This window comes from Ranitomeya variabilis, chromosome 3 (genome assembly GCF_051348905.1).
Source record: "Ranitomeya variabilis isolate aRanVar5 chromosome 3, aRanVar5.hap1, whole genome shotgun sequence".
NCBI lineage: Eukaryota > Metazoa > Chordata > Amphibia > Anura > Dendrobatidae > Ranitomeya > Ranitomeya variabilis.
Genome location: NC_135234.1, coordinates 315,245,732 through 315,534,089, shown reverse-complemented (window position 1 = coordinate 315,534,089; position 288,358 = coordinate 315,245,732). Strand labels below are relative to the sequence as shown.

At 45.3% G+C, this 288,358-nt stretch overlaps 1 protein-coding gene across 4 annotated transcripts; it reads right to left on the bottom strand.

Moving 5' to 3' along the window:
• Nucleotides 1–88,115: 88,115 nt before the first annotated feature.
• AHDC1 (AT-hook DNA binding motif containing 1) lies at nucleotides 88,116–225,570 on the bottom strand. 4 transcript variants are annotated; one of them, XR_013223846.1, is made up of 6 exons: nucleotides 203,101–204,284; nucleotides 201,970–202,032; nucleotides 156,020–156,152; nucleotides 154,324–154,370; nucleotides 140,143–144,932; nucleotides 88,117–88,682 (listed from the first exon to the last, which is right to left on the bottom strand). XR_013223846.1 is itself a non-coding variant. In XM_077295667.1 (5 exons), the coding sequence occupies exons 1-4, from the start codon at nucleotides 225,205–225,207 to the stop codon at nucleotides 140,194–140,196; spliced, it is 4,986 nt and encodes a 1,661-aa protein (XP_077151782.1). In that variant the 5' UTR covers nucleotides 225,208–225,570; the 3' UTR covers nucleotides 88,116–88,682; nucleotides 140,148–140,193. The 4 variants fall into 4 exon arrangements, 1 of the variants encoding a protein (XP_077151782.1); XM_077295667.1 differs by lacking the exons at nucleotides 201,970–202,032; nucleotides 203,101–204,284 and adding an exon at nucleotides 225,141–225,570 and having other exon boundaries at nucleotides 88,116–88,682; nucleotides 140,148–144,932; XR_013223844.1 differs by lacking the exons at nucleotides 201,970–202,032; nucleotides 203,101–204,284 and adding an exon at nucleotides 225,141–225,570.
• Nucleotides 225,571–288,358: the final 62,788 nt, after the last annotated feature.

Here is a 288,358-nt window from a genome sequence, read left to right as displayed (position 1 = left end):
ACACCAGAAAAGGGGCATCAAACTGGTACAAGTGGATCTACTGGGCAGAAAAAAAGTAGATAAAACAAAAACCATATACCATACTGTATACGTCACTGAAGCCTGGAGTTTGTGCAGTTTTGATGCGGTTCTGAGTGATCTTCTTGGAAACCTTCCATCGTGTGCATTAAATCACAGCCTTAAATCTGTGCTGTGAACAATTGGAACTATGGTATGTTTGTCTTCAAAGTTTCTGCTGTCCAATAAAAATGTCTTGGAAATACATTGACCACTCAGAAGCATGTTACAGGGGACATGTTTTGGCGCCTGGCATGGCTACCTTAGAACGTTCCATGTGAATCAATTCTGGTTGGGTTGTGCCATTATTATACCTCTTGGAAATGAGTGACTAAATTAACAACTGTATTGTCACGATCTGACACAACCCAACGAGGGGGGCGCAACACACACACACAACGGGATGGAAATGGGTGAGGAATGCCCTACTGATAGGGAAATGGGGGATGGTCCCCACCTGAGCTCAAAACGGAGCCTGTGCCTGCCCTCCCCTAATGCCCTAAGTGGGTCCTTCCCACCACCGCCTTCAGGAACCTCATCCCTCACTGTCACCTATCACTGCCCTGGTTAGTGCACTGGCCGGCAAGGAGCGCTAGCCTCACCACTGCAGATAGTACCACACAGGGAACAGTGTCAAACTCGAAAGAGACAAGGAATAAACACAAGACTTAGCTTCCAGACACCACTGCCAAGCTCCACACCGTAGATAACACAGAAACAGTACTCCAAACACCAGAATTAGCTGGCACCAGAGAGCTGCAACTGCACGGCTGGTCTCCATAGAAAAAATCTATCACCAACAGTCAGCTGATGCATCAGGTAATCATTTAAAGGATGGTGGGAGTGATCACCATCCACATTACCTGACACAGCAACTGCAGAAGATTACCAGAGAGGGAAAAACTGACATTAACCCCCACTGGTCCTGAAAGGAAAAAAGCTACATTTAAAACAGGGGAACCAGAGCTGCCACAAATCCAAAAATGGATCGTGACAGTACCCCGCTTTCAATGAGGGGTCTCTGGACCCTCAACACCGGACCTCACCGGAAACGACGTATGGCGAGGAAGCCTCCATCCACTACAGTCCATATGGGTCGAAATACATAGAAGGAAAAATAGTAACAAAATTCTCATTGGGGTCTGTTACATACCTTCAAATACAACAGAAAACATGGAAAGTCTACTGCTAAGGTAGATAGATGAAGCTGCAACTCATAATGAGGTCCTTGTTATGGGGGATTTTAACTACCCAGATATTAACTGGGAAACAGAGACCTGTGAAACCCATAAAGGCAACAGGTTTCTGCTAATAACCAAGAAAAATTATCTTTCACAATTGGTCCAACCAGAGGAGGCACTTTTAGACCTAATACTATCTAATAGACCTGACAGAATAACAAATCTGCAGGTAGTCGGGCATCTAGGAAATAGCAACCACAATATTGTACAGTTTCACTTGTCTTTCGCTAGGGGGACTTGTCAGGGAGTCACAAAAACACTGAACTTTAGGAAGGCAAAGTTTGACCAGCTTAGAGATGCCCTTAATCTGGTTGACTGGGACAATGTCCTCAGAAATAAGAATACAGATAATAAATGGGAAATGTTTAAGAACATCCTAAACAGGCACTGTAAGCTGTTTATACCTTGTGGGAATAAAAGGACAAGAAAAAGGAAAAACCCAATGTGGCTAAAGAAAGTAGTAAGAGGGGCAATTAACAGTAAAAAGAAAGCATTTAAACTATCAAAGCAGAATGGCACCGTTGAAGCTCTAAAAAACTATAGGGAGAAAAATAGTTTATCTAAAAAACTAATTAAAGCTGCCAAAAAGGAAATAGAGAAGGACATTCCTAAGGAGACTAAAACTAATCCCAAACTGTTCTTCAACTATATCAATAGCAAAAGAATCAAAAGTGAAAGTATAGGCCTTTTACAAAATTGTGAGGAAAGAATGGTTGTAGATGACGAGGAAAAAGCTAATATATTAAATACCTTCTTCTCCACGGTATTCATGGTGGAAAATTAAATGCTAGGTTAAACGCCGAGAGGCAAAGAAAACCCTATATTAAGGGTCACCAATCTAACCCAAGAAGAGGTGCGAAACCAGCTAAATAAGAATAAAATAGATAAATCTCCGGGTCCAGATGGCATACACCCATGAGTACTAAGAGAACTAAGTAATGTAATAGACAAGCCATTATTTCTTATATTTAGGGGCTCTATAGCGACGGGTCTGTTCCACAGGACTGGCGCATGGCAAATGTGGTACCAATATTTAACCCCTTCATGACCCAGCCTATTTTGGCCTTAATGACCTTGCCATTTTTTGCAATTCTGACCAGTGTCCCTTTATGAGGTAATAACTCAGGAACGCTTCAACGGATCCTTGCGGTTCTGAGATTGTTTTTTCGTGACATATTGGGCTTCATGTTAGTGGTAAATTTTGGTTGATAATTTCTGAGTTTATTTGTGAAAAAAACGGAAATTTGGCGAAAAATTTGAAAATTTTGCAATTTTCACATTTTGAATTTTTATTCTGTTAAACCAGAGAGTTATGTGACACAAAATAGTTAATAAATAACATTTCCCACATGTCTACTTTACATCAGCACAATTTTGGAAACAAATTTTTATTTTGCTAGGAAGTTATAAGGGTTAAAATTTGACCAGTGATTTCTCATTTTTACAACAAAATTTACAAAACCATTTTTTTTAGGGACCACCTCACATTTGAAGTCAGTTTGAGGGTTCTATATGGCTGAAAATACCCAAAAGTGACACCATTCTAAAAACTGCACCCCTCAAGGTGCTCAAAACCACATTCAAGAAGTTTATTAACCCTTCAGGTGTTTCACAGCAGCAGAAGCAACATGGAGGGGAAAAATTAACATTTAACTTTTCAGTCACAAAAATGATCTTTTCGCAACAATTTTTTTATTTTCCCAAGGGTAAAAGGAGAAACTGGACCACGAATGTTGTTGTCCAATTTGTCCTGAGTACGCTGATACCTCATATGTGGGGGTAAACCACTGTTTGGGCGCACGGCAGGGCTCGGAAGGGAAGGAGCGCCATTTGACTTTTTGAATGAAAAATTGGCTCCAATCTTTAGCGGACACCATGTCGCGTTTGGAGAGCCCCCGTGTGCCTAAACATTGGAGCTCCCCCACAAGTGACCCCATTTTGGAAACTAGACCCCCCAAGGAACTTATCTAGAAGCATAGTGAGCACTTTAAACCCCCAGGTGCTTCACAAATTAATCCGTAAAAATGAAAAAGTACTTTTTTTTCACACAAAATTTCTTTTAGCCTCAATTTTTTCATTTTCACATGGGCAACAGGATAAAATGGATCCTAAAATTGGTTGGGCAATTTCTCCTGAGTACGCCAATACCTCATATGTGGGGGTAAACTACTGTTTGGGCACATGGTAAGGCTCGGAAGGGAAGGAGCGCCATTTGACTTTTTGAATGAAAAATTATCTCCATAGTTAGCGGACACCATGTCAGGTTTGGAGAGGCCCTGTGTGCCTAAACATTGGAGCTCCCCCACAAGTGACCCCATTTTGGAAACTAGACCCCCCAAGGAACTTATCTAGATGCATAGTGAGCACTTTAAACCCTCAGGTGCTTCACAAATTGATCCATAAAAATGAAAAAGTACTTTTTTTTCACACAAAATTTCTTTTAGCCTCAATTTTTTCATTTTCACATGGGCAACAGGATAAAATGGATCCTAAAATTTGTTGGGCAATTTCTCCTGAGTACGCCGATACCTCATATGTGGGGGTAAACCACTGTTTGGGTGCACGGCAAGGCTCGGAAGGGAAGGCGCGCCATTTGACTTTTTGAAAGGAAAATTAGCTCCAATCGTTAGTGGACACCATGTCGCGTTTGGAGAGCCCCTGTGTGCCTAAACATCGGAGCTCCCCTACAAGTGACCCCATTTTGGAAACTAGACCCCCCAAGAAACTAATCTAGATGCATAGTGAGCACTTAAAACCCCCAGGTGCTTCACAGAAGTTTATAACGCAGAGCCATGAAAATAAAAAAATTATTTTTCTTTCCTCAAAAATGATTTTTAGCCCGGAGTTTTTTATTTTCCCAAGGATAATAGGAGAAATTGGACCCCAAATGTTGTTGTCCAGTTTGTTCTGAGTACGCCGATACCTCATATGTGGGGGTAAACCACTGTTTGGGCGCACGGCAGGGCTCGGAAGGGAAGGCACGCCATTTGGCTTTTTGAATGGAAAATTAGCTTCAATCATTAGCGGACACCATGTCGCGTTTGGAGAGCCCCTGTGTGCCTAAACATTGGAGCTCCTGCACAAGTGACCCCATTTTGGAAACTAGACCTCCCAAGGGACTAATCTAGATGTGTGGTGAGCACTTTGAACCCCCAAGTGCTTCACAGAAGTTTATAACGCAGAGCCATGAAAATAAAAAATTATTTTTCTTTCCTCAAAAATGATTTTTTAACCCACAATTTTTTATTTTCCCAAGGGTAACAGGAGAAATTGGACCCCAAAAGTTGTTGTCCAGTTTCTCCTGAGTACGCTGATACCCCATATGTGGGGATAAACCACTGTTTGGGCACATGCCGGGGCTCGGAAGGGAAGTAGTGACGATTTGGAATGCAGACTTTGATGGAATGGTCTGCGGGAATCATGTTACGTTTGCAGAGCCCCTGATGTGCCTAAACAGTAGAAACCCCCCACAAGTGACCCCATTTTGGAAACTAGACCCCCCAAGGAACTTATCTAGATGTGTGGTGAGCACGTTCAACCCCCAAGTGCTTCACAGAAGTTTACAACGCAGAGCCGTGAAAATAAAGAATCATTTTTCTTTCCTCAAAAAAGATGTTTTAGCAAGCAATTGTTTATTTTCACAAGGGTAACAGGAGAAATTGGACCACAATATTTGTTGCCCAGTTTGTTGTGAGTACGCTGATACCTCATATGTGGGGGTAAACCACTGTTTGGGCGCATGTCAGGGCTCGGAAGGGAAGTAGTGACATTTGAAATGCAGACTTTGATGGAATGGTCTGCGGGCGTCACGTTGCATTTGCAGAGCCCCTGATGTGCCTAAACAGTAGAAACCCCCCCTAAGTGACGCCATTTTGGAAACTAGACCCCTCAAGGAACTTATCTAGATGTGTGGTGAGCACGTTCAACCCCCAAGTGCTTCACAGAAGTTTACAACGCAGAGCCGTGAAAATAAAAAATCATTTTTCTGTCCTCAAAAAAGATGTTTTAGCAAGTAATTTTTTATTTTTGCAAGGGTAACAGGAGAAATTGGACCCCAATAGTTGTTGCCCAGTTTGTCCTGAGTACGCTGGTATCCCATATGTGGGGGTAAACCACTGTTTGGGCGCACGTCAGGGCTTGGAAGGGAGGGCGCACCATTTGACGTTTTGAACGCAAGATTGGCTGGAATCAATGGTGGCGCCATTTTGCGTTTGGAGACCCCTGATGTGCCTAAACAGTGGAAACCCCTCAATTCTAACTTCAACACTAACCCCAACACACCCCTAACCCTAATCCCAACTGTAGCCATAACCCTAATCACAACCCTAACCCCAACACACCCCTAACCACAACCCTAACCCCAACACACCCGTAACCCTAAATCCAACCCTAACCCTAATCCTAACCCTAATCCCAACCCTACCCACAACTGTAACCCCAACACAACCTTAACCCTATCCTTAACCCTAACCACAAGCCTAATCTTAACCCTATTTCCAACCCTAGCCCTAATTCCAACCCTAAGGGTACCGTCTCACATAACGATTTACCAACGTTCACGACCAGCGATACGACCTGGCCGTGATCGTTGGAAAGTCATTGTGTGGTCGCTGGGGAGCTGTCACACAGACCGCTCTCCAGCGACCAACGATGCCAAGGTCCCGGGTAACCAGGGTAAACATCGGGTTACTAAGCGCAGGGCCGCGCTTAGTAACCCGATGTTTACCGTGGTTACCAGCGTAAAAGTAAAAAAAAAAAAACGTACATACTCACATTTCGGTGTCCTTCAGGTCCCTTGCCGTCTGCTTCCCGCTCTGACTGAGTGCCGCCGTACAGTGAGAGCAGAGCGCAGCGGTGACGTCACTGCTGTGCTGTGCTCTCACTTTCTGGCCGGCAGACAGTCAGAGCGGGAAGCAGACGGCAAGGGACCTGAAGGACACCGAAATGTGAGTATGTACGGTTTTATTTTTTTTACTTTTACGCTGGTAACCACGGTAAACATCGGGGTACTAAGCGCAGCCCTGCGCTTAGTAACCCGATGTTTACCCTGGTTACAAGCGAACGCATCGCTGGATCGCTGTCACAACGATCCAGCGATGACAGCGGGAGATCCAGCGACGAAAGAAAGTTCCAAACGATCTGCTACGACGTACGATTCTCAGCAGGGTCCCTGATCGCTGCTGCGTGTCAGACACAGCGATATCGTATGGATATCGCTGGAACGTCACGGATCGTACCGTCGTAGCGATCAAAGTGCCACTGTGAGACGGTACCCTAACTCTAATTCCAACCCTAAAGACGAAAAGGCTATGTGCCCACGTTGCGGATTCGTGTGAGATTTTTCCGCACGATTTTTGAAAAATCCGCAGGTAAAAGGCACTGCGTTTTACCTGCAGATTTACAGCAGATTTCCAGTGTTTTTTGTGCGGATTTCACCTGCGGATTCCTATTGAGGAACAGGTGTAAAACGCTGCGGAATCCGCACAAAGAATTGACATGCTGCAGAAAATACAACGCAGCGTTTCTGCACGGAATTTTCCGCACCATGGGCACAGTGGATTTGGTTTTCCATAGGTGTACATGGTACTGTAAACCTGATGGAAAACTGCAACGAATTCGCAGCGGCCAATCCGCTGCGGATCCGCAGCCAAATCCGCTGCGGATCCGCAGCCAAATCCGCTGCGGATCCGCAGCCAAATCCGCTGCGGATCCGCGGCCAATCCGCTGCGGATCCGTGGCCAATCCGCTGCGGATCCGCAGCCAAATCCGCACATGCCATAACCCTAACCCTACCCCTAACCCTAACCCTACCCGTAACCCTAACCCTACCCCTAACCCTACCCCTAGTTCTAACCCTAACCCTAGTTCTAACCCTAACCCTAGTGGAAAACGAAAAAAAAAAATATATATATATTTTCTTTATTTTATTATTCTCCCTACCTATGGGGGTGATAAAGGGGGGGGGGTATTTATTATTTTTTTTATTTTGATCGCTGTGATAGAACCTACCACAGCGATCAAAATGTACTTGTAAGGAATCTGCCAGCTGGCAGATTTCGGCGGGCGTACTGCGCATGCGCCCGCCATATTGGAAGATGGCGGCGCCCAGCGAGGAGACGTACGGACACCGGGAGGATCGGTAAGTATGAAGGGGTGGTGGGGGGGTGGATTGGAGCACAGGGGGGGTGATCGGACCACAGGGGGGGTGAATTCAAACAAGGAGGGAGCGGACAGGAGGACGGGGGAGCCGGCAGGCGGACGGAGGGGACCGGACACCATAACGGAGGACTGGGGGGGCGATCGGTGGGTGTGGGGGGGGGTCACTTAAGTATTTCCAGCCATGGCCGATGATATTGCAGCATCGGCCATGGCTGGATTGTAATATTTCACCATTTTTTTAGGTGAAATATTACAAATCGCTCTGATTGGCAGTTTCACTTTCAACAGCCAATCAGAGCGATCGTAGCCACGGGGGGGTGAAGCCACCCCCCCTGGGCTGAAGCACCACTCCCCCTGTCTCTGCAGATCGGGTAAAATGGGAGTTAACCCCTTCACCCGATCTGCAGGGACGCGATCATTCCATGACGCATACGCTGCGTCACAGGTTGGATTGGCACAGACTTTCATGACGCAGCGTATGCGTCAAAGGTCGGGAAGGGGTTAAAAAGGGCTCTAAAAGTGAACCTGGAAATTATAGGCCAGTAAGTCTAACCTCTATTGTTGGTAAAATATTTGAAGGGTTTCTGAGGGATGTTATTCTGGATTATCTCAATGAGAATAACTGTTTAACTCCATATCAGCATGGGTTTATGACTAATGGCTCATGTCAAACCAATCTAATCAGTTTTTATGCAGAGGTAAGCTATAGACTGGACCAAGGTGAGTCATTGGACGTGGTATATCTTGATTTTTCAAAAGCGTTTGATACTGTGCCACACATGAGGTTGGTACACAAAATGAGAATGCTGGGTCTGGGGGAAAATGTGTGTAAATGGGTAAGGAACTGGCTTAGTGATAGAAAGCAGAGGGTGGTTATAAATGGAACATTCTCTAACTGGGTCGCTGTGACCTGTGGGGTACCGCGGGGGTCGGTGTTGGGATCTATTCTCTTCAACATATATATTAACAATCTGGTAGAAGGTTTATACAGTAAAATATCGATATTTGCAGATGATACAAAACTATGTAAAGCAGTCAATACAAGAGAAGATGGTATTCTGCTACAGATGGATCTGGATAAATCGGAAACTTGGGCAGAAAGGTGGCAGATGCGATTTAACAATGATAAATGTAAGGTTATACACATGGGAAAAAGGAATCAATATCACCATTACACACTGAATGGGAAACCACTGGGTAAATCTGACATGGAGAAGGACTTGGGGATCCTAGTTAATGATAAACTTACCTGGAGCAGCCAGCGCCAGGCAGCGGCTGCCAAGGCAAACAGGATCATGGGGTGCATTAAAAGAGGTCTGGATACACGATGAGAACATTATACTGCCTCTTTACAAATCCCTGGTTAGACCACACATGGAGTATTGTGTACAGTTTTGGGCACCAGTGCTCAGGAAGGATATAATGGAACTAGAGCGATTACAAAGGAGGGCAACAAAATTAATAAAGGGGATGGGGAACTACAATACCTATAGAGATTAGCAAAATTAGGATTATTTAGTCTAGAAAAAAGACGACTGAGGGGCGATCTAATAACCATGTATAAATATATAAGGGGACAATACAAATATCTCTCCGAGGATCTGTTTATACCAAGGAAGGTGACGTTCACAAGGGGGCATTCTCTGTGTCTGGAGGAGAAGGTATTTCCACCAACACAGAAAAGGATTCTTTACTGTTAGGGCAGTGAGAATCTCAAATTCCTTGCCTGAGGAGGTGGTGATGGCGAATTCAGTTGAGAGGTTCAAGAGAGGCCTGGATTTCTTCCTGGAGAGTAACAATATTGGATCTTACAGCTATTAGATTCTTTAGAAGGATGTAGATCTGGGGTTTTATTCTGACGGAATATAGGCTGAACTGGATGGACAAATGTCTTTTTTCAGCCTTTCCTAACTATGTTTACCTCTGTACTCACCTGATCCTCAGGTTTACAGCAAATGCAGCCCAATGGAGATGGCAATAACTTAGGCTCCGGAGGCGCCACAAATCCTCAGAGCGCCGACATGTGGAATACGTTGTGTACGTGTATTAGAGGGCAACTCCAGCTGGAAAGTCCCCTGACTGAGAATGGCCGACACCCGATACGGCCCAATCACTCTAAAACTCCAGGTCCCAGAAGCATACTTCCACCTGAGGTTTTTGGTGGACACCCACACATATTCATTCATACACAGGTCCACACCTGCACGTTTATTTCCATGCATGCATTGGCCACAGAATGGTGAACTCTTTCAGGAACCAACTGCGTCGCCAAACTCTTACCCTCACTACATACAGAAGGAACCACCACCCTCCCCTGACCCTCTTCCTAAGAGAACTCTGAGACTCAGGGTTTACTTGTGGTGAGGGATGAGTCTTGTCCCTACTCCCTGGCAGCACCTTTGCTGCCCCCACCAGAGAAGAAGGGGTAGGTTTGAGAAAGATGGCCAAGGCCGTAGCTCCGGGGCAGCAGTCCTTACACGACTGATCCCAGCTGACTACTTCTCTGGACCGCCAATTTATGACCAGGTTGTGTTTCTTCAACCAAGGGAGACCTAAGACGATGGGAGTTGGCATACCCTCCAAGATGAAGCACGACAGGGACTTTTCATGACGAATACCTATATGCAGGTTTATATTATCTACGACTTGGTTCACTCTCCCCTGGCTGAGTGGGACAGAGTCAATTGCCTGAATGCTAAGGGGTCTCACCAGCATCCTATCCATTAGGCCATGGGTCTGGACAAAGCAAGAATCCACCAAATTGACTCCCGCTCCACTATCCACAAGCACCGGAACTGTCTCAGTAACCCCACCAACCACCACTTCAGCAGGAATAGTACATTGCGATGTAAAGAAGGAGGATATATACACACCCTGGTCGCCTCACTCCACACAACCAGGGGGACATGGCTTTTCAGATTGTGAACATATTTTGGCACGAGCTGGGCAGAAATTGATGTAATGACCTGTAAGTCCACAGTAGAAACATGCTCCCACACCACGGCAATCCCATTTAAGAAGAGACTCCTCCCATCTGCATAGGTTCGTCTGTCTGCACCGGTGTCCCCTCCTCCATAGAAAGAACAGGGTAAAAATTCGGTGTATTTCTCTCCCTGAGGTGTCTATCCACCCTGATAGCTAGGGCCATGGCAGCCTCCAACGACCCAGGAGTAGCGTACTGCGCCCTGTAGCCTAGGTAACAGACCCTGACAAAAATTACACCTAAGAGCAGGGTCGTTCCACTGCGTGTCAGTGGCTCACATCCTAAACTCTTAGCAGTACTCCTTAGTCAGCCGGCTCCCTTGCTTGATCTTATGGAGTCTAGACTCAGCAAGGGAGATGCCATCAGGATCCCCATACACTAGCACCAATGCCAACTGCATGGCTGGTCTCCATAGAGAAAATCTATCACCAACAGTCAGCTGATGCATCAGGTGAACATATAAAGGATGGTGGGGGTGATCACCACCCACATCAGCTGACCCAGCAACTCTGCAACTGCAGTAGATTGCCAGTGAAGGAAAAAATGACATTAACCCCCACTGGTCCTGAAAAGAAAAAGCTACATTAAAAACAGAGTGGAACCAGAGCTGCCACAAATCCAAAAATGGATAGTGACATGTATGTTACCATTTTCCTAGTCAATAAGGAATGTTCCTACCCAGCTTGACATGGTCAGTGTCACGATATTTTATGAAATATCATATAAGTTTAGTTTCTTCTGTTAGCCCATGCTGTGGGCTCAAACCCCCCTTCTCTCTCTGGCTCTCTTTGCTTCGTTGTGAGTTTCTGAATGTATGGTAGAAGGGGGTTTTATTGCCCTGACCATAAATTCCAGGCTTGAAGCAAGTTACTCGCCCCCTCCCATCTGTCCAGCTATAATGGGTATAGAAGTCTCCAAAAACATGAGGTCTTTTGTTCTGTTTTCGTAAGATATTGGGCCAATGGTTTTGTCTAGGAAAATGATGGGTCCAGTTTGTGAAAGTCCATCGGCGCATCTATCCATCACTGTAAGCAGGAGCTTCCAAGTCCAACAGGGACAGAGTTTGGATTTCTCTGTAATTATGTATCACAAATAGGACATATTTGATCTCATTAGAATGCCAACATTAATATGAGATGAATGCTGTGTTTGTTATGACTATGACATGTTCTGTAGTGGAGTTATAGGCATTAGACAAATTTAGGCTGAATTTACTAAGACTGAAGAAAGAGGAGGGCGATCTTAACTCAACCCTTTTGGTGATGTCACGGGTTGCGGTTTATAAGTTTCTGCCACTGCCAGGCCCCCAGGAGAGTGAGTTTTGACCTGGGAAGCCTGAATGCCAGTCCTAATGCATTGGGACATATGGGAACTCCACTAGCCTGGTTGCCTGAAACTGAGAACATGTGAGTTTTTACCTTTTCTCATTTAATCCCTTTATGTTATAATTACCTTTGTACATATTTGCAATTGTCTCATTTTGTAACGTCCTTGTAATATTTTTCAATACACAGTGCCTGAACTTTATGGAGTATAATATTTAATGCTAGTTCGTTCTTCCTGTTCTAAAACGTACCCTAAGTCTTCTGAAGGGAATTACGTTACTGTTTTGGGTTAGCTTCGGACCCGTTTAATCGAAGCTGGTGGCAGCAATACCGTGCACAGTGCCTTTGGGAGTCGTTGTAGCGACGACGACATTGATAACACAGGTCAACAAAAAAAATAAATTTTTCTGGTGTCCAAAATATTTTAATGAATTTGGGGTATTTTTGGGGTGCTGATTCTGAATATGCTATCAGTTGTGCCAGATTGGCTCAAGTTTTTGACATTTTTGGTATCTTATTTATAGCACTTGTTGGTAAATGCGACGCATCATCTCATTAATTTCTTTGGATTAGTACTTGAACTGAGCAGTTCTCAATATAGTTTTGTGTTAATTAGTGTTCTAAAAGTTTGTTCATAGCTTGATTTTTGCACTAACTTTATGTTGTTGTCTGTTTTCCAGTGAAAAGCATGAACTCATCAAGAAGAAGTTGTCTTAACGATCCAGACTCATTCTGTTACATTTGTGGTGAATACACACTGCCAAAACATAGAAGAAACATAACAGACTTCGTAAAAAAAGTGTATTTTGCCTATTTTGGGGTTATGCTTGGGGACCAAGACAAGTTTTGGGCACCACACATAGTGTGCAAAGCATGTATCGAATTATTACGAAAATGGAGCAAAGGACAAAGAAAAAGCTTCAAATTTGGTGTTCCAATGGTGTGGAGAGAGCCAAAAAATCATCATGATGACTGTTATTTCTGTGCAGTGCAAGTGCAAGGATTCAATAAGCATAAGAAACGAAAATGGGAGTAACATGGAATCTGCAAGAAGGCCTGTCCCTCATTGTGAAGATGTGCCTGTACCTGTGTTTACCATAAATAACAGTCATCATGATGATTTTTTGGCTCTCTCCACACCATTGGAACACCAAATTTGAAGCTTTTTCTTTGTCCTTTGCTCCATTTTCGTAATAATTCGATACATGCTTTGCACACTATGTGTGGTGCCCAAAACTTGTCTTGGTCCCCAAGCATAACCCCAAAATAGGCAAAATACACTTTTTTTACGAAGTCTGTTATGTTTCTTCTATGTTTTGGCAGTGTGTATTCACCACAAATGTAACAGAATGAGTCTGGATCGTTAAGACAACTTCTTCTTGATGAGTTCATGCTTTTCACTGGAAAACAGACAACAACATAAAGTTAGTGCAAAAATCAAGCTATGAACAAACTTTTAGAACACTAATTAACACAAAACTATATTGAGAACTGCTCAGTTCAAGTACTAATCCAAAGAAATTAATGAGATGATGCGTCGCATTTACCAACAAGTGCTATAAATAAGATACCAAAAATGTCAAAAACTTGAGCCAATCTGGCAAAACTGATAGCATATTCAGAATCAGCACCCCAAAAATACCCCAAATTCATTAAAATATTTTGGACACCAGAAAAAAATTTTTTTTTTGTTGACCTGTGTTATCAATGTCGTCGTCGCTACAATGACTCCCAAAGGCACTGTGCACGGTATTGCTGCCACCAGCTTCGATTAAACGGGTCCGAAGCTAACCCAAAACAGTAACGTAATTCCCTTCAGAAGACTTAGGGTACGTTTTAGAACAGGAAGAACGAACTAGCATTAAATATTATACTCCATAAAGTTCAGGCACTGTGTATTGAAAAATATTACAAGGACGTTACAAAATGAGACAATTGCAAATATGTACAAAGGTAATTATAACATAAAGGGATTAAATGAGAAAAGGTAAAAACTCACATGTTCTCAGTTTCAGGCAACCAGGCTAGTGGAGTTCCCATATGTCCCAATGCATTAGGACTCTAATTAACACAAAACTATATTGAGAACTGCTCAGTTCAAGTACTAATCCAAAGAAATTAATGAGATGATGCGTCGCATTTACCAACAAGTGCTATAAATAAGATACCAGAAATCTCAAAAACTTGAGCCAATCTGGCAAAACTGATGACATATTCAGAATCAGCACCCCAAAAATACCCTAAATTCGATGAAATATCTTTGGCACCAAAAATGCTGTTGACCAGTGTAATTATTGTTCCTGCCTGAGCAGGAGTAGTTAAATCGCCTCGCTGCAGCGTGCCCAATAGCCAGTACATAGCAGGCAGCCTTTCTGGCGACTAATTACACTGGGGAACAATTTGAAAAAAAAATTCTGTTGAGTTAGGTTTTTGAGCTGATTTATACTAAAATTGGCATGCTGATTCCAAAAATGTAGTCAGTTTTTTTCTAGCACGTCAAGTTTTTCCTCCACAACTTACCTGCCAGAGAAGCACAATTGCACTGATATCTGTAATAAGACTTGTTATCTGATTACAATTCGACTCATATAGAGCTACGTGGCAACTTGTAAGAGTAGTCACAACTGAGACAGTGTGGTGAGAGGTGTGTGCAGCTCCCAATACGTCATAATTATCAATATCTTTACACAAAATATTTATCATAGTAGGAATAAATAGGATTTGTGATAGCTCTTCTCTTTACATTGGGCGCTTAGTTGTAATTTATATATCTTTTATGATTTTTTTCTTTGTTAGTTTTCAAAGCTTGTAACTTTCCATCTCAGTGTTTTATTTACATATGTACATATTTCCGTTGTTTCAGATCATGTCTGCTCCTTCTTCCTCTCGTCGTAAATGCCTAAACAACCCTGACTCCTTCTGCTATATTTGTGGTGTTTTCACCATTCCAGTTCAAAGGGCAAACATCAGTGCATTTGTCAAACAAGCATATTTTGCATATTTTAAAGTAAAACTCAGTGATCAAGATAAGCCATGGGCCCCTCACATAGTGTGCAAGCAGTGTGTCGAGAGTTTACGGATGTGGACCAAAGGAACACGTGAAAAGTTGGCATTTGGTATCCCCATGGTGTGGCGAGAGCAAAAAGGTCATTCCACAGACTGTTACTTCTGTTTAGTGAAAACATCAGGATTTAACAGGAAAAATAAAAGTAAAATAGAATATCCAAATCTACCGTCAGCTATCAGACCAATGCCTCATTCAGCTGAAATTCCAGTGCCAGTTTTCGAACAGCTACTGTAGCGCCCCCACTGCCGCAGGGCCGAGGGGTACCCGGTACCGGGCCTCTGAGTCTCTGCTCTGGGGTTGTCATGGTGGCTAGACCCGGTCCGTGACCCTGCTGAGGGGCGTACAATAATAGATGTGGATGGTGATGGAGGTGCGGTGCAGTAAATAACGAAGACACCAGGTTGCAGTCTCTTTACCTCTTTACTGAAGGCTTCTGAGTCCTCAATCCGGAATACGGTTAACAGGGCTGCGCAAGTCCGGCCAGTCCGATGGCACCTCCAGAGTTCTCTTTGCAGGTGGAAATCTGTGCCTACCTTCCTGCGCTTGTGTTGTGGTCCTCCCCTGCTGTGCTTACGGGATAGTACCCCACAACTGTTGTGTCTGTTTCTCGTGTTCCCTCACAACTCGATTCTGATGTTCTCCCTCTACGTCCCCCTGATCTTACGGTTAGGATGCACCCGTATGACGGGAGGCTCGGAGCTCTTCCAGGACTCTTGCGTCGCCCCACTCCTGTTGTTACTCCCCTGTGTCTTCCTGGGTCTGGGTGAGACAGCCCGCCTGTAACTGACTGTCCTGCCGTAGGTTTGAAGTTTGGCTTGGAGCTCTATACTTCCTCGGCGTTCCGGCCACCGGCTACGCGCCTCAATAGGATGTTGCTCCTCTTACAGCACGACTCCTACTGGTATTCTCCTTGTTGCGTTGATCTCGTTTCTCACTCAGCACAATAAACCTCGCTTCTTGTCCTTTCTTGGGGTACCGCCGCTATATCGTGCAGGCGCGGTCCCATAACGTTCTCTCTGTTCGCTAGGCCTCTGTCAGGATCCCACCCCTGACAGGGACCCCTCTGAATCTTCCCCTACAACACCCTCTGCCACAAGGTGTTGCCTGGTTCCAACCCAGTCAGCTTTCTGTCTAACTTCCTGCCTAACCCCCAGTTTTACCAGACTGTGAGGAGTGGCCTAATAAATAGAACCCTTAGCTCCCCCTGGAGGCCAGACTGTGAAATGTATTGGTGTCTGTGATACCTGGTCAGATGAACTCCTTCAGTGCCATCAGACGTACCATAGCCCCCCTTAGCGGCGGAGCCACAGTACTGCAATGACCAGGACTCTGGGGCGCTGCACTCCCCCGGTTAAATCCAGTACTCCTGGACTGGGAAGAAAACAACAATATATGTCAGCAAAAAGACATACAATTTTGAAAATGCAAGTACAAGTAAACTTTTAACAGAGCTTCCCTTTATGGGAGGTGAGGACACTTGAACGTTACAAACATAGGTAAATACTTTAAATAACTTTTCTTACCCAACCGGGTATTCTACTAAGTGCAAAATCTTTGAACAATAATTTAACATTCAAAATAATAATAAAACAGTGGCGCAAAGTGTCACAATTGTAAAAATCCTGCGGCGAAACCAACAATTCCCCACAAAAAAATTGTAAGATAAGAGAAATATTATATATATATACACATGACGTGTATAAAGGTTCGCGCTAGAAAGAACAAGTGTATCCACTAAAAAGCTGTCTGTATAAAGGGTCTGTCACATACAAATAAAAAATATATAATATGTCGGTCCCAATAAAGCTGCTGCGTGGCTTTGGAAATGATTGTAACTCACCCACTGCAGTAAGGGTAACACAAGGCGGCTGGTGATCCTGTCCTGTTGCAGCAAGTGTCCATCCAAAGGAATTTTCTAGTGTAGTAAGTCCAATAGTAACCCCAAACTTTTGACTGCTCCGGCCGAAAGCAGTCACAGTTCACCGGACAGCAAGTAAAGGCGGTAGTCCAGCTAAACCGACGCCGCGTGTGAAGCGAACAGTGCGCACAGCGACGGTGCAGGACCTGTGTGACGTAACGCTCACGTGACCGCCGCTAGAGTCCGGTGGTAAGTACGGAATGCGGTGAGGACCTCTATCCTACGCGTTTCGGAGACGCCTGTCTCCTTCATCAGGGATGGTCCTCACCCCACAAAGAGTCCCTTTATAACATCTCCCGCAATCCGCATCATTATTGGAATCCAAAAAGTTCAACTCCCACATTAAGACCTCTTGGTGCGGTGGTGTCCAATGTGAAGATCCACTTCGTCTCAGCTCTGGACATAGCCTTAATGTAATTGCCACCTCTCCATTGTTTATGCACCACCGCAATACCTGTAACCTCCATGTCTTTTATTTGTCCCCCATGATGATGTATAAAGTGTTTTGAAAGTGGATGACCAGTACATTTGGTTTTAATATTTCTAATATGTTCATTGATTCTGGTTTTCAATGTCCGTTTTGTCCTTCCTACATATCTTTTACCACAAGGGCATTTTATCATATATATAACCCCTGTGGTAGAGCACGTAATAAAATCTTTAATAGGGATTTTATGATTACCCTTTTCAATATCAGTTTGTTTACGCACTCTAATTTGTTTACACATGTTACAATGATGACATGGAAAAAACCCTTTCAATATCTTATGAAAAAAGGTGGATGGTTTGAGGGAGGGTTTAACTTGGACAGTAGGTGCAATAATATTCCCCAGGTTACAGGATTTTTTGTAAACAAAACGAGGATGGCTCGCAATTTTTCCCCCCAAAACTTTGTCATTTTTAAGTGTATGCCAGTGTCTATTGACTATTTTTCGCAGAATATTAGTGCTGGCATTATATTGTGTAATGATGGGGGTAAAATCTGTTGAGTCTTCTGTTTTTTTACATTTTTTGTTGTTAATAAGCTCCTCTCTGGATTTTTTAAAAACCGTTACTTTAGATTGTTCCAACATTTTCTCATCATATCCTTTTTCTAAAAATTTTTGGGTAAGTTGTAGGGCCTCATTGTTAAAATCATGGGGTCTGGAGCAATTGCGGTGGATCCTCATATATTGGCTTTTGGGAATGTTCAACAGCCAACTAGGGAGGTGGCAGCTGTCCAAAGGAATGAAACTATTTGTATCGGTGGGTTTTTTGAACGTGCACGTTTGGATTGTAAAATTATGAATAAAAATATTAAGATCTAAAAAGTTGATGTTAGTGGAACTGGTAGTGGAGGTAAACTTTAAAAAATAATCATTTTTATTAATATCAATTAAAAACTGGTTCAGGGTATCCACACCACCAGACCAAATAAAAACAACATCATCAATAAAACGTTGCCAGAGGACCAGGTCCGCGCGCAGACACCCCCCCGGGTAGATGGTGGTCTCCTCCCACCCACCCACATACAGGTTGGCGTAACTGGGCGCGAACCTGGTCCCCATAGCAGTACCCCACTGCTGGGAGTAGTAGTCCGTGCGATAAAGAAAGTAATTGTGTGTTAAAATAAATGACATAAGATCACCTAAAAACTCAGTCTGTTCCTGCGGGACCATAGATGACTGGTTTAAAAAATATTTAGCAACTTCACACCCTTTTTTATGGTCAATGACCGTGTAGAGGGACGTAATGTCAAGGGTTCCTAGTATATAGTGATCCTGCCATTCAACTTGTTGTAAAAGGCGTAGAATATGTGCACTATCCTTTAAATGGGAAGGTAATAGGGGTACAATTTTTTGTAAGTGGGAGTCCACAAATTTTGACATATTAGCCGTCAGGCATTGAATGCCCGACACGATGGGTCTCCCTGGTGGATTATTTAAATCTTTGTGTATTTTTGGCAAATAATAAAATACTGCCAATCTGGGAGATCCATCATTGATAAATTCGAATTCTTGTTTATTGATAAAACCCCTATCGAGACCCCTCCTCGTCAGATCCTTCATTTCTCTTAGATATTCATCAGTAGGATCTTTTTTCAACCTTAGATACGTGCGTGAATCACTAAGTAGACGCATGGCTTCTTTGTGATAGGCCTCCTGGTCTAACAACACGACACCCCCCCCTTTGTCGGCTGGCCGGATGACTAATTCTCTGTTTTTTTGAAGAGACACAATAGCTTTTCTCTCTCCATTAGTTAAGTTATACTTATATTTCCTACATTTTTTATCATTAATTTTGCGTATTTCATCTATAACGTTATTCTGGAATGTTTCCATATGTTCTGAGTATTCATTAATGGGGTGAAAGTGAGATTGTTTCTTTAAATTAGTGTGAACAAAACCCGGGGGGGTGTCTGCGCGCGGACCTGGTCCTCTGGCAACGTTTTATTGATGATGTTGTTTTTATTTGGTCTGGTGGTGTGGATACCCTGAACCAGTTTTTAATTGATATTAATAAAAATGATTATTTTTTAAAGTTTACCTCCACTACCAGTTCCACTAACATCAACTTTTTAGATCTTAATATTTTTATTCATAATTTTACAATCCAAACGTGCACGTTCAAAAAACCCACCGATACAAATAGTTTCATTCCTTTGGACAGCTGCCACCTCCCTAGTTGGCTGTTGAACATTCCCAAAAGCCAATATATGAGGATCCACCGCAATTGCTCCAGACCCCATGATTTTAACAATGAGGCCCTACAACTTACCCAAAAATTTTTAGAAAAAGGATATGATGAGAAAATGTTGGAACAATCTAAAGTAACGGTTTTTAAAAAATCCAGAGAGGAGCTTATTAACAACAAAAAATGTAAAAAAACAGAAGACTCAACAGATTTTACCCCCATCATTACACAATATAATGCCAGCACTAATATTCTGCGAAAAATAGTCAATAGACACTGGCATACACTTAAAAATGACAAAGTTTTGGGGGAAAAAATTGCGAGCCATCCTCGTTTTGTTTACAAAAAATCCTGTAACCTGGGGAATATTATTGCACCTACTGTCCAAGTTAAACCCTCCCTCAAACCATCCACCTTTTTTCATAAGATATTGAAAGGGTTTTTTCCATGTCATCATTGTAACATGTGTAAACAAATTAGAGTGCGTAAACAAACTGATATTGAAAAGGGTAATCATAAAATCCCTATTAAAGATTTTATTACGTGCTCTACCACAGGGGTTATATATATGATAAAATGCCCTTGTGGTAAAAGATATGTAGGAAGGACAAAACGGACATTGAAAACCAGAATCAATGAACATATTAGAAATATTAAAACCAAATGTACTGGTCATCCACTTTCAAAACACTTTATACATCATCATGGGGGACAAATAAAAGACATGGAGGTTACAGGTATTGCGGTGGTGCATAAACAATGGAGAGGTGGCAATTACATTAAGGCTATGTCCAGAGCTGAGACGAAGTGGATCTTCACATTGGACACCACCGCACCAAGAGGTCTTAATGTGGGAGTTGAACTTTTTGGATTCCAATAATGATGCGGATTGCGGGAGATGTTATAAAGGGACTCTTTGTGGGGTGAGGACCATCCCTGATGAAGGAGACAGGCGTCTCCGAAACGCGTAGGATAGAGGTCCTCACCGCATTCCGTACTTACCACCGGACTCTAGCGGCGGTCACGTGAGCGTTACGTCACACAGGTCCTGCACCGTCGCTGTGCGCACTGTTCGCTTCACACGCGGCGTCGGTTTAGCTGGACTACCGCCTTTACTTGCTGTCCGGTGAACTGTGACTGCTTTCGGCCGGAGCAGTCAAAAGTTTGGGGTTACTATTGGACTTACTACACTAGAAAATTCCTTTGGATGGACACTTGCTGCAACAGGACAGGATCACCAGCCGCCTTGTGTTACCCTTACTGCAGTGGGTGAGTTACAATCATTTCCAAAGCCACGCAGCAGCTTTATTGGGACCGACATATTATATATTTTTTATTTGTATGTGACAGACCCTTTATACAGACAGCTTTTTAGTGGATACACTTGTTCTTTCTAGCGCGAACCTTTATACACGTCATGTGTATATATATATAATAATTTAACATTGCCTTTAAGGACGTACTCGCTAAATCCACTAAAGACCTTCTTATATCACATATAAGGCTAATTAACTTTTATGCATTCTCCTTCTTTACGTCTGCAGGACCGCCTGTCCTAACTGCTCCAGACCTACTGCCTCTCCTTTCTATACAGGACCGCCCCTTTCCGCCCGAGCCTACTGTCCTTCCACTACTATACACAGTATAGAACATATCATTTTTCTTTCAGTTCAAGATCACTGAGCCATCTCTGTATGGCTCCTAGGAGGACTCACTAACTAACCCCGTACGGGTTCACTTCCTGTCCTCGTTCTTCTATCAACATCATTAAACATTTCTTACAATCAACTAGTTAGTTACATTCAACTTTCACATATCAGCATTATTACTTTTTCTTTTAGAGCATCATCATTCTCTAAGTACTATCAATGAACATCCCCTTTAAGAGGGGACCAAGTCTCTATGAGGTAGTGCAACTTCTCAAGCTGCAAGTCTGTTCGCAATAAGGACTCCAGTAATGTTTTCAAAAAAACAGTATCTTCGCAAAGTGTCCTTTCTTTATGTAAAACCAGTAGAGAGCACCTTTGAGAAGGTGCAAACTATTTACAAAATCAGTTTTTGAATCATTCACCGTCCATGATTCGGCAGTCCTTTAATAACTGTGCAAAAGTAGAAAACAAACAAGAAACAATAGGGATCCCGGGTCAACAAAGGGATCCCTTTAAGAATAACCCTAAACGGGTTTTAGCAGCAAAACAGTGAAAACAATTAACTATGTACATTCAATAAAGCATTTTTGCTTACTCATCTTGTGGCTGTGCAGGGGGTGGTCTTCTTCCAGGCCTCACCCGGCCAACGGGTCGCGTTGGTGCAGCAAGGACCGGTCCTGGCTCCAGCAGCGACAGGATCCCTCTTCGGGATGCCCTCCTTGCTTGTGGGCGAGCGCGACCCAGAGGCACGCGGTGGACCCGGACCTCCTGAGGTTCTGCGGGGATGGGCTCCGGCACCTTCCCTGCAGAAGGCTCGTCCTCTGGCGTTCCGGCAGCAGCCTGGAGGGCGACGCACCGCTGGACGCCTCGAGCTATCCAGCCAGTTTCGCCAGCCTCCCTCCTCCACCGGGTATAGGTCACCGCGTCGCCAGGCTCCAGGTCGCAAGCGAACCTTCCTCCACAGGGCTCCACTTCCTCCCGGTCGACACGGACCTGTAGTGGCTCCCCGATCTCCTGGATAACTCCCCTTTCTTTCCGGGAGTTAAAGGATATCACCACACCCCAGTGCGACGGTGGAACCTCCTCAACGCTCCTCAGATCGACCTGGGCTGCCGGTTGGGGTCTGTTCCGCCACGCTGTCATCAGGCGCTGCAGGTGCTCCGCCTCCGGCAGGATCCTCAGGCCCTGTGCCTGCAGCTCACACTCCGCCGCGGTTGGGATGAAAGAAGCGGGGGACACCGGAGACAGGCGGACCTCTGTAGGTTGGCCCAGCCGAGCGATCACATGGGCATCGGCTTCTAGGCGGCAGGCTATCTGCCGGGCCTCGGCTGCAGCCACTCACTCCTCGGACGGCGGCCAGGGTGTTCGGCCCATCGGTAGCTCTGCAAGGGTCAGTTCCCGCAATGATGGCGTGTCCGGGGCTGTGTCGGGTTGTGCAGCCTCTCGCTGAGTCGGGTCATTCCCATGCGGTGCTCCCGGCGTCGCCATCTTCGCTTCCTCTCCAGTGTCCTCTTCCCGCGGTCTCTTTCGTGGGCGGCCCCATCTCCATGGTCTCCATCCTCCAAAGAGAATGAGGAGGCAGACATCGGCTGCTGACGGACACGTCCTCAGGACACAGAAATATTTAGACTGGGCGGCCATTGTCTTTCGCACTCTCCAGCTTGTTTACGCCCACTCCATGCCTCTCTTCTTCTCCTGCGCTCTCCTCAGCGCTGTAATGGCGGATTTTGGCGGCAAGTGGCGGCCAGTAGCACTACACAGTCTTTGCAATAAGTCACAGTCCAAGTATAATAAAGCACAGTTCCAAGGCACACATGACCTGATTCTTCAGGCTTAAGTAGATCCTGTTCGTGACGCCAAGTTGTAGCGCCCCCACTGCCGCAGGGCCGAGGGGTACCCGGTACCGGGCCTCTGAGTCTCTGCTCTGGGGTTGTCACGGTGGCTAGACCCGGTCCGTGACCCTGCTGAGGGGCGTACAATAATAGATGTGGATGGTGATGGAGGTGCGGTGCAGTAAATAACGAAGACACCAGGTTGCAGTCTCTTTACCTCTTTACTGAAGGCTTCTGAGTCCTCAATCCGGAATACGGTTAACAGGGCTGCGCAAGTCCGGCCGGTCCGATGGCACCTCCAGAGTTCCCTTTGCAGGTGGAAATCTGTGCCTACCTTCCTGCGCTTGTGTTGTGGTCCTCCCCTGCTGTGCTTACGGGATAGTACCCCACAACTGTTGTGTCTGTTTCTCATGTTCCCTCACAACTCGATTCTGATGTTCTCCCTCTACGTCCCCCTGATCTTACGGTTAGGACGCACCCATATGACGGGAGGCTCGGAGCTCTTCCGGGACTCTTGCGTCACCCCACTCCTGTTGTTACCCCCCTGTGTCTTCCTGGGTCTGGGTGAGACAGCCCGCCTGTAACTGACTGTCCTGCCGTAGGTTTGAAGTTTGGCTTGGAGCTCTATACTTCCTCGGCGTTCCGGCCACCGGCTACACGCCTCAATAGGATGTTGCCTCGTCTTACAGCACGACTCCTACTGGTATTCTCCTTGTTGCGTTGATCTCATTTCTCACTCAGCACAATAAACCTCGCTTCTTGTCCTTTCTTGGGGTACCGCCGCTATATCGTGCAGGCGCGGTCCCGTAACGTTCTCTCTGTTCGCTAGGCCTCTGTCAGGATCCCACCCCTGACAGGGACCCCTCTGAATCTTCCCCTACAACACCCTCTGCCACAAGGTGTTGCCTGGTTCCAACCCAGTCAGCTTTCTGTCTAACTTCCTGCCTAACCCCCAGTTTTACCAGACTGTGAGGAGTGGCCTAATAAATAGAACCCTTAGCTCCCCCTGGAGGCCAGACTGTGAAATGTATTGGTGTCTGTGATACCTGGTCAGATGAACTCCTTCAGTGCCATCAGACGTACCATAGCCCCCCTTAGCGGCGGAGCCACAGTACTGCAACGACCAGGACTCTGGGGCGCTGCACTACCATCTCTAGAAGTTCTGAGTAATGTTGACGAACACAGTGACAGCAATGATGCAGAATTTGAAATTCACAAGGATTCAGTTCGTAAGGGATTTGATCAGCATGAGTTAAATGATTTAGCACGTGAATTGGGCTTATCAAAAAAAGCTTCAGAATTACTAGCATCAAGGCTGAATGAGAAAGTTACTTGAACAAGGAGCGAAGGTATCATACTTTCGTACTAGACAAAGTACATTTTTGCAGTACATTCGGTGTGACAGCGGTTTTGTGTTTTGCCATAATATTCCTGGTTTACTACAAGAATTAGGGCTTTCAATGTACAATCCAAATGAATGGCGACTGTTTATTGATAGCTCATAGCGGAGTCTTAAGTGTGTCCTACACAATGGCAATTTATTTGGTGCAGTCCCTATTGGGCATTCTGTCTCTCTTCGTGAAGAACATGGAGCTGTAAAAAGAGTTATTGAGTTATTGAAATATGACACACACAATTGGATCATCTGTGTTGACCTTAAAATGGTTTGCTTCCTTCTTGGTCAGCAACGTGGGTACACAAAGTATCCCTGCTTTCTCTGTATGTGGGATAGCAGAGCTCGAGAAAAGCATTGGGTTGAGTCGAATTGGCCTCCAAGATCTGGTCTTAAACCTGGAGATCCTAACATTCTACATCAGCCACTTGTTGACAGGAAGAATATACTATTCCCACCTCTGCACATAAAACTAGGTCTCATGAAGCAATTTGTAAAAGCATTGCCAACTGACGGCGACTGTTTTAAGTACATCATGTTGGCACTTCCTGGACTGTCCATTGAAAAAATCAAGGCTGGTGTGTTTGATGGACCACAAATTCGACAGCTCATCAAAGATGAACATTTCACCGGGACTATGTCAGATCTTGAGAAGAATGCTTGGTTATCATTCAAAGACGTCGTCAAGAACTTTCTTGGAAATACACGTGCAAGTAATTACAAAGAAATTGTTCAGAAACTATTGGAGAGCTACAAAGCGCTTGGTTGCAACATGAGTATTAAACTACATTTTCTGCATTGCCATCTTGCCAACTTTCCGGAAAATCTTGGTGCTGTTAGCGATGAGCAAGGTGAACGATTTCACCAAGATTTGAAGGTTATGGAAGACCGTTACCAGGGTAGATGGGATGTACATATGATGGCTGACTATTGCTGGAGCATCAAACGTGATTGTCCTCAAGTTAAACACTCCAGAAAAAGCTATAAATGTGCATTTTTACCTTAAATACTTGCATATATATATACTGTATATATCCTTTGTAAAAAACATGATAGTGTTAAAAAACATATTTGTCATGCCTATTTCTTATATATTTCATTTTTTGTTCATATTTGTACTATTTAAAAAAAACAAACACTTTTTAGGTACAAATTGAAAAATAGCCCCAAAGACATATTAATCTGGTATCGTTACCATGCGTATAGTCGCATATACATGCTAAATTGCATAATGAAAAGCAAAAGGCGACTCAAACAAATAGTAGAATACAGGAGAAAAAAAGAGTCTAATGCTAATAAATAAACAAATAGTCAATAACTTTATTAGATATCAAAATATGAATACATACAGATAAAAACAGTGTAATAAATACACATGCGTATAAAAAGCAGAGCAATCTGGAAAAGTTAACACTGTAAGATACGTGACAAAAACTCAAAAAATCTAGTGAGTACCAGTATCACCTGTTGCACTACATGAGTATAGTTAGATAGAGTAAAAAATGCCTACTGTGGAAAAGTAGTCAGTATTACATCCATATATATAGGGCTGACTCATGAGGTAGAGAAGCTTGAAACTATATGGCAGTACAGCTCCCAAGTGACCACTGCCTGCTGCAAATTCAGCTAAATAGTAACCATTAGTGTTGAGCATTCCGATACCGCAAGTATCGGGTATCGGCCGATACTTAGCGGTATCGGAATTCCGATACCGAGATCCGATACTTGCCGCGTATCGGATACCGGAATCGGAAGTTCCCAGGATTCAAACTGCACAAATTTGTACGAAATCAGCCAATGAGAATGATTCCAAGTGTGGGCACATCCTGTTCAGCATGGAGGGCCTGAAACTACTGGCAAGGCTGTGATTGGCTGCTGAAATGATGTCATGATGCAGTTTAAAAGTCGCTGGCGCCATTTTGCGCTCACTCTGCTGTGAATTCAGTTAGTGACAGGACGCTGTTTGCTGACTGAGGGCCAGTTTAGAGATAGCGATTTGCTTCTTTGTGCTTTTCAAAGGCTAATTTAGCAACCGCTGTGTTCACCTACTAATCACCTTGCTTTTGCCTTGGAGCGCTGTTTTCACAGCGATCTGCAAGGTCTGTGTGTGTGTGTGTGTGTGTGTGAGTGCAGCCCACTCTCTAGTCTGAGTGCAGCCATAGGCCATCCATAGCTGGTTGTATTCAGTTCAGGGAGGGTGGTTCATTGCCTCATACTGTTCTTTCTTTTTTTATTTTTCAAGTAGTGTAGTCTGCTGCTCATTTTTTCAAAAAATTCCTATTAGTGTCTTTCCACCCGTCTCCAGCTAACTTGTGGAAAAACACTACATAGGATAACGTAGAGGAGGGTTTTTGGGCCTTGCAGCGCCGTTTACGGCTGTCTGCACGGTCTCCGTGTGACTGCAGCTCGCCCTGTAGTCTGTGAGCAGCCTAAGCCTGGTTGTCTCCAGCTCAGGGTTCTTCACTGCGTCATACCGTAAAATCAATTTTCCTTTAGTTTTAAGTAGTGCAGGCTGCTGCACATTTTTTCAAAAAATTCCTATTAGTGTCTTTCCACCCGTCTCCAGCTAACTTGTGGAAAAACACTACATAGGATAACGTAGAGGAGGGTTTTTGGGCCTTGCAGCGTCGTTTACGGCTGTCTGCACGGTCTCCGTGTGACTGCAGCTCGCCCTGTAGTCTGTGAGCAGCCTAAGCCTGGTTGTCTCCAGCTCAGGGTTCTTCACTGCGTCATACCGTAAAATCAATTTTCCTTTAGTTTTAAGTAGTGCAGGCTGCTGCACATTTTTTCAAAAAATTCCTATTAGTGTCTTTCCACCCGTCTCCAGCTAACTTGTGGAAAAACACTACATAGGATAACGTAGAGGAGGGTTTTTGCGCCTTGCAGCGCCGTTTACGGCTGTCTGCACGGTCTCCGTGTGACTGCAGCTCTCTCTGTTGTCAGTTCAGCCCCCAAAAAATAAATAAATAATAAAGTTCACCAAACACACCAGTGACACCACTTTACATTTGTGTAGGCCACATTAGCTCATATTAAAGTCTAGTCCACACTTTAGAAAATTAGTGTTTCTTATACCTGTTAGGAGTTGTTCAGGAATAAGCACACAAAGCCGTTAGTACTTTTCTGCTTATCTTTATCAGTCAACCAAGATGAAGAAGGCAGTGAGTAAGGCACGTGGGCGTGGGCGCGGAGCAGGGAGAGGACGTGGGGATTCTGTGCCTGCTGCGGGCACCGGTGACTCATCAGCACCCACTTTCACCAGGGAACAGTCCTTCATGCGCAGCTTTGTCGCAGAGCACCGTACACCGCTGCTGCGTGAAGACCAAATTGAAGCCGTTGTCGGATGGATGGCAGCTAATGCATCAACTTCAATTAGTGCCACATCCTCTCAGACACCGAGCACTGGAGAGCAGCCATCTGTCTCTTCACCACCTGCCAAATTGCCCAGGCAGACAGAGATCCCAGGACAGGAGCCGTCTCTACTTCTGTTCTCTGAATCTCTTGGCTTGGAAACAGGGGGCCAGCCAAGCAGCATTGGAGAAATGGAAGAAGAGGCAGGGTGCAGTGATGCCCAACCGCTTTTTCTCTCTTCCTCTGAAGAGGCGGGTGGGCCAGTGCCTCCGGTCACCACATCGCAGGATGCATCCGCTGATGACACTCAGGTGCCATTTTCTGGTGCGTGCTCTGCTGCTGAGACTACCCAGGAGGAGCAGTTGGGGGCAGTGTAGATGATGAGGTCCTTGACCCATCTTGGCGTGAGGGACAGGAAGGTGGTGGGAGCAGCTCTGAGGAAGAGATTCCCCGTACGGCCCAAAGAGGGAGAGGGAGGGGGAAGACTGCGGATCCTGCAGCCTCCGCTTTGGCACCCGTTAGGAGCATATCTCTTCCAAAAGCCAAAAAGGGCGCTCCCAAGACTTGCAGTGCCTGGTCCTTTTTTGACACAGTTGCAGATGACATTTGCTATGTCAAATGCAAGGTGTGTCATCACAAAGTCAAAAGAGGTCGAAATGTCAGCAACCTCAATACCTCCAACATGTGGAAACATGTGCGCACCAGGCACGCGGCGGAGATAGAAAGACACACTGAAGAGCTAGGCCAACCAACAGCGGCAGCTACCACCTCTTCAGCTCGTGTTGCCTCTTCCTCCAGCTCACACGCAGCTGGTTCGGCTTCCTCCCAGGATCGCCGTGGAAGAACCTCTGGCCCTGTTGTCCAGAGACCCGCTGTAATTCCACCCACAGCACCACTTTCCCAGTCATCCACACACTCCCAGCCCAGTGTACAGTCCACCACCACATGGACCCGTGATGAACGTTTACCTGTTACGACCGACATGAGCACAGCCGTGGCCAAACGTCAACAGGCCATCTTGAAATTAATTTCTTTGGGGAATCGAAGCCACACAGCGCAGGAGCTCTGGAATGCCATCAAGCAGGAGAGCGATGTGTGGTTTGTGCCAGCGAATCTCCAGCCAGGCATGGTAGTGTGTGATAATGGCCAAAATCTGGTGGCAGCTCTGGGCCTCGGCAACCTCACTCACATCCCATGTCTGGCACATGTGCTCAATTTGGTCGTGCAGAGTTTTTTGAGGGACTATCCGGATCTTGATGCACTGCTGCACAAGGTCCGCCTAGAGTGTGCTCACTTGCGGCGTTCCAGCACGGCAAAAGCGCGCATTGCGGCTCTGCAGCGCCGACACCGCCTGCCGGAACATCGCATCATATGTGACCTACCTACCAGGTGGAATTCCACGTTACATATGTTGGAGTGGTTGTGTGAGCAGCAGCAAGCTGTAATGGAGTACCAGCTGCATCAGGCGCAAAGAAGTCGCACTCAGCGCCATTCAGACTTCACAACCACAGAGTGGGCCACTATGAATGACGTCTGCCAGGTTTTGCGTCCCTTCGATTATTCCACGCGGATGGCGAGTGCAGATGATGCACTAGTCAGCATGACTGTCCCCCTTTTCTGCCTGCTTGAAAAATCACTGCAAGCGCTAAGGGATGATGTTGTGGAAGAGGTGGAGGATGAGGATTCACCATTTCCATCATCTTCTGGACAGTCAGCGCCACGTGGTTCCTCACAAACGCGTAGGCAGGGGACAGTTTGTGAGGAGGATGAGGAGGAATCAATGGAGGAGGAAGACATCCGTCCAGAGGAGGGAGTTACACAATTGTCCAGTACTCAGTGTGTACAGCGAGGGTGGGGTGATGACGAGCGGGCAGAGATCACGCCTCCAGCAGGGGACAGCATTTCTTGGGCAGTTGGCAGTCTGCAGCACATGGTGGATTACATGCTGCAGTGCCTGAGAAACGACCGCCGCATCGCCCACATTCTCAACATGTCTGATTATTGGGTGTTCACCCTCCTCGATCCTCGCTACCGGGACAACGTAGAAAGCCTCATCACACCGTTGAACCGGGAGCGAAAAATGCGAGAGTACCAAGACACACTGGTGAATTCCATCATCTTCTCCATTCCAAGTGAGAGAAGTGCTGATAGTGCATTACAAAGCAGCTCAGTGCGTCCAGGCAGTGGTGGAGGCTCTGCACAAAGAGGGAGCAGAAGCAGTGCCTCTGCCCAAGGCAGGCAAGACCAGTATGGCCCAACTGTGGCACAGTTTTCTGTGCCCGCCACAAAAGTCTACACCATCACAGACGGCTCCAGTCAGCAGGAGGCAACGGTTCCGTCAGATGGTGACAGACTACATGTCTTGCCCTCTTGCTGTACTCCCAGACGGCTCTTCACCTTTCAAGTTTTGGGTCTCAAAGCTGGATACATGGCCAGAGCTAAGCCAGTATGCATTGGAGGTGCTGGCTTGCCCTGCGGCTAGTGTATTATCGGAACGCGTCTTTAGTGCTGCAGGTGGTGTGCTAACTGACCGTCGCATGCGACTATCCTCCGATAACGTTGACCGACTTACTTTCCTGAAAATGAAGAAGGCCTGGATCTTGCAGGAATTTGCCACTCCTCTTCCTGATTAAATAATTAGGTGACTGTCTACGTTATCCAGGTCTCCTGTTGTGTTCATCTTTCTACCACCTGAACTTAAATTCCTGGGCTCCAACACCGCCAATTGAGGCTCAGAAGTGCCGTCTGCACAGTCAAAACATACGACCCAGTGTTATTGGGTTTCAGTAACGTCAGCTGATCCCCAGCTGTGTAGCCGGCAATGTGTCCTGCGACCGCCACGCTGACACAACAACTGAAATGTAAGGGAACCTGTCCCCCCCCCAAGGCGTTTGTTACTGAAAGAGCCACCTTGTGCAGCAGTAATGCTGCACAAGGAAAAGGTAGCTATTTTTGTTTAGCTCCTTGCACACGCAGAACTTAACACTTATAAAATGTGTCCACTGATACCGTAAAACCGTCCCGGAGGTGGGACTTTCCTTCGTAATATGACGCAGCACAGCTGTCATTCCTACCCCCTTGGCACCGTGCCCCGGCTCCTCAGCGTTGTTTGATTCCGTCACGGAGCCTGCGCTGTTATGTTATCCCTTGGCCAGGCACACTTAGCGCTGCCCATCTTCTGACATCATTTGGTGTCAGGCTGGCTGCGCCTGTGCGGCCGCGCTGGCCGAGAGCCCGCCTCGCACTGTCTTCTGATTTAATCCCACTGGGGGCCTGAGATCCATGGACATGCGCAGTGCATATCTGAACCTCCGCCTCTCACTCATCTCCCTACGCCTTCTTCAGACTGTGCGCCGTCAGCTGATCCCTAATAGCATGCCACGGCCGTGACGCCGCACAGTCTGAAGAAGCTGTAGGGAGGGGAGTGAGAGGCGAGGATATGAACTGCGCATGGCCACGGATCCCAGCCCCACGGTGGAATTACATTAGACGATACTGCGAGGCGGGCTATCGGCCAGCGCGGCCACATAGGCGCAGCCAGCCTGACACCAAATGATGTCAGAAGATGGGCAGCGCTAAGTGTGCCTGGCCAAGGGATAACATAACAGCGCAGGCTCCGGGACGGAATCAAACAACGCTGAGGAGCCGGGGCATGGCGCCGGGGGGGTAAGAATGACGGCTGTGCTGCGTCACATTACGAAGGAAAGTCCCACCTCCGGGACGGTCTCACGGTTTCAGGGGACATATTTTATAAGTGTTTAGTTCTGTGTTTGCAAGGAGCATAATGAAAAGTGCCACCTTTTCCTTTTGCATCTTTTGTGCAGCACAAGCTGGCTCTTTCAGCTACAAACGCCTTGGGGGGGGGGTTAAAGGTTCCCTTTCCACTTTCTCCAATCAGGCTTCAGCCTACATTGTGTTCCTCTGCTTCTCCTGCTGTCCCTGGGCTCCAACACCGCTAGTTGTTACCTGGTAGTGCTGTACGCACAGTCAACAGTCGCTCCTCTGTTATTGGGGTTCAGTAACGTCAGCTGTTCCCCAGCTGTGTGTGTGGCAATCCCTCCTATCTCCTCCACCTCCTCCTCCTCCTGTCCCTGGGCTCCAACACCGCTAGTTGCTGTCCAGAAGTGCTGTCCGCACAGTCCCAACAGTCGCTCCTCTGTTATTGGGGTTCAGTAACGTCAGCTGTTCCCCAGCTGTGTGTGTGGCAATCCCTCCTATCTCCTCCACCTCCTCCTCCTCCTGTCCCTGGGCTCCAACACCGCTAGTTGCTGTCCAGAAGTGCTGTCCGCACAGTCCCAACAGTCGCTCCTCTGTTATTGGGGTTCAGTAACGTCAGCTGTTCCCCAGCTGTGTGTGTGGCAATCCCTCCTATCTCCTCCACCTCCTCCTCCTCCTGTCCCTGGGCTCCAACACCGCTAGTTGCTGTCCAGAAGTGCTGTCCGCATAGTCCCAACAGTCGCTCCTCTGTTATTGGGGTTCAGTAACGTCAGCTGTTCCCCAGCTGTGTGTGTGGCAATCCCTCCTATCTCCTCCACCTCCTCCTCCTCCTCCTGTCCCTGGGCTCCAACACCGCTAGTTGCTGTCCAGAAGTGCTGTCCGCACAGTCCCAACAGTCGCTCCTCTGTTATTGGGGTTCAGTAACGTCAGCTGTTCCCCAGCTGTGTGTGTGGCAATCCCTCCTATCTCCTCCACCTCCTCCTCCTCCTTTCCCTGGGCTCCAACACCGCTAGTTGCTGTCCAGAAGTGCTGTCCGCATAGTCCCAACAGTCGCTCCTCTGTTATTGGGGTTCAGTAACGTCAGCTGTTCCCCAGCTGTGTGTGTGGCAATCCCTCCTATCTCCTCCACCTCCTCCTCCTCCTGTCCCTGGGCTCCAACACCGCTAGTTGCTGTCCAGAAGTGCTGTCCGCACAGTCCCAACAGTCGCTCCTCTGTTATTGGGGTTCAGTAACGTCAGCTGTTCCCCAGCTGTGTGTGTGGCAATCCCTCCTATCTCCTCCACCTCCTCCTCCTCCTGTCCCTGGGCTCCAACACCGCTAGTTGCTGTCCAGAAGTGCTGTCCGCACAGTCCCAACAGTCGCTCCTCTGTTATTGGGGTTCAGTAACGTCAGCTGTTCCCCAGCTGTGTGTGTGGCAATCCCTCCTATCTCCTCCACCTCCTCCTCCTCCTGTCCCTGGGCTCCAACACCGCTAGTTGCTGTCCAGAAGTGCTGTCCGCACAGTCCCAACAGTCGCTCCTCTGTTATTGGGGTTCAGTAACGTCAGCTGTTCCCCAGCTGTGTGTGTGGCAATCCCTCCTATCTCCTCCACCTCCTCCTCCTCCTGTCCCTGGGCTCCAACACCGCTAGTTGCTGTCCAGAAGTGCTGTCCGCACAGTCCCAACAGTCGCTCCTCTGTTATTGGGGTTCAGTAACGTCAGCTGTTCCCCAGCTGTGTGTGTGGCAATCCCTCCTATCTCCTCCACCTCCTCCTCCTCCTGTCCCTGGGCTCCAACACCGCTAGTTGCTGTCCAGAAGTGCTGTCCGCACAGTCCCAACAGTCGCTCCTCTGTTATTGGGGTTCAGTAACGTCAGCTGTTCCCCAGCTGTGTGTGTGGCAATCCCTCCTATCTCCTCCACCTCCTCCTCCTCCTGTCCCTGGGCTCCAACACCGCTAGTTGCTGTCCAGAAGTGCTGTCCGCACAGAGCCAAACACCTCGCCAATGTGTTAGTGGGGTTCAGCACCGCCAGCTGTTCCCCTGCTGTGTATACGGCAACGTGTCATGCGACCGCCACGCAGGCACAACAACTTAAATTTAAGGGAACCTGTCCCCCCCCCCCAAAGCGTTTGTTACTGAAAGAGCCACCTTGTGCAGCAGTAATGATACAAATGGAAAAAGTGCCTCTTTTCGTGGTGCTCCTTGCACATGCTGAACCGAACACTTATGAAATGTGTCCCCTCACACCGTTAAACCGTCCGGTAGGTGGAACTTTCCTTTGTCATGTGACGCAGCACAGCCATCATTCTTACCCCCTTGGCACCGTGCGCCGCCTCCTCAGCGTTGTTTGAATCTGTCCCGGAGCCTGCGCTGTTAGGTTAGCCCTTGGCCATGCACACATTTTGCGCTGCCCGTCTTCTGACATGATTTGGTGTCAGGCTGGCTGCGCCTGTGCGGCCGCGCTGGCCGAGAGCCCGCCTCGCATTGTCTTCTGATTTAATCCCACTGGGGGCCAGTGCAGCACCCCGGAGTCCTGGTCGTTGCAGTACTGTGGCTCCGCCGCTAAGGGGGGCTATGATACGTCTGATGGCACTGAAGGAGTTCATCTGACCAGGTATCACATACACCAATACATTTCACAGTCGGGCCTCCAGGGGGAGCTAAGGGTGCTATTTATTAGGCCACTCCTCACCGTGTGGGTAAACTGGGGGTCAGGCAGGAAGTTAGACAGAAAGCTGACTGGGTTGGAACCAGGCAACACCTTGTGGCAGGGGGGTGTTGTGGGGAAGATTCGGTAGGGTCCCTGTCAGGTTTGGGACCCTGACAGAGGCCTGGTTACAAGAAGGAACGTCACGGGACCGTGCCTGCTCAGCATAGCGGCGGTGCCCTAAGAAAGGATCAGAAGCGAGATATATTGTGCTGAGTGAGAAACGAGATCAAAGCAAGAGGGAGAATACCAGTAGGAGTCGTGCTGTAAGACCGAGGCAACATCCTACTGAGGCGCACAACCGGCGGCCGGAACGCCGAGGAAGTATTCATATATCTAGCTCCAAGCGATACTTCAAACCAACGGCAGGACAGTCAGTCACAGGCGGGCTGTCTCACCTAAATCATCTATGCCGACTTGGGGGGCAACCTGTGGAGAGGGGCGACTCTAGGGTCCCAGAAGAGCTCCGAGCCTACCCGTCATACGGGTGCGTCCCAACCATAACACCGGGAGGGACGGAGGATTAGCAGAACATCATCTAATCGAGTTGTTGTGAGGGAACACGAGAAACAGACACAACAGTTGTGGGGACTATCCCGTAAGCACAGCAGGGGAGGACCACAACACATAGCGCTAGCAGGAAGGCACAGATTTCCACCTGCAAAGAGAACTCTGGAGGTGCCATTGGACCGGCCGGACTTGCGCAGCCTGGTGAACCGTATTCCGGACTGAGAACCCAGAGACCTTCAGTAAAGAGGTAAAGAGACTGCAACCTGGTGTCCTCGTTATTTATTGCACCGCACCACCACCACTATCTACATCTATCACTGTACTCCCCTCAGCAGGGTCACGGACCGGGTCTAGCCACCGTGACAACCCCAGAGCAGAGACTCAGAGGCCCGGTACCGGGTACCCCTCGGCCCTGCGGCAGTGGGGGCGCTACAACTTGGCGTCACGAACAGGATCTACTTGCTCTAGCCTGAAGAATCAGGTCATGTGTGCCTTGGAACTGTGCTTTATTGTACTTGGACTGTGACTTATTGCAAGGACTGTGTATTGCCATTTACCACCAAAATCCGCCATTACAGCGCTGAGGAGAGCGCAGGAGGAGAAGAAGGGCGTGGAAGTGGGCGTAGACAAGCTGGAGAGCGCGAAAGACAATGGCCGCCCAGTCTAAATATTTCTGCACCGTGAGGACGTGTCCGTCAGCAGCAGAGATCCGCCTCCTGATTCTCAATGGTGGGCGGAGACAGCGAAAACGAAACCGCCCACGAAGGAGAGAGCGGGAAAAGGACCAGGAAGAAGAAGTCAGCGACATGGAGGACGCCATGGCCAGCCGCCTGGAGCCGGAGCGTGGGGTCGGAGCCACGGACTCCCCCAGCTACCCGGAGAGGCACCGCAGCCAGACCTCCACAGTGGATGCTGACCTCCTGCAGACGGGAGCGGACGAGCTGATCCACCAACTCCTGCGGACGCAGCTGAGCACTGAGGCCGGGTGGAAGAAGACCATCAACGGGAGCCTCACCAGACATCTGTCGGCAGCCTCGTCTGGTCCGGAGCAAGAAAGAAGTTCCAGCGCTCCAAAGCCAGAAAGCAAAGCCCTGCCGGAAAGCGAGATGCCGCAAACGGAGATGACAACGTCGCAGCACGAGGCCCTGCAGCCAGCATTCCAGACCCCAGCGGAGGCAGAGCAGACCGGCGCCGGAGGGACCGCATCTGAAGCAGGTATGAAGGACGACCCTGCCCTGATGACCGACACCACTCCAGTGACTGCTAGTGCCACAACTGCTGACTCCATTCCAGTGACTGATCTTGCAGCAGCCGCTACCTCTGCTGCAGCAAATGCCCATACTCAAGCTGCGCAGACCTCCATCGCTGCGCATGATTTAACCGTACATGAAAGACGGACTAACGGCGTTTGTCCAGCACTGGGTGTAACCCTGGACCTCACTTTTCCCAGGCCAAGAAGGGTTAAGTGCCAGGTGCAGCCCTGGAAGCCGTCCAATTAAACCTCGGAAACCTGAACATGTAAATAGTTAACTGTTTGTTTCCCTGCTTTTTGCTGCTTTAAACCCGTCCAGGGTTAACTCTTAAAGGGATCCCTTTGTTGACCCGGGATCCCTACTATTTCTGCTTTGTGGTTTGTTTTCTACCTTTTGTTCCGTTACCAAGAAACTGCTGAATCATGAACAATGCATGATACAAACTACTTGTACATAGTTGCACCTTTTTAAAGGTGCTCTCTACTGGTTTTATATAAAAGACGGACTCTTTGCGAAGATACGGTTATTGGAACTTGTACTGGAGTCCTTGCTGCATACGGACTTGCAGCTTGAAAAGTTGCACCACCTCATAGAGACTTGGTGCCCTCTTAAAGGGGATGTTCATCGATAGCACTTAAGGAATGATGATGCTTTGAAAGAAGAAGTAATAATGTTGATATGTGAAAGTTAAATGTAACCAATTAGTTAATTGTAAGAAATGTTCAATAATGTTAATAGAAGGATGAGGACAGGAAGTGAACCCGTAGGGGTTAGTGGTGAGTCCTCTTAGGAGCCATATAGGGATGGCTCAGTAATCTCCAACTGAAGGAAAAACATGTTCTATACTGTTTATAGTAGTGGAAGGACAGAAGGCTCGGGCTGGAAGGAGCGGTCCTGTAATAGAAAGGAGAGGCAGTAGGTCTGGAGCCGTTAGGACAGGCGGTCCTGCAGACATAAAGTAGGAGAATGTAGCACAGTTGCTTAAGCCTTATAATGTGATATAAGAAGGTCTTTAGTGGATTCAGAGTGTACATCCTTAAAGGCAATGTTGAATTAATGTTTAAAAATTTTGCACTTAGTAGAATACCCGGTTGGGTAAGAAAAGTTATTTATAGTAAAGTTATTTAAGAGTATTTAACCATGTTTGTAATGTTCAAGTGTCCTCACCTCCCATAAAGGGAAGCTCTGTTCAAATATGCTTATTGTTATTGCACTCACAAAAATTGTATGTCTTTTTGCTGACATGTATTGTTGTTTTCTTCCCAGTCCCGGAGTACTGGATTTAACCGGGGGGAGTGCAGCGCCCCGGAGTCCTGGTCGTTGCAGTACTGTGGCTCCGCCGCTAAGGGGGGCTATGGTACGTCTGATGGCACTGAAGGAGTTCATCTGACCAGGTATCACATACACCAATACATTTCACAGTCGGGCCTCCAGGGGGAGCTAAGGGTGCTATTTATTAGGCCACTCCTCACCGTGTGGGTAAACTGGGGGTCAGGCAGGAAGTTAGACAGAAAGCTGACTGGGTTGGATCCAGGAAACACCTTGTGGCAGGGGGGTGTTGTGGGGAAGATTCGGTAGGGTCCCTGTCAGGTTTGGGACCCTGACAGAGGCCTGGCTACAAGAAGGAACGTCACGGGACCGTGCCTGCTCAGCATAGCGGCGGTGCCCTAAGAAAGGATCAGAAGCGAGATATATTGTGCTGAGTGAGAAACGAGATCAAAGCAAGAAGGAGAATACCAGTAGGAGTCGTGCTGTAAGACCGAGGCAACATCCTACTGAGGCGCACAACCGGCGGCCGGAACGCCGAGGAAGTATTCATATATCTAGCTCCAAGCGATACTTCAAACCAACGGCAGGACAGTCAGTCACAGGCGGGCTGTCTCACCTAAATCATCTATGCAGACTTGGGGGGCAACCTGTGGAGAGGGGCGACTCTAGGGTCCCAGAAGAGCTCCGAGCCTACCCGTCAAACGGGTGCGTCCCAACCATAACACCGGGAGGGACGGAGGATTAGCAGAACATCATCTAATCGAGTTGTTGTGAGGGAACACGAGAAACAGACACAACAGTTGTGGGGACTATCCCGTAAGCACAGCAGGGGAGGACCACAACACATAGCGCTAGCAGGAAGGCACAGATTTCCACCTGCAAAGAGAACTCTGGAGGTGCCATTGGACCGGCCGGACTTGCGCAGCCTGGTGAACCGTATTCCGGACTGAGGACCCAGAGACCTTCAGTAAAGAGGTAAAGAGACTGCAACCTGGTGTCCTCGTTATTTATTGCACCGCACCACCACCACTATCTACATCTATCACTGTACGCCCCTCAGCAGGGTCACGGACCGGGTCTAGCCACCGTGACAACCCCAGAGCAGAGACTCAGAGGCCCGGTACCGGGTACCCCTCAGCCCTGCGGCAGTGGGGGCGCTACACCTGAGATCCATGGACATGCGCAGTGCATATCTGAACCTCCGCCTCTCACTCATCTCCCTACGCCTTCTTCAGACTGTGCGCCGTCAGCTGATCCCTAATAGCATGCCACGGCCGTGACGCCGCACTGTCTGAAGAAGCCGTAGGGAGGGGAGTGAGAGGCGAGGATATGCACTGCGCATGGCCACGGATCCCAGGCCCGCGGTGGGATTACATTAGACGACACTGCGAGGCGGGCTCTCGGCCAGCGCGGCCGCACAGGCGCAGCCAGCCTGACACCAAATGATGTCAGAAGACGGGCAGCGCAAAATGTGTGCATGGCCAAGGGCTAACCTAACAGCGCAGGCTCCGGGACAGATTCAAACAACGCTGAGGAGGCGGCGCACGGCGCCAAGGGGGCAAGAATGACGGCTGTGCTGCGTCACATGACAAAGGAAAGTTCCACCTACCGGACGGTTTAACGGTGTGAGGGGACACATTTCATAAGTGTTAGGTTCAGCATGTGCAAGGACCATAATTCAAAGAGCTAAGTTTACCTTTTCCAGCATTAGTGCTGTACACGATGGCTCTTTCAGCTACAAACGCCTGGGGGGGGGTTAAAGGTTCTTTTTCAACTTGCTCCAGTGCAGGCTTCGGCCTACACTCCGCTCCCCCTGCTCCTCCTGCTGACCCTGGGCTCTAACACCGCCAGTTGGGGCCCAGATGTGCTAGCTGCACAGAGAAAAACACCAGCCAATGTGTCAGTGGGGTTCAGCACCGCCAGCTGTTCCCCTGCTGTGTAGCCGGCAACGTGTCCTGCAACAGCCACGCAGACACAACAGACCCAAAGCTGCCGCCAGTGCAGGCTTCGGCCTACACTCTGCTCCTCCTGCTGACCCTGGGCTCTAACACCGCCAGTTGGGTCCCAGATGTGCTAGCTGCACAGAGAAAAACACCAGCCAAAGTGTCAGTGGGGTTCAGCACCGCCAGTTGTTCCCCTGCTGTGTAGCCGGCAACGTGTCCTGCAACAGCCACGCAGACACAAGAACTGAAATTGAAGGGAACCTGTCCCCCCTCCCCCAGGCGTTTGTATGTTTTCCAGCCACCTTGTACAGCAGTAATGCTGCATGTGTGCAAGGTGGCTCATAAACTTATTCTCCTCGCACATGTGGAACTGAACACGTCTAAAATGTGTCCTCTGTGACCATTTAACCGTCCCGGAGGTGTGACTTTCCTTTGTAATGACACGCTGCAACCCCCTTGGTAGTGCTGCCCGTCTTCTGGCATCATTGTTTGGCTGCCTGCGCCTCTGCGGCCGCCCTGACCCACACAACGCCCCTCGGTGTCTTATTTATTTGGACTGCGAGGGTGTGATTGATGGGCATGAGCAGTGCATATCTTCGCCTGTCCCTCATCTCCTTCCGCCTTCTTCAGACTGTGCGGCTTCATGGCCGCGGCATGCGATAAGGGATCAGCTGACGCCGCACAGTCTGAAGCGGGTGTAAGGAGCCGAGTGTGAGAGGCGAACATATGTACTGCGCCAGGCCATGAATCCCAGCCCCGCAGTGTTTTAACTATGTAAAGACACTGCGGGGCTGGGATTCATGGTCATCGCAAACCGCAACGGCCGACATTAAATGATGCCAGAAGATGGGCAGCGCTAACAGCGCAAGGCCAAGGGATAAAACGACAGCGCAGACTCCTGTACAGCAAATAACAACGCTCAGGAGGCTGCGCCCAGCACCAAGGTGGGATTCTTGACATCTGTGCTGCGTCTCATTACGAAGGGAACTCTCGCCTCCAACACAGTTTGACTGTATAAAGGGCTAAATGTTATACGTGTTTCATTCAGCGTGTGCAAGGAGAAAAATTAAAAGAGCAACCTTTGACTTGTGCAGCACTACTGCTGCATAAGCTGTGGCTCTTCTAGTTTGTAACACCTGAGGGGGGGTTAAAGGTTACCTTTAAAATTGGTTCAATTAGGCTTCGGCCTACACTCTGCTCCCCCTGCAGAGCCTGGGCTCTAACACGGCCAGTTGGGGCCCAGTACTGCTAGCTGCACAGAGAAAAACACCAGCCAATGTGTCAGTGGGGTTCAGCACCGCCAGCTGTTCCCCTGCTGTGTAGCCGGCATCGTGTCCTGCAACAGCCACGCAGACACAAAGCTGCCGCCAGTGCAGGCTTCGGCCTACGCTCTGCTCCCTCTCCTCCTGCGGACCCTGGGCTCTAACACCGCCAGTTGGGGCCCGGTACTGCTAGCTGCACAGAGAAAAACACCAGCCAATGTGTCAGTGGGGTTCAGCACCGCCAGCTGTTCCCCTGCTGTGTAGACGGCAATGTGTCCTGCAAATGCCACACAGACACAAGAACTGAAATTGAAGGGAACCTGTCCCCCCTCCCCCAGGCGTTTGTATGTTTTCCAGCCACCTTGTACAGCAGTAATGCTGCATGTGTGCAAGGTGGCTCATAAACTTATTCTCCTTGCACACGTGGAACAGAACACGTCTACAATGTGTCCCCTGAGACCATTAAAACGTCCCTGAGGTGTGACTTTCCTTTGTAATGACACGCAACAACCCCCTTGGTAGCACAGCCCTTCTTCTGACATCATTGTTTGGCTGGCTGCGCCTCTGTGGCCGCCCTGCCCGACACAACGCCCCTCGGTGTCTTATTTATTTTGACTGCGAGGGTGTGATTGACGGGCATGAGCAGTGCATATCTTCGCCAGGCTGTCACTCAGCTCCTTCCGCCTTCTTCAGACGGTGCGGCTTCATGGCCGCAGCATGCGATAAGGGGTCAGCTGACGCCGCACAGTCTGTAGCAGGTGTAAGGACACGAGCGAGAGGCGAACATATGTACTGCACCAGGCCATGAATCCCAGCCCCGCAGTGTGAAACACTGTAAAGACACTGCGGGGCTGGGATTCATGGGCATCGCGAACCGCACCAGCCGACATGAAATTATGTCAGAAGACGGGCAGCGCATGGCCAAGGGATAACGCAACAACGCAGACTCCTGTACAGCAAAATGTGATGCTCAGGAGGCCGCGCCAAGCACAAAGTTGGTATTTTTGCCAGCTGTGCTGCGTCTAATTACAAAGGGAACTCCCGCCTCCAAGACAGATTGACTCTATAAGGGCCAAAATGTTGTACTTGTTTCATTCAGCTTGTGCAAGGAACAAAATTAAAAGAGCAACCTTTGACTTGTGCAGCACTACTGCTGCATAAGGCGTGGCTCTTCTACTTTGTAACACCTGAGGGGGGGTTAAAGGTTACCTTTAAAATTGGTTCAATTAGGCTTCGGCCTACACTCTGCTCCCCCTGCAGAGCCTGGGCTCTAACACCGCCAGTTGGGGCCCGGTACTGCTAGCTGCACAGAGAAAAACACCAGCCAATGTGTCAGTGGGGTTCAGCACCGCCAGCTGTTCCCCTGCTGTGTAGCCGGCAATGTGTCCTGCAACAGCCACGCAGACACAAAGTTGCCGCCAGTGCAGGCTTCGGCCTACACTCTGCTCCCTCTCCTCCTGCTGACCCTGGGCTCTAACACCGCCAGTTGGGGCCCGGTACTGCTAGCTGCACAGAGAAAAACACAAGCCAATGTGTCAGTGGGGTTCAGCACCGCCAGCTGTTCCCCTGCTGTGTAGCCGGCAACGTGTCCTGCAAATGCCATGCAGACACAACAGACCTACAAATGCCTCCAGTGCAGGCTTCGGCCTACACTCTGCTCCCCCTGCTGACCCTTTGCTCCAACACCGCTAGTTGGGGCTCTAGAAAGACAAGCTTGAATAGGTCCCCATCCTGGTTCCAGCACCGTCAGCTGTTTCCGGGCAGAGCCTTTGGCTTAGGTGCCTCCCTCTGGGTATCCGAGTTCCACCAACGTCAGGTGGTCCTTGGTAGTGCTTTCAGGCACGGGTACCTCCTGCTTAGTAACTGGGTTCCAGTAATGTCAGCTGGTCCTCGGTAGTTCCATTGGCTCTTGGACCTTCGGCTACCCATCCGGGTTCCAGTACTGTCAACTGGTTCTCGGCAGTGTCTTTTGCTCTTGTACCTTCTGCTCCCCATCCTGGTTCCAGTACCGTCAGCTGGTTCCGGGCAGAGCCTTTGGCTTAGGTGCCTCCCTCTGGGTATCTGAGTTCCACCAACGTCAGGTGGTCCTTGGTAGTGCTTTCAGCACGGGTACCTCCTGCTTAGTAATTGGGTTCCAGTAACGTCAGCTGGTCCTCGGTAGTTCCATTGGCTCTTGGACCTTCGGGTAGCCATCCGAGTTACAGTTCCATCAGCTGTTTCTCGGCATTTTCTCAGCCTACTTGTACCTTCTGCTACATTTCCAAGTTCAAGACCCTAAAGACGACGACCCGGAAGACCACCCCTAAGATGACGACGACACCAGAGACGACAACCACTGAGATGACGACGACCCTGGAGACGATGACCCTGAAGACCACCCCGATGACGACGACCCCGGAGACGACGACCCTGGAGACGACGACGACCTGGAAGACCGAGAAGCAGAAGAACAAGAGGCTGCAGAACAAAGAGCAGAAGAACATTAAGCATAAGACTAAATATCAGAGCAAAAGATATTATCTAAATTATAAGCAGAAGAAGACTAAGCAGTGTATGGGGGTGAGTCCGTTCCTCCTCGTGGTGCCCCTGGATAAAGCCTGATGCTGCAGGCCAAACTGAACGCCGACAAATGTAACTGTTTTGTGACAGGCAGAACGGAAGGTGTAATCTTCAAACTTTTATAGATAACAACTACGGGAATGCCTGTCACAAATAAGAATATGATGAAGAAGTTGCATATGAAGAAGATAATAGTAAAATAAAAAGAATATGAACAATGTAACAAAAAAAATAATAGGTAGAAGATGAAGAAGAAGATGAATAAGGTGAAGAAGTTGATGTCAAAGAAGCTGATGATGAGGATAATGAAGAAGAAAGTGTGGGAGAAGTAAAAAAGAAGGTGAAGGGCGTGGAAGTAGTGAAACATCAATATCTGACAAAATAAAAAAAAAATTAACATAGTCAAAATCTTTCTACCGCCGAACGTCATAAAAAACAAAACAAAATCCTGCTATTCTATTAGATTGGGCTAAACCTCTGTGCCTTTAATGTCCCCGCCACGTCCCCCAATACATCCTACATTATTCTTAGTTGTTTTCCTTCATGTAGAATGAACCTACAAGTTAAGAAAGGGTTTATTTTAATTCCGATATTTTCGTCCCATTGACTTGCATTGGGATCGGGTATCGGTATCGGATTAGATCTGATACTTTGACGGTATCGGCCGATACTTTCCGATACCGATACTTTCCGATATCGGAAGGTATCGCTCAACACTAGTAACCATACCAGAGAAAGACAGAAGACTGAGCCTAGCAAAGCCGGACTAACAATCAAATGATGGAGGCAACGTGAACCACAGTAACAGGCATAGTAACAACTAATAATTACCCATGTAGTGTGTAGCAGGCGTCCCGAATCTCACTCCCCAACGCACGTTTCGGTGCTGTTCCACCTTCTTCAAGGGGACGTGGTTTCAATAGTAACCAATCCCTCCCTTTTATGTCCAGCAGATGAGAACACCTGGTGTGTCAATGTCCAATGTAAAGTGCCAGCATAGCGCAGGCGCACGAGCCGCCCCCAGCCAGAAAGACACGCACCAATGCCTCATTATCCCCACAGCAAAGTCACATGGGGTGGGCGGCGCCAACCACCACCACATGACAGAGCAAGCGAGGACGTAACACAAGGGCGCAGTGACCAATAGACAAGGACGACTGGTGCGCATGCGCCAGCAGGTATCATGGCAACATAGGCACATACTGGAATATCGCAAATATAATCAAAACTCATGAATATAATCATGTCTTCTATTGGAAAAACTCGTAAGTAAGCCCTGTATATCAGGGCAAACAGAAGGACATTAGAAAAATACAGCGATAACAGAACAACAAAAGCGGCCAGTGCGCATGTGCCAAGAATGTTAGAATGAGACAGGTACATATCATCAATATAATCCAAACATATATAACACAGATTTAGAGTGTGCAAACAAGATCACAGCAAAAGGCGGCCCCATATAGATAAATATAATTGGTCACAAATAGTGTTGAGCATTCCGATACCGCAAGTATCGGGTATCGGCCGATACTTGCTGGTATCGGAATTCCGATACCGAGATCCGATACTTTTGTGGTATCGGGTATCGGTATCGAAACAACATTAATGTGTAAAAGAAAGAATTAAAATAAAAAATATTGCTATACTCACCTCTCCGACGCAGCCTGGACCTTACCGAGGGAACCGGCAGCGTTCTTTGCTTAAAATGCGCGCGTTTACTGCCTTCCGTGACGTCACAGCTTGTGATTGGTCGCGTGCCGCCCATGTGGCCGCGACGCGACCAATCACAGCAAGCCGTGACGTAATTTTCAGGTCCTGAATGCCTAATTCTAGGCATTCAGGATTTGAAAATTACGTTACGGCTTGTGATTGGTCGCGTCGCGGTCACATGGGCGACGCGACCAATCACAAGCCGTGACGTCACGGGAGGCAGGAAACGCGCGCATTTTAAAATTACGTCACGGCTTGTGATTGGTTGCGTGCCGCCCATGTGACCGCGACGGCTTGCTGTGATTGGTCGCGTCGCGGTCACATGGGCGGCACGCAACCAATCACAAGCCGTGACGTAATTTTCAAATCCTGAATGCCTAGAATTAGGCATTCAGGACCTGAAAATTACATCACGGCTTGCTGTGATTGGTCGCGTCGCGGCCACATGGGCGGCACGCGACCAATCACAAGCCGTGACGTCACGGAAGGCAGTAAACGCGCGCATTTTAAGCAAAGAACGCTGCCGGTTCCCTCGGTAAGGTCCAGGCTGCGTCGGAGAGGTGAGTATAGCAATATTTTTTATTTTAATTCTTTCTTTTACACATTAATATGGATCCCAGGGCCTGAAGGAGAGTTTCCTCTCCTTCAGACCCTGGGAACCATCAGGGATACCGTCCGATACTTGAGTCCCATTGACTTGTATTGGTATCGGGTATCGGTATCGGATTAGATCCGATACTTTGCCGGTATCAGCCGATACTTTCCGATACCGATACTTTCAAGTATCGGACGGTATCGCTCAACACTAGTCACAAATAAAAATATATAATCATAAGCGATAGCACATCTGTAAGGCTACCCTACTAGTTCAGTTATGTGAGGCGACCGGCGCCTAGCCGCCACCACACACTGAAACAGAGTCGGAGCAATAACAGATGAGCATCGACCATACAAACAAATATAATACATGTAAATAACAATGTATATGCCAATCATATTATAATATAAGGTACATATTACAAAAACAAATATACACCCGCAAATAGTAGATACAGATGGTTTCACAATGTAGGGCAGTCCCAATGCTGGAATCTCACTTATTTTCGCCACTTCTATATGTATATGAGGGATATATATAAGAAGGGATCAAGGAGGAGATATGCTTCTGCATCCATGACTTCTCATGCATCTAGTGAGGAATCATCGAAATCACATCTGAAGACTGCAGAGCTTCATAAGATGTTTCCCATGAAAGATAATCAAGTGGCCAAGCGTAAAGTTGGATATTCCAACAAGCAAGATAAAAAACATAAAACTAATCAATTGGAGGTAATCAATTTATCTGAACATGTCCTTACTCATGCTCAACTGGAGGTTCTCTCCAAAGGTTTAACTTTTTCACCAACTAATAATTTTGATTCTTTTACAGCTATAAAGGATTTATCTTTATTTTCAAGAAAATTAATTCTTAAAAAACTACACAATAAAGAAATTGGTGGGCAATCAAATAACGAACAAGCAGAAATAGAAGCCCTTAGAGCCTTGGAGGAACTTCTAGTTGAGCAGGATTTACCAGCTACAGGTATGTTTCCTCGGTCTGTTTATCCACGGTCCACTCGTTTTCCCCCCTTGTCGGTTTGTCCCGCTGTTGACATTTTTACTAGGTTGGTGATGGAAGATTTCCAGCGTTTGCCTACAACACGTAGAATGGATAATTTAACAGCTCGACAGCGGATAGCCCTAAGGGATCTTAGGAGCTATAAGGATATTGTTATAAAACCAGCCGACAAGGGGGAAACATAGTAATATGGCCACAGTGGATGTACGAGAAGGAAGCCTATAGGCAGTTAAGAGATAAGAAAACATATTGCCGCCTTGATCATAATCCCATAGTGCCTTTCTCTGCCGAATTGGAAGTGATTCTACAGCAGGCTTATGATAAGGGTATTATCCCTAAAAAAGTTATGGATGGTCTGTTTACGAAAGCTCCAAAAGTTCCGACCATATATTTTACACCTAAGATTCACAAAGATCCGTTGACACCGCCCGGACGGCCTATTGTGTCTGGTCTGGGTGGACTTTGTGAACCTGTTTGCAAATTTATCGATTATTACCTCAAGCCACTTGTGGAATCACTACCATCGTATGCACGTGATACGATCGACGTTTTGTCCAGAATAGATGGTATGTCCCTGGATGGGGAAATGTTACTCGTAACCGTTGATGTAGAGTCGCTGTATACGTGCATCCGACTCATTGATGGTCTTGAGGCGTGTCGCTTTTTTCTTACTAATAGCAACTGGGATGGCCCGATGTGTGGATTTATTCTGGAGCTGCTCCAATATATCCTGACCCACAAATTTTTCGTCTTTCGTGATGTTTTCTATTTACAGCGGTGCGGCACTGCCATGGGGGCGGCTTGTGCGCCCTCTTTCGCCAACCTTTTCCTAGGTTTTTGGGAGAGGGAGGTTTTTGGGGGAGAGGGCGTCCAGGCCGCGGACTATGTGCAGTGCTGGCTACGCTATATAGACGACATATTCATTGTGTGGCAGGGTAGTGAGCAGCAGCTACAGAGCTTTATGGAGGACTTGAACTCTAATCCATTCAATATAAAGTTGACATACAGGTGCAGCAAAACCGAGGTGGATTTCCTAGATGTGAAAATACTGGTGGATGAACATCTCCAATTACAGACTGACGTATATCGGAAGCCCACCTCGGTGAATGCACTATTGCATGCCAGCTCAAGCCATCCAGTAGCCACCATCAGGGCCATCCCAGTTGGTCAATTTCTTAGAATGAGGCGCATTTGCTCCTCCGAGGAGAGGTTTGAGACTCAGGCGACGGACCTCCATGACAGATTTCGGATGCGCGGATACAGCGAACGCTGCATCAAGCAGGGATACCAACGGGCTAAAAAAAGTAACCGTTCTACATTATTGCATGGGCAGTCAAAAAATAAGAAAGGCGACGACCAAGTCAGATTTATATCCACATACAATGGTCAGTGGATGCAGATGAGGGATAGCCTTAGACATCACTGGAGTGTTCTTCAGACAGACCCTATCCTATCAAAACATCTACCCAGAGATCCATTGATGACGGTTAGAAGGAGCCAGAATTTGGGTGACATGTTGGTTAACAGTCATTACGTCCCCTATATTGAAAATCCATTTAACTCGCGAGGGCCTCCACAGGGTTGTTTTCCCTGTGGCAGATGCATATCATGCAAAAATATTTTGAGAACGACTGTCTTCACCTCATCTGATGGGACACGGAACTTTAATATCAGGCAATACATTACCTGTACGACTACACAGGTAATCCTTTATGCCACATGTGGCTGTCAAAAAATATATATAGGCCTGACATCACGACAATTAAAAACGCGCACTCGTGAACATGTGCGTGATATACTCGCATCAGCCTCAGTCACTGATTTAACTTTGCTAAAAACGATCCCCAGGCATTTTAAGTGTTTCCATCAGAGTGATCCGAGGTCCTTTATGGTCAGAGGCATTCAGCACATCCAACTGGGGATCTGTAGTGGGGACATTAAACGATTGCTTGCTCAGAAAGAGTGTAGATGGATCACCATCCTGGGCTCAATGTCCCCCCCACGGTCTTAATGAGTCCCAGGGATTTGCCTCTTTCCTCTGATCAAAGTGAACGCTTGTTGCTTTATGTGTTTCCTCTATTTGCCGTTCATCACTACTGTCTGATTTTTAATGGTTTCTTTGTTTTTAATTTTGGCACTTGTGTTTTTATTTTTTAATTACAGTGATCATTTACAGTTAGCATATACCTCCCACTATCTATGACATGTTTGCCCAAAGATGTACCTCCCGATCCTGGTGATGCCTGCTGCCTCAGGCCTATATGAAGACTTTGTCTGGATATATCCCTCATATACATATAGAAGTGGCGAAAATAAGTGAGATTCCAGCATTTGGACTGCCCTACATTGTGAAACCATCTGTATCTACTATTTGCGGGTGTATATTTGTTTTTGTAATATGTACCTTATATTATAATATGATTGGCATATACATTGTTATTTACATGTATTATATTTGTTTGTATGGTCGATGCTCATCTGTTATTGCTCCGACTCTGTTTCAGTGTGTGGTGGCGGCTAGGCGCCGGTCGCCTCACATAACTGAACTAGTAGGGTAGCCTTACAGATGTGCTATCGCTTATGATTATATATTTTTATTTGTGACCAATTATATTTATCTATATGGGGCCGCCTTTTGCTGTGATCTTGTTTGCACACTCTAAATCTGTGTTATATGTTTGGATTATATTGATGATATGTATCTGTCTCATTCTAACATTCTTGGCACATGCGCACTGGCTGCTTTTGTTGTTCTGTTATCGCTGTATTTTTCTAATGTCCTTCTGTTTGCCCTGATATACAGGGCTTACTTACGAGTTTTTCCAATAGAAGACATGATTATATTCATGAGTTTTGATTATATTTGCGATATTCCAGTATGTGCCTATGTTGCCATGATACCTGCTGGCACATGCGCACCGGCCGTCCTTGTCTATTGGTCACTGCGCCCTTGTGTTACGTCCTCGCTTGCTCTGTCATGTGGTGGTGGTTGGCGCCGCCCACCCCATGTGACTTTGCTGTGGGGATAATGAGGCATTGGTGCGTGTCTTTCTGGCTGGGGGCGGCACGTGCGCCTGTGCTATGCTGGCGCTTTACATTGGACATTGACACACCAGGTGTCCTCATCTGCTGGACATAAAAGGGAGGGATTGGTTACTATTGAAACCACGCCCCCTTGAAGAAGGTGGAACAGCACCGAAACGTGCGTTGGGGAGTGAGATCCGGGACGCCTGCTACACACTACATGGGTAATTATTAGTTGTTACTATGCCTGTTACTGTGGTTCAAGTTGCCTCCATCATTTGATTGTTAGTCCGGCTTTGCTAGGCTCAGTCTTCTGTCTTTCTCTGGTATGGTTACTATTTAGCTGAATTTGCAGCAGGCAGTGGTCACTTGGGAGCTGTACTGCCATATAGTTTCAAGCTTCTCTACCTCATGAGTCAGCCCTATATATATGGATGTAATACTGACTACTTTTCCACAGTAGGCATTTTTTACTCTATCTAACTATACTCATGTAGTGCAACAGGTGATACTGGTACTCACTAGTTTTTTGGAGTTTTTGTCACGTACAGTGTTAACTTTTCCTGATTGCTCTGCTTTTTATACGCATGTGTATTTATTACACTGTTTTTATCTGTATGTATTCATATTTTGATATCTAATGAAGTTATTGACTATTTCTTTATTTATTAGCATTAGACTATTTTTTTCTCCTGTATTATACTTTTTAGGTACAGTAGTTTACATATTTTTGAGAAGACAAAAATCCTATAGTTCAAAAACTTGACGTGATAGAGAAAAACTGAGATCATTTCTGGATTCAGCATCCAAAAATTAATTAAGAACAGTTGTCTGACCTAACTCTTAAAAAATTGTGTTCCCCAGTGTTATCCTAGGTGCAGTACCTTAACTGACCTGAGGGTAAAGGGGGCGCCAGAGAGCTGCAGGTTTCAAGTGGAACTGTAAGCGGGATACACATAAATCCCCGCAGTTCGTGGTATATTGAAGAGCAGTGGGATAACTAAAATAAGCCCCTGCTGTAAACTAAGAGGTCAATAGCCTTGTGTGTGTTTTTTCATCACATTGTGGCAGTGGAGGGATAACTAAGATAAGCCCCCCTGCACATGTGATCGCCGTCTGTTGGCCTACAGTCACCCAGATCCGTGACGTAGGGGTGACGGTCACGGTGTGAATCCGTGACAAATTTGTGGCAGAGGTGTGGATTCGTGACATATTGGTGGCAAGGCGGTGGGATCTTAGAGCATTAGTGATTTGGTTTGAGTGATCATTCCTCTCATTAAAAACTTGCAAAGTTCTTGCGAGAACTCTGCGCAAATAAGTTTGGAGAACGAACTCAGTGTTTATTAGTCCTGAGACAATTGTGTGTACTGGTGATTATCCCTTCCCTTTCTCTTCGTCTTTCTCTCCTATCTTTTATTTGGCAACCATGGCTGCGAAAGGAGAAGCCTGGTACGCCGAGCAGAAGAAGGACGCTCTTGCTGGGATATGCACGTACCATGGCCTGAACTCCCAGGGCAAGACCAAGGCTCAAATGGTCGCTGAACTGGTGCAATTTGAAGCAGACCAAGCCAGGTCACAGAGCCCAGAGGCCGCAGAAGCCATCACAAGCGAACATGGTGCTGCAGCAGAGGTCCAACCACTGAATACGGGCCCTACTGGCAACCAGGGGGGGCGTAGACCTCCGCCTGCAACTGGCTCTGCAACAATGCTCCGCAGATGACCTAGAGAGACATCTGCAGCTGATCCAGCACTACCAGGAGTGAGCCGAGCGAGAGGCCCAAGCGGAGCGGGAGTACCAGCTGCAGTTAGCCCGACTGCAAATGCAGGGGTCGTCCCAGTCCAGCCGTGAGCCCAGCAGCGCTCAGATACCAAAGCCCCGGCCCGATCACTTCCCTGTTATGGAAAAGGACGGGGACTTGGACACTTTTCTGCGGGCCTTTGAGAAAGCCTGCAGACAGTACCGACTGCCTACAGATGAATGGGCACGATACCTGACACCAGGGCTGAGAGGCAAAGCTCTGGAGGCATTTGCTGCACTCCCTCAAGAACAAGATGGTGACTATGAGGCCATCAAGCAGGCCCTCATAGCCAAGTACCAGCTTACACCCGAGGTGTACCGTAAAAAGTTCCGGAACCTCCAATGTGGCCCACATGACAGCTACTGCGATGTGGCACATGGACTGGGGACCCACTTTGACCAGTGGACCCAAGGACTGTCAGTGACCACCTTTGCACAGCTGCGAGACCTGATGATCAAAGACCAGTTCTTACATCTTTGCCCAGCTGAGGTGCGACAGTTCGTGATGGACAGAGAGCCCAAAGACGTGACGAAAGCAGCGCAGATTGCCGATGCCTATGAGGCCAACCATAGATCGGAAGTGCGGAAGCCAGTCACCACAAGCTGGAGAGGGGGTAAGCTTGCAACCAATGCCAGTACCCCTGCCAGCCAGCACACCAGAGGTCCTGTCCCCGTAGCCAACAGCATCAGACCTACCACCGAACCCCGCAAGTGTTACTTCTGCAATCGGACTGGTCATATCAGTCCCTACTGTCCAGACAAGCCAAAGAACCCCCCATCCAAGGCTCCAGGGCCTAATGCAGCAGTTCTTTTGGTGGGTGGTGTGGCTGGGAGGGGGTGTGACAACGTACAGCACGTCACCGTGGGAGGCCATGTTGCTACAGGCCTCAAGGACTCCGGGACTGAACGAACCCTCATCCGACCCGAACTGGCGGCCCCTGAAGAAATCATTCTGGGGAAAACCCTAACTGTCACTGGGATTGGGGGCATCAGCTGTCCCTTGCCAATAGCCCGGGTATATATTGATTGGGGTGCCGGGAGCGGGGTGAAGGAAGTGGGGCTGTCTGATAATTTGCCCACTGATGTTTTGTTGGGGGACTGATTTGGGGAGGATGGTTGCATACTACGTCTCTGACACCCCTCCCCAATCGGCTAATAAGGGTAACGTTAACCCTGATGATGATGATGATGATAATGATGATGGGAAATCGCATGTGTTATCTGAACATGCTTTATCTTGTAATGATGCATCTGATAACCATTTTTTCCCTAGGAGTGATGGTGAAAATGTTGTACCTGTGCCAACTGAACCTGATAATGATTTTTCTGTGAAAGTTGATGTGTCCATAGGTACAGGAGTGCTCAGCCACGTCGCTCTGCGGAGTGAGACGGCTGAGGAACCCCTAGCAGGGGCAAGTGTCGGTGCTACAGGAAATGGGGAGATGCATGGGAACCGTGAGGAAGGTGATGCCATGCAATTGACCAGTGCCACCGAGGAAGGTAACTGGCCCATAAGTAGCAATGCTCCTGAGGTAATGGGGTGGATGGGGAGGTAGAGCCCATAGCAGCGTCGGCTGATGGGTCGGTAGAAATCCCCTACGTAGCTGCTGTCACCCGCAGTCAGAGTGCCCAGAACGCAGATAACTGTCTGCCTTCGGGACCCTCCTCAGTCATCATTGTGACTGAACCAGAGGTGGACCCAAAGCAGGTCCCAGATGGTTCCCGTGGGGAAGGGACCCTGACGTCGCTTCTGGCTTCCCCTAGCCCGGAGTTTCAGGCCGCTCTGCACACAGATGCGAGCCTAGAGAGTTTGAGACAACTCGCCAAGACGACCATCTCCGAGACTGATAAGGAGAGGGTGTTCTGGAAACGAGGAAGTTTGTATCGGGAGACAGTACCCGGAGAATCACAAAAGGAGTGGTTGAGGGAAAGACAGCTGGTCGTTCTGCAGCAATTCCGGGGTGAGTTGTTACGGATTGCCCATGAGATCCCGCTAGCTGGACACTTGGGGATCAGCAAAACAAAGGCCTGGCTGTCTCAACACTTCTATTGGCCTAATATGGGGACAGATGTGTCAAACTACTGCCGCTCCTGTATCACCTGTCAAAGAGTGGGGAAGGCGGGGCCTGCTCTTAAGGCTCCCCTGATCCCTTTGCCAGTGATAGAGGAGCCTTTCCAGAGGATCACGGTGGACATTGTGGGCCCGCTGGCCATCCCCAGCAGCTCTGGAAAGCGATATATCCTTACTGTGGTAGACTACGCTACCCGGTACCCAGAGGCAGTAGCTCTGTCGTCAACTAGGGCAGATAAGGTGGCGGATGCCCTGTTGGCTATCTTTGCACGTGTAGGATTTCCCAGGGAGATGCTCACTGATCAAGGGACCCAATTCACGTCTCGCCTAATGGAGGCTCTCTGTAAGAGAATGCAGGTGAAGCACCTGGTATCGAGTGCGTATCACCCACAGACCAATGGCTTGTGTGAACGCTTCAATGGTACCCTCAAACAGATGTTACGCATGCTGGTTGAGATACAAGGGCGCGACTGGGAGCGGTACCTCCCACACCTGCTGTTCGCTTACCGAGAGGTTCTGCAGGCCTTGACGGGGTTCTCCCCCTTCGAGCTCCTGTACGGCAGGCGAGTCCGGGGACCCCTTGGGTTGGTCAGAGAATCCTGGGAAGAGGAGCCGAACCCTTCTGAAGTGTCCATAGTGGAGTATGTCATGCGCTTCCGTGACAAGATGCAGACCTTGACGCAGTTGGTGCATGACAACATGACGCAGGCTCAGGCTGATCAGAAGCACTGGTACGACCAGAACGCCCGGGAGCGGACCTACCACGTGCGTCAAAAGGTGTGGTTGCTGGTCCCCGTGCCAACGGATAAGCTTCAGGCAGCCTGGGAGGGCCCGTACGTCGTCCACCAACAGCTCAACCCGGTCACCTACGTGGTCACGCTTGACCACGCTCGGGGTAGGCGAAAGGCCTTTCACGTCAACATGATGAAGGCTCATCACAAACGTGAACCTTTCGTCATACCGGTCTGCAGCGTACCCGAAGACTGGCAGGAAGACACCCTCCTGGACATGCTGGCCCAAGCCAAGGCCGGTGGGTCCATCGAGGACGTGGAGGTAAACGCCTCTCTAACTGAACCACAGCGGTTGCAGTTGCAAACCACACTGGAACCCTTCCCGGGTCGTGTTCTCCAACCGGCCTGGAAGGACTGAGTTAGCAGTCCACGAGGTCGACACCAGGAATCATGCCCCACTACGGCGAACACCCTATCGAATCTCCGACCAGGTGCAGCAGGTTATGCGCCAGGAGATCGATGAGATGTTACAGCTGGGGGTGATTCGACGGTCAAAAGAGTGCGTGGGCCTCACCTGTAGTTCTCGTGCCCAAGAAGGACCGGACCACCCGGTTCTGCGTAGACTACAGGGGGCTCAACGCCATTACAGCCTCTGACGCACACGCAATGCCGCGCATCGAGGAGCTGCTTGAGAAGTTAGCTGGCGCAAAATACCTGACAATAATGGATCTGAGTTGAGGATACTGGCAGATTCCCCTGAGCCCCGAGGCGCAGGAGAAGTCCTCCTTTATCACGCCCTTTGGACTGTATGAGTCCACGGTCATGCCCTTCGGCATGAAGAATGCCCCTGCCACTTTCCAGCGGATGGTCAACCTCCTGCTTCAGGGACTGGAGAAGTACGCAGTGGCGTACTTGGATGACATTGCCATCTTCAGTCCCTTCTGGGAGGAACACCTGCAGCATCTCGAGGAGGTGCTCAGGCGAATTCACTGAGCAGGACTGACTATCAAGCAGGGAAAGTGCCAGATGGGCATGAGGGAGGTCCACTACCTGGGGCACCGGGTAGGCGGAGATACCCTAAAGCCAGAGCCTGAGAAAGTGGGCGCGATCGTGAACTGGCCCACTCCCAGGACCAAGAAACAGGTGATGTCCTTCCTGGGCACTGCAGGGTACTATAGGCGCTTCGTACAGCACTATAGTAGCCTGGCAAAACCTTTGACGGACCTCACCAGGAAGAAGCTACCCCACATCGTCAACTGGACAGATGGCTGTGAGGGGGCCTTCCAGGTGTTGAAAACCGCACTGTGCAACGCCCCTGTGTTGAAAGCAGTCGACAGCAGTTGACCGTTCTTGGTACAGACTGACGCCAGTGAGTTTGGCCTCAGTGCTGTGCTCAGCCAGGTTGACTCGGAGGACCAAGAGCACCCCGTGTTGTACCTGAGCCGGAAACTTTTGCCGAGGGAAGTGGCCTACTCCACCATTGAGAAGGAGTGCCTGGCCATAGTCTGGGCCCTGCAGCGCTTGCAGCCCTACTTGTACAGTCGCACCTTCACTGTGGTGACCGACCACAACCCTCTGCACTGGCTAAACGCCATGTGTGGAACCAACAACAGGTTGCTACGTTAGAGCCTTGCCCTTCAGCAGTTTGACTTCACCATTGAACACAAAACGGGCAGGGAGCATGGGAATGAGGATGGACTGTCCCGCCGGGGTGAACCTGCTGAGGTGCGCATGGAGGCGCGCCGAAAGGTTCTGCCTCCGTAGCGCAGACCAAAAGGGGGAGATGTCACGATATTTTATGAAATATCATATAAGTTTAGTTTCTTCTGTTAGCCCATGCTGTGGGCTAAAACCCCCCTTCTCTCTCTGGCTCTCTTTGCTTCGTTGTGAGTTTCTGAATGTATGGTAGAAGGGGATTTTATTGCCCTGGCCATAAATTCCAGGCTCGAAGCAAGTTACTCGCCCCCTCCCATCTGTCCAGCTATAACTGGTATAGAAGTCTCCAAAAACATGAGGTCTTTTGTTCTGTTTTCGTAAGATATTGGGCCAATGGTTTTGTCTAGGAAAATGATGGGCCCAGTTTGTGAAAGTCCATCGGCGCATCTATCCATCACTGTAAGCAGGAGCTTCCAAGTCCAACAGGGACAGAGTTTGGATTTCTCTGTAATTATGCATCACAAATAGGACATATTTGATCTCATTAGAATGCCAACGTTAATACGAGATGAATGCTGGGTTTGTTATGACTATGACATGTTCTGTAGCGGAGTTATAGGCATTAGACAAATTTAGGCTGAATTTACTAAGACTGAAGAAAGAGGAGGGCAATCTTAACTCAACCCTTTTGGTGATGTCACGGGCTGCGGTTTATAAGTTTCTGCCACTGCCAGGCCCCCAGCTTAGTGAGTTTTGACCTGGGAAGCCTGAATGCCAGTCCTAATGCATTGGGACATATGGGAACTCCACTAGAACATGTGAGTTTTTACCTTTTCTCATTTAATCCCTTTATGTTATAATTACCTTTGTACATATTTGCAATTGTCTCATTTTGTAACATCCTTGTAATATTTTTCAATACACAGTGCCTGAACTTTATGGAGTATAATATTTAATGCTAGTTCGTTCTTCCTGTTCTAAAACGTACCCTAAGTCTTCTGAAGGGAATTACGCTACTGTTTTGGGTTAGCTTCGGACCCGTTTAATCGAAGCTGGTGGCAGCAATACGGCGACGGCGACATTGATAATTATTGTTCCTGCCTGAGCAGGAGTAGTTAAATCGCCTCGCTGCAGCATGCCCAATAGCCAGTACTGTCATGATTCCCCAATGGCATGGGAACATCAGAAACACAAAATAACAGACTAGCCCTCGGGTGATGGAAACTCAAGCTGACCGTGACCTAAATCTACCACACAACTAACAGTAGCCAGGAAGCATTCCTACGGCTGCCTAGATGCCATGCGCCAGCCGGAGAACTAACTACGCCTGGAAGAGGAAGGAACAGACCTGGCTTACCTCTAGTGAAATTCCCCAAAGATGATAGTAGCCCCCACATATATTAACGGTGAGTTCAGAGGAAAAGACATACACAGTATGAAGGTAGATTTAGCAAAGCGAGGTCCACTTACTAGATAGAGGAAGGATACAAAAGAGGACTTCACGGTCAGCTGAAAAACCCTTTCAAAAACCTATCCTGAAATTACTTTAAGACTCCTGTGTCAACTCATGACACAGGAGTGGCAATTTCAGTCCACAAGAGCTTCCAGTAACAGGAAATGACAACTGTAAACTGGACAAAAAATACAAAACAAAAAGGACAAGAGTCCACTTAGCTGATCAGCAGACTGGTAGCAGGAACATGCAACTGAAAGACTCAGGTTACAATGATGACCGGCAAGGAAGTGACTGGAGAGCAAGGCTAAATAGGGAACTCCCAAAACTGATGGAAGCAGGTGAGCTGAGGCAGAAAAGAACACACAAGTCTCCAGTACCACCAGCCACCACTAGGGGAGCCCAAAAAGCGGATCACAACAGTACCCCCCCTTAAGGAGGGGGCACCGAACCCTCACAAGAACCGCCAGGGCGACCTGGATGAGCCCTATGAAACGCACGAACCAAATCCGAGGCATGAACATCAGAGGCAGTTACCCAAGAATTATCTTGCTGACCATAGCCCTTCCATTTAACCAGATACTGGAGTCTCCGCCTGGAAATACGGGAGTCCAAGATCTTCTCTATAACGTACTCCAATTCCCCCTCAACCAGCACAGGAGCAGGAGGCTCAGCAGAAGGAACCACCGGCACCTCGTATCTCCGCAACAACGACCGATGGAACACATTATGGATAGCGAAAGATGCCGGGAGGTCCAAACGAAAGGAAACAGGGTTAATAATCTCCAAAATCCTATAGGGACCGATGAACCGAGGCTTAAATTTAGGAGAAGAAACCCTCATTGGGACAAAACGGGAAGACAACCACACCAAGTCCCCAACACGAAGGCGAGGACCAACCCGACGCTGGCGGTTAGCAAACCGCTGAGTCCTCTCCTGGGACAAATTCAAATTGTCCACCACTTGTTCCCAAATCCGATACAACCGATCCACCACAGCATCTACTCCAGGACAATCCGAAAACTCCGCCTGACCAGAAGAAAAACGGGGATGAAACCCCGAATTGCAAAAGAAAGGGGAAACCAAAGTGGCCGAACTAGCCCGATTATTAAGAGCAAACTCCGCCAACGGCAAAAAGGCAACCCAATCATCCTGATCTGCAGACACAAAACACCTCAAATACGTCTCCAAAGTCTGATTAGTTCGCCCCGTCTGGCCATTAGTCTGAGGATGGAAGGCAGACGAAAAAGACAAATCAATGCCCAACCTGGCACAGAATGCCCGCCAAAATCTAGAAACGAACTGGGTACCCCTATCAGAAACGATATTTTCAGGAATACCATGCAAGCGAACCACATTTTGAAAAAACAAAGGAACCAACTCAGACGAGGAAGGCAACTTCGGCAATGGCACCAAATGAACCATCTTAGAAAAACGGTCACACACCACCCAGATAACAGACATCCTCTGAGAGACAGGAAGAGCAGAAATAAAGTCCATCGAGATGTGCGTCCAAGGCCTCTTCGGAATAGGGAAGGGCAACAACAACCCGCTAGCCCTAGAACAACAAGGCTTGGCCCGAGCACACACATCACAAGACTGCACAAAAACACGCACATCTCGAGACAGAGATGGCCACCAGAAGGATCTAGCCACCAAATCCCTGGTACCAAAAATTCCAGGATGACCCGCCAGCGTAGAAGAATGAACCTCCGAGATGACTCTACTGGTCCAATCATCAGGAACAAACAGTCTACCAGGTGGACAGCGATCAGGTCTATCCGCCTGAAACTCTTGCAAAGCACGTCGCAGATCTGGGGAAATAGCGGATAATATCACCCCATCCTTAAGGATACCTGTAGGTTCCGAATCACCAGGGGAATCAGGCTCAAAACTCCTAGAAAGGGCATCTGCCTTCACATTCTTAGAACCTGGTAGATATGAGACCACAAAATTAAACCGAGAGAAAAACAACGACCAGCGCGCCTGTCTAGGATTCAGGCGCCTGGCAGACTCAAGATAAATCAGATTCTTGTGATCAGTCAAAACCACCGCCTGATGTCTAGCACCCTCAAGCCAATGACGCCACTCCTCAAATGCCCACTTCATGGCCAAAAGCTCCCGATTACCGACATCATAATTTCTTTCGGCGGCAGAAAATTTTAGAGAAAAGAACGCACAAGGTCTCATCACTGAGCAATCGGAACTTTTCTGCGACAAAACCGCCCCCGCTCCGATCTCGGAAGCATCGACCTCAACCTGAAAGGGGAGAGAGACATCAGGCTGGCGCAACACAGGGGCAGACGAAAAGCGGCGCTTAAGTTCCCGAAAGGCCTCCACAGCGGCAGAGGACCAATTGGCAACATCAGCACCCTTCTTAGTCAAATCAGTAAGAGGCTTAGCAACACCAGAAAAACCAGTTATAAATCGACGATAAAAATTAGCAAAGCCCAAGAACTTCTGAAGACCCTTTAGAGAAGTAGGCTGCGTCCAGTCACAAATAGCCCGAACCTTGACAGGGTCCATCTCAACAGAAGAAGGGGAAAAAATGTACCCCAAAAAGGAAATCCTTTGAACCCCCAAAACACACTTAGAACCCTTTACACACAGAGAATTCTCCCGCAAGACCTGAAAACCCTCCTGACCTGCTGAACATGAGACTCCCAGTCCTCAGAAAAAATCAAAATATCGTCCAAATACACAATCATAAATTTATCCAGATATTCACGGAAAATATCATGCATAAAGGACTGAAAAACTGAAGGTGCATTAGAAAGGCCGAAAGGCATTACTAAATACTCAAAGTGGCCCTCAGGCATATTAAATGCGGTTTTCCACTCATCCCCTTGCTTAATTCGCACCAAATTATACGCCCCACGGAGATCAATCTTGGAGAACCACTTAGCCCCCCTTATGCGAGCAAACAAATCAGTAAGCAGCGGCAACGGATACTGATATTTGACAGTAATTTTATTCAGGAGTCGATAATCAATACAAGGCCTCAGCGAGCCATCCTTTTTAGAGACAAAGAAAAACCCAGCTCCTAAAGGTGATGAAGAAGGACGAATATGTCCCCTTTCCAGGGACTCCTTAACATACTCTCGCATGGCAGCATGCTCAGGTACAGATAGGTTAAACAAACGACCCTTTGGAAATTTACTGCCTGGAATCAGATCTATGGCGCAATCACACTCTCTGTGGGGAGGGAGAGAACCAATTTTAGGCTCTTCAAAAATATCCCCAAAATCCGACAAAAATGCCGGAACCTCAGAGGGAATAGATGACGAGATAGAAACCAAAGGTATGTCCCCATGAGCCCCCCGACATCCCCAGCTTAACACAGACATAGTTTTCCAGTCCAGTACTGGGTTATGAGATTGCAACCATGGTAATCCAAGCACTAACACATCATGTAAATTATGCAACACGAGGAAGCGAATCATCTCCTGATGGTCTGGAGTCATACGCATAGTCACTTGCGTCCAGAACTGTGGTCTATTACAAGCCAGAGGTGTAGAATCAATACCCTTCAGAGGTATAGGAACTTCCAGAGGCTCCAAATCAAACCCACAGCGCCTGGCGAAGGACCAATCCATGAGACTCAGAGCGGCGCCAGAGTCCACATAGGCATCCACGGTAATAACTGATAATGAACAAATCAGAGTTACAGACAGAAGAAATTTAGACTGTAAAGTGCCAATAGAAACAGACTTGTCAACCTTCCTAGTACGTTTAGAGCATGCTGATATAACATGCGCGGAATCACCACAGTAGAAGCACAAGCCATTTTTGCGCCTATAATTCTGCCGCTCGCTTCTTGACAGAATTCTGTCACATTGCATTTTCTCTGGCGTCCCTTCAGAAGATACCGCCAAATGGTGCACGGGTTTGCGCTCCCGCAAACGCCGATCAATCTGAATCGCCATTGTGATGGACTCATTCAGACCTGTGGGCGTAGGAAACCCCACCATGACATCCTTAACGGCATCAGAAAGGCCTTCTCTGAAAATTGCCGCTAGGGCACACTCATTCCACTGAGTAAGCACAGACCATTTACGAAATTTTTGGCAGTATATCTCAGCTTCATCTTGCCCTTGAGACAGGGCTATTAAAGCTTTTTCAGCTTGAATCTCCAAATTAGGTTCCTCATACAGCAACCCTAAAGCCAGAAAAAACGCATCCACATTGAGCAACGCAGGATCCCCTGGTGTCAATGAAAATGCCCAATTTTGAGGGTCACCTCGCAGCAAAGAAATCACAATCTTAACCTGCTGAACAGGATCTCCAGAGGAGTGAGGTCTGAGAGAAAGGAATAATTTACAATTACATTTGAAATTCAGAAACCGAGATCTATCTCCGGAAAATACCTCTGGTGTAGGAATCTTAGGTTCAGAAATAGGAGTACGTATAACATAATTTTGTAAATTCTGAACCTTCGTAGCAAGATTATTTAAACCTACAGCCAAACTCTGAGAGTCCATCCTTAAACCGGAGAGATCAGAGCCATTCAAGGATTAGAAGGAGAGAAAGGCAAGGCTGTAAATAGAGCAGAAATACAACTGAGCCAACTAAGTAGCAAACATGTGAGGAAAAAAAAAAAAAAATCTACAGACTTCTTTTACTCTCCTTTCTTCTGCCAATTACTTTAACAGTGGCCGGTCATACATGTCATGATTCCCCAATGGCATGGGAACATCAGAAACACAAAATAACAGACTAGCCCTCGGGTGATGGAAACTCAAGCTGACCGTGACCTAAATCTACCACACAACTAACAGTAGCCAGGAAGCATTCCTACGGCTGCCTAGATGCCATGCGCCAGCCGGAGAACTAACTACGCCTGGAAGAGGAAGGAACAGACCTGGCTTACCTCTAGTGAAATTCCCCAAAGATGATAGTAGCCCCCACATATATTAACGGTGAGTTCAGAGGAAAAGACATACACAGTATGAAGGTAGATTTAGCAAAGCGAGGTCCACTTACTAGATAGAGGAAGGATACAAAAGAGGACTTCACGGTCAGCTGAAAAACCCTTTCAAAAACCCATCCTGAAATTACTTTAAGACTCCTGTGTCAACTCATGACACAGGAGTGGCAATTTCAGTCCACAAGAGCTTCCAGTAACAGGAAATGACAACTGTAAACTGGACAAAAAATACAAAACAAAAAGGACAAGAGTCCACTTAGCTGATCAGCAGACTGGTAGCAGGAACATGCAACTGAAAGACTCAGGTTACAATGATGACCGGCAAGGAAGTGACTGGAGAGCAAGGCTAAATAGGGAACTCCCAAAACTGATGGAAGCAGGTGAGCTGAGGCAGAAAAGAACACACAAGTCTCCAGTACCACCAGCCACCACTAGGGGAGCCCAAAAAGCGGATCACAACACAGTACATAGCAGGCAGCCTTTCTGGCGACTAATTATCCTAGGTGCAGTACCTTATCTGACCTGAGGGTAAAGGGGGCGCCAGATAGCTGCAGGTTTCAAGTGGAACTGTAAGCAGGATACACATAAATACCCGCAGTTCGTGGTATATTGAAGAGCAGTGGGATAACTAAAATAAGCCCCTGCTGTAAACTAAGACGTCAATAGCCTTGTGTGTGTTTTTTCATCACATTGTGGCAGGGGAGGGATAACTAAGATAAGCCCCCCTGCACATGTGATCGCCGTCTGTTGGCCTACAGTCACCCAGATCCGTGACGTAGGGGTGACAGAGGTGTGGATTCGTGACAGTCAGCGTTAGAGATGAGACAATCGATCTGCAGGACTCCTGTTCATCGGACAGGTCAGTAATTTGTGACCGCTTAATGGCAGCTCTGAATCTCCATACCTCCCAATAAGTCTTTTGAATAGCCAGGTGTGCGTCACGCTGCAATGATGTCATCTGGTTAATCAAAACAGGAGTTAGGCTACGTTCACATTTGCGTTGTGCGCCGCAGCGTCGGCGCCGCAACGCACAACGCAAATAAAAACGCAGCAAAACGCATGCACAACGCTGCGTTTTGCGCCGCATGCGTCGTTTTTTTCATTGAATTTGGACGCAGCAAAAATGCAACTTGCTGCGTCCTCTGCGCCCGGACGCTGGCGCCGCAGCGACGCATGCGGCGCAAAACGCAAGTGCGCCGCATGTCCATGCGCCCCCATGTTAAATATAGGGGCGCATGACGCATGCGGCGCCGCTGCGGCGCCCGACGCTGCGGCGAGGACCGCAAATGTGAACGTAGCCTTAGAAAGTAAGGGGATTCGCTGGCCGATAGACTGGAGTCCTGCAAACCAATTCTCCCATCTCTAGTCAGCTCTAATTGGACAGAGCCAAGGAGAGTACACACTGAATAATCATGTACAAACTGATTCTGCAGTAAAATCTGATTCAAAAAATGCTTTAAAAATTCTTTGGATAAGCCTTTTATTCATTTCAAAAAAAGGTTAATTTCAGCTAGAAGAGTGTAACCCCTACATATAAAACATAACTTTTACTGTCATCATTAAAAATTGAACAAACAAATAATAAACAAAGTGCTCACGCCGAAAACCGTGCAGATAAAAAACTGGTTGTGTCTCACCAATTGTAGACTCAGGTACCCATATAGATGGATCAGGGTGCCCGGGAGGGTCCAGTAACAAGATGGAGCAATGTGAAAGGGGATGGGGAATTGTTACCTATTCCCCTGTCGTGCCCCAGCATTAACTCCTGTCCTTACAAGGACAGGCCCAGATGAGCCCTACACTGGACACCCCCCGCCAGATGTATTAGTGAAAAGCGCCTCCCAACGCGTTTCTTCTCTAGTTGCAGAGATTCATCAGGGGAGTTCCATAAGTCCGTGAGCAAAGTTTAGCTCAGGTACCCAACATTTGAGGATATCAGCAGTGGCCGTATGTCCTCTGGTAACAGACAAATTTCTGTGTGGCCGTATGCCACAACCGGTGAGTCAACCAGATCTGGCACCCGCTGCCTATTTATGAAGATAATGGGCAATATCCCCCCGGAAGTGAAAACCAGGATGAACACCCCCTATGTCACATACCCCAATCGATCGCTGCGCCACACTGCGTTCCACGTCTCTGGAACGCACGCCCGCTCCCATAGATGACCTGTATCCGGCCGCCGCTTGCACTGAGCGTGCCCGATAACCGGAAGTGCCGGCGCCATATTGGACGACCGACTTCCGGTGCGCCGTTAGTCATATGCGTTCCAGGGAGGGACGCACACTATGACGTTGAGGTGTGTGCGCCGCAATATAGGCAGTTGGGATAGGCAGTATCTGCCAGAATACAGGTACCTACATTGATCACATTTTAAGACCATTTGTGATATCCCTTCCATCATATATCAGGGATACTATGGACCTGTTACGCAGACTAGAGGGGATCTCTATTGAACCTGGGTCATTTTTGGCAAGTATCGACGTGGAGTCACTGTACTCCTCCATCCCACATGATTGTGGGATGCGGGGGGTACGGTACTTCCGGAGTATGAGAGGACAACAATTTGTTCCTCATAATGAGTTTTTGCTTACCCTCCTTGAATATGTCCTCAATAACAACTACTTTCTCTTTGACGGGAAGGTCCTCCACCAGCTCAGGGGCACTGCTATGGGTAGCCCGTGTGCACCTAGCTACGCCAATCTGTTCCTGGGCTGGTGGGAGGACACTACCGTATTCACTGAGGCAAATGAACACTTTACCGTCTATATTGACCTTTGGGTCCGTTATATAGACGATGTATTTGTCTTGTGGAAGGGTGATCGAGATACCTTCCACGAATTCATGGTATCATTAAATCGGAACAATCTTGGTTTGAGGTTTACATCAGAATTGGAGGAAAAAAGTCTTCCGTTCCTCGATATCTTGATCTCTAAAAACAATCATGACAGTCTGGATACTACAATCTTTAGAAAACCTACCTCCACAAATTCGGTATTAAGGTGGGATAGTAACCACCCATATTCCCTCAAAAAAGGTATACCAAAGGGTCAATACCTCCGTCTGAGAAGGAATTGCTCTGATGAGGCAGACTTTAGGATCAAAGCAAGAGACCTCAGATCCAGGTTCCTGGAGAGAGGGTACTCGGATCGGGTGCTGAGGGAGGCATATCAGCATGCAAAAACTCGGGTCAGGAATGATCTATTGACACCACGAAGGAGGGAAAATAATGATGTGAATACCATCAGAATGGTCTGTGCGTTCGAAAATGGGGCTGCACAGGTCAGAGCTGTCCTAAGTAAACATTGGGGCATCCTTGCAATGGATGAGGACCTTAAGGAGGCAGTGGGTACGGTACCCCAGGTGACTTACAGAAAATGTCGAACATTAGGGGATCGACTGGTACACAGTCATCTCACCACACCGATTCAGTCCACTTGGCTGCCTAAGAGGCCCGTGGGCTGTTATAGGTGTAGTGGCTGTATTGTATGTGAATCAATACAGGTGGCCAAGGAGTTTTATAACATCCGTACACAGAAGACATATACCATCAAGCAATTTATTAACTGTAAGTCCAAAGGGGTGGTGTATCGGGCTGTATGCATCTGCGGTATCTCCTATATTGGCAAAACCACCCGAGAACTTAGGAGACGGGTAGGGGAACACTTGAGGGATATCCGGAATCAGAGGGATACCCCCATTGCCAGACATGTGAACGTAGAGCATGGTGGAGATGTTAAAGCCATAGCCTTCATGGGGATTGACAAGGTGTCCCCACCACGTAGGGGAGGCGACTTTGATAAAATCTTGCTACAGAGAGAGGCAAGATGGATATTTGTGTTGGACACCTGCCGCCCACATGGACTCAATGAGCAGCTTAATTTTGGCTGCTTTTTGTAGGCCCTGTGGGCTTCTCATGGTCACCCCCGCCGCACTGTCTTCCTGCTGATTGTCATCCTTCTCCGTTTGTGATATTATCTGTTTTTGTGTGTTTCCACATTATTGATAGGAGACACACTAGTGTCTGTACTAGTCCCTTGAAACAGCCATGATAAACAAAACACTTGCAAGTTTACGGTGCAGTATCACTATACTGCCCCTTGGTCTCCCTCTTCAGAATAAATCTGGTACCGATGGGTTATAACTCCTGTAAAGCATATCGGGATATTTCCAGTAATGAGGGATACATATATCCATTTTGGACAAACTTGATTAAATATGAATTTCCCTGCTGCCACTTTCAGCTATTTTAGCTGGTTTCTTTTATGGGCATGTATATACCATACATTTGCTATTCCCCTTTCTTTTTCTACCCCTTCTATCCTCTTCCATCTATTGTATATAGTGTACATGCGGATTGCATGCATACAATACTTGGTCTGGACATTTCCAGCCATGTAGGGTCCATGCAAAATGTGAACAGGGTTTTGAATAATGGCATGTAGTGACCCTGGGACATATGCTGTGGTAACGTATGGTTCAAAATGTTAATGCGCTCCAGATGGTAACACACACTTATAACTATGTCTTGGGAGGCGCGGGTGCGGCCCAGGCCGTGACGCATGTTTGCGGCTGGTTGCCGCGGGCTGGATGGATATTGCGGCGCACACACCTCAACGTCATAGTGTGCGTCCCTCCCTGGAACGCATATGACTAACGGCGCACTGGAAGTCGGTCGTCCAATATGGCGCCGGCACTTCCGGTTATCGGGCGCTCTCAGTGCAAGCGGCGGCCGGATACAGGTCATCTATGGGAGCGGGCGTGCGTTCCAGAGACGTGGAACGCAGTGTGGCGCAGCGATCGATTGGGGTATGTGACATAGGGGGTGTTTATCCTGGTTTTCACTTCCGGGGGGATATTGCCCATTATCTTCATAAATAGGCAGCGGGTGCCAGATCTGGTTGACTCACCGGTTGTGGCATACGGCCACACAGAAATTTGTCTGTTACCAGAGGACATACGGCCACTGCTGATATCCTCAAATGTTGGGTACCTGAGCTAAACTTTGCTCACGGACTTATGGAACTCCCCTGATGAATCTCTGCAACTAGAGAAGAAACGCGTTGGGAGGCGCTTTTCACTAATACATCTGGCGGGGGGTGTCCAGTGTAGGGCTCATCTGGGCCTGTCCTTGTAAGGACAGGAGTTAATGCTGGGGCACGACAGGGGAATAGGTAACAATTCCCCATCCCCTTTCACATTGCTCCATCTTGTTACTGGACCCTCCCGGGCACCCTGATCCATCTATATGGGTACCTGAGTCTACAATTGGTGAGACACAACCAGTTTTTTATCTGCACGGTTTTCGGCGTGAGCACTTTGTTTATTATTTGTTTGTTCAATTTTTAATGATGACAGTAAAAGTTATGTTTTATATGTAGGGGTTACACTCTTCTAGCTGAAATTAACGGATTCCCGAAGAGTTGGGCAATAGCTTGGTCACTGAAAACTATAGCTGTAGCTGTATATATTCATTTCAAAAAAAGGACAACAAACTTATAGTTGAACATGGTGCTGCATTATTTTTCTTCACTTTTTGTGTTTATTGGAAAAAAATGTTAAAATTTCGCTACTGCATGATTTAGCAGAATAAAAACGCACCCTATTCACAAAAATCCAAATCATGTTGCAAGGTTTGTTAAAAGCTCGGTACAGATTTTTAGGATTGCTACCTCTAAGGCCTGTTTCACACGTCAGTGGCTCCGGTACGTGTGGTGACAGTTTTCTCACGTACCGGAGACACTGACTCACGTAGACACATTAAAATCAATGTGTCTCTGCACATGTCAGCGTGTTTTCATGGACCGTGTGTCTGTTTGAAAAACACGGAGACATGTCAGTGTTCGTGGGAGCGCACGGATCACACGGACCCATTAAAGTCAATGGGTCCGTGTAAACACGTACCGCACACAGATGCTGTCCGTGTGCCGACTGAGTACCACACGGACGTTGCAGGAGACAGCGCTACAGTAAGCGCTGTCCCCCCAGTGTGTGGTGCTGAAGCCGCCATTCATTTCTTCTCCCCAGCAGCGTTCGCTGGAGAGAAGGAATGAAAAATCATGTTTTTTTTAATTATTTTTGTTTATAATAAAGATCCTTGTCACCTGCTGCCTCCCACCCCCTGAGCGCCCACCCGCTGGAAATAAAATACTCACTCAGCTCCCTCGATGCTTCCTCTCAGCGCCGCAGCTTGTCCTGTATGAGCGGTCACGTGGTGAGTATTTTATTTCCAGAAAGCGGGCGCACAGGGGGTGGGAGGGGGGAGGTTACCGGGAACATTATTTTAACCACAAAAAAAATAAAAAAACAATGATTTTTCATTCCTTCTCTCCAGCGAACGCTGCTGGGAAGTAATGAATTCCGGCTTCAGCACCCAAAGCAGGGGACAGCGCTTAACTGTAGCGCTGTCTCCTGCACAGTCCATGTTGTACTCAGTTGGCACACGGGCGGCACATGGCTGCCGCACGTGTGACACATTGATGTGCCACGTGAGCACACGGACACGGATAACTGCGGTACCGATTTTTCCGGTACCGGAATTATCTGGACGTGTGAGACTGGCCTAATAGGTGGCGCTAGAGTTTAAGTTACCTTCCTCTCTGAAGAGGAAATTTGCATATGTTAAAAAAAAAAAAAAAATAGAGAGGATTCTCTCACACTGTGTAGGAAGATATAGAATCCATGACACACCATCACAAGGGGAGTGGTAACACCTATTCCGTCTTACATCTACACCATGTTCCAAATTATTATGCAAGTGATATTTTTCTTGGATTTTCCTAAATGGTCTGTGCAAATGTCAGTCAGTCTAATAAAAGTCATCACCCGTTACAGTATACATCAAATTTTATTGAAGAAACCTCCCAATGATAACAGTTTAATCTCCAAAATGAATAAAAACTCAAAATGCACTGTTCCAAATTATTAGGCACAGTAGAATTTCTAAACATTTGATGTTTTAAAGAACTGAAAATGCTCATTTGTGGAATTTGCAGCATTAGAAGGTCACATTCACTGAACAAAAAAGCTATTTAACTCCAAAACATCCTAACAGGCCAAGTTACATGTTAACATAGGAACCCTTCTTTGATATCACCTTCACAATTCTTGCATCCATTGAACTTGTGAGTTTTTGGAGAGTTTCTGCTTGTATTTCTTTGCATGAAGTCAGAATAGCCTCCCAGAGCTGCTTTTTTTTATGTGAACTGCCTCCCACCCTCATAGATCTTTTGCTTGATGATACTCCAGGAGTTCTCTATAGGGTTGAGGTCAGGGGAAGGTGGTGGCCACACCATGAGTTTATCTCCTTTTATGCCCATAGCATGCAGCATGAGATGGTGCATTGTCATGCATGAAGATGATTTTACTCCTGAAGGCACGTTTCTGCTTTTTATACCATGGAAGAAAGTTGTCAGAAAGTCTATATACTTTGCAGAGGTCATTTTCACACCTTCAGGAACCTTAAAGGGCCACTGTCACCCCCCCCCCAGCCGTTATAAACTAAAAGAGCCACCTTGTGCAGCAGTAATGCTGCAGTCTAACAAGGTGGCTCATTTAGTTTTTGATTCATTTATTACCTCAAAAAAGCGTTTTAAAAATTGGCCACACATACCAGATATTGTACCAGGAGGCGGTCCGAAGCATCCTGTATGAATCCCCCAACTGCCGTCACTCTTCTCTTCAGGGCCGATGGTACCCGCCCCCTGAGCGCTGTTATCTTCTGAAATCCGGCGCCTGCGCTGTGCGTGCCTGCCTGGGGCCTGCGAAGTGTTCATTGTCAGTGCGGCCACACTGTTGCTGAATCCCCCGCCCCGCACTGTTATTCATTATGCACAGTGCGGGGCTGGGGTTCCTGGGCATGCGCACTGCGCTGTTTATACGCTCCCCAGCTCCGACGCTCCCCCGCCTTCCCAGGAACCCCAGCCCCGCACTGTGCATAATGAATAACAGTGCGGGGCGGGGGATTCAGCAACAGTGTGGCCGCACTGACAATGAACACTGCGCAGGCCCCAGGCAGGCACGCACAGCGCAGGCGCCGGATTTCAGAAGATAACAGCGCTCAGGGGGCGGGTACCATCGCCCCTGAAGAGAAGAGTGACGGCAGTTGGGAGCTTCATACAGGACGCTTCGGACCACCTCCTGGTACAATATCTGGTATGTGTGGCCAATTTTTAAAACGCTTTTTTGAGGTAATAAATGAATCATAAACTAAAAGAGCCACCTTGTTAGACTGCAGCATTACTGCTGCACAAGGTGGCTCTTTTAGTTTATAACGGCTGGGGGGGGGTGACAGTGGCCATTTAAATGGCCCTACCAGTTGTTTCCCCATGATTCCGGCCCAAACCATTACTTCTCCACCTCCTTGCTGACGTCACAGCCTTGTTGGGATATGGTGGCCATCCACCATCCATCCATTACTCCATCCATCTGGACCATCCAGGGTTGCTCGCCACTCATCAGTAAGCAAAGCAAGACTGTTTGCAAATTAATATTCATGTATGTCTGGGCCCACTGCAACCGTTTCTGCTTGTGAAAACTGTTTAGGGGTGGACGAATAGGTTTATGAACCAAAGCCAGCCTTTGAAGGATCCTACACCTTGAGGTTCGAGGGACTCCAGAGGCACCAGCAGCTTCAAATATCTGTTTGCTGGTTTGTAATGGCTTTTTAGCAGCTGCTCTCTTAATCCGATGAACTTGCCTGGCAGAAACCGTCCTCATTATACCTTTATCAGCACGAACATGTCTGTGCTCAGATTCAGCCACAAATCTCTTAACAGCACGATGATCACGCTTAAGTTTTCGGGAAATATCCAATATTTTCATCCCTTGACCAAGGCATTGCACTATTTGATGCTTTTCTGCAGCAGAGAGATCCTTTTTCTTTCCCATGTTACTTGAAAACTGTGGCCTGCTTAATAATGTGGAACATCATTTTTAAGTTGTTTTCCTTTAATTAGAATCACCTGAAAAACTAATTATCACATGTGTTTAAGATTGATTTCAGTGATCCATTGGGCCCTGAGACACAATACCATCCATGAGTTTATTTGAAAAACAGAACAACTAAATCCTTATGACACATCCAATTTGCATAATAATTTGGAACATGGTGTAAGAAAAGCAAGTTTTATCATTTTATGGGGAACACCAATTTTTCCTTCTTCCAAGGAGCGCTGACTGGTTCTCTTCTATATAGGTCTCCAAAAACTATGTATGCACATAAATTACCAGAAAATAAATCACCAGGGGTTTCAGAGAGAAGTGGGATGAAACATAAGATTTATGGCAAAAAAGATACATGGTCCACCTAATCTATCCTAATATTTCCTTCTTATGTGAGAAACATAGTGGCTCAGTGGTTAGCACTGCAGTGCTGGGGTCCTGTATTCAACTCGCCACCAAGCACAACATCTGCATGGGCGTTTGTATGTTATCTGGTTTCAAACCTCCCTCACTCCAAAGACATACTGATAAAGAATTTAGATTGTGAGCCCCATTGGGGACAGTGATGGTGTCTGTAAAGTGCTGTGGAATAAATTGTGATATGTGAGTAAAATAAATACGTTTTTGGATATATATTATTTTGGGCATGGTCATTTAGTTACATTTCTAGTCCCATATGCTGAAAGCTTGTTCCAAGAATCTACTAATTTCAGTAAAACTAATTTTTTAGCCATAGTTTCTGATTAGTGAAGAGCTAGCATGCTCACAGTATTCGGTGTACTCGGCGAGCATCGAGCATTTCCTGGATTATTCGGCGGGAGCTCGGGTCTCCACCCTGCAATTTTGGCACTCTTTTGGCACCAATGAACATGCAGGGATTGTCTGCCATGCACTGTAATGCCGCAGCCATCTTTGTTGCGGTATTGCAGTGATTGGCTGGCGGCACAGCGTTATCAGGTCTATAAGGCTACTTTCACACTAGCGTCGTGCACTGCACGTCGCTATGCGTCGTTTGGTTGCAAAAACGCATCCTGCAAAAGTGCTTGCAGGATGCGTTTTTTCACCATTGATTTGCATTAGCGTCGCATTGCGACACTTTGCCACACGTCGCAACCATCGTGCGACGGTTGCGCCGTGTTGTGGCGGACCGTTAGCTTCAAAAAAACGTTACATGTAACGTTTTTTGCTGCCGACGGACCGCCATTTCCGACCGCGCATGCGCGGCCGGAACTCCGCCTCCACCTCCCCGCACCTCACAATGGGGCAGCGGATGCGTGGAAAAACAGCATCCGCTGCCCCCGTTGTGTGGCGCATTCACTGCTAGCGTCGGTACGTCGGCCCGACGCACTGCGACGGGCCGAGTACGACGCTAGTGTGAAAGTAGCCTAAGAGACCTGACGCCGCCGCATTCTGCTCCGGACTCAGCTAGTGTAGGGAGAGCTGCTGCTGAGATAGGGTCAGATTACTTATTTTATTAGTGTGGGTCTACCATCACAGAATCCACAAATCCAGACAAACCAACAATCTTTTTTAGGGCTAATTAGGTATATTGATTGCAGTGCTAGGTAGGCAGAGGAGTCTATGTGCGCATATCCACATCAGTGCAAGGCATGCAGGCACTATGAGTATATAGATCTCACTGCATACATCAAGAGGGTCCATTACTGTGTGCTGCTGCGTATTATATATATACCTAGTTACAGGTATCTGTGGCTAGGAATATTTTTTTGGGCACCTGAATCCTACTAAATTTATTACAAAGCAATCCAGAGCCCCCTTTTTTTCTACATTTATTTGCTTGGTCACACTCCAGACTACAGCCAGGTCATTTTAATACAACAGCGCGAAAATCTAGCAATTTCAAACTTCTTTTTTTGTCTCACGCATCACATCTGAGCGTGCAGAAAAATTCTGCCCTTGTTTTTGTACTGTAGTATTTTTTAGAGTGTCTTACAACATTTTTGGACACTATTTTGCGGACCAAAAAATCTTTATCTTCCCAAAAAATATTTAACTACAGTTCTTATATTATCACTGAGTTTTGTCCGCCACAAGAATTGCATATCATTGCGCTAAATATTTTACAATTTTAGTACTCCATTTTTTTTTTTTTTTAGTGTTATAGCCTACTTATTGGCGCAATTTTGGTGGGTTCGAAAAAATCCAGGCCACATATTTAACAGTGTTCTATCTTCGTCAAACTCCTTGTCTATCTGTGCTCTCCAAATAGTTGCTTTTTAGGCCCACGTTCCATTTTTTTGGCTGTCTGCTACCCTAGTTCTATACACTATTTTGGGGTAAAAAATAAAAAAATACAGGCTACGTATTGAACAGTCTGTTATCTCCGTCAGACTCCTGGTATATCTGTGCTCTGTACACTATTTTGGGGAAAAAAAATAAAAAATACAGACCATGTATTGAACAGTCTGGTATCTCTGTGACATGCCTCATCTATCTGTGTCCTACAAATTGTGTCATTAGATTAGAAGCGAGGCTTGCATTCACCTTTTTATTAAAATGGGCAAGGAACGTGGCAAGGGACGTGATGGTGCATGCAGAGGTCGAGGCCGTGGGCAAGCTGAAAGTGGGCCACAACAAACACCCACATCTTCTCGAAACAGATTCCTGTCAGAATTCATAGGGCACGGCAGAACTGCACTCTTGACACCAGAGCAGCGTGAAAAGGTGGTTGGTTGGATGGCGGATAATGCTTCCAGTCACTTTGCCACCACCACCAGCACCCTGTCTTCCACACGGTCAAGTCTGAGTAGCCATGACTCTGGACCGCAAATTCCTCACCCTGATCCTCCTACCTCCCACCATGCTGAGTGCCCTGAGACAGCTGATGAAACACTTGGACACGTTCACTTTTCCATTTATCGATTCTGGCCTCTCTCCCGATACACTTGAAGTGAGGCAAGTTGAGATTCCATGTAGCGATGCCCAAATATTTGAGCAGCCATGGTCAAACAAAGGCAACGGTGTTAACGTGTCACAAGAGGTGGACGATGATGAGACACAATTGCAAGAAAATCAGGAGGACCAGAGTGTGGAAGTGGAAGAAAAGGTGGTGGATGATATAGTAACTGACCCAACCTGGCAGGAGGACATGCATAGCGAGGACAGCAGCACACAGGGTGATGAAGGCGTAGCACCCCAACAGGCAGGAAGATGCAGTGTGGTGTCCGCAGACAGAAGGCGGGCAACCGTTCCATGCAACGCCAACATGACGGAAGTTGACAGTCCAACTGTAAGGTCTTCACGAGTCTGGTTGTTTTTTAAAGACTCTGCTAACAACCCCAAACAGGCCATTTGCAACACCTGCCATGCCCGCATGAGCAGGGGTAGCAAAACTACCAGCCTGACAACCACCAGCATGAACAGGCACATGGCAACAGAGCACCCAACTTTGTGGGCCGAACCACAGGCACCAGGAACAGTGGCGGCGGGTAATACCACTCCTTCTTCCACTGTTATGCGTGAAAGCCAATCCCCTGTTCACGATACATGTGAAGATGCCTCCTGCCCTGTACCTGCCGTTACCCAGACACAACTAGCACCATCATTGAGCACGTCCACGTGCCATTGGAACGCAAGCGGAAGTACGCCTCCAACGCCCCACAGGCCACAGTACTAAATTCACAAATTTCTTGTCTGCTTGTGCTCAAAATGTTGCCTTTTAGACTTGTGGAGATGGAAACTTTCCACAACCTGATGGCGGTGGCTGTCTCAAGATATTCAGTTCCCAGCTGCCACTATTCCTCCCCGTGTGCCATCCTGGCATTACACAAGCACGTGTCCCACATTAGCCATGCCCTCAACAATGCTGTTCCTGGGAAAGTCCACCTAACCACGGAGACGTGGATAAGTGCTTGTGAGCAGGGACGGTACATCTTGCTGACGGCACACTGGGTTACCATATTGGAAGCCGGGACCCAGTCGGACCTTGGGATGGTGCATGTCCTCCCAACCCCGAGGATTGAGGGCCCTACGTCAATCTGTGTTGCCCCCACAGTCTACATCTCTTGCGCCTCCTCCTCTTCAGCCTCCACCTCCAAAAGTAGCACATCAGTCAAGAGCTGGAAGGACTGCCTCAGACAAGCGCCAACAGGTTGTGCTGAAGCTAATCTGCTTAGGTGACAAACCGCACAATGCTGAAGAGTTGTGGACAGCTCTGAAAGAGCAGTCAGATCTGTGGCTGACACCGCTGAACCTACAGCCAGGCAAGGTCATGTGTGACAATGGCCGTAACCTGGCGGTGGCTCTGAGGCGAGCTCACACACCCACACACACCCATGTGCTTAACCTCGTGGTTCAGCGTTTTCTCAAAACCTACCCGGAGCTGCCAGATCTGCTTCTGAAAGTACGCCGACTGTGTACCCATTTTAGAAAGTCAGCTACAGCTTCAGCAGCCCTTGCCGTGCTTCAGCAGTGTTTGCAGCTTCCGGGTCACCGACTTGTGTGTGATGTCCCCACGCTTGGAACTCTACACTGCATATGTTGGAAAGGCTCCACACATAAGACCTTAGGAGTGGACATGGATGTCAGACATCTGTACCATCCTGAAAAACTTTGAGGCGTCCACCAAGATGGTGAGTGGCGATGACACCATAATTAGCGTCACCATCCCGCTTCTCTGCATTCTGAAAAGCTCTCTGCTCACAATGAAAGAGGATGCATTGCAGGCGGAGCACGAAGACATGGAGCAAGGAACCATGCAGGGTGATTACACACAGCTGGCTGCCTCATCGGCATTACTGCATGTGTAGTCGCCATCTTTAATTGGGTCCACTGCACCGTTAGTGCATTTGTTTTGAGGCCTGGGCAGGTAGGCATCTCTGTCTTTTTCTTGGTGTTTTTTATAGATTTTTTTGTCCTCTTTTTGTGGTTTTGATAATTACACACAGTCCAGCCTCATGTCATCCCAACGTGGATTGGTTGACAAAAAGGAAGAGAAGGAAGAACAGGAGCTACCTTCATGCAGTATAGACGGTAGTACAAGCACAACTGTCATACCGTCTGTTCAGCGTGGATGGCCTGAGGACAGGGAGGAGGACACCTTGGTCACTCGTCCTGTTGTTAAGGACACGGAAGGCTTCCCTGTTACCAGTCTGGCACGCATGGCTGACTTTATGTTGTGGTGCCTTTCCCGTGACCCTTGTATTGTAAATATTTTGGGTGAGTCATTACTGGGTGGTGACACTTTTAGACTCACGCTACAAGAACTTACAATGGCTTGTTCCAGAGGCATAGAGGTGTACTAAAATGGTGCAGTACCAGAGGACCATTGTTGCGGAATTATTAAAAAAATTCCATCTGAAAACACTGGCGGCAGACATCACAGTGAGTTGGACAACCAAGGAGTACAGGCGAGAGACACAACTCCAATCCAGCAGGAGCAGGGCAACTCTGGCAAAGTTCTGGGAGAGTTCTCTCAGACCCTCCCATCGCCCTGGCCCAGAGGCGTGGGAAAATGTCACAAGGAATGGAATGTTTGGGAAGACGGTGAGGGAGTACCTTGCTGACCGTATCAACATCCTCCATGATTCCTCTCTGCCTTGTAGTTATTGGGTATCCAAGCTTGACACGTGGCATGAACTGGCTCTCTAGGCTTTGGAGGTCCTGGCCTGCCCTGCCGCTAGGGTTTTGTCAAAGCGTGTTTTTAGTGCCGCTGGTGGAATTATAACAGATAAGCACATTCGCCTGTCAACTGAAAATGCTGACAGGCTGGCACTTAAAAAAATGAACAAGGGCTTGATTGGGCAAGACTGCTCTACACCACCAAATGATAACAGCAAAACATAACCTCCAATGCCGTGACTTTTTGGGAGGTGTATTCCTATGCACCCACACATGGGTATATACGCTTCCTGATTTTGGCTATTTGGTTTCCTCCTCCTTATCATCCACCACCACTCGAACGCCAGGGTGAACGTGTTCTGTGATGCTAAAGCCAGTCTATTTTTTTTGCAAGGGTGTCTTTGAGGCCCATAAAAAATTGTAAAAAAATGTACCCCACATGGGGAAATGTTTGTCAGCCCATGCATAGAGACCCGCTCCTTTACATTGGGAAAACATTCATAGGAGGACATCCTCCACATCTTTTCACACACCACCACTAGAACACGAGGGTGAACATATTCAGTGATGCAACAATCGCTCTAATTTTTGGCAAGGGTGTTTATGATGCCTGTAAAGAATTTGTTTTTATAAAAAAGGAGACCCCCTGGGGGAAATGTTTGTCAGCCCTTACACTTAAGGTACCTTCACATTAAGCGACGCTGCAGCGATAGCGACAACGATGCCGATCGCTGTTTGATCGCTGGAGAGCTGTCACACAGACCGCTCTCCAGCGACCAACGATGCCGAAGTCCCCGGGTAACCAGGGTAAACATCGGGTTACTAAGCGCAGGGCCGCGCTTAGTAACCCGATGTTTACCCTGGTTACGAGCGTAAAATGTAAAAAAAACAAACAGTACATACTTACATTCGCGTCCCCCGGCGTCCGCTTCCTGCACTGACTGAGCGCCGGCCCTAACAGCAGAGCGGTGACGTCACCGCTGTGCTGTACTTTCACTTTCACTTTACGGCGCTCAGTCAGTGTGGGAAGCGGACGCCGGGGGACGCGAAGGTGAGTATGTAGTTTGTTTTTTTTAAATTTTACACTGGTAACCAGGGTAAACATTGGGTTACTAAGCGCGGCCCTGCGCTTAGTAACCCGATGTTTACCCTGGTTACCAGTGTAAAACATCGCTGGTATCGTTGCTTTTGGTGTCAAACACAACGATACACGCCGGTCTGACGACCAAATAAAGTTCTGAACTTTGTTCAACGACCAGCGATATCACAGCAGGATCCTGATCGCTGCTGCGTGTCAAACTAAACGATATCGCTAGCCAGGACGCTGCAACGTCACGGATCGCTAGCGATATCGTTTAGTGTGAAGGTACCTTTAGTGTATGGGCATTACAAGTACAGGAGACCCGTTCCTTTAAATTGGGATAACATTTATAGGAGGACATCCTCCACGTCTTCAGACACCATCACTAGAACACAAGGGTGAATGTATTCCGTGATGCTACAGTCACTCGTTTTTTGCAAGGGTGTATGATGGCTGTTAATTTTTTTTTTTTTACATTACCCCCCATGGGGAAATGTTTGTCATGAACTTGGTGTATGGGCATTCCAAGTATAGGTGAAGCACTCCTTTGTAATGTTACATTTTCTTACAAGACCCTCCTCCACGTTTCTTCCAAAGGGGATTGTGGTGCGTGCAAATTACGGCCAGGCCTTGCATTCACTTCATGGACAAAATGTATGGTAATAAAAAAAAAATAATAATCGGAATTTTTGTTTCATGTGGCCATCCAGTACGTGGTTTCACAGGGTTATTGGGGTGCATGTAACATTGGTGCAGGGAAGGCCTTGCATTCAGTGCATAAGCAAACAGTATGGGAGACACAATTTCTTCCAACGGAAACAATTTTGTCATGAGGCCTTCAAGTACGTCTGCTGAAACAGTTATTGGGGTGCATGTAACTTTGAGGCAGGCCAGACCTTGCATTCAGTGCATAAGCAAACAGTATAGGAGACACACTTTTTCTAATGGGAACAATTTTATCATGAGGCCCTCAAGTACATCTGCTGAAACGGTTATTGGGGTGCATGTAACTTTGGGGCAGGCCAGGCCTTGCATTCAATGCAACATTTTTTCAGGAGGCCCTCCTGTACGTCTCGTGAAAGGGATATTGGGGTGCGTCCAAATTTTTGGCAAACCAGCCACTCACTGCATAGGCAATAACAGCATAAGCCCATTTTGGCTCTCACTGAAGAGCTGGAGGAAGGTGAGTTTAAATACTCCTTTTCATTTTGGTGCTGGTGCTGTGTGGCGGCCATTGTTGCTGTGGCTTTGTGCTGGTGGGGCGGCGCGGTCTGGAGTCTTGGGGGCTCAGTCTCGCAGCATGGGTGCTGTGGGGCAACAGGCCGTCCGCCCTGCTGGTGCATGGCCGCTGCGGCGGTGGTCGCCGCACGGCTCCGCTCCGTTAGGGCGTTAGGACCCACTACGAGGTTTGCCGTGAAGGGGCAGTGGGCTTCATACAGTCTGATCAGAATGTTAAACTGAAAACCTCATGTTCAGTATTTAAATTTTTGCCAAGCGGCTTTAGATCAACGTATGATTTTGGGATGTGCGGTTCATGCTCTTTTTTTTTTTCCTTTTGCACATAGCATGTACTTGTCTCTTTTTTTGGACCAGCACTCCTCCCATTTGGCTCAGGTGATTTTAATTAGCAGGAGACTGCAAAGTAAGGGGTCTAGCCCATTTTGGCTCTCACTGAAGAGCTGGAGGAAGGTGAGTTTAAATACTCCTTTTCATTTTGGTGCTGGTGCTGTGTGGCGGCCATTGTTGCTGTGGCTTTGTGCTGGTGGGGCGGCGCGGTCTGGAGTCTTGGGGGCTCAGTCTCGCAGCATGGGTGCTGTGGGGCAACAGGCCGTCCGCCCTGCTGGTGCATGGCCGCTGCGGCGGTGGTCGCCGCACGGCTCCGCTCCGTTAGGGCGTTAGGACCCACTACGAGGTTTGCCGTGAAGGGGCAGTGGGCTTCATACAGTCTGATCAGAATGTTAAACTGAAAACCTCATGTTCAGTATTTAAATTTTTGCCAAGCGGCTTTAGATCAACGTATGATTTTGGGATGTGCGGTTCATGCTCTTTTTTTTTTTTTTCCTTTTGCACATAGCATGTACTTGTCTCTTTTTTTGGACCAGCACTCCTCCCATTTGGCTCAGGTGATTTTAATTAGCAGGAGACTGCAAAGTAAGGGGTCTAGCCCATTTTGGCTCTCACTGAAGAGCTGGAGGAAGGTGAGTTTAAATACTCCTTTTCATTTTGGTGCTGGTGCTGTGTGGCGGCCATTGTTGCTGTGGCTTTGTGCTGGTGGGGCGGCGCGGTCTGGAGTCTTGGGGGCTCAGTCTCGCAGCATGGGTGCTGTGGGGCAACAGGCCGTCCGCCCTGCTGGTGCATGGCCGCTGCGGCGGTGGTCGCCGCACGGCTCCGCTCCGTTAGGGCGTTAGGACCCACTACGAGGTTTGCCGTGAAGGGGCAGTGGGCTTCATACAGTCTGATCAGAATGTTAAACTGAAAACCTCATGTTCAGTATTTAAATTTTTGCCAAGCGGCTTTAGATCAACGTATGATTTTGGGATGTGCGGTTCATGCTCTTTTTTTTTTCCTTTTGCACATAGCATGTACTTGTCTCTTTTTTTGGACCAGCACTCCTCCCATTTGGCTCAGGTGATTTTAATTAGCAGGAGACTGCAAAGTAAGGGGTCTAGCCCATTTTGGCTCTCACTGAAGAGCTGGAGGAAGGTGAGTTTAAATACTCCTTTTCATTTTGGTGCTGGTGCTGTGTGGCGGCCATTGTTGCTGTGGCTTTGTGCTGGTGGGGCGGCGCGGTCTGGAGTCTTGGGGGCTCAGTCTCGCAGCATGGGTGCTGTGGGGCAACAGGCCGTCCGCCCTGCTGGTGCATGGCCGCTGCGGCGGTGGTCGCCGCACGGCTCCGCTCCGTTAGGGCGTTAGGACCCACTACGAGGTTTGCCGTGAAGGGGCAGTGGGCTTCATACAGTCTGATCAGAATGTTAAACTGAAAACCTCATGTTCAGTATTTAAATTTTTGCCAAGCGGCTTTAGATCAACGTATGATTTTGGGATGTGCGGTTCATGCTCTTTTTTTTTTCCTTTTGCACATAGCATGTACTTGTCTCTTTTTTTGGACCAGCACTCCTCCCATTTGGCTCAGGTGATTTTAATTAGCAGGAGACTGCAAAGTAAGGGGTCTAGCCCATTTTGGCTCTCACTGAAGAGCTGGAGGAAGGTGAGTTTAAATACTCCTTTTCATTTTGGTGCTGGTGCTGTGTGGCGGCCATTGTTGCTGTGGCTTTGTGCTGGTGGGGCGGCGCGGTCTGGAGTCTTGGGGGCTCAGTCTCGCAGCATGGGTGCTGTGGGGCAACAGGCCGTCCGCCCTGCTGGTGCATGGCCGCTGCGGCGGTGGTCGCCGCACGGCTCCGCTCCGTTAGGGCGTTAGGACCCACTACGAGGTTTGCCGTGAAGGGGCAGTGGGCTTCATACAGTCTGATCAGAATGTTAAACTGAAAACCTCATGTTCAGTATTTAAATTTTTGCCAAGCGGCTTTAGATCAACGTATGATTTTGGGATGTGCGGTTCATGCTCTTTTTTTTTTTTTTCCTTTTGCACATAGCATGTACTTGTCTCTTTTTTTGGACCAGCACTCCTCCCATTTGGCTCAGGTGATTTTAATTAGCAGGAGACTGCAAAGTAAGGGGTCTAGCCCATTTTGGCTCTCACTGAAGAGCTGGAGGAAGGTGAGTTTAAATACTCCTTTTCATTTTGGTGCTGGTGCTGTGTGGCGGCCATTGTTGCTGTGGCTTTGTGCTGGTGGGGCGGCGCGGTCTGGAGTCTTGGGGGCTCAGTCTCGCAGCATGGGTGCTGTGGGGCAACAGGCCGTCCGCCCTGCTGGTGCATGGCCGCTGCGGCGGTGGTCGCCGCACGGCTCCGCTCCGTTAGGGCGTTAGGACCCACTACGAGGTTTGCCGTGAAGGGGCAGTGGGCTTCATACAGTCTGATCAGAATGTTAAACTGAAAACCTCATGTTCAGTATTTAAATTTTTGCCAAGCGGCTTTAGATCAACGTATGATTTTGGGATGTGCGGTTCATGCTCTTTTTTTTTTTCCTTTTGCAAATAACAGCATAAGAGACCCACTGTTTATTGGCCCTTTAAGAAGATTATTCCTGCCTGATGCCCCTCTAAAAATAGGCTGTGACTTTAAGAGTCCCTCCTTTATAAATTAAACAAGATGTGTCTGCTTATGTGTCACACATCACATGGCCAGCTAGGGTTGTTAAATGTTACAATGACATTACCCAGTGAATGCATTTGTATTGCTTAAAAGCAATGCTAAGGAGCCAGAAATGCTTCCAGGGACATTTGCCATGATGTTTCCATGTCATTTGAGCAATGTTTCCATCATTTTCAGATGTTTTTAGGCCTTAAAAGGACCCCTGGGGGGGATCGCGGTAAAAATGCTCGGGTCTCCCAAAGACTTACATTGGGCTCGTTGTTCTGTCCGAGTACCCGAGTATTACAAATTGCTCGACCCGAGCAACGAGCACCCGTCACTATTTCTGATCTTCCTCTCAAATTATTTCAGATTTTGCCATCATAAAATGACTGAGATAAACAAGTTCATCTAAGAGTCATCCATAGGTTAAGCCCATATTTACCTCTTTACATATACTCCCAGAATCCACACCATGCTTGCCTATGAGCTAGCTTAGGTCTAGCATTGCTGCTCTGATCCATCTTCTATTCCTATCCTCCTCTACAGCTCCTGGTAAGGGCTATCCCATGGAAAGCGGCCATCAGCTGAACAATGCACCAGTAAATGTGTGTGTAGAATTATATATATATATATATATATATATATATATATATATATATATATATATATATATACACATATATACATTATTTATTAGTATAGCGCCATTTATTCCATAGCGCTTTACATGTGAGGTGGGGTATACATAATAAAAGACAAGTTCAATAATCTTAATCAATACAAGTCACAACTGGTACATAAGGAGAGAGGACTCTGCCCGTGAGGGCTCACAATCTACAAGGGATGGGTGAGAATACAGAAGGCGAGGGTAGAGCTGGTAGTGCAGCGGTTTGGTCTATCGGTGGTTATTGCAGGTTGTAGGCTTGTCAGAAGAGGTGGGTCTTCAGGTTCTTTTTGAATGTTTCCACGGTAGGCGGGTCTGATGTGTTGGGGTACGGTTCCAAAGTATCCAAAGTATGGGGGATGCGTGGGCGACTGTGGGAAAAGGAGATAAGAGGGGAGTATAGAAGAACATCTTGTGAGGATCGGAGGTTGCGTGCAGGTAAGTAATGGGAGACGAGGTCACAGATGTATGAAGGAGACAGGTTGTGGATGGCTTTGTATATCATGGATAGGGTTTTGAACTGGAGTCGTTGGGTAATGGGGAACCAGTACAGGGATTGACAGAGGGCAGAGGCTGGGAAATAGTGGGGGAACAGGTGGATTAGTCGGGCAGCAGAGTTTAGAATAGATTGGAGGGAAGCGAGAGTGTTAGAGGGGAGGCCACAGAGCAGGAGGTTGCAGTAGTCAAGGCAGGAGATGATGAGGGCATGGACTAGTGTTTTTGCAGATTCTTGGTTGAGGAATGTACATATATACACATACAAATATATATGTATAGGTGCAGTGGTCAGGTGATGGCCACTAGCCATGACATACAAATAATGTTGCCTTCATGGAACAACCCGTCTAAATATGGTCTTCATATATGTGGATGGCTCATTTTACTTGTGGAGATTTCTACGATAGACCTACTAAATGGAATCATATCCATACTGTCACAATTCTTTTGTGTTGCTTCCTTAATACTTGATCACTCATGCTTGAGAATGATCAGAGGTGGAATCTTAAGTTTTAGAGGATCAAGTTTTTTTTTTACAAAATGCTTTGTAACTGGATTTTGTCAGGCCGAGAAAGAATAAATGTGTGTGTTTTGTAGATGAACTAGCAAAACGACCCCCAAGACAATGAGCCAGTGTCCAAGAGGCTCATAAATTGTGCTGGATGAAAACGGTGACAGCAGCTGTGACCTCCATTAAGAGCTTTGCTGCAGCACCCTTATGCCGGTCTGTTCCAGCTGCTTACTTCTCCATGGCTTTACTACTGCTACATCACAGGAAAATAGATTTGAATTGTGGAACACTAATAAATGAAGAACTATGAAGGCTGGAATAAAAGCTGCAGAGGAAAACTTTTCAATAAACTGGGTGGGATCCAAAAAGTATTGTTTCTCCTTGCAGAGAGTGACATGTTAAGCATGTCGAGATGAGGAGACTTAAAGCCGCAATGCTTTAAGAAGAGGAAAAAAGAGCTCTAGTGCCACCTATTGGAAGTAACAATCCTAACAGTCAATGTCGACCCTTTAACGAGCCTTGTCACATGACTTAGGATAAACACCAAACCAGAATCTCAGTTTGCAGACCCCGTGTTTCGGGGTCCTGCCCCTCGTCAGTGCGAAGTAGAGAACTGGTTTGGCTGAGTGTGAGGCTCCTGACCAGGATCCAAGAAGTATCGTTTCTCCTTGCGGAGAGTGACATGTTAAGCATGTCGAGGAGACTTAAAGCCGCAATGCGCCTCTCACTGAGCCAAACCCGATCTCCACTTTGCACTGATGAGGGGCAGTACCCCAAAACACATGTCTGCAAATTGAGATTCTGGTTTGGTTTTTAACCTAAGTCATGTGACAAGGCTCATTAAAGGGTTGACATTAACTGTTAGGATTGCTACTTCCAATAGGTGGCACTAGAGTTCTAGTCCTCTTCCTCTCTGAAGAGACAATTTGCATTAAACTGGGTAAAAGATCTGAAACCTTTATGTAGAAATGAATGGACCAGTACAGATGCCAATCACTTGGCGTTTCTTCCCTCCTTTCTGTATTTTGCATACACAGTGGAAGCCACCCTTTTGCTTGCATGTTTCCCTGGCAGAAAGCTGTATAATCTGCATGAATGACTCCATCATAATAGATTTACATTTAACAGACATTAAATAGGACAACTTAAAACAAAAAAAACTAAAAAATCTGGAGATAAAAATGCAGCCTGAAAATCACCACCAGCATCCGATGCTCTACCTAGTCTGATCAGAGAGGTAGCAAAAAGATATTGGCTGTTGCCCCCAATATAGCTACAGCCCCTCAGATCTTGTGTAAGAACGCTTAGTCCAACACATAAAAAGCCATGCTGAGGCTTCATCTTTTATTACCCTCCATGTCTGTCGTGACCACATATTTCACAGCTGGATCTTGTGACCGTCTGATGTCGAAACAAGATTGCAATAGAGAGATACCACTATAAAATATTACTAATAAATGAAAATATATATTGATACACAAACACAGGTAATTGATGCTACCCTGGAAAGACTGGGCAGCACTTGTTTTACTTAAGTCTCCCTTTGATCCTTCTCTCCTTACACACAACTTCTCATGCACATAACATATTTCTATCACACACCGCGATCTTAGAAATATTTCTCATTTTCACACAAACACATCCATTATATCTCACAAACAACCTTCTCCCTTTCTTGCATGCACACCTCTCTCACACAGCTGTGTCAGTGCACATTGTACAGGGTCAGACATCTGGGCTGTTGCTGGGCAACGCAGCCCCCCCACTCGCCACTTACCTGGCAGTGAGACACCCCCCTGCAGGCAAATCTGGAGGAGCAGCAGTGACCTCCACCCCCCCACTAATCTACAGCAAGGCCAGAACAGAGGATTAACTAGCACCCTGCCAGAGAGAACCCTGCAGAGCTTTGAAAAAAAGTAACCCTTCCCCAGCCAGGGAGAGACATACAAAGCGCAGCAATGTAGAAACCCTACAGAGCGTATCACTGCAACCTCTACCAAGCCGAAGAAAAGTGCCAAAGCCAAGAACAGCTCCTTCTAGAAGCAATCAGGACATTGCCCAAGCAAAATGCATTAGTGGCAGCTACATTAGTTTATGAGAATATATCATATACTTCTCAGTCCATGTGTGTGTGTACATATGTGCTGTACGTGGAGGTTTTGTATTACCGCAGTATGTGGAAGGCTCTCAGCAAGCAATGAGGTGTAGCTGGGATAATTAGTATTGGAGGGCGATATAGTGTTACAGGCCTGGGGGGATTGTGGGAGGACAGTCTGTTCTGAGCAAGAAGGGTCATAGAGCAGCAGGAGATTGTCACACTGCTGGCACAGCTCGGAGTGAGGAACTGAGGATGGGGACATCAAGAGCCTGGCGTGAACTGATGAGGGAGTAGGGGGGACACAAGGTACAGCAACTGCGGAGGAGAGGGCTAATGAATACACAAAAATCCAAAAATAACAAAAATAAGAAAAAGGTACACGATCGGATCGGGGATGTATTACTGGAATTGATGGAAATGTGTCTATGCCAGCAAATGATAGATGCATTGGCAAGGTCAGGAGGAGAAGGAGATGATGGCAGGGAACAGCGGAGAGGAGAAAGATCACCAAAGGGCTAATAGTTAATGTGCATGCAGATTACAGGCAGGAAGTATTTGACAAAGCAAGTGTCCAGGCAGAAGGGTGCGTGATCAAGGAGGGCGATGAGGATATAAGGTGAAATAAAGATGATAAACGATAACATGAGGGCAGGCGGAATGTGTGAGGGAAAGATAACAAATGCAATGATGCCAGATTAAAGAAAAATTTGTTCTACATGATAATATTTTCACTTTTGAACATTTCTCTTACCGCCAGATAAAGGGCTGCGCTATGTGGACGAGATTCGCCCCAGCTTCCCAAATCTGTTTATGGGAGCTTTTGAGTCCGTCCTCATCACGCAGTCCCGTCTGGCTGTTGGGAAGCTTGTTTTTTACCGTCATTTCATAGACTATCTCTTTTTTTAATTTGGACAGGTACTGAATTGGAAGCCCTTGAACTTGTTCACAGTCTCAACTCTAATTCTTGGGGTCTTACCTTTACAGCTAATTTCTCGCGCTCCTCAATTCAATTTTTAGATCTAATGGTGCATGTTGACATTGAGGGCTGTTTCTCCACCACTATACATTTCACAAAGGTGGATGTGACTAGTTACTTGAATTTTAATAGTGGACACCTTCCCAAATGGATCTGTAACATCCCTTATGGGCAGTGTTGGCGCACAAGAAAAAAATTGCACAAGGGACAAGGATTTTTTTTTGAAGAGGCCAAGGTCTTAGAGCAACGTTTTTTACAAAAAGGCTACCCTAAAAAAACTGGTTCAAGATGCCCTTTCTAAAACAGGAATATTGTCCCAATATGAATGTGTACAGGAAACGAAAAGTAAAACTAATAGGGGTGCTAAATCCGTGACCTTTGAATCTGCCAAGTGGAGCTTGGTTACAACTTTTAATCAATCTCATGCTACTATCCAAAGACTTTTGAAAAAAATATTGGTTCATATTGGAAGGTGACCCTATATTCTCAGGTCACATCCCTACCTACCCCAGAATAATTTATAGGCAGAATCGCTCACTCTGCAACCTAGTTGCACCCAGCAATAGGCCCCAGCGCCATGTCTGCGACCCAGTTAACAAAAAATCCTGGCTGTTTTGCTTGCAGATCTGCAAAATGTCTGTGTTGTAATTCTATCAGAAATGGTGTTAAAGAATTCACATCTAATACTACTATTAATTACAAAATCAACTATCATGTTAACTGTCAATCCTCATTTGTAGTATATCTAATAGAATGCGGATGTGGGCTCCAATACGTTGGACACACTATACAGACCATGCATGCAAGACTGAATATTAGGAATGGTTTTAAGGTTACACAACGTATCAAAGCATTTTTTAACCAAGCACCAACAAATTTTTTGAGTCTCAAACTATTATAGATTTTATACCAGAATGTATCTGATCGGTATGGGAGCCTCATTAATGGGGAAAGTTTTTGGATGTTTTATGTCGGGGACTCTGGCGCCTGAGGGGTTAAATCTTACCATTGAAAGGGTTAACAGGTGATCTCTGTTTTATGTAGTTTTTTATTGTGGTATTTTATCATGTTATTTTAGTTCCTGTTTCTTATCTTGTCTTATGTTTTATATTTTAATCAGGTCTAGGGGCTTTATTTAATCCTTTTTTATATATACAGTTTTGTTCCTATTGTGTTTTTATCATGTGACCTTATTTTATCATGTGACTTGTTCTTATGTGACCTGCTGATTCCGAATTTCATTGGTTGCTATTTGTTTAAATACCCCTTCCTGTTCTCCCTTAAACTTCCACCTGATGAAGACAGTTTAACTGTTGAAACGCGTCGTGGTTAAACACTAAAATTCTTGTCTTGGTCTCATTTCCAGCGCTCCTAGGACTGTTATTATTTTCTACTGCATTTTGTATCCTCCTAGAAGGTTAACGGCTGGAGCTGCGGTGGACCTTTTGCCTTCATTTTTAAATCGCGGCCCTCACAGTGCTTCCCAGTGACCGCTTTCTTTTCCCTTGGATTTCAAAGATAAAAGAAAAAGACATGAGGAAAGGGGAGAGATATTAGGAGAGGGAGAAAGCTGGTTAAGACTTTGTAGGAAGTAATACTGAAACAAGTGCTAATGAAAGCGGGAAGCACAAAGGAGCTACTGGGAACCGAGGCCTGATCGCAGTCACATTGGATCAACACACTCCTCACATATCGGTATACAGACTCCAGGACACGCATCCACACACATTCAGATGAAAAACACAAGGATGGTTTTGGACAATACACAATTTATGAGAAATCCTTATTTACAATAAATAGTTTTAACCGCCGAGGGTGGTGTTAGGGCTTTTAACATACGCAATTTCAGTGCAGCCGGCAGATGGGGGACACAGGGTGGTGGTGTAGGATTGGAGGTATGTGAGGGAAAGAGACTGGACTGTGCAACCATCTCCATGACAGAGGTGCCAGTGCACTGCAGGCAACTCCTATCAGAAGGGAATAAGATCAGACTTACACCCTTGCTACATTCCCTACCTCCCCCTCACATACGCCCCATTACTCAGTTTTTTTAATTTTATTTTTTACATTTTGAAACACTTAAAAAAATTTCTTATGTACAATTTTTGCTGGTTTTGTGAAGAAAGTAAAACAAGAAAAAAAATTAACAAAAAAGCACAAATTTCTTCTTAGAGGAGTACTGGAGGGAGGAGGTTCCAGAGCTCAGGGAGGAGAGAAGGAGGGCACTCATGATGTAGGTGGTACAGGCTCAGAAGAGGATCACACGGCGTTTTCTTCTGGCTTCAGTAGAGGGGAATGGTCTCAGCTGTGGATTTAAAAAGATAAAAAACCGTCAATAACAATCCACGGTAGCAGGACAAAAGTCAGGACACGATTACAGAAAGCACACAGACATGACTCATTGTGCAGGGTGTGTGCATGGTATACAGCAGCATGAAGCATTAGCACAAATATGACCACGGGAATCAAAGGAGCAAAACACAAAAAGGCTGATCCCAGTTAGCTACCAGTCATGCTCACGTGATAATGACCAGCAAAACCCGAGCATATAACCTGTACAGCATGAAGTACTAGCTGAGCAATTAGGGCGAATCCACTGACTACATGAGCCCAGGAAATTAGAGTAGGATGGTTAGATTTGCCAAAAAAAACAACAGTAATAATAAGGTGGTAGGAAGGACATAAATCAAAGCAAGTAGGTGTGAACAGTGCACCACAGATCTAAATAAGCAATTACTGATGATTTGGCACAGATACAAGAGCTGCCTAATATACCCAATGAGAATAACTGCAATTTACACATCTTTGTTATGGAATAACTAAATACTTTAAACTCTGTCACAATGTTATTTCACGTTCTAAAAGGTTTCATTATAAATGAACGTCATAATTTAGAATTGTGTAAGATCTGTAGGTACCCAGCAGGTGTCACTATTCAAACTAATGTGCATGCAAAGTACAGTACTTGACAAAGCAGCAAGATCAGCACAGACAGCAGCAGAAACAGTGACATCTGCAGGCTACACAATATATGTATACTAATTTCATACCAAAACCAAACATTTATTTGTTAACAGTAGTACAAGCCCCACGTGCACTGCATTAAATCAGAAGACTGTGGCCAATATCAAGACCATGGTTCACTTTCTTGAATAGAAAGTAAAAAAAAAAAAAGACCAACTGTTGGCTATATTCAGCAAGGATACGGTAAAAAAACGATTTTATCATACTTACGAGTGTAGGGTTTACATTTCTCCAAAAGTTGAACTCCAATACAATACTCACTACACATGATATTAAGAAGTTAAACCTTTGGACAATTTCCACTAGTTCATATTATACACAGCTATGTTGGAGTCTTGCGATTGGTCAGACACAATTTTACTGCTCAAAGCTGGAGCTGCAATTCAACTGTCTGCGACAAGATCCCTCCATGCCACTGCTACATTGTGACCTACAAGGTACCACAACTGTAACAAGCAAATCGGAAAAAATCCAGCTATTTCTGACATTTTGCTACCTGCATGTCGCAGCTGCGGTGCACTGCAGGTCACAATGCACCACATTCACCTCCAATAGACTGCAATATAGCAGCCGTATGAATGTTTGATTGGATGACCAGTGTCACGTCTAAAGTCACTATTCAGCCCAGCACTAAGGGAAGGACAGAGATATTGAGATTACAAAATGTCCTAAAACAATCTTTAGCAGCAAAACTAAGTGGCAGTTAGATCTATAGAGACACCCTTTTAATTGCTCTCTGGGAAATATTCCCAGCCCTTAACCAAACTTCGCAAAAACAGTGTGGAAGATAAATATTTGATACACTGCCGATTTTGCAAGTTTTCCCACCTACAAAGAATTGAGAGGTCTGTAATTTTTATCGTAGATAGACTTTAATTGTGAAAGACAATCTAATAAAACTAGAAAATCACATTGTATAATTTTTAAATAATTAAATTGCATTTTACTACATGAAATAAGTATTTGATCACCTACCAATCAGAAAGAATTCTGGCTCTCACAGACCTCTTTGTTTTTCTTTAAGAAGCCCTCCTACTCTGCACTCATTACCTGTATTAATTGCATCTGTTTGAACTTGTTACCTGTATAAAAGACACCTGTCCACACACTCAACTACACTTCAACCTCTCCAGCATGGCCAAGACCAAAGAGCTGTGTAAGGACACCAGGGACAAATTTGTAGCCCTGTACAAGGCTGGGATAGGCTACAGAACAAAAGGCAAGCAGCTTGGTGAGAAGGCAGCAACTGTTGGAACAATTATTAGAAAATGGAAGAAACACAAGAAGACTGTCAATCTTCCTCGATCTGTTGCTCCATGCGAGATCTCGCCTTGTGGGGTAAGGCTATGTGTGCACGTTGAGTATTTGCTTGCAGAAATTTCTGCAAGGGTTCTGTATCTCTTGGTAGCAAAAACGCTGCGGAAAAATCCACTGCGTTTGATGTCAGAGAGGCCCGGCGCCTGTGCACTGCAGTACTTTGCTCTGCCCTCAACAGGGCAAAGTACACCTGTGCTGGAGCCGCAGAGTGAAGACAAGAAGAGGACGTCATCATAAGAAGATGGGAGGCGCCGGACCGGACCGCAACGCCCATCGGACCAGAACAGAACCGGGACCGCCCCTGGGTAAGTATAATCTAACCTCTTTTTCTCATCTTTCAGGATACATCGGGGGCTTATCTACAGCATTACAGAATGCTGTAGATAAGCCCCTGATGCCGGTGGGCTTAGCTCACCTTTGATTTTGGGGGTGACCAGTTCCCTTTAAAAACCTGCAGGTCACGCAAGGTCGCGCAGCTCATGCCAGCACATGTGAAGGCCTGTTAGTTCACCAATGACCATCTGGATGATCCAGAGGTGGCATGGGAGAAGGTCATGTGGTCAGATGACAACAAAATAGAACTTTTTGGTATCAACTCCACTCACTGTATTTGGAGGAAGAAGGATGAGTACAACCCCAAAAATACCGGCCCAACTGTTAAGCATGGTGGGGGAACACATCATACTTTGGGGGTGATTTTCTGCAGAGGGGACAGGATAACTGCAGCGTATTAAAGTGAGGAAGGACAAGGTCTTGTATCGCAAAATTTTAATGATTTAAAATTTAAAATGTAAATCATCCAGCTGCAGCAAGAAAATTTGGTCAAGAACTACATGAAACGTTTTTGTATCGTATCAAATACTTATTTCATGCAAATTATGTAAAAATCATTCATTGTGATTTTCTTTTAAGAGTCTGTCTCACAGTTGAAGTTTACCTACAATAAAAACTACAGGCCTACACAAGTAACATAATTATTTTCCAGTGTTTGTATATGTACCGTATATATACTCGAGTATAAGCCGACCCGCATATAAGCCGAGACCCCCAATTTTGCCACAAAAAACTGGGATAACTTAAATGACTCGAGTATAAGCCTAGGGTGGAAAATGCAGCAGCTACCAGTAAATGTCAAAAATAAAAATAGATACCAATAAAAGTAAAATTAATTGAGACATCAGTAGGATAAGTTTTTAAATATCCATATTGAATCAGGAGTCCCATATAATGCTCCATACTGTTCATGATGGGCCCCATAAGATGCTCCATATTAAAATATGCCTCATATAATGCTACACAAATGTTGATTATGACCCCCATAAGATACTCCATACAGACATTTGCCCCATATAATCTCCACAAATGCTGATTGCGGCCCCATAAGATGCTCCATAGACACATTTGCCCTGTATAATGCTCCACAAATGTTGATTATGGCCTCGTAAGATGCTCCATAGAAACATTTGCCAAATATGCTGTGATTTAAAAAAAAAATAAATAAATAAAAAAAAAAAATTATATATATATATATATATATATATATATATATATATATATATATATATATATATATATATATATATGTATGTATGTATGTATGTATGTATGTATGTATGTATATATATATATATATATATATATATATATATATATATATATATATATATATATATATATATATATATATAACACTCGCCTCTCGTCGCGCAGGCCCCAGGCACTTGCTATAGTCACCTTTCCACCGCTCCGTCTTCCGCGTCCTCTGCACCGACTGTTCAGGCAGAGGGCGCGCACTAACCACGTCATCGCGCCCTCTGACTGGACGTCACAGCAGAGGATGCGGAAGACAGACCGGCGCACGGCGGTGGAGCGGGGAAAGGTGAATATCGCGCAATGCATCAGTTATACTCACCTGCTCCTGGAACGGTCCCTGCACATCCCTGGTTCTCCGGGCGCTGACAGCTTCTTCCAGCGTTGAGTGGTCACTGATACCGCTCATAACAGTAATGAATATGCGGCTCCACCCCTATGGGAGTGGAGTCGCGTCCATATTCATTACTGTAATGAGCGGTTAATGAGCGGTACCACGTGACCGCTCAATACAGGAAGAAGCTGCTGGCACCCGGAGAACCAGAGACGCGCAGGGACCTCGCCAGGAGCAGGTGAGTATGATTAGACAGCTGCCGCTCCCCCTCCCGACCCCTGGGAATGACTCCAGTATAAGCCTGAAAAAAAAAAAGTATATATATATATATACACACACGCATACATACATACATATACATATATACACTGCTCAAAAAAATAAAGGGACCACGTAAACAACAGAATATAACTCCAAGTAAATCAAGTGTTGGTTGTGCTTTCACACTCGTGGTGGCATGAGATGGACTCTACAACCCACGCAAGTGGCTCAGGTAGTGCAGCTCATCCAGGATGGCACATCATTGCGAGCTGTGGCAAGAAGGTTTGCTGTGTGTCAGCGTAGTGTCCAGAGGATGGAGGTGCAACCAGGTGACAGGCCAGTACACCAGGAGATGTGGAGGGGGCCGTAGGAGGGCAACAATCCAGCAGCAGGACCGCTACTTCAGCCTTTGTGCAAGGAGGAACATGAGGAGCACTGCCAGAGCCCTGCAAAATGACCTCCAGCATGCCACAAATGTGCATGTGTCTGCACAAAAACGGTTAGAAACCGACTCCATCAGGATGGTCTGAGTGCCCAACGTCCACAGATGGGGGTTGTGCTCACAGCCCAACACCGTGCAGGACGCTTGGCATTTGCCACAGAACACCAGGATTGGCAAATTCGCCACTGGCGCCCTGTGCTCTTCACAGATGAAAGCAGGTTCACACCGAGCACATGTGACAGACGTGACAGTCTGGAGACGCCGTGGAGAGCGATCTGCTGCCTGCAACATCCTTCAACATGACCGGTTTGGCAGTGGGTCAGTAATGGTGTGGGGTGGCATTTCTTTGGAGGGCCGCACAGCCATCCGTGTGTTAACCTAAGGTATCCTGACTGCCATTAGGTACCGGGATGAGATGCTCAGACCCATTGTGATACCATATGCAGGTGCAGTGGGCCCTGGGTTCCTTCTGATGCATGACAATGGTAGACCTCATGTGGCTGAAGTGTGACAGCAGTTCCTGTATGATCAAGGCATTGATGCTATGGACTGGCCTGCCCATTCCCCAAACCGGAATCTAATCGAACACATCTGGGAGACCACATCTCATACCATCCACCAATGTCACGTTGCACCATAGACTGGCCAAGGGTTCATTGATGTTTTAAACCAGGTCTTGAAGGAGATCCCTCAGGAGACATCAGTCGTCTCTTCAGGAGCATGCCCAGGTGTAGGGAGGTCATACAGGCACGTGGAGGTCACATTATGTGTGGTGATGGGGTGGGTGGGATTATGTGTGGTGATGGGGTGGGTGGGCGGGATTATGTGTGGTGATGGGGTGGGTGGGCGGGATTATGTGTGGTGATGGGGTGGGTGGGCGGGATTATGTGTGGTGATGGGGTGGGTGGGCGGGATTATGTGTGGTGATGGGGTGGGTGGGCGGGATTATGTGTGGTGATGGGGTGGGCGGGATTATGTGTGGTGATGGGGTGGGTGGGCGGGATTGTGTGTGGTGATGGGGTGGGTGGGCGGGATTGTGTGTGGTGATGGGGTGGGTGGGCGGGATTGTGTGTGGTGATGGGGTGGGTGGGCGGGATTGTGTGTGGTGATGGGGTGGGTGGGCGGGATTGTGTGTGGTGATGGGGTGGGTGGGCGGGATTGTGTGTGGTGATGGGGTGGGTGGGCGGGATTGTGTGTGGTGATGGGGTGGGTGGGCGGGATTGTGTGTGGTGATGGGGTGGGTGGGCGGGATTATGTGTGGTGATGGGGTGGGTGGGCGGGATTATGTGTGGTGATGGGGTGGGTGGGCGGGATTATGTGTGGTGATGGGGTGGGTAGGCGGGATTATGTGTGGTGATGGGGTGGGTAGGCGGGATTATGTGTGGTGATGGGGTGGGTGGGATTATGTGTGGTGGGCGGGATTATGTGTGGTGATGTGGTGGGTGGGCGGGATTATGTGTAGTAATGTGGTGGGGGGTGGGATTTGTGGGGGGGCGGGATTGTGTGTGGTAATGTGGTGGGTGGCAGGATTATGTGGTGATGTGGTGGGGCGGAGCTACTGTGCAGGGGGCGGGATTGGCGAGTAATCACGATGCTATATATGTATATATATACACACACACACACACGTACGTGTGTGTGTGTGTGTGTATGTGTGTATATATATATATATATATATATATATATATATATATATACATACACACACACACACTTGAGAAAGGATAGTATATCCGAAACGTCGCCACGCCATTCAAATTCACTTTTTCTTTAGTTATTTTTTGTGCTGTTTTCCATCTTTTTGATTCTATGTTTGGGGACCACTGGTTCAGTGGCCAGGAAAGCGCTGCACACTTGGAGGTAACACTGGATGCTGTGCCAATTTTTCTCTCTCTCTATATATATATATAAATATATACACACACACACACACACACACACACACACACACACACACACACACACACACACACACACATATATATATATACCATGCTGAGGAGAACACATCAGGCTTCAATCCCACTTTTGTGAACTGTTGAAGTGAGACCTGAATTTCTTGCAGGAACACATGATTCAATCCCATCGGAGGGAAACTTGTTATGAATGTAGCTTAAGGACTACTGCCAGTATCGGGCAGGTATCATGATTACTAGACCCAAAAGGCTGTAAGCCTGCTGTGTAGCAAAGGGATACTGAATATGCATTACACACTGCGCAGATGTAAGGAATTGGAATTCCAATCATTCACGATTCTGAAGAAGCAGTACACAAAGCAAACATCACTGTGGCCCGATTCTTTGTGTATTAAAGTGTATGAGTATTTGTACAAAAAATGGCGACCATTACACTTTGAGTCCATCCACACACCCCATATCAAACTGTATAAAATCTCAATTAGTTTTGCCAAGAGGACTTAGGCTACGTTCACATTAGCGTCATGCGACGCTGCGTCGTCGACGCACGACAACGCATGCGTCATGCGCCCCTATCTTTATCATTGGGGACGCATGCGTTGCGTTGGCGTGCGTTTTCGGTAAAACGCACGACGCATGCGTCGTTTCACCGCACCTGGGTGGCGTCGGAGACGCTATATGTTGCATTTTTCTAGCGTCAAAAAAACGCATGCGTCGCACTTGCGTCGCTCGTGCGTCGTCATTGCGTTACAATTTCCCATTGAAACCTATTGACAACGCACTTGCGTCGCGTGTGTGCGTGTGCGTGCGTTGTGCGACGCATGCGTCGTTACATAAAATTAAACAAAAAAGTGTCTAGACAGTGTCTAGACAGTGCAAACAGTGATAAAAACATCCCCCATATCTAAAGAAAATGTTGGATTGTTTGTCACTTCTGCTGCAGCATCTAGAGGCAAGACAAACAAAACAAACAATTAACATTAATACCCACCCTCATCTACCCATTGGTGGCATTATCTATTGTCTAGACACTAGACCCACCCTCTTCTATTCATTGGTGGTGTTTGTCTAGACAAATTGTGTGGAAAGATACATCATTGTTTGACAACGCATGCGTCGTAAAACGCTGCGTTTTTTTGAAAAACGCAACAAAAACGCACAAAAAACGCTGCGTTTTACGACGCATCCGTTCGACGCATGCGTCAAACATGGTGCGTTTTTGCGTGTGTTTCCGATCCGTCGTGCGTTGCGTCGACGACGCAGCGTCGCATGACGCTAATGTGAACGTAGCCTTAATCCTCAGTCTGTCCAGTACCAATTAATTTAAATGACAGTACTAGAGAGTATCGAAAAGATTTTCCTGTCCCTCTTTTGGAATACATCGTACATGAGCCCTGTGAGCTTCCTCCCATCTACCAACATCCCAAGGTCCTCTTCTGACTGGTATTGCCAATGTGACATCATGTACTTATCGTGCAGCACCTTCTAATCATAAGAAACGACAGGGATGCTTGGATGCCAGTAGGAGGAGGTTCGTAGTGCTCTGGTTACTGTTAATCTCTTTAACGATCATGAGGCAGGGCCTAAATTGCACATTACCACGGAAGTTAGGCTACTTTCACACTTCCGTCTTTTTAGATCCGTCACAATGCGTAGTTTTGGGAAAAAACGCATCCTGCAAATGTGCTCGCAGGATGCGTTTTTTCCCCATAGACTTGTATTGCCGACGGATCGTGACGTATGGCCATACGTCGCGTTTTGGCGGACCGTCACGAAAAAACGTTCAAGGGAACATTTTTTCGTACGTCGCATCCTGCACTTTGGAGTGCGCATGCCCGGGCGGAGGGAGATCTCTAGCTCCTCCCCGGGACTTTAGAATGAGCAGCGGATTCGTTGAAAAACTGCATCCGCTGCCCACGTTCTGCTGAATTTTAACAACGTCCGTTGGTACGTCGCGCCGACGCTTTGAGACGGCCCCGTACCGACGGAAGTGTGAAAGAAGCCTTATATAAGGAAAAAGTGTTACAAGACAAAAGGGAACCTGTCCTGTTTAACATGCAATCTGATCGTCCAACACTAAAGCAGGAGGAGCCAAGATTGATATATAATTTTGTAGTAAAAGATCTAGCATAACTTTGAATTTTAGTCATTTAAACCCTTCTAATTCTAGTACTCGGTGTCCGGAGAACAGTCAGTGATTGACAGAATCTCTATATATGCTCATACTAGGAAGGCTGGCAACCATTATGGATAATTGCCTAACAGACTCCTAACCATAGAACAGAGAGGGTTTTAACCAATAAGTTACTATTGAGATTAGTATTCGGTTAGGAATCAAAACTGGCACAGCCATAAATCTGCTATAGTCAAACCAGTAAGCCATTCTCAAAGAACGATAGACCAATGCAGAGGTATAACCAAGAAGCAACCAAGAACACTCTGACAAAGGGGCGTCAAAGTTTATGTGTATGATAAGTGAGAGATACCAAGGCAGCAATAAAATTACAATTACCGTACATAGGGATACTAAAGGCTCTAATATCGCATGTGACAAAAACAATTTCTAAGCTGCAAATTAAACCAGAGCGCAGCATCATGGCAAAAAAAAAAAAATCTATGATGTATGGAAAATATTTCACTGTTAGAAACACATTTTTAAGAGAAAACATGAAAAACGTGATGCCAAAGGGCATGGAATGCTTGTCAATTTAGAGGTTATATTGATTGCAGCTAAATACATGACTGAGGCATTTTTAAAAATACTTTGAAAGGTCTTTTTACCTTCGATATTATACTATATGTATGCAATAAATGCCTGACAGATATGGGCCCCACCTTTGGGACTTGCCCTATCTCCAGAACAAAACTGCTTAGACGCAGCCTGTGAGCTGGCTGCTGCATCTATTCAGTTTTTGCCCATAACTTCCATAGAAGTGAACCCAGAAAGTCTAACACATGGTTGGCAGCCATTATGTGGAGACTGACCGTAACTTCTCCATGCAGAATGGGGTTCTAGAGAGAGGTGTGAAGAATCTAAAGGGTAAATAATAGTGATGGGCGAACGTGCTTTGCAGCACTGGATACTCGAGCATGGGTGGTGCTTGATTAAGTGTTGAGCAGTGCCGAGTATCGAATGTTGCTTGAATTGCTGTAAGGAGCTTATTTGACTTATTTGAGGAGAGACAGACTCGAGTTTGCCATTCAATTCCATTATGCTCGCTACTCCAGTCCGGGCACGTCTGAGCATCCATCCTGCTCAATTCAAGTACAGAGCACTCAAGAATTTCAGTCTGCGATAAATAATTGTAAATAAACATTTGGTAATTTTTTTGGTTTTTCATATTTCCATTCGGTGTATGTGCTCAGAAAAGCAATATGACAAGCTTCTAATGGAGTTTTGAGAAATTAGTGCGGGATCTCAGCACCCGGACCCCAATCACCTGCTTACAGTTGAGAGGACATCAAAATGTAACAAAAATGTAGACAAAGGTTTAGTTACTCTAAGGCTATGTGCACACGTAGGAAATGTGGTGCAGAATTTTCTGCACTAAATCTGCATCTGCAGATTTGATGCAGTTTCTGTGCAGTTTCTATGCAGTTTCTGCGCAGATTCTATGCAGTTTCTGTGCAGTTTCTATGCAGATTCTATGCAGATTCTACGCAGATTCTATGCAGTTTCTGTGCAGTTTCTGTGCAGTTTCTGTGCAGTACAATGTAAATCAATGGGAAAAAAAAAAGCTGTGCACATGGTGCAGAAAAATCTGCAGCAGAAACGCTGCAGAACTGCACAAAAGAAGCGACGTGCACTTCTTTGAAATCTGCAGCGTTTCTGCGCAGATTTTTCTGCACCATGTGCACAGCTTTTTTTTTTTCCCATTGATTTACATTGTACTGTAAATCACAGTGCAGTTCTGCAGCGTTTCTGCAGCAGAAAAATCTGCTGCAGTTCTGCACTAAATCTGCATCGCGTGCACATACCCTTAGGCTATGTTCACACGATCCTTTTTTTGATCCTTTTTTTTTTCAGGTCCTTTTTCCATGCAGGGTGCAGTCCAATGTTACTCTATGGAAAACAAAAACCGCTGTGCCCACTATCCTTTTTTTCTCAGGCAAATCCGCGAGGATTTGCCTGCAGAAAAAAAGAAGTACCATGTCACTTCTTTCTGCGGATTCAGCTCCTGTTTTCAACAGGCACCAATAGGAAAGTGCTGTTGAAAACCCGCAGAGGAATCTGCAGAAGAAACTGCAGGAAAATCAGCAGTGCAGTTTTGCACTGCGGGTTTTCCAAATCAGGACCTGAAAAAAAAAGGATCAAAAAAAGGATCAAAAAAAGGATCGTGTGAACATGGCCTTAAACAGTACATTGTCTGGAATACTTGGCTATCGACACACTGATGACTACTGTTCTTGGCAAATCAATGGAAGTAGAGGAGGTTCAATGATTTTTATGGGTTAAGCCTTAGCTTCAGTTCCATGTCAGTTTTTAGAAAAACAACAAAAAAAGTCCTACATTTAGAACTACTTCTTACCTTTAAAAATAAATGGAAACAAGACAGCCCCCATAGAAATCAAGAGTGTGTCTACTTTCCCTAGAAACAGGAATACACAGAACCCTAAAACTGGTTGTCAGTTCTAAACAGAACAAACTGAGTAGTGAAATGGACATGCAAACCGAGCCTCATGCTTTATGACTCCATATGCATGCACATAATATTATGAAATCCAACATAACCGTTCGTTCTTCTGACATCTGCAGTCATAGGACATTTGGGAAGACCCAACTACAGGTACCGCCATACCACGGTAGCCAATTTCACCGAAATGGTCAGGTTTAGTGGATTTATCTTATTTGTATGCCCAGCTTGAAACTACCGAAATTTTGTTTTAATTGGTGTAAAAGCTATTTACACAACCCTAAAATGTGTAAAACCAAATATGGAATGCCAGACTGTGAGCCTCGTTGGGGACAGTACTAACAATGTCTGTAAAGCGCTGCGGAATATGATAGCGCTATATAAGCAAAGCATAACATTGTGTTTTTCTTTTACTGTTAGCATTTCCACTGGATTATTCTGCAAATAGTCTCAGATTACCAGAGTGTTTTTATCCCTCACTGCAGCATTAGAGAAACTAATAAACATGAGAAATCGTGCAATTTTGTGTGTTATACCTTTTCTATACGGTAACAGATTAAACTGAATAAAAACAAAAATGTCTATAAAGATATATAAATGCATTAGGTTTGATGAAGACAGAGTGAGAATTTGTTCTACTGTCAACACCCTGATGGAAATAACATGCAATAGGCCTCAAGTCCTGTGACACTAAACCTACCCTGCAGGCGTCTGCCCCAAAGCATGATCGTTACTGATGCTATGCAGCATGCTGATAACTATCTATGTAAGGCCGGTTTCACACGTCAGTGGCTCCGGTACGTGAGGTGACAGTTTCCTCACGTACCGGAGACACTGACACACGTAGACCCATAAAAATCAATGCATCTGTGCAGATGTCATTGATTTTTTGCGGACCGTGTCTCCGTGTGCCAAACACGGAGACATGTCAGTGTTCGTGGGAGCGCACGTTTTACACGGACCCAATAGAGTCAATGGGTCCGCGTAAAACACGGACCTCACACGGACATTCTCCGTCTGGGGTCCGTGTGCGTGCAGGAGACAGCGCTACAGTAAGCGCTGTCCCCCCCACATGGTGCTGAAGCCGCGATTCATATCTTCCCTGTAGCAGCGTTTGCTATAGAGAAAATATGAAGAATAGTGTTAAAAATAAAGATCCATGTGTCCGCCGCCCCCCCACCCCCTGTGCGCCCCCCCGCTGGTCAGAAAATACTTACCCGCTCCCTCGCTCCTTCCTGGTCTGGCCGCGCCTCCTACTGTATGCGGTCACGTGGGGCCGATCATTTACAATCATGAATAGTCGGCTCCGCCCCTATGGGAGGTGGAGCCACATATTCATGACTGTAAATGATCGGGCCCACGTGACCGCATGCAGGAGAAGCCGCGGCCAGACCAGGAAGGAGCGACAGCCGACGGGGGACCCGGGTAAGTATTTTCTGACCAGCGGGGGGGCGCACAGGGGGTGGGGGGGCGGCGGACACATAGATCTTTATTTTAAACACTATTCTTCATATTTTCTCTACAGCAAATGTTGCTGCAGGGAAGATATGAATCGCAGCTTCAGCACCATGCAGAGTGGGTACCACACGCTCCGTGTGGTACCCACTCGCCATACGGGCGGCACACGTGTGCCGCACGTATGGCCTCCGTGAGTTCCCAGGCACACGGACACGGATAACTCCGGTACCGATTTATTCCGGTACCGGAATTATCTGGACGTGTGGGACAGCCTAAGGCTATGTTCAGTAATGATCCATTAGAACGGATCCAGCAGAAATCTGTTAGGGTAAAAAAAAGTTGTGCTGACAACTTTAGTCCATTATTCACTAACTGATTTCTGCCAGATCAGGTTTTTTTTTTTTTTTACATTGGAGTCAATGGGCAACGGATCCGTTAATGCAGCATCTGTTGTAGTCTATTCTTGCCTGATCCATTAGAAATAGACGACAACTGATGCCGCCTTAACGGATCCGTTGCCCATTGACTCAAATGTAAAAGAAAAAAAAAAAAAACGGATCTGGTAGAGATCAGTTTGTGTCTAACAGTCCTAAAAGGTTGTGTCAGCACAACTTTTTTTTTTCTAATGGAAAAACCTCAGCAATTGTGAGCCAAAACCAGGAGTGGAACAATCAGAGGAAAAGTATAATAGAGACACGTCACCACTTCTGTATTTATCGCCCACTCCTGGTTTTGCCTTACAGATACTGGGGTAAAATACAGACCAAATACTGAACGTGGCCTAATGGTTTTTACTGAACTAATCCACACTGAGCAATTCACTCCTAAAAGAGAAGCCCAACAATGAAAATGATTGCAGTCACATTAGTTCACAGTATTGTTGGAGAACGTACTATTTAACAGCAGTCATTCACCAACTTTCTAGACATTCTGAGATAACAGACAACATTCACCCCAATATTGTAGAGGCATCTATCCAAAAAAATAAGAAATGATGTAAGCAATATGCACCTTTCATTGTTAGGTAAAATAACAAGAAAAACACGGAGGGAGGTCAAATGTCCAATTCAGTTACAGATTCTTTACCTGACCTATGCAATTTAACAAAGTTATATATTACTAGATGGTGGCCCGATTCTAACGCATCGGGTATTCTAGAATATGCATGTCCACGTAGTATATTGCCCAGTCACGTAGTATATTGCCCAGCCACGTAGTATATTGCCCAGCCACGTAGTATATTGCCCAGCCACGTAGTATACAGCACAGAGCCATGTAGTATACAGACTTAAAATAAAAAAATAAACATATACTCACCTTCCGAAGGCCCCTTGAAGTCCTGGTCCTGTGTGCGGTGCACGCGGCAGCTTCCGGTCCCAGGGTTGGTATGAGCGCAGGACCTGTGATGACGTCGCGGTCACATGACCGTGAAGCCATGGCAGGTCCTTCTCGCATACCATCCTTGCCACCGGAACCTGCCGCTTGCATGGAGCAGTCACCGGAGCGTCGCGAGGAGCGGGAAAGGCGGCGGATGGTGTATTCTAGAATATGCATGTCCACGTAGTATATTGCCCAGCCACGTAGTATATTGCCCAGCCACATAGTATATTGCCCAGCCACATAGTATATTGCCCAGTTACGTAGTATATTGCCCAGTTACGTAGTATATTGCCCAGCCACATAGTGTATTGCCCAGCCACGTAGTATATTGCCCAGTCACGTAATATATTGCCCAGCCACATAGTATATTGCCCAGCCACGTAGTATATTGCCCAGCCACGTAGTATATTGCCCAGCCACGTAGTATATTGCCCAGCCACGTAGTATATTGCCCAGCCACGTAGTATATTGCCCAGACACGTAGTGTATTGCACAGCCACATAGTGTATTGCCCAGTCACGTAGTATATTGCAGTCACGTAGTATATTGCCCAGCCACGTAGTATATTGCCCAGTTACGTAGTACATTGCCCAGCCACGTAGTATATTGCTCAGCCACGTAGTATATTGCCCAGTCACGTAATATACTGCCCAGCCACGTAGTATATTGCCCAGCCACGTAGTATATTGCCCAGCCACGTAGTATATTGCCCAGCCACGTAGTATATTGCCCAGCCACGTAGTGTATTGCCCAGTCACGTAGTATATTGCACAGTCACGTAGTATATTGCACAGCGACGGAGTATATAGCACAGAGCCACGTAGTATACAGACTTAAAATAAAAAATAAACATATACTCACCTTCCGAAGGCCCCTTGAAGTCTTGGCCCTGCATAGGCAGCATCAATAGTAAATAGTTGGGGACACACGGGGTTAATAGCAGCCGTAACGGAGTGCGTTACACCGCGGCCCGTTACTGCTGCCATTAACCCTGTGTGAGCGGTGACTGGAGGGGATTATGGAGCGGGCGCCGGGCACTGACTGCAGGGGAGTAGGGGAGGGACTAATCGGACTGTGCCCGTCGCTGATTGATCGCGGCAGCCATGACAGGCAGCTGCCGAGACCAATCAGCGACGCGAGATTTCCATGACGGAAGTTGAGGACAGAAAGACGGAAGTACCCCTTAGACAATTATATATATATATATATATATATATATATATATATATATATATATAATTAATATATGCTGTTTATTCATTAATATTACCGTATTTTTCAAACTATAAGAAACTTTTTCCAAAAATTTTTTTGGGGAAAATGGGGGTGGGTCTTATAGTTGGAATATAAAAACAAATACTGTGGCGGCAGCAGGAGTCAGGAGATTCTGCGGCGGTCCCAGTCCAATGATCACGCTCAATTCCCAGGCTGGTGTAGTAGGTTTCACAGGTTCCGCGGTGGTGCTTTGTGGTGCAGGGGGCTCTGCTGGCATTTTGTAAAAGCCCAGCGGCCCCCGCACATCCATTGTTGCGAAGTGATGGCCTCTGGGAAAATGGCCGCCGGGGGTGGTGCATGCTCACATTGAGATCTCGTTGCAGAGATCTCAATCTGCTGAGATGCGGTGGCCTCCAGGAAAATAGCCAACGGGGGCGGTGCATGCTCAGATTGAGATCTCTTCCCGAGATCTCGGAAGATGAGATCTTGTTGCAGAGATGTCAATCTGAGCATGCGCCGCCCCGGCGGCCATTTTCCTGGAGGCCACCACATCGCTGCAATGGATGTTTGGGGGCTTTCATAAAATGCCAGCGGAGCCACCCGGTACCACAGAGTACCACCTTCACACCTGCCAAACCTGCCTGGGATGTGATTTCCCGAAGGCCACTGCACCTGCCGCACCAACCTGGGACCGCCGAACACCACCTGTGACCACACAACACCAGAGCTGCCGATCTGCCACGGTAAGCTGAATTCGGACTATAAAACGGACCCCAATTTGACACAATTTTTTTTTCTCTATTTTCCTTCTGAAAATTTGGGGTGCGTCTTATGGTCCAGTGCATTTTATAGTCCGAAAAATATGGTATATTTATTAGCTACTGTTACTGGATGCCCAGTAAGATTATATGGCAAGCTAAAAAAAATTAATCATGGCTCCTAAAGGAAGATCCAGAGAAAAACAGGATATTTACACTCAATTGGGTTAACCAAGTCTTCAGATATCTTACAGTGGCTTGCAAAAGTATTCACTCCCTTGTTTTGTGTTTTTTCCTATTTTGTTACATTAAAAACTGTGTTTAAATATGTAATCTGATTTGGGTTTGTTGCATTAGCACTAAATAGTCTAAATTGGTGAAATGATAAAAAATATAGGCACAAATTACATTTATGCAAATAACTAAAAAGTGGCATCTGCATATCTATTCACCCCTTTTGCTATAAAGCCCCTAAACATTTCTGGTGAAAACTATTACCTTCATAAGTTACATGCTTAGTGAAAGGAAGTCCACTGTTTGCAGTCTTAGGGCTCATACTCTTTTGCGAGAAAAACGGACGAGTGCAATCCGAGAAAATAAATCGGATTGCACTCTGACCAATGTTATTCAATGGGTTACATCTCATATGCGATTTTTTTATTAGCTGAAATCGTACTGAGAAAAAACCAATCACAGCATGCTGCGATTTGCTGCGTATCTCGGACGAAACTCGCCAATGCAAGTCAATGGATGCGAGAAAAATAAATAAAAATCGCACAGCACTCGGACCATGCGAGTGCTTCCGATTTGTACACACCGGTGTCCTTTGAAAGGCCGGAAATTCATGTGCCGCATACAGTAAAATCTAGATGTAGCAGAGCTGGACCTGTCGTGGAACAAATGGATTAAAAGCATCTCTGTGGAAAAGTGAGGAATACTACTGTTTTTTTTACCTCTTTTGCAGATGACGAGTGCATCGGGAGAATAGGCGAGGTCGTAAGTATGGTTAATTAAAAATATTAAAAGGAGTCGGTCATTCTTTCAAATAAACGACTTTTTCATGGGTGTCTGTTTTCTTACCATGTAACTATGGGGTTGGTAATGGGGGCGTCTTATTGACGCCTCTCCATTACTGACCTCTGGGCTTAATGTCACCTGACAATACAAAGGTGACATCAACCTCCCTATCACCCGACTTGCCACCACTTGACGAGTATTTCCTTTGAAATGATGACTACGGTAAATGCCAGAATTGCTGTATTTAAAAGCTCATGTTAAAATCGCATTGCAATCGGATAGCAATCGCACTGCATTCGGATGTAAATCAGATACTAGGTGTGAAAATCGCATTGTACTCGCATGATTCTTGTCTGCTTTTTCGGTCCCGATATCGGAACTTTTTTTCACACTTATGGGTATGAGCCCTAAGTGTTACATGGTATGTCGTTATATACACACACCTTTTCTGAAAGGCCACAGAGGCAGCGATGTCATTAGATAAGAGGCATTAGGAACCAAACACCATCATGAAGACTAAGGAGATCTCCTAACAAGTCAGGGACAAAGTTGTTGAGAAGTAGATATGAGCGAATATTTCAATGTTCGGTTTCCAATCGCCGATTTTGAAATATCCGCTGATTTATATTCGAATATTCACTGAACACCACTTGAGTCAATGGGAGGCAAAAATAAACGCATACACAACACTTCCAAACAGGCCCAAAAGCCGTCAAAACACATAAAAAATTAGGGATGAACACCAGGAACGTGGCCTCAATTTACCCACAGTAAAAATTTTAGAATGGCAGGGCAGCAATCAGCCATGCATGAGGTTTCAGGGTCTGGGACAGCATTTACAGCTTTGAATTAAAATTCAAATTGCGGTATGGGTGAGGGATCGGTGTAGACCTGCTGTGCTGGGAGCCCTGATAACACATGCAACAGCTCACTCAGCCACACTCAGGTGGCACAAATATCAGTTTCGTAGACTACTATTGTCAGAAAAATGTAAATGATTGTCAACTACCTGTGTTACTAAGTAAGTGGAGGCCTGCCGGTCTTGGAGGCCTACTGCTACTGGCAACACACATGAAGGAGACCCAACCAGGAGTGTACATATTTCCAAAAATTAGTAGCAGACACCAAAATGGCATCAATGTCACAAGAGTAGAAATAGTATAATAGTGACACGTCTTTCACTACAGCCAACCCAGCAGATGGAGACCGAATCAGGAGTCAACTTTAAAATAATTAGGGGCAGACACCACCAAAGTGGTATCAATTTCAGAGTAGAAATAGTATAATGGGGAGCGACAACACTTCCACTGCAGCCAACCTAGAAGATGGAGACCCAATCAGGACTTTCCACATTTCCAAAAATTAATGGCAGTTACCACCAGAGTGGCATCAATTTCACCAGAGTAGAAATAGTACAATGGGGGGTGAAATCTCTTCCACTACAGCCAACCCAGCATATGAGACCCAACCTGGAGAGTTCACATTTCCAACAATTAGTGGCAGACACCAAGAAAGTGGAATCGATTTCACAAGAGTAGTAATAGTATAAATAGGGACCAACAAGTCTTCCACTACAGCCAACCCAGCAGATGGAGACCCAACCAGGAGTGTTCATATTTCCATAAATTAGTATTAACACCTGCAACAGCAACAGGAGGCACAGAAGCCACACTAAAGATATCACAGACTGCAATTACGCAAAATCAATGCAGCACACTAAGAACGACAACATCGCCTAGTCTGTACAATCTGTGATTGGGGTGCAAAAGTTCTTGGAGATCCATGACTTGTTCATCTTGATGAAAGTTAGGCAGTCTACACTTTTTCTAGAGACAGCCAGCTGTACTTATCTGTCAGGACACCACCAGCATCGCTGAAGATACGTTCTGAGAGAATGCTTGCTGCCGGGCAAGATAAAACCTCCAAGGCATGAGAGGCGGGCTCAGGCCACTCATCCATTTTTTTTTTTTTTAAGACCAAAATGTGAAAGGGTCCAAACCCTCCCTCATGGTATTGATTTCTACATACTCATGCACCATCCTCTCCAGTCGTTCACCATGTGTCAGACTTGGACTCTGTTGTGGTGGTGCACGAACTGGTCTAAAAAAAAAAAAAATGTGACAAAGGACTCACAGAAATTGCTTCTGCCACTTAAACTACTGCTGCTAATGTTTTGACAAATTGACGTGCCGGAGGTTGTAAGTCTACAGCTGCGATGCCTCACTGCTGTCTTGGGGAACACCTGTGTGCACACATTCAGGATTTTTGCTTTTTTTCGCTATAAAAACACTTAAAAAACGCATACATATGCATCCCATCATTAATACATTCCGCAATTTTTGTGCATATGTAAAAAACGCAGCATGTTCATTAATTTTGCAGATTTTTTGCGGATTTCCCACTATATTATTGCATTGGGAACCTCCGGAAAAAAAAGCAAAAAAACGCACAAAAAACGAGAGAAAAAACGTGAAAAAAAACCACAAAAAAAATGCATGCAGATTTCTTGCAGAAAATGTCCGGTTTGGTTCAGGAAATTTCTGCAAGAAATCCTGACGTGTGCACATAGCCTTAAGGTTGTGTAAAAGTGTGTTTCAATACTCCAGCATTCGCGGGTCCCTTTCCAGGGTGGGAAGCATCTGGCAAAATGTTATCTCATAAGGTGGATCTAACAGAGTGGCAACCCAGCAGTCAGAATTATTTCAAATCATAACTATATGGGGATCATGTTGCAGATAGTACAGCAAGAAGACACTCATATGTCGGGGTCTTCCATGAGGTCCAAGCCCATGCTGTGTTGGTGGCTGGGTAACACTGATGCTTGTTTCCACTGTCCCCTCCCACCAACCAAGAACAACAGAAAGGTGATGATTACCCATTTCATCTCAGTTACTTGCCCATCACTTTTTCCTACTCCATTTGTTCCTCGGCTCCTGCACCTTCACTAACAGTTTGGTATCATCCGGCCCCCCAACCCCCCCCCCCCCCCCGAGCAATCACAGTAATCTCTTGGCACCTGCCTGTGTGATGACAATATGGAACTTTCAGACAATGCATCCCTTTCGCATCCTCCTCTTCCTTTGGGATTGCAACCTACTCCCGCAGGCTATTCAAAGTCTGCTCCAGCATGTTGATGGCTGGAATAGTGTTGCTGATGACAGCATCATCAGTACTAACCATCTTAGCAGACATTTCAAAACTGTGCAAAGATCCTTAATCTGTGCCCACTCCGTAAATGTGATATGCACCACGTCCATACTACGTTGGCCCAGGCTACACGACATGGCCAGGCCTCGTTGTTGCTGCTGCCACAGTCGCTGCAACATGTGCATAGTGTAATGCCATCTTATAAGCACATTGCATATCAACCAGTTAACTGGCATGGACAAATACCTCTGTATTGATGTAAGTCAATGATCTGAAGGGTTCAAATGGCAAAAGAGAGCACACAGCTTCCATGCTTTCTACAGCAGCTAACCCAGGCCAGAATAGTGGCAGAGAAAACATTGTACCACCAGGTTGAGGACATGTGCCATCCAAGGCATACCGTTATCGGACACAGCCTTCCCTGGTTCCAGATTCAGCGGAGACAGCCATCGCTCAAACTCAGCCTTCAGAGCTGCCCACAACTCCTCAGCTGTATGACTGCGATCTCCAAGGCATATACACTCACCGGCCACTTTATTAGGTACACCATGCTAGTAACGGGTTGGACCCCCTTTTGCCTTCAGAACTGCCTCAATTCTTCGTGGCATAGATTCAACAAGGTGCTGGAAGCATTCCTCAGAGATTTTGGTCCATATAGACATGATGGCATCACACAGTTGCCGCAGATTTGTCGGCTGCACATCCCAAAGATGCTCCATACAAGGCAGGATGGATCCATGCTTTCATGTTGTTTACGCCACATTCTGACCCTACCATCCGAATGTCGCAGCAGAAATCGAGACTCATCAGACCAAGCAACGTTTTTCCAATCTTCTACTGTCCAATTTCGATGAGCTTGTACAAATTGTAGCCTCAGTTTCCTGTTCTTAGCTGAAAGGAGTGGTACCCGGTGTGGTCTTCTGCTGCTGTAGCCCATCTGCCTCAAAGTTCGACGCACTGTGCGTTCAGAGATGCTCTTAGGCCTACCTTGGTTGTAACGGGTGGCGATTTGAGTCACTGTTGCCTTTCTATCAGCTCGAACCAGTCTGCCCATTCTCCTCTGACCTCTGGCATCAACAAGGCATTTCCGCCCACAGAACTGCCGCTCACTGGATTTTTTTTCTTTTTCGGACCATTCTCTGTAAACCCTAGAGATGGTTGTGCGTGAAAATCCCAGTAGATCAGCAGTTTCTGAAATACTCAGACCAGCCCTTCTGGCACCAACAACCATGCCACGTTCAAAGGCACTCATATCACCTTTCTTCCCCATACTGATGCTCGGTTTGAACTGCAGGAGATTGTCTTGACCATGTCTACATGCCTAAATGCACTGAGTTGCCGCCATGTGATTGGCTGATTAGAAATTAAGTGTTAACAAGAAGTTGGACAGGTGTACCTAATAAAGTGGCCGGTGAGTGTACATTTTAATACTGCCTGATTGCGGTGAGCCCTGGGGATTCGCTCTGCACCGTTGGAACGAGAAGAAACACATGGCATAGAAAATGCCAAGAAAAACGACCATAACAGTCCAATGTAGATATAAAAGTGAAAAATACTTTATTAGAACATAGTGGTACAAGGGACAAAAAGAAAGCCATCAGGCCAAGAGATGACATGCAATACATGAAACCAACATGACAATGGTAAAAAACGGCAGGTGCGCACACATGCCTAGATCACTCAACACAAAATGATAATGCCAGAAAAAAAATCTCCCCGTCACAATATGGCGGTAGAAGAGAGGGTGCCCAAGCAAAAAATGATCATAAAGCTGAAAGAATAAATAATGCTCCAAGAATCAGAGCACATGCTATATCACTAAAGGAATAGACAGTATATGAATAAGCAATACTACCTTATAGATAGATGGCACCAATGTGGATGTTCCAGGAATGTGTGCACACACCCCAACGCACGTTTCGGATGTTATCCTTCCTCAGGATGCCCCCTGAGGAAGGATAACATCCGAAACGTGCGTTGGGGTGTGTGCACACATTCCTGGAACCTCCACATTGGTGCCATCTATCTATAAGGTAGTATTGCTTATTCATATACTGTCTATTCCTTTAGTGATCTAGCATGTGCTCTGATTCTTGGAGCATTATTTATTCTTTCAGCTTTATGATCATTTTTTGCTTGGGCACCCTCTCTTATATTGCCATATTGTGACGGGGAGATTTTTTTCTGGCATTACCATTTTGTGTTGAGTGATCTAGGCATGTGTGCGCACCTGCCGTTTTTTACCATTGTCATGTTGGTTTCATGTATTGCATGTCATCTCTTGGCCTGATGGCTTTCTTTTTGTCCCTTGTACCACTATGTTCTAATAAAGTATTTTTCACTTTTATATCTACATTGGACTGTTATGGTCTTTTTCTTGGCATTTTCTATGCCATGTGTTTCTTTTCAGTATCGTATGTAGCGACTAGTCCGTATATGAGAAGTCCGGTTTATTCAGCTGATTACTTGTTATGACCTATAATTGTATTACACATATCTTTCTTTTGATATGGTACCATGCTGATCGTTCTTGTAAGTATTGTTTTCACCGTTGGAACGAGAGTCTCATTAAGGTAGAAGTTGAGGTTGCAGGTGGAGGCCCTGGAGGAGGAGGCAGAAGCAGTGGAAATGTGAAATATAGGTTTGTCCTGCAAGCCTTGGGGATTCCAAGACTTGTGGAGCACTGCCTGCCCCCACAGCCACCAAAGTCAACCAAGTGCCCAGTCAGTGGGATGTAATGCCCTTGGCAATGCTTACTAGTCCAAGTGTCTGTGGTGAAATACACCCTAACAGACATAGATTTAGTCAAGGAACAGGTGATGTTATCTGCGTACTGGGGGACTGCAACAGCCATCAGCTTTCGGAAACAGTCTGTATCTACCAGGCCGAAAGGCATCATTTCCTTGCCCAACAGATTGGAGATTAAGTTCAACCTCTTAACTTTGTCATCTTTTACGTGACCACAACTGCAGGACCAAGGGCTGACTGCAGTGCTGAGAGAGGGCAGAGTACAGTGAACGAGACAAAATGCTGGACAGTGAGTGAGGTGCAGGCAGAGATGTTATGATAGATTGATAGAGTTGTGGTGTGCTCGTTCTCTGAGATCGGTCAAAAACAGCAAGCATGTCCGTTTCCTTTACAGCTGACGGGCTTTCACTCAACCTGGCCTGACTGGAACAAGAACTAGAGGTTCTGCGGTCAGAGACCTGCGTGACAATACTTAGCAAGATAACAAAGGAGGAAGAAGCAGCAGATGTAGTTGATGGGGAGGATGATTGTTGTTGAGGTCTGGATTTTATTGCAGTGGGATTGCCAGAGTAATGAATGTAGATTGCGAATGTGAAGGTTCATGCATGTAGTAGTTAAATTATTGCACTTTTTCCCTCTGCTCGGTTGTTTTTTTTGCAAAGTTGGCAGATGTGATCTACAACCTCATCATCATCCTCTGTGTTATCCCATTTCTCGTCCTGACAGCACAGCACAGTCTGCGTGAGACTCCGATATAGTCTCATCAGGATCACTCCCAGTGATTAACGTCTGGTGACGTGGTCAAGATGCTGCTCCGACTACTTTATCTTGCCCCAGATCCAAGCTAAAAAAAAAAAAAAAAGTACACTTCTCATACCCATGGCATAGGTGAGTCTGCAGAGCTGTTCACACATTCTATCTGTGGTTCCCTACAGTCAGTTGGACAGTTAGAGAGTTGTGACACGGGGAGGAAAGGGTAATTTGGTTGGCACCACTGCGGAATGTACTGTGTGTGATGTTGAAGTAGAGGAAGAGGAGAGGCCAATTGAAGCTGCGCTTATCATCTTCTTGAGCACATGCTCTTTCTTTGGCAGCTGCACAGTGGTATGCCTTGTTGATGAGGGCCAGAAAGGTAGGGGAGTAGCCCGTCTAGTAACAAAAGTTGTCAGTTGTGTTTGTATAGGACGTGACGTTGTTGTTCACTAGTGCTTTCACTGATATTACTACCTACCCCACGTACACCTTGAACACCAAGCCTATTCCCCCTTCCACCACGACCTCGCTTCTTCCCAGTCATGTAGCTCACATTGTATGGTACGAGTACACTATTAGCAACAAAAAATTAGATTTTTTTTTACTGAATTTCAGCGGCACTAAATGACAAGGTGAAATATGGGGCGCTGAATTGCGTTAGTAAGAGAAGAATCGTTTCAGTGTGGATGAGGCCTGTATAACAAAGAAGATATGCTCCAAACAATTAAAAAATAAGCTTTCCCAAACTGTATCACGATAGTAACAGAAGAAAGTATTTTTTTTGTGCATGGTGCACAATAGAAATAGTGCATATCACACTTCTATGAAATGTGCCCTGTTGTCTTTGTCTGTGGACCTCACTAATGGTACAAGAAAAAATAAATGACAAAATCGCGCTAAAACAAGATGTCTGCTCTTTAAATATAGAGAGGGACATGTGATATCAGCAACCAATGCACAAGCCATTGTGTCTGGACATTGGGTGCACATTGCAGCTAGCCAATCATGGTTCAGGAAACATCCACAAAGTAAAAAAAAATAAAAAATTACAAGCACACCGCTCCTCTGAGCTCTCCCCACACCCTACCCTCATCAAACACATGCCCCATGCTCATCATACACCTCCACTATCCTAGCCAAAGTGCTCAAAATACATTAGTGGCAATGCAAATATTTTCCAGCACTGTTTCCAAATGTTAACGATTTTTACTGATCTTATGAAAATTTGCCTGTGTTTTACGAATGTGCCATATCGGTGCTAATTTTATATTTGTCGAACGTTTTTCAAACATTCGCTCATCTCTATTGAGACGTACAAGTCAGGAGTGGGTTAGAAAACAAAAAATACATCTCATGACTCCCCAGGATTACCATCAAATCCATTATTATCAAATGGAAAGAACATGGTACCACAACAAACCTGCCAAGATAGGGCCACCCAACAAACTCTCAGCCTAGGTAAGCAGAGCAATAATTAGAGAGGCAGCACAGAGACCAAAAGGTAATCCTGAAGGAGCTGCAGAGACTGAAGTATCTGTCCATACAACAAAAATAAGCTGTACACTCCATAGAAGTAGCCTTTATGGAAGAGTGGCTGAAAAAAGCCTTTACTTACACACAAAAATTGTATGGCTTGTTTTGAGTTTGCCAAAATACATGTGGGAGATTCCCAAAATGTATGGAGGAAGGTGCTGTGATCAGATGAGACCAAAACTCAACTTTTTGATCCCCAAGGTAAACAGTATGTATTCCACCAAACCAACACAGCTCATCACCCAAGGAACACCATCCCCACAGTGAAACATGGTAGTGGCAGCATCATGCTGTGTTGAAGTTTTTCGGAAGCATAGACAGGGAAACTGGTCCAAGTCAAGGACAAGATGGATGGTACAAAATACAGGGTCTGGGAGATCGGCTCACCCGGCTTCTTAAAGAGGTAGACACAGGAACCGATTCTATTAAAAGTCTGCCTGGTTTATTGCAATCCTCATAAACCACTTCACCAGAAAATGTACATACAGCCTTTGTCTGACAGAAGGAAAAACAAAGTAATAAGTACATATAGTAGTGCTGGTTAGCCCACCTAGCTTAGATTCCAGCTTCCATGTCCTTTAGCAAAGGACATTCAAGCTTAGATTCCAGCTTCCATGTCCTTTAGCAAAGGACATTCAATCCAGGAGACCTGCAGTCTCCTTATGTTCAGCTTTCCCTAACACAAAAGCACATCTCCAGACCCACTCCCTAACATGGCTGATTAACCCATCTCCTCACTTGGTGAGCAGGATGATTTTTTTCTAGGTTTATATTATTGAAGCCACCATCCTCAGTGCTACATATCTCCCCTCTAGTACTTTGCCAGTGACATACAGTTGTGGCCAAAAGTATTGACACCCCTGCAATTCTGTCAGATAATGCTGTTTCTTCCTGAAAATGATTGCAAACACAAATTTTTTGGTATTATTATCTTCATTTAATTTGTCTTAAATGAAAAAACACAAAAGAGAATGAAGCAAAACATTGATCATTTCACACAAAACTCCACAAATGGGCCAGACAAAAGTATTGGCACCCTCAGCCTAATACTTGGTTGCACAACCTTTAGCCAAAATAACTGCGACCAACCGCTTCCGGTAACCATCAATGAGTTTCTTACAATGCTCTGCTGGAATTTTAGACCATTCTTCTTTGGCAAACTGCTCCAGGTCCCTGATATTTGAAGGGTGCCTTCTCCAAACTGCCATTTTTAGATCTCTCCACAAGTGTTCTATGGGATTCAGGTCTGGACTCATTGCTGGCCACCTTAGAAGTCTCCAGTGCTTTCTCTCAAACCATTTTCTAGTGCTTTTTGAAGTGTGTTCTGGGTTATTGTCCTGCTGGAAGATCCATGACCTCTGAGGAAGACCCAGCTTTCTCACACTGGGCCCTACATTATGCTGCAAAATGTGTTGGTAGTCTTCAGACTTCATAATGCCATGCAAACGGTCAAGCAGTCCAGTGCCAGAGGCAGCAAAGCAACCCCAAAACATCAGGGAACCTCTGCCATGTTTGAATGTAGGGAGCGTGTTCTTTTCTTTAAATGCCTCTTTTTTTTCTCCTGTAAACTATGTTGATGCCTTTGCCCAAAAAGCTCTACTTTTGTCTCATCTGACCAGAGAACATTCTTCCAAAATGTCTTATGCTTTTTCAGGTAAGTTTTGGCAAACTCCAGCCTGGCTTTTTTTTATGTCTCGGGGTAAGAAGTGGGGTCTTCCTGGGTCTCCTACCATACAGTCCCTTTTCATTCAGACGCCGACGGATAGTACGGGTTGACACTGTTGTACCCTCGGACTGCAGGGCAGCTTGAACTTGTTTGGATGTTAGTCGAGGTTCTTTATCCAACATCCATACAATCTTGCGTTGAAATCTCTTGTCAATTTTTCTTTTCCGTCCACATCTAGGGAGGTTAGCCACAGTGCCATTGGCTTTAAACTTCTTGATGATACTACGCACGGTAGACACAGGAACATTCAGGTCTTTGGAGATGGAGTTGTAGCTTTGAGATTGCTCATGCTTCCTCACAATTTGGTTTCTCAAGTCCTCAGACAGTTCTTTGGTCTTCTTTCTTACTCCATGCTCAATGTGGTACACACAAGGACAGGTTGAGTCAACTGTAATACATGTCAACTGGCTGCAAGTGTGATTTAGTTATTGCCAATACCCGTTAGGTGTCACAGGTAAGTTACAGGTGCTGTTAATTACACAAATTAGAGAAGCATCACATGATTTTTCAAACAGTGCCAATACTTTTGTCCACCCCCTTTTTTATGTTTGGTGTGGAATTATAGCCAATTTGGCTTTAGGACAATTCTTTTTGTGTTTTTTCATTTAAAGGTAACTTCACACGAAGCGACGCTGCAGCGATAGCGACGATGCCGATCGCTGCAGCGTCGCTGTTTGGTCGCTGGAGAGCTGTCACACAGACCGCTCTCCAGCGACCAAAGATGCCGAGGTCCCCGGGTAACCAGGGTAAACATCGGGTTGCTAAGCGCAGGGCCGCGCTTAGTAACCCGATGTTTACCCTGGTTACCAGCGTAAAAGTAAAAATAACAAACAGTACATGCTCACCTGCGCATCCCCCGGCGTCCGCTTCCTGTACTGTGTGAGCGCCGGCCCTAACAGCAGAGCGGTGACGTCACCGCTGTGCTTTTACTTTCACTTTAGGGCCGGCGCTCAGTCAGAGCAGGAAGCGGACGGCAGGGGACGCGCAGGTGAGCATGTACTGTTTGTTATTTTTACTTTTACGCTGGTAACCAGGGTAAACATCGGGTTACTAAGCGCGGCCCTGCGCTTAGTAACCCGATATTTACCCTGGTTACCAGCGTAAAACATCGCTGGTATCGTTGCTTTTGGTGTCAAACCTGACGATACACGCCGGTCTGACGACCAAATAAAGTTCTGAACTTTATTCAACGACCAGCGATATCACAGCAGGATCCTGATCGCTGCTGCGTGTCAAACACAACGATATCGCTATCCAGGACGCTGCAACGTCACGGATCGTTGTCGTTCTCGTTGTAAAGTCGTTTCGTGTGAAGGTACCTTAAGACAAATTAAATGAAGATAATAACAAAGATTTTGTGTTTGCAAACATTTTCAGGAAGAAACTGAGTATTATCTGACAGAATTGCAGGGGAGTCAATACTTTTGGCCACAACTGTATCCCCCCCAGCCCAAATCCGTGGAGTTTTGGCACCTTCAGTCACCAAACAGGGAAATCTCAACAGGGCAACTGCATTGCCGTGCAGCTTCGCACGCCTGTGTTCCACATGAAAGTTGACATCTTGTAGCCCTGAGTTTCTGCTCTTGAAACGCTATCTCTGCTTCAAGAGACCATTTGGTCATTGAGGTCTTCATGCCCTTAAGAAGGTTGGTCAGGGGTGTAACTGTCATGGCAAAATTTGGGATACCCCGCTGATAGTATCCCACCATTCTTAGAAATGCCCAAAACCTTTTTCTTGATATTCGAGATAGAGGATGTTCAAGTTGCCGACAATTCCGCGCTTCTCCAAAATCAGGCAAGGCAACAACAGAGTTCAGAAGAGTTGCATAATTTATTCAGGGCTATAAAACTTTTTCTTGGAGACCGGTTTTGGACAATTTTGGATTGCCTTCACCTTATTCATTTGTGGATTTACTTCACCCCTTCCGATGATGTAGCCTAAGTATTTTACCTTCTTGTTCCCCTTGGCACTTTTGGGTTTATGGTAAATCCCCCCCTTCCTCCTCGCATCCAGCACGGCCTGGACCTTCTGCAGATGACTTACCCAATCCGTGCTGAATATCACAATGTTGTCGAAGTAAGCTGCGATGCATTTTTTGTGAGGAGCTAAGATTCGGTCCATGACCTTCTGTGAGGTAGCTGGGGTTCCTTGCAGGAGTTCTGGAATACTGGAAGCAATGGTCAGGTGTAGCAAAGGCCATCTTCTCCATTACACTTTGAGAGAGAAGGACTTGCCAGTAACCTTTCGTTAGGTCCAGGGTTGTGATGTATCTGGCTGACCTTAGTGTCTTTATGAGACCATCGACATGGAGCATTGGATATGCATCAACATTTTGACACATTTAGTTTCCTGTGGTTGTTGCAGAAACACGATTCTTCCCCAGGTTTCTGCACAAGGACAGTGGGGCTGGATTAGCCTCTTGACTTCTCGATGCCCAATTTCAACTTTGAGGATTCTATATGGCTGTTTGTTTACCTGCACATGGTTCTGTCAGGATTTCATGTTCAAGCACTTGCGTAAGTCCTGGCATCTCTGAAAACCGTCTCCATTTCCGCTAAAGCAGCTATCAGCATGGTTGTATTTGGGCCGGTGGCAGGGTACCTGCCAATTGACATCCTCAGGCTCCCCTTTTGGCTGTCCAGCACACATGGAATTTCAACATGGACCCCCATTTGCCCTGCCTTGATGGGTATCGGCATGAGAGGATTTTGGAAGCGAGAGGTGGCAGCAGTTATCAGACAGTTGGGACAGGACACGCAATACCTTAGGATTTCCCGGTGACATCTGGGCCAATATAACCTCCACATGACCTGTTAAGTTTTGTTCACCCTGTGATGGCCATCTAAGACATGTGAAAGGGCCCTGTCCAACAACCTTTGTCTACAGGGTCCTGGTACCGACAATTGCTGAATTATCTCCTCCCTCACATTAGTAACCCAGTACCAGATATATGTCTCCACTCAACATGAAATAGGGAAACCTAGTGTCAGCCCCCGACTCCTGTGCTATGCTGTTTATAACAGATTCCTTACTGAAAGCTTTTTTTTTTTTTTTTTTTTAGAGATGGGTCTCTATGTTGGGTGAACCACAAATTTTCTCTGGTCACCCCTATCTCAGGAATATCTGTCTCAGGGTAATCTAGTTTCTCCTCTTCTCCCATTACACAAAAGGGAAATCCATTAGGATTGGCAACATTTTTGCATGAACCGGTCCATTACAACTCGCTCCATGATCTGCGCTGGTGTAGAGGACTTTAGCTGAAACTACTTTTGGACAAGGTGCAGCAGATCAAACATTTGGGAGTGGGGAGGTTTGTCATGGTGATATGCCCAGTGGTGGACCCATTGTGCCTTGACAGACAAGTCACTCTCAAACATGCCAAAATTTGTTTTCAATTCTTTGGTGTCCTGTGAGGCCAAATCATAGTAAGCCTTTTGTACCTCCCCTGTTAAGTACAGCATCAGGACTTCCATCTACTGCTCTGAGGGGAGTTTCTCACTATTGGCTTCGCTTTCAAAAATTGTTAAAAATGCCTCTATATGGTCGCCAGGGGTCATTTCCTGTAAGGCTATCCTCATCGCCTTCTGGACACAAATTATCAGCTGACATTGGAGTTGGAGCTACTGCCTTGCCACTGCCTCTGTGAGTACATCAATCTGCTGCTGCTGTCAGAGCTGTTGCAGGTGCTGGCTTTAGAACAGATGCTTGCTTGATCAGGTCCTCCATTTTGTCTGACCGCTGTTTCAGCCTTATACCCACCTTCACCCAGGACATGCAGTTTGTTCACAGCCGTCAGACTTGATTCCTGGGGACCTTGCCCGCACTTCTAACAAAAACTGTGGTAGATCGACTCGCTCGGCTTCTTAACCCTGCTGTTCTGTTGGTCAAAAATGACCGTTTTTGAAATTCTATAATGTTATAAAAATTCAGCGTGTGATTCTGAGACTTGAGGGTCCCTGACTTTTCGTCATTAGGGGGGTACTCTCTGTGGGAATTTTTTTTTTTTTTAATTTTTGTTTACTTTATTTGGTACAATTTTTTTATGTGAAACCTAAACAGAACAGCAGGGTTTTAAAGGGAATCTTTCACATTTGACCTATCTAAACTATTAATATGGGCATACCGGCTATAGAATGCTAAAACAGTCCTCCCTGTGTGTCTCATATCGGCTGTGTTGTTGCTGAGAAAGCATTGTTATCACTTTATATAAGTGATCTCTTCCAGGTCCAAAAATAAAGGTACCATTTTCCGAGACCTGTAGAGTCTCCATTTTTCAGGATTTGGGCTGAGTGAGGGCTTATTTTTACGTGCCAAACTGACGTTTTTATTGATGCAATTTTGGGGTAGATACAATGTTTTGATCGCCTGTTATTGAAATGTTGTTGCGACCCAAAAAAAAGTACGCCATTTACCAATCTACTATATAATTGTCTAAGGGTCACTTCCGTCTGTCTGTCCTTCTGTCTGTCACGGACATTCATTGGTCGCGGCCTCTGGCATGGAATCCAAGTCGCTGATTGGTCGTGGCAAAACGCCCACGACCAATCAGCGACGGGCACAGTCCGGTGGCAAAATGGCCGCTCTTTCCTCCCCGCAGTCAGTGCCTGCTCCATACTCCCCTCCAGTCAGCCCTCACACAGGGTTAATGCCAGCATTTCCGGAGTGCGGTGTAACGCACTCCAGTTACGCAGCTATTAACCCTGTGCGACCACATTTTTACTATTGATGCTGCGTATGCAGCATCAATAGTAAAAAGATCTAATGTTACAAATAAGAATTAAAAAAAAAAAAAGGATATTCTCTCTCACCTTCCGTTGCGGCTGTCCTCGGCAGTGCAAGCGGCAGGTTCTGGTGCCAAGGATGCTATGCGAGAAGGACCATCCATGACGTCATGGTCATGTGACCGCGACGCCATCACAGGTCCTGCGCTCATACCAACCCTGGGACCGGAAGCTGACGCGTGCACCGCACAAAGGGCCAGGATTTCAAGGGGCCTTCGGAAGGTGAGTATATGTTTATTTTTTATTTTAAGTCTTTTTAACCATGCATATAGTGCTCACATTACTATGTACTACGTGGGCTGTGTTACATACTGCGTGGGCTCTGTTATATACTACATCTCTGTGCTATATACTAACGTGGCTATGTTATGTTACATACTGCGTGGGCTGTGTTATATATTACGTGGCCAGTGTTACTCGGCCCCCGCCTCCCCGCACCTCACAATGGGGCAGCGGATGCGTTGAAAAACAGCATCCGCTGCCCCGTTGTGCGGCGCTTCCACAGCTAGCGTCGGTGCTCCGGAACGTCGCATAGCGACGTGCAGTGCACGACGCTAGTGTGAAAGTAGCCTTATCTAAAACGACTTGCAGCTGTAATTACAGCAAAAAGGGGCTCTACAAAGTACTGACTTAGAGGGGTGAATAGTTATGCATACTGAAGTTTTAAAGTTTTATCCTATTTGTTGTTTGCTTCAGAATAAAGAGAAAACCACATGTTCACAATGGTAGGCATATTCTTTACATGATTTGATGATAACCCTAACCATCCCCCCCCCCCCCAAAAAAAAAAAAAAAAAAAGGGAAATTCCAGGTTGTGAGGTAGCAAAACATGAAAAAATGCCAATGGGATGAATACTTTTGCAAACCACTGTGGACTGTCAAATCTGTGGACATAATCACACACATTTCTGGTTTTTATTTAAGACATGTTTCCCAACATCAGGGATGAGGATGCAACACCCTCTTGTGCTTTATGCATAATGCCTTACTTTTGGTGATGTCACTACGATTGTTTGCATTTATGTCACAATGGAAAGTTGCTGTCTACTCTCATAGACAGATGGTACTTATAGCAAAGATGTCCCAATCTCCAGATATCATCGTTGGTCCCAGCAGCTCCACTTTCTACTTTTCCTGTGTTGTCACATGACCACATGATCAGTCAACTTCTCTTTGTATGTATCGCCTGTGGATCTTGCTGACACAGGAAACACTGCGGGGTTGAATACAAGCTAGCACCAGAGATGCCAGTATATGAGGTTGTGTATCTTTATTTTATCCACATGTAAAGACAATTTTTAAACTCATTTTAAAAATGTTTTTCAAATTTCACGCACTTTCAGTAGTGGCAATTATAGAGTTGAGCGAACGTGTTCTGATAAGATAAGGTGCTATCCGAGCATGCTCTGGTGCTAACAGAGTATTTTGGCCTGCTCGAATATTATGTTCCAGTCTCCGTGGCTGCATGTCTCGCGTCTGTTCGACAGCCGCAACACATGCAGGGACTGCTTGTTTGGTAGGCAATCTGTCTTCGCCCCAGTGTTCAACATTTTTATAAATGATCTAGATAAGGGAACTGAAGGTAAACTAATCAAATTTACAGATGATGCAAAGCTAGGAGGGATAGATAACACTAAAGACAAAGAATTCAGAAGTATCTAGATAAGCTTGAACAATGGGCAGTGACTAAAGGTACCGTCACACTCAGCGACGCTGCAGCGATATAGACAACGAGCCGATTGCTGCAGCGTCGCTGTTTAGGTCGCTGTAGAGACGTCAAACACAGCAGCTCCAGAACGATGCAGGAGCGATCCAGTGACGTAACGGCGACTCACTTATCGTTCTTACAGGTCGTTAGCTCCATGTAAAACATTGCTGACATCGTTGCTTTTGCTGTCAAACACGACAATACACGCCGACCTGACGACCAAATAAAGTTCTGGACTTCTAGCTCCAACCAGCAATATCACAGCGGGATCCAGATCTATGCATGTCAAACACAACGAGATCGCTAACCAGGACGCTGCAACGTCACGGATCGTTGTCGTTCTCGTTGTAAAGTTGCTTAGTGTGGAGGTACCTTAATAGAATGGTATTTAACAGGGAGAAATGCAAGAATCTACATCTGGGCAAGAAAAAGTTACATCTACAGAATGGGAGGAATAGAATTAAGCAACTGTATGTGTGAAAAAGACTTGGGTATACTAATAGATCACAGACTGCTCATGAGTCAACAGTCTGGTGCAGCAGCAAAAAAGCAAACAGTTCTAAGATGTATTAAGAAAAGCATGCATAGAGTCTAGATCACGTGAAGTAATTATCCCACTCTACTTCTTGGTCAGGCCTCATCTGGAATACTGTAACCAGTTCTGGGCACCACCTTTTAAAAAAGACATTGAAAAACTGGAGCAAGTTCAGAGAAGAGCTACCAGGATGGTGAGGAGACTGCAAAGTATGTCCTATGAGGAACGGTTAAAGGATCTAGGAATGTTTAGCTTGCAAAAAATAAGGATGAGACTTAATACCTGTCTACAAATATCTGAACGGATGTCACAGTGTAGAGGGATCATCCTTATTCTCATTTGCACATGGAAACACGAGAAGAGATGGAATAAAAATGTAGACAAGATACAGATTAGATATTAGAAAAAGCTTTTTGACAGTGATTGTGATCAATGAGTGGAACAGTGTGCCACAAGAGATGGTGAGTTCTCCTTCGATGGAAGTCTTCAACCAGAGGCTGGACAGGCATCTGTCGGAGATGGTTTACTGAATCCTACATTGAGCGGGGGTTGGACACTATGTCCCTTCCAGAATCACTGGTGAGAACCTGTACCATATACACATTTATGGTGTGCAGAGCACTGGTGTAGAACGGATATTACCAATCTACAGTCATGGCCAAAAGTGTTGGCACCCTTGAAATTGTTCCAGAAAATTAAGTATTTATCCCAGAATCCCAGAAAATTACTGCAATTACAAATGTTTTGTTATACATATGTTTATGTGTATATGTATAGCACTGATTACTTACAATCCTTTATTTTTCCCCATCTAACCAGGAATTAGAAACAAGAAGTCTCTTGTCCCTGCAAAAATCATTCCCCTTTTCAATTCCTGACCTACTGGCTCTGCTCCTCCCCTGCCAGTGACTTTTGCAGTGACTCATACAGGGTACATAGAGATTAGGATGCTGCTAGTCTGTTTTAAATTATATGATGTTATAGACCTAATGGAAAACAGAAGAATTAACTGGGTAAAAAAGCAAAATGAGCAATTGTAAGAAGGGCTGTGGAGTCGGAGACCATTTTGGTGAAGTCAGTGTCATGGAAATTGAGAAGTCAGTCGGAGGTTTGGCTTACCGACTCTACAGCCCTGATTGTAAGTACACAGTGCTATATAGTAGGATATAGTCTATACTCCCCTTCTAGCGCTGCTCCTCCACACTCGCTACTGCATCCCCTGTTCAGACAGAATGAGAAGCCTAAAGACAATCAGTGGCCATGAGTTGCCCCAGATGTTGATACCAGTAGAGAAGCGGGGGACGCAGTAGCAAGTGTGGAGGAGAGGTACTAGTCTGGTATTTTGGTACAGAAGGTTCTTCTAGTTTTTCTTAAACCACCCTGGACCCCGTTATACAGTAGGGGGCATCCACTTGAATTTCCACTGCTGTGGGAGAAAATTGCAGTTTTTTGCAACAGCAATACATTACTTGAGTATAGCTATAATCTGGACATGGTAGTACGTCAGTGGAGACTGGACAGTTGGCCTATCAGATTAACTGGTGGAGGGCAAATTCTGAAGTATAACTTTCTTGGACTACCAGTCTGGGGTCACATACACCTTTAAGTACTGTTCTGGTGGCCTAATTAAATTTTTAGGAGCTAGTTTCAATGTGTTTACTGTTTGGGTCTGGTGCTTGAATAAGTTTAGGGATCTCGGGTCTTAAATTTAAAGGCAAGCTGCTGGATAAAGAGGAATGCAATGCTTGGCAATCTACACAGAATAAATCGAGCAGTAGTCTGGCATGCACACAGCCACACCGGGTTATAAAAGTGCCCTGTCTCCTGATCGGTGCATGCCCAAGCAGTTGGGACCCGTAGCGATCAATAAGTTATCACATAGCCGATAAATTGGTCATAACTTGTTTCCAATGGACGACCCTTTTAAAATTCAACAAAACGGATGACCCAATGTCACAAAAGAAAATGCACCGGTATATGCAGCTGCATGCAGACTATGGTATTCTGAAGGCATGATGTACTTCATATCTGAGAATCTCTACAAACATTTACAGTGGATCTGCCATGCATAAAGAATTGAGGTAACTGCAAATCAATCCTACAGTGTACACTATTAAGACAAATTATGTGCAACTAGCACTGAGAGACAGCATTGGGTCTTTACAGAAATTATCACTGTTCCCATTGGCACTCACAATCTAAATTTCCTATCAGTATGTCTTTGGAGTGTGGGAGGAAACCGGAGAACCCGGAGGAAACCCACGCAAACACGGGGAGAACATACAATTCCTTGCAGAGGTCGTCCTTGGTGGGATTTGAACTTAGAACCCCAGCGTGGCATTGCTAACCACTGAACTGCCATAATCAAGTGAAACACTGAATGATAAATCTGCTTCTTCCAAGGGCAAATGGATAAAGGAAAATGAGGGTCACAACTACACTGTCAGCTTCAGTCACAGCATGGCTGATCCCATCTTGGAGGAGTGGGATTTGTAATCACGGGTTATATCACAGTACATCAGTGTTTCTCAACCTATTCAAGTCAAGTACCCCATAGCTAGAAATACAAAAATAGTACCCCCGAGGAAGCGATTTATAAATGTTGATTGAAAATATGGGTTCGCTCACACTGTCAGAGGCTGCATTTGTTGCCTACAGTATATCACAAAAGTGAGTACACCCCTGACATTTATGTAACTTTTATTATCTTTTCATGGGATAACACTTAAGATATGACACCTTGATACAGTGTAGTCAGTGTACAGCTTGAATAACAGTGTAAATTTGGTGTGCCCTCTAAATAACTCCTTAGCCATTAAAAAGTGATATAATAGCCAAATTGTGCCTAATTAGCCATTTTCCCTCCCTGATGTCATGCGACTTAGTGTTACCAAGTCTCAGGTGTGAATGCGGAGCAGGTGTGTTAAGTTTGGTGTTATCTCTCTCACCCTCTCTCATACTAGTCACTGAAAGTTCGACATGGGACATCAGGGCAAATAACTCTCCAAGGATCTGAGAAAAAGAATTGTTACTCTAATAAAGACAGCCCAGGCTATAAGAAGATTGCTAACATCCTGAAATGAGCTGCAGCACGATGGTAGAGACCATTCAGAGGTTTAACAAAACAGGTTCCAATCAGAACTGGCATTGCCATGGCTGACCAAAGAGGTTGAGTACACGTTCTCGGTGTCATATCCAGAGGCTGTCTTTTCAAAATAGTGTATGAGTTCTGCCAGCATTACTGCAGAGTTTAAAGGGGTGGGTAAGTCTTGTCAGTGCTGAGACCAAATTGATCTGCATGGCTGTTGTCCCAGAAGGACGCCTTTTCTAAAGGTGAAGCACAAGTAAGTCAGCAGTCTGCTGAAGCAGATTAAGGACATGGATTACTGGAACCATGTAATGTGGTCTGATAAGACCAAGATAAACTTATTTGATTTTGTCAAGCATGTGTGGCGGCAACCAGGAGAGGAGTACAAAGACAAGAGAATGCCAAGAGTGTACAAAGCAGTCAAAGCAAAAGGTGGCTACTTTGAAGAACCTAGAATATAAGACATTTTCAGTTGTTTCACACTTTTTGTTAAGTATATAATTCCACATGTGTTAATTCATAGTTTTGATGCCTTCAGTGTGAATGTACAATTTTCATAGTCATGAAAATACAGAAAAATCTTTAAATGAGAAGGTGTCCAAAATTTTGGTCTGTACTGTACATCGTAGTTCCTTGAAATCTGACAGGAACAATAACAAGCAGAAGCAGGACAGGCTTCCTGACCTGTACACATCTGTTTTTTATTTCCACTGTTCTGCTCAGTAATAAGAGCAGAATAGCCAAAATTACAGCAGTCCAAGATCAGTCTCATTATGGACACCAGTGGCATCTTATGGATTCCATTGACTGTAATGTGGTCAGACAGGTTTCCATCATGTCCAATAAACAAATATTGTCTAGCATTTTTGGCTGGATCTGGAATGGAGCCTCCAGATCTGAAGAGAGCTGAAATTGGGTCAAAGCGCAAATGTACCAAAATGTTTATTATAGGGACAGAGCGCTATATACACAAACAAAAACCCACATTCTGGGATATGGTCACATTATTACACACATACATGTAAAATGCATTCTTGTCACAGAAAACGGATGGTGCGAGTGGGCTAGGGGCAGGTCGTTTTTTTTATTTTACAGTGTTTGGAAGAAGCTGGGATAACATTATCTGTGTAATTTCAGCATTGCTCTGTGCACAAATGATGATCTAATACCTGCTGGCTATTACAAGGCCTTCTTCACCTTTCCCACATTCATGGTTTGAATACGGACCACGTTGCCCGGAGTGGCAGCGAGTCTTGTAGCCAAATCCAATAGCCTCATGAGTATATATGAGGTTGTTAAAATTCAGGTCAAGAGAGCACGCAGCCAATGAACCCAGAGTCCATGTGTGAACCCAGTCTTACCAGTGATCTACTCTGAGGTTTGCCAGGAGGACATGCTCTTCTCCATCAGACCACTGGAAACCTGTGACGTCAATGAGCAGTTAAGGGTCTCCATGGCAACAGCCCAAATGCAGGAAGTAAGCTTCCTGCAGTTGGGTCTTGTTGCTTGCTCCCTTTTAGCAATGTGTTTGCCATTTTTTGGGACAGGGAGCTGATCGTTTCAAATTAGAGGGATAGGTGCTGACTGAAATACCTGCAATCAATATTGCTGATGAAAAGCTTTTATAGGAACAGTTTTTGAGTAGTGGCCGCTCCTGTATGCAGAAGCCGCATCTGCAGTAATATGCATTAGAAAGGGGTTGCTCAATACTACTGCTAGTGTGCCCCACATAACATAATCCTACAGACACATCTTGGAGCACTTTTCCAGCCATACCTGTTATGTGACTTCGGACGTTCATGCGACTATTGTTATGTCACAAGTGCACTACAGTCATTCAGTGGTCACTGATGGACTGTAACGCTCACCTTATGTAAATTCACATTTCTGGAACCTGGTCCAAGAGTATAGAGTGTTTTTTCTGTACTTTTCAGTATGTGGAGCACACTTGCACTTCCAGCAGTTTACCAGTAGTGAACAACCACCTTAAATCTATAATATAATAAGATATTTAATATAAAAACACAAACTAACACTCCATAAAAACAATTAAAACCCCAAAAAGTCACAACACTTATCCCAGTATCAAAATGCATATACAAATTATACCCAATCCGCTATATAATACAAAACAATATGGAGGAATGACAATGTAGAAAATCCATATGTATCGCCGAATAAGTGCTTCAATCAGGAGAAAGAAAATTCCCCAGTTGAAGCGGACTTGTTCAGCGATGCACATGGAGTTTCCCTACTGACATTCCACCATATTGTTTTGAATTTCATATTATAGATTTGATCTATTGAATATTATAGCATTAACAACCCTTGAAATACTGTGAGGGAAATAAATATTTAATGCACTGACTAGTTTCCACGTTTTCCCACCTACAATGAACAGAGGTCTAATTTTCATCGTAGGTACACTTCAACTAAGACAATCTAAAAAAAAAAAAATACAGAAAATCACATTGTATGATTTTTACATAATTAATGTGCATGTTATTGTATGAAATAAGTGTTTGATACAATAGAAAAACATCTTAATTTTTGGTACGCCAACCTTTGTTTGCAATTACAGAGATCTCACAGGTTTTGGAGATGTCGCAGGGCAACATTGAGCTTTAGCTGCCTCCAAAGATTTTCTATTGGGTTCAGGTCTGGAGACTGGCTAGGCCAGAGGTGTCAAACTGCATTCCTCGAGGGCCCCAAACCATGAGTGTTTTCAAGATTTCCTTAGCATTCCACAAGGTGCTGGAATCATTCTGTGCAGGTGATTAAATCACCTGTGCAATACAAGGAAATCCTGAAAACATGACCTGTTTGCGGCCCTCTAGGAATGCAGTTTGACACCTCTGGGCTAGGCCACTCCAGGACCTTGAAATGCTTCTTAGGGAGCCACCTCATATGTATATAGGGGCTATGTGCGGGCTCGTGCTGTATATAGGGAGCTATGTGAGGGCTGGCGCTGTATAAAAGGAGCTATGTGAGGGCTCCCGCTGTATATAGGGACCTATGTAAGGGCTTGCGCTTTATATAGGGAGCTATTTGAGGGCTCGTGCTGTATATAGGGAGCTATGTGAGGGCTCGCGCTGTATATAGGGAGCTATGGGAGGGCTCACGCTTGATATTGGGAGCTTTGTGAGGGCTCGTGCTGTATATAGGGAGCTATGGGAGGGCTCACGCTGGATATAGGGAGCTATGTGAGGGCTCGCGCTGTATATAGAGAGCTATGAGAGGGCTCGCGCTGTATATAGAGAGCTGAGAGGGCTCGCGCTGTATATAGAGAGCTATGAGAGGGCTCGCGCTGTATATAGAGAGCTGAGAGGGCTCACGCTGTATATAGAGAGCTGAGAGGGCTCGCGCTGTATATAGAGAGCTATGAGAGGGCTCGCGCTGTATATAGAGAGCTGAGAGGGCTCGCGCTGTATATAGGGAGCTATGTGAGGGCTCGCGCTGTATATAGGGAGCTATTTGAGGGCTCGTGCTGTATATAGGGAGCTATGTGAGGGCTCACGCTGGATATAGGGAGCTTTGTTTGGGCTCGTGCTGTATATAGGGAGCTATGGGAGGGATCACGCTGGATACAAGGAGCTTTGTGAGGGCTCGTGCTGTATATAGGGAGCTTTGTGAGGGCTCGTGCTGTATATAGGGAGCTATGTGAGGGCTCGTGCTGTATATAGGGAGCTATGGGAGGGCTCACGCTGTATATAGGGAGCTATGGGAGGGCTCACGCTGTATATAGGGAGCTTTGTGAGGGCTTGCCCTGTATATAGGGAGCTACCGTATGTGAGGGCTCGCGCTATATATAGGGAGCTATGTGAGGGCTATTGCGGTGTATAGAAGCTCTAAGAGGGCACTCGCTGTGTATAGAAGCTATGTGAGGGCTCGCACTGTATATAAGGAGCTATGTGTGGGCTTGAGCTGTATTTAGGGTGCTATGTGAGGGCTCACGATGTACATAGGGAGCAATGTTAAGGCTCACGCTGTATATAGTGTCTCTGTAAGGGCACATGCTGTATTATAGGGACTTTGTGAGGGCTCATGCTGTATCTAGGGGGCTCTGTGAGGGCTCATGCTGTATATAGGGAGTTATGTAGGGGCTCACACTGTATATAGGGAGTTATGTAGGGGCTCACACTGTATAGGAGGCTATGTGAGGGCTCATAGTATATAGGGAAGCTATTTGGGGGCTCATACTGTATATAGGGAGGCAACGTGGGGGTACATTGTATATAAGGAGAGCTATGTGAGGGCTCTTCCTGTGGTACATCTCTTACAGGATATTGTTGTATGGAATAGTGCAGTCTACTACCCTATTCCATATTTTTGTCTGTAGTATACTACCAAATAAGTAATGAAATATAAGCTATAAATTGATGGGCTCTGCAGATTCCAGCAGTTATCACATAACCATGAGTATGCGATTTGAAAACTTGCTGTCGTGTGACAACTAGAGTGTTAACTGAAATGTCGGCTATATCTGTGAATAGTACATTGCAAGATGTAGCTATCACATGACTGCAATGGAACCAGCAGAACCGATTCCTAACAAAGATTATATATATTCGTGTGTCTGTACAAACAGAACTTATGCTATGGGACCCTTTGATTTCTATATAAGCTTTTGCTTGCAGTGCGGTAATAATGAGAGCAATTTGGCTTGCTGCTCGGAGTCCAAGGCTCCAGGGGTCTCATGGCCAGATTGCCCTCATGTTAAAGTGTGCCCGGCAGAGGGGGAAGGGGGGGGGGGGGCCCAGCCACAGGGGCCCAAAGCTGTCAGTGTCCACCCCTGCTTGTATCTGTACGGTGCAGTTGTCCTTTCCCCTTTGCAGAAAAGCACCCAAAGTATGATGTTCCCCCCACCATGCTTCACAGTTGGGACGGGGTTCTTGGGATTGCACTCATCCTTCCTCCAAACATGGCGAGTGGAGTTGATACTAAGAACTTATTTTTTGCTCTGATCTGTCCACATGACCTACTCCTATGTCTCCTCTGGATCATCCAGATGGTCATTGGCGAAGGGGCCTGGACATGTGCTGGCATGAGCAAAGGGACCTTGCGTGCCCTGCAAGATTTTAATTCATGACGACGTAGTGTGTCACTAATGGTAATGTTTGAGACTGTGGTCCCAGCTCTCTTCAGGTCATTGACCAGGTCTTCCACCAGGTCTTCCCATGTAGTTCTGGGCTGATTCCTGATCTCTCTCAGAATCTGCCTTAAACCACAAGGCAAAATCATCAATTGCATGGAACCCCAGACCGAGGAAGACTTACAGTCACTTTCAGTTTCTTCCATTTTCTAATAGCATTTGTTGTCTTCTCACCAAGCTGTTTGCTTAATGTCCTTTAGCCCATCCCAGCCTTGTGCAGGTCTACCATTTTGTCCCTAGTATCCTTAGACAGCTCTTTGGTTTTGGCCATTGGGGTAGAGGTTAGAGTGTGATTGATTGAGTGTGCAGACAGGTGTTAATTATACAGGTAAGTTCAAACAGGTGCAATTAATACAGATAATGAGTGCAATGTAGGAGGGCTTCTTAAAGGGAACCTGTCACCTGAATTTGGCGGGACCAGTTTTGGGTCATATGGGCGGGGTTTTCGGGTGTTTGATTCACCCTTTCCTTACCCGCTGGCTGCATGCTGGCTGCAATATTGGATTGAAGTTCATTATCAATATTGCCTTGTGCAGGCGTGTACTCCGGAGGACAGAGAATGAACTTCAATCCAATATTGTGGCCAGCATGCAGCCAGCGGGTAAGGAAAGGGTGAATCAAACACCCGAAAACCCCGCCCATATGACCCAAAACTGGTCCCGCCAAATTCAGGTGACAGGTTCCCTTTAAAAAAAAAAACCTAAGGTCTGTGAGGCAGAATTCTTGCTGGTTAGTAGGTGATCAAATACTTATTTCATGCAATAAAATGCAATTTAATTATTTAAAAAAAAAAAATTTGATTTTCTGGTTTTCATTTTTAGATAGTCTCTCACAGTTGATGGCTACCTAAAAATGACAGACCTCTCCATTCTATGTATGTGGGAAAATTAAAAAAAAAAAAATCGGCAGTGTAAGAACTACTTATTTTCCCCTTTGTACATGAGAGAGAGGAAGTGAGAAAGAAAGTTTGTGTACAGTTCTATGGCTATTTTATGTTCTTAGTGATGCAATCTATATATTTATTAACGCCTTCAACAAAAGCATGAAACAGATTGCACAGACATCTATGAAATATATACAGTGCCTTGCGAAAGTATTCGCCCCCCCCCCCCGAACTTTTCAACCTTTTCCCACATATCATGCTTCAAACAAAGATACCAAATGTAAATTTTTGGTGAAGAATCAACAAGTGGAACACAATTGTGAAGTTGAACGAAATTTATTGGTTATTTTAAATTTGTGAAAATTCAAAAACTGAAAAGTGGGGCGTGCAATATTATTCGGCCTCTTTAACTTAATAGTTTGTTGCGCCACCTTTTGCTGCGATTACAGCTGCAAGTCGCTTGGGGTAAGTCTATCAGTTTTGTACATCAAGAGGCAGAAATTCTTGCCCATTCTTCCTTGGCAAGCTGCTCGAGCTCAGTGAGGTTTGATGGAGATCATTTGTGAACAGCAGTTTTCAGCTCTTTCCACAGATTCTCGATTGGATTGAGGTCTGGATTTTGACATGGCGATTCTAACACCTGGATACGTTTATTTGTGAACCATTCCATTGTAGATTTTGTTTTATGTTTGGGATCATTGTCTTGTTGGAAGACAAATCTCTGTCCCCATCTCAGGTCTTTTGCAGACTCCAACAGGTTTTCTTCAAGAATGGTCCTGTATTTGGCTCCATCCATCTTCCCATCATTTTCCCTGTCACTGCTGAAGAAAATCATGTACAAAAAACCATGATGCTGCCACCACGTTTGACAGTGGGGATGGTGTGTTCAGAGTGATGAGCTGTGTTGCCTTTGCGCCAAACATATCGTTTGGCATTGTTGCCAAAAAGTTAGATTTTGGTTTCATCTGACCAGAGCACCTTCTTCCACATGTTTGGTGTGTCTCCCAGGTGGCTTGTTGCAAACATTAAATGACAGTTTTTATGGATATCTTTGAGAAATGGCTTTCTTCTTGCCACTCTTCTATAAAGGCCTGATTTGTGCAGTGTACGACTGATTGTTGTCCTAAGGACAGACTGTCCCACCTCAACTGTAGATCTCTGCAGTTCATCCAGAGTGATCATGGGCCTCTTGGCTGCATCTCTGATCAGTCTTCTCCTTGTTTGACATGAAAGTTTAGAGGGACGGCTGGGTCTTGGTAGATTTGCAGTGGTATGATACTCCTTCCATTCCAATATGATCGTTTGCACAGTGCTCCTTGGGATGTTTAAAGTTTTGGAAATCATTTTGAATCCAAATCCGGCTTTAAACTTCTTTACAACAGTATCACGGACCTGCCTGTTGTGTTCCTTGGTCTTCATGATGCTCTCTGTGCTTCAAACAGAACCCTGAGACTATCACAGACCAGGTACATTTATACGGAGACTTGATTACATACAGGTGGATTATATTTATCATCATTAGGCATTTACGACAACATTGGATCATTCAGAGATCCACAATGAACTTCTGGAGTGAGTTTTCTGCACTGAAAGTAAAAGGGGCTGAATAATATTGCACGCCCCTATTTTCAGTTTTTGAATTTCCACAAAAATTTAAAATAACCAATAAATTTCGTTCAACTTCAGAATTGGGTTCCACTTGTCCATTCTTTACCAAAAATTTATATTTGGTATCTTTATGTTTGAAGCATGATATGTGGGAAAAGGTTGAAAAGTTCCAGGGGGCCGAATACTTTTGCAAGGCACTGTATGTATTATTGTGACTTACAGTTATGTGAAGAAGTGACTGCCCCCTTCCTGATTTCATATTTTGCATGTTAGTAACAGTTGCATGTTTCGGATCACCAAACAAATTTTTAATATTAAACAAAGTTAACGCGTAAACACAAAACAGGAAAAAAATACAAACCTACAGGGCCCTGTGTGAAAAAGTTATTGCCCCCTAAAGTTAATAATTGGTTGGGTCACCCTTTGCAGCAACAACTGCAAGTGTTTGCGATAACTGGCATTGAATCTTTTACAACACTCTGGAGGAATTTTGGCCCACTCATCTTTGCAGAATTGTTGTAATTTAGCCACATTGGAGGGTTTCAAAGAATGAATCGCTTTGTTTAATGTCATGCCACAGCATCTCAATCGGATTAAGGTCGACTAGAGTTGAGCGATTTTTTCAAAATTTGGTTCCGATTACATTTGGCGGCGAATATTGTTTTTGCAATATTCATGGAACACAGCCGAACGTCATTTGAGTCAATGGGAGTAGAAATTACCAAATATGTTCGGAACCGATCAAACAAATTCGGCACGTATAGGATACCAATATGGCACGAATATGGCAAATTCAGATTCAGCCACTGATTCCAAACATTTGCTCAACTCCAGTCAGGACTTTGACTAAGCCACTGCAAAGTCTTAATTTTGTTTTTCTTACGCCAGAGCTTGAAGTCACCAACAGATGGCCAGACATTCTTCAGGATTTTATGGTAGACAGTAGAATTTATGGTTTCATTTACCACAGCAAGTCTTTCAGGTCCTGAAGCAGCAAAACAGTCCCACCATATTTAACTGTTGGTATATGATGTCACTTTTCTGACATGCTGTGTTAATTCAACGCTAATGTAATGGGACATACACCTTACAAAAACTTCAACTTTTGTCTTGTAGGTCTACAGAGTATTATCCCAAAAGTCTTGGGGATCATCAAGATGTTTTCTGGCAAAACCGAGGTAAGCCTTTATGTTCTTATTGCTTAGCAGTGGTTTTCGTCTTTGAACTCTGACTCCACCATAAGAAAGAGACTGGGCAAAATGGCCTGCATGTCAAACACCGACCTTAACTGAGGCCTGTAGTACTTTGGATGTTGTTGTGGGGTCTTTTGCGACCTCTCGGATGAGTTGTCACTTTGCTCTTGGGGTAATTTTGGTCTGCCAGCTACTCCTGTAAAAGTTCACCGCTGTTCCATGTTTTTGTCATTTATAAATAATGCACAGTTAATTTATATTTTAAGGTGAGCCAGGGGGGGGCGAAGAGAAATCACTTTCACACAGGGCCCTGTAGGTTTGAATTTCTTTTTCCTTTAATAAAGAGCTACATTTAAAAACTGCATTTTGTGTTTACTTGTTCTATGTCTAATATTTAAATTTATTTGGTGACCTGAAACATAAGTGTGATACATGCTAAAAGAACAGGAAATCAGGAAGGGGGCAAACTTTTTCTCACAACTGTATGATGGTGACTGATTGCTGCATATGCACATACAAGGCGGCCTATCACTTATAGGTGTGGAGGCCTATAAGTTGGTTTACTTTGCGTTAGAAAATTGTGGGAACATTTTGGAGCCAGCTGTCACATCACAAAGCACTCATTTTCCCGCCATGTGTCTAATAGACATACTAAATGTGGTGCGAGACCAGCAAGATAGTTTTTTGGAGCAAATTGTGCAGGAATTTTGGTTGCATTTAGCATAGGAAATCTCCCCAGGATTTTTCTTTGACTGTTTTGATAATTTTGCTTTATATTTTTTAGTGTAGCTTTTGGTAACAGGACAACTGATCAGCCTATATAATATGGTTTGCTTATTTTCTACAGCATATTATGTGATTTTCTTTAAATACACTTCTTAAATAAAGTAACCATTTGCTATCAGCTTTACTTTTATAGAAGCTATTCTGTAGGTTTACTAGAGTGCCAACAGCTTTCAGACTCAATTCAACAGGAGTATGAAAAGAGCAATATCCTCTATCCTACATTGCTAATAATTACATATATGCCTTATATGCAAAACCCCGAAAAGGTAGTACCTATTTATCACTTGTAAGTTGCGTTACTGACATTGGGTTAAAAAAAAACCCATATCCAGGTCATACATTAACCTTAAAATGGACAGGCCATCTTTAAAAGCAATCTTGCATAGCAAAAAATCTCTCCTAACCTCATGCAATTGCAGGTTATTAAAACCATTTTTGGGACGTCGGATACAGATAGAAAATATGGACATGTGCATGAGTCTTTAGGGTACAGAAACTGATGTGGACAGTGATTTAGAAAAATTCAGTCTCCATGGCAACATGTAAAAAAATAACAGGAAACATGGTCATTAGGAACTCATCACTGCAGCAATCTAATGGTTATCACAACCTGACTTTACATTGGACACCAATTGGATTTCTGTATGTTTCTTCTGTCAAATCTCCATTCAATGGATAAGGTAAATATAACATTCAAATATCCAGCTGGTGTTCCGGTCTAAAAATAAACTGGCACAAATCTATGTTGTTACCTCTAAGCACTATGGGATGGAAACCAGGGGATGAATTCTGCAGGCAACAAATAGTATCCCACTTTAAATATCCAGCTATACACAAGAAGATAGCAAGAAATCATACACAACTCCGTGATTTAAATATATCTCCTCTTTTGTCACTCCTGTGGCAGAAAACTAGAACATACGGAGCCCTCCCCCTGTCAGTACCTAGGAGAATCAATGTCATTGAAATGATAGTCCTCCCTAAATGTCCTCCCTATATGTTCTGCAACATTCAGCCTCTGCAGACCCATAAAACATCTTTGCCACGATAAACTCCCATTTAGCATCGTTCATATGGGGCTCAAACTGACACTGACCACTCTTCAGCAGCCCAGGGATGAAGCAGGTGTGGCATTCCCAGACTTCTTACACTACTTAGGTGGCCAACTTCGCTTTCTACAACACTGGATAGCAAATAAATATTTGCCTAATTCAGACGCCACCTAACACACTGAGTCTTCAGAGTCTATGGGTGGGGGGTCTTGGAGGCAATAGAGCAATACTCAAACAATTCTGTGAATTGGCAAGAAGCTTAAGTGTGGAGAGCCACCTAAAGATTTTTCAATTCAGAGACAATAGCCGAGTCCCCGTTGCTCTTCCTGAACTACTACATTCCCAAGATGCTCAGTTTTGGTCAAACTTAGAGGGTCAAGACTCTGGCACAGGTATACATCCAGGGTGGTGTTCTTTCCTTCGATCAATGTCAATAGCTCAATCAAGCTAAGGCATAACCCAAATAGCCATTTCTCAGAAATAGGAAATATTTTAATATTTTCAGACCCCTTGATATAGAGAGCAAGGGACCCAAGGGGGTTTATCTTTTTATGCACCCAGTTACTAAGCAGGAGATACTCCATTGTTGATTGAGGCCAAATAGAGGACAATAATATCCCTTCCCTTTCAGAAGGATTGGAGTGAGGACTTGACCTCCCCACAATATGTTTCACTGGCAATTAACAACAAGCTAGTCCAAATGTATATAGTCAATCAATGTAATCTTACACTTAGTAGGTTTTATAAAATGGGTAGATCTACCGCTGCAGATTGCCATTATGAGTGGGGGAGATGTGGCAGATTTTATATTTTTGGAAAGAGGTCATAGATACGCTCATCAAGATCATACAACCGCCTGTAACACTCTGCCCTATGGTGTGTTTATTAGGAATCCTTGATGAGAAGACCTGGCCTCACTACCCTCACACTCTTCTCAGAGAAACATTACTTTTAGCTCGCAAGGGTAATGCCATGAAATAGATGGATAGAAGACCCCCGCAAATTTCACATTGGGTCAATATGGTAAATACTGCAGCTTCCTATGAGAGGGTGGTATATAAAAATAGCCATTGTCCTCAAAAATTTGATAAGGTATGGAAGCCTTGGTTTGATTCCTATTTGACGCACATTGGTCGCAAACATGATGAGGGATGTTCTCTCATGAATAAAGTATATGATATTTGCTGCCTGACATGGGTGTCTTATGCTTCAGGGTAAGATATTAGAGCCATGGTATCTTAAGGTCAAGGTTAAATTGCCAAACAGTATTAATGAGCAATAGGACATGTTGCTTGTTCATTTGTTCTATGATGTAACCCTGTTGTGCTGAATAATCTTCAATAAGAGGAGTTAAAAAAACAACATTAAAAAATTCCATTTTACACTGTTTAATCATTTAGACCAGTCCTTAGGGCCCAAGAATACATCAGGTTTTCAGGATTTCTTAGTGTTGCACAAGTGATGGAAGGAAATTCTGAAAACATGATTTAGACTACCTGCAAATTAGAATAAACACACTGACCCAAATAAAGATGACATGTACTGTTTCAGTCTACTTCCACTTCAATCAAGTGAATATGGTAACAGACAAAATGTATTCCTTCATTAAAGGGAATTTGCCAGTATTATCACCCTCCCAAGTCATCCAAATTAGCACTCGAGTCATAGGAAGCTGAATAAAATGATACCTTGTTATTGGTGATCCGATGTCTTATTCCAGAGAAATCCACATTTTTCTTATTTCTAAATGAGATGGTCAAGGCTACGGGCTGGACACTGATCTTCATGAGATTCAGCCTTTATTTTCATTTTAAATAAAAGGGGGAGTTACCAGTGTGATATGTAATGGCTGCTCTCTGCAGAGCTATAAGTGATTATGCCAGACTCATCTACAGGTTCCACTCAGCTTCCATCTCACAGACAGACAGGGTTGCAATAGTGTTGAAGCACAGCAGGGCTGTGAGCAGCTAACGTGATTGTTATAAAACAAAGTTCAGTTTTACTGTTCTGTTAGTTATACGTCTCACACTGGTAACTCCCTCTTTCATTAAAACTAAGCTCTGGAGGCAGATTCTCATGCAGATCGGTGTAGTCCCCATAGCCTGAACAGTTCATTTACATAGAAGAAAAACGTGGATTTCTCTGGAATAAGACATTGGATCATAGATATCAATGTATCATTGTATTCAGCTTCCTATAACCTACATGCCCATACAGATTGCTTAGGAGGGTTGATCCTATTGATTTCCTTTAAAGAGCTATGGAAAGCCCCATTCTATATGGGACTGCTAGAGACAGCTAATGAGGAGCAGCTTTTCTGGGAGGTCAGATGGAAAATCCACAGCCACCACTCCATTCTGACGTGGTATTTTACAGCCCCAAACTGGAGATAACTTTCTGATTGTTAGGCGGGAGGACTCCACGTTATTACACCTATCCTGTGAACAAGTGAAAACTTTCAATGTTGAGAGTAAACATGCAAATACTGATTTTGCATTTAGGAGTATTAGGCCACGTTCACACTTTGCGGGTTCCTCTGCGGGTTAATCCCGCAGCGGAATTGATAAATCTGCAGGGCAAAACTGCTGCGGTTATCCCTGCAGATTTATCGCGGTTTGTTCCGCGGTTTCCGCTGCGGGATTACTCCTGTACTATTGATGCTGCATATGCAGCAATATGCAGCATCAATAGTAATGTAAAAAAATAATAAAAATTGGCCTTATACTCACCCTCTGACGTCGCGATCTCCTCGGCGCTGCAAGCGGCTGTGCCGACAAGGACCTTCGTGACGTCACCGTCATGTGACCGCGGCGTCATCACGGTCATGTGACCGCGACGTCACCACAGGTCCTGTTCGGCACAGCAACTGAGACCGGACGCCGCGGGCAGCGCAGAGAGGCGAGTATAGCATTATTTTTTATTTTAATTCTTTTTTTTTACACCAAAATATGGTTCCCAGGGCCTGGAGGGGAGTCTCCTCTCCTCCACCCCGGGTACCATCGGCACATTATCCGCTTAACTTCCCGCAACGTGGGCACAGCCCCGTGCGGGAAGTTAGCGGATCAATGCATTTCTATGGGTGCAGAATCGCTGCGATTCTGCACCAAGAAGTGACATGCTCTTTTTTTTCCGCAGAAAAGCCGCGCGGCTTTTTCCGCGGAAATCCGCAGCATGTGCACAGCGGGTTTTGTTTTCCATAGGGTAACACTGTACTGTACCCTGCATGGAAAACTGCTGCGGATCCGCAGTGTCAAATCCGCTGCGGATCCGCGGCAAAACCCGCAAAGTGTGAACATAGCCTTAGAATACGCACAAAATATGCCTGTAAAAGGTTTGTTTAAAGAGGTTATGTAATTAGGCTCTGTACACATCTGAATGCCAAAACAGATCTGGATACACCACGTCACAAAGTAGTACCGCATGCTGCACTATTTTGTCCAGTAAAATGGAAGACACTAAGGCAAACCATTGGGCCCCAATACAGTCAGTTGGGTCCATCAATTACCATTGATGTCCATCATGTGACATATCCAGGACTGCAGCTTAACAAAAGATGTGCACACAGCCTTAGTTGCAGAGTATAGAAAAACAGTAGATGGCTTCCAAAGGTAACTAAAAATGAAACAAAATGACTCTAGGCTAGTAAAAATATGTCAGTCAGTGGAAAAAAGGTAACCAAACATGCTTAAGGTGCAGCAAGACAAACTTTCTTTTTATAGTCTCACCTCACCCCTTTGTCTGCGCTGCTCCTGATGACTCTGGACATGTCACTCCCCCTAGAGGGATGTGACTGTGAAGTTGTCTTCGGGGATGTTCTCGGGTCCCAGGAAGCCACCCTTCAGATTTGGGTGCGACAGAACTGGGGGACCCTGGGGAGGAAAGGCAGGGTAACGATAGGAATCCTGGAGCTGCACCATCGAGTCTCTTTGCACCGGGGAATGGGTAATATCGTTGAGCAAAGGGCATGGATATGATGGTCTATGGTGCCCCCTTACCATCTCCAGTGTCTCTTTGTCTCTCTTGGGGCTTGGTATGTGAGGGCTCAGACAAGATACTCCCTCTCCCCGCCTACCCATGAAGTCTGAAAGTAACCCACCCTTTCCATCATAGGGGGGACTGCGGGGTGGGTACCAGTAGCCAGCATTCTTACAGCTGGGAGGGTCATAACGGTGGTGTGTTGATGGCTGGGGAGTCAGCTGCTCCCTGCAAGAGGGCAAGTGGGGAGGGATGCTATGTTTAAGGGGATCACAAGATGAGTGGGGAGGCGGCACAAGCTTTCTTCCCTCTCCCGGCCGTAGCTCAAGAGTAGGCGAGCAATTAGGGGAAAAAGGAGAGTCTTGTAGTGGGTGATCATATCCCAGGCCAGGTGGTGGGGGCGGAGGAGGATGAGGTGCACCAGTACTGGTGTTGCCAACTGTAGGAAGATGGGGAAAGTGTTTACCAGGATCAAGTTCTGAAGACGGAGGGCCCAGCCCAGGAGAGTCACTCTGGAAACCAAATGTGCCATCAGAAGGGGTAGATGGGTTCATGGAATAAGGTCCAGAGAAATCACATGTAGGATCCCTCTCACCCACCCCATACGCCCGCGAGTGGGAGGGCAGAGGGGACATGCTGCTGTCCCCACTATAGCAATCCAGTCCTAAGTCAGAGGTGTCCTGAAAGAGGGAAGTGACTGAGGAAGCAGGTGGTGGAGCAGGTGGTTTGGGTGAAAATTTGGCTTTGCCTGAACCTCTCTCTTTCTTGGTGGCTGCACAGCTACCACCTCGTCCTCCTCTTGGACCTCTGGGGCCTCCACCTCTCTTAGTTGGAAAACCTGCTGGTGGAGCAGCAGCTGATGATGAGGAAGATGATGGGGAGGATGATGAGAAGCCTAGGTGATGGTGTTGTTGGTGTGATTGTTCAAATAGCTCGGCTTTCTTCCTGCGCCCTCTGCCAGGTTTAGCAGACTGATGAAAGAGAACAGTCTGGTTCCAACTGTATCCTGGGGCAGATGATGTGTCATTCCAGTCCATCATTAGCTTTTCAAGGCTGGAGAGACTTGACTGACCTTCACTGGAAGAGGCTTCACTGTTGGCCCTACGATAACCAGCACTAGGCTGTGTGTACTGTGTGCTGTCAGAAGAGGATTCTGAAATGTTGTCAGTATTTTGCTTGGCCTTCTGTGGCGTATAATTACTAATGTCCAAGATAACATTGGATTCTGTCATATGGCAATCAAACCCAGGTCCATAAAGCTGCCCAAAACTCTCATTACCCCAATCGGGGTGGCTGTAACCTTGTCGAAATCCCCACTGACCAGCACCTACAGACCCAGTAAAGTTGCGATTATTCTCACTAGGAAACATTGGACCACAGACTTTGGGCATTATATACCCAGCTGGTGAAGAGGTGCTTGAACGACTTTCACTTCTAAGTGGTGGGAATGGTGGCAACTCTGATGTGCTGAAAAAGGGAGTTTTAGCAGTGTTTGTAGCTGTGCCTGCTGATAATTGTTGTTGCTGGCTGAAACTTGTGCTACTATGGGCACTGCCTGGTGATGAAGGAAGGCTATTGCCTCCACCACTGAAGGAAAAGCTGCAATCCTTATTACCTAAACAGTCAGAAGGAACTGTGTACTGTTTGTTTGGTGCAAATAAACCATGGCTAGGCAAATTCTGTCCACTAGAAGCAGAAAAGCCTCCAAATTGGCCAAAGCTTCCAGCATTTTGGGAGTTGGGAGAGCGTGACAGCAGCTTTTGAAAGGCATCTGAACCACGGCATTCTTGTTGAGAAAGACAGCCAAAATTTGCATTTCCACGGTTTTGGGGGAAAGGTTGTCTGGTAGCTGTTGAACTTTGGTATAGTGATTCTTGGGTACCAGATTTTGCACCACGTGAATTGGAATAGGGCTGGAGTGCCCTTGGGTTTGGGGAGGCAGATGACCCAGAGAACGCAGATGCAGATTTTCTTGCTCCCTGTCTCTGAGCAGCAGAAGCAAAATCGACAAGATCTGAGGAATCATCTGAGTCCAGAAGAGATCGAAAATAGCCAGTAAAAAGCCCATGATCTTGTCCTCCACTTTCAGCCTGAGACAAAGAAGAACCTGTTCCAGTATAATAACTTGGACGGGAGGGTGATCCACTATGCAAGGCAGAAAAGCCTCTGTGCTCAGGTCCTTGGTAATTACAGTGTCTGCCACTTGACTGACCGTGGGATGCCTGTGTCATCCATGGCCCACCTTTCCCTTTGCTTCCCCAGTCTGACATGCCTTGATATCCTAAACCAGGATCTCCTCCCATTTCACCAAGCAAAGCACCATTTTTTCGAGATCTTCTCTTGCGTTTGGGTTTTGCATTAGGATCTGGTTCTGCCTTAGGCTGTCTACGTTTTCTTGGTTTCAAAGGGTCAACAGGTCTTGGCTTTGATTTTTTCTTTCCAATCCCTTCAAAAAAGTCACTAAATGAACAGCGAGATAGTTCTGCATTATGACTATTGCATGCACCTCGACGGCCAGGCCCTCCCCCACGTCCACCTCTCCTCCGATAGCCCTGGACTCTGTGTAGAAATTGTGAGATATTATGAGTTTCAGGAGCCTGGTGTACTGAATCAGGCAGTGTAGGTGTCCAACATCGAGGTGGAGAAGTCCGTCCAGCTCCTTGATTCTGACGATTCAGGAAAGCAAGCTTTGCTAGAACATCACTGTATTCAGACTTGCTGTCATTGGTGTCAGCTACATAGGAAGGTTGTGGGGATGCCAATTTTTGCTTTCTTCTCCTCCTTTTTTTCACAAATTCTCCATCAGAAACTTGTGGGGCTGGCAAGGGAGTTGGTGGAGGTGGTAAAGAGGTTTCCATAGGTGGGGGCTGAGGCAACATTGGTGGGGTGTCTCTAGCCAGGACCAGGTTTTTGGGTGGCCGTCCTCTTCTCCTCTTTAGGATAATTGGAAGCTCACCAGGAGGGAAAACCATTACAACATTCCGTCCATTGTTTTTCATCTTTAGTAGAGAGGTGGGACCAGGGCCTGTACCACCAATCAGTTCTCCTCCTTCAACACTAAGAGTACTACTAAATGACGATACTTTATAGCTTGTTTTAGTTCTCCTTCCCATGGGCATTGGGATTCTGGCAATACGCACCACCATCTTGCGCATACCCCTGCGTTTTGGTTTTTGTGGTGGGCCCTGCTCCTTATTTACTTCAACATGAGAGGTTTTTTGATTAAGAGACGGAAATGGAAAAACAGAGGTTTGTTCATGAGTTCGATATGCTCTAGGCTCCTCTGATGATCGGTGGTAAGGAGGCATGACATAAGCACGAGAAAGGCTTTCTGAAGCTCGAGGTCTTCCAGGTCGTCTTCTACGGCCCCTGCCAGGTCTATCTCCCCTACGGCCTCTGAGACCAAATCTGTGGCCTCCACGAGCAGAAAAAGGGGTTCGTCTGAGGGTTTCTGATGTTTGAGAAAAAAGAGGTAACATCCAGGGCATTTCTTCCATTATTGGCTCTACCATAGCTTCCCTTTCTTTGTACTTGTCCAACCTTTTTCTACACTGCTCTACTCTACTTTCATCATCCGATGACTCCCCTTCATCTTTAACACTTAAATTTATTTCCTGATTTGCATGTGCATTACCTGGTCCCTCGCCAGATTTTACCTCCTCATCTTCCTTTATTATTTTTAATCTTAATTCATCTTCCTGCTCATCTGATGATTCTTCAGGCTTACTATCAATCTGATCCTCCCCAGATTCCTCTTCCTGTTTATTTTTTTTCTGCTCATCACCTGATGATTCCTCTGCTTGTTTTTTCTCTTGCCTAAAACCCTCAGATTGCTTACTTTGCTCTTGTTCTTCACAAGACTCATCTTCCTGCTTATTTTCTTCCTGCTCCTCCCCAGATTCTTCAAGGTCATGCCTATCACAGCCCTCCTCATCTCCTGATGACTCATCTTTATTTAAATTTGTGTGCCTTGTTCGGTTTTTATTTGCACTGTCCTCCCAATTTTGACTGTCTAAGTCTTCCTGTTCCCTTTCCTGCATACTTGGTGTTGGTTCTGGCTCCATCCACGCAAGTGCTGCTAACTCTCTAAGAACATTGGAACTGGCAGATTCACTTGAGTCTGGATTGGGCGACACAGGGCTTGGCTCTTTAGTGCCAATTGATTCTGATTGCTTTTCTTCTGGGCTCCGAAGTCCACATGCAAGGCTCTGAGAAGAAAAGAAGCTGTACTGTAATCCTGGCTCTACATCTTCATTCTCTGATGGAGGGCTAACAACATGAGTATAATCAAGACGAACACCACTGGTTCGTAGGTCACTGGAAAGTTGGCTAAGGTCCTTCATAATATCCATCAAACGAACAACTGGCTGTAGGTTGACACGACCATTGCCACATTTGCTTTTAAGTAGAGCAATGATTCCATCAACACCTAGCTTTGCAGTTCCTGCGGACGAACGACAGAAGGATTTGTTTGAACAGCCACAAGTATGCTGAGATGGGATATCTTCTTCTTGATGTTCAAGTTGGATAGACGTAGAATCTGAAAAAGAAACTTAGATTAGTATAGAAATCTAGTGTCATGAAATACACAAATTGAAGAGTATAGTTTTTTCCTACAGTCTAACAAAAAGTTACTTACGGTAACTTATTTACCCCAGCCAGCCCCTTTATCACCTATCCACATTTTAAGCAATAACTTGTTGATCGGCAGGGGTTTGATGGCTGGGACCTTCACTGATAAGCAGAACAGGGCTCATTTATTCCCACTAGAATGAAGTAGCAATGAACATGCTTGAGCACCTCTCCATGCATTGTTTTTTTCCAGGAGCTCCATAGAAAAAAAAAAATGGAATGGAGTTAGGCCACAGGGTTTATGCCAGTTCCAGCAGTCTGACAACCATTGATCATCAACTTATCACCTAACCTGTGAACAGGCGATAACTTATTTCCATTGGACAATTATCTTTAAAGGACAAGAAATATGCGCTCAAAATGTAAAAATCTCAGCAATTCCTCTCAATCTCTGCATTTTCTTTTATACCATTTCATTTCATATTACAGCTGTAAAGGAGTATGTGAAACAGTCTTTTGTGGAGCTTAGGAATGTCCTCACTTACTTTAGTGTTAGGGTAAGTTCACACAGGGCGTTTTTGCTGCTTTTTTATGCTAATTTTCAGCTGCTTTTTTACAGTACCAGCAAAGCCTATGAGATTTCAGAAATCACTTTTTGTGTGATCAGTATTTTGTGCTTTGCTGCATTTTTTGGACAGAGCACGTCACTTTCAGCGTTTTTCACCCATTGACTTGAATGGGTGTTGAAAAAAACGCTGCAAAAACGCAGGTATCATTATTTGCTGCTGAAAATTCAAGGACATTAGCATGGACACAAAAAAAAAAAAAAACGCACCAAAAAAGGCACCAAATACGCAAAGCCCCAAAAATGCACCTAACCCTTTTGACGCAGCTTCTTTCCTGCCAAGAAGATCAGGTTTTGCTGCAGAAAAAAAAGCTGCAAAAACGTCCTTTGGGAACTTACCCTTACTACCAAACAACTGCCTGCAACAGAAAATTGCCCTGCTGTGCCCTGACTGCAGTGAGACCTAGCATAACAATGCACTTAAGAGGAACCTGACATGTTATATATTCTGCCCAAACTGTGGGGAGCAAGTATTAGCTGTGCGATCACAGCCATGTATTTTTGACCCTGAAACGCTGCGGCGTTTCAGAAAGACATACTTTTATAGCTGCCGGACAGAGGTACACTGTGAACTAGTCGTATAGGCTGGTCACCAACAGCTTTTCTCTACCCGCTGACAGTGACTGCCACTTCTCTGCCTACATGGGCATAGTTATTAACAGTGTAGGGTTTTTTTTCTTAACTGCCGCTGCATTACAGGGTCAAGCATACATGGCTGGGATCCTACAACCAGTGACTGATACATGGTGCCCACGGTTTGGTAGCATGCATCACCTGTCAGGTTCAATTTATTTTCTAGTTATCGTGCTTCATGAAGTGGAACCTGCTTTAGAGTCATTCAATTTCAGCCAGGCATGTTTTACTATGAAACACTGCTGAATTTCAGAGAAAATAGTTTGAAGAGCTGGCCGAGGACTAGAAGGAGATACCTGACTAGTATTAGTGCAGTCTCTGGCCGTATTTGCCTCACCCCCAAGCAGTTGATTGAGAGGGACCCGTCAGTCAACCAAAACATTTTTTATTTTTTTTTTAAATCTGTTAACCCCTTAACGAAATTCGATATTCATTTTAAAACAGCGATTTGGAATAAGGGTATAGTGCCACCCAGAGTCCAAAAATCTCTAGTGTCTCAGCTATCGGGGTAGCAGAGACTCTGAAGATCACACCCAGTCAAAAATCAATGGAGGCAGGCCTCGCCGCCCCAACGCACGTTTCGCTTCTTCGTCACACCTCCTGACGAAGAAGCGAAACGTGCGTTGGGGCGGCGGGGACGCCACACACAGAGATATTATCCATGTAAGTGCTGCTAATTATTTATTTATTACACTGCCTCCATTGATTTTGACAGGGTGTTATGCCCCTACACTGTGTAGTTGATGTGCGTGTGATTCTAAATTATGACTAATACTTTATATGCAGGCATTATTATGGGAGAAAACCGGTGTATACATTGTTAGTGGCTGTCCCTGCTTTCTTAGCAGTTACCTTGTATATATTTTTGCAAAATAATTTTTTTATTTATATATTTAATTAAATTTTGGTATATTGGCACTTTATACTGTTTTTCTCTCTTTTGTTGGTTGATATAACAATCAGTTTTTTGTGCCTTTGAGATCTGGTATGGGTTTGGTGTTATAGCTATCAATATGACAAACACCTGAGTAGTACCTGTGGGTTCAAAAATCTCACTATATCCCAATTTTTGAGGGTTGTAGTTTCCAAAATGGGGTCAGATGTGGGGGGGATTTTCCATGGTTTAGGCACATAAGGGGCTTTCCAAATGCAACATGGTGTAAACTCTCTATTCCAGACATTTGTGTGTTCAGAAAGTCATTGTACGGCTTACCTTCCGAGCCCTGCATCTAAATAGAAGTTCACCCCCACATATGGGACATTGGCATACTCAGGAGAAAATGAACCTGAAAATCTGTTGTGCAATTTCTCCTGTTACCCTTGTGAAAATAATAAACTGGGGGCTAAACTTTTTGTGAAAAAAGTAAAATGTTAATTTCTCCTTCCACATACCTTTAATACTTGTGAAGCACCTGAAGCGTTAATAAACTTCTTGAATGTGGTTTTGATGACTTTAAGGGTATGTGCACACGTTGCGGATTTGGCTGCGGAGTTGCAGCGGATTGGCCGCTGCGGAGCCGCAGCAGATTGGCCGCTGCGGATTCGCAGCAGTTTTCCATGTGGTTTACAGTACCATGTAAACCTATGGAAAACCAAATCCACAGTGTCTAATAGGAATATACTCACCCTCGGACGCGCCCTGCTTCTTTCCGGCAGCCTTCCTTCCTAAGAATGAGCGCGTGAAGGACCTTAGATGACGTCACGGCTTGTCCATGTGACCGCTCGCAACCAATCACATGCCGCGACGTCACCGCAGGTCATTCACGCGCTCATTCTTAGGAAGGAAGCCTGCCGGTTAGTACCAGGGCGCGTCCGAGAGTGAGTATATCAATATTTTTTATTTTGATTCTTTATTTTACACATTAATATGGATCCCAGGGCCTGAAGGAGAGTTTCCTCTCCTTCAGACCCTGGGAACCATAGTATCCCATTGCACTGCATTGGGTTTCGTGTTGCGGCCGACCCCGACTTTTTTATAGGATCGGCCGATTTCACTCGACCCGACTTTTGAGAAAGTCGGGTTTCGTGAAACCCGACCCAATCCTATAAAAATAAAAGTCGCTCAACCCTAATTAACACATGTGGAATTATATACTTAACAAAAAAGTGTGAAACTGAAATTATGTCTTATATTCTAGGTTCTTCAAAGTAGCCACCTTTGGTTTGGTTTTTGCCATGTTTTTGTTGCGTTTTTTCATGCTTTTTTTTTCTCTTTGTGCATGCCGATAAAGTTGAGTGCACACAGAAAAAAAAATTACTTCCTGCAGATAGAATAGATAGAATGAAAAGATTGATAGGATAGATTGATAGACTAGATAGAATGAATAGATAGAATAGATACATTACCTGTGGTAACCTCTTTCCGGGCATTTTCCGGACCTCCGGTCAGGCTGTGAGGGAGCGCAGGCTGAGTGACGTCACCGCTCGTTACTGAGCCTGCGCCTGCTCTGTCTCATTTATTCCCCAGTACTTACAGCCGGGAGCTGTCACATTATCAGCGCTCCTGGTTGTAAGCTTCATCTCCCCCAGATACTGCATGGGACACTCGTTATATCGGACTACGATGGATCAGGGAGCATACTTTTGCTTTTTTATTCTATTTTTATTACAGAAGATCAAGGGCTTCGCTTTGAAATGGCAGAACAATAAAAAGATGGTCAAAACTGTGTTTCATTTCATTAAAATACTTTATTCTGCATGTGAAGGTGTGTTTATTTAACACACTAATTACTAAAGGATTAGTAATGGATAGTTGTCTTATTGACGCCTATCCATTACTGAGCCGGCTTAATGTCACCTTACAATAGCAAGGTCTCATTAACCCCTCATTACCTGGCTTGTAAAACGCTACAGGGCAAGTGGGAAGAGCCGGGCAAAGCGCCAGAGTTAGCGCATCTAATAGATGCGCCTTTTCTGGGCAGCTGCGGGCTGCTATTTTTAGGCTCGGGGAGGCCTATATCAATGGCCCCTTACCAGCCTGAGAATACCAACCCCCCGCTGTGAGCTTTAGCAAGGCTGGTAGTCAAAAAAATGGGGGGACCCCACGCCGTTTTTTTAAATTATTTACTTAAAGGGAACCTGTCACCCCGTTTTTTCAGTATGAGAAAAAAATACCATTAAATAGGGCCTGAGCTGTGCTAATAGTGTATTTTGTGTACCCTGATTCCCCACCTATGCTGCCGAAATACCTTACCAAAGTCGCCGTTTTCGCCTGTCAATCGAGGTGGTCTGGTCAAATGGGTGTGGAGAAATCGCTTCTTCTCCCCCAGATCTTGCTTATCTTTCCGTTGGTGGCGTAGTGGTTTGCGCATGCCCAACAGCGGAATGCACTGCGCAGCTGAAGAAAAAGAGCGCGATCTGCGCTATTCACCGCTTTATCGCTGGCGGCGGCCATCTTCCTGAGGCCGCGCGTGCGCAGATGGAGATCGCGGCGGCCATTTTCCTGAAGCCGATCTGCGAACTCGGCTTCAGGAAAATGGCCGCCGCGATATCCATCTGCGCACGCGCGGCATCCCGCGGCCATTTTCCTGAAGCCCCGGGCAGCAGAGCGCTTTATCTGCGCACGCGCGGCCTCAGGAAGATGACTATGATGACTTGATAACTAGCTTTGCTGAAGGTGACAGCTGGGGGTTGCAGCCCCCCGCTGTGAGTTTTGTCTGTCTGGTTATCAAAATTAGGTGGGAGCCCACGCGGGTTTTTTTGTTAACCCCTTAAGCCCCAGGGGTGGTTTGCACGTCAATGACCGGGCCAATTTTTACAATTCTGACCACTGTCCCTTTATGAGGTTATAACTCTGGAGCACTTCAAAGGATCCTGATGATTCTGAAACTGTTTTCTCGTGACATATTGTACTTCATGATAGTGGTAAAATTTCTTCAATAAGACTTGCGTTTATTTGTGAAAAAAAAAAAAATGGAAATTTGGGGAAACTTTTGAAAATTTCGCAATTTTCCAACTTTGAGTTTTTATGCCTTTAAATCACAGAGATATGTCACACAAAATACTTAAGTAACATTTCCCACATGTCTACTTTACATCAGCACAATTTTGGAACCAAAATGTTTTTTGTTAGGGAGTTATAAGGGTTAAAAGTTGACCAGCAATTAATCATTTTTACAACACCATTTTTTATTTTTTTTATAAAGGGACCACATCTCATTTGAAGTCATTTTGAGGGGTCTATATGATAGAAAATAACCAAGTGTAACACCATTCTAAAAACTGCATTCAAGAAGTTTATTAACCCTTCAGCTGTTTCACAGAAATTTTTGGAATGTTTAAATAAAAATGAACATTTAACTTTTTTTCCACACAAAATTTACTTCAGCTCCAATTTGATTTATTTTACCAAGGGCAACAGGAGAAAATGGACCCCAAAAGTTGTTGTACAATTTGTCCCGAGTACACCAATACCCCATATGTGGGGGTAAACCACTGTTTTAGCGCATGGCAGAGCTCGGAAGGGAAGGCGCGCTATTTGACTTTTCAATGCAAAATTGACTGGAATTGAGATGAGACGTCATGTTGCGTTTGGAGAGCCCCTGTTGTGCCTAAACATTGAACCCCCCCAAAAATGACATCATTTTGGAAAGTAGATCCCCTAAGGAACTTATCTAGATGTGTCGTGAGCACTTTGACCCACCAAGTGCTTCACAGAAGTTTATAATGCAGAGCCTTAAAAATAAAAAATCATTTTTTCACAAAAATGATCTTTTCACCCACAATTTTTTATTTTCCAAAGGGTAAGAGAAGAAATTGGACCCCAAAGGTTGTTGTGCAATTTGTCCTGAGTACGCTGATACCCCATATGTGGGGGTAATCCACTGTTTGGACGCATGGCAGAGCTCGGAAGGGAAGGCGCGCCGTTTGACTTTTCAATGCAAAATTGACAGGAATTGAGATGGGATGCCATGTTGCGTTTGGAGAGCCACTGATGTGCCTAAACATTGAAACCCCCCACAAGTGACACCATTTTGGAAAGTAGACTCCCTAAGGTACTTATCTAGATGTGTGGTGAGCACTTTAACCCACCAAGTGCTTCACAGAAGTTTATAACGCAGAGAAGTGAAAATAAAAATTATTTTTTTTTCCCCACAAAAATTATTTTTAGCCCCCCAGTTTTGTATTTTCCCAAGGGTAACAGGACACATTGGACAACTTTTGGGGTCCAATTTCTCCTGAGTACGCTGATACCACATATGTGGGGGGGGGGGGGGGGACCACCGCGTTTGGGCTCATGGCAGAGTTCGGAAAGGAAGGAGCGCCATTTGGAATGCAGACTTAGATGGATTGGTCTGCAGGCGTCACATTGCATTTGCAGAGCCCCTAATGTACCTAAACAGTAGAAACAAGTGACCCCCATATTGGAAACTAGACCCCCCCAAGGAACTTATCTAGATGTGTTGTGAGAACTTTGAACCCCAAAGCGTTTTACTACAGTTTATAAAGCAGAGATGTGAAAATAAAAAATCATTTTTTCCCATAAAAATGGTGTTTTAGCCCCCAAAATTTTTAATTTCTTAAGGGTAACAAGAGAAATTGGACCCCAGAAGTTGTTGTCCAATTTGTCCTGAGTACGCTGATACCCCATATGTTGGGGTAAACCCCTGTTTGAGCACACGGGAGAGCTCGGAAGGGAAGGAGCATTGTTTTACCTTTTCAACGCAGAATTGGCTGGAATTGAGATCAGACGCCATGTCGCGTTTGGAGAGCCCCTGATGTGCCTAAACAGTGGAAACCCCCAATTCTAACAGAAACCCTAACCCTAGCCCTAACGGGAAAATGAAAAATCCATTTTTTTAATTTTATTATTTTTCCCTAATTAAGGGGGTGATGAAGGGGGGTTTGATTTACTATTTATAGCGGGGTTTTTAGCGGATTTTTATTATTGGCAGCTGTCACACACTAACTGACACTTTTTATTGTATTTTATTGCAAAAAATAGTTTTTGCGTCTCCACATTTTGAGAGCTATAATTTTTCCATATTTTGGTCCACAGTCATGTGAGGTCTTGTTTTTTGCGGGACGAGTTGACGTTTTTATTGGTAACATTTTCAGGCATGTGACATTTTTTGATCGCTTTTTATTCCGATTTTTGTGATGCAGAATGACCAAAAACCAGCTATTCATGAATTTATTTTTGGGGAGGCGTTTATACCATTCCACGTTTGGTAAAATGGATAAAGCAGTTTTATTTTTCGGGTCAGTACGATTACAGCGATACCTCATTTATATCATTTTTTTATGTTTTGGCGCTTTTATACGATAAAACTATTTTATATAAAAATGAATTATTTTTGCATCGCTTTATTCTGAGGACTATAACTTATTTTTTCGCTGATGACGCTGTATAGCGGTTCGTTTTTTGCGGGACAAGATGACGTTTTCAGCGGTACAATGATTATTTATATCCGTCTCTTTGATCGTGTGTTATTACATTTTTTGTTCGGCGGTATAATAAAGCGTTTTTTGCCTCGGGTTTTTTTTTTTTTTTTTTTTACAGCGTGCAGCCTGCCATCTAGATGTAGCAGAGCCGAGTGTGACGTCACATCCAGCTGTACTTGACTTTTCTGCAGCAAATACGCTGCAGCAAAAGTCAACCTTGCGTATTTGCAGCGTTTTTTCACCACCCATTTAAGTCAATGGGTGAAAAACACTGAAAAAATACTGAAAGAAGTGACATGCCCTATGTAAAAAAAAAACGCTGCAAAGCACAAAATACTGATCACACAAAAACCCAATGTATGTGCATGAGATTTCTGAAATCTCATAGGCTTTGCTGGTACTGTAAAAAGCAGCTGAAAATTAGGATTAAAAAACGCCCTGTGTGAACGTACCCTAAGGGGTTAAAGGTCACAGTGTGTCAAAGTAAAACATACATAGCTGCAATAAAGGCCCTGATTCATACTGCCCATAATTTGGGTAGCATAAATTTAAAGACAAGTCTCCTTTAAAGGAGTTGAACACTTTTTCTTATAAATAAGCTGTAAATAGCAATATCTACAACATAGTTTATGATTAGCGCCATAGTTCTAATATGCTTGTAATAACAGTATATGCCAAGAACAGTGCTATGTTCCCAAAAATGATAGCTGATAAAGGGGCAAGAGCCACACCTATCCATTAGCGGCCTCAACTGAACACGACACCATGCATCTGCTAAGTTTCTTAATTTTCCATGTCCCTTAGTGATAACTTTGAAGACAGGTGTGCTGTATAGTCTGTGAAGCAGATGGTTCTTACAAGGGGCAGTGCTTCACAGACTAACATTGAGGATGAACTACTGATTACTGGGAAAATGACAATGTTATTTATGACTTATTGGTAAAAAAAAAAACACAAGCGTGAGACCCCTTGTAACAGAAAAATATAGCGAGTTGGGAGTATTCTCACAAAAGAAAAAAAAAACACCAATCTGTCAAACTTTGCACCATAGAGGCAGATCATTAAAAGGGGTTGCCCCCTACTTTTGCATTGATAACCTATGCTTACGGAAAAGAGAAATAAAAAAAAATAACTCTTAGGCTATGTGCGCACGTTAGAAAAGAGGTGCAGAATTTTCTGCACAAAATCCGCATCTCCTGGCAGAATCCGCAGCCGCGGATTTGCCGCGGTTTTTATGCGGATTTTGTGCGGTTTTTGCCCACTGCGGATTTTTAACATGGAGGGGTGCAGAAACGCTGCAGATCCGCACAAAAGAAGTGACAGGCACTTCTTTGAAATCCGCAGCAATTCCGCACAGCTATTTTTTTACCCCATTGATTTACATTGTACTGTACATCACAGTGCGGATCTGCAGCGTTTCTACGCAGAAAAATCCGCTGCGGATCCGCAGCAAATCCGCATCGTGTGCACATAGCCTTATCCAGGTCTGCAGCCAATATTCCATGATGTAGACAGTTTAACATGTGCAAACTGGTGAAAAAACGGTGATCAAAAATATAGCGAAATGAAATAAGAGAATTATAGTATGTAAAACATGTTTTAAGTTGTTTATTTTCAATTTTAAGACCGTAATCCTTCTGCCATTCTCAAAATCACTGCTAGATATTAGGTTAATCAGATGTATAATATATCATGTGGACAGTACAAGTGTACGTACTTTCTTGCCTGTCTTGCTTCAAACTTCTCCCGCTGTACTTGTGGTCTCTGTGGAAAGAGTAATTATATTTAAATTGACAAGAATTTAAATAAAGGTTTAAAGGGAATCTGTCACCCCTTTTCTTCGATTTGAGATAAAAATATGGTTCAATTGTGCCTGAGCTCTGCTTTCCAGCAGTACCTTTCAAATCCCCCGATTCCCCACCTTTGCTGAGAAAATACCTTTGCAATCTTTGTTTTCATATGTAAATTACCGTCCGATGGGCGTGGCCTATTCACCGTTTCTCTCCACCTCTTACCTTGCTCTACGCATTAGTTTATCTTCTGTCCTGCGTTGCCGTTGTTTTTCTGCGCCTGCGCATTGAAGTGGCCTCTCGGGCGTGCGCAGTATGTTTCGCCCAACAGTGGGCAAAGCATACAACTCATTATTGCGCATACGCCAGTTTACATTACGTTCTGTGCCCGAAGTCTTGCCATGCAAGGGGGCATAGAACGTAATGAAAAATGCGGGCGCATGCGCAATAGTGATTTTATGCTTTGACCACAGTTGGGCAAAGCATACTGCGCAGGCGCTAGGGGCCAATTCAATGCGCACACGCACAAACTGTATGGAATCTGTGCTATTCACAGATCTCGTTACGTCAAGCACACCGAGGAGAGGGGGGAGAGACAGCGAATAGGCCCCACCCATCGGACCGGGGGAATTTACATACAAAAAAACGGAGAGATTACAAAGGTATTTTCTCAGCAAAGGTGGGGAAACGGGGGATATGAAAGGTACTGCTGGTAAGCATAGCTCGGGCACAATTGAACCATATTTTTATCTCAAATCGAAAAAAAGGGGTGTTAGATTCCCTTTAACCATACAACTATAGAAATGTATACAAGCAAAATAAGGAGATTCAAGAAAGCTACAAAAACTTAGGTTGTTCACTGAGGATCACCCTTTTTCTTTAAACAGATAACTGTGGAATGAACAGTCTCAGGCTAAAGGAACCTCTGCTCATCAGCAATCACCAGAAAAACATTTCAATAAAAAAAAGTAGTTTAATGCTGCAGATTTCTACTCTGTCCTGTGGAAAGGTAAATTGATTTAAATGTTCACACATTGCAACTGCACCATGGCAATATGCAAGCATAGCTTAGCTGATATGTGGTAGCAATGTATGGACTGGTCTAATACATGAATCCTTGTTGGATTCAGAAGACTCTGAAGATTCTTGATTTATTCCCAAGCTTATGTCCAAACCAGAAAAACAATCAATGCATTTGCTATGCTTCATCTTGGGCAGACAGTCACTAACGTGCTTTATAAGTCCATGAGAAACCCTACTTGGCAAAAAACAAGTAAACATACAATTACCAGATCAACTGTCAGGCTTAATTTTTCAGGGATTTACATGTAACGTAACAGTGCACAGCTGTGCTATTGGTCAATTTTTTAGAAAACTGCACTCTAACGTTCACATGTAAACTGAGTGTGTGTTGCTAACTTATTTTCGACAGTAGCATCAGTAAGCGCTATCTGTAACCTCTAACAAGGAACTTTTCTGATCAGAATGAAGAAAGGCTTCTTGGGTAACTAGGCAATATGCAACAAACCCGCCCATTTAGAAGTAGAGATGAAAATGGAGCAGTCTGAATATTTACATACAGGTGACATGCAAAAAGGATGCTCATGACCCTGTCACACTTACCTTGAACGAGGGTGTCTACAGATTAGGGTCACTCTGCGACCCCTCTCGGTCTCCTTTGAAATTGGAGGATGCTTTTCGGCAGGAGTATCTCCATTTTCCAAGCTAGGAGGGACAAGGCCAGCTGCACTGACATCTGTAAAAAAAAAAAAGTAAACACAAGAAAAACATCACATTTATGATACTTCTTGGCTGCTCAGTGCATGGCTTCTCTTGGACATTCAGGAGAATGAACTAACTATAAGAAACTGCCTAACACTTATGATCTCGCTTTAGCCCAAACCTTTCTTTGACAACCTTTGGACTTGGTCTTTTCCCCAGTTTCCACCACCCTTTCCGCCCCCCCCCCCCTATTTCCTCTTCTCTTTCCTCCCCTGCTGTCTCATCTCCTGCCTCCATCCACCTTTCTCTCTTTCCTGTTATCTGTATCTCAGCATCCAGCAGAGTGGAGTATATATAATGTGTCTTCTCCACATACTGACAAGTCCTCACCTCAGGGCTGCATGCTCTCCCCCTCCTCTCTCCAACTTAATCCCATGATCTCCTCATGCCTCTCAAGGCTTCATGCTTCTCCCTGCAAGCACTGCTTTCGCATCTATATCTCACCTTAGCCTGCAAGACCCATATACTTCTCTAGATGCCTACTCATTCATCCTTACTCTTCTGGTGTTCGCATATCTGACAATGCATTCCTCAGTCCATTGTACTGAACTATGCCCACTCTGTCTGCAGGCAGCACTCCAGCGCCAACCTTTCCTATATGCCCTGATCATGGTTGTGCCGAGGGAAGTTTCTGTGCAGCTGTGGCCTCGGAGAACCTCCATTCGAGGCTTTATTTGCCTCTGCAAAGCCAGTGCTATCAGAAACAATATGCACAAATTTAGAAAAACTCCTATCTGAATCAGATACATTCACAGCACAAGTAAAACAAAGTTTATCGATAGAGATCATCAGCCATGCCAAAAATGACCAGCAGAAATGACCGTAGACAGAACAGTTTAGCATGTGCCAAAGCAATGCCACAATGAATAAACAGCTAGGTATACAGTGACATAAAATTCAGGACCATGTTAAAGCAATTTTCATAGAAAGTAGCACACAGGTTAAAGTGGATGTACAGGTTTATAAGAAAAAAAAAAAATAATAATCCAGAGAAATTCATGTTTTTCTTATATCAGATCGCCGATATCAATGTATCATTTTATTCAGCATCCTATGACCTACATGCCCCATGGCTTAGGAGGGTTGATCCTACGGATTCCCTTTAAAAAACACATTTCTTTAGACGGCTTATGACGTTACTTCACTAATATAACCCTTCCCTGTTCCCCCTTTCTAAATTTTTCTCCAAGTCTGGTTCTTCCTATTCATCTCTCTCCGCATCCTCCATGCACCCAATAGCACTTGGTAACTGCACTTAGATACTGGCTGATGGCCGGATTGTGCAGCTGCTTATTATTATAATGATAGCTGGACCGGACATAAGTATGTTCTACACATTGTGCCCCTCACACCACCCCATCTCCTCAGACTGTAAGCTTGCGAGAAAGACCTTCACTCCTCCTGTAACTGGTGAACTGTTCCTTTGTGATGTCTTTATTGTCTGCACAATTGTAACATGATGCGAAATATGTTAGTGCTATATAAATTAAATGAGTATTATGAAGGGGACCTCACTCCGGAGCCCCTGTTTATGAGCCAATCTGCACTAGTGGCTAGCATTCGGGGAGACACAGGCTATTATCTTATTACAAGGTCAGTAATACATCTGATTGGCTGCCACGTAACATGGTAGTGCATGCAGTGGTTGGAAGCGATCACGTGAGCCTCTGCCTCTCTAATTTCAGAGAAGCAGTCTTTGATGACAAAACCCCTTGAAATTGACATGGTTTCCAATTTGCAGCCCCAAAATAACCAGGACAATGAATGTCAATAGAGGTCAGTCTGTAGAAATTGTAAGCAGGGCCAGATGATAACACCAATCAAGCTGGTGGCGTCCAAGTCTAACAAAACTCCAATAACTGGTTGTGCACATGGGTAAAGGACACTAGAAGGAAAGGAGAGTGAGCCGACATTACAAGTCAGCAACACACAACATAGGCTGACATTGCTGGTTTATTTGTAGCAGACCTCATATACCTATATAATCTGACATCAGGAAGTGAGCTTGTGTCACAGCTGAGGGTGTGGGGGAGGGTAGAGGGCAGACAGATGGTGCAGTGATAAGAGGAGGGAGCAGGCATTGGATTCCAGGCACAGGACTAATTATAGCTGCCCTCCTCCCAGAATGCTTTGAGGCAGAAAGCACTCAGCCAGGGAACCACATCCTGGCAAAGCATTCCCCAGCCAGAAAGCCCTGCAGACCTTGGCATTATGACCAACCTCGTTCTTGCCTGAAATCAGCATGTGACAGTATAACCCTTTCTGCTCCAATGAAATGTTCTAAAACCTCTCTGCCCAAAATGAAATCTTCCACCTGACACCGTGCATATCCCGCAGCTGTGGGCAAGGCCAAACATCATGTGACTGGATGAATAGAAGGAGGAAATAACGCAAAGCACGGCGGTGTGCATGAGCGATGCGAATACATATCTAGGTACAGAGGACAGTATTTCTGGGAACGTACCACCACTATTCTCTGGCTGCTCTGCCAAACACAACAGCAGACCCCATTACCGTGCGGCCTTCTTACTCCCCACTGTGCAAGTCATTCAAATACAAGTGAGCCCCAAAGAAGGCAGTCACCGACTCCGTGGCCATGAATGTGGAACGGCTATGGGCACCCACACTGGTGAGCCCAACGCTGAACAGCAGATGTCTCTCTCTGCGTCTTTTCCCACTACAAAGCCCTGCACACTAACTCCTTCCTCCTGTCTCTCTCATCCTTTATTTATCTGCTTCCTCCTGTGTGCACAGATTAGCTGCTCCCCGCTGGATCCAGGATCTGTCAGACAGGCAGATAAAATACACAGCTACAAACAGAGAGGGGGTGTGCAGCTACTCCGCATCATTATACAGCTCAGCGTGTGCATCTTCTCTACAGATACTCAGTGCCACTCTCTGTTCTAACAGGATGCCGCTGTATCGGGCCTTACATGTGGTAGGGCAGAGGGAGCAGGAGCATGTTGCCTGGATACCGAATGTGGAAGTGGGTCATGCAGCAGTGGGGACACGGTGACATCCGAACGGGGAGTGCTCGCCATTAACCCATGGCGTGACAGAGACCTGTTGGATCAGAGACGCACTCTGCACAAGTCCTAACAACTCCTTCGGGTATAAATTGATGCACAGAAATGTTTGTGATAACCAAGTTCTGCTTGGCAGAAAAGTTCCTAATTAAAGAAATCCAGAAGTTGGGGGGGGGGGGGGGGGGGGGGGAGAGACAGCAACTCCCAAACAGACGTATCAGACAACCATAGACTCTGCTCAGGACGTGAGACTTGGTACAAATGAGAAAGCAGCCCCTTTCAGCATTTAGGCATGCAGATAGAGCGCAATCATTTTCCACAGCACTTTCCAGGCATCAGTATGACTTTGGGGTGTGGGAGGAAGCCCATGCAAACTCCTTGCTGATGTTGTCCTTGGTGGGATAGGAGCCACTGTGCTGCCCACCCGGACCTCCTTTGTTTCCTTACAACTCCAGCCGATCACATTGCTACAAATAGGGAACAATGACAGAAAGCCACAGACATGCATGTTCATCATATTGTCAGCCGTGTTATTAGCGGCTCCCTAGAACAGCCTAGATACGACATACCGGGCTTTTCTACTATTCATCAGTCAATAAACTTGGAAACGGTTCTGCAAAATGGTAAAGAGATATGTTCAAGATGGCTTTACTTAGCCTTAGCCAACGGACACACAGTCCTGCCTGCACTGGTGGGGCACAGACAGAAAAGGGCCCCTGTGAAAGAACAATATATGGGCCCTTTGTAGCCCAAGAGCGCCTAAAAACGCAAAATTGCACCTGCTTTGGGAGTGTAAATGGCCCCACTGACATGTCTGCCCCTGTTGGCACATCCCCATCTCAGTCCTGCCACCGTAATACATGGAGTGGGGGGCTATGTGCACTTCTAAGGTGTGGAGAACATCTGGTAAACACCATTGATTTTCCTTCCCAATCCTAGCGCAGCTAAGTGATTTTTTTTCTCCAGACATTGTACATCTATAGACACATTATGTGTGCAGGAAGCTTTTATTCCAAGCAGTCCCTGGCTAGGTGACAAGGTCATGTTATCCCCAGAGCTGACAGTCACATCATATGACAAGGGAGGGTGCCTTCTTACTTACAAGGTGCTGGTTACCATAGGTACAGAGCTCAGCAAGGAAAGTGCTACTCCATTGCTGTGCTCGGCAGGGTGCTCTGAGGCAGGGAAGCGGCTGATGAGCAAGCTGCCAGGAAAGGGTTACACATTGCCACACTGCAGTGAATGGTCTCTCACAGTCTGACCTCTCACAGAATAATCAGTTCAGTGATTCGGACTCTGAGGGCTAGAGATGGTTGTGCTGCAGGAGCTTTCTAAATAGAGAGCAGATGGGCCCAGTATAGCTGACTTGGCCAGTGATAGCTGATACAGAGAACAAAGCCATGGAAGCGCACTTCTCAAAACAGACTTTACGGCATTTTTAACGGCTAGAGCACCAATTTAATAGTATTTTGCAACCAGACAAAACATTTACATGTGTGAAAAGAAGCCATTTTTCCCCTGATTTAATATACATTTATTTAATATAGCGCCACCTAAGATTGCAGTCACTAACTTAAAGGCCACATAAGGGCCAATTTTCTATGGAGCCAACAGAATTACTAGTCTGCTACTGGAGGGCGAGAGGGAACCAAAGTACACAGACAAGCCCAATGTGTACGCCAAAAACCAAGGCACATACAGGCACTGCCTGGACCCTAGCGATCCATTACATATACACAAGTCTTTCTGGGGAGGAGGGGTTTATTTACAAAAATTAGGAACAGACTGTAGAAACATGGTAAGGTTTCAGGCACAGGATGACCCCAGGGTCTATTTCAGGTTAGGAGATCTATTGTGTCATGGACAGAATACACAACTCATGTGAATGGTCCCCTGGTGAAACATACCATAACCATACTCATTTCACATCACTGCCTAAAAGCGGTTTAGGGCTTTTTCAATCCATTTCCTAAAGGTACCTTCACACTAACCGACTTTGCAGCGATAACGATAGCGATCCGTGACGTTGCAGCGTCCTGGCTAGTGATATCGTTGTGTTTGACACGCAGCAGCGATCAGAATCCTGCTGTGATATCGCTGGTCGTTGCTGAAAGTTCAGAACTTTATTTGGTCGTCAGATCGGCGCGTATCGTTGTGTTTGACACCAAAAGCAACGATGCCAGCGATGTTTTACAATGGTAACCAGGGTAAATATCGGGTTACTAAGCGCAGCTCCCCAGCGACCACACAACAACTTACCAACGATCACGGCCAGGTCGTATCGCTGGTCGTGATCGTTGGTAAATCGTTTAGTGTGAAGGTACCTTAAGTCTTTATTTTTAGTAATATCTAATCAAGCCTTGTGTCAAGTTAATTAAATACAGTTGTGGCCAAAAGTATTGACACCCCTGCAATTCTGTCAGATAATACTCAGTTTCTTCCTGAAAATGATTGCAAACACAAATTCTTTGGTATTATTATCTTCATTTAGTCTTAAATGAAAAAAACAAAAAGAATTGTCCTAAAGCCAAATTGGCTATAATTCCACACCAAACATAAAAAAGGGGGTGGACAAAAGTATTGGCACTGTTCGAAAAATCATGTGATGCTTCTCTAATTTGTGTAATTAACAGCACCTGTAACTTACCTGTGACACCTAACAGGTGTTGGCAATAACCAAATCACACTTGCAGCCAGTTGACATGGATTAAAGTTGACTCAACCTCTGTCCTGTGTCCTTGTGTGTACCACAATGATCATGGAGAAAGAAAGAAGACCAAAGAACTGTCTGAGGACTTGAGAAACCAAATTGTGAGGAAGCATGAGCAATCTCAAGGCTACAAGTCCATCTCCAAAGACCTGAATGTTCCTGTGTCTACCGTGCGTAGTATCATCAAGAAGTTTAAAGCTCATGGCACTGTGGCTAAAGGTACCTTCACACTGAACAACTTAACAACGATATCGCTAGCGATCCGTGACGTTGCAGCGTCCTGGATAGCGATATCGTTGTGTTTGACACGCAGCAGCGATCAGGATCCTGCTGTGACATCGTTGGTCGGAGCTAGAAGGCCAGCACCTTATTTCGTCGCTGGATCTCCCGCAGACATCGCTGAATCGGCGTGTGTGACGCCGATTCAGCGAGGTCTTCACTGGTAACCAGGGTAAACATCGGGTTACTAAACGCAGGGCCGCGCTTAGTAACCCGATATTTACCCTGGTTACCAGTGTAAATGTAAAAAAACAAAAACACTACATACTTACATTCCGATGTCTGTCGCGTCCCCTGGCGTTCTGCTTCCCTGCACTGTGTCAGCGCCGGCTGGCCGTAAAGCAGAGCACAGCGGTGACGTCACCGCTCTGCTTTACGGCCGGCGCTTAAAGTGCAGGGAAGCGGACGCCGGGGAACGCGACAGACACCGGAATGTAAGTATGCAGTGTTTGTTTTTTTTTACATTTACACTGGTAACCAGGGTAAACATCGGGTTACTAAGCGCGGCCCTGCGCTTAGTAACCCGATGTTTACCCTGGTTACCCGGGGACTTCGGCATCGTTGGTCGCTGGAGAACTGTCTGTGTGACAGCTCTCCAGCGACCACACAGTGACGCTGCAGCGATCGGCATCGTTGTCTAGATCGCTGCAGCGTCGCTAAATGTGACGGTACCTTAACCCCCCTAGATGTGGACGGAAAAGAAAAATTTACAAGAGATTTCAATGCAAGATTGTGCGGATGGTGGATAAAGAACCTCGACTAACATCCAAACAAGTTCAAGCTGCCCTGCAGTCCGAGGGTACAACAGTGTCAACCCGTACTATCCTTCGGCGTCTGAATGAAAAGGGACTGTATGGTAGGAGACCCAGGAAGACCCCACTTCTTACCCAGAGACATAAAAAAGCCAGGCTGGAGTTTGCCAAAACTTACCTGAAAAAGCATAAGACGTTTTGGAAGAATGTTCTCTGGTCAGATGAGACAAAAGTAGAGCTTTTTGGGCAAAGGCATCAACATAGAGTTTACAGGAGAAAAAAAAAAAGAGGCATTCAAAGAAAAGAACACGCTCCCTACAGTCAAACATGGCAGAGGTTCCCTGATGTTTTGGGGTTGCTATGCTGCCTCTGGCACTGGACTGCTTGACCGTTTGCATGGCATTATGAAGTCTGAAGACTACCAACAAATTTTGCAGCATAATGTAGGGCCCAGTGTGAGAAAGCTGGGTCTCCCTCAGAGGTCATGGGTCTTCCAGCAGGACAATAACCCAGAACACACTTCAAAAAAGCACTAAAAAATGGTTTGAGAGAAAGCACTGGAGACTTCTAAGGTGGCCAGCAATGAGTCCAGACCTGAATCCCATAGAACACCTGTGGAGAGATCTAAAAATGGCAGTTTGGAGAAGGCACTTAAACCCTCCCTCGACCAAAATTGTGCTGCTAATTATAGACCTGTCTCTAATCTTCCCTTCATCTCTAAACTCCTCGAACGCCTGGTCCACTCCCGTCTTACCCGCTATCTCTCAGATAACTCTTCTCGACCCTCTTCAATCTGGCTTCCGCTCTTTACAGTCTACTGAAACTGCCCTCACTAAAGTCTCTAATGACCTACTAACAGCTAAATCTAATGGTCACTACTCCATGCTAATTCTCTTGGATCTTTCCGCAGCATTCAACACTGTGGATCATCAGCTCCTCCTCACTATGCTCCGCTCCATCGGCATCAAGGACACGGTTCTCTCTTGGTTCTCCTATCTCTGACCGATCCTTCACTGTATGTTTTGCTGGTTCCTTCTCCTCTCCCCTTCCCCTTACTGTTGGGGTTCCTCAAGGATCAGTCCTAGGCCCCCTCCTCTTCTCTTTGTATACTGCCCCTATTGGACAAACAATCAGTAGATTTGGTTTCCAGTACCATCTCTATGCTGAAGACACCCAATTATACACCTCTTCTCCTGCTTTCACTCCGACCTTCTTAGAAAACACCAGTGATTGTCTCTAACATCATGTCCTCCCTCTATCTGAAACTGAACCTGTCAAAAACTGAACTCCTCGTGTTCTCTCCCTCTACTAACCTACCTTTGCCTGACATTGCCATCTCCGTGTGCGGTTCCACCATTACTCCCAAGCAACATGCCCGCTGCCTTGGGGTCATCCTTGATTCCGCGCTTTCATTCACCCCCCACATCCGATCTTCTTATCTGCATCTCAAAAATATTTCTAGAATTCGCCCTTTTCTTACTTTTGACTCTGCAAAAACTCTTACTGTCTCAATTATTCATTCTTGTCTGGACTATTGTAACTCTCTACTAATCGGCCTCCCTCTTACCAAACTCTCCCCGCTCCAATCTGTCCTGAATGCTGCTGCCAGGATCATATTCCTCACCAACCGTTACACCAATGCCTCTACCTTGTGCCAGTCATTACACTGGCTACCCATCCACTCCAGAATCCAGTACAAAACTACTACCCTCATCCACAAAGCACTCCATGGCTCAGCACCACCCTACATCTCTTCTCTGGTCTCAGTCTATCACCCTACCCGTGCCCTCCGCTCCGCTAATGACCTCAGGTTAGCATCCTCAATAATCAGAACCTCCCACTCCAGTCTCCAAGACTTTACACGTGCTGCGCCGATTCTTTGGAATGCACTACCTAGGTTAATACGATTAATCCCCAATCCCCACAGTTTTAAGCGTGCCCTAAAAACGCATTTGTTCAGACTGGCCTACCGCCTCAACGCATTAACCTAACTATCCCTGTGTGGCCTAATTAAAATAAAAAAAAAATAAAAAAAAACAATCAGGTTCCTCGCATCATGTTCTCATACACTTTATGCAGTCAATAGCCTCTGTGTCTGTACTGCTACATACTTAGGCTGTTAACTGGTTCATGCAGCTTTACATGAACACCCGAGCCTTACACTATGGCTGGTCCAAATAACTAAAGCAATTGTTACCATCTACCTCTCGTGTCTCCCCTTTTCCTCCTAGTTTGTAAGCTTGCGAGCAGGGCCCTCATTCCTCCTGGTATCTGTTTTGAACTGTGATTTATGTTATGCTGTAATGTCTATTGTCTGTACAAGTCCCCTCTATAAGTTGTAAAGCGCTGCAGAATATGTTGGCGCTATATAAATAAAATTATTATTATTATTATTATTATTATTATTATTATTATTAAGGCACCCTTCAAATATCAGGGACCTGGAGCAGTTTGCCAAAGAAGAATGGTCTAAAATTCCAGCAGCGCATTGTAAGAAACTCATTGATGGTTACCGGAAGCGGTTGGTCGCAGTTATTTTGGCTAAAGGTTGTGCAACCAAGTATTAGCCTGAGGGTGCCAATACTTTTGTCTGGCCCATTTTTGAAGTTTTGTGTGAAATGATCAAGGTTTTGCTTCATTCTCTTTTGTGTTTTTTCATTTAAGACAAATTAAATGAAGATAATACCAAAGAATTTGTGTTTGCAATCATTTTCAGGAAGAAACGTGAGTATTATCTGACAGAATTGCAGGGGTGTCAATACTTTTGGCCACAACTGTATAGTGAATAGGGCTTTGTCCCACGTATACAGATACACCTTGAAAAAGGCCTTATTGCGGCTGAAATGTTGGATGTCATCTGTTTTTCACTTGGATCGATAAAATGAAGGGTTATTTTATTCCTCTTGAACTGCAATTTGAGTGCCAAAGTTTTTCTATCTGTTGAAGATTACTGCTTACTTCTGAGCGATTTATTTTTTTTTTTAAACACGCGCAGAAACAGACACACACACACACACACACACACACACACACACACAAGAAATCCCCATTTTGTTATAATTCTCAGAAACTGTTCACATTTCCGTTGGGAGGGTCAATCAGAGATGCCATCAAAAATACTGTGCCTAACTACAGAAACTCGACAGACCATATTTTAATAAATAGGACTGACTAGTGCCGTTGGCAGCAGTCAGGTCAGGGATCCGGCACTTCCGTTATTTTCATTGTCCTGCTACAAGAACTGGAGAGCAACGGAAATAACGAATACAGATGTGAACTGAGCCTTAGGCTCAGGACGTCTCTCAGTGGCATCGCTGACAATTGCGTGCTTACATTAGAAATGCTACATGGTTGAGCTTCAGCTTGTACAAATGAATCATACATTTTCACATAGGGATCAATTACCTCAAATCAATGTGCATTGAGTCTCATCCACAAAGCCATCTTTCCAGGGTGCGCTGCAGAGGAAACTGCTCACACGCAAACGTAGATGAGCATGGACTCAAACTATTTAAAAAGACTAAAAATAATACGACCACATAACTCCTCAGACTCCACTCCATCCTTTATCATGGTGCAATTACAACACACCAGTGCTACATGGCAAAACTGTTCATGAAATCAGAGAGACATTTCAGAACACGGAGCAGCACGGTGGCTCAGTGCTTTGCAGCCCTGGTATCCCGTGTTCAAATCCCACCAAGGACAACATCTGCAAGGAGTTTGTATGTTCTCCTCGTGGGTTTCCTCCGGGTTCTCCCTGCCACATTCAAAGACATACTGATAGGTAATCTATATTGTGAGCCCCATCTCGGACAGTGATGATAATGTCTGTAAAGCGCTACGGAATATGATAGAGCTATTTAAGCAAAGCATAATAAACAAATACAAACTTGTGCAGATTAGTATTAAAATGCAGGAAAAGTGCTTACGTGTACCACCAGGCAATTAAGTGGAATTTAACTTCACAGAATAGTTTATAAGTGATTGACTGGGTCCTTCATCCTGGACCCTAAACCAATTACTAGAACAGGGGTCCTCAGTCTCTTCTTCATCCTCGCCTGTGGTGAAGTGAGCATGACTGGAGTTATCAGATGTGCTCTCTTGTGCCACGGATAGTGACAAATGGTCAAGCATAGACTAAATGCACAGTTGTCACGTGGTTTAAACTCCTGATTGTGGTTGTACAGTCAGGAGGAATGGGGGATAGGGACCCTTGCTGGTGATTGGCGAATTTCCCAAAGAATAGACATTTTAGACAATTCTTGGCAAAACCCTTAAGTGGAGAAAAACCTTGAAAACGTAACTAAAATCTGAAAATTCAGTGAATAACTTTCATTTCCTCTTTAATGTTCATGTGTATCAAGTGAATATTCATCTTGCTAAATAACTTGTGTATTACCTTGTACATCTATGTTAAAAGGTGAATACAATATAAAATCAGCAATGGGAGACTGTGTCCACTGTTTCTTGAATCCTAGAACATTAAGGCTACGTTCACACGATCCGTTTTTCACTGCGGATTTTTCCGGTCCTTTTTCGGGGAAATCCGCAGTGGAAAACGGCGGTGCTTCTCTCGGCGGATTTGTGTCCTTTTTCTTCTGCGGATTCCACTGCGGGTTTCCAACTGCAGTTTCCTATTGGTGCTGTTGGAAACCCGCAGCGGAATCCGCTGAAAGAATTGACATGTTACTTCTTTTTTCCGTTGGCAAATCCGCGCGGATTTTCCAGCGAAAAAAAGGATCGTCGGCACAGCGGGTTTTGTTTTCCATAGGGTAACATTGTACTGTACCCTGCATGGAAAACGGCTGCGGATCCGTAGCTGCAATTCCGCTACGGATCCGCAGCAAAAAACGGATCGTGTGAACGTAGCCTAAAGGTTTTCCCAAAAAGTCAAGTTATCCCTTTGCCCCTAGTTTGCAGATTCTGCAGCCCTGTTGTGTGATCACTGGAGGTCCCAGCAGCCAGACCCCCAATCATCCCGAGAATGTGTTCCAGGGCACTAAGAACTTCATCTTGAATGGCGCGAAGGTGCCCAGGCTCCACTTCATTCATTATCAAGACTGCAAAAAATACAAGAAAGCTGTAGCCCATTTCTCCCATTTATAGTGAAAGGAGCAGAGGCCGAGCATGTACACCACTGATCCAGTTAAGAACATGCACTGCCTCTTTCTTGAGATTCTGAAACTCATTCGAGACTGCTGGGTAGGGAATAACTTGCGATTTTGGGTTTAGGCGTCTAACAGTCTACACTTCATAATTCCAAGAATTTTTCGTGATCAATGCCCAATGTGAACCTAACCAGTCATAAGACTACAAAAAAATGCTCTGTCGTAATTGATATAGAATTGTTTGTTGGTTTTTTTGTTTGTTTTTTTTTACAGGGGCATAAAAATTATCCTTGGTCAAAAAAAAAATTTCTATTTAAACAGCGGTGTGCAGTTAACGTACGTAAGGGTTTTGATCACTTTCACAAAACCAGTATGGTCATTTGTAGTAAGTAAATTTTTTATCATCAATTAGCGCTTATAGCGCTGTGTAAGTCACTCATACCTGTAACCTGTTACTGAATGGCTACCATAAAATTCATTGCATAAAGAACCATCCAAATTTGTAAAGAACAAACATGAATAGCAAGAAAGCCATGAGAAATTTGAGGTTACATTACAACGGCTGCATTACTGTAATATCACATTTTATAAACTAATGGGAGCAAATTGGTTTATTCTGTTCGATGCTGTTTTCCTAATGAATTAGGAAATTGAATTGCTTGAACTCAGGTTACACTTTAATTCTTGAGTTTTAGGAATTTTAAAAAAAAAAAAAGCAGATTAGTAGTAACCATTTAACTACTGCCGACACATGAGTTTACGGCAAGTGGTCAGGACTCTATTATCGGAGCACTAAGTTGTAACTGCAGAATGCCACATCCGGGATCTGCAGTGTGATTACTGGGGTTTAGTATATAGTGTGTGATGCCAGTCTTTCCACGTTACAAAGAACTCTTCCCATCAGTAGCTGCAGAGGAAGTTTAAGGCCAGAGTCACACTAGGATACAGTATCAGATGCGATATGCTAATGACACTCGGGCTCCAGCTCCGCTGTGAGCATAATCCAAGTGTCAGTGCTCTGTGCTCCAGTCCTGACATGCAAGAATCAGAGCACAGCTGCGGAGAAATTAATTTTCTCCATTTCCTCCATTGACAGCATCAACAGAAATCGCACTGCACTCGGGTGATAAGAGTGCTGTGTGATGTTTCATACGCACCCATGGACTGGTCTGGGTGCGTGCGATCCAATTCTTGGATGCAATGGGATTGGTTTTCATATGCTGATTTGGCATGGGAAAATAATTGTAGATGTGAGCTGTAACATTGAGCAGAGTGCAATCCAATTTCATCGCAACTGTGAGCGAGCCCTTAAAGGGAACCTGTCACCTGAATTTGGCGAGACCAGTTTTGGGTCATATGGGCGGGGTTTTCGGGTGTTTGATTCACCCTTTCCTTACCCGCTGGCTGCAATATTGGATTGAAGTTCATTCTCTGTACTCCGGAGTACACGCCAGCGCAAGGCAATATTGCCTTGCGCTGGCGTGTACTCCGGAGGACAGAGAATGAACTTCAATCCAATATTGCGGCCAGCATGCAGCCAGCGGGTAAGGAAAGGGTTTATCAAAAACCCAAAAACCCCGCCCATATGACCCAAAACTGGTCCCGCCAAATTCAGGTGACAGGTTCCCTTTAAGAGTCAATTGACTACTTTTTAATACCAAAGTAAAAAATATTTAAAAAAATAAATAAATAAAGACTAGTGGACCAATGTGGTCAAAAACCGCAAGTTACATATTTATTAGACAGTAGACTCAAGACTAACATACGCTACTAAAATTTGTACCCAGTTGTCCAGACTCTTTGAAATTTTTTTTTTTGGTATGAAAATATGGAATGAAATAAGTAATTATTAACTCATTAATCTCCTGCCCATTTCTGTAACCTGGCCTTTAACAAAGACGATTTAAGAACATGTGCCCCTGCCCGCATCACTGGAGGGCAGGTTACAGAGACCACTTGGGCACCTGGGCAGCAGCAGCGCAGCGTAATAATAGTCCAGTGTCACTTGAAGTGATGTTTTACACAATGTAATTTTTTTTGTTTTTTTGTGGAGTGCTTTTGTTTAACAAAGCACAGTCTACTGCTCTATCCAACACAGTTAATACAAAAAATATAATATATAATGAAGACGCACGTTAGCCAGACACCAAAACCTTGCCTTATTTGTATTGCACAGTAAAATGACAAGATAAAATTGTGATAGTTACAACCACAAGCAGTTTAGTGGTTTCATCCAATTTTACAAAATGTTATAAAACTTTATCAGGGACAATTCCACTGTGCTGCCACTGTCTATCTAAATAAAGTACGGTACATTAAAAAAATACAACTGAAAACCCAACCAGCTAATATTTTTCTTAATTACCGGTAGTTAAAAAAATAATTACAATTGTTACTACTACTGCTTTTATTTCTCTACAGCAGAGGTGGAGAATCTCAGGCCCTTGGGTCGTTTATGGCCCTCGATCTTTTAACTGGCCCTTGGCCAGATTCCTGGGGACCGCAGTACTTGGGGCCCGCAGCTATATTTTGACAGCTGCCAGTCCTTTAATATCTTCTTGCTCTGAGCACTCGCACGTAATATTCCCTATAAAACACTGAGGAGCGTGCAATGAAAGATTACATCCTGACACCAGTGCCAGAGTTAGGATGTACTTTGTGGGCAGAGTTAGTGCGTGATTTATACGGCCCCCGAAGGATGGTATAACTATCCAAATGGTCCTACAAAGTGGACAGGCACACCCTTTGCCTTCACATCTCAACAAATTCTGTACATGAATGAAAAGAAAGCTTTCTCTAAGCTGGTTGTGCATCTGAAAGAGCCTGATGATCCACAAGGGTGGAGGCAGTATGTGTTCCTATTTCATAAGTTACATGCAGTATATATCACACCCATATGCTGATATTTCTAGTTATAATAAAGGTTCATGTGTCACTGGTAGCATGACATTGTAAGCCAGTATGTACAAAGGTGGTGGTAAAAAAGAAAAAGCACAAATTATAACACCTAAAAACAATCCTATTTTGTAGAGAAAGCTAGTGGATGATATTACTGGTTTGCTTGATTAACAGAAAAAGTTGTCATTTTTAAGTGTTAACAGAAGTTATGAATCCAGAAATATTAGATGCCTCAATATTTTCTAACACTGAGCAACCAGCAGTAATGGGTACTGGGGACATGATCTTAACTCTTGGCACTATTTATGCAGTACCATAGTCTATCTCCTGTCTAAAGTGGAAAAACAACAGGTTAGTCACCAAAATATGAATGTTTAAGATCATATCAAATAGACTCCAGGTATGCCTGGCACCATCCCTGGAATCACCCTATACCCATCCTCCTCTTGGACTGCATGTCTTCATGTATTAATGTGTTTCTACATTAATGTGCACCTTCAAGTTGATAAAAATAACAAGCAGCGGACAGACTATGATTTTCCATAAATTTACCAGTAACCATTCATAGTACATTTATCCTGCTAAATACATTACTACAAAATGCATGTTGAAGCAATCCGTTCTACAATGCTTGTTGCAAAGATTCCTTGGAAGTATAGTTTTTAGTGATGAGTGAGTGTACTCGTTAGGGTGATCTCCGAGTATTTGTTAGGCTATGTGCACACGATGCGGATTTAGTGCAGATCCGCACTGTGATGTACAGTACAATGTAAATCAATGAGGGAAAAAAAGCTGTGCACATGGTGCAGAAAAATCCGTGCGGAAGCGCTGCGGATTTAAAAGAAGTGTATGTCACTTCTTTTGTGTGGATCTGCAGCGTTTCTCCACCCTTCCATTACAGAAATCCGCAGTGGTAAAAACCGCAGAAAATCCGCACCTGCGGTTTCTGCCAGGAGATGCGGATTTTGTACAGAAAATTCTGCACCCCATACCGCAATGTGTGCACATAGCCTTAGTGTTCGGAGATTAAGTTTTCATCACCGCAGATGTACTCAGCCTGGGTAGTAGCTGTAAATCATTCAGCTGAGGCGATGAAAACAATCTCCGAGCAGTCAAATACTCGGAGGTCACCCAAGCAACGAGTACACTCGCTCATCACTAATAGTTTTACATTTCCAAAGCCATGTTTTCTGGTGACCATTGTGCCCGATGACTTTCAGCAGCAGCCGCCGCCATGAGTGACGTCAATGCTGCAGCCAATCGAGAAAGAGGAAGCAGCGGTGCAGAGGCAGTCCTGGACCTGCAGTTGCTGAATACAGGGCATTTTGCCATTTGTACACGAGACAAGCCAGGGAAGAAATATCAATCTGGTGAATATTAAACAAAAAAATGTGATGTTTATCTGACACTTTCAAATAGTCTATGTTCAACTGGAGAACACAAATTTCAGAAACCACAATTCCTGCCAATGGTGTTATCAATTGTCTAATCCAGAGGTCCCCAACCGCCGGTCCGCGGACCAGGACCGGCCGGGCCGTTGGGGTCTATCAGCCGGTCCGCGGCGCCGCTGACAGCTACTTAAGCGGCTAACCACGCCGGTTGTGCGGCCTCCATTCTGTCACACTGCAGCGCAGCAGCGTTCATCATTCCCCCTTTGGTGGGCGGCCGTGGAGTTCGGGCGGAAGTCTCCTCCCCCTCATCCGCCACTCCCTCCTCCCATCTCCCGCTGTACGAGCAGGGCGGGCGGCTTCCACAGCCTGCCATGTATTTCCGGAGTCACCATGGGTGCCTGTGCGTGTGTGCGGGAACAGCGGGCTGGGCCCCTCTGAATGAAGGTATTACCGGCGGCTGTGCAGGGTCCATGTGTGGGGAGCTGGGGTATATGTAGCAGTGCTGAATATTTTTTTGTTGATAGGATTTCATGAAGTGGCCATGAAACTTAATAAATAACAAACTCAGCTCTGCTACATCAGTAAAAAACCAATTGATTAATCATTAATGAATGTACTCTGCTGTGACACCATCAGCTCTGCTACATCTGTGTTCAGTGTTTCATAAACCCGACAAATGAATCACTCTGTGTATGAAATCTACAAGTGACACATTCCTCTCTGCTACATCTGGCCTCATGCTAAAGCTTTGTGGTACTTTTATCAGTGCAGTGTGGACCGATAACTTCTCTTGAGAGCACATGATCAATGACTAACACAGGTCTGCTACATCCGCACCGCCGTGCCGGAGGAAATGTTATGGAATGATCAGGAAACTGTCAAGGAGCGAAAGAAAAAGAACAAATCCAGCCCTCATTATAAATGTCATAATTATATGGTAAGTATGCACTAAGCTCCATCCCTCCATAACCCCACCCCCATATGACCAAAACCCCGCCCCTGCCCCACCCCCACCGGGCCATGGAAAACTGGTGTTGCTTAAAGCCGGTCCCTGGTGCAAAAAAGGTTGGGGACCTCTGGTCTAATCCATATCTCCAAACAGTAATTTCACAACGGTAAATACAACACTACACAGAAACTAACTAGTACTACCACATAGATGGAATGAGACAATGGTTTTGTTTGCTTTTTTTAACCCCAAGTAGGAAATCATCTGCATGGTCTATAGCAAACCTGGGCAAAGTGCGACCAAGACAGTTGAGGGGCTAGAAAACAAAGTCCCACAGGCCGCACAGTGCCCGCTGCCGTTTCCATCTGCGCTGACGTCATTGGTGGAGGAGGGACCTCCAGTTACTTCCTCCACCAATCAGCATGTGAAGCAGTTGATGTGATGACGTCATTTCATTGCGCCAGCTGTGTACTGCGTAGAGTCAGTGCAGTGGAGACAGCGAGACAGGAGCAGGAGCAGAAGCAGAGTGCTGAGGAACGGGCCGAGGTGAGTATGTAGTGGTCTTTTCGGAACGCTCCTGCTGCACGCGCGGGACGGTCCGTGGGGGGGGGGCTCATGCTGCACACATGGTAGGCTCAGTGGGGGACTCATGCTGCACACATCTAATATATTGATGTTAATATTGATCAGAAATAATTTTAGCCTTTTGGTTTGGCCTCCACAACAGTGACTCTCTCTCATGTGGCCCCTCAGGAAAATTACCGTAACTGCTCACCCATGGTCTATAGGATATACATACAACCTCCTCTTTAAGGCTACTTTCACACTTCCGTCTTTTGTCCTCCGTCGCAATCAGTCATTATGGGCAAAAAACGGATCCTGCAAATGTGCTTGCAGGATGCATTTTTTGCCCATAGACTTGTATTAGCGATGGATCGCGACGGATGGGCACACGTCACATCCGTCGTGCAACGGATCCGTCGTGTTTTGGCAGACGCGATGCACAAAAACATTCAATGCAACTTTTTTTGTGCAACGTGTCCGCCATTTCCGACCGCGCCTGCACGGCCGGAACTCCGCCCCATTCTCCCCGCTCATCACAATGGGCAGAGGATGCGTTGTAAAACTGCATCCGCTGCCCACATTGTGCTAAATTTAGCACAACGTCCGTCGGTACGTCAGGCTGACAGTTTGCGACGGCCCCGTACCGACGGAAGTGTGAAAGTAGCTAAAGTGTTCTCTACAATGTAAAACATGACAGGAAAAAGGGCTCTTAAAGAATGGGCCCTTCAAGAAAGTCCACATCCAGTGTGTAAGGCTGGGGTATGGACAGTTGTCAAGATAAAGCCTCAGAATAGCATGCAATTTATACAATTAAAAAAAATTGCTAAAGACAACTAGTGCCATATAGCACCAAACTATAAAAAACTGTGATGCAACCAAAGGGTAAATTATGATCACTGGACCATGCTCTGAAGGGTGTGAAGAGGTATACATATTGACAATGTGTGCACTTGACCTAAATACCACCTAGTCAGGTTTATTAAAATGACGGCAGTTAAATACTGGTCAACTTAAGTCTTGCATCCTGGTGTACAGAATACAGTCCAATGACTTAAATAGTGGGCATTTTGCAATGGAAAATTTCCTATACTTATACTAACAGCAAGATATTGGTACATGTGCAGTTAAAGTATGCTCACACAAGCTTTCTCAACACAAATTGTGGAATATAGTCCACCAAATTACAGTCAGCCTCTCACTGTCATGGTTTTCAATAGGAAATCCAAATGTGGTTCAGAAATCTGCAGATATTTCCAGTGGATATGAAAATCTGTCTGAAGGATTGGTGTCGTTTTTCAATGGTTAAAATTGCAAAGTGCTTTTATTGGTATACTTGATCAGGAAGATTGGTCACAGAATTCCAGAATTGTCAGTCAGGAATCACTTTCTAGCTCGGGAAATAGCTTTAAACAGGGTTGGATAGACAGTCACCTAGACTTCAAACATGGATAAGACTTGAAAATGCTGTTAGCTCTTATTAAAAATTGGTTTACATCCATAGGAATCGCCCTGGGAAAGATCAGCGGTGTGCCTATGATGCTACCATGCCCTTATCTCATGAATTGGTGGGATCCATTCACAATGACAGGATAATCAACTACGCCTAATTAAAGTCTCTTTATTTGGTTTCATCTGGACTGATTGCACATATTGGTTTTGTTCTCAGTAATAGAGCTAGAACATGCTTAAATCTATTTCTATGTAACTTGAGCCAAATTTTTATTGTCCAATTTTGCCTTATATCTATGTCAGACTGTATAATTTATCACGTATGTTATATATACTGTTTGTTACCATCCTAGATGGTTCATTGTCCTATTGAACAATTGTTCGTTTGCATGTTTGTTTCTTCCTAAAAAAAAAAAAAAAAAAAAAAAGTGCAAAGTGCTTGTAAAAACCTCCATTATCAAGAACGGTGGGTTTTTAATTCTATAGTTTATAGCTCGTTGCCTAGGATACCAGTTACAATACAGTCTCAAGAGTGGCCAGTTACCTAAACCAGGAGCGCATGCTGCTCGCTAGCTCTGTGCTTAGAGGCTGCAAGCACTACACTAAAGCTGGCCGGATCCGACCAGCCTTAGTGCCCCTTCGCTTCCCCCCTTTTTCAGAGGGAAAACTGTCTCTACTACAGGAATGAGAGAGCATACAGTTTAGACCAGCAAAGCAGCCATGCCGCTAGTCTGAACTGTCAATCTTCAGGAACATACCACCCCCTAACCGCCAAGAAGACAGGAGGCAGTGGAGCAGTGAACTCCTAAACACAGAATATTAGGACAATTCTGTGACATGCTCATGTGCAGGCCAACAGCAGTTCCAAAAGCTGATATGCAGGAGAAATCCAGCCTCAGGTCTGCTCAGGACTACACTACAAATACACAGATCATTTTTCTGTAAGAAAGTATACTTTAGTGCTGCCAGGGCTAGCCAGTAAGATTACAGCCTTCATGTATCTCCAGCAGATTATAAAATGAGAATGTGGGCTATAAAATGAGAATGTGGGCTTTCGGGCTGCTAGGGTCCAACTGTCCGGAGAAGCTTTTATCTAAGGCTCCAGGTATCACCAACATAAGATCAGAACTGTTTAATGTCAGCTATACGCACAAGTGATTATATCATGATATTTCTATTTGGGGAATATATGAACAGTGCTGCTGATTAAACAGATGATTTGGTGACTATACCACCTTTTCTGAAAACGTTGCTTGCCATAAAGTCGTGCACCTTCACCTAGGTGAGAAGCCCGTAATGATAGGACCAGCTAGTCATGGCACAGTGATGAATATTAGAAACAGAGATAATCCATCAGATAAAAATTGCAGATACACAGCCCTATCAACATAAAGGATACTCAGCAGAGGACAAACCTTTTTTATATAAATATGACATACAGTTAGGTCCATATATATTTGGACAGAGACATTTTTCTAATTTTGGTTATAGACATTACCACAATGAATTTTAAACAAAACAATTCAGATGCAGTTGAAGTTCAGACTTTCAGCTTTCATTTGAGGGTATCCACAATAAAATTGGATGAAGGGTTTAGGAGTTTCAGCTCCTTAACATGTGCGACCCTGTTTTTAAAGGGACCAAAAGTAATTGGACAATTGACTCCAAGGCTATTTCATGAACAGGTGTGAGCAATCCCTTCGTTATGTCATTCTCAATTAAGCAGATAAAAGGCCTGGAGTTGATTTGAGATGTGGTGCTTGCATTTGGAAGGTTTTGCTGTGAAGTAAACATGCGGTCAAAGGAGCTCTCCATGCAAGTGAAACAAGCCATCCTTAAGCTGCGAAAACAGAAAAAAACAAGCCGAGAAATTGCTACAATATTAGGAGTGGCAAAATCTACAGTTTGGTACATCCTGAGAAAGAAAGAAAGCACTGGTGAACTCATCAATGCAAAAAGACCTGGGCGTCCACGGAAGACAACAGTGGTGGATGATCGCAGAATAATCTCCATGGTGAAGAGAAACCCCTTCACAACAGCCAACCAAGTGAACAACACTCTCCAGGAGGTCGGCGTATCAATATCCAAATCTATCATAAAGAGAAGACTGCATGAAAGTAAATACAGAGGGTTCACTGCACGGTGCAAGCCACTCATAAGCATCAAGAATAAAAAGGCTAGACTGGACTTTGCTATAAAAACATCTAAAAAAGCCAGCACAGTTCTGGAAGAACATTCTTTGGACAGATGAAACCATGATCAACCTCTACCAGAATGATGGAAAGAGAAAAGTATGGCGAAGGCGTGGTACAGCTCATGATCCAAAGCATACCACATCATCTGTAAAACACGGCGGAGGCAGTGTGATGGCTTGGGCATGCATGGCTGCCAGTGGCACTGGGTCACTAGTGTTTATTGATGATGTGACACAGGACAGAAGCAGCTGAATGAATTCTGAGGTATTCAGAGCCACACTGTGTGCTCAGATCCAGCCAAATGCAGCCAAACTGATTGGTCGTCGTTTCATCCTACAGATGGACAATGACCCAAAACATAAAGCCAAAGCAACCCAGGAGTTTATTAAATCAAAGAAGTGGAATATTCTGGAATGGCCAAGTCAGTCACCTGATCTCAACCCAATTGAGAATGCATTTCACTTGTTAAAGACTAAACTTCAGACAGAAAGGCCCACAAACAAACAGCAACTGAAGACCACCGCAGTGAAGGCCTGACAGAGCATCAAAAAGGTGGAAACACAGCGTCTGGTGATGTCCATGAGTTCAAGACTTCAGGCAGTCATTGCCAGCCAAGGGTTTTCAACCAAGTACTAAAAATGAACATTTTATTTAAAATTATTGAATCTGTCCAATTACTTTTGGTCCTTTTAAAAACAGGGTGGCACATGTTAAGGAGCTGAAACTCTTAAACCCTTCATCCGATTTTAATGTGGATACCCTCAAATGAAAGCTGAAAGTCTGAACTTCAACTGCATCTGAATTGTTTTGTTTAAAATTCATTGTGGTAATGTCTATAACCAAAACTAGAAAAATGTTGTCTCTGTCCAAATATATATGGACCTAACTGTACATATGCAGCCATGGTTGCACCACTTTGGTGATTTTTGAAACCCAAGAAGGAAACTGCAATAGCTGGCGATAAGACCACTGCGTGTGATTCTCGTGGTTAACCATTAAGGAAGCATGTAAAGGTAGCGTTCTCATTAGGAAAATGGGAAGTTTCCAGTGGTGTAAGTAGTGTGGACAGCTTTCCTTGCACTGTGTAGCAGAGTATAAATGTAACACCACGCAGCAGAACACTGGGACAAGCAATGTTAACTGTATAATGAAGCCGAGTAATGGGCTTAGTACCGGTATATACTGCACCAAGAGTAAGGGCCTCCCTCCAGGCATGGTGCTGAAGGTTATTCTAATGGATGTTGGATCTGAAACAGATCCAGGGACATCTGTTCCACCCTGTAATTATGGAGAGCCAAGAGGGAGAGAGACAGAGGGAAAGAGATTAGGAGGCAGGAAGATAAGGCCAAGGAGAGAGGGAGGAGAGAGTGCCCTCGGCCATACAGCCACAGAACACATACCTCACATCTTACAGCTGCAACATACCATCATTGTCCCTGCAGATTTCCTGCCTCACCTGCAATCATTTCCCCAACAATCGCACATTATACACCCAGCATGGTACAGACTTGGCAGCATGCACACCTCCTAGTAGCAGCCAGCTAGGACTTCTCATAGCCCTATAGATCATGGAAGGGATAAACAAGCCTCAGTAATCGCCCTAACACCACATGGCCATCACGCCACCCCCCTTCTAATCCGGCCTGGAGCAGAAGAGGGCAGAACTGGGATTCCAAGCCTCCAGCCCTGGGGAGAAGGGGAGAGCAGAGAGGATCCTGTCTTCTCAGACATATGTGAAGCAATGTCCAGAGAGAGGAAGGGAGGGAGGAGAGGAAGGGAGGGGAAGGGAGGCAGAAGGCGTAGAGAGAGAACGGAGAGTTACAGCACTGACAGAAACACTGGAAAATGTGAAAGTGCCAGAGTGAGGGGAAGAAAAGAGATAAAAAATACAGTGAATGAAATAAGAGAGAGAAAGAAGTGAGAAGTGAAAAACAGGGGAGCTTGGGGGTGGAATGCAAGACACAGACAGGAGAGAATAAACAGAGCGAAGAAGGGGGGTGGCGGTGAGGTTTGGGGAAGGGGGGGAGTGTGGGAGAGGAAGAGCAGAGGGAGGGAGACAGATCCGCCAAGACATTATCACCTCTTTCCAACATCTGAGACAGACCAGGAATAACCACACAGGCGGGAAACAGGGAGGAGGGGAGAGAAAGGCGCTGACACACTACACAGCTCTATGTGGCACGCCATGGGTTATACTGCAGTGCTTGCACAAGCACCATGTCCAAGAAGGGTCATGCTGCAGGGCTCCCAATGGGGATTTACATTCCACACCATATGCCCTCAGTGATCTTACTGCAGAGGCGATAAGACTGTTACCAAGGCCAGGAAGAGTGAAAGAGGACAGTGCCGGGCAAGCAATGACCACATGAAAGCCAGGCTATTTAAGGAACAATTAAAGGGGGCAGCTTGCAGCACAGTGACTACATCCTGGCTTTATTCTTTAGGGTAAAGGTACCTTCACACTTTAAGGTAGGTAAGCGACGCTCCAGCGATACAGACAACGATGCCGATCGCTGCAGCGTCGCTGGAAAGCTGTCACACAGACCGCTCTCCAGCGACCAACGATGCCGAGGTCCCCGGGTAACCAGGGTAAACATCGGGTTGCTAAGCGCAGGGCCGCGCTTAGTAACCCGATGTTTACCCTGGTTACCAGTGTAAAATGTAAAAAAACAAACACTACATACTCACCTTGGCGTCCGCTTCCCTGCACTGACTGAGCAGACACAGGAATGTAAGTATGTAGTGTTTTTTTTTTTACATTTGCACTGGTAACCAGGGTAAACATCGGGTTACTAAGCGCGGCCCTGCGCTTAGTAACCCGATGTTTACCATGGTTACCCGGGGATTTCGGCATCGTTGGTCGCTGTGTGACAGCTCTCCAGCGACCACACAACGACGAAACAGCAACGCTGCAGCGATCGGCATCGTTGTCGATATCGCTGCAGCGTCGCTTAATGTGACGGTACCTTAAGTTCATACAGGATGTTTTTTTTTCTGCAGCAAAACCTGAAAGAAGCTGCACCAAAAACATAGGTTTAGGGTAAGTTCACACAAGGCGTTTTTGCTGTGTTTTTTTGCTTTTTTTTTTTAAGCTAATTTTCAGCTGCTTTTTACCCTACCAGTAAAGCCTATGAGATTTCAGAAATCTCATGCACACACATTGGGTTTTTGTGTGATCAGTATTTTGTGCTTTGCTGCGTTTTTTGGACATAGCACATGTCACTTTCAGTGTTTTTGCTGCGCTTTTTCCCCCATTTACGTGAATGGGTGTTGAAAAAAAACACAGCAAACACGCAGGTATTATTTGCTATGTTTTTGCTGCTGAAAATCCAAGGACATTAGCCTAGACAAAGAAAAACAAAACCACCAAAAAAAAGCACCAAATATGCAACAAAAACACTCACCTAAACCTGCGTTTTTGACGCAGCTTCTTTCCCGCCAAGATGATCAGGTTTTGTTGCAGAAAAAAAAGCTGCAAAAACGCCCTGTGTGAACTTACCCTAAGGTGCGTTTTTTTTTTTTCATGCTTTTTTTCCTCTTTGTGCCTGCCAATAAAGTGGAGTGCACAGAGAAGAAAAAACACTTCTTGTAGATGGATTGAATAGATAGAATAGATACATCACCTGCGGTAAAATTTCCGGGCATTTTCCCACGGTCCGGAGGTTACCTCCGGTCAGGCTGTGAGGGAGCGCAGGCTGAGTGACGTCACCGCTCGTTACTGAGCCTGCGCCCGCTCCGTCTCATTCATTCCCCAGTACTTACAGCTGGGAGCGGCCGCATTAGCAGCGCTCTTGGTTGTAAGCTTCATCTCCCCCAGATACTGCATGGGACACTCGTTATATCGGACTACGACGAACCAGGGAGTATACTTTTACTTTTTTATTCTATTTTTATTACAGAAGATCAAGGGCTTCGCCTTGGAACTTTACAATAAAAATATAGTCAAAACTGTGTGTTTTATTTCATTAAAATACTTTATTCTGCATGTGTGTGTTTATTTAATTACTATAGAATTAGTAATGGATAGGTGTCTTATTGACGCCTCTCCATTACTAAGCCGGCTTAATGTTACCTTTCAATAGTAAGGTGACATTAACCCCTCATTACCCCGCTTGCCACCGCTACAGGGCAAGTGGGAAGAGCCGGGCAAAGCGCCAGAACTGGCGCATCTAATAGATGCGCCTTTTCTAGGCAGCTGTGAGCTGCTATTTTTAGGCTGGGGAGGCCTATATCAATGGCCCCTTACCAGCCTGAGAACACCAGCCCCCAGCAGTCAGCTTTAGCAAGGCTGATTGTCAATAATGGGGGGGGGGGGGGAACCAAAAGCCGTTTTTTTCTTATTTAAATTTATTTTTTTTTTTAAAGCGTGACGACCCCTCTATTCTTGACAACTAGCCTTGCTGAAGCTCACAGCTGGGGGTTGCAACCCCCAGATGTGAGTTTTGTCTGGCTGGTTATCATAATTAGGCTACGTTCACATTTGCGGTCAGCGCCGCAGCGTCGGGCGCCGCAGCGGCGCCGCATGCGTCATGCGCCCCTATATTTAACATGGGGGCGCATGGACATGCGTTGTGCTGCGTTTTGCGCCGCATGGCCGCAAGCGTTGGACGCAAGAAACGCATCAAGTTGCAGTTTTTTTGCGTCCAACTTTCGGCCAAAAACGACGCATGCGGCGCAAAACGCAGCGTTTTACCGTGCGTTTTTGTTTGCGTTGTGCGCTGCGGCGCCGACGCTGCGGCGCACAACGCAAATGTGAACGTAGCCTTAGGGGGGAACCCACGCTTTTTTTTTTTTTTTATTTGTTTATAGCGCAGGAGTGGCAGATGAAAACTCACATTCGTTGCTCCTGCTCTCACTGTAATTAGCGGCTGTAGGTGTGAGATGATGGGAGCAGTAGTCCCATCAGCTGACACCAGTGATCAGAGGTGAAGTTTACACCTCCGATCACAGCTGAGCGCTGTCAAACACTGTTTTGTCGGGCCCCCAAGTGAATGGGGTTCAGGTCTGCTCTGCTGGATGACAGGCTGCATGAACACACCATGCAGCCTGCCATCTAGATGTAGCAGAGCCGAGTGTGACGTCACATCCGGCTCTCCTTGACTTTTCTACAGCAAATACGCTGCAGGAAAAGTCAACCTTGCGTATTTGCAGCGTTTTTTCACCCCCCATTCAAGTCAATGGGTGAAAAACACTGAAAGAAGCAACATGCCCTATGTCAAAAAAACGCTGCAAAGCACAAAATACTGATCACACAAAAACCCATTGTGTGTGCATGAGATTTCTGAAATCTCGTAGGTTTTGCTGGTACTGTAAAAAGCAGCTGAAAATCAGCATAAAAAACGCAGCAAAAAATTGCCCTTTTTTGTAAACTTTGTTTGCAGCCTTAGGCTATGTACACACGTTGCAGATTTGACTGTGGAATTTTCCGTGCAGATTCTGCATTTCTTGGCAGAAAATGCAGGTCAGAATCTGCGCCTTTTTTTGGTATGTGCACACGTTGCAGATTTTTGTGCGGATTTCTTCCATTTTTTTATTACACCTGCAGATTTCTATTATGGAATGGGTTCAGAAACGCAGCAGATCTGCAAAAAGAATTGACATGCTCCTTTTCTGATTCTGCTGCGTTTTCTGTGCAGATTTTTCTGCACCATCAGCACAGCATTTTTTGCCATTGATTTACATTGTACTGTAAATCACTTACGGATCTGCAGCGTTTGAGTGGAAAAAAAAGCTGCAGATCTGCAGGAAATCTGCAACGTGTGCACATACCCTTAGATAGAGTTCATAAAACTTTATTGAAGTCATGTGCGGTTTACATGCCTGTTAAAGGCTTTTCCGCTACAGAAACAAGATAAAAAACACATGTTTTTTTTCCCATCTGTGGATTTTACGTATCATATGGAGAAAAAAATGCAAATAAAAAGTATATTTAGGACAGATTTAAGGGGTCTAAATATATTATCCTGTATTACGGACTACTGAGCTTGATATGTATTATCCAGCCTCCCACTTTGTTAGGGTGCTTTGGGCATTTGTGCATGTGATATTAATTGTACACAATAAAGCTTTAATTAAATGTTTTTTCTGGATAACTTTGTTTCGGCTATCTGGTCAGGTCAGACCGAGTTTTGAGTAATATATATTGTTGCAATGTTGCATTCACCGCACCCCGAGAAACGACACATGCGTACAGAAAAGCATGCGAGCGCATGCAAACGCATGTCCATGCGTACACCACGTTAAATATATGTATGCATGCGGATCTATGCCAATCAAACGCTGCCCACAAAGACACAAATGAGAACCCAGCCTAATGTACTGAATCAATGCCACGTAGTACCTTTTATAGACTGTACTCTCTAAAAATCCCTATAATACAGAAATGTGCTATATGCTTCATAGTCACTAGCAATAACCATACTTTTTTGGCCACAATAAAAAGGTGAATGACAAATAACTAGTGCCTAGTTTCTACCTATTGCTCAGTATCACTATCTCTAATACAGACATGCTGAATGTCCATCTTGTACATTAAATAAACTCAGATACAAACATCCCCATATATGTAGGACTTCCCTGATTAAAGAAAGTACCGTAGGTTATGATTATGCAAATATTGCTATTGTGAGAAAGGATATTTCTGCAAATTCTAGGGGTGTTCCAGGGCAGAACATGGAATGGCTGTCCAATAATTTGGGATTCTAAGGCCATGTTCACACTAGCAGTATTTGGTCAGTATTTTACATTAGTATATGTAAGCCAAAACCAGGAGTGGGTGATAATTGCAGAAGTGGTGGACGTTTCACTTCTGGTTTTGGCTTAGGCTACGTTCACATTTGCGGTCAGCGCCGCAGCGTCGGGCGCCGCAGCGGCGCCGCATGCGTCATGCGCCCCTATATTTAACATGGGGGCGCATGGACATGCGTTGTGCTGCGTTTTGCGCCGCATGGCCGCAAGCGTTGGACGCAAGAAACGCTTCAAGTTGCATTTTTTTTGCGTCCAACTTGCGGCCAAAAACGACGCATGCGGCGCAAAACGCAGCGTTTTAGCGTGCGTTTTGCCGCGTTTTTGTTTGCGTTGTGCGCTGCGGCGCCGACGCTGCGGCGCACAACGCAAATGTGAACGTAGCCTTACAAATACTGATGTAAAATACTGACCAAATACTGAGTGAATGTGGCATTGTGTTCTTTCAGGGGCTCTACACATCCAAACAGTTGGTAACTTACATGCCAAAAATCTGTTACTTATGCCTTGTGACGTTTTCATACAAGAAAGTACATTTTCTACACATCAGCTATTATTGTGCCACTGATCTCATTTCCCTCTTTCACCAAAGAACGCAACTAGTTTCTCAGAATACTGAAGTAGCCCGAGAGGGACATCCTAAGGCTGCTTTCACACATCAGATTTTTGCCATCAGTCGCAATCCGTCGAATTTTGAAAAAAACAAAAAAACAAAACTGATCCGTCGCAGATTGTAAAAAACTGATGCGACAAATCAGTTTTTTTACCAGATCCGACTAGCTGATCCAGCTATTGGATCCCAAAAAAAAAAAAAAAAAAAAATCAGAGCATGCTCAGTTTAAAAAAAAATGTGATCCGGCACCATAGGCTTCCATTATAGCAAAAGCCAGACGGCGCCGGATCAGTCGCTGTCTGTTTTTACGACGGACACAAAAAAAAACGTTACTTTATCCGTCGTCTCTGGCTGCCTGACCGACAATTTTCGACGGATGAAACAAGAGGCCATCTGTCGCAATCTGTTGCCAATACAAGCCTATGAGAAAAAAAAAAAACTGATCCGACTGCAGTCACTGGATCCTTTTTTTTTTTTTTCCTTCAAAATTCGACGGATTGCGACTGATGGAAAAAAACTGATGTGTGAAAGGAGTCTAAGTTAAAGAACAGTGCACCGAGAACTATCTGTACAATAAAGAACAATAAGGTAAAACGAAGCCACCCAGTCCATTTACCAAGTCATTCTAACCACTGTTAAACTTTCTTGTAAAACTAGAGAGTTGTATCTATATTCCAGTGAACTGCAAAAGATGCACATAAAGCTTAAAGGGTTACTTACTAGAACATTCTAATAAAAATAAGCAAACTAAAAAAAAAAATCTTGGAAAATATCTCAGAAGCAAAGAAAAAATATTCAAGATTCCACATACAAGGTTCTAATGTTTTGGATTTTTCGCGCTTTTTTCGCCCAAAAACGCGAAAAAAACTGCATCCATTAAGCATCCTATTAATAGAATGCAATAAGCAATTTTTGTGCACATGTTGCGTTTTTTTTCCCGCAAAAAAAAAAAGCATCACGGTAAAAAAGGCAGCATGTTCATTAATTTTGCGGATTTCCCGCTATTTAATGCATTGGAAAGCTCTGGAAAAAAAAGTGAAAAATCCGCACAAAATCCGTGCAAAAAATGCGAGAAAACCACACAAAAAAACGCATGCGGATTTCCTGCGGAAAAAGTCCGGTTTTGTTCAGGAAATTACTGCAAATAATCCGGACGTGTGCACATAGCCTTAGGGTAGATTGCAAAAGTTTTATCTTCAATCTGAATGTCACGTGACAAAAATAGGTGCCAATCCCATACATCAAAAGGCAACAGAAGCACAATGAAGACATGGACTTGCGAATAGAGGTTAAAACGAACCATGTATACAAGCCTTTGTTCACACAAGTCCAATGATTTACGATATAAACCAAAGCCATGCTGCTGTGGTGGATCGGTCACATGAGGACACAAATTACAGATGACATGTTGGATGATCAGTACAAATAGTGCTGCTTGCTTGGCTATTTTGTTTCTTTCAAATATGATAAAAAATAACAGGCCTCTGACGTAGATGTAATTTTAGACAGTTTTGTTCAATGGCTGCTAGATTTACTATCTCCACCATGAACAATTGCCATTGGTTGTGTGTTTGATTCAGTTGGGAGTGGAAAATAAGCAATCCCTGACAGGGGACTTATTCAACGTGGCATACTGAGATTCATCTGTTGTCAAAGGGCAACTGGCAGGCCACATTAGATGGTCAAGTGATCCCACTAATATTGTTGGGTTCACCCAAAATTTCTCCCTCATGAATATCCAGGATTAGGTCCCATGTAGAAGACATTTTAGTTCCAAAGAGGGATTGGATTCTGACCTTCAAAGGATTATTGATCTCAAATATGAATGCGTTCGTGAAGGAGTATTTAAAAACACACCATCATAATTTTCAAGAGTTTCCCCTAAAATTGACAGGTCACAGAACCTAAAGAGAGATAAAGGTCTGTTAGCTGGGGTCCAACCTCTGGGACCCCACCGATCACTCTTACTATAACCACAGTATGAGAATGAATGAAGAAACTTTTGTCAAGTAAGCGCCCTGCCACACGTCTGTTTGGTAGCCTAGTTCTAATGATCAGTGAAGGACCCAACAGCTAACACACCTCAATCATCAATCCTGAGGATAGATGACAAATGGGGATTGTAGGAAAAACCCTTTTAAATTGGTGTTAAAAACACTGGGCAGGGTTTTTTCTTTTATTCATTCATTTCTAGATCAAGTTCTATTTTTTTTCCACTGGACCAGTACAGTTCCTACATTGCAGCGACCTGGTACTGACAGATACAGTCCAATGCTCACCGTAAAGGATGCGAGCCATAAGTTAATGACATTTTCCAACACAGGTGGCATGTGCAGTCATGTGACCACAAAGCTCCACCCAAACAGAGGCGGTATAAATGAGGCTTGGAAAGATTTATGTGCTTGTATTTGAGGGCTTGTGCACAACCGCTGCGGTTTTTACTGCGGATTTATCGCGGTTTCTATTGTGGTTTCCTCTGCGGGTTTTCACCTGCAGATTTCTATTGGAGCAGGTGTAAACCCGCAGCGGAATCCGCACAAAGAATTGACATGCTGCAGAAAATAAACCGCTGCGTTTCCGCGCGTTTTTTTTCCGCAGCATGTGCACTGCGGATTTCATTTCCCATAGCTTTACATGGTACTGTAAATGCATGGGAAACCGCTGCAGATCTGCAGCTGCGGAAACGCTGCGGATCCGCATCATAATCCGCAGCGTGTGCACATACCCTTACAGTTTCAATCCAATCCTCCTTGTGGTCTTAGATGTGTCTCTATATACAATTTATGCAACTACATATTAAAGTTGTGGAAACATCTTGCACACTGAAAAAAAGTGCAATACTAGAAAAAAAATATATAAATTCTCCCTCCTATTGACCATAAGGTGGTCATTTTTATGTATAAATGCTGGAAGATGACAAACGTACAACAATTCAATTCAGGCTTTGTGCACAGGTAATTGCACACTAGCTTAACCAGTGAGTATACAAACATGAAGAGTGAGCTAGCCATTTGTACTGAACACACTAATGGACACAGTGGGTTTCATGCAGTAAACTGGTTTTAAGGCCACTATACACTTTAGATGGCTGTTGGCCGACGGGTTGGCAACCACCCGTCAGCTCTCCCACACACGGGACCCCTCATTGGGCAGAGCACACCAGTTTTCAGCACGAGAGAGCCCCCGCCAGAGTTCTCTGCCGGCAGGACAAAGCGATCAGCAGCCCAAAATCAGATCTGCTTTATTAACATCTCCCCTGCCAATCAGTTGTCCAGCGCCCCCACACACAGACGGTCAGCCAAACCTGACGATATCAGCCAACATTAGGTCCAACTTGATGGGGGAGGGGCTTTAGAGGTGGAGTGGCCTTGTCTCACATATTAACATCTGCACTAATCCGTAGCTTCCACTCCTGACTCCAAGACTTCTCCAGAGTTTCAAATACTCTGGAATGCTCTACTCCTAAAATTAGGACCAATCACAATTTATACAGTTTTAGGCTCTCCCTAAAAACATCTGTTTAGAGGGGCCTATAACGTTATCTAATCGAAGTCCTTTTATATATAGCCCACTCACTATTTCTCTGCGTATAACTCTACATACATCAAACTCCACCGCACCCAAAAGCACCACAAATATTGGTTGGAGACTAGCTCATGCAGCCTTTATCTACTTCCCCCCCCTCCATTCCCTCAGGATGGCTGGACCATCATTGTAAATAAGCACTTATACTTTGTGTCACCCCACCTCATTGTAGATTGTAAGCTCTTAGGAGCAGAGTCATCAATATTTTGCTTTAATTATTGTATTATCTTTAATGTGGTTACTTATGACTTGTGTATGAACTGCTGAATTGTAAAGCACTGCAGAATATGTTGGCGCTATATGAAGATTATTACATATTAACCAGCAGCAGCATTTTCTAAAATTCAGTAGGAAAACATGACAAACGATCTGGACAACATACGGTAGATGTTTTTGTCTTATACATTTTTATAGGCAGGGTACTAAGTACACAATTAGATCCTATTCTTGCTACATTGCCCTCACAAGGTTTAATGAACCATTTCTGCAATTCCCAGGAAGGGCAGAGAACAATGGATCCATGAGAACAAAAGCAACTAGAAAAACTATATTTTGTCCATGTTACGTGGATTAAACTGCACAGTAGTTCTCTGCAGCCTCGCTCGTACAGATCAGGGTCACTGTATCTGGTCACACTGCAACCATGTCCTAAAACCGTTTAATTCATTACTGGGGGAAAAACGCCCTAAATGTATTATTGTATTAAATGTGTGGCTAGTCAACAAATATTTGCAGGCTTTTATGTTATTTTTGCATAAGAGTACTAGCTTTTAAAGTGTGCTCACTAGAGCTAAAATATGCAACAATTGTATCAGGAACTTTTTTTTAGTCTAAAGGCTACGTTCACACGATCCTTTTTTTCATCCTTTTTTTTTCAGGTCCTGTTTTGAAAAACCGCAGCTAAATTCAGCGCTGATTTTAGCTGCGGTTTTTGATCCTTTTTCTTCTGCGGATTCCACTGCGGGTTTCCAAATGCAGTTTCCTATTGGTGCTGCTGGAAACCCGCAGCGGAATCTGCAGAAAGAAGTGACATGCTACTTCTTTTTTCTGCAGGCAAAACCGCTGCGGATTTGCCTGTGGAAAAAAGGATCGTCGGCACAGCGGGTCCTTTTTTCCATTGGGTTACATTGTACTGTAACCTACATGGAAAACTGCTGCGGATCCGCAGTGCAATTCCGCTGCGGATCCGCAGCAAAAACCGCACCGTGTGAACATAGCCTAAGGGTATGTGCTCACGTCGATGGAACCTTTGCAGATTTTTCCGCACCTGTTTTTGTAAATCCGCAGGTAAACCTGTGGATTTACTGCGGAATTACTGCGGTTTTTGTGCGGATTCCACCTACGGATTCCTATTATGGAGGAGGTGTAAACCGCTGCGGAATCCGCACAAAGAATGAACATGCTGCGGAATAAACGCAGCATTTCCACGTGGTTTTTTCCGCAGCATGTGCGGGATTTTGTTTTCCATAGGTTTACATGGTACTGTAAACTCAAGGAAAACTGCTGGGAATCTGCAGCGTCAAAACCGCTGCGGATTCTCAGCAAAATATGCAGCGTGTGCACATAGCCTTACACTGGTCTGTAGTGAGTAACAGTAGGTTTTATAAAAAGCAACATGTGTTTGCCATTATCAGTTTTTATTCATGTGCAGAGCACTACATCATGCTTTCCGTCAGAATCTAAGAAAAAAAACTATATTCCAAAAGGGACCGACAGCAGTTCACTTGAAGAGACCCAACGGAGTCACTGTGGTCACAGTATGGCCTCCCTTCTGGTAACACCCATTGTGACACGCACAAACATGTGGCTATATAGGCCATATTGTAAACCTTTCCATGGTAGTACATGTAAAAGGCTGTCCACAGATATAATGATTATCAATGATCCACAATGTACAATTCTTATCAAGATTTTTAACTAGACCAACGTTCGCCAAATCCAGCAACATTGGCATGAGCGACTGACGGGCTAATACGATCCTTTTTTCTCTGACAGCAGAGCTCTCCGAGACAGAGGTGTGTTTCCCAACACCCCCATACATGAGGGCTTGGTCAAAGAGTTCTCTGTGGTATATGATGTGGTTCAAAGAGAACTTAGAAATAAGTCGCTTGAGCTGCAGCACTAGTGATACTGATCTGCATACCACAGGCCCACTGTTGAAAAAGACAAGCTGCAATGACAGAATAATTATATCATTCATATTGGTGTTAACAATTAGAAAGCAAAAAAGCATATTTTACATTTACTCAGAAGTGGGTGCATGAGATTTTGTGAACGCTCATCCCCAATGCTGAGGTACAGTAATTAAGCAGCAAATTTTACAATGGGCAAATCTAAAAGGAAATCAGACCACAAAGGGAATGTCGTCAAAACTGTATAAAGTATAAAACTACGAGCACAGCCTTGTATGGGAAATAGTCCCTTAAAGGGAATCGGTCACCCTACAAATCGTATATGAGATAAGGCCACCGGCATCAGGGGCTTATCTATAGCATTCTGTAATGCTGAAGATAAGCCCTCGATGTAACCTAAAAGGTAAGAAAAACAGGTTATATTATACTCACCCAGGGGCGGTCCAGGTCCGATGGGCGTCGCGGTCCGGCGTCTCCTATCTTCAAAAGATGACGTCCTGTTCTTGTCTTCCTGCCACGGCTCCGGCGCAGGCGTACTTTGTCTGCCCTGTTGAGGGCAGAGCAAAGTACTGCAGTGCGCAAGCGCCGGGAAAGGTCAGAAAGGCCCAGCGCACTGCAGTACTTTGCTCTGCCCTCAACCGGGCAGACAAAGTACACCTGCACCGAAGTGTGAAGACAAGAAGAGGACGTCATCGTATGAAGATAGGAGGCGCCGGGCCGGGCCGGACCGCACCGCACCGGGATAATCTAACTTGTTTTTCACATCTTTCAGGATACATCGGGGCTTATCTACAGCATTACAGAATGCATTACAGAATGCTGTAGATAAGCCCCTGATGCCAGTGGCCTTAGCTTATAGGCGAATTTTGGGGTGACAGATTCCCTTTAAGGAAAAAAAAACAAACAAAAAAACACACACCTCTGTGTATTAATCACGTGTTCCTTTCTGCAGAGTGAAGTGTCATCAAATATTAATTAAGGTGCGCTGTAGGTGTGGCCAAGAGGCTCCATGCCTCGCTCGGCACACTGATACTGCATGCTCAACCTCCTTCACTAGTGATTGACAGAACTGGCCCGGGCTTTCTCGGAAGACATGCCATGCTATAAATTACCAGTGAGGGAGGCAAAACCAGTGAGCAGACCAGTGCACTGAGCCTTTTGGTCATTCCGAAGGTGCACAAAGAACCTTAATTAGCATATTTGATTAAGCTTCAGTATCTGCAGAGCTGAGGTAATGATTAAAACACTGAGGCCAGACTCATCAAGACTGGCACTTTCTATGCTAGTTTTGATGAGGGGGTGGGGGAAGGAGTGCAAGGCATCTGACTCAGGCACATCCTCTTAATGAAAAAGGCAAGGCACAAGATGGCGTGCTCCTCCATGTGTGTGCCTTGCCATGAATCTTAAACCAGTCAGGGAGTGGTTGTAGCATCAACACCACAGGGCGTGCAAGCTTCATCCACTGTCAGAGCGGGGCAAAAACGGTGTGCAAATGCTAAACAATGCAACATTTTTGAGAAGCCTAGTGTTGCACAAAAATTGACTAAGATTTTTGCCAGTTTTCTGCAGTAAAGGCATTCATGAATGGGGGCCCAAAGCCTTCACCATATTTTTTTTCTTCAGTAGTCATTTGTGTTGAATCCGAGTTTTATTTATTTATTTTTTTTTACAAGGTGTGTTTGTTCCCAAACCAATAAAAAGAGCTCTGAAATTTTGCATGGTTTTATTTAATTATCTTGAGCACAACTTCAGAAAACATACTTAATTCTTATTTCCAAATGGGAATACAGTCATAGCCTTAAAGGGAACCTGTCACCCCCAAAATTGATGGTGAGCTAAGCCCACCGGCATCTGGGGCTTATCTACAGCATTCTGTAATGCTGTAGATAAGCCCCCGATGTATCCTGAAAGATGAGAAAAAGAGGTCAGATTATACTCACCTGGGCGGGCGGTCCGATTCGATGGGTGTCGCGGTCCGGGGCCTCCCATCTTCATAGGATGGATGACGTCGTATTCTTGTCTTCATGCTGCGGCTCCGGCGCAGGCATACTTTGTCTGCCCTGTTGAGGGTAGAGCAAAGTACTGCAGTGCGCAGGCGACGGGCCTCTCTGACCTTCCCCGGAGCCTGCGCACTGCAGTACTTTGCTCTACCCTCAACAGGGCAGACAAAGTACGCCTGCGCCGGAGCCGCAGCGTGAAGACAAGAAGAGGACGTCATCCTTTGAAGATGGGGGGCCCGGGCCAGACCGCGACGCCCATCGGACCGGACCACAGCGGGACCGCCCCTAGGTGATTATAATCTAACCTCATTTTCTCATCTTTCAGGATACATCGGGGGCTTATGTACAGCATTACAGAATGCTGTAGATAAGCCCCTGATGCCGGTGGGCTTAAATTGAGGGAGCCAACAATTTTGTCCAGCACATGTTTGGGGTTATGTTCAATTTGCCTTTTTTTTCCTGTTTGTTGTGTTGTTCCAATACACTGAAAGGACATAAAACATGTATATAATAAAACATATGCAATTGGAATAATTTTTCTGGGAGAGATTACTTCATTTTCTGGAACAATTTCAGCCATGACTGTATTAGGCATGTCAACAATGATCACAAACCCACATGTGACTGTTGTGTGTATATATGTATATGTATATGTATATATATATATATATATATATATATATATATATATATATATATATATATATATATATATATATATATATATATATATATTATATACACACACACACACGGTATATATAAACAGCCATAAAGTAAAGCGACTCTCCACATATCCACAGCTAGTTTACAAGTCACCTTGCCCACTATAGTCCCCTTCATGTCACAGATCCCAAATCATGGCACATTATCTGCCATTTCCTAAAGAACTGCCTCCCTAAGGCCTCTTTCACATTTCCGTTGGTACGGGCCCGTCGCAATGCGTCGGGCTGACGTACTGACGGACGTTGTGAATTTCTCTGCATGACGTGGGCAGCGGATGGACGCATCAGCTGCCCATTCTGCAGTCCGGGGAGGAGGGGGCGGAGTTTCAGCCGTGCATGCGCGGTCAAAAATGGCAGAGCCGTCGCACAAAAAAAGTTACATTGAACTTTTGTGACGACGGTCCGCCAATTACCGACGCATCCAGTGCATGACGTATGGAACGTGTGTCCATTCATCGGGATGTGTTGGTAATACAAGTCTATGTGCAAAAAACACAGCCTGCGGGCAACTTTGCAGGATGCGTTTTTTGCACAGAACGACGCATTGCAACGTCTTCAAAAAGACGGAAATGTGTAAGAGGCCTAACATAGGCCACAACCAAGATGCACAGTGCCACCGACTACTGTAACTACTTTCATCTGCTGTTCCAACTGCCATGGTATTTTCCCATTACAGAAGAGTGCAACCCACCATTCCTCAGTTACGTCTTGCAGAATGATTGTCCACCTAACTAATGATGTACAACTTCAATCTCCATTCTATTTCTGACTTCAGAAGTGAATATCTTCCATATTGCTAGTTCATACAAGTGTACCACAGCTTCCTAATGTCCTAGAAAAGAGTGAATTAAAGACCGAGCATATGAATTGCTAAATTTATACAATCCTTAGGTGAGAGGCACAGATGGAAAAGTCTGTCCTACTACCACCAATTAATAACAGTCATTATTTACTTTCAACAGAGTGAAAACAGTCACAAGATTCTTCGGTAGGGCCAAACCCCCTTCAGGAGTCATGTTTGCATTGAGCGTGACTGCATATGTACACTTGCATGCGTGACTAGTTGCCAACCACCTAAAGTTTTGGGGTAAAAGAATAATTGAGAGGATATCCATATTTATTTTCAGAATCCATGCCCTCATGTTAAGTATAGAAATCTGGAGCCACAAACATAAGGCCCTCTTTATACTGTTGTTTCTGCAGTGTGATCGGCCTAAACCCACTAAAAACATGATTTTGCTGAACCCCTGATGGAGTCATTTGCCTGAAATGGTCAGCTTTTTCAGATGGGCACAGAAACTTTCTGCTCCCATCCAAAATGTCACAATAGTAGAAAGGGATATATAGATAAACCTGCTGTGCTGCCGGTCAAGAGGATATCTAATAGCGATGATGGTATTGCGAGAAGTTTTATTAATCTACGTGTTTCAGAGTTGAACAAACTTCATCAGGAGGAAAAAAAAAAAAAAACTTTTTGATGAGTTGAGTAAATTCCTAATGGAGTTTATTCAAGTCAAACACAGATTAATAAAAGTGCTTTGTTTAATACCATCGCCATCAGATGCCTTTTGACATGCATTTTTGTGGGAAGAGCAGCAACTGAAAAAAAATATACATTTTTAGTGTTTAACATATGGGTAAAATAAATATCTGATATATCAAACTTTTTATGGATGCAGTGATACCAAATATTTTTACTATTTTATCTTTAAATGGGAAAAATGGGCGATTTAATCATTTTGTTTCTAGAAATGAAATCACCCCTTCCCCCACCCCATTTAAAAATATATTTTTTTTAAATCTTTTACTTAATTTTTTTATGTCATTAAGAGTCCTTGATCTTCAGATCATTTGCTTGTTTAAACTAAATACAGAAATACCGTAGTATTGCAGTATACAATGAAACTGCTGTTCTCCTATGATGCTCAGCCCGTGACTGAGCTTCATGGGAGGACTAAGACAGTAGTTAAAGGAGGGAGGGGACCTTAGCAGGCTCCTAGAAGCCATGACAAACCATCAGTTCCATGTGATCGCACTGCAGGGATCCAACGGGAGTCAGTGCCCACACTTATTGGCTATAAAGACATTAAATGCCGCAAGCTCCAGATGGTGCCGTTGGGCTATGTTCACAAGTCACGTTTTTGTTTTTTTCTTCCTACGGGCAAAATCTGTTTTCTTGGCAGTAAAGAAGCTGCTTAACCCCTTCCCGACCCATGACGCCATGTAGGCGTCATGAAAACCCGTGCCAATCCGACCCATGACGCCTATGTGGCGTCATGGAATGATCGCGTCCCTGCAGATCGGGTGAAGGGGTTAACTCCTATTTTACCCGATCTGCAGGGAGAGGGGGAGTGGTACTTCAGCCCAGGGGGGGTGGCTTCACCCCCCCGTGGCTACGATCGCTCTGATTGGCTGTTGAAAGTGAAACTGCCAATCAGAGCGATTTGTAATATTTCACCTAAAAAACTGGTGAAATATTACAATCCAGCCATGGCCGATGCTGCAATATCATCGGCCATGGCTGGAAATACTAAAGTGACCCCCCCACACCCACCGATCGCCCCCCCAGTCCTCCGTTATGGGGTCCGGTCCCCTCCGTCCGCCTGCCGGCTCCCCCGTCCTCCTGTCTGCTCCCTCCTTGCTCATATCCACCCCCCCTGTGCTCCGATCCCCCCCCCTGTGCTCCGATCCACCCCCCCACCACCCTTTCATACTTACCGATCCTCCCGGTGTCCGTACGTCTGCTCGCTGGGCGCCGCCATCTTCCAAAATGGCGGGCGCATGCTCAGTGCGCCCGCCGAATCTGCCAGTCGGCAGATTCCTTACAAGTACATTTTGATCGCTGTGGTAGGTTCTACCACAGCGATCAAAATAAAAAAAATAATAAATAACCCCCCCCCCCTTTATCACCCCCATAGGGACAATAATAAAATAAAGAAATGTTTTATTTTTTTTTCCACTAGGGTTAGGGTTAGAACTAGGGTTAGAACTAGGGGTAGGGTTAGGGGTAGGGTTAGGGTTACGGGTAGGGTTAGGGGTAGGGTTATGGCATGTGCACACAGAGCGGATCGGCCGCGGATCCGCAGTGGATCGGCCGCGGATCCGCAGCGGATCGGCCGCGGATCCGCAGCGGATCGGCAGCGGATCGGCAGCGGATCGGCAGCGGATCCGCAGCGGATCCGCAGCGGATCGGCAGCGGATCCGCAGCGGATCCGCAGCGGATCCGCAGCGGATCCGCAGCGGATCCGCAGCGGATCGGCCGCGGATCCGCAGCGGATCTGCAGCGGATCGGCAGCGGATTGGCCGCGGATCCGCAGCGGATTGGCCGCGGATCCGCAGCGGATCGGCAGCGGATTGGCCGCGGATCCGCAGCGGATCGGCAGCGGATTGGCCGCAGATCCGCAGCGGATTGGCCACGGATCCGCAGCGAATTGGCCGCTGCGAATTCGAAGCAGTTTTCCATCAGGTTTACAGTACCATGTACACCTAAGGAAAACCAAATCCGCTGTGCCCATGGTGCGGAAAATTCCGTGCAGAAACGCTGCGTTGTATTTTCCGCAGCATGTCAATTCTTTGTGCGGATTCCGCAGCGTTTTACACCTGTTCCTCAATAGGAATCCGCAGGTGAAATCCGCACAAAAAAACACTGGAAATCTGCTGTAAATCCGCAGGTAAAACGCAGTGCCTTTTACCTGCAGATTTTTCAAAAATCGTGTGGAAAAATCTCACACGAATCCGCAACGTGGGCACATAGCCTTAGGGTTAGGGTTGGAATTAGAGTTAGGGTTGGAATTAGGGCTAGGGTTTGAAATAGGGTTAAGATTAGGCTTGTGGTTAGGGTTACGGATAGGGTTAGGGGTGTGTTGGGGTTACAGTTGTGGTTAGGGTTGGGATTAGGGTTACGGTTGGGATTAGGGTTAGGATTAGGGTTGGAATTAGGGTTACGGGTGTGTTGCGGTTAGGGTTGTGGTTAGGGGTGTGTTGGGGTTAGGGTTGTGATTAGGGTTATGGCTACAGTTGGGATTAGGATTAGGGGTGTGTTGGGGTTAGTGTTGAAGTTAGAATTGAGGGGTTTCCACTGTTTAGGCACATCAGGGGTCTCCAAACGCAACATGGCGCCACCATTGATTCCAGCCAATCTTGCGTTCAAAAAGTCAAATGGTGCTCCCGCCCTTCCAAGCCCCGACGTGCGCCCAAACAGTGGTTTACCCCCACATTTGGGGTACCAGCGTACTCAGGACAAACTGGGCAACAACTGTTGGGGTCCAATTTCTCCTGTTACCCTTGCAAAAATAAAAAATTACTTGCTAAAACATAATTTTTGAGGAAAGAACAATTATTTTTTATTTTCATGGCTCTGCGTTATAAACTTCTGTGAAGCACTTGGGGGTTGAAAGTGCTCACCACACATCTAGATAAGTTCCTTAGGGGGTCTAGTTTCCAAAATGGGGTCACTTGTGGGGTGTTTCTACTGTTTAGGCACATCAGGGGCTCTGCAAATGCAATGTGACGCCCGCAGACCATTCCATCAAAGTCTGCATTTCAAATGTCACTACTTCCCTTCCGAGCCCTGACGTGCGCCCAAACAGTGGTTTACCCCCACATATGGGGTATCAGCGTACTCACAATAAACTGGGCAACAAATATTGGGGTCCAAATTCTCCTGTTACCCTTGTGAAAATAAAAAATTGCTTGCTAAAACATCTTTTTTGTGGAAAGAAAAATTATTTTTTATTTTCACGGCTCTGCGTTGTAAACTTCTGTGAAGCACTTGGGGGTTGAACGTGCTCACCACACATCTAGATAAGTTCCTTGGGGGGTCTAGTTTCCAAAATGGGGTCACTTGTGGGGGGTTTCTACTGTTTAGGCATATCAGGGGCTCTGCAAACGTAACATGATGCCCGCAGACCATTCCATCAAAGTCTGCATTCCAAAACGTCACTACTTCCCTTCCGAGCCCCGGCATGTGCCCAAACAGTGGTTTACCCCCACATATGGGGTATCAGCGTACTCAGGAGAAACTGGACAACAACTTTTGGGGTCAAATTTTTCCTGTTACTCTTGCGAAAATAAAAAATTCTGGGCTAAAAAAATATTTTTGAGGAAAGGAAACACATTTATTATTTTCACGGCTCTGCGTTATAAACTTCTGTGAAGCACTTGGGGGTTCAAAGTGCTCACCACACATCTAGATAAGTTCCCTTGGGGGTCTAGTTTCCAAAATGGAGTCACTTGTGGGGAGTTCCTACTGTTTAGGCACATCAGGGGCTCTGCAAACGCAACCTGATGCCCGCAGAGCATTCCATCAAAGTCTGCATTTCAAAACGTCACTACTTCCCTTCCGAACCCCGACGTGTGCCAAAACAGTGGTTTACCCCCACATATGGGGTATCAGCGTACTCAGGAGAAACTGGACAACAACTTTTGGGGTCCAATTTCTCCTGTTACTCTTGCAAAAATAAAAAAATTCTGGGCTAAAAAAATATTTTTGAGGAAAGGAAACACATTTTTTATTTTCACGGCTCTGCGTTATAAACTTCTGTGAAGCACTTGGGGGTTCAAAGTGCTCACCACACATCTAGATTAGTTCCTTGGGAGGTCTAGTTTCCAAAATGGGGTCACTTGTGCGGGAGCTCCAATGTTTAGGCACACAGGGGCTCTCCAAACGCGACATGGTGTCCGCTAATGATTGGAGCTAATTTTCCATTCAAAAAGCCAAATGGCGTGCCTTCCCTTCCGAGCCCTGTCGTGCGCCCAAACAGTGGTTTACCCCCACATATGGGGTATCATCGTACTCAGGACAAACTGGACAACAACATTTGGGGTCCAATTTCTCCTATTACCCTTGGGAAAATAAAAAATTCTGGGCTAAAAATCATTTTTGAGGAAAGAAAAATTATTTTTTTATTTTCACGGCTCTGCGTTATAAACTTCTGTGAAGCACCTGGGGGTTATAAGTGCTCACTATGCATCTAGATAAGTTCCTTGGGGGGTCTAGTTTCCAAAATGGGGTCACTTGTAGGGGAGCTCCAATGTTTAGGCACACAGGGGCTCTCCAAACGCGACATGGTGTCCGCTAACGATTGGAGCTAATTTTCCATTCAAAAAGTCAAATGGCACGCCTCCCCTTCCGAGCCTTGCCGTGCACCCAAACAGTGGTTTACCCCCACATATGAGGTATCGGCATACTCAGGAGAAATTGCCCAACAAATTTTAGGATCCATTTTATCCTGTTGCCCATGTGAAAATGAAAGAATTGAGGCTAAAAGAAATTTTGTGTGAAAAAAAAGTACTTTTTCATTTTTGCGGATCAATTTGTGAAGCACCTGGGGGTTTAAAGTGCTCACTATGCCTCTAGATGAGTTCCTTGGGGGGTTTAGTTTCCAAAATGGGGTCACTTGTGGAGGAGCTCCAATGTTTAGGCACACAGGGGCTTTCCAAACGCGACATGGTGTCCGCTAACGATGGAGATAATTTTTCATTCAAAAAGTCAAATGGCGCTCCTTCCCTTCCGAGCCTTACCATGTGCCCAAACAGTGGTTTACCCCCACATGTGAGGTATTGGTGTACTCAGGAGAAATTGCCCAACAAAATTTAGGATCCATTTTATCCTGTTGCCCATGTGAAAATGAAAAAATTGAGGCTAAAATAATTTTTTTGTGAAAAAAAAGTACTTTTTCATTTTTATGGATCAATTTGTGAAGCACCTGGGGGTTTAAAGTGCTCACTATGCTTCTAGATAAGTTCCTTGGGGGGTCTAGTTTCCAAAATGGGGTCACTTGTGGGGGAGCTCCAATGTTTAGGCACACGGGGGCTCTCCAAACGTGACATGGTGTCCGCTAAAGATTGGAGCCAATTTTTCATTCAAAAAGTCAAATGGCGCTCCTTCCCTTCCGAGCCCTGCCGTGCGCCCAAACAGTGGTTTACCCCCACATATGAGGTATCAGCGTACTCAGGACAAATTGGACAACAACGTCCGTGGTCCAGTTTCTCCTTTTACCGCTGGGAAAATAAAAAAATTGTTGCTAAAAGATCATTTTTGTGACTAAAAAGTTAAATGTTCATTTTTTACTTCCATGTTGCTTCTGCTGCTGTGAAACACCTGAAGGGTTAATAAACTTCTTGAATGTGGTTTTGAGCACCTTGAGGGGTGCAGTTTTTAGAATGGTGTCACTTTTGGGTATTTTCAGCCATATAGAACCCTCAAAATGACTTCAAATGTGAGGTGGTCCCTAAAAAAAATGGTTTTGTAAATTTTGTTGTAAAAATGAGAAATCACTGGTCAAATTTTAACCCTTATAACTTCCTAGCAAATAAAAAAATTGTTTCCAAAATTGTGCTGATGTAAAGTAGACATGTGGGAAACGTTATTTATTAACTATTTTGTGTCACATAACTCTCTGGTTTAACAGAATAAAAATTCAAAATGTGAAAATTGCGAAATTTTCAAATTTTTTGCCAAATTTCCATTTTTTTCACAAATAAACTCAGAAATTATCGACCTAAATTTACCACTAACATGAAGCCCAATATGTCACGAAAAAACAATCTCAGAATCGCTAGGATCCTTTGAAGCGTTCCTGAGTTATTACCTCATAAATGGACACTGGTCAGAATTTCAAAAAACGGCCAGGTCATTAAGGCCAAAATAGGCTGGGTCATGAAGGGGTTAAAAAACAAACAAAAAAAACCACAGGTTTTGCTGCGGTTTTCAAGTACATTTGACTCCTGCGCATGCAGATACAGTTTAGTGCCGCCTCTTGTTCTTCAGTTTTTCTGCACCAAATGCACTTTTTTGTTTTTGCACTTACTCATTGCTTTCTATGGGTGAAAAAAAACTGCTGCAAAAATGTGGAAAGATGTGGCATGCTGCAGATTTAAAAAAAAACGCAGTTTTCCAATTCAGTCAGGAAAAAAAATTAAATAAGTGTGTGCATGAGGTATCTGAAATGTCATAGCTTTTGCTGGTACTGCAAAGCGCAGCTTTTAATTTGCATAAAAAAAAGACAGCAAAAACGCAACGTGTTAACACAGCCTTAGACAGATCTTGGCTTTGTAACAGAGCCAGCATCTGCCAGGTATGGTGGAGTTCAGCTACAAAAAAAAGAAAAAAAAAAAAAAGATGCATACAACGCATGCAACTACATACCATTAGTTTACTTATGTTGTCATTACCGGGTTAAAAAATATAGACAGTCTAATCTCGATGGTTACATATAAAAATTGAAGGCAAACAATCGACAAAAATAATGTGTGTTACCACAGAAGATGCCAGGTATTATAAACAGTAAAATAGAACACTTTTCATAGAATACAATAATGAAGATATTTCCATTGCTAGCTCATTAACTTTATAACCATGATTGGTCAAAAAAGCTACAATATAAAAAGTACAGTAGAATGTTTGACTTTAGCTTTATTTTAATAAGTAAAAATGGATAATGATCTTAGACAAATAATAGGTACATCAATCTAAAAAGAGACAATGAACCATTGCTGGAACCGAAAAATGACTACTGATCAGCGGCTTGCTTGCTGATCGGCAATCGTTTCATAGTCACAAGCAGACCACTATTACTGAATGACTAGGTTGTTCTTGTCTGGTTTACACTGAACGAAGTGCTGCTGAGGTTGGTGATCTTTTGTGCTGTCCAAAAGATCTTCTCACCTGACAAACAGCAGCCTGCTTAGACTGCTCCATTCCTGTAAATAGACCTTCACTCCCAGATCCCTGGAATAAAATCAGCATGACACATTAGAGACAAGTCTATCATCCACACTGCATACAAATTATCCCTCACTTATACTGCCATCATATTACCATACATACATGCACAAGACATTTGCCAGACCTCCATTGTAAAATACTGAGCAGAAACAATGAAAAGGACATCGCTATTCCAAAAAAAAACAGGAATGATGGTAGTAATGGAGTTAAAACCCTAACTTTTTTTTTTTAGAAATATCTACATAAATGTGTTGCTCTCATCACTTAGGATAAAATACAATGAACAAGGAAAACTAAAAATTGTAAAACTAGCTCCCATCACTAAAACTAGTCAGCACTAACATTTCTGCAAACCTCTGCTTCAGACAAAAATATGGCTATGTATATAAATATATGGTGAGGCATTATTGGCAAGTAGATGAAGCAGCTTGGGGTTAAGTGACAATGGCGCTCATAGGGATGGGGGTGCACTGAATTCCTTCCCAGCTGCAGGCCGCCTGCTCCTCCCCCTCCTATCAGCACACACCTGGCAGGACACAGCTAGGCTTCACAATGCAGTGCTCAGCTCACAGGAGCAGCATTGTGTGGGACCTGACAAGGGAATGAGGAGGGGGAGGAAGAAGACACAGTGGGACCTGTGTCAGATCCACAGACAACCAATATAGCCCCACAAAGAATATGAAGAGCGTCTGCCTGCGAGAGGGCCGCAGACTGTTCGCTCTTCTGGGCCCACATCACTTTGCATGCTGCTTATTCTGCCAAACATACAGCCATTACTTATAGACAAGCTATAGCTAAAAACAAAATCAAATATGTGGTACATGTACACAGCTCGTGTTGACCGACCAAGCGGCGCTCAGGAAGTGGTGAGGAGGTCTGGGTAAAAGGAGAAGGTATTCTGTCAAGAAAAACTGCAGCACAGAGTGTGCGCGCACTCAAAGCGGTTTTATTCCTCCCTTCCTGGCACTATTTACAGGGTGGGAATTCCAAATAAACACTTCCTCCCTCAAGACTCTGCCCCAAGGGGGATAAAAAGCCACATGGTAACCATCTGCTTAACTGCATACTTACTTGTGCTCAGCAACTCTACAAGCACCAGGCCGGGAGAGGTTTTAGCATCTCATACTGACATTGTAATGCTTTGCCATTAATGCAGGGCGACACAAGTAAGAACTAAAGCGAGCAGCAGCTGTGACACAGAGGTGACAGTACCGGATGAGGTGGTACATGGCGCACACAGGCCATGAAGTTTAAAAGGAAAAAGGGGTGGGCGCAGAGGAGGAGGAAGCCAGCTGGAAAAGGAAAGGGGTGGCAGAGTGCGCATAACCAGGACAGGCCGAGAGCTTCAAGTCATGCAATGGTGTACCTAAGGCTTGGGAGCAGGTAAACAAGTCAACGGACAGGGAAAAATTAAAGAACCATTATTATTCATATAATGCATATACAAGTATAAAAGAACACGCACTAGACAAGAAATTCAGAGACTGGAAGAAAAAAATTCATCATAGAGCAAGCACAGGACAGAAAAAGCTGAGTGCAATGAAATGAACATGAAAAAAGTGCAGAGAGAGCACAAAAAGGGAAAAGAGCAAGAAAAGCAAAATGAAGCGAGGGAGACAGCAAAGGGGAGAGGACAGAGCAAAATGAAGGAAAGGGGTGGGAGTGCGGGGAAAAAGTGCAGACGCCACAGAGTGGAAAGGAAAGGGAGGAAGGAAAAAAGCTTAGAGAAAGAAGCCAAGGAGTGAAAGCAGAAATGAGACAAGGGGAGAGAGCTGGTGATGCAGGCAGAGATGGAGCGTGAAAAGCATGCAAGAATAAAATAGCTTAGCAAAGGTGTGGGAGACATGGCCAGAGAGAGAGGGGGAGGTGGTGGTGGAAAAGTAGGGGAAATCAGAACGCACACAAGTCAGGAAAGTGGGAGTTGGACTGCACACTGATGGGGTAGTGATTAAGAGGCAAAGATATAGGAAAAAAGAATCAAGCTGTAAGGGATGTATTAGAAAGGCAGAAGCAGAGGAGGGAGGGAGGCAGCAGTTAGCAGCAGGCAGGGGACCTGGCAGTGCCAGCCCTCAGCATGTAACACAGAGCACAGATGGGGGGAGAGAGAGAGGAATAGCATGTTGTTCAATCTCCTTTCAGCGTCCAAATCCTACTCCCCCCTCCTCCTCGCCTCACTCTCTCGCTCCCTCTCTCCCCGGCTGCAGGGCTGGAATTTTCCACTGGTTTTTTGCACATCCCTCAGCCTCCAGGAATGCGGCTGGCTACTTCTCCCTCCATGCACAACCAGGGGAGAGGAGGCCAGGACACCAGCGGCTGTAGGGGGTGGAGGAGAGGAGGTGGTAGGACACAGCTGGCCAGCCCCCTAGAAGGGAGGCTCTGACTGTGCAACACATGTGCTCTCCTCAACCAACCCCCAGAAATAGCCTCATAGCATGCAGGCACAAACAACTTGGGATCTGAGTAACCTTGTAGTCCAGATACACCACCAACCACTATGTAACAGAAATACGGACAGCATAGTATGGTATATATACACTGTATATCTGTGTTAGCCATCATACTATAGCCACGCCACCAACTCAAACAGGCTTTATTGGCAGGACCAAAATACATTTAGTGTTGCCAAAGCAAGGAAAATAAATGTGACAGGGGAGGGGAATAGGGATTATGGGAATGGGGTGTTGCAGGCACAATTTGGGAAATAGTAATTCATAAGCCATAATTCATAGTGCAACCGGTGGTACAGGTCATAGTTACGTCAAACCCAAGTTGTTATTTAACCCATTCCAATAATCTATTGGGCTTTACTATACTATTCGTATTTGAAGATGCCGTCAACATGGACTGTGCGGCTGCATGATGGCACAAGAAAGCCCCTACCTGTGCATCTGTGTTGTTCACATAACGCCACTGGTTTGGCATAATAACAATCGCCAGCCGATGGTAGAATCAGAACCGACAGAAGGGAAGAGTGAGGTTTTGTACACCAGTCAAATTGAAGTACATTACAATTAAATGCACCAAAAGCATTAGGGGGTGCACATCATGGGCTGTCCTAAACACAAAGTGAAAAAAAAAAAAAACCTCTAAGGCTGTTAGCATAGATTTGTATAAAACTGACACTAATTTCTGCATTTTGGCCCAACCTTCTACTGGATAACCCTACCCACTTAATCTTTGTACTTTTCAAATAAAAATGTTACAAATTACTTTACAAATATGGATGGTTCCTATAATTTCCCACCAAACTGTCACAAATCACATAATATGCCACCAAACTGTCACAAATCACATAATACATTCCCCTTAAATTGTGCTGACAAATGCACTCGATCACACTAATTTGCAGAATAAAAAGCTATGGCTGCACAACCAGACAAACAGGAACACCCCACAACATGCCAGCTTAAATCTACAGATCTGCATTGTGGGAGCCCATATGACAGGTCACACATCTTACAGCAGACTAAAGTGTCAGTTTCCAAAGCCAGTATGGATATAAAGGGAGAATACAACATAGTAAAAGCCTATTCCCTCAATTGTATAGCAGCCATATTCTACGCTAATCCTTGGCCAAGCTGTGGGTTTTGAGGCCCAAACTAGTGGATTCATAGACATAGGTATGGCTGTTCGTTTGGTTCAGGAGACGATTAGTTAGACAGAACAAAGACCTTAATAATTCAAAAGCTAAAAGGTCATATGAATAAGTCCTACAAAGGCCATGTTCAGTCACATTCTACCTTTACCACATACAGGTGAACCTCCCAACGTGTGTGCTGAAAATAAATGCCAGATTTATGCAGCTATATGCTACAAAATGGTCTTTGCTACAATTCCATCAAGGCTTCCATGTTGAAGAACCAGTAGACTAATCTATTCCCTAAACATGTCAAAAGGACACTTTTTGGCATATGTTGGGTCACCGGGTGCATTTCCATTGGCAAAAAATAAGCAAAACAATTTTGGATAGGTTTAAATTCTGACACCTTGCTACAAGGACCCCAAGATAAGGGCTCATGCACACAGCAAAGCTCCACACACATAGCAGCACCTCTGCACATGGGTAACAGAAGCACACCATGATACAGTGCTTCCCTTCAGGTTTTCACAGCACCCTCCCCCTAGCAGCCATCCAGACTGCAGCTTCCAATTATCCATAACAGATCTGAAGTTTAAAGGAGTAACCTGATTGTACTTTATAGCGACTATCGACAAATTTAGCATGCAGCCCATATTGCAGACAGTTATGATATAAGTAGAAAAGGAATGGTCCACTGTCTTATGATTACTTCAACAGGAAAAAAAAACAAACAAAACTCCTTTAGTCAAAGAAGATCACATTGGCTCCTGAACAGTAATAGATCAATATTACGATTTGAGACTCCTCAGTAGCTGATACCTTTTAATGGCTAACTGAAAACATGGTAACACATTGCAAGCTTTCGAGACTACTCTGGTCTCTTCATGAGCATAAAAGATTTTATGACTGATGAAGAGACCCGAGTAGTCTTGAAAGCTTGCAATGTGTTACCATCTTTTCAGTTAGCCATTAAAAGGTATCAGCTACTGAGGAGTCTCAATTCTAAATATTTACCTATCTACTGGCTAACATGGTACAAATATGTACTGTATATATTTTTTCTCATAAACAGTAATACAAATCAAAGTAATACAATCAGTACCACCATAATAATTGACAGAACCCACATTTTGTAAGAGTATAGTAGTGTACAACACTGTTCTCTATACTTGCGCTCTCGGAATGACCAGGATACCTTACACTATTTTTATTTGTTACATCCGAGATGGGGAGGAGGAGGTTGGGCTACAACTGTTGTAATACTACAACTTCCAGCATCTCCCGATAGCCACAGGCTGTTAGGGTGAAAGTTGTAGTTCCCCGACAGCTGCAGGTCCCTGGTCCATGTCCTAACTTTTCGGCTACTACATCTACAATTCAGGCACAGACAGAACACTGTCCAGATGCTGCAGATTTGGGTATAGGCATTTCTGAGACCCATTTGAGTGTAGTTAGCCAAAATTCATGTATATGGTCTACAACTCTTGTTCACACTTAGGCAAGTCATATTTCAGGTGCAAAATGTGTGTTTAAGCTGCCTGTGTGTAAAATGTAACCTTTCATAGACTCAGACATGTACTCATGTTATAGTCAATGCAAAGACTAAGTGATGGCTGTGGTTTATTGCTACCAGTGACAATAGTGAGTGATACCGATTAGCATTGTATTAGCTGGAGAAAAATCTTTACATCTAAAGTGAGCCGTCTACAGTTTAGTAGACTGAAAACAAGCACTAAGTATACTGAGCAAGAAAAGATTTTCTTACTATAAAAAAGGGTGCAAATTAAAGCAAATATTTTAATTTGCACAAACAATGCCCTCCTATTACATGACTGTGTGTCACTTGTACAAGTTAGTTGTATAACCGCATGGGAAAATGTGAAAAAAGGAGATAACTTGGTTTAGATAATAAATTAATAAAGAATGGTTATTCACTCTGCTCTTAGGGTACAGTCTCATAGTGGCACTTTGGTCGCTACGACGGCACGATTCGTGACGTTCCAGCGATATCCATACGATATCGCTGTGTCTGACACGCAGCAGCGATCAGGGACCCCGCTGAGAATCGTACGTCGTAGCAGATCGTTTGAACTTTCTTTCGTCGCTGGATCTCCCGCTGTCATCGTTGGATCGGTGTGTGTGACACCGATCCAACGATGCGTTCGCTTGTAACCAGGGTAAACATCGGGTTACTAAGCGCAGGGCCGCGCTTAGTAACCCGATGTTTACCCTGGTTACCATCGTAAATGTAAAAAAAAAAAAAAAACCAGTACATACTCACATTCCGGTGTTACGTCCCTCGCCGTCTGCTTCCCGCACTGACTGAGTGCTAGCCGTAAAGCACAGCACAGCAGTGACGTCACCGCTGCGCTCTGCTTTTACTTTACAGCCGGCGCTCACAGTCAGTGCGGGAAGCAGACGGCAAGGGACGTGACACCGGAATGTGAGTATGTACTGTTTGGTTTTTTTTACATTTACGATGGTAACCAGGGTAAACATCGGGTTACTAAGCGTGGCCCTGCGCTTAGTAACCCGATGTTTACGCTGGTTACCCGGAGACTTCGGCATCGTTGGTCGCTGGAGAGCTGTCTGTGTGACAGCTCTCCAGCGACCACACAACGACTTACCAACGATCACGGCCAGATCGTATTGCTAGTCGTGATAGTTGGTAAATCGTTTAGTGTAACGGTACCCTTACCTGCATTCAAGCTTATGAACTTGCCAACCACAGCCTCTCCTCATCTCCATTTCTACAGAAGAAAATGGTATTTTCTGGTTTCCCTGGTCTTTTGTGTGATTAGCTGAGTTCTCCAGAGTTTGTTAATGTGATCTAAAAAGATCATATCTCACTACAACTCTTCCCCTTCTACATGCTAAAAAAAGACAGCTGCATTAATGAATGTAAATATAGCTCAAATGCTCTACCTTCAGAACAGAATCAGCTATTAACAGTTGACAATCAGAAAAGTCCTATAAGTAGTCGCAACTATTAGCGCTAGAGCTAAATGATGACAGATCAACTATGACCTGAAACCCTATTGTGTATTGCTACTGATTGTTCATCTATAGACCGAGACTGCTACATGAAAACTTTCCCAGTGGGAGTTTTCCAGTCATACAGGCTTGCGACCCTGAAAGAATTACAAAAATCCCTCTCACTTGAGTTTAACTTTCATCAACCTGACTTTAATGACCCATTATATTGCCTCATTAAAAAGGCTGTTTCTTAATGTACGTGTTTTATCCGTTTTTCATGGCTAGCAAACTTGGCATACCCATTATAAGTATATGGTACGGTTTATATGTTAGTAGTTTATTACAGTCTATGTATTATAATTATTATAGCACCATTTCAGAAACGTGTCAGAGACATGTTTTATTTACAGGCTATTAATAATGAGATTCTGAAACAATGCAAGAGTGCAATGGTTTTGGTTTTCTTTTTAGAATGTACACATTGTAGATTCATCCTGAAGGTAACAAAACAGCAAATAAATATAGAAACAACGAGTAAACAAACATTTGTGAATCAATCCAGAATGTGTGTTAAACCTTAGATTCCTAAAAGTACCCCCATTTATAGATCTCTCCTCTTGGCATTCTCTCCAACAAGTCTCTCTCAAGTAGTCATCTGGAGTGGGGCTTTCCAACAGTCATGAAGGAGTTTCCAGAGGTACTGAACACATGTTGGCTACCTCCCCGTCACTTGTCCCATCACAATACGGTTGAGTGAGGTTGGGTGATTGTGAAGGCTGATGACTCAATCCCTCTTTTTCCTGGTTCATAGCCTGGAGTTATGGAGTCCCATTAAGCGCATGGAAGCCAGATGAGGCAGCATGTCTTTGAAAAACACTCTGCAAGCCATGTTGGGCAATTGTGTCTTGAATTTAAAATAACTCACCAACGGCAACACCAGCAATGCATCCACAGACTATCATACACCTCTTTTCATGTTTAATGGAGATCACCACACGTTAGAAGCCAACTTCACCTTTTTTACATTTCACAAAGTCATGGAGGTTGATATATAAAAAAAACACCTCAAATTTTGCCTCATCAGACCACTGTACAGATTTCCAGTGATGTAATGTCCATTCTTTGTGCTGCTTGACCCAAACAAGTATCTTCTTGCAGCGGTTAGTAGCAGCTTCTTCTTATCTCTGTCTCTTCCGCACAGTAGGTGTTGAGATTTGGCTGCTACTTGATGTCTGTGCATCATTTATGAGGGCCATTTTCTGAGATGCTGACAATTTGTGGTTTCGGATGACCCTATCCTCTGCAGCAAGAATAATTCTTGCTCTTCCTTTCCTTGGGCAATCCTCATGAGAGTCAGTTTCATCATAACAATTGATGGCTTTCACAACAGCAGTTTAGGATACCTTGAAGATGCTAGCAATATTCCAGACTGACTAACTCATGTTTTAAAGTAATGATGGCCAGTTTTAATTTATTTAATCAGTTCTTGACATATTCTGGGCTAGAACAGTTGTGGAATACGGTTCATCATTGTATGAAACTGTGTAGCAACACTGTCCCTACAATAGGAAACTTATTGTCACAAACACCTTCCACAAAGGAAATTTTGACTAAGCATACCAGTTCATTGGAAGCAATTCCAGGCGACTACTTGATACGAGAATCCCAAGGATGTGTAAAGCAAAGTAAAAGGGGGATGCTTTGAGGAATAAAAGTTTTAACACAGACCGGTTTGTTTTACAAGTGTTTCTTTATTCTCTGTTTAAATACAAGTTCCTTCATAGTTTACTGTTCAATGAACAGGTACGTTCAAACTTTTGACTGGTACTTGTACCAACACTCGTCGTTCGCCCAATTGGATTGTTTATGCCAGATATTAAATAACTGTTATTGGCAGCAAACTATGTGGAAAGTATGATCGTAATAAAGGGGTTTTTCTATCAATGCCATTTATTCTGCAGTCAGTTAGGATTCGCCAACATGCAGTCAATCAGTATGCACACTACCAGAGTTCCACTGTTTGCCTGCTAGAGTGATCGTCTTGGTACATGAACACAAGCATACAAATCACTTATGATAGTTAACACTACGTTCTGGCTTCTCTCAATGTTCTTTTGAGAAAATGCGTAAAGGAAAAAAAAAAAATACAAAAAAAAAAAACCGCATGGCGGTCACATGACGACCACTTCAACAACCAAAGTGGAATACTCACTGTTTATCTTGCTAAATCCAAACAGTGTGCAATATGAAGTCAGATACAGTCAGAATGACTGCATTAAATTCATGCCAGGTCCAGAAAACCTATTACAATCGCTCTGTACCCAAACCATTTGAATTGGCGCATGTCAATGGTCACTTGAATATATATAGTCAAGCCTGCACCAAGTTATGGGCACTCCATCTAAATGCAGCCAAAAGCATATGAATTTAAAGAGCACAGCCCATTGTTCACATATTACGGCTCCACACATCTGCATTGAAGGCAACATCTGAAGCAGATTTAACAAAAAAAGACAAACAAAACAATACAGCAATAGGGTAAGTTCACACAGGGCGTTTTTGCTGGTTTTTTTCTGCAGCAAAACCTGATCATCTTGGCACGAAAGAAGCTACGTTAAAAACGCAGGTTTAGGTGCGTTTTTTTGTTGCGTTTTTTTTCCTCTTTGTCCATGCTAATGTCCTTGGATTTTCAGCAGCAAAAAATGCAGCAAATAATGATACCTGCGTTTTTTTCAACACCCATTCAAGTCAATGGGTGATAAAACGCAGCAAACACACTGAAAGAAGTGACATGCTCTATGTCCAAAAAACTCAGCAAAGCACAAAATTCTGATCAAACAAAAAACGAATGTGTGTGCATGAGATTTCTACTATAAAAAAGAAGCTGAAAATTAGCAGAAAAAAAGCAGCAAAAACACCCTGTGCGAACTTACCCTTATAGTCAATGGGAACATCTGAAAGCCCCATGTATCTGTCATTCTCGCCATTTTTTAAAGGAGCAAAAAAAAAAAAAAAAAATGAATAACCAACGCATATGTGCACAAGTCCTTTGTGCAGTAATTGGTGATTCGCTACAGTGGTGTGCAGTGTTGTGACATCACTGCTGTAAGCTGTAAACAATCACGGCACTTTACAATCTCAGGCAATACCCTAACTAGTAAGTCAGGGTTGTGTGCATGTAGGACTTTCATACTTTTATCCTACTTGCTTCCTACTTCTATGAAATTATTAGGATATCAAACTCTTCCCAAAGTAGGACGTAATAGTACAACCTATGCTTCGCCCACATACATGGAGTAGTCTCAGGAGCTGAGCTTGAACCATACCACTTGTCAGATGCCGGCTGTGCTACACAGCTGGCATTTGCCTATTATCATCAGGATGCTGATCAGTTGTAATAGCAGCTAGCTTGCTCAAGGCCCTCACTGGTGCAATCTTAAGGTACCTTCACACTAAACGACTTTGCAACGAGAACGACAACGATCCGTGTCTTGGTTAGCGATATTGTTGTGTTGGACACGCAGCAGCGATCAGGATCCTGCTGTGATATCGCTGGTCGTTGCTGAAAGTCCAGAACTTTATTTGGTCGTCAGATCGGCGTGTATCGTCGTGTTTGACAGCAAAAGCAACGATGCCAGCAATGTTTTACAATGGTAACCAGGGTAAATATCGGGTTACTAAGCGCACCCCTCTGATGTCTGTCACATCCCCCGGCGTCCGCGCTGCTGCTCAGAGCTTCCTGCACTGAATGTGTCAGTGTCGGCCGTAAAGCAGAGCACAGCGGTGACATCACCGCTGTGCTTTAGGGCCGGCGCTTACACAGTGCAGGGAAGCTGAAGGCAGGGGACGCGACAGACACAGCAATGTAAGTATGTAGTGTTTGTTTGTTTTTTACATTTACACTGGTAACCAGGGTAAACATCAGGTTACTAAGCGCGGCCCTGCGCTTAGTAACCCGATGGTTACCCGGGGACTTCGGCATCGTTGGTCGCTGGAGAGCTGTCTGTGTGACAGCTCACCAGCGACCACACAGCGACGCTGCAGCGATCGGCATCGTTGTCGATATCGCTGCAGTGTCGCTTAATGTGACGGTACCTTAAGTCTTCCACATACCAAAATACAGGTTAAAGTATATAAAACAAGCAATGATTGCAGGTTCAAATCCAATAGGTAAACTAAAAGTGTAAAAATAAAAAATTTAAAAACCATGAAAAAAACTGAACTACCCCATTAAATTAAAAAAACTCAAAACAAACCAATTAGTATCGCTATGTCCATAAAAATCCAATCATAATATAAAACTAATTAAAACATATGGTAGAATTGAGATTTTTCAGCTGCTACATGTCCCTAAAAAAATGCAATAAAAAAAGTGATAAAAAAAATGTGGTATGCAACACAAATTGGTATCAAACATGACCACTTGCTATGCGAAAAAATAAACGAGCTCACAGAGTTCGGTTTATGGAAAAATAAAAACGTTAAGGGTCACAAACAAACTTTTTTCTTTTTACAAATGTGAAAACCTACAGAAATTTGTATCACTGATCATACTGAACTAGAAAATAATGTTTTAATGTGTCAGGTGATTTTTACTGTACAATGAACAATGTAAAGAAGGAACGTAAAAACAATGGTGGAAGTGTGTTATTTTTACCATTTCACTGCCGCCACTGCCATCAGTCTGTGACCTGCTGGCTGCCCCAGTGTTTCATGGAGAGAGCCAAAGGTCACAACTCAATACAAGTCTATGAGAGCCTCACTCTGACTAACAGACTTGCATTGAGAGCTTGTGACAAAGCCTCTGACTTCAGGCTGATCAGAAGCGGTGCTCACAAGTGAAAAGCTGGAGCGGTGCTTTAAAAGGTAACCTGTCACCACGAAAGTACAGCCCAATATGCAGACTCCATGTTATAGAGCAGGGGGTGCTGAGTAGATTGCTATACAGTTTTGTGAGGAAATATTAAGTTCAACTTGAATTTTCATAATTTAATCCTCATCTTTCCAGGATTTTAGGTCCAGTGGTCGGTCCTATCAGTGACTGACAGCTATATCTGTATGTGATAGGACCGCACACTGGACCTAAAATCCTGGAAAGAGCAAAGGATACAGAATCTTTATTCACAAAACTATATCAATCTGCTCGGCGCCTCTTCCTCTACAATATGGAGCCTGCAAATTAGACTGCATTTTCATGGTGACAGGTTCCCTTTAAAACTACAACTAAAGTGCGAAAGCAAATATTGCCCACTGCATGAAGAGGATTAAAAGATACAGTAGTGGTTGGCATTATTTATGTTTAAAGGGGTTTCCTCAAATATCTTCAGGAGTGCACCTCTTCTGGTCACCGGCTTCCAGTTTCGCCAAAGGAAGGTGCACTCCTTAACATGGACGATTGGGACCAGAGGCATGGTCTAAACTCTGCCATTTCTCTACCAGAGGCAGCTGTGGTTGTGCATCATGGAATAAGTGCAGGGGGGACTAAGGTTGGTCAGATCGTGGGAACCAGCAAGAGCCGTGAACGAGCTATAAATCATAAAGCCTGCTCATGCCATGTACTCCTTTACCTGGGTAACCAGCCAGGCTAGGAATGCAGGGTGGCCTAGGAAACTACTGTAAACTATACAAGTAAAAATCCCTCCATTCTTCAGAACAGAGTGGAGCTTTAATAAAGGTGTAAATTGCAAAAGGTGCTTGTGTTTTTTTACAAGCAGTTCGCAAGTTCACCTGCTATGAACTTGAGAGAAGTCCATTAAAGTTCAGCCCAAACGAGAAGAACATTAGGCTGTGTTCACCTACTGAACCCACAGTGAATTTTTCCCCCACATTTTAATTGCATCAAAACCACAATGCATTTGCTGTGATTTCATAAAGCCATGGCAAAACATGCCCCGCAATGTGTGAATACAGCCTTAAAAAAAAGAAAGCGATCTGAAGGAGGTGTTTATTGAACTTCATGTCGACAGACTGTAGTAGGCTGGGGTAGGAATACAAATGTCAAGAACATGCATTCTTGTTGTACAACACAGTATTAAGGGGGAAAAAAATCAAGTCTGAGAACTTAATGCTTTATGGAAAGAGCAGGTTCAGTGGCTGGCGCCTTCAAAAAGTATTTAAATTCTGTTTGATTTGCAGGATTTCTGTAAGTTCGGCTGTTTCCATAGTAACATAATGCTGTACAGAAGCCTCACACAGCCATAGAACAATGTGTTTGTAAGACTGCACAGTCCCTCGCATTGCCTTCAGGAACGTAATACATTGTTGAGATATTGTCTCAACAATGTATTACGTTCCTGAAGGCAATGGGAGGGACAATCTTTGACCACAACAAATAGAAATCTCAAAAGGATTTTACACCTCTAAGACCTTCACATAAGGGCAGGTGTCAGCACAATGTCCTAGAATGATCTGTAAAATAATAAGGCTGGGTGAAAATGCATTAAACAACTTAAATAGGCATATTAACCCTCTACACCATGCACATGCCGCACCCCACCTGTGCCCAACCGTACCAGTATGTAATCCAACATCCCACGGGCCAGAGAAAGCAAAAAATAATAAACAAGCTTATTTTAGTCTGCATAACCCCAAACCAATTGTTGCCAAGGGTACCATGCTCTAAGTACACACAAAATACATACATTTACAAAAACATTGAAAAGAAAAATAAAGCTTATGGTCCTGCACAATAAAATCTGCCATGTGCAGTAAAACAGGCAGTGAGAAAGCCCATAGAAATAAAATGCTTTGCAGCTGAAAGAATAGCTTTGCAAGTAAAAATGTTTTCCATACACTTATTTCTGCAGCATGTGCATGGACTTTTACTAGATGGATTTATATGAATGGGACCTTCTGAGACATTTCTGCAATACAACTGCCAAATGACCCCCAAAATACTCCTACCACAAAGATTCCACAGTAAACCACCACCCTGTCACTGATAAACGCACCACATTGGCCTCTGCACCACTCCTGAACTCCTTTGACACCAAAGTCCCATCTGTATGATGGGTCATCACTTGCAGATTGCAGGGTTTGTAGTTTTTGTGGCACCCAGATGTACTAACTGGTAGCTCCTCTCACACTAAAGTGAACTGCCAACCAAGAAGTTGATCTTTGTTTGCAGCCCTTGGTTCTGTCTCAAGAGTCCCCAAACCATGAAGACACGGCCCCACTGCTGCAGGATGTAAACAGTCCCCGGGAGCAGAGGTGGAGAAGCATCGCTAGATTAAAGGATTAGTCTGTGCACAAGTATACTTGTGTACATAATTCTATCATTCTACGGCTGTGAAGTCAGTCAGCAGAAATCCAACGACTGGACATCTGGCTTTAAAATAAAAAATAACATCTTAATCTGTCATTTATTAAAAGCATTGCTTGTTGAATATTTATTTTCACATTAATCCAGAAAATTATATCAGGTGTGTTGTGTTCTATTAATCCAAGGTCCCTATTTAGTTTACTTAAATTCATTATTTCTAATAAATGTACATGAGCCATTTATGGAGGTCTCTGAAAAAGGAAAAATTGAGGAGTCTGAAGTCTTGTTTACTGATATCACAAAACTATATCATGCTAAATCAAGAAATATTTAACATGTTTTCAGTCTAGTTTCATAGGATTCGAATGGCATGGGTAATTACCACTGGCAGGTAACGTTCTGGGCAACATGAACACCTAACATATTAATACATTATTGGTCTGTAATTTACATTTCCATACAGGTAAATTGCCAGTTTGGGAACTATAGAAATGGTTTCTAAAGTAGCAAAAGCCACCATCAAGGATCCAGTGATTAAGAGAATAACCACCCATTGTGTACCGCACTTATGTTTCTGATCTAGACATTGGTAAAGCGCCCTATAACGTTTGCTAGCCTTATTCATTTGCAGAGCCACTAATTTCAACATAAGCTTGCATAGAAGACTTGACGTAGCCCCTGACAGAGAGAAGAGGTGACCGAAGTGCAGCTGTACTTTTTCTGAAACATGGCAGACTCAACGTGACCAGACGCATTAGAATAATGTTCGCCAAAACCACAGTTTGGTATAGAATACCATCTAATACATATGGTGGATTCCCAACTCTCTCCTGACAAAGGAGGTGTGCTTTATTTCAACACTTCCAATTATGTTGTTGCCATGGAGCAGACACTGCTGCTAGAGGTTCCTGAAGCTGTTTGCCCCCTCTCCCCATTAGAAAGACAAGTACACACAGCTTAGCTAAGTATGCATGTGCGCATAGGAAAAAGCTGTTGGCTAGCAGAGGCATATGCATCTTATGAAAAAAATAAATAAATAACGAGAACATCATAAAGTATAAACCAGGGTCCAGTACATCTGAGCGATGGATATCATTCTTCAATAGGGTTACTTTAACTTTTAGGCTATGTGCACACATCAGGAATTGCCGCAGAAATTTCCGCGGCAATCCCAAAACTCCCTGCAGTGGGAAAAAAGCATGTGAAATTGGCATGCGGTTTCCCGCTAAACACTAGCATTTTACAAGCGTAATTAGCGCTTTCCAAGCGATCTGTAGCATCGCTAGGAAAACTGATTGACAAGTGTGAACAACTTTTTACTATTGATGCGGCCTATGCAGCATCAATAGTACAAAGATCTAATGTTAAAAATAATTTTATATATATATATATATATATATATATATATATATATATATATATATATATATATATATATATATATATATATACACACACACACATACACACACACACATATATATATATATATATAATGCTTAATGTATGCGGTTTTATCGTGTTTTTCATAGTGAAAAAACGTGAAAATTCCTGAATGTGTGCACATAGCCAAAGGCTATGTGCACATGATGCGGATTTGCTGCGGATCCGCAGCAGATTTTTCAGCGCAGAAACGCTGCAGATGCGCACTGTGATGTACAGTATAATGTTATTCAATGGAAAAAAAAAAAAAAAAAAAAAGATGTGCACATGGTGCGGAAAAATCAGTGCGGAATTGCTGCGGATTTCAAAGAAGTGCAATGTCACTTCTTTTGTGCGGATCTGCAGCGTTTCTGCACCCCTCCATGTTAAAATTCTGAAGTGGCAAAAACCGCTGAAAATCTGCACAAAATCCGCATCAATTCCGCACAAAATCTGCGGTAAATACGCGGCTGCGGATTCTACCAGGAGATGCGGATTTTGTGCAGAAAATTCTGGACCTCTTTTTCTACGTGTGCACATAGCCTTATAGTTGTTTACTGGATTTTAGCTTCCTAATCCAGGCACCCCTGAAAATTATTTGCTTTTAATTAATTCCCCGTTCTAATAGACTGAACCCACTCCACCCCCTGGTATATAACCACTTTTAATCTACCTGACAACTCCCCCTTTCCTCGTGTCTTTCCACTATCTCCCCTGTTCCAATTTATCCCCCATACCTCCTCCTTTTCCAAACCTTCTGCCTTATTCAGGAATATCAGGCCTGGCTCTCTCTCCTCCCCCTCTCCTATGGGATGCGGCCTACAATCTGATGCCTGCTGTCTGTCAGGTCCTTGCCACATATTTTCCGCTGACCCCCAACCGCTTCTTGCTGCAGCAGTTTGGGAGGGAGGGGTAGAGAGAGGGCCAGCACAGGCTCCAGGGCAGGAGGGGGAGGAGGTGGGGAGAAATCCGACAGGGCTCTACCATCGATCTGATAACTGAGCTTAAGCTGGCACCTCTCCCTTTCCGTGCAGATAACACAAAAAGTGGTAATAAGTATCCATAGGAGGTTCTGCATGATGGTGATGTGGACAGGACTAAGAATTGATACACTTACATGCTACTTCTCATTTATAGGACAATGATACGCAGAGGTGCCGCTGATCAGTAACTGCGCCTCATGTGTATTAGGTACACAGCTCCGTACTGCTTGCATGTAACTACATGGAAACTGAAATCCAAAATCCTCTGTATACACCCAATGACAAAAGATCCAGCTACAGTGCCGAACTTGCCTATTGTCTTCTACACAAAGAAATGCTTGGATGACTAATAATTTAGTAGTAGAAGAAAATCCACTGCAGAGATCCATTCTTTAGTATAAAAAAAACTCAAAGTACCAACAAAATCCTAAAGAAATCATTGTGAGCGGTATTTAAGACAGTGTTGTGTGATAGCAGAGGATGACTGCACATGTCTTCCCCTGAACACCTGTTGGTTTATAGGGGGAGGAGAGAATTCTACATCTAAAACCGGAACTAAGGGATCCAGCAGAAGTCCAGAACTGCACACTGAAGGGGAGCCGGATCAGGGTTTAAAGCTTTATTACTTGAATACTGTGCAGATTTTGATTTCACGTCCTGGTTATGTAGCAATGTAAACCCACACACAACATGCACAAAACTGTCATACTATGTGAACCTATTAATGACATTATCAAAGTCTACAGGGTCATTTCGATAAATGCAGAATAGGCAGTTAAAGGAGTGCGTGTGGTCGCTCACAAGGTGACTGGAATGAAAAGGGTTGTGAAATTTTCCAATCCAGCTTTGAACTGTCACTAAGCATGTTAAACAACTGGCTAGAAAAATTGCATGCAAATATTCTACATAAAGATATGGTCCTATACTGTGACTGGTAAGAAAACGAACAGTTCTGGCATTTATACTAACATCAGACCTATTACAACAAACGATTTTAGTGGCCTCTACTTGTAGCTTGAGGCCACGGTCACACTAGCAGTATTTGGTCAGTATTTTACATCAGTATTTGTAAGCCAAAACCAGGAGTGGGTGATAAATGCAGAAGTGGTGCATATGTTTCTATTATACTTTTCCTCTGATTGTTCCACTCCTGGTTTTGGCTCACAAATACTGAGGTAAAAAAAAAAAAATCACCAAATACTGAAAGCGTGAAGGTGGCCTTAAGGGGGTTGTCTGGTTTTAAATGAAAGGTCTGCAATCACTGTGTGACTGCAGACTTTTGAATGCCCCCAGAGCAAACATTGTATTCGGCGAGGATTCACCGGTTTCTGAGCCAGGAACAGTGGTGATGTATGCAATATGTAAATTCCCGGGCAGGAGCAATCTAGTGGGCACTGCCACTCCAGGCCGAGTGGCAACAACCCCGACACGCGCATCGGGGTGGGTGCCACTCTGCAAGGAGTCTCATTCTTCCATTGCAGTAAGTACAGCTTACATTACCCTTTGATTGTCCACCCATAACAATGTTGTATAATAGAGCACTTCTGCACTTTCTATGTCGGATATATGCCATAACCACATACACTCAATGTCTATCCGCTATTTCATCCTTCTTCTCTGCTAGATTTCTGAAACTTAACATGGACAAAACAGAATTCATCATCTTTCCCCCATCTCACGCGTCCCCCCCAACGAACCTATCCATTACAGTAAATGGCTGCCCACTCTCCCCAGTCCCACAAGCTCGCTGCCTCTGGGTAATCCTTGACGTTGATCTCTCCTTCAAACCACATATCCAAACCCTTTCCACTTCCTGCAGACTTCAACTCAAAAATATTTCACGAATCCGTACATTCCTCAACCAAGAATCTGCAAAAACCCTAGTCCATGCCCTCATCATCTCTCGCCTCGACGACTGCAACCTCCTGCTCTGTGGCCTCCCCTCGAACACTCTCGCACCCCTCCAATCTATTCTAAACTCTGCTGCCCGACTAATCCACCTGTCCCCCCCCCCCCCCGCTATTCCCCGGCCTCTCCCTTCTGTCAATCCCTTCACTGGCTCCCCATTGCCCAGAGACTCCAGTACAAAACCCTAACCATGACGTACAAAGCCATCCACAACCTGTCTCCTCCATACATCTGTGACCTCGTCTCCCGGTACTTTCCTACACGCAACCTCCGATCCTCACAAGATCTCCTTCTCTACTCCCCTCTTATCTCCTCTTCCCACAAATCGCATACAAGATTTCTCTCACGCATCACCCCTACTCTGGAACTCTCTACCACAACACATCAGACTCGCCTACCATCGAAACCTTCAAAAAGAGCCTGAAGACCCACCTCTTCCGACAAGCCTACAACCTGCAGTAACCACCGATCGACCAAACGGCTGCATGACCAGCTCTATCTTCGCCTACTGTATTCTCACCCATCCCTTGTAGAAAGTGAGCCTTCGCGGGCAGGGTCCTCTCTCCTCCTGTACTAGTTATGACTTGTATTGTTTAAGATTATTGTACTTGTTTTTATTATGTTTACCCCTCCTCACATGTAAAGCACCCTGGAATAAATGGGGCCTATAACAATAAATAATAATAATAACAACACTGCAGAAGTTTGCCAATATACCTGACTCCCTGATGATACATGGACTTTTATACACCTTGAGGGTGCACCCCCTGCATCTTTGTATATTCTTTTGTTACTGTTCTGATTTATTCAATAAAGTATATATATTTTTAACATCCGTGTTCATTCTGGGCTTTCATGGTCGATTGACACATTTTTTTCTTCTGTTAATCATTACCGACCATCCAATTTTTAGCCACCACCATCCCAATTTGTAGTATGACAATTTCATATATGCGCAATATTTACCTATTACATCACAACACCTCTCATATGCAAGTTATACTCCTATGTTATCCCCCTTGGTTTTTTTTCATTTAAAACCACAGACAGCATGCACACTTAGGAACATATGAACAAATAATGCTGGTACAACATAAGCTCTTACGTTTCAAACTCCCACTGTATATTCCAACATGGCCAAAAAGCAGGTTAGCTGGCATTAAAAACTCCCATCAGTGTTATTCACACTGGGTAAAATTAAAACCCTATGAACTAATATGGTTACTGTTCAGATTTCTGGAATTATGAACAAAATATAATTTTGTATAGTGCTTTTGTTTTATGGAATTCATTCTGCAATGGGGGTCCTCAGTAATGACTATGCTGTGGTCAGTTAAGTACATGCTGAATGACATGTAATGGGTTGTATGCCATACACATACCAAGCCAGAGAGACAAGGCACCTTAGCTTTCAGGATAGGTATTAATGGCTTGTCTACACTGAGATTAGTTTCACATGATTATTTGTTATCTGGCTACACTACCCTTTAGGCCTCATTCACACTTGTTTTTTTACAATCTGTCAAAATGTTGAAAAGATGGATCCTGTGCAGATTGTAAAAAACAAGTGCACTGGGTCCGTTTTTTTTTACGGATCCGTCGAGGCCATGTGCAGACGTTGTGTATGCATCTTCGCCGCGTTTTTCCGCTGCAAAGACGCATACACAACACAACCCAGGTTAAAAATAATAGTAAAAAAAAAAAATAAATAAAAATCGTGATATTCTTACCATCCGGTGTCCCCTGCAGCCTTCCCGCTGCTGCCCGTTCCCAGTAATGTCTTGCGAGCAATGACCTGTGACGACCGCTACGTTATCGGGTCATTTTGCAATGCATTACTGGGAACGGGAGCTGCCGGCAGCATCGCGAAGGCTGCGGGGGACGCCAGAAGGTAAGAATATCATGATTTTTTTTATTATTATTTTTAACATTATATCTTTTTACTATTGATGCTGCATAAGTAGATGAATAGTAAAAAGAGAGAGTGAGACAGAATTTCCCTGATGGGAAATTCTTCCGCGCATGCTCAGTTTCAAAAGACGGCAACCGTCGCTGGATTCCTGCTTTTGACAGTCAGTGACGGATCCTGCGTCCATAGGCTTCCATTATAGCAGACGACGGACAGCGCAGGATCAGTTGCTGAGCGATTTTCCGACGTACAGAAAAAACGTTCCTCTGTGCGTTGTCTCCGCCCGGCGGACAGCAATTTTACGACGGATACAGTGCACGATGGATGAAACGGAAGGCCATCCTTTACAATCCGTCACTAATACAAGTCTATGAGAAAAATAAATAAATCCAGCAGAAACATTTGCTGGATCCGTTTTTTTTTGTTTTGTTTTTTTCACAAAACGACGGAAGTGTGAAAGAGGCCTTATCCTTCCTGATGGCTACTGTACAACACAAGTACTCTGCAGGTCACAAGCTTCATGTTCAGCACTTTAATAACACTTACATGAATGAAACTGAGAATTTCATATATATAGTGCAGAAACACTATCAATGTATACTTATGCAACTTTAAAACAGAATACTGATGAACATATTCCCCTTACATGAATATTCTGGGATGGAAAACGTAAATCTCATGCCTACAAAATTAAACAAATGAGAGCTTATACCAGAGAGCTGGTACTGTACCCATTCACACACTACCTTGTTCCATGTTGGGATGGAGTTTGTAAGATATGACAAAATAACAGGAAAACCTATATGCTGCTAAACCCCATACAGAGAGACAACATTAAGAATTCCATCTTGCTGTAGACTCAACTTGTCTGAAAAAAAACAAATAAGTTTGAGAATACAGCATATTACGCATGTATAGACCAGAATGATACAGATCTATATACTCATGCAGAGAGCCATGAATTGGTAAATGCAATCATTTTGGATGCCCATACAGACTCACAAAAAGTGTAATATAATTACCACAATTTCCCAACATTTCACAATAACCCAGTTCCATTTAATATAAAAAAAATAGCCTTGTATTGAGCAATGCATTCATTACCCTGACTGAATACACCATCTCCGCCAAACAATCTTGTTCTAACTCCTCCCATTATATAGTATTTGTCTATGATCAGTGAATGCTAATTGGCCATTTCCCACACACACTGGAATCTAGCCATAAAACTACTCCTATCACCTAACAGCACACAGGACTCCCCAATTACCAGTGCCAAACTGCAAGCTAAGCAAATAGCAGAATCTAGGTCCTTGACAGCCTCAAGATATCCTCAACTGACCAAAATGGCCCAGTTCAAGAAAGCAGCAACCAAACACGATCAGCACTAGCCACAGGGCGCCAGCTGTAGTGCTCACTGGCATAGGCAGAGATACTACAATCCCTGCACCATATAAAACCCGCAGGAGGAAGAGAAAGAAGTAGAATCCAAAGACTTTGTATATCAGACAATCTCCAACCGCAGACTAAAAAAAAACAAAAAAAAAACAAGTAGTCAAAACGCCAAAAAACACCAGATCCATCATCAGTGCACATTTAACAAAAACTGTAAATAAAAATTAACGTGTTTACTAACAACTCCATACAGGATTTATAGGTATCCACCAGGAAAAAGCCCACAAACGTGCACAATACAGACAAGCCAGTCAGAATCTCTCAGCAGTGGGTCTAACACACAACTAGTCCCAGGAGAGATCAATGTACCATACAATGAGCAGCATCAGCAGGTAGAGCACATATAGTCATCCATATTAGGAACATCCAGAAAGAAGCAATCCCTCCAGCATGACTAGCAGATGAGGGCTATACGGTGAGCCTGGCACATGACTAGCAGATGAGGGCTATACGGTGAGCCTGGCACATGACTAGCAGATGAGGGCTATACGGTGAGCCTGGCACATGACTAGCAGATGAGGGCTATACGGTGAGCCTGGCACATGACTAGCAGATGAGGGCTATACGGTGAGCCTGGCACATGACTAGCAGATGAGGGCTATACGGTGAGCCTGGCACATGACTAGCAGATGAGGGCTATACGGTGAGCCTGGCACATGACTAGCAGATGAGGGCTATACGGTGAGCCTGGCACATGACTAGCAGATGAGGGCTATACGGTGAGCCTGGCACTTGACTAGCAGATGAGGGCTATACGGTGAGCCTGGCACATGACTAGCAGATGAGGGCTATACGGTGAGCCTGGCACTTACGGTTACTTGCCCTGCTCCCTTCTCTCTGCCACCTCAAGCTCCTCCAGACTACTGTGTAATGTAAATATGTATATACGAGTGGGATATTTTCCCAGGCACCGCCCCTCCGCACTCATTGGCTGCTGCACCCCAGTGTCATTGTTTTTGCCTAGGACTCACACATTTTATATAATACACACCAAAAATAATAAACAGTATGTGATAGGAAGGCGAGGGCGCCTGTGATGTCACCTGGAAAGCCCACATCGGGGGTCCGCAGGCATCCCCAGGGCAAACAATGAGGGATGGACACCAGCCAGACCCTACTGGACAGTCTCTCCAAGTGCTAAGCATTAACACGGCCGCACAGAAACACAGACCGACCATTGTTCCCACTAAGGGGTTAAAGGAAAGGGGAGAAAGCAGAGGCACTCAGACAATGCCTGTCACCTGAGCTGGGCCATGTGTCCCCTGACCCGCCGCCCCTCCTCCACCCCTCAGAGGGTAGAGTGGCACCTCTTAATTAGGAGAGAGGGGGAGGGAGGCGAGGTAACGAGCTGGGGATGGTGTCATCCTTATTTTAGGCAGCAAGTACATGCAAACTATAGTCACACACAGTGCTGTGAAGGGGAGAATGGAGGGGGCAGATGACAAGTGACAGGTCCGGAGCCCTGGGCGTGCAGCAAGTTTACGACCTGTGCACTCTAGCCATGCCAGCCACAGAGGCCTACCCGGCCGTGGCCCAGGCACCAGCGGGCCGGGGGATCTATCGCGCCTCACACCTGCTGCCCCTCCCTGCTGGCCGTGCCCCGGTGCCCACACTGACCGCTCCCTGCCGGCTCCGGCTCTTCCCGAGCGCTCATGGCTGATCCAGGTCCGGGCACGCTCAGCATGGTCACATCATCACGGGGCCGAAGTGCGCGGATATCCCCCGGGGCTGCGGGCGCACTCGGAACTCTGCACTGGCCGCTGCTCGGCGCGGACTGCCCTGCGTGCCCCGGTGCGCGCCGGTTCTCCCTGGCTGCGTCTTCGCTTCCGTTCCCAGGTATTCCCCTGGTGAAGTCAGCCAGCCCCACAGTATCCTGCGCGTCTCTCGGTCCACGTATGCGCCGTCTAACCCTCGGATATTTCTTTCTGACTCTGTAGCTGTCGCTCCGGTATATTCCCGGTCTCAGCGCCGCTCTCCCCTCTCCTCCGTGTCTTTGCGCTGAGTGCCTTTGAGCCGCCTCCGCCCGCCGCTGGCACCGCCCCCTTCTCCCTTAGTGTCGCAGGGCATGTTGGGACATGGAGTCCTCCCTGCTGGGCCTCTCACAGGAGAAAAAAGGCATGCCGGGAACTGTAGTTCGTGCGAGGTGACACATACATACGCGCATGCGCTAACTTCATTTAGCGGAAGTAGAATGGACCCAACTTCGAAGCACCAAAACATGCCGGGAGATGTAGTTCTTTTAGTCTACGTATATTGCGGTGTTGCAACTATTGAACGACGATATTTTCTTAGTATTTGAGTCAATATCTACACAACTGAATACCCGTGACTGAATACGCAATGATTTTTCTAACTTTACTTTTGCATCATGGGATTTGAGGTCTCTTAAAGAAGTCATGCATGACGGTAAATGTAGTCCAAGTGCTTGACCAGCAATGGATATTGGAAGTTGTAGTATACCCAGCACAGCTTCTGTGTCAGCGAAATTGTGACCTGTGTGTGTGGTATTCTGCTGCTATTTATGGCCGCTAATATCACTATAAATAGCCGTGATACGTAACGTCACTATAGCCATGATACATAATAACGTCACTATAGCCGTGATACGTAATATCACTATAGCCGTGATACATAATATCACTATAGCCATGATACGTAACGTCACTATAGCCGTGATACATAATAACGTCACTATAGCCATGATACGTAACGTCTCTATAGCCGTGATGCATAACGTCACTATAGCCGTGATACGTAATATCACTATAGCGATGATACATAATATCACTATAGCCATGATACGTAACGTCACTATAGCCGTGATACATAATAACGTCACTATAGCCGTGATACGTAATATCACTATAGCCGTGATACATAATATCACTATAGCCGTGATACATAATATCACTATAGCCATGATACGTAACGTCACTATAGCCGTGATACATAATAACGTCACTATAGCCATGATACGTAACGTCTCTATAGCCGTGATGCATAACGTCACTATAGCCGTGATGCGTAATATCACTATAGCGATGATACATAATATCACTATAGCCGTGATACATAATATCACTATAGCCATGACACGTAACGTCACTATAGCCATGATACGTAACGTCACTATAGCCGTGATGCATAGTAACGTCACTATAGCCATGATACATAATGTCACTATAGCCGGGATACGTAATATCACTATAGCCGTGATACGTAACGTCACTATAGCCGTGATGCATAGTAACGTCACCATAGCCATGATACGTAACGTCACTATAGCCGTGATACATAGTAACGTCACTATAGCCATGATACATAATGTCACTATAGCCGGGATACGTAATATCACTATAGCCGTGATACGTAACGTCACTATAGCCGTGATGCATAGTAACGTCACCATAGCCATGATACGTAACGTCACTATAGCCATGATACATAACGTCACTATAGCCGTGATGCATAACGTCACTATAGCCGTGATACATAATATCACTATAGCCGTGATACATAATATCACTATAGCCATGACACGTAACGTCACTATAGCCGTGATGCATAGTAACGTCACTATAGCCGTGATACATAATAACGTCACTATAGCCGTGATGCATAACGTCACTATAGCCGTGATGCATAACGTCACTATAGCCGTGATACATAGTAACGTCACTATAGCCGTGATACATAATATCACTATAGTCATGATACGTAACGTCACTATAGCCGTGATACATAATAACGTCACTATAGCCGTGATACGTAACGTCGCTATAGCCGGGATACGTAATATCACTATAGCCGTGATACGTAACGTCACTATAGCCGGGATACATAGTAACGTCACTATAGCCATGATACATAATATCACTATAGCCGTGATACATAATATCACTATAGCCATGATACATAACGTCACTATAGCCGTGATACATAATAACGTCACTATAGCCATGATACATAACGTCACTATAGCCGTGATACGTAACGTCACTATAACCGTGATGCGTAACGTCACTATAGCCGGGATACGTAACGTCACTATAGCCGTGATACCTAACTTCACTATAGCCGTGATGCGTAACGTCACTATAGCCGGGATACATAACGTCACTATAGCCGTGATACGTAACGTCACTATGTCACTATAGCCGGGATACATAACGTCACTATGTCACTATAGCCTTGATGTGTAACGTCACTATAGCCGGGATACGTAACGTCACTATAGTCGGAATACGTAATGTCACTATAGTCGGGATACGTAACGTCACTATAGCCGGGATACGTAACGTCACTATGTCACTATAGCCGGGATACATAACGTCACTATGTCACTAGCCTTGATGTGTAACGTCACTATAGCCAGGATACGTAACGTCACTATAGCCATGATACGTAACGTCACTATAGCCGGGATACGTAACGTCACTATAGCCGGGATACATAACGTCACTATAGCCGTGATACATAATATCACTATAGCCGTGATACATAATATCACTATAGCCGTGATACGTAACGTCACTATACCCATTAAATGTCACCTGCTTAACCCAGCAGGAAGTACGGCGGCGTCTAAAAATCACTAAAATTGACAAATCTCCGGGCCCGGATGGGATACACCCCCGAGTACTGCAGGAACTAAGTACAGTCATTGATAGACCATTATTTTTAATCTTTAAAAACTCCATAATAACAAGGTCTGTACCACAGGACTGGCGTATAGCAAATGTGGTGCCAATATTCAAAAAGGGGACAAAAACTGAACTCGGTAACTATAGGCCAGTAAGCTTAACCTCTACTGTGGGTAAAATCCTGGAGGGCATTCTAAGGGATGCTATACTGGAGTATCTGAAGAGGAATAACCTCATGACCCAGTATCAGCACGGGTTTACTAGGGACCGTTCATGTCAGACTAATTTGATCAGCTTCTATGAAGAGGTAAGTCCTGGACTGGACCAAGGGAACCCAGTGGACGTAGTGTGTATGGACTTTTCAAAAGCTTTTGATACGGTGCCACACAAAAGGTTGATACATAAAATGAGAATAATGGGGATAGGGGAAAATATGTGTAAGTTGGTTAAGAGCTGGCTCAGGGATAGGAAACAAAGGGTGGTTATTAATGGAGCACACTCGGACTGGGTCGCGGTTAGCAGTGGGGTACCACAGGGGTCAGTATTGGGCCCTCTGTTATGATCCTTAGTGGCTGAGGATCACAGAACTGACTAGCTAAGTTACTGAACATAGAACGAGCTCTAGGGAGGTGGTAACTGGACTGACCGCAATCCTCATCCTAACCGAACACACTAAAGGTAGCTGGTGAACGTGCCTGAATTCCTAGACGTCTCGACGCAGCCTGAGAAACTAGCTACCCCTAGAGAGAAAGAAAGTAAGACCTCACTTGCCTCAGAGAAATAACCCCAAAGATATAGAAAGCCCCCAACAAATAATAACGGTGAGGTAAGGGGAAAATACAAACGTAGAAATGAAACAGATTCAGCAAATGAGGCCCGCTAATACTAGATAGCAGAAGACAGATAGGAAACTGTGCGGTCAGTAGAAAACCCTATACAAAATATCCACGCTGAGAATTCAAGAACCCCCACACCAACTAACAGTTTGAGGGGAGAAACTCAGCCCCCTAGAGCTACCAGCAAGCGAGGAAATCACATATTAGCAAGCTGGACAAGGACAGATAATAAACCAAGAAACATATTGAACACTGATGATCAAAAAATGAACAAACAGAAACTTAGCTTCTCTTGGAGAGACTGATAACGAAGGTAGTCAGGAGAGATCAAAATAGCACTGAATACATTGACAGCAGGCAACAACTGAAAGTCCAGGTGAGCTAAATAGGAAACCAACCAGCAGATAACGAGACAGCTGATCCCAGCCACAGACCTGCAGAATGACAAAAAGAGCCACCAGAGGGAGCCCAAAGATAGCACTCACACAGTACCACTTGTGACCACAAGAGGGAGCCCAAAATCAGAGTTCACAACAGTACCCCCCCTTGAGGAGGGGTCACCGAACCCTCATCAAAACCCCCAGGGCGATCAGGATGAGCAACATGGAAGGCATGAACCAAATCGGCCGCATGAACATCAGAGACGACAACCCAGGAATTATCCTCCTGACCATAGCCCTTCCACTTAACCAAATACTGAAGCCTCCGTCTAGAAATATGAGAATCCAAGATCTTCTCCACCACGTACTCCAATTCGCCCTCAACCAGCACCGGAGCAGGGGGCTCAACAGAAGGAACCACAGCCACCACATACCTCCGCAACAAAGACCTATGGAACACATTATGAATGGCAAACGACGCTGGGAGGTCCAAACGAAATGACACAGGGTTAAGGATTTCCAAAATCTTATAAGGACCGATGAAGCGAGGCTTGAACTTAGGAGAGGAGACTGTCATGATTCCCCAATGGCATGGGAACATCAGAAACACAAAAATAACAGACTAGCTCTCGGGTGATGGAAACTCAAGCTGACCGTGACCTAAATCTACCACACAACTAACAGTAGCCAGGAAGCATTCCTACGGCTGCCTAGATGCCATGCGCCAGCCGGAGAACTAACTACGCCTGGAAGAGGAAGGAACAGACCTGGCTTACCTCTAGAGAAATTCCCCAAAGATGATAGTAGCCCCCACGTATATTAACGGTGAGTTCAGAGGAAAAGACATACACAGTATGAAGGTAGATTTAGCAAAGCGAGGTCCACTTACTAGATAGAGGAAGGATACAAAAGAGGACTTCACGGTCAGCTGAAAAACCCTTTCAAAAACCCATCCTGAAATTACTTTAAGACTCCTGTGTCAACTCATGACACAGGAGTGGCAATTTCAGTCCACAAGAGCTTCCAGTAACAGGAAATGACAAAACTGTAAACTGGACAAGAAAAACAAAACAATAAGGACAAGAGTCCACTTAGCTGATCAGCAGACTAGTAGCAGGAACATGCAACTGAATGACTCAGGTTACAATGATGACCGGCAAGGAAGTGACTGGAGAGCAAGGCTAAATAGGGAACTCCCAAAACTGATGGAAGCAGGTGAGCTGAGGCAGAAAAGCACACACAAGTCTCCAGTACCACCAGCCACCACCAGGGGAGCCAAAAAGCGGATCACAACAGTACCCCCCCCTTAAGGAGGGGGCACCGAACCCTCACAAGAACCGCCAGGGCGACCCGGATGAGCCCTATGAAAGGCACGAACCAAATCCGAGGCATGAACATCAGAGGCAGTTACCCAAGAATTATCTTCCTGACCATAGCCCTTCCATTTAACCAGGTACTGGAGTCTCCGCCTGGAAATACGGGAGTCCAAGATCTTCTCTATAACGTACTCCAATTCACCCTCAACCAGCACAGGAGCAGGAGGCCCAGCAGAAGGAACCACCGGCACCTCGTATCTCCGCAACAACGACCGAACACATTATGGATAGCGAAAGATGCCGGAAGGTCCAAACTAAAGGAAACAGGGTTAATAATCTCCAAAATCCTATAGGGACCGATGAACCGAGGCTTAAATTTAGGAGAAGAAACCCTCATTGGGACAAAACGGGAAGACAACCACACCAAGTCCCCAACACGAAGGCGAGGACCAACCCGACGCTGGCGGTTAGCAAACCGCTGAGTCCTCTCCTGGGACAAATTCAAATTGTCCACCACTTGTTCCCATATCCGATACAACCGATCCACCACAGCATCTACTCCAGGACAATCCGAAGACTCCACCTGACCAGAAGAAAAACGGGGATGAAACCCCGAATTGCAAAAGAAAGGGGAAACCAAAGTGGCAGAACTGGCCCGATTATTAAGAGCAAACTCCGCCAACGGCAAAAAGGCAACCCAATCATCCTGATCCGCAGACACAAAACACCTCAAATACGTCTCCAAAGTTTGATTAGTTCGCTCCGTCTGGCCATTAGTCTGAGGATGGAAGGCAGACGAAAAAGACAAATCAATGCCCAACCTGGCACAGAATGCCCGCCAAAATCTAGAAACGAACTGGGTACCCCTATCAGAAACGATATTTTCAGGATTACCATGCAAGCGAACCACATTTTGAAAAAACAAAGGAACCAACTCAGACGAGGAAGGCAACTTCGGCAATGGCACCAAATGAACCATCTTAGAAAAACGGTCACACACCACCCAGATAACAGACATCCTCTGAGAGACAGGAAGATCAGAAATAAAGTCCATCGAGATGTGCGTCCAAGGCCTCTTCGGAATAGGCAAGGGCAACAACAACCCGCTAGCCCTAGAACAACAAGGCTTGGCCCGAGCACACACATCACAAGACTGCACAAAAACACGCACATCACGAGACAGAGATGGCCACCAGAAGGATCTAGCCACCAAATCCCTGGTACCAAAAATTCCAGGATGACCCGCCAGCGTAGAAGAATGAACCTCCGAGATGACTCTACTGGTCCAATCATCAGGAACAAACAGTCTACCAGGTGGACAGCGATCAGGTCTATCCGCCTGAAACTCTTGCAAAGCACGTCGCAGATCTGGGGAAATAGCGGATAATTTCACCCCATCCTTAAGGATACCTGTAGGTTCCGAATCACCAGGGGAATCAGGCTCAAAACTCCTAGAAAGGGCATCCGCCTTCACATTCTTAGAACCTGGTAGATATGAGACCACAAAATTAAACCGAGAGAAAAACAACGACCAGCGCGCCTGTCTAGGATTCAGGCGCCTGGCAGACTCAAGATAAATCAGATTCTTGTGATTAGTCAAAACCACCACCTGATGTCTAGCACCCTCAAGCCAATGACGCCACTCCTCAAATGCCCACTTCATGGCCAAAAGCTCCCGATTACCGACATCATAATTTCTTTCGGCGGCAGAAAATTTTTGAGAAAAGAACGCACAAGGTCTCATCACTGAGCAATCGGAACTTTTCTGCGACAAAACCGCCCCCGCTCCGATCTCGGAAGCATCGACCTCAACCTGAAAGGGGAGAGAGACATCGGGCTGGCGCAACACAGGGGCAGACGAAAAGCGGCGCTTAAGTTCCCGAAAGGCCTCCACAGCGGCAGAGGACCAATTGGCAACATCAGCACCCTTCTTAGTCAAATCCGTAAGAGGCTTAGCAACACCAGAAAAACCAGTTATAAATCGACGATAAAAATTAGCAAAGCCCAAGAACTTCTGAAGACCCTTTAGAGAAGTAGGCTGCGTCCAGTCACAAATAGCCCGAACCTTGACAGGGTCCATCTCAACAGAAGAAGGGGAAAAAATGTACCCCAAAAAGGAAATCTTTTGAACCCCAAAAACACACTTAGAACCCTTTACACACAGAGAATTCTCCCGCAAGACCTGAAAAACCCTCCTGACCTGCTGAACATGAGACTCCCAGTCCTCAGAAAAAATCAAAATATCGTCCAAATACACAATCATAAATTTATCCAGATATTCACGGAAAATATCATGCATAAAGGACTGAAAAACTGAAGGCGCATTAGAAAGGCCGAAAGGCATTACTAAATACTCAAAGTGGCCCTCAGGCGTATTAAATGCGGTTTTCCACTCATCCCCTTGCTTAATTCGCACCAAATTATACGCCCCACGGAGATCAATCTTGGAGAACCACTTAGCCCCCCTTATGCGAGCAAACAAATCAGTAAGCAGCGGCAACGGATACTGATATTTGACAGTAATTTTATTCAGGAGTCGATAATCAATACAAGGCCTCAGCGAGCCATCCTTTTTAGAGACAAAGAAAAACCCAGCTCCTAAAGGTGATGAAGAAGGACGAATATGTCCCTTTTCCAGGGACTCCTTAACATATTCTCGCATGGCAGCATGCTCAGGTACAGATAGGTTAAACAAATGACCCTTTGGAAATTTACTGCCTGGAATCAGATCTATGGCGCAATCACACTCTCTGTGGGGAGGGAGAGAACCAATTTTAGGCTCTTCAAAAATATCCCCAAAATCCGACAAAAATGCAGGAATCTCAGAGGGAATAGATGACGAGATAGGAACCAAAGGTATGTCCCCATGAGCCCCCCGACATCCCCAGCTTAACACAGACATAGTTTTCCAGTCCAGTACTGGGTTATGAGATTGTAACCATGGTAATCCAAGCACTAAAACATCATGTAAATTATACAACACGAGGAAGCGAATCATCTCCTGATGGTCTGGAGTCATACGCATAGTCACTTGCGTCCAGAACTGTGGTCTATTACAAGCCAGAGGTGTAGAATCAATACCCTTCAGAGGTATAGGAACTTCCAGAGGCTCCAAATCAAACCCACAGCGCCTGGCGAAGGACCAATCCATGAGACTCAGAGCGGCGCCAGAGTCCACATAGGCATCCACGGTAATAACTGATAATGAACAAATCAGAGTTACAGACAGAAGAAATTTAGACTGTAAAGTGCCAATAGAAACAGACTTGTCAACCTTCCTAGTACGTTTAGAGCATGCTGATATAACATGCGCGGAATCACCACAGTAGAAGCACAAGCCATTTTTGCGCCTATAATTCTGCCGCTCGCTTCTTGACAGAATTCTGTCACATTGCATTTTCTCTGGCGTCCCTTCAGAAGATACCGCCAAATGGTGCACGGGTTTGCGCTCCCGCAAACGCCGATCAATCTGAATCGCCATTGTGATGGACTCATTCAGACCTGTGGGCGTAGGAAACCCCACCATGACATCCTTAACGGCATCAGAAAGGCCCTCTCTGAAATTTGCCGCTAGGGCACACTCATTCCACTGAGTAAGCACAGACCATTTACGAAATTTTTGGCAGTATATCTCAGCTTCATCTTGCCCTTGAGACAGGGCTATTAAAGCTTTTTCAGCTTGAATCTCCAAATTAGGTTCCTCATACAGCAACCCTAAAGCCAGAAAAAACGCATCCACATTGAGCAACGCAGGATCCCCTGGTGTCAATGAAAATGCCCAATTTTGAGGGTCACCTCGCAGCAAAGAAATCACAATCTTAACCTGCTGCACAGGATCTCCAGAGGAGTGAGGTCTGAGAGAAAGGAATAATTTACAATTACATTTGAAATTCAGAAACCGAGATCTATCTCCGGAAAATACCTCTGGTGTAGGAATCTTAGGTTCAGAAATAGGAGTACATATAACATAATCTTGTAAATTCTGAAACTTCGTAGCAAGATTATTTAAACCTGCAGCCAAACTCTGAGGGTCCATCCTTAAACCAGAGAGATCAGAGCCATTCAAGGATTAGAAGGAGAGAAAGGCAAGGCTGTAAATAGAGCAGAAATACAACTGAGCCAACTAAGTAGCAAACATGAGAGGGAAAAAAAAAAAAAAATCTACAGACTTCTTTTACTCTCCTTTCTTCTGCCAATTACTTTAACAGTGGCCGGTCATACTGTCATGATTCCCCAATGGCATGGGAACATCAGAAACACAAAAATAACAGACTAGCTCTCGGGTGATGGAAACTCAAGCTGACCGTGACCTAAATCTACCACACAACTAACAGTAGCCAGGAAGCATTCCTACGGCTGCCTAGATGCCATGCGCCAGCCGGAGAACTAACTACGCCTGGAAGAGGAAGGAACAGACCTGGCTTACCTCTAGAGAAATTCCCCAAAGATGATAGTAGCCCCCACGTATATTAACGGTGAGTTCAGAGGAAAAGACATACAAAGTATGAAGGTAGATTTAGCAAAGCGAGGTCCACTTACTAGATAGAGGAAGGATACAAAAGAGGACTTCACGGTCAGCTGAAAAACCCTTTCAAAAACCCATCCTGAAATTACTTTAAGACTCCTGTGTCAACTCATGACACAGGAGTGGCAATTTCAGTCCACAAGAGCTTCCAGTAACAGGAAATGACAAAACTGTAAACTGGACAAGAAAAACAAAACAATAAGGACAAGAGTCCACTTAGCTGATCAGCAGACTAGTAGCAGGAACATGCAACTGAATGACTCAGGTTACAATGATGACCGGCAAGGAAGTGACTGGAGAGCAAGGCTAAATAGGGAACTCCCAAAACTGATGGAAGCAGGTGAGCTGAGGCAGAAAAGCACACACAAGTCTCCAGTACCACCAGCCACCACCAGGGGAGCCAAAAAGCGGATCACAACAGGAGACCTTCATAGGAACATACCGAGAAGACAGCCATACCAAATCCCCAACACGAAGTCGGGGACCCACACCGCGACGGCGGTTGGCAAAGCGCTGAGCCTTCTCCTGTGACAACTTCAAATTGTCCACCACATGGTTCCAAATCTGCTGCAACCTATCCACCACAGAATCCACCCCAGGACAGTCAGACGGCTCCACCTGACCCGAGGAAAAACGAGGATGAAAGCCAGAATTACAAAAAAAAGGCGAAACCAAAGTAGCAGAACTAGCCCGATTATTAAGGGCAAACTCGGCCAATGGTAAAAAAGTAACCCAATCATCCTGATCAGCAGAAACAAAACATCTTAAATAAGTTTCCAAGGTCTGATCAGTTCGCTCGGTTTGGCCATTCGTCTGAGGATGGAAGGCAGACGAAAAAGACAAATCAATGTCCATCTTGGCACAAAAGATCCGCCAAAATCTGGACACAAACTGGGATCCTCTGTCAGACACAATATTTTCAGGGATGCCGTGCAAGCGAACCACATTCTGAAAAAATAGAGGAACCAAATCGGAGGAGGAAGGCAACTTAGGCAAGGGCACCAAATGGACCATTTTAGAAAAACGATCACACACCACCCAGATGACAGACATTCTCTGAGAGACTGGAAGATCCGAAATAAAATCCATGGAAATGTGCGTCCAAGGCCTCTTCGGGACAGGCAAAGGCAAAAGCAAACCGCTGGCACGAGAACAGCAAGGCTTAGCCCGAGCACAAATCCCACAGGACTGCACAAAGGAACGCACATCCCGCGACAAGGAAGGCCACCAGAAGGATCTAGCCACCAAATCTCTGGTACCAAAAATCCCAGGATGACCTGCCAACACCGAAGAATGAACCTCGGAAATAACTCTGCTGGTCCATCTATCTGGGACAAACAGTCTCTCTGGTGGGCAACGGTCAGGTCTATCCGCCTGAAATTCCTGCAGCACTCGTCGCAAATCTGGGGAAATGGCAGACAAAATCACTCCCTCTCTGAGGATACCAGCCGGCTCTAAAACTCCCGGAGAGTCAGGCACAAAACTCCTAGAAAGAGCATCAGCCTTCACGTTCTTCGAACCAGGCAGGTACAAGACCACGAATTCGAAACGGAGAAAAACAACGACCAACGAGCCTGTCTAGGATTCAGCCGCTTGGCAGACTCGAGATAAATCAGATTTTTGTGATCAGTCAAGACCACCACACGATGCTTAGCTCTCTCGAGCCAATGTCGCCACTACTCAAATGCCCACTTCATAGCCAACAACTCCCGATTACCAACATCATAATTCCGCTCGGCAGGCGAAAACTTTCTTGAAAAGAAAGCACAAGGCTTCATCACAGAGCAATCAGAGCTTCTCTGCGACAAAACAGCCCCTGCTCCAATCTCAGAAGCATCAACCTCGACCTGAAAAGGAAGAGAGATATCAGGCTGACATAAAACTGGAGCCGAAGAAAACTGGTGCTTCAGCTCCTGAAAGGCTTCCACGGCCGCAGGAGACCAATTAGTCACATCAGAACCCTTCTTGGTCAAATCCGTCAAGGGTTTAACCACGCCAGAAAAATTAGCAATGAAGCGACGGTAAAAATTAGCAAAACCCAAGAACTTCTGAAGACTCTTAACAGATGTAGGCCGAGTCCAGTCATGAATAGCCTGGACCTTGACTGGGTCCATCTCAATAGTAGAAGGAGAAAAAATAAAACCCAAAAAGGAAACCTTCTGTACTCCGAAGAGACATTTTGAGCCCTTCACAAATAAGGCATTAGCACGCAGGACCTGAAACACCATCCTGACCTGCTTCACGTGAGACTCCCAATCCTCAGAAAAGACCAAAATGTCATCCAGATACACAATCATAAATTTATCCAGATATTCTCGGAAGATGTCATGCATGAAGGACTGAAACACAGAAGGAGCATTAGAGAGTCCAAAAGGCATCACCAAGTACTCAAAATGGCCTTCGGGCATATTAAATGCTGTTTTCCATTCATCCCCCTGCTTAATACGCACAAGGTTATACGCACCACGAAGATCTATCTTGGTGAACCAACTGGACCCCTTAATCCGAGCAAACAGATCAGACAATAATGGCAAAGGAAAGGATACTGAAATTTGACCGTGATTTTATTTAGAAGACGATAATCTATACAAGGTCTCAGAGAACCATCCTTCTTGGCCACAAAAAAGAATCCTGCACCAAGAGGGGATGAGGACGGCCGAATATGTCCCTTCTCCAAAGACTCCTTTATATAACTCCGCATAGCGGTATGTTCTGGTACAGACAAATTAAAAAGTCGTCCCTTAGGGAACTTACTACCAGGAATCAAATTTATAGCACAATCACAATCCCTATGAGGAGGTAGGGCACCGGATCTGGGCTCATCAAATACATCCTGGTAGTCCGACAAAAACTTAGGGACCTCAGAAGGAGTGGAAGAAGCAATTGACACTAAAGGAGCATCGCCATGAATCCCCTGGCAACCCCAACTTGACACAGACATAGCTTTCCAATCCAGAACTGGATTATGGGCCTGCAGCCATGGCAGACCCAAAACGACAACATCATGCAAATTATGCAGCACAAGAAAGCGAATCACCTCCTGATGTACAGGAGTCATGCACATGGTCACTTGAGTCCAATACTGAGGCTTATTCTCAGCCAATGGTGTAGCATCAATTCCCCTCAGTGGAATAGGGAATTCCAAAGGCTCCAGGACCAAACCACAGCGCCTGGCAAACGACAAATCCATCAGATTCAGGGCAGCACCTGAATCCACAAAAGCCATAACCGAGTAGGATGACAAAGAACAAATTAAAGTAACAGACAAAATGAATTTAGGCTGTATAGTACCAACGGTGACAGGTTTAGCGATTTTTTTTAAGCGCTTAGAGCATGCTGAGATAACATGAGTAGAATCACCACAGTAAAAGCACAACCCATTTTGACGTCTATGACTTTGCCGCTCAATTCTGGTCAGAATTCTGTCACATTGCATAGACTCAGGTCTCTATTCAGAAAACACCGCCAGATGGTGCGCAGACTTGCGCTCCCGCAAACGCCGATCAATCTGAATGGCCAAAGCCATTGAGTCATTCAGACTAACAGGCGTGGGGAACCCCACCATAACATTCTTAATGGCTTCAGAAAGACCTTCTCTGAAATTTGCAGCCAGGGCACACTCATTCCATTGAGTAAGCACCGACCATTTCCTAAATTTTTGACAATACACCTCTGCTTCATCCTGTCCCTGACAGAGGTCCAGCAAAGCCTTTTCTGCCTGGTTCTCAAGATTAGGTTCCTCATAAAGCAGTCCAAGCGCCAGAAAAAACGCATCCACATTCAGCAATGCAGGATCTCCTGGCGCCAGGGAGAAAGCCCAATCTTGAGGGTCGCCACGTAACAAGGAGATAACAATTTTAACTTGCTGAGCGGAATCACCAGAGGAACGAGGTCTCAAGGAAAGAAATAATTTACAATTATTCTTAAAATTCAGAAACCTAGATCTATCTCCAGAAAACAACTCAGGAATAGGTCTTTTTGGCTCTGACATAGGACTGTGAACAACAAAATCCTGAATGCTTTGCACCCTTGCAGCAAGATGATCCACACTAGAAGTCAGGCTCTGAATATCCATGTCTGCAGCTGAACTCAAAGCCACCCAGAGATTAAGGGGATGAGAGAAGCTGGACAGACTGCAGCAAAGGGAGAAAAAAAAATTGAACTCAGGACTTCTCTTATCCCACTTCTGCGATGCATTAAACACTTTTTGGCCTGCTGTGCTGTACTGTTATGATCCTTAGTGGCTGAGGATCACAGAACTGACTAGCTAAGTTACTGAACATAGAACGAGCTCTAAGGAGGTGGTAACTGGACTGACCGCAATCATCCTAACCGAACATACTAAAGGTAGCTGGTGAACGTGCCTGAATTCCTAGACGTCTCGACGCAGCCTGAGAAACTAGCTACCCCTAGAGAGAAAGAAAGTAAGACCTCACTTGCCTCAGTCCCCAACAAATAATAACGGTGAGGTAAGGGGAAAATACAAACGTAGAAATGAAACAGATTCAGCAAATGAGGCCCGCTAATACTAGATAGCAGAAGACAGATAGGAAACTGTGCGGTCAGTAGAAAACCCTATACAAAATATCCACGCTGAGAATTCAAGAACCCCCACACCAACTAACGGTGTGAGGGGAGAAACTCAGCCCCCTAGAGCTACCAGCAAGCGAGGAAATCACATATTAGCAAGCTGGACAAGGACAGATAATAAACCAAGAAACATATTGAACACTGATGATCAAAAAATGAACAAACAGAAACTTAGCTTCTCTTGGAGAGACTGATAACGAAGGTAGTCAGGAGAGATCAAAATAGCACTGAATACATTGACAGCAGGCAACAACTGAAAGTCCAGGTGAGCTAAATAGGAAACCAACCAGCAGATAACGAGACAGCTGATCCCAGCCACAGACCTGCAGAATGACAAAAAGAGCCACCAGAGGGAGCCCAAAGATAGCACTCACACAGTACCACTTGTGACCACAAGAGGGAGCCCAAAAACAGAGTTCACAACAGCCCTCTTCTTTTTAACATATTTATTAATGACCTTGTAGGGGGCATTCAGAGCAGAATTTCAATATTTGCAGATGACACTAAACTCTGCAGGGTAATCAATACAGAGGAGGACAATTTTATATTACAGGATGATTATGTAAAATAGAAGCTTGGGCTGATAAATGGCAAATGAGCTTTAATGGGGATAAATGTAAGGTCATGCACTTGGGTAGAAGTAATAAGATGAATAACTATGTGCTTAATTCTAAAACTCTGGGCAAAACCCTCAATGAAAAAGACCTGGGTGTATGGGAGGATGACAAACTCATATTCAGTGGCCAGTGTCAGGCCGCTGCTACAAAGGCAAATAAAATAATGAGATGCATTAAAAGAGGCATAGATGCACATGAGGAGAAAATAATTTGACCTCTATACAAGTCACTAGTTCGACCACACTTAGAATACTGTGCACAGTTCTGGTCTCCGGTGTATAAGAAAGACATAGCTGAACTAGAGCGGGTGCAGAGAAGAGCGACCAAGGTTATTAGAGGACTGGGGGGTCTGCAATACCAAGATAGGTTATTACACTTGGGGCTATTTAGTTTGGAAAAACGAAGACTAAGGGGTGATCTTATTTTAATGTATAAATATATGAGGGGACAGTACAAAGACCTTTCTGATGATCTTTACATGTGAGGAGGGGTATACATAATAAAAACAAGTACAATAATCTTAAACAATACAAGTCATAACTGGTACAGGAGGAGAGAGGACCCTGCCCGCGAGGGCTCACAATCTACAAGGGATGGGTGAGAATACAGTAGGTGAGGATAGAGCTGGTCATGCAGCGGTTTGGTTGATCGGTGGTTACTGCAGGTTGTAGGCTTGTCGGAAGAGGTGGGTCTTCAGGTTCTTTTTGAAGATTTCGATGGTAGGCGAGAGTCTGATGTGTTGTGGTAGAGGGTTCCAGAGTAGGGGTGATACGCGAGAGAAATCTTGTATGCGATTGTGGGAAGAGGAGATAAGAGGGGAGTAGAGAAGGAGATCTTGTGAGGATCGGAGGTTGCGTGTAGGTAAGTACCGGGAGATGAGGTCACAGATGTATGGAGGAGACAGGGTGTGGATGGCTTTGTACGTCATGGTTAGGGTTTTGTACTGGAGTCTCTGGGCAATGGGGAGCCAGTGAAGGGATTGACAGAGGGGAGAGGCAGGGGAATAGCGGGGGGACAGGTGGATTAGTCTGGCAGCAGAGTTTAGAGTAGATTGGAGGGGTGCGAGAGTGTTCGAGGGGAGGTCACAGAGCAGGAGGTTGCAGTAGTCAAGGCGAGAGATGATGAGGGCATGGACTAGGGTTTTTGCAGATTCTTGGTTGAGGAATGAACGGATTCGTGAAATATTTTTGAGTTGAAGTCGGCAGGAAGTGGAAAGGGCTTGGATATGTGGTTTGAAGGAGAGATCAGCGTCAAGGATTACCCAGAGGCAGCGAGCTTGTGGGACTGGGGAGAGTGGGCAGCCATTTACTGTAATGGTTAGGTTCGTTGGGGGGGTCGCGTGAGATGGGGGAAAGATGATGAGTTCTGTTTTGTCCATGTTAAGTTTCAGAAATCTAGCGGAGAAGAAGGATGAAATAGTGGACAGACATTGAGGGATTCTGGTTAGTAGGGAGGTGATATCTGGTCCAGAGATGCAGATCTGTGTGTCATCAGCATAGAGGTGATACTGGAAGCCATGAGATTCTATGAGCTGTCCCAGGCCAAAGGTGTAAATGGAGAAGAGCAGGGGCCCAAGGACTGAACCTTGTGGGACTCCGACAGATAGGGGGCGAAGTGAGGAGGTGGTGTGTGAGTGGGAGACGCTGAATGTCCGGTCTGTTAGGTATGATGAGATCCAGGATAGGGCCAAGTCTGTGATGCCAAGGGATGAGAGGATCTGTAATAATAGGGAATGGTCCACTGTGTCAAAGGCAGCCGACAGGTCGAGGAGGAGGAGAACAGAGTAGTGTCGCTTGCTCTTGGCAGTTAAGAGGTCATTGGTGACCTTAGTTAGGGCAGTTTCAGTGGAATGGTGTGACCGGAAGCCAGATTGTAAGCGGTCAAAGAGGGAGCAAGAAGAGAGATGGGAGGACAGTTCAAGGTAGACGTGTTGTTCCAGTAGTTTGGAGGCATAAGGGAGAAGTGATATAGGGCGATAGCTAGATACAGAGGATGGGTCAAGAGAGGGCTTTTTGAGGATAGGTGTGATGGAGGCATGTTTAAAGCTTGAGGGGAAAACACCAGTTGTTAGTGATAGGTTGAAGAGATGGGTTAGGGTTGGGATGAAGACTGTGGTGAGGTTTGGGATGAGGTGGGATGGGAGCGGGTCAAGCGCACAGGTGGTGAGATGTGATCTTGAGAGTAGAGTGGAGAGTTGATCTTCTGTAATGGTGGAGAAGTTGGTTTTGGAGGTGGAGGGCAGGGAAGTCGGGAAGAAGGGCTCTGGGGCTTGTTGACCAAAACTGTCTCTGATGCTATCAATCTTCTGCTTGAAGAATGAGGCAAATTCTTCAGCGGAGATAAGTGAGGAGGGAGGAGGTGCTGGGGGACGGAGGAGAGAATTGAAGGTGTTAAATAACTGTTTAGGGTTGTGAGACAGGGAGGATATGAGAGATGAAAAGTAGGTTTGTTTAGCTGTGGCGAGTGTGGTCTTGAAAGTAGTGAGGGACTGTTTGAATGCGATAAAGTGGTCGTTGGAGTGGGATCTTTTCCATCTGCGCTCAGCAGCCCTGGAAGCTCGCCTCAGTTCTTTGGTCAGGCTGGTGTGCCAGGGCTGTCTGTTGATTTTGCGAGCTTTGGTATGTGTAAGTGGGGCAGCAGATTCCAAAGCTACAGCTATTGTGGTGTTATATAGAGCGGCAGCGTCATCCGCATTGTGTATGGAACTTATGTCTGTGAGAGGGAGGACGGATTCCGAGAATGAATGTAGGTCAACATGTTTAAGATTTCTGCGAGGATGTGAAAGTTTGTGGGGTGGGGATTGTAGACATGGAGTGGAGAGAGATGAGAATGTGAGAAGGTTGTGGTCAGAGAGTGGAAGAGGTGAGTTAGAGAGGTTAGATAGGGAGCAGAGGCGGGTGAAGATGAGGTCCAGTGTGTGACCATCTTTGTGAGTGGCTGCAGAAGACCAAAAGAAGGGAGGGTAACAGAGGGTGGCAGTGGGATTGGGATGAAGGAGCAGTTATCTGACAGGAGAAAACCAACTCCTCCGCCATGCTTGCTGCTGGGGCGGGGTGTGTGAGAAAGGTGGAAGCCACCGTAAGAGAGTGCAGCAGGGGAGGCTGTGTCAGAAGGGGTGAGCCAGGTTTCGGTGATGGCGAGGAAGGAAAGTTTGGTAGTAACAAAAAGATCATGGATGTAGGAAAGCTTGTTACAGACAGAGCGAGCGTTCCACAGAGCTCCTGTTAGTGGGACTGGGGAAGCAGGGGCTGGGCAAATGGGTATAAGGTTAGAGAGGTTACGGAAGTTTGTGATGGAGCGTGGGTGGGAGGTAGAAATGACTGTGGGAATATGGTGAGGAGGACCAGGATTTGGAGAGATATCACCAGCAGTGAGAAGTAGCAGAGATAGTGTTAGCAGGTGGGAGCAGGAGAGGGCATGAGGGGGCTGCCTGTGCTTTGAGACAGAGGATTGTATGTTAAGGAACAGTTCTGAGGAGGAGGTGAGATGGATGGGGAGGATTGAAGAGGAGATGAACAGTTCCTTACTTGGTGTGGGTATTGGGGGAGGTAGCAGAAAGTTAAAGATTATAGGGGTGAGAGTGAAAACAAACAGAAACATTGTTTGCAGTGACTGACCAGTTAGCTTCAGTTCCCTTCAGGTTCAATTCAGGTTTTAATTCTAATGTAATCAACACTTTTAGAACACACTTCTAGAAATCACACTGCAGACTAAGGGTACCGTCACACAGTGCAATTTTGATCGCTACAACGGCACGATTCGTGACGTTCCAGCGATGCATTTACGATATCGCTGTGTCTGACACGCTACTGCGATCCGGATCCCCGCTGAGAATCGTACGTCGTAGCAGATCGTTTGAAACTTTCTTTCGTCGTCTAGTGTCCCGCTGTGGCGGCATGATTGCATTGTGTGACACAGGTTGTATACGATGTGCGCACAGTAACCAACGGCTTCTACATCGCAAATACGTCATGAAATTATCGCTCCAGCGCTGTGTATTGCAACGTGTGACCGCAGTATACGACGCTGCAACGTCACGAATCGTGCCGTTGTAGCGATGAAAATGGCACTGTGTGACGGTACCCTAAGTCATGCAGACTTGTGCTATGCAATATATGGAAAACTAAGTGCGTTCAGGTGTGAAGCAGAGAGGAGTGGTCTCTGCTCATCTTGGTCAGAGAATTAAGGGTGGACCAGATGCATACAATCAAGCCTAAGTAAACAAGGTCATAAATATCACAGGGTAAGTTGGGGTTAGCTGAAAGGCATACAATGTGAAAGCAAGGAGCAGGGGGAAGTCTATGTGCAAAGCTGGGTGATGTACTATATGCACTTCATAGCAGGAGAGCTGGGTGGAAGAACATACCATGTGGATGCTAGGAGCAGAGGAAAGTCTATGTGCAAAGCTGGGTGATGTACTATATGCACTTCATAGCAGGAGAGCTGGGTGGATGAACATACCATGTGGATGCTAGGAGCAGAGAAAAGTCTATGTGCAAAGCTGGGTGATGTACTATATGCACTTCATAGCAGGAGAGCTGGGTGGATGAACATACCATGTAGATGCTAGGAGCAGAGGAAAGTCTATGTGCAAAGCTGGGTGATGTACTATATGCACTTCATAGCAGGAGAGCTGGGTGGATGAACATACCATGTGGATGCTAGGAGCAGAGGAAAGTCTATGTGCAAAGCTGGGTGATGTACTATATGCACTTCATAGCAGGAGAGCTGGGTGGATGAACATACCATGTGGATGCTAGGAGCAGAGGAAAGTCTATGTGCAAAGCTGGGTGATGTACTATATGCACTTCATAGCAGGAGAGCTGGGTGGATGAACATACCATGTGGATGCTAGGAGCAGAGGAAAGTCTATGTGCAAAGCTGGGTGATGTACTATATGCACTTCATAGCAGGAGAGCTGGGTGGATGAACATACCATGTGGATGCTAGGAGCAGAGGAAAGTCTATGTGCAAAGCTGGGTGATGTACTATATGCACTTCATAGCAGGAGAGCTGGGTGGATGAACATACCTGTTGGAAGAATAGAGATACTTGTTAGAGTGCGATGGTGGTAGGTAGCAGGGCACAGTCTGTATACATCTTTCAGGTTTTAATTCTAATGTAATCCACACTTTTAGAACACACTTCTAGAAATCACACTGCAGACTAAAAGTCTTCCTTCAACCTTAATAACTATGTATACTATGATCCCCTTGTTTCTCAACTCTCCACCTTCTTTGATACTTTTCGCAAAGTGTTTGATGAACCGGGTCATTTGGCCTCTACCACGAGTCTCTGTTCAACCTTCAACAAGGTACGCTTTCGGTGGGCCAATACGCTATCCGGTTTCGCACCCTTTCATCCAAATTAGGATGGAATAATGAGGCTTTGGTGGGAGCCTTCTGGCGGGGCTTTCTCCTCGAATTAAGGACGAGTTGGCGGGTCGTGATACTCCGACTTCCATGGAGGATCTCATCTCGTTGGCATCCCGCATTGACTTCCGTTTTCAAGAACGTTCTTGAGAATCCGCTAGAGAGAGGAGATTTCCTCGACATCCTCCTGTTTCTCCTAGCTCTTCCCGTCCTCGGTCTTAGTCTTCTTCTGCTAATTCTGCCCCAGAACCCATGCAGGTGGATCGTCTTAAGCCTGTGGAGCAACGTCGGAAAGAGAGACTAACTCAAGGTCTCTGTTTCTATTGTGGTAGTGCGTCTCATCTCTTGCGTTCCTGTCCATTGAGGCTGGGAAACCCCCTAGGACTGGTAAGAGAGGTCTCCCTAGGTATCCCAGAACCCTCTCAACCCCTCACTCTTTCTGTTCATTTACACCTGGGTAATAAACGTTTCTCTGACTCAGCTTATATAGATTCCGGGGCAGCAGGGAACTTTATTCAACTCGAGGCAGTTAGGAGATTGCGGATTCTGGTCAGATCCCTGGAGACTCCTCAACAGATTGCGTCAGTCGATGGCCAACCTCTTCGAGAGTCCGTTACATTGGTAACCAAAGAATTGGAACTCCAAATTGGAATCCTGCATCATGAGAATATTGTCTTCTATGTGCTGCCTTCTTTATCCCACACGTTTCTTCTTGGACTTCCTTGGTTGAGGACTCACGAGCCTTGTATTGACTGGCGGTCTGGCGAAATCCTGCGTTGGGGACTCTTCTGCCAGAGTAACTGTCTGCTTCCTGTTTTGCCAAAAAAAACCTTCTCGTCCAATTTCGGTGTCTTCAAATTTACCTTCTTCGTATTTGTCTTTCCTGGATGTCTTCAATAAGAAAGAGGCAGAGACTTTACCTCTGCATCGACCCTACGACTGCCCAATTGATCTTGTTCTGGGCTCTACTCCACCCTGGGGTCGAATCTACCCGTTGTCTCCTATCGAGACTCAAGCCATGACTGAATACGTCCGGGAGAATTTATCCAAAGGTTTTATTTGCAAATCCTCCTCCCCTGCAGGTGCGGGTTTCTTCTTCGTTAAGAAGAAGGACAGGTCCCTTCGTCCTTGCATTGACTACCGTGGTCTCAACAATCTCACGATCAAGAACAAGTACCTGCTACCTCTCATTCCTAAGTTGTTTGATCGCCTGAGGGGAGCCCGAATTTTCACGAAATTGGATCTTCGCGGAGCTTACAATCTAATCCATATTCGTTCTGGAGACGAATGGAAAACCGCTTTTAACACTCGAGATGGCCACTATGAGTATTTAGTCATGCCTTTTCGGCTTGTGTAATGCTCCAGCAGTGTTCCAGGAGTTTGTGAATGATGTTTTCCGTGATCTACTCTACTCCTGTGTGGTAGTTTATTTAGATGACATTTTAGTCTTCTCCTCAGATCTTGCTTCCCACAGAAGGGATGTCCGCCAAGTGCTGTCTCGTCTTAGAGAGAACCGTCTTTATGCCAAACTCGAGAAGTGCGTTTTTGAGCAGTCTTCGCTACCATTTCTTGGCTATATCATTTCTGACTCTGGCTTGCAAATGGACCTGGAAAAAGTGTCTGCTGTGCTTAACTGGCCACGTCCTCAGGGAGTAAAAGCTATCCAACACTTCCTCGGGTTCGCAAATTACTACCGGCAGTTTATCCCACATTTCTTCATTTTGGTCGCCTCAATTTCTGCTTTGACTCGCAAGGAGTCCAACCCCCACATCTGGTCTTCTGAAGCTGAAGATGCTTTTCACTCTCTGAAACAAGCCTTTGCTTCGGCTCCTGTACTTCGGCCTGAGGTCAACAAGCCCTTCATTCTTGAAGTAGATGCTTCTGCCATTGGTGCTGGTGCGGTACTGTCCCAAAGATCCTCTTCCGGACATCTGGCTACTTTGGTTTCTTTTCCAAAATCTTCTCCGCCTCGGAGAGGAACTACGCCATTGGTGACAAGGAACTATTGGCCATAAAATTGGCGTTGGGGGAGTGGCGTTATCTGTTGGAGGGAGCTGTTCACCCTTTCAAGATCTTCACAGATCATAAGAATTTGGAATATATCCGCTCGGCGCAAAGATTGAATCCTCGCCAAGCCAGATGGTCGTTGTTCTTTGCCTGTTTTGACTTCGAATTACATTTTCGTCCTGGAAACAAGAACTTCAAAGCCGATGCTTTGTCCAGATCATTTCTCGCACCCGATGTTGAGGAGGAGCCGGCACACATCGTGGATGCCAGCAAAATTATTATTGTTGCTCCCGTCAGCATGTCTTCTTTACCACCAGGTAAAACCTTTGTCCAGGTGAACGAAAAGTCTTGAGTCCTACGTTGGGGCAATGCCTCAAAACTAGCAGGCCATGTAGGATACAAGAAGACACTCGCTCTCATGTTCGAAGTTTTGTCGCCTCATGTCCTTCCTGTGCAAGAAACAAGATCCCCAGACATCTGCCCTCCAGTCTCCTACATCCGCTTCCAGTTCCTTCGGCTCCCTGGCTGCATATCGCTATGGATTTTATTACCAATCTTCATTGCTCATATCTTCCGGATTCACGGTTTTCCGTTGCACATAGTTTCTGATAGAGGAGTCCAGTTCACTTCTCCTTTTTGCCGAGCTCTATGCAAACTGATGAATGTTACCTTGGATTTCTCTACAGCTTATCATCCTCAGACCAATGGACAAGCAGAGAGCACAAACCAAATACTGATGACTTATCTCCGTCATTTTTCCAACGGTCATCAAAATGACTGGTCTGATTTGCTTCCGTGGGCTGAGTTCGCGTACAATAACCACATCAATGAGTCTTCTTCCAAATCTCCCTTCATCCCTTCATCGTCTATGGGCAACATCCTGGTATCACTCTACCGGTACTTCCCGTCTCGGGTGTGCCAGCGGCTGATCTTCTGTCCGAGGAGTTCTCCAGGGTCTGGCAGGAGACCAAAATTGCCTTGGAACGGGCACAGGCCAGCATTAAGAGACATGCCGATAAGAGATGTCTGGATCCTCCCTTATACTGGCCAGGTGATAAGGTGTGGCTGTCCTCCTGGTTTATTCGTTTAAAGATCCCCTCGTACAAATTGGGTCCACGGTACGTAGGTCCTTTTGAGGTTTTGTCTCGTATCAATGATGTTGCTTACAAACTGAAATTGCCCGCTTCTCTTCGCATACCTAACTCTTTTCACGTTTCCCTTTTGAAACCAGTTATCTTCAATCAGTTCCATGTTTCTCCTGCTCAAACTCCTTTGCCTGTCTCCAACCCAGATGTCTTTGAGGTTAAGGACATTCTTGCCATGAAAAAGTCTCGAGGTAAAACTCTCTTTTTGGTTGATTGTAAGGGTTTTGGTCCTGAAGAGAGGTCTTGGGAGCCCAATGAGAACATACAAGCTCCTCAGATTTTATCCAGGTTTGTGTCTGGTCTTAGAAAGGAGGGGAGTAAGGGGAGGGGTACTGTCACGGCCACTCCTTCTGCGGCCGTGCCTGCTGCCGGGACCACCGCCGCTCCCCCCGCTCATACTTACCCGCTGCGGCGCGCTCCTCCTGCAGGCGCGCGTCCTCTCCATTCTTCTCCGCTCCCTGGTTCTTGTCGGGTGCGCGTGCACATCGCCCACTCCAGCATTTCCTCTTTCTGATTTACAGGCGTTCTGTATCCTCTCTGTGATCCTGGAGGACCATGACCCGGAAGTCCTTCAGCACTCCTTGTATTTAAGGCGATTCCTTCCTATGCTCCTTGCCTGTTTGTCATTTGTGCTTCTGTGACTCAGGTCCACCTTTGTCTTTGCTCTGCCTGTACTGAGTCTCCGCTCTGTCCAGCCAGTTCAGCTTCTCTGCCTTTCCCAGGCTTCCTTGTCTCCTCGTCCAGTCCAGCCTTCCCAGTGTCTGCTCCGTACTCTGTTAGTTTGGTGTCTCTGTCCTGTCCAGCTTCCTTTGTGTCTTCCCCTTCCCAGTGCTCCTTTGGTCTCGCCTGTATTCAGCTCTTACCAAACTGTACTTCATCTTACACCGCTCTGTCTGTCCTATGCCCAGCTTCTCTATTTCGTACCTCCTACTACCTGTCTCCGGGTTCCAGCTTCTGCGGAATAGTCTCCCTTGGGTCTGCCCCTAACGCTTCCTGTATAGGGGGTGGTCTACCTAGTCAGCTCACCCTTGCGAGCTTCGTTGTCATGGATCTGCGGGTCCACTCCAAGTGTTCCAAAAGATCTCACAATATGTAGATTACTTTTTGCAACCTCTGGTCAGGAATTTGCCTTCTTTTGTGAAGGATTCGTCGCACTTCATTAGTGTTTGTCGGGAATTGCCCGTACCGTCTGACGTTTGGTTAGTAACTTGTGATGTTGAATCTTTGTATTCAAATATCGGCCATGAGGATGGCATTGGAGCGGTCCTATACTTCCTGGATCTATTAGGACATTCTGACAGGATGCATGATTCTTTGATTGTAGACCTATTGGATTTTATTCTGAAACACAATTTTTTGGTGTTTGATAGAACTTACTATCGTCAGAAGTGGGGGGGGGGGGCATGGGGGCGAGAAGTGCCCCTGCTCTCATCAATCTCTTTTTGGGATGGTGGGAAGCCACCATGGTCTACCCCCTTGAATTGTTCAAGAGTAACGTATGCCATTGGCTACGTTAGATTGATGAAGTCTTTTTCATTTGGTCGGGCACTAAAGATGACTGTTGTAGGTTCATCGATTTGTTGAATAACAATCCATATAATATTCTGCTAAAGTACTCAATGTACTCTTCCACAGTGGCCATTTTAGATCTACAAGTCTCCGTTAATGATGGCTCCATCTCTACCAAGCTATACCGAAAGCCCACAGCGACAAATTCATTGTTGGACTATAGGAGTTTTCATCCGCTTCATACTAGGGATGGGGTCCCCATAGGACAATTTTTGAGGACAAGAAGGAACTGCACCTCAGACCAGGATTTTCGTTCAGAGGCTCTGGATCTGATGGATCGTTTCAAGCAGAGGAATTATCCCCATAAGAGTATCTCTCGGGCCTTTCAACGGGCCAGGGCCCATACACAAGAGTCATTTTTGGAGGTGCGTAATAGGGTGGTTGACAATAAACCTAGGCTCATTACCAACTACAATAGCCATTGGACACAGGTTAGGACCATCTTACAAAAACATTGGGGTATCCTAACCACTGATCTTCACACCTCTAATGTGGTTGGGGATCGGCCATTACTGACGGCCAGAAAAGCCCCTAACTTTAGGGATGTCCTTACCAGGAGCCATTATGTGAAGCAAAGTGTTAGGCTCCACTGGGGAATCAATTTGAGGGGTTCCTTTGCATACAGTAGCTGCAATATATGTTCTTACATGTTACCCACCAGAGACTTTTTCATTAATCCGAGGGATGGCAGAGAACATAGGCTTCGGTCTTATATCAATTGCAAAACTGCCTGTGTCATCTATGCCCTCATCTGCGCATGCCAACGGGTCTATGTAGGCCAAACATTGCAGGAACTGCGGCGCAGGGTCCAAAAGCATTTTTAAACTATTAATCTTGCAGTGGCCGACTCCATGAAGGGTAAGAACCTCACCACAGTGGCGGCCCACTTTCTAGCAGAACATGCTGGCCAGGTCACTAATACGCGGGTGATAGGGCTTCAATGGATCCATACTTCAATCGGAGGGGTTCACCCAAGCAAGCCCTATCACGTTCTGAATCACGATGAATTTTTAACCTCGGTTCTATTGCACCTGCAGGTCTGAATGAAGAACTACTGTTCACCGGGTTCTTGAGATGACATCTTCAGACTGCCTGAAGAATTATGCTTAGGCTTTTGTGTTGGCTACCATACGTTTTTTGCCTGAGGAGATTTTGGACTGATTGACTGCGCTCCTGTGACTAATTCATGGACACTGTTTTTTGTATACTTTGGCTGCTAAAAGTTGCAGATATTTGTATTGGTGCCAGGTTTTCAGAGGCCCGCACTTAATTCACATACATGTGGTCTCAGGCTTTTCTCCTCCATGGGGCCTCCATTTTGAGGTCATATATGGAGGATTTTTTGTTCCTTTGCTCCTGAGGAAGGGCTCCTTGGTCCATATCTTGGCGGGCCGTCTCTCCTTTTGGCTCTTGGTGCATATCGTGGCTCTTATCTTATGAGAATCATGTCTCTTCTGGCTCTCTTCACACATCATGGCTCTTATTTTACACAAATATATATGGGTATATAGGGATTCATATACAGTATGTGCGTCACTTCGGGACCTGTAGATTACCCTTAATAATTTTACCAAGATAATTATCTGGTTCTATCAGATTTCTCTGTATTTTACAGGTTTATATAAATGTATATTTAATAAAATTATTGTTATTATTAAATTGTTTTTGGTACTCATCCCTGTTTGCTTTGGCCTCCTATATTCATGGTTGCACTTGTTAGTATGTTCTTGGCTGATGGCTATCCCCGGTGATTGTGTGATGTGTGCACTGATTGATATGTCTGAGGTGTATGTTTGGGCATTATGCTGGAATACATTACTGTCTTTTTGGGGGGGTTCTCTCTCCTTTTTTTCCCTTGGATATCAGTCTTATCATATATACAGGGATAATTTTGGGTTTTGCTGGGACGCCAGCTCAAATCTAATACCTGTGAATGATTTTCCAAACCAGGCGCCTATATGAACGCATGCACATTAGCTTTATTTGCGTTCCACTTATGGGTATACCCCTTTTCCTCTGTGCCGCACGAGCGCCTCTGTGCTCTGAGCTTCACTCACGCAGGCGCTGTCTGATCACAGGACGGTCATGCGCATTCCAGCGCTTGGATTACTTCCGGTCACATGGTCTGGTTCACGGTGGCCGGTTATTAGATAATCATTGCCGTGACTATTTAATCACGGCGAACATGTTCACTATCACTTCCCTGACGAAGCTCCTCTATACGCGTGGGTCACCGCTGCCATCCTCTCGGGACTTGGACTTTGTTTCTCTGCCCTCTTCATATGCCACACTTCGGGTAATGTAACCCTCGGTTGTTCTGTGCCCTATGGGTTTTATTATCTTCCCATGCAGATGCATATTGGATTCTCTGTGAGCCACTTTGAGGGGTTTACTTGACCTATTTATTATCATATGTGGTCCCATACTTGGGCCATGGGGGCCACTTTTTGCTCCGTACTGACTATTGATTTAGGGCTCCTTTTTTGCCTCATGAGCCAATAGGTTTATACTTCACATAGGCTTTGCATATGACATTATTGTATTGGGCACATTATATGTCCTGAGGGGTGATTGTTCTCATGCATTTTGGTTCTAATTATGTTTTAACTGTTGTGCTGTGTTCATGTTCATAAATAAACATTTTTTGTGCGTTATTTTGTTTATATTGGTGTGGTGTGCATATGTTACAGGAGTACTTTCTCTCTCATTCTCTTATGCATATGCCTTTACTGCTGATATTGCACCCCCATTTGATTGATTTATTATGTATACAGTGGTGCACCTAGTTGGTCTATATACATATTGTCACTTTAGCCGTGATAAATATCGTCACTATAATCGTGATACATATCATCACTTTGGCCGTGATACATAACGTCACTATAGCCATGATACATAACGTCACTATAGCCGTGATACACAATATCACTATAGCCGTTATACATAATGTCATAATAGCCATGTGTAGTGCAACGGTAGCACACTTATGCAGTGAGGAGGCAGTGACCCACAAAGTTGAAACACAAAACTCCTTTAATGTGTTTCTTCACAGCATTAAATGTCCCATTTCACACAAGTGCATGTGGCGCCCCTGGGGTCCAGTCAACACGGACGTTCTGCACCCCATCCAGAGGTGTGGTATCCCACTCTCAGGTAAGGAGGGTGCACTGCCCAGGACTCTATCACTCACATCCAACACACACCAGTTCAGGCGGGGCACCTGAGCGTACCCTTAGGGTGGAAGGCCTCATCCTAGTCTGGATAGGAAAGGGCGTTGAGGAGTGGGTGGGGTAGGTAGAATAGGGGAGGAGCTAATTAGGAGTGAAAGTTAGGCAGTAGTGATGGACAGTCCAGCTCTTTTTGGTGATCTGGCTCAGATGGCTCCACCATCCGGCTCTTTTTGGATCCTAAATGGATCCCTAGTAAATATGTGTTCACAATATGTCGTTTGAAACCCCGCACACCTACACAATAAACTTCGCCCACTTGCTAGTAGCCAATTAAATTGATGAGTGGGTGGAGTTTTGTTTAGATGGGCGGAGCTGCGTCTGCAGAACACAGGGATTTTACGCCCAGTGAGAGCCATTCAGGGATTTTAGTGGCTCTCACTGGGGTGCCGGCTCCCATCTTTCACAGCAGGGAGCCGGTTCTTTGACACGGATCGTTTGCGAATGACACATCACTATTAGGCAGACTGTGAGAGGAAGGAGATGCAGTGAGATGTGCTGAGAAGGAGCTCCCAGTCAGAGGGAGCTAGAGAGAGATTGAGAGAGAAGTGGAGCTGAGTAGACATGCGGGTCTGCAGCTCCTGACAGACAGAACAGAGGACTGAGAGGGAGAGACAGAAAGATGCTCCCAGAAGGACAGAAGGAGTCCTAGGGGCACGAGTAGTGCAGAAACCACTCGGGCCCGCATCCAGATGTGGAGATACCAGGTCACAGACGGGACCCACCCCAACTTAGTGGAATACTTCTAGTTCAGATAAGAAACTGGAGGCTGTGGCTTTTGCAAGAAACACAGCCACATCCACCCATACTTCGCCAAAAAGGCAGCCGTATAGAATCCAGGGGAATAAGAATGTCGCCCGACCAGGTTCATGGCTGCTGGCTTGGGACACTGTGGGTTAGGCGCTGGGCAGGAGAAGAGGAAAGCCAGTGTAATAAATTTGAAAAATTTGTTTAAAAAAACTGACCGTCACATCCAAACATAGACTAAGTGTGAACAGGTGCTGAACCTAGAGTCACCACCTCTTATATAGTCAAGCAAATAAGGCAGCACACTGCAGCGCTGAAACATGCAAACATGAAACACGAAAATTGAACTGCATTACTGCACTAGAAATATGAAAAATGAGAGTGTTTAGCGCATAAAAAAGGCCAATTTTATGTGTACCTGGTAGCCACTTTACGGCATCTCTCTTATACCAGGTCCTACGCTTTCCTTTCCTCGCTGAGAATAAACGTCTCCATCTGAATGGGTACCTATGAAAAACCTCTTCTTAGACTAACATTCTCACTTTCTGTGGAGGGGTAATGGACCTGTTGCAATTAAAACACCTGTGACTAGGAGGCGGAGTGCTCGGTCAGAAGGCTAAATAATACATTTGAAAAAACTGACCGTCACATCCAAACATAGAATAAGTGTGAACAGGTGCTGAACCTAGAGTCACCAACTCTTATATAGTCAAGCAAATAAGGCAGCACACTGCAGCGCTGAAACATGCAAACATGAAACACGAAAATTGAACTGCGTTACTGCACTAGAAATATGAAAAATGAGAGCGTTTAGCGCATAAAAATGGCCAATTTTATGTGTACCTGGTAGCCACTTTACGGCATCTCTCTTATACCAGGTCCTACGCTTTCCTTTCCTCGCTGAGAATAAACGTCTCCATCTCAATGGGTACCTATGAAAAACCTCTTCTTAGACTAACAGTCTCACTCTCTGTGGAGGGGTAATGGACCTGTTGCAATTAAAACACCTGTGACTAGGAGGCGGAGTGCTCGGTCAGAAGGCTAAATAATACATTTTGAAAAAACTGACCGTCACATCCAAACATAGACTAAGTGTGAACAGGTGCTGAACCTAGAGTCACCAACTCTTATATAGTCTTATAAACGTCTCCATCTGAATGGGTACCTATGAAAAATCTTTTCTTAGACTAACATTCTCACTTTCTGTGGAGGGGTGTTGTGAATTCTGTTGTGGGTTCTGCTCTTGGGCTCCCTCCGGTGGTTATAAGTGGTAGTGCTGCTGTTTGTCCTTCACAGCAGTCATCAGGTGCTTCCACTTTGGACGGGGCTATTTAGTCTGGCTTCACCCTTTAGTGAGTGCCAGTTGTCCATTGTTTTTCTGGAGGATTCACATCTCTGCTTGGTTTCTCCTGCTGGATTTTCCAAATCATCAAAGATAAGTCCTGGCTTTGTTTTTGCAGTCCACATGCGGTGGACTTTATAGTTCAGTGAATTGCTATGTTTTTTCTTGTCCAGCTTTGTCTGTGTAAGGATTTATTCAGCCAAGCTGGAAGCTCTGGAGTTGCAGAGTTACCCTCCATGCCTTTAGTTAGGTGTGGAGATTTTTGTATTCTCTGTGGTGGATTTTTGTAGTGTTTTAATACTGACCGCACAGTACTCTGTCCTGTCTTTTCTTTCTAGGTAGCGTGGCCTCCTTTGCTAAATTCTGTTTTCAGTCTGCGTTTGTAATGTCCCTCTCCTCTCACAGTCAATATTTGTGGGGGGGGCTGTCTTTCCTTTGGGGATTTTCTCTGAGGCAAGATAGTTTTCCTGTTTCTTTCTTTAGGGGTAATTAGTCCTCCGGCTGTGACGAGGTGTCTAGGGAGTGACAGGAACATCCCACGGCTACTTCTAGTTGCGGTGTTAAGTTCAGGGTCTGCGGTCAGTATAGAGGCCACCTACTCCAGAGCTCGTCCATGCTGCTCCTAGGCCACCAGATCATAACAGTACAACTGGCCAACAATGAGTTAACCGCATCTCAAAAGAAGGGAAAGAAAGTGCTGAGCCATTTTTTTTTTCTGTACTCTGTTGTGTTTTTTTTTCCCTCTTCACCTCTGGGTGGCTCAGGAGTTAGGCGCTGACATGGATGTTCAGGGACTTGCTTCTCGGGTGGATCAACTTGCTGCTAGAGTACAGGGTATTTCTGATTATATCGTGCAGACTCCTATTTTAGAGCCTAGAATTCCTACCCCCGATCTGTTTTTTGGGGACAGGTCCAAATTTTTGAGCTTTAAAAATAACTGTAAACTGTTTTTTGCTCTGAAGCCCCGTTCCTCTGGTGATCCCATCCAGCAGGTAAAAATTGTCATTTCTCTGTTGCGTGGCGACCCGCAGGATTGGGCATTTTCCCTGGAATCTGGGAATCCGGCCTTGCTTAATGTAGACACCTTTTTTCAGGCGCTTGGGTTATTGTATGATGAACCTAATTCTGTGGATCATGCTGAGCAAACCTTGTTGGCCCTGTGTCAGGGTCAAGAAGCGGCAGAATCATATTTCCAGAAATTTAGAAAATGGTCTGTGCTTACTAAGTGGAATGAGGATGCTTTGGCGGCAATTTTCAGAAAGGGTCTTTGTGAATCTGTTAAAGATGTTATGGTGGGGTTCCCCATGCCTGCAGGTCTGAGTGATTCTATGTCTCTGGCCATTCAAATTGATCGGCGCTTGCGTGAGCGCAGAGTTGTGCACACTATGGCGTTGTCTTCCGAGCGGAGTCCTGAGCCTATGCAGTGTGATAGGATTGTGTCTAGAGCTGAACGCCAAGGATTCAGACGTCAGAATAGGTTGTGCTTTTACTGCGGCTATTCTGCTCATGTTATTTCTGATTGCCCTAAGCGTGCCAAGAGAATCGCTAATTCCGTTACCATCAGTACTGTACAACCTAAATTTCTGTTATCTGTGACCCTGATCTGCTCATTATCATCATTCTCTGTCATGGCATTTGTGGATTCAGGTGCCGCTTTAAATTTGATGGACTTAGAATTTGCCAGACGTTGTGGTTTTCCCTTACAGCCTTTGCGGAGTCCTATCCCTTTGAGGGGTATTGATGCTACACCATTGGCTAAAAATAAACCTCAGTTTTGGACACAGTTAACCATGTGCATGGCGCCAGCCCATCAGGAAGATTGTCGTTTCCTGGTGTTGCATAATTTGCATGATGCTATTGTGCTGGGGTTTCCATGGTTACAGGTACATAATCCGGTGTTGGATTGGAAATCTATGTCTGTGACTAGTGTGGTTTGTCAGGGGGTTCATGATGACGTCCCTCTGATGTCAATTTCCTCCTCCCCCTCTTCTGAAATTCCTGAGTTTCTGTCAGATTTCCAGGATGTTTTCGATGAGCCCAAGTCCAGTTCCCTTCCACCGCATAGGGACTGTGATTGTGCTATTGACTTGATTCCAGGCTGTAAGTTTCCTAAGGGCCGACTTTTCAACCTGTCTGTGCCTGAACATGCCGCCATGCGGAGCTATGTAAAGGAGTCTTTGGAGAAGGGGCATATTCGGCCATCTTCTTCTCCATTGGGAGCAGGGTTTTTTTTTGTTGCCAAGAAGGATGGCTCCTTGAGACCCTGTATTGATTATCGCCTCTTGCATAAGATCACGGTCAAATTCCAATACCCTTTGCCTTTGCTTTCTGATTTGTTTGCCAGGATTAAGGGGGCTAGTTGGTTTACTAAGATTGACCTTCGAGGGGCATATAATCTTGTTCGTATTAAGCAGGGTGACGAATGGAAAACTGTGTTTAATACGCCCGAGGGCCATTTTTAATATTGTGATGTATTGTACATAGTCTGTTTAGAGTCTTGTGCTTGGGTGCGAGGAAGACACAGTAGACACAGGTTTAGTTATGACTTGCTTGTATTACTGCATACAAGTATGCCACAGGAAAAAAGGCTTTACACAATTGCAGGTACACAGGCAGGAGACATGGCGGATGACACGGCAGATCAGAATAAACGTTAAGTTCCACATGAAGCACAAACTGGTTCAGAGTCTCTCTCTGTGTTACTTCCCTTGCAAATGTAGATTAGCATGCAGCAGAATTCCAGTGTCCACAAATACCAAGTCCAGGACTTCCAGGAGCAGGTCACAGGCTGACTGCAGACATGATTCAGAAGCACTGATTGAACAGCTGAGGCTGCTTATAAAGGCAAGAGACAGAGAACAGGGCGGAAACAAGGAAGCTAGAAACTCCATACTGACTCAGGGCAAAGTAGCTACAACAAGACAAAGCAAAAATGGCGACGGAAAAGTTAGGTTTCAATAACAGAAAACAACAGCAAATATAGCAAAAATACTGAGAACCTTACATTACTCCCCCCTTAGGGACAGCCTCTGGATGACCTCAGACCAGGCTTGTCTGGGTACCTCTGATGGAACTGGCGGAGTAAGCGAGGAGCATTAATGTTATTAACCGGTTCCCATGAGTTATCCTCAACTGGGTAACCCTGCCATTTAATCAGATATTGTAGCCGATTCCTATATAATCTGGAATCCAGAATCTTCTCAACCACAAATTCCTCCTGACCATCAATCAGCACCGGATCAGGATGGGGAGAAGAACGTCCAGGGAACGTATTGGGTACTGCAGCCTTTAGTAAGAAAACGTGAAATACAGGGTGAATTTTCATAGTTCCGGGCAGTTGAAGACGACAAGCAACGGCACTTACAATCCTACTGATCTTATAGGGTCCAATGTACTTATGTCCCAATTTGGATGATGGGATTCTCAATTTAAGGTTTTTGGTTGATAGCCAGACCAAGTCTCCTACCTTGAAAGCTGGTGCAGGTTTGCGAAACTTATCTGCTGCTCTTTTATACCTTTCCTGAGCCAATTGCAGATTTTCCTTTAGCAGATCAATATTGCGTTGTAAAGACGTGATTCTTTCAGCCACAGCTGGCAATGGCGTATCTATGGGAAATTGAGGCAGAATGTTAGGATGATAACCTAGATTGGCATAAAAAGGAGACTGCTTAGTGGAAGCGCTCTGAGAGTTATTATAGGAGAACTCAGCCAGTGGAAGTAAATCCACCCAATCATCCTGTAGGTGGCAGATAAAGCAGCGGAGATACTGCTCCAAGGTCTGATTAGTCCGTTCTGTTTGTCCATTAGTCTGGGGATGAAAAGCAGAAGAAAGGTTTACTTTAATGTCCAATGCGGCACAAAAATTCTGCCAAAACCTTGAAGTGAATTGCACTCCTCGATCAGAAATGACCTCATCTGGTACTCCATGCAAGCGAAACACATTTTGAATAATTAAATCTGATGTTTGTTTAGCAGTGGGTAAGCCGATGCAGGGAACAAAATGAGCCGCCTTTGTTAACCGATCCACTACCACTAGAATGGTGTTTTTCCCTTGCGAGGTTGGCAACTCCACAATGAAATCCATGGAAATGGATCCCCATGGACGGGTAGGGGTGGGTAGGGGTTGCAATAGACCCGTTGGCGAGGAACGTGGTGTCTTGCATCTCGCACAAACTTCACATGAAGTGACATAGTTTAGAACGTCCTTTCTGAAAGTGGGCCACCAAAAGAAACGTGAAAGAAATTCCTGTGTCTTTAGAACTCCTCTATGCCCAGCTATCTTAGAATCGTGGATGAGTTGCATTACTCTTAATCTGACCGTTTCAGGTATAGTTACATAGTTACATAGTTACATAGTTATTAAGGTTGAAGGAAGACTGTAAGTCCATCTAGTTCAACCCATAGCCTAACCTAACATGCCCTAACATGTTGATCCAGGGGAAGGCAAAAAAAACCCATGTGGCAAAGAGTAACTCCACCATGGGGAAAAAAATTCCTTCCCGACTCCACATACGGCAATCAGACTAGTTCCCTGGATCAACGCCTTATTAAGGAATCTAGTGTATATACCCTGTAACATTATACTTTTCCAGAAAGGTATCCAGTCCCCTCTTAAATTTAATTAATGAATCACTCATTACAACATCATACGGCAGAGAGTTCCATAGTCTCACTGCTCTTACAGTAAAGAATCCGCGTCTGTTATTATGCTTAAACCTTCTTTCCTCCAGACGTAGAGGATGCCCCCTTGTCCCTGTCTCAGGTCTATGATTAAAAAGATCATCAGAAAGGTCTTTGTACTGTCCCCTCATATATTTATACATTAACATAAGATCACCCCTTAGTCTTCGTTTTTCCAAACTAAATAGCCCCAAGTGTAATAACCTATCTTGGTATTGCAGACCCCTCAGTCCTCTAATAACCTTGGTCGCTCTTCTCTGCACCCGCTCCAGTTCAGCTATGTCTTTCTTATACACCGGAGACCAGAACTGTGCACAGTATTCTAAGTGTGGTCGAACTAGTGACTTGTATAGAGGTAAAATTATGTTCTCCTCATGAGCATCTATGCCTCTTTTAATACATCCCATTATTTTATTTGCCTTTGTAGCAGCTGCCTGACACTGGCCACTGAATATGAGTTTGTCATCCACCCATACACCCAGGTCTTTTTCATTGACGGTTTTGCCCAGAGTTTTAGAATTAAGCACATAGTTATACATCTTATTACTTCTACCCAAGTGCATGACCTTACATTTATCCCCATTAAAGCTCATTTGCTATTTATCAGCCCAAGCTTCTAGTTTACATAAATCATCCTGTAATATAAAATTGTCCTCCCCTGTATTGATTACCCTGCAGAGTTTAGTGTCATCTGCAAATATTGAAATTCTACTCTGAATGCCCCCTACAAGGTCATTAATAAATATGTTAAAAAGAAGAGGGCCCAATACTGACCCCTGTGGTACCCCACTGCTAACCGTGACCCAGTCCGAGTGTGCTCCATTAATAACCACCCTTTGTTTCCTATCCCTGAGCCAGCTCTCAACCCACTTACACATATTTCCCCTATCCCCATTACTCTCATTTTATGTAACAACCTTTTGTGTGGCACCGTATCAAAAGCTTTGGAAAAGTCCATATATACTACGTCCACTGGGTTCCCTTGGTCCAGTCCTGAACTTACCTCTTCATAGAAGCTGATCAAATTAGTCTGACATGAACGGTCCCTAGTAAACCCGTGCTGATACTGGGTCATGAGGTTATTCCTCTTCAGATACTCCAGCATAGCATCCCTTAGAATGCCCTCCAGGATTTTACCCACAGTAGAGGTTAAACTTACTGGCCTATAATTACCGAGTTCAGTTTTTGCCCCTTTTTTGAATATTGGCACGACATTTGCTATACGCCAGTCCTGTGGTACAGACCCTGTTATTATTGAGTCTTTAAAGATTAAAAATAATGGTCTATCAATGACTGTACTTAGTTCCTGCAGTACTCGGGGGTGTATCCCATCCGGGCCCGGAGATTTGTCAATTTTAGTTATTTTTAGACGCCGCTGTACTTCCTGCTGGGTTAAGCAGGTGACATTTAATGGGGAATTTTTATCACTAGTCATATTGGCTGCCATGGGATTTTCTTTTGTAAATACTGATGAAAAAAAGTCATTTAGCATATTGGCTTTTTCCTCATCCTCATCCACCATTTCACCCAGACTATTTTTAAGGGGGCCAACACTGTCATTTTTTAGTTTCTTACTATTTATATAGTTAAAGAATATTTTGGGATTATTTTTACTCTCTCTGGCAATGAGTCTCTCTGTCTCAATCTTTGCTGCCTTGATTTGCTTTTTACAGAATGTATTTAATTTTCTGTATTTATTTAATGCTTCCTCACTACCTACTTCCTTTAATTCTCTAAATGCTTTCTTTTTGTCCCTTATTGCGCCCCTTACAGCTCTATTTAGCCATATTGGTTTCCTCCTATTTCTAGTATGTTTATTCCCATACGGTATATACTGTGCACAGGTCCTATCCAGGATGCTAATAAATGTCTCCCATTTTCTTTGTGTATTTTTGTGTCTCAGGATATCGTCCCAGTTAATTGCACCAAGATCCTCTCTCATCCGTTGGAAATTTGCCCTCCTGAAGTTTAGTGTCCTTGTCACCCCCCTACTACCCATCTTATTAAAGGTTACATGAAAACTTATTATTTTGTGATCACTATTCCCCAAGTGACCCCCAACCCTTATATTTGATATGCGGTCTGGCCTGTTGGTTAATATTAGGTCTAGCAGTGCCCCCCTCCTTGTTGGGTCCTGAACCAGTTGTGAAAGGTAATTGTCTCTCATAGTTGTCAAAAACCGATTACCTTTGCTGGAACTGCAGGTTTCTGTTCCCCAATCTATTTCAGGGTAGTTGAAGTCCCCCATAATAATGACTTCTCCTTGAGTCGCAGCTTCATCTATTTGCTTTACGAGGATATTCTCCATTGCTTCCATTATTTTTGGAGATTTATAACAAACCCCTATCAGTAATTTATTATTTTTTCCCCCTCCCCTTATCTCCACCCACAGAGACTCTACATTTTCATTAGATTCACCTATATTATCACGCAGGATGGGTTTTAAGGTCGATTTTACATACAGACACACCCCACCCCCTCGCTTATCTGTACGGTCATTTCTGAAAAGGCTATAGCCCTGCAAGTTAACAGCCCAGTCATGGCTCTCATCCAGCCACGTCTCAGATATCCCCACCATGTCATAATTATGCTCCAACAACATTAGTTCTAATTCATCCATTTTGTTGGCGAGGCTTCTGGCATTAGTATACATGCACTTGATGTTACTCTCTGTACCTCTATTCTTTCTTAAATTACTAACTATTCTAACCCCACCCCCCATGCCACCGCCACCCCCAACTTCCTTATTTGTGCCCAGGTCTCTATCTGCACTATCTTCCCCTCCTATAAAATGAATACCCTCCCCCCCAATCCCTAGTTTAAACACTCCTCCAACCTTCTAACCATTTTCTCCCCCAGCACAGCTGCACCTTCCCCATTGAGGTGCAGCCCGTCCCTAGCGTAGAGCCTGTAGCCAACTGAGAAGTCGGCCCCTATATACAGGCGTTGCCCCTGAAACCACACACCACTCTTATAAACAAGACTTACGTCTCTAGGAGGTTGTGCCAGCAAAGAATCCGCATGGAATGCTTCCTTGATGTCTTTGAGTAGGTCTTGATTATGAATCACTCCCAGGAATCTAGAATCAGGAAGAATAGTCTTAGGAGGAGTAGGTGGACGGGTCTCTGTTGAATGGATCCTAGAGAGTGCATCAGCTTTTCCATTGTGCGATCCGGGCCTATAAGAGATTATGAAATTAAATTGGTTTAGGAAAAGATTCCAACGAGCCTGACGAGGAGTCAGGCACTTAGCCGACCTTATAAATTCAAGGTTGCAGTGGTCAGTTAGGACGACTATTTGCTGTGCAGCTCCCTGAAGAAGGTGTCTCCATTCTTTGAATGCGGCAATAATAGCTAGCAATTCTCTATTGCCTACATCATAGTTTCTCTCAGCCGCAGATAACCGCTGGGAAAAGAAAGCACAGGGATGCAGCACATTCTTCTCACCTGTCCTCTGAGAGAGAATAGCTCCGATGGCACAGTCCGAGACATCCACTTCTATTATAAAGGCAAGTTCAGGGTTGGGATGCACTAGGATAGGAGCTGTGGTAAATTTATCCTTCAGACTGGAAAATGCTTCTTGAGCTTGAGGGGTCCAAGTGAAGCTAGACGCTTTCCGGGTAAGTTGTGTGATAGGTGATACTACCTCAGAAAAATTCCTAATAAAACGTCTGTAGAAGTTGGCAAACCCGATGAAGCGCTGCACTTCCTTCACATTCTTAGGAACTGGCCAATTCTTGATGGCTTTGGTCTTGCTTCCATCCATACTGATTCCTTGTGTAGACATTACATACCCCAGAAATTGAATTTCGGTCCGATGGAATTCACACTTCTCAAGTTTAATGTAAAGATGGTTTTGTCTTAGGCGTTCTAAGACCATTCTCACGTGTCCATGATGTTCCTCTGTGGAGTTAGAAAAAATCAGAATATCATCCAGATAAATCACCACGAATGTATCCAAAAGATCCCTAAAAATGTCATTCACCAAGTGTTGGAAAGTGGCTGGGGCGTTACACAGACCGAAAGGCATAACTAGATATTCAAAGTGTCCGTAGCGTGACCTGAATGCAGTCTTCCATTCATCCCCAGGTCTAATACGGACCAAATTATAGGCCCCACGGAGGTCCAGTTTAGAAAAAATCTTGGCATGCCGTACTCTCTCCAATAACTCAGGAATCAATGGCAATGGATAACGGTTTCTAATAGTAACCTTATTGAGTTCCCGATAATCTATGCAGGGTCTAAGAGATCCATCTTTTTTCTTCACAAAGAAGATGGGTGCACCTGCAGGAGATGAAGAGTGGCGTATGAAGCCCTTGGCTAGATTTTCGTCAATATAGTCCTTCAACGCCTTTAATTCGGGCCCTGCCAGAGGGTAGATCTTACCAAAGGGTATTTCTGCTCCGGGCAATAATTCAATTGGACAATCGTATGGACGATGAGGGGGAAGCTGGTCAGCGTTCCTTTTGTCACATACATCCGCATACTCCTGGTATATAGCTGGTAGTTCAGAGACTGACGTGGGTCTCTTAGGAACCGAACAAGCTGAAACTTCTGGACCCATCTGTTTCTCTGGAAAATGGAGCTCCTTGGTCTCCCAGTTAATTGTAGGGTTCTGAGCCTGCAGCCATGGTAGCCCTAGAATAATGGGGAAGTGAGGAGAAGAGATGAGCATAAAAGACAGCCTCTCCTGATGATTCTTACCCATAAGGACCTTCAAAGGCTCTGTTTCCTGATCCACTGGTCCAGAGGTTAGCAGGGAACCATCCACAGTCTCCATCTGTAAAGGAGTAGCCTTCTTCACTGAACGTATCCATGTTTCTGGGCAAAGGAGATGTCCATAAAATTACCGCTTGCCCCCGAGTCAATCATACCAGAGCTAGACACCCAGACCGAGTCAACCCAGAGCTTGATGGAAAGAAAGCAATGAGACTTGTTCTTACAGCTCAGCTGAGACACTGCTGAGGAAACTTGAAAAACTGCCGCATTTACACAGTCATCAGAATCCGAAATAACAGAGTTTAAGTCCGAGAAATCAGCATCTATAGCGGCAGATCTTTCTAGAGCCTGAGGTTCAGACATGACTGATCTCCTTTCACAACACTCACAGTGAATGACTGCTGCAGTAGTTTTACGAGAACGGCTGGGGCAGTTGATAATGAAGTGCCCTGACTTACCGCAATAGAAACATAGATTTTCCTTTAAGCGATGTTCTTTGCATGCGTCACTAACCCGTCTCTGTAAAGAGTCTACCTGCATGGGTTCAGGTTCTGGTTCCCGTGTGATCTTGCTCAGAGGTTCCCTAGTTGGGGAGGAAGGTAGGAAATGGTTAATGCGATTATTTTCAGACCATCTCTCCTGTCTGCGTTCAGTAAGGCGGGCATCAATACGGATGCAGTAGTTAATAAAGTCACCTAACGCAGTGGGAGGGTCAGCACGAGCAAGTTCATCTTTAATCATGGGAGACAATCCTTTCCGAAAGATAGATTTTTTGGCAGAACTGTCCCAAGTGGTATCGAGGGCCCATCTCTTGAAATCCAAGGCATATTCAACTACTGAGCGCTTACCTTGGCGCAAAGTTAACATGGCTGCTTCAGCTGTCGCACCTCGGTTAGGGTCATCAAACACCTGCCCCATGGCTGAAATGAAAGCATCCAAATTATTCAAACACTCATCCTCAGTCTCAATCAGGGGGTTTGCCCACATCAGAGCTTTGTTGGAGAGCAGCATGATTATAGTAAGCACTTTGGACCGTTCCGAGGTAAATTGCGAGGCATGTGCAGAAAAAAAAAGTTTGCATTGGTTAATAAACCCCCTGAATTTTTCACGTTCACCACCAAAATGAAAAGGGGGTAACTTGGGAAACCCAGAACCCGGAGGTAGGGGTGGTGCCCGGACTCGTTCCTCCAATGCCTCATTCCTGGCTCGTAAATCCTGAGTATTTTGTCCAAAAACTTGCAGATTGTGGTTGTTCAGATCCTGCAGACCTGCAAAGCTGGTCTTTAAAGCCTGTATATCCGCAATTATTGTATCGGTAATTCCACACAAGTCCTTTAAGCGAGCCTCCATTTTCCCAGATCCTTTAAGGCAGAAGTGCTAGAAAAGGAAAAAAAAGCACACAATAGTGTTTACCCGTGGTAACACACCTGGCTGGAAAGAAGGGAATGCGCTCACCTGAAATGGTTGTGAGAAGTCACAACCACTGTCATCACAGAAGGTATAAATGAAATATCTTCCCAGATCCTCTAAGGCAGAAATGCTGGAAGAGAAACAAGGGCGCACAATAGTGTTTACCTGTGGTAACACACCAAGCTGAAAATAAGAGAATGCGCTCACCTGAAATGGTTGTGAGAAGTCACAACCACTATCATCGCAGAAGTATAAAGGATATACGGTCCACAGCAGACTCGGCGTCCTCAGACCCAGCAGACACTAAAGTTGGCTTCTGAATCTTGTGATGTATTGTACATAGTCTGTTTAGAGTCTTGTGCTTGGGTGCGAGGAAGACACAGTAGACACAGGTTTAGTTATGACTTGCTTGTATTACTGCATACAAGTATGCCACAGGAAAAAAGGCTTTACACAATTGCAGGTACACAGGCAGGAGACATGGCGGATGACACGGCAGATCAGAATAAACGTTAAGTTCCACATGAAGCACAAACTGGTTCAGAGTCTCTCTCTGTGTTACTTCCCTTGCAAATGTAGATTAGCATGCAGCAGAATTCCAGTGTCCACAAATACAAGTCCAGGACTTCCAGGAGCAGGTCACAGGCTGACTGCAGACATGATTCAGAAGCACTGATTGAACAGCTGAGGCTGCTTATAAAGGCAAGAGACAGAGAACAGGGCGGAAACAAGGAAGCTAGAAACTCCATACTGACTCAGGGCAAAGTAGCTACAACAAGACAAAGCAAAAATGGCGACGGAAAAGTTAGGTTTCAATAACAGAAAACAACAGCAAATATAGCAAAAATACTGAGAACCTTACAAATATCTTGTGATGCCATTCGGACTCTCTAATGCCCCATCTGTGTTTCAGTCCTTCATGCATGATATTTTTCGGAATTATCTTGATAAATTCATGATTGTATATTTGGATGATACAGTTAAGTTCATATATATTTGGACAGAGACAACATTTTTCTAATTTTGGTTATAGACATTACCGCAATGAATTTTAAACAAAACAATTCAGATGCAGCTGAAGTTCAGACTTTCATCTTTCATTTGAGGGTATCCACATTAAAATTGGATGAAGGGTTTAGGAGTTTCAGCTCCTTAACATGTGCCACCCTGTTTTTAAAGGGACCAAAAGTAATTGGACAATTGACTCATAGGCTATTTCATGGACAGGTGTGGACAATCCCTTCGTTATGTCATTCTCAATTAAGCAGATAAAAGGCCTGGAGTTGATTTGACGTGTGGTGCTTGCATTTGGAAGGTTTTGCTGTGAAGTAACATATGGTCAAAGGAGCTCTCCATGCAGGTGAAACAAGCCATCCTTAAGCTGCGAAAAGAGAAAAAACCCATCCGAGAAATTGCTACAATATTAGGAGAGGCAAAATCTACAGTTTGGTACATCCTGAGAGAGAAAGAAAGCACTGGTGAACTCATCAATGCAAAAAGACCTGGGCGCCCACGGAAGACAACAGTGGTGGATGATCGCAGAATAATCTCCATGATGAAGAGAAACCCCTTCACGACAGCCAACCAAGTGAACAACACTCTCCAGGAGGTAGGCGTATCAATATCCAAATCTACCATAAATTGAAGACTGCATGAAAGTAAATACAGAGGGTTCACTGCAGGGTGCAAGCCACTCATAAGCATCAAGAATAAAAAGGCTGGACTGGACTTTGCTAAAAAAAACCATCTAAAAATGCCAGCACAGTTCTGGAAGAACATTCTTTGGACAGATGAAACCAAGATCAACCTCTACCAGAATGATGGAAAGAGAAAGGTATGGCGAAGGCGTGGTACAGCTCATGATCCAAAGCATACCACATCATCTGTAAAACACGGCGGAGGCAGTGTGATGGCTTGGGCATGCATGGCTGCCAGTGGCACTGGGTCACTAGTGTTTATTGATGATGTGACACAGGACAGAAGCAGCCGAATGAATTCTGAGGTATTCAGAGCCATACTGTGTGCTCAGACCAACCAAATGCAGCCAAACTGATTGGTCGTCATTTCATACTACAGATGGACAAAGACCCAAAACATAAAGCCAAAGCTACCCAGGAGTTTATTAATGCAAAGAAGTGGAATATTCTGGAATGGCCAAGTCAGTCACCTGATCTCAACCCAATTGAGCATGCATTTCACTTGTTAAAGACTAAACTTCAGACAGAAAGGCCACAAACAAACAGCAACTGAAAACCACCGCAGTGAAGGCCTGGCAGAGCATCAAAAAGGAGGAAACACAGCGTCTGGTGATGTCCATGAGTTCAAGACTTCAGGCAGTCATTGCCAACAAAGGGTTTTCAACCAAGTACTAGAAATGAACATTTTATTTAAAATTATTTAATCTGTCCAATTACTTTTGGTCCCTTTAAAAACAGGGTGGCACATGTTAAGGAGCTGAAACTCCTAAACCCTTCATCCAATTTTAATGTGGATACCCTCAAATGAAAGCTGAAAGTCTGAACTTCAACTGCATCTGAATTGTTTTGTTTTAAATTCATTGTGGAAGTGTCTATAACCAAAATTAGAAAAATGTTGTCTCTGTCCAAATATATATGGACTTAACTGTATTTTGATTTTTTTCAGATGATTGGGAGTCTCATGTGAAACAAGTCAGGATGGTATTTCAGGTCCTTCGTGATAATGCCTTGTTTGTGAAGGGGTCTAAGTGCCTCTTTGGAGTACAGAAGGTTTCTTTTTTGGGCTTCATTTTTTTCTCCCTCATCTATAGAAATGGATCCGGTTAAAGTTCAGGCCATTCATAATTGGATCCAGCCCACATCCGTGAAGAGCCTTCAGAAATTTTTGGGCTTTGCTAATTTTTATCGCCGTTTCATTGCCAACTTCTCCAGTGTGGTTAAACCCCTGACCGATTTGACGAGGAAGGGCGCTGATGTAGCGAATTGGTCCTCTGAGGCTGTTTCTGCATTTCAGGAGCTTAAGCGCCGATTTACTTCTGCCCCTGTGTTGCGTCAGCCGGATGTTTCTCTTCCTTTTCAGGTTGAGGTTGACTCTTCTGAGATTGGGGCAGGGGCCGTTTTGTCTCAGAGGAATTCTGATGGTTCCTTGATGAAACCGTGTGCCTTCTTTTCTCGAAAGTTTTCGCCTGCGGAACGCAATTACGATGTCGGCAATTGTGAGTTGTTGGCTATGAAGTGGGCATTTGAGGAGTGGCGACATTGGCTTGAGGGGGCCAAGCACCGTATTGTGGTCTTGACCGATCATAAGAATCTGATTTACCTCGAGTCTGCCAAATGGCTGAATCCTAGACAGGCCCGATTGTTGTGAATTTGCTTTTTGCTCCCTCTAGTGGTTACTAGTTTTTTGACTCTGGTTTTTCTGTCATTCCTTTTATCCGCACCTGGGTCGTTAGTTAGGGGTGTTGCTATATAAGCTCCCTAGACCTTCAGTTCTATGCCTGGCAACGTAGTTATCAGAGCTAGTCTGCTGTGCTCTTGTCTACTGATCCTGGTTCCAGTTATATCAGCTAAGTCTGCCTTTTGCTTTTTGCTATTTGTTTTGGTTTTGTATTTTTGTCCAGCTTGTTCCAAATCTATATCCTGACCTTTGCTGGAAGCTCTAGGGGGCTGGTGTTCTCCCCCCGGACCGTTAGACGGTTCGGGGGTTCTTGAATTTCCAGTGTGGATTTTGATAGGGTTTTTGTTGACCATATAAGTTACCTTTCTTTATTCTGCTATCAGTAAGCGGGCCTCTCTGTGCTAAACCTGGTTCATTTCTGTGTTTGTCATTTCCTCTTACCTCACCGTTATTATTTGTGGGGGGCTTCTATCCAGCTTTGGGGTCCCCTTCTCTGGAGGCAAGAAAGGTCTTTTGTTTTCCTCTACTAGGGGTAGCTAGATTCTCCGGCTGGAGCGTGTCATCTAGAATCAACGTAGGAATGATCCCCGGCTACTTCTAGTGTTGGCGTTAGGAATAGATATATGGTCAACCCAGTTACCACTGCCCTATGAGCTGGATTTTTGTATTCTGCAGACTTCCACGTACCTCTGAGACCCTCGCCATTGGGGTCATAACAGTTTGCCAGGCCAGTATTAAATGTTTAATGCGTTGCAGAAGAGGGATTATAAGAAAGAAGATTCTGAGTTTTTTTTTTTTTTTTCTTTCTTCTTCCCCTTTACCTCAGAGTGGCTATGCTTGCTGCAGACATGAATGTCCAGACCTTGATTACAAGTGTGGACCAGCTGGCTACTCGTGTGCAGGGCATACAAGACTATGTTATCAGAAATCCTAGGTCAGAACCTAAAATACCGATTCCTGAACTGTTTTCCGGAGACAGGTTTAAGTTTAGGAATTTTGTGAATAATTGTAAATTGTTTTTGTCCCTGAGACCCTGTTCATCTGGAGACTCTGCTCAGCAAGTAAAAATAGTTATTTCGTTCTTACGGGGCGACCCTCAGGATTGGGCTTTTTCGCTGGCGCCAGGAGATCCGGCATTGGCTGATATTGATGCGTTTTTTCTGGCGCTCGGTTTACTTTATGAGGAACCCAATCTTGAGATTCAGGCAGAAAAGGCCTTGCTGGCTATGTCTCAGGGGCAGGACGAGGCTGAAGTGTATTGCCAAAAATTTCGGAAATGGTCCGTGCTGACACATTGGAACGAGTGTGCACTGGCCGCTAATTTTAGAAATGGCCTATCTGAAGCCATTAAGAATGTTATGGTGGGTTTTCCCATTCCCACAGGTCTCAATGATACTATGGCACTGGCTATTCAAATTGACCGGCGGTTGCGGGAGCGCAAAACCGCAAATTCCCTCATGGTGTTGTCTGAACAGACACCTAATTCGGTGCAATGTGATAGAAAAACCGCAAATTCCCTCATGGTGTTGTCTGAACAGACACCTGATTTAATGCAATGTGATAGAATCCTGACTAGAAATGAGCGGAAAATTCATAGACGCCGGAATGGCTTGTGCTACTACTGTGGTGATTCTACACATGTTATCTCAGCATGCTCTAAACGTATAGCTAAGGTTGTTAGTCCTGTCACCGTTGGTAATTTGCAACCTAAATTTATTCTGTCTGTAACTTTGATTTGCTCACTGTCGTCTTATCCTGTCATGGCGTTTGTAGATTCAGGTGCTGCCCTGAGTCTTATGGATCTGTCATTTGCTAAGCACTGTGGTTTTACTCTTGAACCATTAGAAAATCCTATTCCTCTTAGGGGTATTGATGCTACGCCATTGGCAGCAAATAAACCGCAGTATTGGACACAGGTTATCATGTGCATGACTCCTGAACACCGCGAGGTGATACGTTTCCTGGTTTTACATAAAATGCATGATTTGGTTGTTTTAGGGCTGCCATGGTTACAGACCCATAATCCAGTCCTGGACTGGAAGGCTATGTCAGTCTCAAGTTGGGGCTGTCGTGGTATTCATGGGGATTCCCTGCCTGTGTCTATTGCTTCTTCTACGCCTTCGGAAGTTCCGGAGTATTTGTCTGATTATCAGGATGTCTTCAGTGAGTCTGAGTCCAGTGCACTGCCTCCTCATAGGGACTGTGACTGTGCTATAGATTTGATCCCAGGCAGTAAGTTTCCTAAGGGAAGACTGTTTAATCTGTCGGTACCTGAACATACCGCTATGCGTTCATATATCAGGGAGTCTCTGGAGAAAGGACATATTCGTCCGTCTTCTTCCCCCCTTGGTGCGGGATTCTTTTTTGTGGCAAAAAAGGACGGATCTTTGAGACCTTGTATTGATTATCGGCTTTTAAATAAGATCACTGTCAAATTTCAGTATCCTTTACCGCTGTTGTCTGACTTGTTTGCCCGGATTAAAGGTGCCAAGTGGTTCACCAAGATAGACCTTCGTGGTGCGTACAACCTTGTGCGCATTAAGCAAGGTGATGAATGGAAAACCGCATTCAATACGCCCGAAGGTCATTTTGAGTACTTGGTGATGCCTTTTGGGCTCTCCAATGCGCCTTCAGTTTTTCAGTCCTTTATGCATGACATTTTCCGGAAGTATCTGGATAAATTTTTGATTGTTTATCTGGATGATATTTTGGTTTTTTCTGATGATTGGGATTCGCATGTGGAGCAGGTCAGGTTGGTCTTTAAAATTTTGCGTGAAAATTCTTTGTTTGTCAAGGGCTCAAAGTGTCTTTTTGGTGTACAGAAGGTTCCCTTTTTGGGGTTCATTTTTTCCCCTTCTGCTGTGGAGATGGACCCAGTCAAGGTCCGAGCTATTCTTGATTGGACTCAGCCCTCGTCGGTTAAGAGTCTTCAGAAGTTCTTGGGTTTCGCTAACTTCTACCGTCGTTTTATCGCTAATTTTTCTAGCATTGTGAAACCGTTGACGGATATGACCAAGAAGGGCTCCGATGTAGCTAACTGGGCTCCTGCTGCCGTGGAGGCTTTCCAGGAGTTGAAGCGCCGGTTTACTTCGGCGCCTGTTTTGTGCCAGCCCGATGTCTCACTTCCCTTTCAGGTTGAGGTGGATGCTTCAGAGATTGGAGCAGGGGCCGTTTTGTCGCAGAGAGGCCCTGGTTGCTCTGTTATGAAACCTTGTGCCTTTTTCTCCAGGAAGTTTTCGCCTGCCGAGCGAAATTATGATGTGGGCAATCGGGAGTTGTTGGCCATGAAATGGGCATTTGAGGAGTGGCGTCATTGGCTCGAGGGTGCTAAGCATCGTGTGGTGGTCTTGACTGATCACAAAAATCTGATGTATCTCGAGTCTGCTAAACGCCTTAATCCGAGACAGGCCCGCTGGTCATTGTTTTTCTCCCGCTTTGATTTTGTTGTCTCGTATTTACCAGGTTCAAAGAATGTGAAGGCCGATGCTCTTTCTAGGAGCTTTGTGCCTGATGCTCCTGGAGTCGCTGATCCTGTTGGTATTCTTAAAGATGGAGTTATCTTGTCAGCTATTTCTCCGGATCTGCGACGTGTGTTGCAGAGATTTCAGGCTGATAGGCCTGAGTCTTGTCCACCTGACAGACTGTTTGTCCCGGATAAATGGACCAGCAGAGTCATTTCCGAGGTTCATTCCTCGGTGTTGGCAGGTCACCCGGGAATTTTTGGCACCAGAGATCTGGTGGCCAGGTCCTTTTGGTGGCCTTCCTTGTCAAGGGATGTGCGGTCATTTGTGCAGTCCTGTGGGACTTGTGCTCGAGCTAAGCCTTGCTGTTCTCGTGCCAGCGGTTTGCTCTTGCCCTTGCCTGTCCCGAAGAGACCTTGGACACATATCTCCATGGATTTCATTTCTGATCTTCCGCTATCTCAGGGCATGTCCGTTATCTGGGTGATATGTGATCGCTTCTCCAAGATGGTCCATTTGGTTCCTTTGCCTAAGCTGCCTTCCTCTTCCGATCTGGTTCCTGTGTTTTTCCAGAACGTGGTTCGTTTGCACGGCATCCCTGAGAATATTGTGTCAGACAGAGGATCCCAGTTCGTTTCTAGGTTCTGGCGATCCTTTTGTAGTAGGATGGGCATTGATTTGTCGTTTTCGTCTGCTTTCCATCCTCAGACTAATGGACAGACGGAGCGAACCAATCAGACTTTGGAGGCTTATTTGAGGTGTTTTGTCTCTGCTGATCAGGACGATTGGGTGACATTCTTGCCATTGGCTGAGTTTGCCCTTAATAATCGGGCTAGTTCCGCCACCTTGGTTTCGCCTTTTTTCTGCAACTCTGGTTTCCATCCTCGCTTTTCTTCGGGTCATGTGGAGCCTTCTGACTGTCCTGGGGTGGATTCTGTGGTAGATAGGTTGCAGCGGATCTGGAATCATGTGGTGGACAACTTGAAGTTGTCACAGGAGAGGGCTCAGCGCTTTGCCAACCGCCGCCGCGGTGTGGGTCCCCGACTACGCGTTGGGGATTTGGTATGGCTTTCTTCCCGCTTTGTTCCTATGAAGGTCTCCTCTCCCAAATTTAAACCTCGTTTTATTGGGCCTTACAAGATATTGGAAATCCTTAATCCTGTATCTTTTCGTCTGGATCTTCCTGTGTCGTTTGCTATTCACAATGTATTTCATAGGTCCTTGTTGCGGCGGTACATTGTGCCTGTAGTTCCTTCTGCTGAGCCTCCTGCTCCGGTGTTGGTTGAGGGCGAGTTGGAGTACGTGGTGGAGAAGATCTTGGATTCTCGCCTCTCCAGGCGGAGGCTTCAGTACCTGGTCAAGTGGAAGGGCTATGGTCAGGAGGATAATTCCTGGGTGGTCGCCTCTGATGTTCATGCGGCCGATTTAGTTCGTGCCTTTCATGCCGCTCATCCTGATCGCCCTGGTGGTCGTGGTGAGGGTTCGGTGACCCCTCACTAAGGGGGGGGTACTGTTGTGAATTTGCTTTTTGCTCCCTCTAGTGGTTACTAGTTTTTTGACTCTGGTTTTTCTGTCATTCCTTTTATCCGCACCTGGGTCGTTAGTTAGGGGTGTTGCTATATAAGCTCCCTAGACCTTCAGTTCTATGCCTGGCAACGTAGTTATCAGAGCTAGTCTGCTGTGCTCTTGTCTACTGATCCTGGTTCCAGTTATATCAGCTAAGTCTGCCTTTTGCTTTTTGCTATTTGTTTTGGTTTTGTATTTTTGTCCAGCTTGTTCCAAATCTATATCCTGACCGTTGCTGGAAGCTCTAGGGGGCTGGTGTTCTCCCCCCGGACCGTTAGACGGTTCGGGGGTTCTTGAATTTCCAGTGTGGATTTTGATAGGGTTTTTGTTGACCATATAAGTTACCTTTCTTTATTCTGCTATCAGTAAGCGGGCCTCTCTGTGCTAAACCTGGTTCATTTCTGTGTTTGTCATTTCCTCTTACCTCACCGTTATTATTTGTGGGGGGCTTCTATCCAGCTTTGGGGTCCCCTTCTCTGGAGGCAAGAAAGGTCTTTTGTTTTCCTCTACTAGGGGTAGCTAGATTCTCCGGCTGGAGCGTGTCATCTAGAATCAACGTAGGAATGATCCCCGGCTACTTCTAGTGTTGGCGTTAGGAATAGATATATGGTCAACCCAGTTACCACTGCCCTATGAGCTGGATTTTTGTATTCTGCAGACTTCCACGTACCTCTGAGACCCTCGCCATTGGGGTCATAACACCCGATGGTCCCTGTTTTTCTCCCGTTTTGATTTTGTTGTCTCGTATCTTCCGGGTTCTAAGAATGTTAAGGCTGATGCCCTCTCTAGCAGTTTTTTGCCTGATTCCCCTGGGATTCTTGAGCTGGTTGGTATTCTGAAGGAGGGGGTGATTCTTTCTGCCATCTCCCCTGATTTGCGACGGGTTCTTCAGGAGTTTCAGGCTGATAAACCTGATCGCTGTCCAGCGGGGAAACTGTTTGTTCCTGACAGATGGACTAGTAAAGTGATTTCTGAGGTTCACTGTTCTGTGTTGGCTGGCCATCCTGGGATTTTTGGTACCAGAGATTTGGTTAGTAGGTCCTTTTGGTGGCCTTCTTTGTCACGGGATGTGCGTTCTTTTGTGCAGTCCTGTGGGACTTGTGCGCGGGCCAAACCTTGCTGCTCCCGCGCCAGTGGGTTGCTTTTGCCTTTGCCGGTCCCTGAGAGGCCTTGGACGCATATTTCTATGGATTTTATTTCGGATCTTCCTGTTTCCCAGAGGATGTCTGTTATCTGGGTGGTCTGTGACCGGTTTTCTAAGATGGTTCATTTGGTACCTTTGCCTAAATTGCCTTCCTCTTCTGAGTTGGTTCCGTTGTTTTTTCAGCATGTGGTTCGTTTGCATGGCATTCCGGAGAATATTGTGTCCGATAGAGGTTCCCAGTTTGTTTCTAGGTTTTGGTGGTCCTTTTGTGCTAAGCTGGGCATTGATTTGTCTTTTTCTTCCGCATTTCATCCTCAGACAAACGGCCAAACCGAGCGAACTAACCAGACTTTGGAAACTTATTTGAGATGCTTTGTCTCTGCCGATCAGGATGATTGGGTGGCTTTCTTGCCATTGGCCAAGTTTGCCCTTAATAATCGGGCTAGTTCTGCTACCTTGGTTTCACCATTCTTTTGTAATTCTGGGTTTCATCCTCGTTTTTCTTCAGGGCAGGTTGAGTCTTCTGATTGTCCTGGGGTGGACTCTGTGGTTGACAGGTTGCAGCAGATTTGGGCTCATGTTGTGGACAATTTAGTGTTGTCTCAGGAGGAGGCTCAGCGTTTTGCCAACCGTCGTCGGCGTGTGGGTTCCCGGCTTCGGGTTGGGGATTTGGTCTGGTTGTCTTCTCGTCATGTTCCTATGAAGGTTTCTTCCCCGAAGTTCAAGCCTCGGTTTATTGGTCCTTATAGGATTTCTGAGATTATCAATCCAGTGTCTTTTCGTTTGGCCCTTCCAGCCTCTTTTTCCATCCATAATGTTTTTCACAAATCTTTGTTGCGGAAATATGTGGTGCCCGTGGTTCCCTCTGTTGATCCTCCTGCCCCGGTGTTGATTGATGGGGAGTTGGAGTATGTTGTGGAGAAGATCTTGGATTCTCGTTTTTTAAGACGGAGGCTTCAGTATCTTGTCAAGTGGAAGGGTTATGGCCAGGAGGATAATTCTTGGGTTGTTGCCTCCGATGTTCATGCTGAAGATTTGGTTCGTGCCTTCCATTTGGCTCGTCCGGATCGGCCTGGGGGCTCTGGTGAGGGTTCGGTGACCCCTCCTCAAGGGGGGGTACTGTTGTGAATTCTCTTGTGGGTTCTGCTCTTGGGCTCCCTCCGGTGGTTATAAGTGGTAGTGCTGATGTTTGTCCTTCACAGCAGTCATCAGGTGCTTCCACTTTGGACGGGGCTATTTAGTCTGGCTTCACCCTTTAGTGAGTGCCAGTTGTCCATTGTTTTTCTGGAGGATTCACATCTCTGCTTGGTTTCTCCTGCTGGATTTTCCAAATCATCAAAGATAAGTCCTGGCTTTGTTTTTGCAGTCCACATGCGGTGGACTTTATAGTTCAGTGAATTGCTATGTTTTTTCTTGTCCAGCTTTGTCTGTGTAAGGATTTATTCAGCCAAGCTGGAAGCTCTGGAGTTGCAGAGTTACCCTCCATGCCTTTAGTTAGGTGTGGAGATTTTTGTATTCTCTGTGGTGGATTTTTGTAGTATTTTAATACTGACCGCACAGTACTCTGTCCTGTCTTTTCTTTCTAGGTAGCGTGGCCTCCTTTGCTAAATTCTGTTTTCAGTCTGCGTTTGTAATGTCCCTCTCCTCTCACAGTCAATATTTGTGGGGGGGCTGTCTTTCCTTTGGGGATTTTCTCTGAGGCAAGATAGTTTTCCTGTTTCTTTCTTTAGGGGTAATTAGTCCTCCGGCTGTGACGAGGTGTCTAGGGAGTGACAGGAACATCCCACGGCTACTTCTAGTTGCGGTGTTAAGTTCAGGGTCTGCGGTCAGTATAGAGGCCACCTACTCCAGAGCTCGTCCATGCTGTTCCTAGGCCACCAGATCATAACAGAGGGGTAATGGACCTGTTGCAATTAAAACACCTGTGACTAGGAGGCGGAGTGCTCGGTCAGAAGGCTAAATAATACATTTGAAAAAAATGACCGTCACATCCAAACATAGACTAAGTGTGAACAGGTGCTGAACCTAGAGTCACCAACTCTTATATAGTCAAGCAAATAAGGCAGCACACTGCAGCGCTGAAACATGCAAACAAGGAAGCGTAGGACCTGGTATAAGAGAGATGCCGTAAAGTGGCTACCAGGTACACATAAAATTGGCAATTTTTATGCGCTAAACGCTGTCATTTTTCATATTTCTAGTGCAGTAATGCAGTTCAATTTTCGTGTTTCATATTTGCATGTTTCAGCGCTGCAGTGTGCTGCCTTATTTGCTTGACTATATAAGAGTTGGTGACTCTAGGTTCAGCACCTGTTCACACTTAGTCTATGTTTGGATGTGACGGTCAGATTTTTCAAATGTATTATTTAGCCTTCTGACCGAGCACTCCGCCTCCTAGTCACAGGTGTTTTAATTGCAACAGGTCCATTACCCCTCCACAGAAAGTGAGAATGTTAGTCTAAGAAGAGGTTTTTCATAGGTACCCATTCAGATGGAGACGTTTATTCTCAGCGAGGAAAGGAAAGCGTAGGACCTGGTATAAGAGAGATGCCGTAATGTGGCTACCAGGTACACATAAAATTGGCCATTTTTATGTGCTAAACGCTCTCAATTTTCATATTTCTAGTGCAGTAATGCAGTTCAATTTTCGTGTTTCATGTTTGCATGTTTCAGCACTGCAGTGTGCTGCCTTATTTGCTTGACTATATAAGAGTTGGTGACTCTAGGTTCAACACCTGTTCACACTTAGTCTATGTTTGGATGTGACGGTCAGTTTTTTCAAATGTATTATTTAGCCTTCTGACCGAGCACTCCGCCTCCTAGTCACAGGTGTTTTAATTGCAACAGGTCCATTACCCCTCCACAGAAAGTGAGAATGTTAGTCTAAGAAGAGGTTTTTCATAGGTACCCATTCAGATGGAGACGTTTATTCTCAGCGAGGAAAGAAAAGCGTAGGACCTGGTATAAGAGAGATGCCGTAAAGTGGCTACCAGGTACACATAAAATTGGCCATTTTTATGCACTAAACACTCTAATTTTTCATATTTCTAGTGCAGTAATGCAGTTCAATTTTCGTGTTTCATGTTTGCATGTTTCAGCGCTGCAGTGTGCTGCCTTATTTGCTTGACTATATAAGAGTTGGTGACTCTAGGTTCAGCACCTGTTCACACTTAGTCTATGTTTGGATGTGACGGTCAGATTTTTCAAATGTATTATTTAGCCTTCTGACCGAGCACTCCGCCTCCTAGTCACAGGTCTTTTAATTGCAACAGGTCCATTACCTCTCCACAGAAAGTGAGAATGTTAGTCTAAGAAGTGGTTTTTCATAGGTACCCATTCAGATGGAGACGTTTATTCTCAGCGAGGAAAGGAAAGCGTAGGACCTGGTATAAGAGAGATGCCGTAAGGTGGCTACCAGGTACACATAAAATTGGCCATTTGCTCTCATTTTTCATATTTCTAGTGCAGTAATGCAGTTCAATTTTCGTGTTTCATGTTTGCATGTTTCAGCGCTGCAGTGTGCTGCCTTATTTGCTTAGCCAGTGTAATAAGACGGCCAGAGAAAGGCATACGAAAGGAGTCCTGAAAAGGTGTATCCCAATCTACCTGAGAGTTTTCTGGGCCACTGACCTGGAGAACACAGCATCTGGCTAACCTTTGTGGACTGGAGAACTGTGAGTAAAAGTGGAAACTGCACTGTGCTTTTGCATTATTTTTAGAACACCTGCCCGGCCAACCACAACCACCATCATCTCATCATTTATTCATACAGTTGCCCTGGGGTCTAGCTCTACCTGTGGAGAGCTGCACCAACTCTGCTGCATCACTATCAGCCCCAGCGGACTCTGGAGCAGCGTCGTCTAAAACCTTTAACTCTTATATTGGACGCCCAGGGCCACGGACCGGGTCACTGCTGCTGTGACACATCCCCTTTAAGAACCGCCGGCCCTTGGGGGCACTCCATGCATATATTCTCAGTGCATAGTATTAGTGTCCATTTCACTGCACTACATACTATACTACATGGCATCCCTCCTTTTACAGTCACTAAACGCTGGCCTTCTCTTTGACCAGTAACCGTGGACGACTGCACCGCCGGGTCAATGTCTCTTACAGCTTTCACCCTTTACAGTCACTAAACACGCTGGCCTTCTCTTTGACCAGTTGCCATGGGCGACTGCACCGTCATGTCAATGTCTCTTACAGCCGTACACAGTCCTTGATATTATCCTGTTTGCAGTTGTTACACACGCTGTGACGCCTGCCGCACCTGCTTCGCAGCATACTTCCCTCTGCAGGCACACTCCAGCGGTGTGCGCGCGCCTTCCAGTCTCTTCTCTTGACTCGCCGCCGGTCCCTGGCTCTCGTCTGGTGCGCGCCTCTCTGCACACGCACACTTCCTCTCTCTGGCCTGCAGACGCTCCGTTCCTCCACTCTATGATTCTGGATGATCTTGACCCGGAAGTTCTGCAGCACTCAGTCTATTTAAGGTAACTCCTTCCTCTGCTCCATGCCTGATTGTCATTTGTCCTCACTTGACCCAGGTCCCTCTGTTCTTTGTTGCTTTCCAGTGTGATTCTCTGTCCGTCTTGTGTCTGCGCCTTACCCTATCAGTCCTGGTCATCCGTCCACCATATCCAGTCCACTCTGTGTGTGAGTCACTGTCACTCTGTCCTGTGTCTCCGCCTTAGCCACTTCCGCGTCTTTCCTCTCCTGCTTCCTGTTCCCCGGTATCAGCTTCTACGGCAATAATCCCCCTTGGGCCTGCCCCTAACGCTCCCTGAATTGGGGGTGGACCACCAGGCCAGCTCACCCTTGGGAGGTTCGTTTTTGTGGCTCTGCGGGTTCACTCTTTGAGATCCATAAGATCTGACAGTACAATCAGGCCATGGACCCCTCTGGTACCCCATCCCCAACTCAAAAGGAACTTTTATTTTTATGGGAGAATCAGTCTATCAGTCTAGGATCATGTCTTTCCTCAAAACCATGGAGTCCCACTTATCGGCCTTCCAGACGTCCGATCCAGGAAGCGCTGCTCAGATGGCCAGTCTCCAGCAGGAGCTTGCTCAGCAGCGTGATACCCAGGCCCACATCCTTAGCTATATGGCATCTGTGGATGACCACCTTCCTGCTCTTCAGTCTGCTGCCTTCGCCTCGACCCAAGCCTCAATTCCCCACCCGCCGCCCCACCTGGCGAAACCGCCACAGTACAGCGGAGATCCCAAATTATGTAGGGGGTTTCTTAATCAGTGCCCACTACATTTTAAATTGCTACCACAGCACTACCCCATAGATCGAGCAAAGGTGGCCTTTATAGTATCTCATTTAGAGGGGGAGGCTTTAGCCTGGGTGAACCCTCTCTGGGAGCGTGATGACCCTCTAGTCTCTCTACTCTCCACCTTTCTCGATACCTTCCATAAGGATTGCGACGAGCCTGGTCTCTTGCCCTCTGTTACAGAGTCGCTCTTTAACCTCCACCAGGGTACGTTCTCTGTGGGTCAATACGCCATTCGGTTCCGCAACCTGTCTTCCGAGTTAGGTTGGAACAATGAGGCGTTGGTGGGAGCTTTTTGGTGTGGTCTCTCGCCTCGCATCAAGGATGAGTTGGCAGGATGGGATACTCCGACGTCTCTTGTGGACCTGATCTCCCTGGCAACCGGTATAGATTTACGCTTCCAGGAGAGTTCCCGTGAGTCCGCCAGAGAGAAAAGGTTTCCTCGTGCTCCTCCGTCTACCAGTAGTTCTCCCCGTTCTTGCTCTGTAACAACCCCGGCTGTTCCTTCTCTGGAACCCATGCAGGTGGACCGACTCAAGCCTGTGGAGCAGCGCCATAAAGAGAGACTCACTCAGGGCCTCTGCTTCTACGGCGGCAGTGCTTCTCATTTTCTGCATTCCTGCCCTCTGAGGCCGGGAAACGCCTCCGCCTAGGACAGGTAAGAGAGGTCTTCCTAGGTGTTTCGGATACCTCTCCACCTTTGACTATTTCTGTCCTCTTGCATTTGGGCTCTAAACGTTTCTCTGAACTGGCTTATATTGATTCAGGTGCGGCCGGGAACTTCATCCAGCTCGAGGCGGTTAGAAGACTTTGGATTCCTGTCAGATCCCTGGAGACTCCTCGACAGATAGCTTCGGTTGATGGTCAACCCATGCGGGAGTCTGTTACTCTGGTCACCGAAGAATTGGAACTACAGATTGGAGTCCGGCACCGGGAGAAAATTGTCTTTTACGTGCTACCCTCCTTGTCTCATGCTATTCTTCTCGGTCTTCCTTGGTTGAGAACGCACGAGCCTACTCTCGATTGGCAGTCCGGGGACATTCTACGTTGTGGGCAGTGCTGCCAGAACAAGTGCTTGCTACCCGTCCAGTTTAAAGACTCCTCTCTGTCAAACTCTTTGTCTCCAGATTTACCGTCTGCTTATGTGGCTTTTGCAGATGTCTTCAACAAAAAGGAGGCAGAGATCCTTCCTCCGCATCGTCCATACGACTGCCCGATCGACCTTGTTCCAGGTTCTACTCCACCTAGGGGTCGAATTTACCCCCTATCCGCTACTGAGACTCAAGCTATGACCGAATATATCCAGGAAAATTTAACCAAAGGCTTTATTCGAAAATCTTCTTCTCCTGCTGGTGCTGGTTTCTTTTTCGTCTAGAAGAAAGATGGTCCCCTTCGTCCTTGCATCGACTACTGAGGTCTCAACAATATCACAGTTAAAAACAAGTACCCACTTCCCCTCATTCCGGAACTGTTTGACCATCTCCGAGGAGCACGAGTCTTCACTAAATTAGATCTTCGTGGGGCTTACAACCTCATCCGAATCCGCCCCAGTGATGAGTGGAAGACTGCGTTCAACACCAGAGATGGCCATTACGAGTATCTAGTGATGCCTGTTGGTTTGTGCAACGCTCCCGCTGTGTTTCAAGAGTTCGTGAACGATGTATTCCAGGATCTACTCTATTCTTGTGTGGTGAACTTAGATGATCTTATTTTCTCTCCAGATCTCTCTACCCACCGAAGAGGCGTCCGTCAAGTCCTTTTACGTCTTAGAGCAAATCACCTTTATGCCAAGCTTGAAAAGTGCGCCTTCAAGCAATCTTCATTACCCTTTTTAGGGTATATCATATCTGACTCTGGCCTTCACATAGATCCGGAGAAAGTGTCCGCCGTGCTGAACTGGCCACGTCCCCAGGGGGTCAAGGCGATCCAACGGTTCCTTGGTTTCGCTAGCTACTACCGGCAGTTCATACCACACTTTTCTACCCTGTCTAGTGCTATCTCAGCTCTGATCCGCAAGGGAGCCAATCCTCACTACTGACCTTCAGAGGCCGAAGATGCATTCCGGTCCTTGAAACAAGCCTTTGCTACGCCTCCTGTTCTCCATCGTCTTGAGATTAGCAAGCCCTTCATTCTGGAGGTTGATGCTTCGGCCATCGGAGCTGGTGCGGTGCTTTCCCAGAGGTCTTCCTCCGGTCGGCTTGTCACTTGCAGTTTCTTCTCTAAGACCTTCTCGGCGGCTGAGAGAAACCATACCATCGGTGATAGAGAATTGCTGGCTATCAAATTGGCGGTGGAGGAATGGCATTATTTGTTGGAGGGAGCCGTACATCCTTTTAAGATCTACACTGACCACAAGAATCTGGCATATATCCGCTCAGCACAAAGACTTAATCCTCGGCAAGCTAGGTGGTCGCTATTTTTTGATTTTGAGTTACATTTTTGTTCTGGTGATAAGAATTTCAAAGCAGACGCCTTATCCAGATCCTTCCTGACTACTAATGTCGAGGAGAAACCCTCACATATCGTGGATCCAAGCAAGGTCATCTCGGTTGCTCCCATCACTGTAACCTCTGTACCCCCGGGTAAGACTTTTGTTCAAGAGTGCAACAGGAGGCAAGTTCTACGTTGGGTTCATGCCTCCAAGCTGGCGGGTCATGTTGGTTTCAAGAAAACCCTTTCCTTGGTGTCACGATACTACTGGTGGCCATCCCTTCCTCGAGACATCCGAAGTTTTGTTGCTTCCTGCCCATCTTGCGCCAAGATTAAGGTACCTAGGCATCTGCCTTCGGGTCTTCTGCATCCGCTTCTGGTTCCCTCTGCTCCTTGGCAACACATTGCGATGGACTTTATCACCGATCTACCTCTGTCTTCTGGTCATACAGTTATCTTTGCAGTCGTGGATCGATTTTCCAAGATGGCTCACTTTGTTCCTCTTTCCGGATTACTGTCTGCCCCCGAATTGGCAAGAATTTTCATCACTCATATTTTTCGGATACATGGCTTTCCTCGAGACATAGTTTCGGACAGAGGAGTTCAGTTCACCTCGCGCTTCTGGCGTGCATTATGCAAATTGATGGACGCAACTCTGGATTTCTCCTCTGCCTACCATCCTCAACTAATGGTCAGACAGGGTGTACAAATCAAATCCTGGTCACCTATCTTCGTCATTTCTCTAACGTCCATCAAAACAACTGGTCCAGTTTACTCCCTTGGGCCGAATTTGTTTACAACAACCACATCAGCGAATCCTCTTCCAAGTCACCTTTCTTTGTTGTTTATGGGCAACATCCTGGTGTTCCTCTGCCAGTACTCCCAACCTCGGGTGTGCAGGCGGCCGATCTTCTGACTGAGGATTTTTCCAGGGTCTGACAGGAGACCAAAACCGCTCTCGAGCAAGCTGGAAACAGAATTAAGAGACATGCCAACAAGAGACGATTGGATTCTCCATCTTTTCAACCGGGTGATAAAGTATTGTTATCTTCCAATTTCATCCACCTTAAGATTCCCTTGTATAAACTTGGTCCACGGTATATCGGTCCATTTGAGGTGTTAACTTGTATTAACGAGGTTGCCTACAAGTTAAAGTTGCCCGTCTCGCTCCGCATCCCCAACTCGTTCCACGTTTCTCTACTTAAGCCTGTCATACTCAATCAATTTCACACCACCTCTGGTCAATCGCCTCTACCCATTTCCGATCAGGATGTCTTTGAAGTTAAGGACATTCTAGCTATGAAGAAATCTCATGGTAAAACTCTCTTTTTAATTGATTGGAAAGGTTTTTGTCCTGAGGAAAGATCTTGGGAGCCCTGGGAGAACATCCAAGCTCCTAGAATTTTAGCAAGGTTTCTTTCTAATCTTAGGAAGAGGAGGTGTAAGGAGGGGGGTACTGTACTTTGACGCCTGCCGCACCTGCTTCGCATCATACTTACCTCTCCTGGCGCGCTCCAGCAGTGTGTGCGTGCCTTCCGGTCTCTTCTCTTGACTCGCCACCGGTCCCTGGCTCTCGTCGGGTGCGCACCTCTCTCTGCGCACGCGCACTTCCTCTCTCTGGCTTGCAGACACTCCATTCCTTCACTCTATGATTCTGGAGGATTCTGACCCAGAAGTTCTGCAGCACTCAGTCTATTTAAGGTAACTCCTTCCTCTGCTCCATGCCTGATTGTCATTTGTCCTCACTTGACCCAGTTCCCTCTGTGCTTTGTTGCTTTCCAGTGCGATTCTCTGTCCGTCTTATGTCTGCGCCTTACCCTATCAGTCCTGGTCATCCGTCATATCCTGCCTGTCCTGTGTTTCCGCCATATCCAGTTTGTCCTGTGTTTTCGCCATATCCAGTCCGTCCTGTGTCTCCGCCATACCCTGCCTGTCCTGGGCATCCGCCATATCCAGTCCGTCCTGTGTCTTCGCCATGTCCTGCCAGTCCTGGGTGTCCGCCATATCCAGTCCGTCCTGTGTCTCCGCCATACCCTACCAGTCCTGGGCGTCCACTACATCCAGCCCATCCTGTGTCTTCGCCATACCCTGCCTGTCCTGGGGGTCCGCCATATCCAGTCTACTCTGTGTTTGAGTCACTGTCACTCTGTCCTGTGTCTCCACCTTAGCCACTTCCGCGTCTTTCCTCTCCTGCTTCCTGTTCCCCGGTATCAGTTTCTACAGCAATAGTCTCCCTTGGGCCTGCCCCTAACACTCCCTGTATTGGGGGTGGTCCACCAGGCCAGCTCACCTTTGGGAGGTTCGTTGTCGTGGTTCTGCGGGTTCACTCTTTGAGATCCATAAGATCTGACACACGCCAGTCCTCCTTCAGGCACAGGACAGTCTACCTCCGGTTCCCCTCCGGGCACAAGACAGTCAACCTCTGAGACCATTAACTGTGGACTGCAGCAGTGCTTTGTATGCTGTGGGTGCCAGGCCTATTAGCTCCGCTCTTTCCTGTGTCTCTTCACACAAAGCTCTGCAGAGCCTCTGCTCTGCACTCTCACTACACCAAAACTGACACTGGCCCTGACACACCCAAACTCTTTACTGCAGGGCTTTTAACAAAGAAACCTGAGGCCCTCAGACACATGAAAAACCCAGGCCTGGAACGAAACAGACTGCACTACTACCATCCTGCAGTTTGTTTCACAACACAACATCCCTGAGCATGTTACCCGTACATCTGCCTTGGACACTAGCTTGTCCAAGACAAACATTTACTTTTACTATTTCTAGTCTGCATTGCAGCCTCCGCTACGCCCATGACTGCCATGCACTCCTATGGCCTTAATACGCCTCCATGCACAACCTGGGGAGAACACAGTGAGCCCTACCTGTGACATCGGTCACTGCTTCACCATTGCAATCACAGCTACACCTACGACTGCAATACCCCTCATGGCCTCACTATGCCTTTGTGCAGATCCTGGGGAGAACAAACAGCACCTATTACTGCTACAGAGGGCATCCATGTTGTCATGTAACTTCCCTGGCCTGTGTTCTACATGAAATGAGAAGTCCTGAAGAGCTAAGAACCACCTAGTCACCCTGGCTTTCTTACCCTTTTTCTCACTCAATCATCTCAGCGGGGCATGGTCTGACACTAATTTGAATCTACGGCCCAGAAGGTAGTACTTTAGTGTATCTACGGCCCACTTTATGGCGAAGCACTCCTTCTCCACAATTGCATAATTCTTCTCGCAAGAAGAGAGTTTTTGGCTCAGATACAGGATGGGATGCTCTTCTCAGTTTATTTCCTGTGAGAGTACTGGTCCTAATCCAGCCTCTGAAGCATCGGTCTGTAACACAAACTCCTTCTAAAAGTCTGGTGCGACCAGGACCGGATGCCTACACAGAGCCCGTTTGAGTTCCTGAAACACCCTCTCTGTGTCAGGAGCCTGTTTTACCACAGTCGGCCTGGTTCCGTTGAGGAGATCCATTAACGGTGCTGCAATCATGGCAAAGTTCGGGATAAACCGACGGTAATACCCCACAATCCCAAGAAATGCCCTCACTAGCTTCTTGGAAAGCAGTTGCGCCACTCCTGAATTGCCTCTATCTTATTCCATTGGGGCTTGATTACTCCTCGCCTGACAATGTAGCCCAAGTACCTGGCCTCCTCCTTTCCGATGGCACATTTCTTTGGGTTTATTGTAAAACGCGCTTTCCTCAAGGCATGAAGGACATCCTGTACTTTTGGGAGATGCGAACTCCAGTCATAGCTGAAGATGACGATGTCATCCAAATAAGCTGTGGCATATTTCCTAAGTGGCGCCAATATCTGATCCATTGCCCTCTGGAAGGTAGCGCGGTTCCCCCTGCAGACCGAATGGCATCCTGGTGTAAAGGAAGCAGCCATTCGGCATCGAGAAAGCCGTCTTCTTTTTGGTGCTCTGCGACATTGGAACCTGCCAGTATCCCTTCATTAGGTTGAATGTTGTCGCTCAATAAGTTCATCCACGCAGGGGATCGGGTATGCATCAACACTGGACACCTCATTGAGCTTGCGGTATTCATTCCAAACCGCCACTGCGCTTCAGTATGAGGACGATGGGACTGGACCAGCCACTTTTTAATTCCTCTATTACCCCGAGGTCCAACATCCTCGTCACCTCTTGTGAGATTATCTTCCGGCGTGCTTCTGGGATTCTGTAGGGTTTTTGGTTCACCCGTACATGAGGCTTCGTTAGTATGTCGTGCTCAACGACCCGTGTGCGCCCTGGCTATTCTGAGAACAGATCACGATTCTGCTGCAGCAGTTCTCGACATTGCTGCTTCTGAGACGGCGTTAACGTCTCTGCAATCACGACCTCCTCGACCTTGGCTTCAGGACGGGCTCCCGGACAAGGAGCTTCCAGCGGTTCACGATCCTGCCAGAATTTGCACATGGCACACCTGATACAGCTTCCTGCGACCGG

Excerpts from the sequence above, each read along its gene's own strand:
- AHDC1 (XM_077295667.1), bottom strand. The coding sequence starts at position 225,207 with ATGCTGAGCGTGCCCGGACCTGGATCAGCCATGAGCGCTCGGGAAGAG. Across the intron at positions 156,153-225,140 it reads GCCGGAGCCGGCAGGGAGCG|ATGTCAGTGCAGCTGGCCTT; the intron begins GTCAGTGTGGGC and ends TTTTTTTTACAG. Across the intron at positions 144,933-154,323 it reads GAAGCAAGACAGGCAAGAAA|ATTCTACGTCTATCCAACTT; the intron begins GTACGTACACTT and ends TTTCTTTTTCAG.